The following is a 252,762-nucleotide window of genomic DNA, read 5'->3' on the forward strand; positions in this document are numbered from 1 at the left end:
AGGAAAACAAGATGGATATTCTTGGGAAAGTTTTCAACTTAACATCTTGTCAAATAAATCTTTGCATTTGATTTATGATGCAAAGCAAAATCCTCTCTATTGCTGCAGAGGAGATGGTACATCATCTTCATTGTTTTTTTCTTTTTAGAGAGACTCTTAGTTAATTACAAGGACTTTTTGCTTGAAGGTGGTGTCCGAGTAAGAAAAAAGCAGCCTATGGAGATTGAATTTACTTGCACATATGGAGAAAATACAGACAAGAATATTACCTACTAACAGTGAAATTGGAGGTTATAGAATTTTTCTTCTCTAGTCTCCATTTTTGTTGTTACCAGATTCAAATCCGCATAATTACTTGAGCTTCAAATTTACTTTCTCTTAAATACAAAATATACTTTTAATACTTACACAGAAAGCTTTTGATGCATTCCTTTAAGACAACAATATATACAACATTTTGTCAGTATTACCACTATACATATGCTCACCATAGTTCACAATGTTGCTAATATGCCTCGTACAATTTTTTCTGAAAGGCCACCAGTCCATGTAACTCGGTCCCATCTCTCAGACTGTTGACATGTGGGAGTTTCTTTTTGTATGTAGACACACAAATCCTAAACAAGTTCTAATTGAAAAGAATATCAGTATCATCGTCCTTGTCAATAAGAACACACACTCCTCCTTTGTCGACTAAGGTGAAATCTAGAATCAAGACTCTCAAAGGACCATGGCCCTGCTGGCCACCATGTCAGGAGTGAGCAAACTTTAGAGATGTAGCTGAGGCATTGTTCCGTATGGTGGAAATTTACTATTCTGTTCTTCCAAACTGTAATGTTTCATTCATGTCATGGAAACTGTGAACTTTTTCAATATGTAGAGTTGACAGATGACTCGTGTTGGAGGTACTATAACCAAAGGTATAAGGTGAACATATAATTTCTAATGCAACCTGGGATACTTCTGAGAGTATAAAGGGGTGCTATTAATAATTATTTATACTGAGGTATCAGATATAAACTGGAATAATAATATGCAAACTTGAACTAGGCACACCCTATCTATAATGCAAGAAATGGACTAAATACATGGCAGATATGGGCAAAAATAGGTCCCACAAATAGAATAAGTGCCCTTACGAGTTGTAATATTTTTATTCTTCAAGCTGCAAGTTTTATCCCAGGAACAAAAGGGAAATCTACTTTGCAAGGGTCATATTTTTAGCATAGCCTAGGCCTGGTGCCACTGTTGATATACAACGACAATCCAGAGACAGGGTTTTTTTCTCAATAGGATGAAATAAAGAAGTATCAATATTGCAAAGTTAGACCCAAATCAATACTCAGCTAGATGTTTGCCTTCCTCTGCCCAGACATCACTCCTGTCATCCCAGATCAAAGGCAATATGTCATAGGGATTTCTCATACAGTGATAAATGGTATGTGAGAGAAAATATAAAAATTAGAGATATTTGTAATCTTTGCACATTGATATGACAATCCAAAATAAATTTTTGTTGTATTCACAGGCCACCAAGTCATGTAAACAGTCATGGTTACCAGTTTTGGCCCATCATTTTCAGAGGAGGTCAACTTTACTCTTTCCTTGACAGAGATTCCTCTTCATCTGTCAATTGTGACTTAAATTCAGGTAGAATTCTGTGGGCTTGAGCAAATATCAGGGCACTAGATTGTTGAAACACTCTTGTTATTCCAGTGGAGAGCTTTGTACCAATCTTTGTTAGTAGAAGAGAGGATTAACAAGCTTGCTCAATCCCTGCACTGTATAAAAGTTCCCAAGAAAGGACTTATTTCCTGATGAAAATGAATTTTAATCAGTTTCTGACAAAAATTGATTATCAGTTAATCAGGCTACCTAGCATTTGTTTTCACTTCACAGACAAGCAGGGCAGCTTTGACAAAACTGTTGAGCAATTATAAAAAAAAAATAGGGATGGAAGCATACCAATCACACCTAATTATTTCTAGCATCCCCTCCTGGGTCACATGAGCAAGGTGAGGAATACACCTTGTTGTTACCAAGTAGTCATCTGGGAGCTCTAAAAGGATATACTGTCAGTTTTCTGACTTTGGAGAAGGACAGTAAAGATATCTAAGAACAAGAAATAGTCATAGCTAGCAACATTCTAAAACAGCCACAGCAGAAGGTAAAATGCTCCATTAGGAATTTTAGCTTGTCCAAAAGTGAGGACTCTTTAGAAGGCTTTTATTTTATTTATTTATTTTTTTTGCTATTTTTATTGGGGTTTTTTTTTGGGGGGGAGGGTTGGTTTTTACAATTGGTTATGGGCATTAAGGACCCAAAGGCCTAATCGGAGTTAGTACAAATATTAATAGACTTCTGAAAAGTGAGAACATACCCCTAGATCTACCAGTAAGCTCTGTTATGTGGGAAGATTACACAGAAGACAAAGAAAGTTTCTACTACCTCACATTGAAATAGATTGCAAACTCAGAGACACAATCTTCTGCATTCAGTCCTTGATTCTCCATTATAGTTGAGTTTCTTTTATTCATCAATTTTTATATATCTTGACACGTACATATAGATGACATCTATATAGTCATATCAAGCAATGCTTAAATGACAATGTAATTAATTCCAGTTTTTAAAAAACAAAGCAAATCTTACCAAGAAGATTATAAGACAATGATTAAAATGCATTGATTGTACCACCATAATTTAAGTGTTATGAAGAAGAAATAAATTTATATCTGGCCAAGAATATATAGTTAAAACACACACACACTAAGAACTTCTGCTTCTGAGACAATGGAGTAGACAAATTTTTCCCAACAAAACAAAGAAACCTAAGAAGATAGCAAAAAAAATCTCCAAACACATGGAAACTAAACAACATATTTCTAAATAATCCATTGGTCAAAGAAGTCTCAGGAGAAATTTTAAAACACAGTAAACTGAATGGAAAGGAAAGACATATCAAAAGTTGTGGGGCATAACTAACACAATGCTGAGAGGGAAATGTATGGCACTAAATGGACACATTAGAAATGAGGGAGTTCCAAATCAATAATCTAAGCTCCTACTTCAACAATCTAGAAGAAGAAGAGTTAAAAAAGACCCAAACAAAGCCAAAGGAAGGAAATAATAGAGAATAGAAATCAATAAAATTGAAACAGAAAAACTATAGAGAAAATAAAAGAAACAAAAAGCTGATTCTTTGAAAAGATCAATAAAATTGATAAATAATATTGGGAATAAGGTAGAGGATATTATTACAGATGCAGCGGAAATCAAAAGGAATGCCTTTCCCCTAGGATTGGGAACAAGTCAAAAAATATCTGCTCTCATCACTCCTATTCAAAACAGTGCTAAAATTTCTAGCCAGTACAATAAGGCAATAATAGAAAAATAAAAGGCATATAGTTTGGGGCTGGGCGCAGTGGCTCATGCCTATAATCCTAGCAGTTTGAGAGGCTGATATGGGAGGATTTTTTAAGGGGAGTTTGAGGCTACAGTGAGCTATGATCATGCCCCTGCACTTTAGCCTGGGCAACAGAGAAAGACCCCATCTCAAAAAAAATGCATAGTTTGGACAAAAAACCAAAACCTTTTCATATTTAGAGATGACTTGTTGTCTACATAGAAAAGCATTTACAAAAAATTCTGTAATAACTAATAAAATAAATTCAGTGAGTTTGCAACATACAAGATAAACATATAATATTAAATTATATTTCTATATGTTAGCAGTAAACACCCAGATTAAAAATACAATACCATTTATAATTGCTCAAAAATAGAGAAATTTTTAGGTGTAAATGTAACAAAACTGTACAATACTTGTATGCTGAAAATTACACAATGCTAAAGAAAGGAATCAAAGAATATCTAAACAATTGAAAGACATATTGTGTTCATGGACTGAAAAAGTCAACATAATGTCACAATGACAAAAACATAGTATCAGTTTTTCCCAGATTGATATATAGGTTTAACACAATTTCTATCAAAATTCCAACAAAATTTTTTTGTAGATATAGACAAGATTATTCCAGAATTTATATAAAAAAGCAAAGAAACTATAACAGATAAAACAATTTTGAAGAATAATAACATTGGAGGAATAATTCTACCTGGTTTCAAGATGACTTATACAGATAGAATAATTAAGACTGTTTTCTTGCCATAGCTTCCTTTTAGAAAAAAAAGTGTGTGATATTGGGAAGAGATAGACACAGAGGTCAGCGAACAGAACAGAGAACCCATAAATAAACCCACACAAATATTCTCAGCTGATTTTTGACAAGAATATAAAAGCAATTCAATGAACAAATGATAGTCTTTTTGCCTTTTGACAAATGGGCAAAAAATTCATGGGCCAAAAAAAACACAAAAGAAATGAACCTTGACCTAAGTATCATACCTTATACAAAAATAAACTTAAATGAATTACAGAATTAAATATTAATACAAAATATGAAATCATAATGTGTTTTAGAAATAAGCATAGCAGAAAATCTTTGGGAAATAGAGCTAGGTAAGCAGTTTTCACAACTGACACTACAAGTGTGATCCAAAAAAGAAGAAATTTATAAATTGCACTTCATCAAAATTTAAAACTTTTGCTCTGTAAAAGACCCTGATGAAAGGAAGAAAAACAAACTACACACTGGAAGGAAACATTTGCAAACCACATGTCTGACAAAGGAATAATGTCTAGATATATAAAAGAACCCTTACAACTCAACAATAAGAAAGAAAGCAATCCAAATAAAATACAGGAAAAAGATGTAAAGAGACATTTCACTGAAGAAAATATACAGTTGGCAAATAAGTACTTGAAAAGACGTTCAACATGATTAGCCATTGGGGAAATGACCATTAAAACCACAGTGAGATATCATTACATACCTATCAGAGTGACTAAAATAAAAAATAGTAACAAAACCTAATACTGGCGAGGGTGTGGAACAACTAGACCACTCATATATTGCTAGTGGAAATGTAAAATGGTACAGTGAACTCTGGAAAACTGGAAGTTTCTAAAATGTAACATGCAAGTAGCCTATAATCTAACAATTGCACTCCTGGGCATTTATTTCACAGAAATGAAAACTTACATTTACACAAAAACATGTACATGAATATTTCTAGCAGCTTTATTCACAATAAGCAAAAACTGGAAACAATCTAGATGTCTTTCAAAAGGTGAATGGTTAAACAAACTGTGATCCATTCATACCATGGACTACTAGTAAGCAATAAAAAAGAATGAATTATTGATACATGCTACAGCCTAGATGAACCTTCAGAGAGTTAAGCTGAATAAAAAAAGCCACTACCAAAAGATTTCATAATGTATGATTCCATTTGTATAACATTCTTGAAATGACAAAATTATAAAAAAGGAGAACTGACTTGTGGCTGCCCAGGGTTAAAGATGGGGTGAGGGTAGGAGGGAGCTGAGTGTGATTATGAAAATGCAACATGGTGGCATAGTGATTGAACTGTTCAGTTGTTTTGTTTGGTTTTGTTTTTTTAAGAGATGAGATCTTGCCCTGTTGCTCAGGCTGGAGTACAGTGGCGTGATAATAGCCCCATTGTAACCTCAAATTCCTGGGCTCAAGTTATCCTTCTGCCTCAGTCTCCTGAGTAGCTGGAACTACAGGTGCATGCCACCATGCCCAGCTAATTTTTTATTTTTATTTTTTTTAGAGACAGGATCTCGCTATGTTGCCCAGGCTTGTCTCAAACTCCTGGCCTCAAGCGATCATCCCACTTCAGCCTCCCAAAGCACTGGGATTATAGGTATGGGCCACCACACCCAGCCTGCTCTGTATCTTGACTATATTAACGTTAATATCCTGGTTGTGATATTGTAGTATAGTATTACAAGATGTTTCCATTGGGGGCTATGGGTAAAGGGTACTGTGGATCTCATTATTTTTTTCTTACAACTGTATGTGAATCTACAATTATCTAAATATAAAAAGTTCATCAAAACTCACACAATGTATTTATCTTCTCTGTCCCTCAAAAGGTTAACTCCTTTAGAAAATTTCCTGGTGACCTATGATTCCTCACTAATTACCTCCATTTACTGTTCTTCCAAGATTTCAGAGTCAGTTAGGACATACAATCTAAATTGACATTAAATCATTTAATCACTGTCAATATTAAGAATTCATCAGTATAGCCATTATGGAAAACAATGTGGAGGTTTCTCAAAAAAATTAAAAATAGAACTACCATATGATCCAGTAATCCCACTTCTGGGTATATTTCCAAAGGAAATAATATCAGTATGTACTCCCATGTTTATTGTAGCATTATTCACAATAGTGAAGATATGGAATCAATCTAAATGGTCCATCAGTGGATGAATGGATAAAGAAAATGTGGTATATGTACACAGTGGAATACTATTAAGCCTTTAAAAAGATGGAAATCTTGTCATTTGAGACAACATGGATGAACCTGTAAGACATTGTGTTAAGTGAAATAAGCGAGGCACAGAAAGACAAATAACACATGATCTCACATGTGGAATCTAAAAATGAGGAATCATAGCAGCAGAGAGTAAAATAGTGGTTACCAAGACCTGGGGTGGTGGTAAGGGGATTGACTGGGGAGATGTTGGACAAAAGATACAAGATTTCAGTTAGGAGGAATAAGTTCAAGAGATCCTTCGTGCAACATGGTGATCATAATAACCACATATTTTATGCTTAAAAATTGCTAAGAGTAGACTTTGTGTTCTCACCAGAAAAAAGGGGTAATATGAGGTAATACATATGTTCATTAGTTTGATTTAGCCATTCCACAATATATCTATTATCAAAACATTACATTATATACTATAAATATATACAATATTTGTCAATTAAAAAAAATAAATGAAAGAATTCATCAGAAAAATAAAACACCCTAAAACATTACCAGGATAGTTATAACTGGAGAATCTCTGTGGTCCACATACTCTCCAATAGTGCTTGAAATTTATAAAAGCCAATTTTATAACAATAATAGTTTTTAAAATTCAGTTTAAATGAATCCATGTTTCCTTTTACACACTTTAATGATGTAAGGAGTAAATACAGTCATGTAGGGAATAATAATGTTGCAGAATGATGTTTCATCAACAATAGACCACATATGCAACAGTGGTCCCATAAGATTATAATACTGTGTTTTTACTGGACCTTTTCTATGTTTAGATATGTTTAGATACACAAATTCTTAGCACTGTGTTACAATTGCCTACTATATTCAGTGCAGTAACATGCTGTACAGGTTTGTAGCCTAGGAGCAATAGGCTATACTATAAACCTTAAGTGTGTGGGAGGCAATACTTATACCACCTAGGTTTGTGTGATTACACTCTATGATGATTAGACAATGATAAAAATCACCTAATGATGCATTTCTCAGAAAGCATCCTGTCGTTAAGTGATGAATGACTGGGTAACAAATTTAGGAAGTTATAGTCATTGGCCTTTGTGCTAAAACAAATTCAAACTTTGCTTCAACTACAATGTCATGCTTGCATTTAATTTTTGCACTGTGATAAAAATCAGAAAAAAGACATTTAGCCATCTTTTAGCCCCAATTTATACAATAAACTTAATTTGTTTAAGAATTTATCAGTATTAGAAGAATTAAGTAAACTTGACTAATGCTTAAAATAGAATTATTCAAATTAATTTTATGGTCTAGTATTAAAACTCTTTAAATCTTAGTAAAAGATCTTAGTACAGAAAAGCTCTTAAAGACTTCATAACTACTAATTGTTGGCCTAATGCCAAGTATGTTAATTTGTGTTTCTTTGGTCCTAATCTTATAACTGAGTAGTAAGTATACTGAGAAATACTTTAATAAACCAAAGGTACATTTTAATTTGGCAAAGATAATATTTCTCTCTAAGCAAAGGTCTTATAACTCCACTGAGTAATTGATTTTTCACTTGGAATAGAAAAAGGATATTTTCCAAGTAGAAAGCCATTATAAGATTTAGTTTTCTAAAAACTATTTTAAAGTATTTGTGCAAGCTATAAAGTAAAATGTACTGCTTGGCTCCTTCAAGAAGTCCACAATTTTATTTCGCCCATCCTGAAAAGGTTTTCTTAAAGAGCTCATATAAGGCATTAAAAGTTTTGGCTTTACTTGTTTTCTTTCCTTTTACTTCTGGAAATCTTTGAGACTGCTTATTTTAGATTTGTATAAACATTTGATAGTGCCTAGAAACAAATCAAAATAAGAGCTCCCTTTAACTTGAGACTTCACAATTTTAACGCTCTATGGATGTGTCCCATCCTGTCTTGTACAAAAGTTGCTCCCAAAGGAAACATATTTCCTTTATCATCAATGATGGTACACACCATCTCTGAGGAACTCTGAGGAACAGACTCCTCACTTTGGTAGGGAAAATCCTTTATTCACAAAGTGCAAGTATCTTATCGAAATCTGATTTTAAGAAAGCCTTTCTCTAAAGTCGTAAGCCCCTATTCCTAAGTCTTACAGAATGATCCTTAGTGGGGATCCCAGCAGGGGTGATACTAATGATGTTTAACTATAGATGCAGCAGATGCCTGAACAAACAGATGATTACCAAAGCAGCAAGTACCATCTGCATATAGAGGTGAAGCCCTGTCCAGACATTGGTTTCTAACTCAGGGAATTCTTAAAGGAATGATTGCTAATAGATGTTATTTTCTCCCTATTTCATTATGCACGTAAAAAAAAAAAAAATGAATTTGACCAATCCGATTGTGGGAAAGCCAGCTCTGAATGCAAAGATTTCAAAGCCCCACAGCAAGGCCTCTTTACCAGCTTGACTTATCTCATTTTTGTGTTTCTATGAGATTTTTCTTTTCTGAGGGGAAGAAACAGAGTAATCCTGAACCAGCTTCAGGTTGCTTAACTCTACTCCATTTCACCTGGGGTTCACGTTTTAAAACATGAGCGAGAATGCATTCACACGTTCTGAGCTTCTCAGGAGCCAGACTTTCACTTGGGCGTCCATCCTGCAGGTGGCAGCAGCCCCTGTTACTGAAGAGAGGCAAGCTTGCCAGCTCTGGTTTTGTGTCTCCGTGTCTCTTCAGGACGTACTTCCCAATTCACCAACAGTGGAAGAAAGCTAAAATCTTATTGAGAAAAAGTCTCACCTAAATTCTAATCCGAACAATTCTCAAACCTAGAGATTAGCCTCCCAAGTAGCTGTAATTACAAGTGGTTATCATACCAGATGTGGCAGAAACTATTAGTTATTCATAAATAATGCATTTCCCTCTCCTTAATGGCACACTTAGATTATCGTTCCCAGCCTTCCTTAAGGTTAGATGTGACTAAGTGGCCAAATGTCGCTGATGGCTTGCGAGTGAAAGTGGCTTTACAGAGATAAGTGTATAACCTGCATATCCTTTTCCTACTTTTGCTATCTGGTTGCAGACAATGAGACCTTAAATTAGAGCCACCAGATGGAAGAGCGTGGGTTCCTGAGTCGAGTCCTGGAGAACAAACAACAGCATCCCATTGACCACAGCTATTACATGAATGAAAAGTCTCATTCTATTGCAGTTGAGCCATCATATATCTTGAGATTTCTTTGCTATAGCAGCTTAGCATACTATAACGCTATATTTGATAAACTGTTGCTTTGGAGATAATGTTAAAATTGACATTTCTGAATTTTTCTTCTGAATACATAGGTGTGATAAATATGGACATCTACTGTATATATAAGGCCTTGAGTAAATTAAGACATTGACTTAAATCTCTCATATAAAATAATATTCAAACTTCCAAGTAATGTAAAATATTTGTTTCAAAAGGATTATAAAATTTGTATTTTTACTCTGGATGCTCTCAATTTTTATAAAGGTAGTTTCCAAATATTATCAAAGAATACTCTAGAATGTATTTTTTACAAGAAAGAAAAGAACATTCATTTATTGTAAGGCACAGTACACAACCTTACCTCTCAGTTTGCTTATATTCTAACACTGAAGAAATAAGATACATCCACAAATACATTAGTACAATAATTAGTGATAGGTTCCAATAATTGGTTTAGAAATCATTAAATTTGAAAACATTCAATACCAAAAAAGTATGTATATATATTTCTAAGTGACTCATAATTGTCTGGAATAAATGGAATAAATCATTTACTCTAGAACAAACATTAAATAATTTCTACTTTTAGTTATGGGAATGAAAAGACAGAAATAAAATTTTAAAAATAATGCTCAGATTGTTTTTAGTGTTTGGAGACCTCAAGTATTACTAAAATGGACAGCTATTTTAAGATCTATGGGAAAAAGAAACCCAAGACAAAACCACCAGTCTTGAATGTAATTAGGGAAATTTTATTAATAGAAAGAAAGACTCAGACAGTCATACAAAAAAGGTATAACTAACATTGTTGCAGCCAAAGAATGACCATTCCTCATTTCCAAGGTCTCAAGTTCTATAAGGTCTGGAGAAACTGCTTTGACTATACTATGCCAGTTGTACTCCCATGTATACTCTAAAGTGGATTAAAACCAACTTTACTGACCACTCAAAATTGCTCTCTGGCTCCTAGACTGTGGTCTGATAGGTGAAGCTGTTCACTAATGACAGATTGAAATCTTGAAGGAAGAATAAAATTTTATTCTTTACTTTGATGAGGCTACCAAATCACTAAATGCACATTTCGACTTTTTATAAGGAAGGTGATAATTATGGCAGGCTTTCATGGTCAACAAAACAATTTCCAGATTTTCATTAATCATTCTCACAGTTCATTTCTTCCCCCCTCCTATGTTAGTGCATGTATTTGTGTAAATATTACTGCTAAGATCCTTTGCGGTCTACGATCCTAATTCTTACCCGAGTGCAGGAGATCTTAATTTGGGGGAATGGAGGAATTCTTTTTCTAAACAGTAAGAGCTTTTCTTCTTTGTTTGTATGCTAGATTTACTTGCCAAATGAGTAACAGCAATCTGCTGTTACTAAAACAGAAGAAAATATAAATAGATATTAATAAAACATATTTATTTTTTGAGACAGGGTCTCCCTCTGTCACCCAGGCTAGAGTGCAGTGGTGTTATCCTAGCTCACCACAACCTCAAATTCCTGGGCTAACGCAGTCCTCCTCCCTCAGCCTCCCAAGTAGCTGGGACTATAGACCTATGCCACCACATGCAGGTAATTTTTCTATTTTTTGTAGAGATGGGGTCTTGCTCTTGCTCAGGCTGGATTTTGAACTCCTGAGCTGAAGTCATCTTCCTACCTTGGCCTCCTAGAGTGCTAGGATTTACAGGTGTGAGCCACCACACCTGGCCAAAATAAATTTTTTTTTTTTTTTGAGACAGAGTCTCGCTTTGTTGCCCAGGCTAGAGTGAGTGCCGTGGTGTCAGCCTAGCTCACAGCAACCTCAAACTCCTGGGCTCGAGTGATCCTTCTGCCTCAGCCTCCCGGGTAGCTGGGACTACAGGCATGCGCCACCATGCCCGGCTAATTTTTTTTTTATATATATATCAGTTGGCCAATTAATTTCTTTCTATTTATAGTAGAGACGGGGTCTCGCTCTTGCTCAGGCTGGTTTTGAACTCCTGACCTTGAGCAATCCGCCCGCCTCGGCCTCCCAAGAGCTAGGATTACAGGCGTGAGCCACAGCGCCCGGCCCAAAATAAATTTTTAACATTCTAATTTTCCCAGTGGCCTACAGTGGAGGACTAGCATACTGCATGAATTTAAATTATATGAATTCAACAACATGTACTTGACAAAAATCAAACTGGATTACCAATATATACATATATTTTCTTGGTGTCTTAAGGGATTTTCAAGAGTAATTTTGACTAAATTCAATGTTGGTCTTTTGTTTCAGAGCTTAACTTCCAGGTATGAAATAATTCTATAGGACCTAATTTTTAAGAACACCACTATCAAAATAAAACTTAAGCTTGGCAGCTTTCCTTAAGGTATAAGCTAACTTTGACATTATTTTTAATAGTTTGTACATGATTATTATTAGCTTTATAGTCTTTACAACATAATTTTAGATTTACTGAAAACAAGGTCTTTCAGTTATGTTAAAGGTTAAATACTTAATCACCTAAGGAACTCTGGACTTGGTTCAGATGAATCATCCTTATCCCCCAGACTGTGAGAACATTTCCTTCTGTTGCTTAGAAAAGTTCCCAGCCAACAATCACTGTTTTCAGTTTGTCTTTTCAAATGCTTCTGGATTAGCTGCTTGATTTCAAATGCACTTAACTTTTGAGATACAATTCTCATTCTATAGGAAGTCTACTTTAAAATCAACATTTTCTATTCAAGAAGCAATTACTAAGTGCTTTCTATAAGTTACTGTGCTTGGAGAAAATGAGAAGAGATAGTCACATCGCTGCATTTATAGTAAATATCTGTGATTTGGGGAATGTGTAGACTTTTTTTTTTTTTTTTTGGAGACAGAATGTTGCTCTGTTTCCCTAACTAGAGTGCAGTGGCATTATCATAACTCACTGCAACTTCAAACTCCTGGGCTCAAGTGATCCTCCTGCCTCAGTCTCCCAAGTAGCTGGGACTACAGGCATGCGCCACCACGTCTGGCTCTCTTGTCCTGGCTGCAAGACATTTAAGGATCTGACTTATTTCTCCTTTCACTAATCTCACATTTCTCTCATTTTTTGAAAATTTCTCCATTTTCCCAGAAACTTTCTGGTTCTTTTGGACTCTGTCGAAGCCTGCTAGCTCAGGCGTCTGAAGTTCTGATAGTCAGTGAGCACAGGTGCAGTGTTGGCCTTCTTGTGAATGTGAGAGAAGTCATACAGGCTGTGTTTGACTGTATATTGCTGAGTTTATAATAAACAATAAATGCCAAGTGGAAATATGATGGAAAAGTTGTTTTGAGTATATGCTCACAAATTCTTGAACAGTTTGCTTATTAATTCAGGCTCCCCTGGTTTAGAATATATCATGGTCCAGACAAAGTCTGGGATGATGGTTACTTTATCTGAAATATGCCCTAACTGATAACTAAAATTCCTTCTAGCTTCAACATCGTCCATTCATCCTTCCAGTGAACATTTAGTAAGTGGTCAATATGTCTCAGATATTGGATTAAGAACTGAGATGGACAATATTGTAGTCTCTGCCTTTAAGATTTATGCATAAGAGAAATAATAGGAGCAGAGATAGGCACACAGGATGTTGACAAGATCCTTAACTTCTCTGTACATCAATTGCCTGTGGGCATGATAACAACATGCCTCAGTTGCCTCCTGGAGAACATGATAATATTGTACCTCTCCCCTTGTTATGAAATTGAAATGAGATGGTATCTTAGTAGTGAGTTCCATAGGCAAAGGATCTTGTCTGTTGTGACCCATCAGTGTAAATTTCACTCCTGTTCTTCCTTCACAGAGGTTGGTAAAACTTTTTCTGTGAAGGACCAGATGATTAATATCTTAGGCTTTGTAAGCCATGTGGTCTCTGTCGTAACAAATCAACTCTGCTCTTGTAGTGTGAAAAACAATAGATAACAGGTAAATGAATGGACATGGTAAAGTTCCAATTAAACTTTATGGACACTGACATTGGAGTCTCATATATAATTTTCATGTGCCATGAAGTATTATTCTTCCTTTCATTTTTTTCCCCCTAGTCATTTCAAAATGTAAAAGCCACTCATAGGCAGGATCTGAAGTTCACTTCAGACCCCATGCACATATACTTCCACATATCAAAGTTAGCTAGCCAGAAAATTAAGCTCAATGAGGATATTATTTTTTTAAGATCCTAAATCCAGACAGCAGGCTGGAATTAGCCTACAGGCCATAGTTTGCTGACCCCTTGTCTAGTGCAAGTTTAGTGTTCTCTAAACTCAAAAGGTATTTAGTAGTATAGTAATAGCATTAGTATAATCACTTATATTTCTTTTATGTTTCTAGCAGCTAGAAGGTAAATGCTTACAAATCAGGTAATTTTATAATACTTTATAATTTTAATTGTGTATTTACAATGACCTCCTTTCAAGATACCAAAATACCACCTTCTTATTCACAAACCCTAAGTTTTACAATGACACATCTTTGCAACCTTAACTTTCTAAATAGTTAACAAAATTGGGGGAAATAAAGTAAAATAATTTTGCTTTTTCTTAAGTTTCTTTCCTAATGAGATTTTAGAAATAAAATAAGAATAAAAATTATTTAGTGAGTTAATTTTCTTTAATAGATGAAACTGTTTTAACCACTTTTGTTTTAGAGGAGGTTCTTTGGCGGTTCTAGTTAAAACCCTCAGAGAGAAAACAGTAGTTGCTATGTGGAAATCTTACATAAGTCTTTCTGACAGAATGTTTAGCTTGTTTTCCTCCAGGCTCTGTTCATGGTAGGAACATTCTGTGTTGGACGGGCTGGCTGTCCATTACCTATTGCTCTTAACCTGCATCAAAGAAGCTCTTTCTAGAACTAGGAGTACAATCCTAAAGTCAGAAGACAATTTTTCCCCAATCTGAAGACAAAGAAGCAGCAGCATTTTCATTTATTTCCAAAGCCTGGTTCAAAGACTTACAGTTGATGAAGCTTCCTAGAAAATATAAGTTCCATGAAAAGTGAGGCTGTTTTCAATGACCAAAAATGGTTGGATTGTTGAAATGGCTTTTAAAAGATGTGCTTGATTCCTAGCCTCTAGAGTCAGACATTGGCCATTGCCTTTATGCATGTCCCCAACAATGCCTAGCAACCATTTTCCAAATTGTGTTTACTACTTGTGGAAGTGAATTACAAATACTTATTAATTTAATTTAGTTATTGGAGTGGAAACAAGAAAGAATAGAGAGACCTGAGCCAAAAAACAATTGGAAAGAAGCATTAGTTAATGTATTCTGGCACTTCATTTTTCAGAAGGCTCGCTCCAATACCTTGGCATGCATACCTCTATGAGATAACGTGGAGACACAAAAGTACAAATTGCCTAAGTCTTCATCATTTTCAGGAGCCGAGAATGTACATCTTTTAAAATCGCATCTAACTTGAGAATCAGTCCATAAAGAGATTCAGTGGTGCATTTTCCTCTGGAAGCCCATTTTACAATGCAATCATGGATCAAAGAAGACTTCTGTAAACTGTTCTAGGCAAATGTAAGTCTTAATAAAATTATTCTTCTTATTAATACCAAACAAAATGATTTATTTTTATCTAAAATTGCTTAGTAGAGTTACTTAAAATTAACGATATAATGGAAGGACAACCTGTTAAATTTTAAAAATGAGTTACCTATAGGGAAGGAGAGAAAGGTGGTAACAGAGAAAGACGATTGGTTTTTTCAAATACATGTTTGATTTTAGAACCATGTAAATGTTTTAAATAATCATAATATAAAATTAAATGTAAAATTAAAATACAAACAAATGAACTCAAAAAGAGATCCAGGTGATATGGCATAACCACAAAGAGAGGCATCATTCTGAATGTCTTTAAAATACAGAAGCTTGATGGAGTTAGGTATTGACAAAACCATCAAGTTGAAAATGTATTTAATACACCTAAACTATTATACTGAACATCATAGCTTAGCCTAGCCTACCTTAAACACACTCAGAACACTTACATTGGCCTACAGTTGGGGAAAATCATCTAACACAAAGCCTATTTTATAGTTAAATGTAGAATATCTCATGTGATCCATCAAATACAGTACACGGGAGAGCACGGTATCTGTTGTTTACCCCTGATTGCGTGGCTGACTGGCAGCTGCAAATTGCTGCCCCTGCCCAGCATCTCGAGAGAGTATTGCTAACCCAGGAAAAGGTCAAAACCCAAATTTTGAAGTATGGTTTCCACTGAATGTCTATTATTTTTATACCACTGTAAAGTCGAAAAATTGGAAGGAGAGAAATTGATGCTCATTTTGCAATTCACCATATTTTCCTAGCACTATTTTAAAGACCTAGAAACAGTGGCCTACTGAAAACAATGCTATTTTGAGAGCACAATCCAGGCACTAGAGGTGCTCATTGCTATCTAGTTGGTCATTGTTTCTAGGTTTTTTTCTACTGACTTGGAAAGAGCATCAGGACACCTTGAAGAAATGGTTAATTCCAGGTTTGGAGCAGGAAAAGTAAAAGATGAGGCTGGAATACCTTATAATAATATCTTATAATACCAGACAACAAGAAAGCTCTCAAAGACTACTAGAATTGTATTAAAGGAGCTTGGAACTGACTCTAACAGACTTCCACTAGCCAAAGATGGAGAAATTTGAACATTAATAAGGATAATAACTGCAAGGGATTGAAATACTTCAACTATGCTTAAAATCCATGAGTTCATAATGATACAAAAGAAAAAATACCATTGGTCATCTTTAAAGGATGCTAGGGTACTCTTTATGTTGAAAACTGGTAATTAAAGAGGAAGGAATCAAGCATTTATTTTGTCTTTCCTACATTAGTTATACTGTAAGGTAACCCAATAGGTGATAATGAGACGTTTCTCTTTATAGCTATATTCCAGCTAATAAAGAAGAATGATAAAATTAGAGTATCATCATTTTTCAATTCCTAGTAAATTAATCAACCTAGGCAACTGTCATCATCAACTGCTAACACACATGCACGCACACACACACACACACACAACTAGGTATCACGTGCCTCCCGAGGGAAAAATATACCACCACTTGTGATATGGTCTTGCCAAAAAAATAAAAAAATATAAAAAGTTGAATCTGAATCTGATCAAGACTTTAAATTGAAAGTACCAGTGTAAAGATTAGAAGAATGTGTTAAATGACACTCTAGGGATACAATCAGAAAATCTAGCCCCGTGGGAAAGAAACAACCTTATTTCTTTAACAGAAAGTTGAGCTGTAAGGCATAAAAAAGAAAAGAAAAAATAGAGGGGGAACCTAAAGATTAAAAGAAAATGTCAACCAATTGCAATATATGGCCCTTGCTGGAATTTCGATTCAAAAAACAAAGTATAAAAACAAAATTCTAGGGCCGCGCGGTGGCTCACACCTGTAATCCTAGCACTCTGGGAGGCCGAGGCGGGCGCATTGCTTGAGGTCAGGAGTTGGAAACCAGCCTGAGCAAGAGCGAGACCCGGTCTCTACTATAAATAGAAAGAAATCAATTGGCCAACTAAAAATATAGAGAAAAAATTAGCCGGGCATGGTGGCGCATGCCTGTAGTCCCAGCTACTCAGGAGGCTGAGGCAGCAGGATTGCTTGGGCCCAGGAGTTTGAGGTTGCTGTGAGCTAGGCTGACGCCATGGCATTCACTCTAGCATGGGCAACAGAGTGAGACTCTGACTCAAAAAAAAAAAAAAAAAAAAAAAAAAATTTCTACATGGAAGTCAAGGACCTGTGAAACCTGACTGCATATTTGATGATATTCAGGTGCTAACAATGGTTAGTTTTTTTTAGGTTTGATTAATGATATTGTACTTATGTTTTAAAGAGTCTTCTCTTTTTTTTTTTTTTTTTTTTTTTTTTTTTTTTTTTTTTTTTTTTTTTTTTTTTTTGAGACAGAGTCTCACTTTGTTGTCCAGGCTAGAGTGAGTGCCGTGGCGTCAGCCTAGCTCACAGCAACCTCAAACTCCTGGGCTTGAGTGATCCTTCTGCCTCAGCCCCCCGAGTAGCTGGGACTACAGGCATGCGCCACCATGCCCGGCTAATTTTTTATATATATATCAGTTGGCCAATTAATTTCTTTCTATTTACAGTAGAGACGGGGTCTCGCTCTTGCTCAGGCTGGTTTTGAACTCCTGACCTCGAGCAATCCGCCCGCCTCGGCCTCCCAAGAGCTAGGATTACAGGCGTGAGCCACAGCGCCCGGCCTAAAGAGTCTTCTCTTTAGCAATACATACTGAAACATGTATGTATAGTGTCTGGGATTTGCTTTAAAATAATCTGGATAGGATTATAGAGGTGAAAAGATTGGCCATGAGTTTGTTTTTTTTTTTTTTCCGAGACAGAGTCTCGCTTTATTGCCCAGTCTAGAGTGAGTGCCGTGGCGTCAGCCTAGCTCACAGCAACCTCAAACTCCTGGGCTTGAGTGATCCTTCTGCCTCAGCCTCCCAAGTAGCTGGGACTACAGGCATGCGCCACCATGCCCGGCTAATTTTTTATATATATATCAGTTGGCCAATTAATTTCTTTCTATTTATAGTAGAGACGGGGTCTCGCTCTTGCTCAGGCTGGTTTTGAACTCCTGACCTTGAGCAATCCGCCCGCCTCGGCCTCCCAAGAGCTAGGATTACAGACGTGAGCCACAGCGCCCGGCCGGCCATGAGTTTTTAATTGTTGAAATGGGGTAGTATAGTTGGAATTTATCATAGCGTTTCTACTTTTGTATATGCTTGAAATTTTCTATAATAGTTAAAATAATCATACTTAAAGACAACATTAGAAGATGAGGGCAATAATAAGGCTCCAGGGGCAAAATAATGAATATTCTTTTTTTTTTTTTTTTGAGACAGAGTCTCACTCTGTTGCCCAGGCTAGAGTGAGTGCCGTGAATGTCAGCCTAGCTCATAGCAACCTCCAACTCCTGGGCTCAAGCGATCCACCTGCCTCAGCCTCCAAAGTAGCTGGAACTACAGGCATGCGCCACCATGCCTGGCTAATTTTTTTCTATTTTTAGTTGTTTGGCTAATTTCTTTCTATTTATAGTAGAGACAGGGTCTCACTCTTGCTCAGACTGGTCTCAAACTCCTGAGCTCAAGCAATCCTCTGGCCTTGGCCTCCCAGGGTGCTAGGATTATAGGTGTGAGCCACTGCACCAGGCCGATGAATATACCTTTTATAAGAAGAAAAAATATGAGACTGAAGGGCAACAGAATTGACACTTGTTTTGAAGATTTCTATCATCTTTGACTTTTTGTCCTCTTTTCTGTAGTCTATTTTCTTTATTCTCTCAAAAGAACCTTCTTTGGTATCTCTGCTTGTTGTTCTCCATTTGCCTTCCCAAGATCCATTCTCTACCCATCTTTGCCTTTTTTGGTGTTCCTTGGAGTTACCTCTAGGGATTGCATTACTGATGTCCCTTATAACTGACTTCTAGTTGGGTTTTGCCAGGAGAGTATAGAGGAGATGGTGGTCAGGGTATTAATTCTACCATTTCCTCCCTATGTGAGGTCTTGGTTTTAACAGTGGCAGCTTCATTCCACAGCCATAGCTCTTACAGGATGGCTCCTCCTCCCCAGCTTTGCCCTAGCTGGGCTCTGGTAACACTATTTCCTCCCCTTGCCTCTTCAGCCTTAGTGATGGTGATGGATTCCTACAGCTGCAATTTCTAGGTGCTTCAATATCCCTTGCTTGGTTCTTTCATGAAAGGACTCTTTTAGTCCCTTCATTAAAGCCTCCTCGTTTGAAACATCTGGGTGATTTTATTTCCTGCCTGGACCGGAATGAATACAGCTCACATTAATTACCTTCTATTTTCAACATTAAAATTGTCTTTCTTCTTGTAGCTTATACTACTATACTTAAAGATGGAGCTGAATTAATTATTTAAGTCAACATTTATTGAGCACCTACTATGTGCCAGGTGCTATGCAGATATCTGATTATACAATGGTGAATGAGACAGATAAGGTCTCTGTCCTTGTGGAACATGTCTTAGTCACTTCAGGCTGCTATAATAAACTACTATACTGGGTGTCCTTGATCAAGAGGCTGTCAGAGTCTAGTAGAGGCAACAGAAACACATAAATGGCTAGATGAAGACATATCAAGGGAGCTGTGGGGTTACAGAAATAATTCTAGGTACCCAAAGCCACTTAGTAGAGGTCATTCATTCATTTATTCCCCTTTTACTGAACACATATCTTAGATCTGTAGGAGGGACTGTCTTTTTATAATCATTAGTATGATTCAAGTGCAAAAAATATTAACATGTCTCCAAAAGACAACTCTTCTTACAACTACCTCCAAATTCTTTACCTTTGCTGTAAGCTTCTTTCCTCCTTTTCTGAGACTACCCAAAGAGAACACCCCATTTAATTTTTTCTTGGCCTCCCACATGTATTTACTGAGGATTATAGAACCTCTCCCTCTGGAAAATGCAAATGATTCACAGAATGGTAGCCCTGAAACAGCTCTTAATGCTTCCAGTGTTTTTCATAAAAATCAGTATTTGTACTGTATACCAATAAAAATGAATAGGGTGGTTTGTGGCTAGAAGTGGCAGGTTCAGGACCTCCAGCTGTCCTGAAGGCTGAGGGGCTCCATACCTCAGCAGGCCTGGAGCCAGAGCTAACACAATATTAACAGCCTTTACTGCACAGGCACCTGCCAATCAGCATGGACACTGACAGACACTATGTGGCCAGACAGGGGCATCAGATGACTGGCAGCTTGCCCATAGCCATTCCTGTCTCATGCATGTTTCTTGGCCCACCTACTTGAAAATACTACCTTAGAGATTGTTTAGCATAGCCCTTCTGTTTATTGAATTTTCAGATCTTCAGTTTTATAAAAGAGAGAGAGACCCAAGGCTCAGAGAGGTGACATGGTTTACCCAAGGGCACATACCAAATCCAGTTTCTTCCATTTAGAGATGGTGCCTCTTCACATAGTCCTAACTCCCTGTACCTTTGTCTATAAACCCCTCCATTCCATTTTCCCACTCTCAATTCCTTCTCTCCTCTTGGTAGCTTCCTATTCCTCCTTCAAAGCCCAATTTGTTTATTACAATTGGCCCTCCAGGTCTGTGGGTTCTGCATTCGTGGATTCAGACAACTGTCAACTGCTGTGAATCAAAAACATTTGGAAAAAATTGTGTCTATACCGAGCATGTACAGACTTTTTTTCTTGTCATTCTACCTAAACGCTACAGTATAACAACTATTTACATAGTATTTACATTGTGTTAGGTATCATAAGTAAATTAGAAATGATTTAAAGTACACAGGAGGATGTGCCTAGGTTAGATGAAAATACTATGCCATTTAAATCAGGGACTTACATATCCTCAGATTTGGTGTCTGCAGGCGGCCATGGAACCAATCCCCATGGATACCAAGGGAGGACTGACTGTACCTTTGTCTAACTTTCCCTCACCACTCGGGGAAATTAGTTACTCCTCTGCTTCTATCCATTCCTTGCTTTTTACCAGTGATTAAAAAAAAATCAGCTTTAATGAGCTATGATTCACATACAATGAAATGTGTTTAGTTTTAGTGCATAGTTCAATGAGTTTCCACAAATGTATACACCTGTGTATCCACTACCACAATCAGTGTATAGAACATTTCCCTCACCTCAAAAAGTTCCCTCCTCCACTTCTCAGCTAATCAGCCCTCATGCCCACTGCAGCCATAGGCAGTCACTGATCTGCTGTCTGTCACTGTAGAGTATCTTTATGTTTTCTAGAATTTCATATAAATGGAATCAAACAATATTTACTCTTATCTCTGGCTTCTTTTGCTCAGCATAATAGTTTTGAGATTGGTCTGTGCCGCTGTGTGTTTCAGTGGTTTATTCCTTTGGTGGGTAATATTCCACTGTATGGACAGCCACAATCTGCTTAACCATTCACCTGCTGATGGACTTTTGGGCTTCCAGTTTTTTGCAGCTGCTATGCACTCCCACAGTGTTTTACCTTGATTTAAACTATAACACTTTTCATTGTAACTGTGTAGTTATGGGTTTTTAGGGGAGAGAAGACTTTCCCTCTACCCTCTGAGGGTTAAGTAACTGAGTCTATGAAATAAACTGACAACAGGCAGATTAACAAGAGAAAAGATACAAATTTATTGTGTGTGCAGGGGCAACACAGGAGAGAAAAGTGAATATCTCCAAATCTAATGAGATCTAGAAGCTTATATACTCTCTATATAGGGGAGAGAGGAGGGGTGGATGTAGGCAACTTAGGGGAGAGTAAGTGAGTTTGGGGAAAAGATGAGTGAGTCCTTAGAAGAACAGATAATAGTTTGGGACAGTCTGTTTGGGTGTGGTGCTGAGTTCTAGTCTCCTTTCCTATGATAAGACTTAATTGTTTCTGATTGATGAAACCTCTGGGAAGGGGATTAGAGACAACCGAGTTCTTTTTGGATAATCTGTCTTTAGGCAGATAAGGGAAGTTCAGAGAAAGCCTCTCCCTACATTCCCTGTCCCCCAAGTGCCATCAAGTTGAAGTAATCATTATACCAATGCAGCATATTTTGGGATGGCATTTCCTGAACTCCTCCAGTAATTACATAGCAGAAAGAGCATGAAAGCCAGAGCTGAGCCCTAGATTTCTAATTCTAAGATAATATATGTAAGTTGCCAGGCCCAGTTTCAGCATATGGTAAATGTTTAATAAATAATACTATTATTATTGTTCTTTTTAGCTCTATGACTGTAAGCTACTTAACGTCTCTGAGTCTCGTTTCTCCATATGTAAAATGAGAAATTTCCAGGGTCTTGCCCACGGTGCTGACATGTACTCAGGTTTACGCAGCGGCAGGGAGTGGGTGGGGGAGCTCACTGGTGGTCAGTGAGGCCATGAGGGTATAACTTGAGACTTGTTGGGAGCGATATGCTCAGCTAACACAGGGAGAAGAGTGCTTAGTGGGGGATGCAGAAGACAGGCTAGATTGCGCCTGTGAATAAGGCTGTACACAGGCAGTGGGAAGCTGGGGGAGGGTGAATGCAGGGGTCGGCAGCGAAGTTAAAGCAAAGTTACTACAGAAACAGGGGTCAGGGCAGAAGATTCCTTTGAGTTTCAGGGAGCATGTCCAGGATGTGCTTAGATGCTGGAACAAGTGAATTATGATCATTCTCCCCAAATTACTTTGGTTTAGACCTAAGGATACCCAGCTAGGTTCATGCTTTTTCCTACAGCCCTTCCCTAATCAAAGTAAACACTTCTTGACAGTAAAGGAGTCTTTTACAGAGCTGCAGGAAGGATCAATTTTGCACGTATTATGGTTTGGCTCTACGATATTGCTTCAAGCTGCACGCCTCAGGTCAACTTCCTCTTTCTTTTAGCGGCTATCTCCTTTTTAATCCTCCTGTAATCATTAGTGATACCTGATGCAATCATATGCTGCGGACCTTCCAGGAGTACTGTTGACGAATATGCATCACTGCTGCTAATTCCTAGAGGAAAGGACTCTCCACTGGGCTGGGACATTTTCAAAGTGTTCTTACACACTTTGCAGTTTCAGCTGCAATGCCAATGGAATTTAAAGCACTTTAGTTAGAAAAGAGAACACTGTGCTTTGTTTTCCAGAATTATGTATGTGCTAGAAGCAAAGCCAGCAACAGAAAAAAAGAAGTTACAGAATTAGTCTGTCTCCTACTGCCTTGCGACCCATTACTGGAGGCTTCTACTTACTTTCTAAGCTCTCTGCCTTGCTGTGCCTCACTCTGGCCAGAGCATGAACACACCATTCTTCCCAACTCTGATCCATTCTTCCATGATAACCTCTCTTCTGTGGCCTATTTCCTTTTCATCGAATTCATAAATGTCTAAAAACTGTGTTTCTAAACTGCTAAGGCATTTCCCTCCTAGGTTAAAATTTTCATAGCTATAAATTCCTTTGGAGAATTACAATTGACCTCAAACAAGCAGCTTCTAGGCTGAGAAATCCAGCCAACTCGATGTACCTGTAGTGGAGCTGTTTTGAGGTAGGCAGTTATTTATTTATTTTTTAAATACTGTATCAGCCACTAATGCTAGCTAGCACTGCCTAGACGATAAATAGAAATATGTCACGGTGCCTATGATTCTGCACGAGATGTTAATTGATCTTATACAATTCTTCAAAAAACACTGAAGCAGGATAAACTTTATTATAGAAAGCAGAACTGGTCATCTAGGTCCTCAGGATGAATGAGAACACAGGATGGATGATAAAGGGTAAAACTAGACTAACTCAGTTATTTGTCCAAGTCCAGTTCTTCCATGGCTATGTGAACACAGCATTTATTAAAACTTGTCCATCTGGCTTCCAGGAACAAACAGTAGCATGATTCATAGGGGAGGGAAAGGCCTGTAAGGTTTAAAATCATCACCAGGCCACAGGGATGTCTACAATTTGTTAGAAATTGCTGCTGTTAATAAACAGTGGGGCTTTTGGAATTTGGCTGCTCTCTGAACAAATCCGGTAACAATGAACACACGACAGGTCTGTTTGTCTTTTACAGAAACTATCTAGATGTGGTTTGTAGATATGTGGATTGTTAGAATTTTTAGGAAGCACGAAAATCCTATAAAGGTGATCCAGATATATTAGTATCAAGACAGGAACAACCCCAAAGAGAACTATAGCCTAAAAAGCTATATTATAACCTAAGTATATGGATAAATAAAAAACAGCAGATTGTGTTGTACATGGAGCACACATGTAATGAGAATTAGGGGCTGGGTATGGTGACAACATGCCTATAATCCTAGCACTTTGGGAGGCTGAAGTGGGAGGATCGCTTAGCAAGCCAGGAGTTTGAGAATGCAGTGAGCTATGATTGCACCTCTGCACTCCAGCCTGGGCAACAAAGCAAGACTTTGTCTCTAAAATAAATAAATACATAAATAAATAAAATAAATGTTTTTTTTTTTTTTCTGGCAGTATGTGCTAGAGTTAGCTAGTACAGGTTTATAAGACTGACAAATATTCAGGAAATTTACAAGCCATTGATCAATTCTGTTGGTAACTTGAAATCAGCCACCTGTGAGAGTGTTTATACCACAGAAAATGGCAATTGCTCTAGGTCAGGGCTCTTTGGGGTTGTTTTTTTTGTTTGTTTTCAGCAAAGTGGTTTACCAGCCCACCCTTGTCTAGCACTGTTGAAGGCAGAGCAATTCTGTCAGGAATGTGTACTCCCATCTCTCAGAGAGGTATGTGATACTGTGGAACTGGAAAAACTCATCAGACATTTCCCAGAACTTGGATTTAGTGTTCCTCTAATTCTGTTTGCTTCAGGTCTATGTTCACCAAACAACCTTCTTCTTATCTGTTTGGTGCCAGTACATGAATTAATGTTAAATCACATTCCTTGAAGTTTTAGGGATTCTAAGGAGCCCTCTCTCTCTCAGGGGCCATCTTGGAGAAGGGAGAAGAGAAGGGGCACATGAGGCTGAGCAGGTCTTTCTTCCCTCTTCAACCACAGCAGCTTCATCTTCTCTGTTGTACATATTGGTTGTCCACAAAAACAAAACAAACAGACAGCAGCTTGACGAAAACACACCACTGCTAAAAAACAAAACAACAACAAACTTTTGGAAACAGCAGGCCAGAGCTCTTTGCTCACCAGAAGAGCACATCCCTATTTTAACAAATTATTATTCTGGGTATAATTCAGCCACTCCTGAGTTTAAGTTAATTAACACCAATTAGTTTTCAATCAACTGATAAAGTTGGGACACACCTACTCCATCTTCCTTATAAAAATTTTGACAATTAAAATGCAAAAAAAAGAAAATAAAAATCACTTATTCACCATCCAAAGATAGTTGCTATTATTTCTGGTATATATTCTGGTTGTTTATACAAATGCATATATTCATACACATACACATACATATGATTTTTTAAGGGGATTTTTTTTTTTAACTTGAGTGCACAATGCAATGCTACTTATCTGGTTTTCAACAGTTTCCTCATCTGTAATACCTGAGTGTGGGTTAATCTATACATGAAAAACCTCTTCCCTATATAAAATTCTGGAAAAAAGCTAAACTAAAAGCTTCAAATTTTAAAAACTCAAATAGTTATTTTAGTAGGTACCATGTATACATGGCATAATCTAAAGGCATGATATGGTATTCAATAAATATAAATCTCCCCTTCACCTCTACTGGATAGCCCACCAGTTCTCCCCAGAAGCAACCATTATTATCAGTTCCTTGCTTATCTTTCAGATATATTCTGTGCATATCCAAGCATGTATGTAAATTGTAATAATTAACTCAAAGAAAATATGTATGGTTTATGTATGGAAGTAGAACTCAAACATTTTAAATCTTTATTAGAACCTTTTTAAAAAGTTGTTTTTGCTGTTTTTATGTTCTAGTTTCCTTTTATGGTCAGAGAAAGCTGCTCATCTATGGTCATTTCTATGGTGAGAATAATCAACAAACATGTATTAAGCATTTATTGTATACAGATTGCTGTAATAGCATCTTCACTTTAGAGAATTAATTATCCTGACTTGGTGGAGGGGGTTTGGTAAGATGATAATTGCATAATGATGAGATTTTCTGTAATTCAGAAGTAGAGAACATATCTAAATTTTCTGTTTAGAAAGGTAAAAAGAAAAAAATTCCAAAATAATCATGTTCAGGAGTAGGTAATATGTGATTAAGAAGTCAGTGTAGATATGATAGATCTCAGTGGTGGGACTATTACTTGTGTATAGCCAATATGAAGGTGGTATTAGTTTTCTATTGTTGCTATAACAAATTACCACAACTTCAGTAGCTTAAAATAACACACATTTATTATCTTATAATTCTGTAGGTTAAAAACTGACACAAGCCTTACTGGGGTAAAATCAAGGTGTCAACAGGGCTGAATTCCTTTCTGCAGGCTCTGGAGGAGAATTCCTTTCTTTGCCTTTTCCAAATTCTAGAGGCCAACCACATTTCTTGGTTCATGTCCCATTTCCTCCATCTTCAAAGCCAGCAGTGTTGCATCTCTCTGGACCATCTTGTATTATGCACATTCTTCTGACAACAGCCAGGAAGCACCCTCTGCTTTTAAGGTCCCATGTAATTAGATTGGGCCCAGATAATTCAGAATAATCCAGAATTCTCTCTCTACCCCAAGGTCCTTAATTTAATCATATCTGCAAAGCCTTTTTGACATGTAAAGTAGTATTTGCACAGGTTCTGGGAATTAAGATGTGGATATCTTTGGTGGAGTCATTATTCTGCCTACCACAGAGATCAAGAGAAATTAATTGCCAAAGGAAAGAGGCATTCCTTCTGTACTATACTCTGTTAGGAAGGATTCTGTGGAAAATCCCCAGATGGAACCTGTGATTCTGGCCCTAGCCAAGTAATAATTTTTCACTTCTTGTGGGAACAATATACTAGCATATTGTGGCCATCATTCATAAGCAAGGCAGACCAGGGACACTCAGTTTTTCTTTTAAAATACTGTTTATGTCTCACTAACATTCACTAATCCTTTAGTTGGAATTCCTTTTATTTATGAATCCCATTTCTTTACTATTTAAGGAAAAACAGTTTTTCTTCTTCAATACTCTCACAACACTTTTGGTCACCAAAATGTGGGGCTTTCTCCACCCCCAACACAAAGAAATTTTTCACCTGTTGTCAGACACTGAGTGTCCTAATATTTAATTCAGTTTTAACACTCTCTACTTGGCCAACATCAAATCCCATACATTAAGAGCTCAGTCCCACAAAACTGCTCTCACTTCAAACACTAATCGCAAATCCAGATAGTCATTTGTGTTTTTGATTGACCAGTGTGAAATTAAATAATTAAAACTTAAAGCTGTTGGAACTTTAAATTATTCTGAGCCTTTGGCCGGGCGTAGTGGCTCACACCTGTAATCCTAGCACTCTGGGAGGCTGGCGGATTGCTTGAGGTCAGGAGTTCAAAACCAGCCTGAGCAAGAGTGAGACCCCGTCTCTACTATAAATAGAAAGAAATTAATTGGCCAACTAATATACATAGAAAAAATTAGCTGGGCATGGTGGCGCATGCCTGTAGTCCCAGCTACTCAGGAGGCTGAGGCAGCAGGATCGCTTGAGCCCAGGAGTTTGAGGTTGCTGTGAGCTAGGCTGATGCCATGGCACTCATTCTAGCCTGGGCAACAAAGTGATAACTGTCTAAAAAACAAAAATTATTCTGAGCCTTGAGAGGAATGTAGTGATGTGGCCTGAGTCATGTGGAATGAAGCTGCAACTTCTGCCTTTTTTGTTCTGTAAATAATTAGGAAGACCAACTGGTGCCAGAGATAAGACCCCTCAGATCTTTACCCCTCCTCCTGGAGTAAAGAAGTAATCTTCCTTGGAATGTAGCAATCTGCTACCAATCAACTCACTGTAACACATCACTAGTCTTGTATGGAAAATGTTGTAAGTCTGCTAAAAATTCTGTGTTTCTTCCCATATAAGTGAAAGCTTAACTTCTCCACTTTGGAACACTGACTCCATTTGTTTGGAGTCTGTGTTTCCCGGGTGACTATCCTCACAATTTTTGCTCAAATACACTTTATACTTAATCATTTTTTCTGAATCTCATTATTTGAGGTTGACGTCCCCTATAATTAAGAGGTTCCCAAGTCCACCTCCTCGGGTTTGATCATTTGGTAGAGTGGCTTGCAGAACTCTGGAAAGCACTTTACTTATTATTATCATTTATCATAAAAGAATACAACTTAGGAACAGCCAGATGAAAGAGGCAAGGCACGGGGGAAAGGGTGTGGAGCTTCCATGCCCTCTCCGGACACACCACCTTCTCAGCACCTCCATGTGGTCAGCAACCTGGAAGCATTTCTAACCTTGTCCTTTTGGATTTTTATGGAAGCTTCATTACATAGATATAATTGATTAAATCATTGGCCATTGGCAACCAACTCAACCTTCTACGCCTCTTCCCTCCTTGAAGGTATGCGTGTGTGGGGCTGAAAGTTCCAACCCTCTAACTACCTGGTGGATTCTCCTAGTAACCACCCCCCATCCTGAGACTATCTATGAGACCCCAACCACCAGTCATCTCACCAGCATACAAAATGACACTAATCACTTTGGAGGTTCCAAAGGTTTTAGGAGCTCTGTGGCAGGAAACTGGAGGAAGACCAAAATATATATATTTCTTATTAAATTACAATATCACATTTACTTTTTTGAAAAGCATTTCTTTATAAATAGTCAGGTATAAATGTATCACTCTGAATGCCAAACAAAGCAAAAGAAAGTTGTGAAAGTATTTTTACCAGTGTCCCAGAATTAAAGCTTGTCAAGCCTACAGTAAGCTCATGAGAAACCATGCTGTTGTCTGCCATGGATTTCTCAGGGAGAAATTGCAGGTCTAGAGTCCTTTGGAAAACTGAACGTTCCCACCCTTATAGGAGGAAGGCCAAAAGCATTACAGATAATACTTAGATATTCTTGGGACATTATATGTATGACTAGTTGTCTTAGGAAGAACACAATCCAGACAGATTTACAGGTGGTTCTGTGCAACATGCTGGCATCATCCACAAGTGGATAGCTGCAGCACTATAGCCTCACACAGGGGTTACCCCGAAGGACGATGGGGAAGGAAAGTCCCCCCAGTGGGAAGAACTTCAAACAATATATTTGGTTGTCTATGTCTGGAGTGAGAGATGGCCACAAGTATGGATCTATACTGCTTCATGGTAAGTTGCCAATTGTCTGGGGAATTCAGAAACTTGGAAGAAACAGGAGTGAAAGATTGGTGACAAGGCAATTTTGCAAAGTGGTATGTGGAGGGACCACTGTGAATGGGCACATGCTGTGAAGATACTTGTGTACCATAAGAAGCCAATTAAAGGGCATCCACCGCAGAAGAGGCTGTTAATAATCAGGTGGACCAAATGATGCTCTCTGAGGCTGACAGTCTCTTTCCCAGCCACCCCAGTGTTTGCTCAATGGATACATGAACAAAGTGCCTGTGCTGGCAGGGATGGAGGCTATGCTATGCTATGGACTCAACAGCACAGTCTTACCACCACTAGTTCTGATAAGGCTGAGGCCACTGCTGGGTGCCTAAGAATCTTGTTCTTGGATCTTGAGATTCAAGAACATTGAGTTTCTTGGGTGACTTCTTCAACACAAGGCTTCTGTAGCACATGGTGATCACCAGCACCCAGTGGCCAGTAGCTGGCAACCCTTTAAGCAGTTTCGTAGTGGAGTGTAGTCTCCTTGTGAACAGCTTTTACCAGCATTCTAGCAGGCAGGTTCCCAGAAAGTTCCAGAAGACATGTTTCTAGCAAGTTCCACTGGCACAGCACTACGGCAACTTGTCTGCCATCTAATGAGTCACAGCTGTGCCCTCTCCAAGGTCTGGAACTCAGAACTGGAGGACTGATACAGACAGAGAGTAAATAAGCCCTTTCATTGATTTGATTGATTGTGAAATGTCCCTCTTATTGTGGTCAGAAGAATCAAAGTCTGGTCTAATCCTGAGAAGATGTGGTATCCTCAAATATGACATACCCCAAAATAGTAAATAATGTTTCCTTAAGAATCCATGCAAATGTATTTCTTATATTAAAAATCTGAAGCTGACTATACTGAGATAATTCTGGGTGACTTTTCTTTATAATTTGAAAAATCTAAATCCTTCATATTTGTATAAACTGTTGTTTTAAAAGGTGTTGACCACAAGATTGATTGTGACAGAAGAGATCAACGTATAAATGAGACTTTCCAATATTTACCTTTGGCCGTCTGTGTTTTGTGGCTGCTTTAAAAAGACTGAAAGATAATAATTAACATTTGTAAGTGCTTTCTGATTTACAGTCTGCTTTTACATACACTCTACGTTTTAATTTTTATGAAAATTTAAAAAATGTAACATTTTATTTTTCTTGTTAAAATATTATATGTTCATTGTAAAAAATTTAACAAATATTAGAAATAAAAAAATTCTAAATAACCTATAATTCCATCAAGTAATAACTATTGTCAAGACTTTAATGTCTATTCTTCTAGTCTTGTTTTTATAAAGATGGACTCATGTTGCACAGAATCTGGTAATTTACCTAACGATATAGTACGAGTCTGTTTTTCTGTCATTTAAGTGTATTCCTCTTAAACCATGCTCTTAATCCTTTTGAATTAGGACCTCATTAAGGATCTAATGAAAGCTACATTCCCTGAGCACCAGCAGAGACAGCCATGCATATTTGACACAAGACAAATTTATCAGTGAATGAGCAGAGGAGGAGCCAGGATTTGTGGGACTTGGTGCCTATATAATTTTGAGAACCCTCTTTTTTCTTCCAATTTTATTTGTTTTTGTTAGGTTGCATGTTTACTTTAAAAACATTTAAGAATGCAAAATATAGAAAGTGGCAGCACCTACCCCATACCTATACTAGCCCCAAGTAGTTCTAGTAAATAGAATGGTATTTTTTTTTACAGATCTCTATTTATGAAACTATACATGTGTAATCCTTTCTATGGTATTGCTTTAAAAAAATACAAATGGGGTCGTACAATACATATTTGCTAACTTCTCTCACATAACGATACACTAGACACTGAAATATATTTCTTTTCTTTCTTTCTTTTTTGTTTAAGAGATAGGTGTGATCATGGCTCACTGCAACCTTGAATTCCTGGGCTCAAACATCCTCCTGCCTCAGTCTCCTGAGTAGCTAGGACTACATGTCTGGCTAATTTTTTAATTTTTTTTTTTTTTTTTTTTTTGAGACAGAGTCTCACTTTTGTTGCCCAGGTTAGAGTGAGTGCCATGGCGTCAGCCTAGCTCACAGCAACCTCAAACTCCTGGGCTCAAGCGATCCTCCTGCCTCAGCTTCCCAAGTAGCTGGGACTACAGGCACGCACCACCATGCCCGGCTAATTTTTTTTGTATATATACTTTTAGTTGGTCAATTAATTTCTTTCTATTTTTAGTAGAGACGGGGTCTCGCTCAGGCTGGTTTCGAACTCCCAACCTCGAGCAATCCGCCCGCCTCAGCCTCCCAGAGTGCTAGGATTACAGGCGTGAGCCACCACGCCCGGCTAATTTTTTAATTTTTTATAGAAATGGAAGTTTCACTATGTTGGCCAGGTTGTTCTTGAACTCCTGGCCTCCAGCAATCCTCTCTCTTTAGCCTCCCAAAGTGCTGGGATTACAGATGTCAGCCACTGCACCTGGCCTGAAGTATATTTCTCAAATATGAACAAATGAATTTAATCTTGACTATTTTTATGTTTTGATCTAATTAATGGTTACCTGATATGAAACTATTATTTATTTATTTGAGACAGAGTCTCGCTTTGTTGCCCAGGCTAGAGTGAGTGCCATGGCGTCAGCCTAGCTTACAGCAACCTCAAACTCCTGGGCTCAAGCGATCCTGCTGCCTCAGACTCCTGAGTAGCTGGGACTATAGGCATGCGCCACCATGCCCGGCTAATTTTTTCTATAGATATTAGTTGGCCAATTAATTTCTTTCTATTTATAGTAGAGATGGGGTCTCGCTCTTGCTCAGGCTGGTTTTGAACTCCTGACCTCAAGCTATCTGCCAGCCTCAGCCTCCCAGAGTGCTAGGATTACAGGCATGAGCCACCGTGCCTGGCCTGAAACTATTTTTTAATGTTTTCAAATCAGATATTCATTCATTAGGCAATGTTTTTTTGAGAAATGCTCAACAGTTTTATTAAACAGAAAAGGAAAGTACTTTTTATGTTTGTGATTTTTGTTAAAAAGTTTACTTAATTTGGGTCATTAAGAAAAAATAAAAACAAAACACTTGTCTAGACTCTACAATTTAGAAACTGATCTGAAAGTGATATGAACTTTTCTTTTTCTCTCGCTGTGGGAAGAACCTCTAAAAGGAAAAAACAAAAGTATATATAAATATGAATACTTATTTAGATTGAGAAATCTTAGTATCTTACTGTAGACTTAGAGATTCAGGTCTTTTTTTTAAATGAGATCTGTTCAGGAGATTTACCAGAAATGCTTAGGTAGAAACGCTCCTTGATTGGGCTTCAAGTCCCATTTGACTTCCTTTCTCATCTAGAAATTCTTTAACTTTTAGCAACCCAGCACTTACAGGGCCTGGGTAAGTGAAGGACTCTCTGTTTCTCTTAGCCCTTCAGTTCATCATCTGTAAGGTCAATTTACATCTGTTGAGGAATTAAACCCACTGGGCCGCAGGTTAAGAACCTTTGCTCTATATCATTTTTTGTTTGTTTATTTTGTTTTTTTTGAGACAGAGTATTGCTCTGTCACTTGGGCTCGAGTGCAGTGGTGTCATCATACCTCACAGCAACCTCAAACTCCTGGGCTCAAGCGATCCTCCTGCCTCAGCCTCTTGAGTAGCTGGAACTAGAGGCAGGCGCCACTGCTCCTGGCTAATTTTTCTATTTTTAGTAGAGACGAGATCTGGTTCTTGCTCAAGCTGCTCTCAAACTCCTGACCTCAAGCATTCTTTCCATCTCAGCCTCCCAGACTGCTAGGATTACAGGTGTGAGCCACTGCACCCGGACCCTACATCATTTTTAATGGCTTCCTAGTGACCTACTTCATGGATGTATAATAATGTATTTAAGCAGGTTCCTTGCTGGACATAAGATGCTATTACAAACCACTCCGGGATAAACATCCTTATAACTAAATCTTTTCACACTTCTCCTGTTATTTCCTTAGGATAAATTCCTATAAGCGGATCAAAATGTATGCCAAATTTTAAAGCTTTAGATTTGGCAAGCATATTTAATTTCTATTTCGAAAATGAAGAAAGTGCGGGTGTAGTGGTTTACAGATACAGATCTTTAAACTCAACTTTTTGACCTTGAATCATATATTTTTCACAGTTTACCATGGAAACTATTTGCCACTCTAAAAGGATGTTCATCCAGAACCATTTCATTGTGTGAAATGCTGGGGTTGCTCCCTCCATTTCCCAGTTTTCCCACATGCATTCAGGTTCAGGGCAGGTTGTTCTTACTGCATTCCGTTCCATGGTCTATTTGTGGTAAACCTTTTAGGTTTACCTACACAGGGCAGCTGTTATGGATTTTGTTGAGCATTATCATTTTGTTTCTCAGAAGATCTCAGGAGGATTGTCTGACACATAGAGATGCTCAAATAAATACTTGATTACTGAATGATGTTGAGTACTCAATGATGTTGAGTACTGTCCTGTAACTCCAGAGGACTATCTTTCAGGGACCTCATGATCAGTCTTGCTCTTCTGACATTTATGTTCTAGAATTCAGTGGTCCCCAACCTTTTTGGCACCGGGGACTAATTTCATGGAAGATAATTTTTCCATGGATGGGGGGGGAGGGCTGGTTTTAGGATGGTAGGATAATTCAAATGCATTACATTTATTGTGCAGCGCAACCTCTCTGCTAATGATAGTCTGCATTTGCAGTCACTCCCCAGCACACAAACTAGATTCCTCCCATCCACCATTTACAGTAGGGTTTGTGCTCCTATGAGAATCTAATGCTGCTGCTGATCTGACAGGAGGTGGAGGTTACGTGGTGATATAAGTGATGGGGAGCAGCTGTAAATACAGATGAAGCTTTGCTCACTTGCCTGCCACTCACCTGCTGTGCAGCCTGGTTCCTAACAGGCCACGGATAGGTATCCATATACTGCCCAGGGGTTGGGGACTGCAGTTCTAGATGGAAATTGCTATAGACTTTTTGAGAAGTCCATGGTTGTTCTAAACTTTACATCTACGTCTAGTTTTATTATAAAGTTTGCTGTATTTTGTATGTTACCTTATTAAAGGCACAGAGGTAAGGAAATCAGCAAAAAAGGAGAAAAAGATAGCCAGGCTCCAATTATGCACATTTCTCTTCCCATTACTAGTCAAAATTGAAATAAGCAAACATTTAGTGCCTACAAGGCACTAGCTAGACTGATTTGAGGAATCCAGTTAAATGAATATCATTATATGGTCAGACTCTAATCTATATTAGACAACTATTTGTGTTTAGTTTCATATATCATAATAAGGTTTGTCAAAGAAGCTGTTTAATTTAGCAGAAAGAGTAACCAACAGGGACTGGATCTGTGTATTGTATGGTTCAAAGTAAGAGATGATCAAAGTATGATTTCACGAATGACACAGTTATTGCCAAACAAAGAGAATTTATTTTCCAAGAATGACAATGCATAAAAAGGGGGAGAATAATGAGAACAAATCTCACAGGGAATACACTCCATAGATGAGGTACATTAACCACACAGTGCGTGAGTTCTAAAATTATTAAAGTCTAGTTGCTCGATTAGGATTGAAGCAGACCTCTGCAGAAAGTAAAGTATAATTAAAGATTGAGGAGGAATACCTTTATATGACCAGTTCTTGGGAAAGATGGCATCCAACACACTGGAGATCTGTGACTATAGGCAAAGTCCCTCAATGTGAGAGGGAGGTGCCAGTGTTGGTGGGTGAAGCTTCAAACCTCAAAGGCTAACAGGATGTGGCCCTGCCACAGGCTGAGCTGGCAGTGTTCAGAGAAGCACTGACAGTGTAATTTGCTCTCAAAGTGACTGTCAAACTCTCAAGTTTATATGTATTCTGAAGGCCAATAGTTGAGGTAACTCACATATGGGAGTCTGATAAGGTGTGGTGTCACATTCCCGAGGGGAGGAGGTGAAGTTCACTCCAAGTTCACACCGGTGGGGGTCTGATAAGGGGTGAAGTCACATTCTCAGTGGGCGGGGGAGTGCACTCCAAGTTCTTATAACAGCAAAACATACATCACTCACCCTCATGGCAAACTATGTGTTTGGAATCCTTTCAAATCTACATAACACTCTGCTATTTACCTAGTTGTGTAGGCTAATCTCCTGAGTCTGTGTCCTGGCCATCAAACCTCCTTGCACATGGATGGTGCTTTGCTAAAGCAGAATTCAAATTCTACAAACACACACACATATACGCATTTATATCTATATCTTTCTATATTGCAAGTTTATCCATTAAGAAGTGTGTTCTTAGAATAAAGTTTCATGTATCTTAGAATATATTTAACATTTTTGTAAAATGTTAAGTAGTCTTAGGTAATTTGATGTCTTCAGTTAATGCCTGTCAGATTGGATGGTTTGGGGTGGTAATTGTTTTAAAATCATTTTAAATACTATAACCTATTTTTTGGTGCTCTTAGTAGGGGAAACCGATATTTATAAAATGGCAGACTCTTGTTCATCTAGGTAAAGACATCTTGCCAAGGGCTAACTGCAAGCAGCATTGTGGTGCACCTTGGATTATTTTTTGAATCCTCTTCACACCTGCTTAATTTTTTTTTTTTTTTTTTTTTTGAGACCGGGTCTCATTCTGTTGTCTAGGCTAGAGTGTAGTGGCGTCATTGTAGCTCACTGCAACCTGGAACTCCTGGGCTTAAGCAATTCTCTTGCCTTTGCCTCCCAAGTAGCTGGGACTATAGAGACTGCCACCAAGCCCAGCTAATTTTTTTACTTTTTGTAGAGACGGGGTCTTGCTCTTGCTCCAGTTGGTTCTCAAACAATCCTTCCGCCTGGGCCATCCAAAATGCTAGGATTATAGGTGTGAGCCACCACGCCTGGTCTTAATTTTGTTTAACAAGATGATAAGAAAACAAAAAAACCTCTCACAGTTCTCATTTTATTCCCTCATCTAGCTGTATAATTTTACATTTCTTACTGCCTACCATAAATGGCAGCAAACGTGATCTATGCGCCTTGGGAAAAGTAAATGATGTCAGTATTTATTAACAATATATTACAGTGCGTTTAAGTACAGTCAAAACAGAAGGGTGTATCAGTAATTTCTGTGACACATTACTTTGGCTCAGATAAAACATTCTGTTTTTGCCTTCAGTGGGCAATTAGCATTACTGTTGACTCTATGTAGGCATCTTTCAAAAAAAAAAAAAAAAACCAAACAAATCAGCATGCTGTTTAATATTTTGTTCGCCGCAGCACTAGGCATCTAATTTATTGAGGTTTGGCCACAAAGTGCCATGTCGTTTTCTGGGAGCCCAGCTGTGTGGTAACTGCCTCTCACCATGGACTCTCCTTGAGGTCAGGAAAGGTCTAAGTGTTCCTGCGGTCCCCAGGGTTTGCTGTGACCCGCCTCAGGGGGGGAGTTCAGAACCGCTAGTCCAGGGCTGCTAAAAGCCTTCTCAGGGAGTGACTGACGCTGGGGGGGTGGGCGCCGGTTCCATGCCGGGAAGAGGCGGGGGCCCTCGTTGGAAGCGTAGGGGAAGGTGACCTGAAGAACGTGCGGAGCCGCCCGCTGTTCGGTTCGGTTGGGCGGTGGCCGCGCAAAGCCCGGGGCTGCCGGGGACCAGGGCCCGGCAGCGCACACCGCGCCGGGCCCGATTCCGCCCCCGCGCGCGCCCCCGGCCCCGGCTGCCCCCGCGCGCGCTCCGCCCCGCCCCCGCCTCCCCCTCCCGCCGGCGCGCGCGAGCCGGCCGGCCGAGGCGTGCGGTGGGCGGGGCGCCGCGCTGACGTTGCCCGGGATGCGGGCAGGTTCCGCCGTCTCCGCCGCCGCCGCCGCCGCCGCCTCGCCTGCCACCGGGGTTTGTATGAAAACAGCGGGCAGCGGGCGGCGAGGGATCTGCCGTGAGCCGGGTGCCGAGCCCACAGCTGCGGCCGTGTGCAGTCCCGCCAGCGCCCTATTCCGAGCCGGTGAGCGCCCCGCAGCCGTCCGCGCGTCCCTGCCGGCCGCCCCTCTGCTTTCCCCGGGCCGCGGGAGCGGCGGGCGGCGGCGTCCGGGTGCGGGAGTTGCGACCCCAGGCTCCTCCGGGTGCTGGAGTTGCGACCCCGGGCCCCTCCGCTCGTACCTTCGGGCTGTGTAGCGTGCGTCTTTCACGGGGTGGAGGGCTAGACTCGATGTTGAAGGAAACCCCTGACGGGCTGGGGCTTGGGCTGGTGCGGGAAACCGGCCCCCCGCCCCTGCTCCTGGACACTCGGTCGCCTCCCGCCCCAGTCCCTGCGGAGGGTCTCGGCGTGGTCTCCGGGTGGAGGCGGCCCCCTCCGCCCTGCCTTTCTCGCGGGGCGAGCGCGGAGCCCAGCCGAGGGGTGGTGGGGCCGGGGGGAGTGCGCCCCGCCCCCCGCCCAGCACCCACCCCGGGGAGAGCCGGCGGCGAGTCGCGCGCCCCTGCGCTGCGGGAATCCTGGGGTACCGCGCCGACGCCGGCAGGGGGGATTGGGTGTGAAATCGGCGGTGGTCACCCTTGCTTTCTCTCGCTGGATGGTTTGGTCTCAAGTGTGTTCTCTGTTCACAACTTGTCGCCTTGTGGCTTTGATTTGAACCTCAGTCATACCACCCCAGAGATGACACTGCAGAGCTTCGCTCCTGCCTGCCTTCCTGAGTTGCAGGTTCTCAATCACTAGTGTTCAAGGACTCCTGTGACCCAAACGCGAGGGTTTGTTTGGCTCTGCGGTTGTTTTCTCCCCTGTGCCGTGTAAGCCTCTTACGAGGACCAGGACAGTTTGGATTGGTTAGGTTCCTGTCCTGGAGTTTAATACCTCACAGTGTAATTGGTGTGAATGTTTGATAGTTTAAAGCCCATTTCCCGTTGTAACAGCTTGCTCAAGTACCTGAGGGTAACAGAGGAAGTTTTCTTTTGCAATATTAATTCTGTGTGGGTTTTTTTCTTTTCTTCAAGTGTTCACAATTGTAGTGGTGTTTAATTTTAATGTATGACAACTTGTAGTTAGAAAGGGCTTTGTCTTCTTGATCACTCATTTTCACTTAACCTTTTATATCCGTTTCTTAATCTTTATGTAAATTGAATTCACTTTCATTGTTAACCTCTGAAATTACTCTTTTTTTGTTTTGTTTTGAGATAGTCTCGCTTTGTTGCCCAGGCTAGAGTGAGTGCCGTGGCATCAGCCTACCTCACAGCAACCTTAATCTCCTGGGCTCAAGCAATCCTTCTGCCTCAGCCTCCCGAGTAGCTGGGACTACAGGCATGCACCACCATGCCTGATTTTTTTCTATATATATATATTAGTTAGCCAATTAATTTCTTTCTATTTATAGTAGAGATGGGGTCTCACTCTTGCTCAGGCTGGTTTCGAACCGCCTTGGCCTCCCAGAGTGCTAGGATTATAGGCGTGAGCCACCGCGCCTGACCAAATGGTACGTATTTTAAAACATGTGCCAAATGTCAAAACCAAACAAAACCCTGGAAGGTCTGTATTTTCTATGTGGAATCACTGTGAGTTAGTGGTGCCTCATCCACTCCTTATTTCTCATGTGAAGGCAGAGTTCTAATATGACTTGTCAGTTTCCCATTCCACTTCTCTTAAGTTAAATTCTACAGTGAAGTTATAGGTTCATTTTTTAATGACCTCAAAACTCTGACTTGACTTGATCCATCATATTTACAACTGAAGACTCACTCTCAATTCTGAAATGAAAAGGGTAGGCTTAAAGCTACCCTTGTATTTTGGCCAACGTTGCAAAACATTTAAATGTCTTAATGCAATTTAAACTTTTGTAGAAACAATTTTGATAAAGCTTTTCCAGTTGACTTGAATTGAGGTGTTCTTTAGAAACTAGCTAGAAACTAGTTAGAAACTAAAGCCATGTAATAATGGTTTTACCTCTATTAGCAGAGAGAAAAGAGGTCCAAGAGTTGTGAAGTTTTGTAATTTGTATTATATTCTACATTTTGGATCATTCTTAAACCTCCTCAACAGTATTCATCTTCCAGAATCAACTCTTCTTGGTTGAAGTCCCCCAGTCCCCCTTCCCCCTGGAAGTTGGAAAGTGTATGAATGGTAATGGATGAACCTGTCAGGGGCCCTCTGCAAGTTGGGAGCTTTCCTTAGGCAATGGATTTCAATGTAAACAACAGAAATTGTCTAGGTTGGGCACTGAATTTTAAACTTCAGATGTTATCATTGGTTACTGTGCCTGTGTACTATAGTGTAGTGACTAAGGGGTTGGACCTCACAGCTGGATTGGCTAGATTTGAATCCTGACTTTCATTAAGCAAGTTATTTTTATTTATATATTTTGAAGGCAAATTATTTGCCCTCTTTGTGCTTTAATTTCCTCAACTCCAAAAAATGAGGATAATGATGGTGTATACCCTTAAGATGATCTCAAATATTAAATGAGTTAGTACATGTAAAGTGCTTAGCTCACAGTGCCTGGCGCATAGTAAGTGCTTAGTAAATGTTAGTATTACTGCTACTGTTTTTCCTCAGTCTTTCAAGAGATCCAGTAAGCTGAAAAAGGACAATTGGCTGGCAGTAGTATTAGTGCAGATTAATTCAACTATGATTCATTTGTTCCTTTGCGGTTGAATAAAAACTTAGTCTCACTGTCCTGCCTTGGAAACATGTAAGTGAGCTGGGTGCCCTGGGATGCTACTAGAGAGCTGCTGAAGTATTCCTGTTTTTCTCTCTGACAGAACCTTGGATTGTCTCCCTTGTGTTGGTGGTGGCTGCTATTTTAATCACCTGGTTTTTTTTTTTTTTGAGATAGAGTCTCGCTTTATTGCCCAGGCTAGAGTGAGTGCCATGGCGTCAGCCTAGCTCACAACAACCTCAAACTCCTGGGCTCAAGCAATCCTTCTGCCTCAGCCCCCTGAGTAGCTGGGACTACAAGCATGCGCCACCATGCCTGGCTAAATTTTTCTATATATATTAGTTGGCCAATTAATTTCTTTCTATTTATAGTAGAGACGGGGTCTCACTCTTGCTCAGGTTGGTTTCGAACTCCTGACCTTGAGCATTCCACCCGCCTTGGCCTCCCAGAGTGCTAGGATTACAGGCGTGAGCCACCGGGCCCGGCCAGTCACCTGTTTTTGAGTTTATGATTGGGTGTTTCTTTGACTGTCATGTGCTGCTATAAAAAATACTATCAAAATATTAATGAGTATATATGTTTATCTGATCAGGATATTGTATGATGTTTCCAGAGTATACAAAATTATTTTCATCTAAGCATTCTTTGTCTTGTTTTATTTTCTCCTTTATTGATGTTATATAGGTAGAGTGAGATCAGTTTTTACTTGACATTTTCTGCTTTCACGTAATTTTCTTAGGAAAGTTTTTTCCCCACTATTAATGATCTTGTGTACTTATTCTTCTTGGTTTACAGAGATTTGATTGATATTAATAGTCTATTCTTTAGGTCAGATGTTTTTAAAGTGTTGGTTTCAGGACCCTGTTATACTTTTAAAAATTATTGAAGACTCCCCCAAAACTTTCGTGAATTATATCTATATTTGCTGTATTATAAATGAAAACAGAAATAGAAATTTTTTTGTTAATTTACTTAAAATGACAAGTATAAACCCATTACATGTTAATATAAATCATTTTTAATGAAAAATAACTATTTTTTCAAAAAAATAATGAGAAAAGTGTCATCATTTTATGTTTTTGTAAATCTCTAATGTCTGGTTTAATAGAAGCAGCTGGATTATCATATCTGCTTCTACATTCAGTCTGTTGCAGTATGCTGTTTGGGTTGAAGTATGCATGGAGAAAATGCAGACTCACACAGTAATGGCTCAAAAAGGGAAGGGTGTTTTAATAGCTTTCTCAGAATTGTGGATATTCTTGTTTGATATTGTATCAAAACTCAACACGTGGTTAAATTTTTTAAAGGCTAGTCACATTGTGGAATCTGAAATCATATTGTGGATTTTTTCATACTCTATTACGTTAAAATCCATTGGTCTGAAGTTTGAATGGGACTTGTATCCATGCCTGAATTTGTAACATCATTCTTTGGTCATTTGTAAATACTGGTTCAGTGAGATCAGATGCAGATCTTCCAAATGTTGACATATTTCATTATACAATATCAAGGACAGTCACATTTATTAATATCACCACCCATTCCATCAGAAGCAAATTATTGGGAAACTATTCAGGTAGTGACATGATGGTGGATATGAATTTTCCAGAATTTTGATTTTTGCTCGAATGCTCAAATTTTATCATTGGCAACAAGTATGACTGCCAGTTGTTTCATTGCAGTGACAGGCAGGCTTGTGTCATTCATTTTCTGAGAAGACCTCTGCCAAAATACCCAAATTTGAATAACCATAGTCTATCAGTCATTCTTTCAAAATGGTATTTCATTAGAAAAGGCTAGTTCAAGCTCTCAATTCAGTTACTGAAGCACTCTGCTTTGAGATAGCCATCAGCCACTACAATGCAGTATGTAGCAGAAATGTTTAATGCATACTTCCCATTTTGTCACACAGAATATTAAAAAGATGTATAAAAAATTAACAATTTTTACTATTTCAAGGACATTCTTAAATGAAACTGGCTTTTTCTTTTTTTATATCTGCTAGTGCTTGATGGTGAAAAATAAAATGGCTAATATTACAGTTTGATGTTGTTACAAGGTGCCAGTAATTTTAACTTAAGATTTTTAATCTTAGTATTATTACAGAAGTAGTTTTGATCTTGTGGGTCCCCTACAAGAGTGTCAGGACTTTAGGGATCCATCATATTTTGAGAACTTCTGGATTTAAATTGTAAAAAGGATTCCTGAAAACTTTTTTAGGAAGGGAAGTGGTAGTCACAATTTCCAGTTTGTTATTGTTTCAGACTTTTGAGCCCTAGTAAAGGCTTTATTGAAAAAAAATTATTACAGTTAGATAGGAGGGATAAATTCTAGTGTTCTATTGCACTGTAAGATGACTGTAGTTAATAATATGTAGTTTCAAATAGCTAAAAGGGGGATATTGAATATTCCCAACACAAATAAATGATAAATGTTTGAGATGAAGGATATGCTAATTACCCTGATCTGATCACTATAGCTTATATGTATCACAGTGTCACTGTGTACTCCATGAATATTTACAATTATTATTTGCCAATTGAAAAAATTAAAAGAAAAAATATTTTAACTAACAAAAAATTAAGTACAGTAAAAGTTATTCACATAAAGTTGAGAGGTTTCTTAATGGTTTTAGTCAGTTGCTGATACAAGGGGATTGTAGTATTAGTAATCTGAAATGACACCATCTAAAAACAAAAAATCAGATTTGGTAATACATTTCTACATAAATATTCAAATTTAACTTTTTGGAAGGCTAAGTATTAAATGGTAAAGGCACAATGTGAAAAGCTCAACTAATATGTAGTTTATAAGCTAAAAAAAATACTTACTGTCACTTCTTTTTTTTTTTTTTTAATTCCTGAAAACTAGGGTTTGTCACTTCTTAATCTCTGTTCGTTTCTTAATTCGTCCTGAGGATGAACATACTAAGGAGAAGTGCCCAGCCCATGCTGTCTTTGCCTCACATATTTCCTTAGGGAGAAAATAATTTAAGATTATGAAGAGTATAAGGATACTTGTTATATTTTGAATAAAAATAATAATAAAGTCAATGAAGTATTTATGGTAGCCTCACATTAATAAAAATTGGGACACTGCCTACATATAATACAGTTTAACGAATTAAAAAGAATTCTATTTTTGACAAAAACACTTTAGATTTATTAATTTATGGCCAGGCACTGTAGCTCACACCTATAGTCCCAGCTACTCAGGAGGCTGAGGTAGGAGGATTGCTTGAGCCCAGGAGCTCAAGGCTGCCGGGAGCTATGTGACACTACTACACTCTAGCCTGGGCAATAGAGTGAGACCGTGTCTCAAAAAACCCCACAAAAGTTGTAGACTTACTAATTTATGATAGAGATACTTTCTAGATCTTTTCCTTTGCATGGTGAAAACTAGTCTTTCTCACTTTTTAATTTTATCTCATTAACTTTATTTACATTTGAAACGACTTTTCCCACAATTTTAAACACAGGCTTCATATTTTGATTTTTTAAAATAATTATTTATTTTAAAAATTATGGCAAAATATAAAATTTACCATTTCAAGCATTTGTAAGTGTATAGTTTGGTGGCATCAAGTACTTAATCATGGTTGTGCAGCCATCACCACCATCTGTCTCCAGAACTTTTTATATCTTCCCAAACTGAAACCCTATACCAGGCGTCCTCAAACTACGGCCCATGGGCCACATGCAGCCCACCGAGGACATTTATCGCTGAGGATATTTATCCAGCCGGCCGGGTGTTTTTGCCACCACTGCCTGTCCTGCTTAGCAGCCGACTTGTCGTGGGCCCACAGTGCGCATGTGTGGGATGCGCGCTGGACTCTCCAATAGCTCTCCAGTGGTCTGAGGGACAGTGAACTGGCCCCCTGTTTAAAAAGTGTGAGGACCCCTGCCCTATACCCATTAAACAGTAACTCCCCCTTATTCTATTCCCTGGCAAGCACTGTTCTACTTTCCGTCTTTGTGAATTTGACTACTCTAAGTATATTGTATGAGTGGAATCATATAGTATTTGTCCTTTAATGACTGACATTTCATTTAGCACAGTGTTTTCATGGTTCATCCATGTTGTAGAGTGTCAGGATTTCCTTCCTTTTTAATGTTGAATAGTATTCCATTGTATATGTATGTATCAAGTTTTGCTTATCGATTCATCTGTTGATAGACAGTTGAGTTGCTTCTGTCTTTTGTGAGTAATGCTATTGTGAATAATGCTTTTATGAATGCGGGTATACAAATATCTCTTTGAAATCTTGCTTTCAATTCTTTTAAGTATATACTCAGAAGTGGAATTGTTGGATCACATGGTAATTCTATTTTTAATTTTTTTGAGGAACCCCCATACTGTTTTCCATAGTTGCTGCACCTTTTACATTCCTACGGGCACAAGGGTTCTAATCTTTCCTCATTAACACTTACTATTTACTGATTTTGGTAATAGCTATCCTAATGGTGGGATGTGGTATCTCACTGGGGTTTTAATTTGCATCTATACTGCTGTATTCCATTTGCTAGTATTTTGTTGAGGATTTTTGCATCAGTGGTCATAAGAAATAATGGTTTGTCATTTTCTTGTAGCATCTTTGTCTGACTTTAGTGTAAAGGCAATGCTGGCCTTATAGAATGCATTGGGAAGCGTTTCTTCCTCTAAATTTTTTTGGAAGAGTTTGAGAAAAAGTGGTGTTAGTTCTTTAAGTGGTAGAATTTACCAATGAAGCCATCAGGTCCAGGGCATTCCTCTGTCAGTAGGATTTTGGTTACTGATTCAATCTCCTTAATACTTATGGGTCTATTCAGATTTTCTATTTTTTTGTGGTTCAGTCTTGGTAGGTTTTGTGTTTCTAAGAATTTGTTCATTTCGTCTCAATTATCCAATTTGTTGGTGTACTATTGTTCATAGTACTTTCTTATAGTAATATTTTTTATTTCTGTAGAATTGGTAGTAGTGTCTCTACTTCTATTTATGATTTTAGTAATTTGAGCTCTTTCTTTTTTCCTTAATCTTGCTGGAGGTTTGTCAATTTTATTAATATTTTTGAAGAAAAGATTGGTTTTGTTGATTTTCTTTATTGTTTTTCTAGTCCCTGTTTTATTTATTTCTGCTGTAGTCTTTATTATTTCCTTTCTTCTGTTAGCTTTGGGCATAGTTTCTTCTTTTTCCTTAAAGTTGTAAAGTTAGACTGTTTTGAGATCTTTTTTCTTTTTTAATATATTTATTTCTATAAATTTCTTTCATAGCTCTGCTTTTGCTGGATCTCATAAGTTTTAGTATGTCATGTTTTTGTTTTGATTCTTTTCTAAGTATTTTCTGATTTCCCTTGTGAGTTCTTCTTTGGTCAAATGATTAAGAGTATGTTATGCTTGAAGCTCTTACTAGAGGGAGGAGGCGGGCATGGGCAATATATGTAACCTAAACACTTGTACCCCCATAATACGCTAAAACAAAACAAAAGAGTATGTTAAATTTCCACAAATTTGTGAATTTTCCAGTTTTCCTTCTCCTTGGTTCCTAACTTCTTCCTGTTGTAGGGTCAGAGAAGACCCTTTATGTATGGTAAATATCTTTTAAAATTGATTGAGACTTAATTTGTGTTCTAGTATATGGTCTGTCTTGGAGAATGTCTCATGTGCATGTGAGAAGAATGTGTATTCTGTTGATGGGTACAGCATTTTGTATATATCTGTTAGATCTAGTTGATTTATTGTATTCAAGTTGTCTATTTCTTTACTCCTATCTGGTTTTATCTTTATTGAGTCTCCGGTATTGAAGTCTCAAGTTATTGTAGAACTGTTTCTGCCCTTAATTCTGTCAGTTTTTACTTCATATATTTTGATGGTCTGTTACCATCACCATTAGTTTGTAAAAATCAAAATGCACAGTATAGGAGGAACAAAAAAATTAAAATATCACCTGGCACAACAACTTAGACTGTTTATAAGCTTTTGAACATCATTATGGAGTAGTTCAGCAGTTTGAACCTTCTGAACTCATTTGGTTTTAATGAGGATGCATGATCAAGAAAGATACAAGATAAGGTGTAAGCTTTTTGTGGGTTTACTCTTACCCACATTTTTTTTTCTAGATCAGACAGGGTTTCACTCTGTCACCCAGGCTGGAGTGCAGCGGCATTATCATAGCTTATCGTAGCCTTGAACTCTTGCGCTCAAGCCATCCTTCTGCCTCAGACTTCCAAGTAGCTGGGACTACAGGTGTGAACCACCACACCTGGCTATTTTTTTATTTTTTTATTATTTGGAGAGACAGGGTCTCACTTTGTTGCATAGGCTAGTCTTGAATTCCTAGCCTCAAGCAATCCTCCTGTCTCAGCCTCTCAACATGTTGAGATTATGGGCATCAGCCATCATGCCTGGCCCTTGATAAAATTAATTACAATAATATAGGTGAAATAAATTTGCCTGTCTGCATATTGGGCTAAAGCATTCATAAAATAATCATTGTATGCCATATGAATAAGATAATTTAGATGAAAATGTATACCTTATATAGTAATTTAGGCAAAGTTAATATAATGTAAACCATCTCCAGGGTATATGTTTCTTTATTTAAATGGTAGGCTGAGGGAATAATCTCTGTCTATTGCTGGGAATCTTACTCCTTTTCTGTTTAGACTACAATAATTATTTATCTCTCACCCTCAAAATTTCTCACTTTTTCCTTTAATAATGCTGTCAAAGGTTTGAGCATCTTCTTTGGAATGTTTCTTATTAAATGATCAGGATTTGCAGTTTTCCATCACATTGACACAGCCAGTGTGGGGGTATGGTAGCTACCTTTGAATGTGTTCTCCAAAAGTAGTTTCCTTCCAGATGAAACATTTAGAGAATGCTGACAAAAGATGATGCTTTTTCAGTGTACTTGTTTTTCCATCTTCCATGGTTGAATCAGCTACCTAGATCCTCTTTCACTAGTTTTTCCGCAGTAGCCCACACTCCAACAAGAACTATATGTAGTACAGATATTTAACAGTAAAGGTTATCAGTGGTGATGAGAGCAATGTTTTGCAAATGTTTTTACCTAGTGGAATCTTTTTGTCTAATAATATCTTGCAGGGATACCCATCTATAAACAGATGAGAGTAAAATAGTGAAGTTGTTCTTGTTGAATGGGAACTGGACCAAGTTGTTTAAGCAAGGAAAGTCAAAAGGGAATCCTGTTTGCTCAGATTGTATTTAAAACATTTAGATTGGACTTTCAAGTGTGAACTGTGTATGTATCTTTGTATTATTATTATTTTATATTATTTTCAGCAGTTTGACTTAAAACATTTAAAGCCTATATATTTGAAATATATATTTAGAATATACAGCTTTAGCATTGGGATGTATATCAGAATTTCTGTGGCTTGTTTGCAGAATGAAAATTAGGACAGCTTCATTGTGTGAAATTCTGATGCTTTGCTGGCTGGCTAATGAGCTTGATTTCAGTGTTAAGTCAGTGAGAACAGAGGGTTTCAGTTTTTAGATTCTCTGTGCTCTGAAACTAGCTCTAGTTGAGAAGAAAAGATCAGGAAAAACTCAAAAATTCAGAAGTTCCCAAAATTTATACTTTTTTAGCACTAGAGTGGACAAAATTACTTGCTTTTCCTTAGGTGCAGGCTAGCTAGAACAGGTTGATATTGCTTTTATGAATATCAAATTCACACATTTAATTCCAAAGTAAGCCACCTTTATAAAAGTCAGCACATACAGTATCCCTCTGCTCCCACTTTATGGATCTTTATGCAAAAGTATGGATGTTACAGTGTAGCTTTTTACTTCTGGGTGAATAACTCTGCAGTGCATCTCCAAAGACCCAGGTGGGGCACTAGTTTTGCTTTTGTGTAAAAGGACATTGTATTCTATCATGGGATTGTATGCTATCATGGGAAGCAGGCACTGAGGTAGCATAAGTCCTTAACCTTAATTTAGGAATTGTTGAATTATGAAAGTTCCCACAGAGACTGGTTTAAACAAAACATCACAGTTTTATTGAGATATAGCTCACATACCATATGATATACTCATTTAAAGTATGCTTTTAGTATATTCAGAGTTATGTGGTCATCACCACTATCAATTTTAGAATATTTTTATTACTCCCAAAATAAACTCTATATCTGTTAGCCACTACTCCCCATTCTCCCTGTCTCCTTTAGTTCTAGGCAACCACTAACCCACTTTCTGTTTCTATAGATTTACCTGTTCTGGATATTTTATATAAATTGAATCATATAGTGATGTGGTCTTTTGTGACTGGCTTCTCCTAACATGTTTTCAGGTTTCATCTAGGTAGCATGTATATACCACATTTTATTTATCCATTCATCAGTTAATGGACATTTGAGTTGTTTTCACTTTTTGGCTATTACGAATAATGCTGCTGTGAATATTTGTGTACAGGTTTTTGTGTGAACATCAATTTTTATTTCTTTAGGGTCTTTATGTAAGAGTGGAATAGCTGAGCCACTTTATATTTAGCCTTTTGAGGAATTGCTAGACTATTTCCAAACCAACAGTACCATTTTACATTTCTATCAGCATTGTGTGAGGGTTCTAGTTTCTCCCCATCCATGCTAATACTTGTTATTATCTATCTTTTTTTTTCATTACAGACATTCTAATGGTTGTAAAGTGATATCTCATTGTAGACTAAGTTTCAAAATAGTAGTTAGGTGTATCAGAAATGATAGTACCCAAAAATGAAGTTAATATTAAAGTGTTTTATAGGCTGACCTAGGGAATATAACCACTCGTAGCAATTCTTAATCCTGGGTATGCACAATTAATATCACCTCCTAATTAAAAAAATTATCATCAACACTTTATCTCATCTCTGAGGATATTGTTCTATGCCCCTTCTCCTACCCCATGGCCCAAATCCTTTATTTAAAAATAAAACAGTGAAGATTCAGTCGTAGAGAAAGAATCCGCTCTACTTTAGCAGAGAGGGTTTACTATAGGCTAGTAAATAGCTTAAAGAACTGTTGGAATATATCAGTATGGCTTCAATCAGGTGATAGAAACCACACAGTAATTTAATAGGGAAAGATTAATAGAAAGAATTATTGACTAGAAGAGGGGATTGGAGTAATAAGGGATTTGTCATAAGAAGTAAAGATAACTCTAAAGAATGTAGGGCTAGCAGATATAAGGAGCAGTGACTATTCCCAGGGCTGAGATAGAGTGCTCCCCATGCCATGTGAGTTCTAGACCTTGTTGGAAAGTGCAAGGTCAAGGCTAGTATCTGTGGTGTGGCACTAGTGGAATTTGCTGGAAATCTGCCCTTTATGGTGCCAGAAGTGGTTGTTCATGGGAAGGTGTCTCATCAAAGACTCTCTGCTACAAAACTGCCTGAGCTCTTGTTGGAGAAGCTATATATGCTACAGGAGCCTGGTGATGGAGAAGCCATCCTCATTGCAGGACTGGGGCCCTGGAGAGGCCTTGCCTGTTTTAGCCAAGTGAGTACCCTGACACTGGAAAGCAAAATTCTTTTCCCTTTCAGCGTCTGTCCAGTGCCCTCTACTGACGGAGCTTAATAAATAAACTGTCAGCAGGTAAAGAAAAAATATTTAAAGGGCACAAATCTAATTTTACAGAGCAGATAGAAAAGGTGAATTTGGAGATGCACAATAAATCAATATCTGGCACAAATGTTAAATGACTAACAGAATTGTTGGGAGATCTGAAGAATGAGACTGTAGGTTGAACTTTAAGGAATAACTCTCAAAACCATAGCACACATTCTAGCCTGGGCAACAAAGCGAGACTGCGTCTCAAAAAACCAACCAACCAACCAACCAACCAACCAACCAACCAACCAACCAACCTTAGCACAGACCCAGGAAACCAAGGGAGGTATTACCTCTTTTTTGATTAGGAAACCTCCTATCTAATTGTGAAATTGCTTACAGAGCTTCATTTCTGGAACCACACTGTTTCAAAATCTAGGAACTGCTGAGGTCAGGAGGCTGTGGTGGTTAGGAACCTCCTGCTATACTTACTAGCTGTAGAGCCACACTGGGCCTGTTCTGGTGTGCACTAGCTCTGTCTGCTAGTGACTGCACCAGCCTTTTTCAATCTTTACATAGCTTGCAGAAACTATGAAATGATTTTTAGGTCTCTCATCTTTTTGGTAATAGCTGTCCTAACAAGTGTGAGGTGATGATATTTCATTGTGGTTTTGATTTGTATTTCTCTAATAAGTGATGTTCCATAACTTTTCATATACCTGTTGGCAAAAATTTTTATGTTGCCTTTGGAGAAATATCTATTCAGGTGTAAGTCTTTTGCTGATTTTTATTTTAGCATATTATGGGGGTACAAGTGTTAAGGTTACATATATTGCCCATGCCTCCCTCACTCCTCAAATCAGAGCCTCAAGTGTGACCATCCCCCAAACATTGCACATCTCACTCATTGTGTTTGTATATACCCATCCCCTCCTCCCCCGTCCCACCTGCCCAACACCCGATAAATGTTATTCCTATATGTCCACTTAGGTGTTGATCCGTTAATACCAATTTGCTGGTGAGTACATGTGGTGCTTGTTTTTCCATTCTTGAGATACTTCACTTAGTAGAATGGGTTCCAACTCTATCCAGGAATATACAAGAGGTGCTATATCACCATTGTTTCTTATAGCTGAATAGTATTCCATGGTATACATATACCACATTTTATTAATCCACTCATGAATTGATGGGCACTTGGGTTGTTTTCACAACTTTGCAATTGTGAATTGTGCTGCTATAAACATTTGAGTGCAGGTGTCTTTTTCATAAAGTGACTTTTGATTCTTTGGGTAGGTGCCGAGTAGTGGAATTGCTGGATCAAATGGTATATCTACTTGTATCGCTTTTAGGTACCTCCATATTGCTTTCCACAGAGGTTGAACTAGTTTGCAGTCCTACCAGCAGTGTAGGAGTGTTCCTATCTCTCTGCATCCACGCCAACATTTATTGTTTGGGGACTTTTTGATAAAGGCCATTCTCACTGGAGTTAATGATATCTCATTGTGGGTTTGATTTGCATTTCCCCGATGATTAGAGATGTTGAGCATTTTTTCATATGTTGTTGGCCATTATTCTGTCTTCTTTTGAGAAGTTTCTGTTCATATCCTTTGCCCATTTTTTGATAGGGTTGTTTGATTTTTTTCTTGCTGATTTTCCTGAGTTCTAAATAGATTCTAGTTATCAGCCCTTTATCCGATGTGTAGCTTGCGAAAATTTTCTCCCATTCTGTGGGTTGTCTGTTTGCTCTCTTGACAGTTTCTTTGGGTGTGCAGCAGCTTTTTAATTTGATCAGGTGCCATTTATTTATTTTTGTTGCTGCTGTGATTGCCTTTGGGGTCTTCATCATAAATTCTTTGCCTAGGCCAATGTCTAGAAGAGTATTTCCAACATTTCCTCTACAATTCTAATAGTTTCACACCTAAGGTTGAAGTCTGTATCCAGCGTGAGTTGATTTTTGTGAGAGGTGAAAGGTGTGGGTCTTGTTACAGTCTTCTACATGTGGTTATCTAGTTTTCCCAGCACCATTTATTCAATAAGGTTTCTTTTCCCCAGTGTATGTTTTTGTCTGCTTTGTCAAAGATTAGTTTGCTATATGAGGCTTAATTGGGTTATTATTATTATTATATATTTTTTGCTATTGAGTTGTATGAGGTTTTTAAAATATATTTTGGATATTAACCCCTTATCAGATATATGGCTAGCATATATTTTATCCCATCCTATAGGTTGCCTTTTCATTTTGATTGTTTGCTTTGAAGAAACTTTTTAATTTGATACAGTCCCATTTCTTTATTTTTGTTTTTGTTACCTGTGCTTTGGTGTCCTATCCAAAAAAATCATTGCCAAGACCAGTGTTGAGGAACTTGTCCTCTACGTTTTGTTCTAGGAGTTTTATAGTTTCAATCTTAAGTTTAGGTCTTTAAGCCATTTAGTACAATGTTTTCAAGGTTCATCCATATTGTAGCATGTATTAGAACATAATTGGGGTTTTTTTTTTTTTTTTTGAGACAGAGTCTTGCTTGGTCACCCAGGCTAGAGTGCAGTGGCATCATCATAGCTCAGTGCAACATCAGACTCCTGGGTTTAAGTGATTCTCCTGCTTTAGCCTCCTGAGTAACTGGGACTACAGGCATGCACCCACATACCCAGCTTTACCCATTTCTGAATTGGGTTGTCTGTCTTTTTGTTGTTGAGTTGTAGATGTTCTTTATGTATTCTGGATACTAAACCCTTATCAGATAAATGACTCGCAAATATTTTCTTCCATTCTGTAGGTTGTCTTTCCACTTTCTTGATAATGTCCTTTGATGCAAAAAAGTTTTTAATTTTGATGAAGTCCAACTTATTTTTTCTTTTGTTGTTTGTGCTTTTGTTGTCCTACATAAGAGCCCATTGCCAAATCTGAGGCATACAGATTTACCCCCACGTCTTCTAAGAGTTTTAACTTATACATTAGGTTGTTGATCTAGTCTGAGTTAATTTTTGTATATGGTATGAAAGTCCAACTTCATTCTTTTGAATGTGGATATCCATTTGTCCCTTTGGACTTGGCATCTATGTCAGAATCAATTAGCCATAGATAGATGCATTTATTTCTGGACCTTGATTCTATTTCATTGGTCTATATGTCTATCTTTATGTCAGTACTGTCAGTACTTACAGTATTGTAAGCTGATTTTAATTAATGTTATGTACAACATGAAAATTATTGACAGTGTCAAATAGCAAAGCTACTAAAAACAATAAGCCAAAGCAATATTAATAAAAATAGAATACAAGACATACACTATGCAAGATTTTGAAATAATCCAACTCTTTTTTTTTCTTTTTAAGTGACTTGCACAGTGAGGCTCAACTATAGGTCCAGAAATTACAAAATTATATGTACGTGTTTTGATTTCTTCTTTTATAGGCTTTAATACAATTTTTTAAAACTAAAAATAATGAATGGGGTTTATCTTGTTCACATGAAACCTGTTTTGTTTTGTTGAATTCAACATAAGCATTCACAGTTTTCATTTTCAACTGACACGAGACAGTTCCTCCTTGCTCTTGATGCTTGTTAAACAAGAAAAAACTAATTTAAAAATATGCAGCAAAATTTTGTTTATTACTTTCCTATGTTTGGCAGGATACTATGCTTTCAGAGAAATCCAGAACTTTTTTAGGGACAGATCAGTAAATCTCATCTTGAGTATATAAATGCAGCATCCAAAATTCTTTCTCTTCAAAGTCAAGTTCTCAGCCTGAGCGGAAGAGTCAGAGAAAGTGTCCTTCACTAGTCTTAAACTTATTTGAAAAGAAAAGAGAAATACGGTTCAATTTTCCTTTTTAATATTGTTCTCCTAGATCAGTAGGACTTGAGATTTGCAGATATATTAATACTTCCTCATTTTCAAGCCTAAGAAGCAATGGAAACATTTTAAAATTTTTCTTTTTTGGTCACAGGATTTTTTTCTCAAGAATCTTGTCACTTTTAGAAAAATATTTTCTTTAAGGCCTTGTTCACTTGCTTCTTTTGATAACAGACATTTGCAAGGTTGACTAGTTTCAATAGCCATTCTTCATCCTCAGTGAGCACTTAGCAAAATCTGGCCCACTGTGTTTGTAAAAATGCTCCTGTAGTTCACCTTTGGGACTTAGATACCTGTTGAGAATTCTTTTTCTGCTAAGCCACTTGATCTGTATGTAGTAGATTTATGTGCTTTTCATCTAGGTTTTCATACAATTCCTTAAACATTTTTGTATGAACAAATTTTTGTTTAATAAAGCTAAATAATGTTTTATAGCTTCAAATATAACTTTTTTCATTTCTTCTCCCAGTGCTTTTGACACTACCATCTTTCTGTGAAGAAAACACTGTATTGTGAAGTCAGGGTTTTTTTTTAAACAAGAGTGGCGAATCTTCATATGGAGCTAGCTATTGATGGGACATCATCAGTCTAGATGCCAATATAGTTCTTCCAAGACAGACCTTTTCCAGATAGGAAACAAAACATTAAATAGCCTGTCCTTTGCTTATGACTTTGGGTAGCAATCTATAGCATAAAAGATTTTCTTTATTCCACCATTTTAAAATCTTATAAATATTACTATATATATAATCTTCTGAATATTATAGTTGGTGAACTCTCTTGACTCATCAATCTGGATAGGAAAACTTATTTTTATGATAGGTCTTTAACATCATGTGACATACCAATATATTGACTTAGCTTACTGTTACTGTGCAGGTTGAGTATCCGTTATCCAAAATACTTGGGACCAGAGTGTTTTGGATTTCAGATTTTATTTGATGGCTGAGCGTTCCAGATTTGAAAATCTGAAATCCAAAACACTCCAATTAGCATTTCCTTTGAGTGTCATGTTGATGCTCAAAAGGTTTTGGATTTTGGAGCATTCTGAATTTTGAATTTTCAGATTTGGCATGCCCAACCTGTACTGTAGAACTTTTATAGTTTTCTTTCTACATCTCATAAAAGCCTTTTACTGAGCTTTTACTCAGTCTAATTTTACATTTATTAGGCCCCATAAGCAATTGTGTGACTTTCTCTTTTCAGGGCAATAAATAATCATACTATGTAACTTGCTATCTTAGCTTTTTCACTATGATTTTTAAAAACAAAATCTTCAATTTGTTTGTTTTGAGATTCTAATACATTTGACATTTAACTTGTCAAAAGACTGTAAGTTGTAGTTAAGTGTCTTTTGAATATTGCTGGAGTCATTTCTATATTCATAAAGTCGTTTTCCATAGACAACACAAAATAGAATAGGAAAACTTGGATAATCAGGGCATGTATAAACTCATTAAAAATTAGTTTGTGTTGTAAAGATGGACTTTTTGATGTGTGTCTGTTACAGTAGTGGCATGAAATGATTTGTGAGATACAATTCTTCATTACTAACCGTACCAGAATTTTACATTGGCTCTCCTCACACACTTCATCCTCAAAAATGACTACATTGAATTATCAGGCATATCTGTAAAACACAGATATTAATGTATAAGACCTAAGGCATAACAAAAACTGAGAAAAATCACAAAAAATCAAAATTTTCATGATATAGTTTCCTTGTAATTTAGTCCATGTTTGCAAAACTTGCACTCGTAGGAAAGCATTGGGGGTAGATGAGTTGTAAGGTCTAAACATTTTTTCATTAGAATTAAAAATTTACCCCAATTTTTTTGTTATACTTGTAGAGCTTATTTGTTAATTACCCTGATCTGATCATTCTACATTATATGTATTGAAATATCACTATGTACCCCATGAATATGTACAATTATTTTTCAACTAAAAAAATTTAAAAGATTGGTTTTGACACAGGTTCATACATAACCAGTTACTCTGTGATAATAATTTTCAAAGTTGTCTTAGTCCATTTGGGCTGCTGTAACAAAATACCATAGAGTAGGTATAAACAACACATATTTATTTCTCACAGTTCTGAAGGCTAGGAAGTTTAAGATCAAGGTGCTGGCAGTTTCATGACTGGTTAGGGTCTGTTTCCTTGTTCGTAGATGGCGCCTCTTTGCTGTGTCCTCTCATGGTAGGGGAAAGCTAGCTCTCTGGGGTTTGTTTTATAGGGTCACTAAACCTATTCATGAGGGGTTCACCCTTGTGACCTAATTACCTCCTAAAGACCTTACTTCCTAATACTATCACTTGGGGGTTAGCATTTCAATGTATGAATTTTTGTGGACACAAACATTCACATTATAGCAAAAGTGTTCAGTTATCTTTGAATCACCGTGTGTTAGAAAGCAGTAAGTGCTATGGAAGAAGATAGTAGATTCTGGGGGTGGGAGAGGCAGTGGGTATGCTCGGGTCTAGAGGTGGTTTACAGTGTGGATAGGATGGTTGGGATGGGCTTTATTGAAAAGGTGATACTTTAGCAAAGGAAGTGATGGAGTTAGTCATTGGAATATCTGGCAGAAGAGCATTCCAGGCAGAGTAACAGCTTGAGCACAGGCACTAAGGTGAGAGCGAGGCTGGCATGTTGGAGGAAAGCAAGGAGGCCTAGCTGTGTATCTAGAGCAGGATGAGAGAGGAGAGTTGTAGTGAGGAGATGAGGCTAGGGAGGTAAGGTTTAGGGGTGTTCCCCAGTGGCCCTTTATGCCGTTGAAATGGGCAGCAGTCAAGGGCTTTGAGTAGATCTACCTAAGTGTTTTTTTTTTTTTTTTAATCCTCTTAAGGTTTTAAAAGGATCACTCAAAATGTGTTTGACTTTAGGAGGCCATAGGTAGAAGTAGCAACAATGGCTTGACCATGGGAATAGATGTGGTAAACTGATCAGATTCTGTTTGTGTGTGTGTGTGTATTTTTTTTTTTTTTTTTGAGGGTATTGCTGTGTCACCCAGGCTAGAGTGCAGTGGAGTCATTATAGCTCACTGCAACCTCAAACTCCTGGGCTCAAGTGATTCTCCTGCCTCAGCCTCTCGAGTAGCTGGGACTATAGGCATGTGCTACCATGCCCAGCTAATTTTTCTATTTTTGGTAAAAACAGGGCCTCACTCTTGCTGAGGCTGTTCTCAGACTCCTGGGGTCAAACAATACTACCTTAGCCTCCCCGAGTGCTAGGGTTATAGGCATGAGCCACCCTGCCCAGCCCTCTGAATATATTTTGAAAGCAGAAGTATCAGAATTTCCTGATATGTGAGGTGTAAGAAAGGAGACAAGGATGAAGCTAAAGTTTTTGGACTGAACAGTGAGAGAGAGAATTGTCTTTAATTCAGATGTGGAAAGTTAGGGTAGAGTATGCTTGGAAGGGAAGGTGAGATCAGTTTTGGATATGTAGAGGTGGTTATATTATTAGAAATCCAAGTGTAAATGTTGAATAATTACATGACTAGATGAAATCACCAAGGAAGAGACTGTAGTTAGAAGAGGACAAGGAAGAACTGAGCCCTGGACATTTCAGTAAAGGAAACCCACAAGTGGTCAGTGAGGTAGGCAGCAAACGGAGTATTGCCAAATGAAGGAAGTATTTCCAAGAAGAGGGCGTGGACAGCTAGCCCTCTGATAGGACTAAATGCTGCTGATAGGACAAGTAAGATGAGGACTGAGAATTTTTAATTGGATTTAGTAACATGGAGATCATTGCTTATTGATGAGAGCAATGGAGTAGGGAGTTGATTGGAGTGTGTTTAAGAGAGGACCTGTTGATAGTGTGTATAAATTAGTCTTTGCTTTTAGAAGGAGAGAAATGGGACAGTAGCTGCATTGGGGAAGTGGGAGCAAGAAAGTTTTTTTCCCTAAGACACAGAAAAAATGTGATTTTATATTGATGAAAATGAACCAATAAACAGGAAAGAATAGATGATACCTCAATCCCAAGGTCAGTTGTTATAGTCACTTTTTTGCATACACTCGGTTTCTTTGGCTCTCTCATGCTTTGCCACACTTGTTTGGCAAAGCCACAAACTTGGTGAAGTGTAACACTCCTACTTCTAGGTGCCTGCACTTTCTATTACATTGTATAGTAATGATCACAAATTTTCACAACAAAAAGATTTTTTGTTTATTCTGAAGTACTCTGGCTTCAGCCTTCAGTAATAAAAAGTGGAGTGTAAGGAACACACTGGCTTACAGCCCCAGGAGACTAGGGTTGCAAGTTGGCCATCTTCCTAGGGTACTGTAAAGCCTAGAAAGCAGAATTCTTTGAATTTGTAGATTTCTTTAGTGAAGATTATTTGCCAGGAGTTAAATGCTTGGCTGGTGAGCATTTTCTACAGTGGTGGGTATAGAAGTATTGAGGAGATAGAAGTTACTATTTCCAGTTCCAAAGATTTAGCTAGTTCTTTTTTGTTTGTTCTTTTTTAGACAGAGTCTCACTCTGTTGCCCTGAGTAGAGTGCCGTGGCATCAGTCTAGCTCACAGCAACCTCAGACTCCTGGGCTCAAGCAATCCTCCTGCCTTGGCCTCCTGAGGAGCTGGGACTACAGGTGCACAATACGATGTCTGGCTAATTTTTTCTATTGTGTCTCACTCTTGCTCAGTCTGGTCTTGAACTCCTGAGCTCAAGCAGTCCTCCCGCATTAGCCTCCCAGTGTGCTAGGATTACAGGCGTGAGCCACCACGCCAAGCCTAAAGGTTTAGCTAGTTCTGTTTCACAGTCTTCCTCAGTTGTTTTTGGCTGGCATTTCCTAACATTCCTAGTTTCCTTGATTCTTCTGGGCAGAATACCTATTCATATCTTCCCCTTAGTTTTCTATTTTGTCATTGTGGGCTTACGCATAGCTTTATTTCTTTACTGTACTCCCAGGTGAGAGAGGAGAGAAATGCGTATGGTTAAACTATTTTATTTGAATCATTTCATTTTTTTTATTTCAAGAAAATATGAGAGTACAAACATTTTGGTTCCATTTTATATCTTTGTCTCTCTCTAGCAAGGGTTAGAGGTTTTCTGTTCCCATCCACAGTGCTCACCGCATCCCTCAGATGTGGGTCTACCCCCTCCTAACCCCCAAATCCCTGGTGAACACCACCACCCTTTGAGCACCATAGTGTTAATCAGTCAGTACCAATTTGATGGCGAGTACATGTGAAGCCCATTTTTCTGATCTTGTGTCACCTCACTTTGGATAATGGGATTAAGCTTAATCCAGGATAATATAAGCAGTGCTAGCTCACTGTCGTTTCTTAGAATTGAGTAATATTCCATTGTAAACATATACCAAATATTAATAATCCACTTATGAATTGACGGGCACTTGGGTTGTTCAATAATTCACTATTGTGCTGCCATAAACATATTTGGGCACAAATGTCTTTATAATAGACTGTCTTATGCTCTTTTGGGTAGATGCCTAATAATGCTATTGCTGGATCGAATGGTATTTCTATTTTTAGCTCTTTGATGTATCTCCAAATTCTTTTCCACAAAGGTTGCACTAATTTGCAATCCCACCAGTAGTATAAGAGTGTTCCTGTCTCTCCACATTCTCACCAGCATTTGTTGTTTTGGGATTTTTTTGATAGAGACCAAGCTCATGGGGTTAGGTGATATTTCATTGTGGTTTTGATTTGCATTTCTCTAATGATTAGAGATGTTGAGCATTTTTTTATATGTTTTTTGGCCATTATTCTGTCTTCTTTGGAAAAGTTTCTGTTTATTTCTGTTGCCCATTTCTTGATGGGGTTGTTTGATTTTTTTCTTGTTAATTCTTTTGAGTTCTAGATAGATTCTTGTTATCAGACCTTTATCGAAAGTGTAGAGAGCAAATATTTTTTCCCATTCTGTTGGTTGTCTATTTGCTCTAATGATAGTTTCCTTGGCTGTGGAGAATCCTTTTAATTTGATCAGATCTAATTTGTTTATTTTTGTTGCTGTGGTGATTGCTTTGGGGGTCTTCTTCAAGAATTCTTTGCCTAGGCCAATGTCTGAAAGGGTTTTCCTAACATCTTCTTCTAGTATTCTTAAGGTTTCATGCCTTAGGTTTAAATCTGTTATCCATCTTGAGTAGATTTTTGTAAGAGGTGAGGGGTAGGGATCCAGATTCTTTCTTCTGCATGTAGCTATCCAGTTTTCCCAGCACCATTTATTGAATAAAAATTCTTTTCTTCAATGTATATTTTTGTTTGCTTTATCAAAAATTAGGTTACCTATGCAGATGGTTTCATCTCTGGAATCTCAGTCCTATTCCAAAGATCGATGCCTCTGTTCTTATGCCAGTACCAGACTGATTTAATTACTATTGCTTTATAGTACAGCTTGAAGTCAGGAAGACTGATGCCTCCCAGTTTGTTCTTTTTACTTAAGATTGCTTTGGCTATACGAGGTTTTTTTCTGGTTCCATACAAAGTGAAGAATTATTTTTTCTAGATCTGTAAAGAATGATTATGGTACTTTGATGGGGATTGCATTAATTCTGTAGATGACTTTAGGTAATATTGATATTTTAACAATATTCCACCAATCCATGAATAAGGTAGATTTTTCCATCTGTTTACATCTTCTACAATTTCTTTTTTTAGCATTTTATACTTCTCCTTATATAAGTGTTTTGTATCTTTTGTTAAATATATTTCTAGATATCTAATGTTCTTTGGGGCTATAGTAAAAGGTACTGTGTTTTTTGAGTTTCAGCTTCACGGTTTTTGGCGCATATGTATGCCTCTGATTGTGTATATTGATTTTGTAACCTGAGACTTTACCGAATTCATTTATCAAATCTAGGAGTCTCTTGGACGAATCCATGGGGTTTTCTAGATATAATATAATATCTGCAAAGAGTGAGAGTTTGATCTCATCTGCCCTCACTTTGATGCCCTTAATATCTCTCTGTTGCCTGATTGCTATAGCTAGGACTTCGAGCACTATGTTGAATAGAAGAATAGATAGTGGGCATCCTTGTCTAGTTTCAGTTCGAAGTGGGAATGATTTCAATTTTTCCCTATTCAGTATGATATTGGCCATGAGTTGTCATAAATGGACTTGATAATTTTAAGGTATGAGCCGCCTATGCCTATTTTGTTAAGAGTTTTTATCATAAAGGTGTGTTGGGCTTTGTCAAATGCTTTCTCTGCATCTATTGACAGAATCATATGGTCTTTCTTCTTGTTTTTATTTGCGAGGTGTATTACATTTATAGACTTGCGTATGTTGAACCAGCTTTGCATCCCTGGAATAAAGCCCAACTGGTCATGGTGAATTATTTTTTTGATGTGTTGCTGAATTCTATTTGCTAAAATTTTGTTTAGGATTTTTGCATCTATATTCATGAGGGATATTGGTCTGTAATTTTTTTTTCTTTGTTATGTCCTTTCCTGGTTTTGGTATCAAGGTGATATTGGCTTTGTAGAATGAGTTAGGAAGGATACCATCCTTCTTAATGTTGTGGAATAATTTTTGTTGTATAGGTATGAGTTCGTCTTTGTAAGTTTTGTAAAACTCTGAAGTGTAGCCTTTTGGTCCAGGACTTTTCCATTTGGGAGGTTATTAATAACTGCTCGAATTTCTGAGCTTGAGCTTGATCTATTCAGAAATTCTGTTTAACCTCTTGGGTGAACTTAGGGAGTTGTATGTTTCCAGGAATTTGTCCATTTCTTCCTTGTTATGTAGTTTTTTGGAATATAGTTTTTATAGTAGTCAAAAATAATGTTTCATATTCCTGTGGTGTCTGTTGTGACCTCTCCTTTTTCATTTCTTATTGAGTTTATTAGAGTCCTTTCCCTTTGAGTTTTTGTCAATCTAGCAAGAGGGTCATCAATTTTGTTTATCTTTTCGAAAAACCAGCTTCTGGTTTTGTTGGTCTTCCGTATAATTCTTTTGTTCTCAATTTCATTTAGTTCTGCTTTGATCTTAGTTATTTCTTTTCTTCTACTAGGATTGGAATTGGTTTGCTCTTCTTTTTCCAATTCCTTGAGTCTATTCATTAGGTTGTCAGTATCCAAGCTTTCTGTTTTTTTGGATGTGAGTGTTTATTGCTATTAGTTTTTCCTTCAGGTATGCTTTTGCTATATCTCACAGGTTTTTTTTTTGTTTTTTTTTTTTTTTTTTTTTGAGACAGAGTCTCGCTTTGTTGCACAGGCTAGAGTGAGTGCCGTGGCGTCAGCCTAGCTCACAGCAACCTCAAACTCCTGGGCTCAAGCAATCCTGCTGCCTCAGCCTCCCGAGTAGCTGGGACTACAGGCATGTGCCACCACGCCCGGCTAATTATATATATATATATTAGTTGGCCAATTAATTTCTTTCTATTTATAGTAGAGACGGGGTCTTGCTCTTGCTCAGGCTGGTTTCGAACTCCTGACCTCGAGCAATCCGCCCGCCTCGGCCTCCCAAAGTGCTAGGATTACAGGCTTGAGCCACCGCGCCCGGCCATATCTCACAGGTTTTGGTAACATGTGTCTCCACTATCATTTTGTTGGAAGAAACTCTTGATTTTCCTCTGAATTTCTTCTTTGACCCAATAAGTCTTCAATAATAGATTGTTTAGTTTCCATGACTTTGTGAAGCAGTGAGTGTTTCTATAGGAATTGAACTCTAATTTTATACCACTATGGTCATAGAAGATACATGGTGAAAATTCTGGTTTTTTGAATTTGTTGAGGTCTGATTTTTGGCCTAGTATGTGATTTATTTTGGAGAAAGTTCTTTGGGCTGCTGAGAAGAAAGTAAATTCAGCTTTCTTTGGATGGAATGTTCTGTAGCATCTGTCAGACTCTTGTTTAAGAGCTCTGTTTAAGTCCATTATTTCTTTACTTAATTTCTGTTTAGAGCAGGGGTCCTCAAACTTTTTAAACAGGGGGCCAGTTCACTGTCCTTCAGACCGTTGGAGGGTCATTGGAGAGTGCGGCGCACATTCCACACATACTCACTGTGGGCCTGGGATGAGTCGGCTGCTAAGCAGGACAGGCAGCAGCGGCTAAAACAACCGGTGGGCCAGATAAATGTCCTTTGCGGGCCGCATGCGGCCCGCGGGCCATAGTTTTAGGACCCCTGGTTTAGAGGATCTGTCCTGTTCATTCAGTGGAGTGTTGAAGTCCCCTACTATTATGGGATTAATGCTAGCATGCTATTTAGATCAGACAAGGTTTGCTTTATGTAGTTGGGTGCTCACTCCTACATTGGGTGCATAAATATTAAGAATTGTTAAATCTTCTTGTTGGCTCTTACCTTTCACCATTATATAGTGGCCATCTTTATCCTTTTTTACTTTTGTTATTTTAAAGCTTATGTTATCTGAAAATAGTATGGCTACTCCTGCTTTCTTTTGACTACCATTTGCCTGGATGATAGTTTTCCATCCATTGACCTTCAACTTAAAGGCATCTTTGCGTGTTAGATGCGTTTCCTGTAGACAGCAGATATTAGGTTTGTGGATTTTTATTCATTCTGCCAGTCTATGTCTCTTCAAAGGACAGTTTAAGCCATTCAAATTTATTGAGAGGATTGAAATTTTAGTAAGATTTCCAGTCATATTGTAGGGTGAAACCCTTTGTTTTGTTTTACTCCTTGAGCTATCATGTAGACCAAGTTCTAGTCTTTAACTTTTGAATAATTTTACTTTGAGAAGTGTCTATTGTGCTGTTCAGTTTATAAGGCAGATTTGAGTACTCTCTGTGAGGCTGGTCTGGTCTTTGCAAATTCCTTCAATGATTGCGTGTCTGAGAAGGACTTTATTTTTCCCTTATAGATGAAACTTAATTTTGCTGGATAAAGAATTCTGGGTTGGGCATTATTCTGTTTAAGAAGATTAAGGATAGGCACCTAATCCCTTCTGGCTTGTAAAGTTTCTATTGAGAAATGTACAGTAAGTCTGATAGACTTTCTTTTATAGGTTATTTATTGCTTACATCTCACTGCTCAGAGAATTGCTTCTTTCGTGTTTACTTTGGTCAGTCTACTACATGACAAGGTGATTGCCTTTTCACATGTGTCTCCCAGGAGGTTTGTGAGCTTCTTGTATCTGGATATCAAGATTTCTGGCCAGGCCCAGCATGTTTTCCTCCAGTATTCCATGAAATAAGTTTTGCAGCACATGTGAATTTTCTTCTTCTCTCTCTGGTATCCCTATGAGTCTGAGATTTGTTTTCTTTACATAATCCCACATTTCTTGCATGTTTTGGTCTTGCCTCTTATTTCTGTATTCTCTTTCTTCCACTAATTTGTTTAGCGCATATGTATTATCTTCAGGCTCAGAGATTCTTTCCTCTTCATGATCCATTCTGTTCTTGAGATTTTCCACAGTATTTTGGAGTTCCTTGAATGTCTCCTTCATTGCCAAGATTTCTGTTTGTTTTTTCCGTAGTATTTCAATTTCTTTGGAGAATTTTTCATTCATTTCCTGAATCATTCTTGTGGTTTCTTTATGTTGGGCTTCTATTTTCTCTTCAATTCCATTGAGTTTTCTTACAATCCATATTCTGAATTCTTCCTCTGTCAGTTTAGTCATATCATGTAGGTTGGTGTCAGTTGATGGAGATTGAGTATTTTCTTTTGCAGGTGACTTTTCTCTCTGATCTTTTATGTTTCCTGTTTTTTTTCACTGATTCTTTCTCATTGGACTACTTTGTCAAGGACTAGGGGTGGTGGAACTGGTTTGTGGACTAAATTCTAGGATTCCAAAGGGACATTCCTTGGCAGAGCTGGGGAAATGTGCTTTGGTCCTGTCTTGTCTTAGAGAAGTTTTTAGCCTGTTGGGTTATCTTTGACCTTTTGTCTCCACTGTCTATTAACAGAGATTAGTGAGTTTGGACTCCCAGAAGTTAGATCACTCTTGTGTGCGTGACTCCACTAACAACTACTAGTATGAGGTGGGAGTCACTGTGATGAGCTATGAGGTTACTTTCCCTTTTTGTTGCTTGTGGTTTTCGTGGGTGGGGTTGCTTATCAAACTATTCCAGTACCTTTGTAATGAGCTCTAAACCCCTAAATGTGATAAAAAGGAGTCTCAGCCTCTGAGGAGTGTCATGCCACTCCCAGGAGTTCCTTGAGCCCTGTTACCTGTTTAGATAGGGTGACATGAGCAACAGGTATTGGCAAACCTAAGAGAGTATACTTCAGAGGTTGCTTGATCTGTAGCGGGGGGGGGAGCTGCTAAAAAGTTATTCAGAGACCTTTCGCTGCTCTTGTGGGGCAGGTCCTGGTGGGAGGTGTCTTTTGGTGCAACTGTTAGGGATTCTGGTTGAGATTTTCTTTCCCAGAACACAAGCCCCTAATTTGGCAAGTGCCTGGGTACCAAGGGTAAGCCCTTGTATTCTGATTTTATCAGATGATACAAACCAATACGCTGTAGCAGGGCATCAACTCTCGTTACTCCACCCCTCCAAGGACAGGGTTTATCTAGTTGGTATGAAGTTAAAGCTTCAGGGCTGTTAAAGGGACCCTGCCCAAGGCCACTGAGGGACACAGACCACAGAGCGACCTACCTTGCTGCTCTGCTCCTGCAGAGTAGGCGTCAGGCCTTTCCCTGTGAAATACCAGTGGCTTGGTCACAGACAAAGGCCCTATGCAACCCAGGCAGGTCTTAGCCCTGAAAGTGGTCTCCCTCACCACTCTTCACTTCCAAGACTGGGGGCTGATCCTTTGGCTGGAGGCTTCGTCTACCAAGTCACATCAAGGAGCTGACTATGGGTCTCAGCTTGGATAGCATTCTAGAGAAGCTGTTATGAAACCCTTTCAGGGGAGGAATCTGGCCCTTTGATGCAAAACAGGCCAGCAGTGGATAATAAGCAAGAGGAGGTAACAGTCCAGCCTCCGCTTTCAGCTTGAAAAATGGCTTCTTCGACAATTCTGCACAGGGGCAGAGTCTGTAGCTTTGGAGAGAAGCACCCTGTCTGAAACACAGGAAAGTGCAAGTGGTACTGTTGTCCCAGGTTATAGCTGGAAAATCGGTTTCCTTCCCAACTCCATCCTGCTAGGGTGGGGATTGTTCTTTTGGAGCGGCTGGGTGGATTGGGGGACTGCCCAACTTCACCGGGAGGCAGTGCCTGGAGAGCGATCACTCTCCCTTTTCCGCCCCCTCACAGGCTGAGCTTGAGCTGCCTAAGTCCACCAAGAGTCTCCACCGAGAAATGATCTTTCTCCCTCTTCTGCCCCCTCAAGGCAGAGCCTGAGCTGCCCATCCACCAGGAGGCTCTGCCAAGAAGTGATCACTCTCCCTTTTCCACCCCCTCTCAGGCGGTGCTTGAGCTGCTGGAGTCCACTGGGAGGCTCTGCCCTTTTCTGCCCCTTCACAGGCGGAGCTTGAGCCAACGGAGACCACCAGACAACTCAGTCAAGAGAGCGATCTCTCTCACTTTTCTGCCCCTTCCAAGCGAATCATGAGTCACTGGCATGTACAGACCTTCCCATACAAAGGGTCTCCACACAGTGCACTGGAGAGTTCAAAATGCTTTCTGCTCCTGTCTCCTCTCTGAACCGCCTGACCACTCGAGTTACCTCTTTGCATTGACTTTAGGCGCTTCCCTGCCTGCGTGGGTGTGGGGGTCAGTGAAGGAGAAGACGTCCCCTTGTGGGGAAGATCACACTGTCCCAGCCATTTGACCGATGAGCACAGCCGACCTGCGCTCCATTCCCAACTGTATAACTCGCACTCTCGGAACTTGCGGCAAATTTACTGAGTCACTTTCCTCCTTATCCTAGTGCTGCTTGACCCTCGTTGCTTCCCTGCAAATCCTTGAAGCCGATCCTGTGGGAGTACTACCCACTTGAGTGAGTTAGACCACTTTCTTCACCTCCCACTCTAAGAGCAGAGAGCCAGGAGGTCATCCCTAATCTGCCATTTTTGACAATCCCCCTTGAATCATTTCTTAACTGTTGAAAATAGAGTTGGCTATGTTATAAGTGCCCAACATTATTTTTTTTTTCAACTGTATCAACTATAATAAAGTCCATGTGAACTTTTTGAGATGTGCAGTTAAAGTAGTTTTAAAGAAGTCATACCATTCAACAAATAGAAGTGACTTAACCCTCTGTTTTTGGCAGCAACAGTGCTTTTGAAAGTATGCAAGATTTTTTTCTCCCTGTGATATATGGTGATTCCTAATTAATTTGGAAGTTGGAAAAAGTTACTTTGACTTCGTAATCATGTCTAAAAAAGAGTCAACTAAAAGAAAGAGCAATTTAAAATTTATCATTGATGTTGAAAACAGTTCATATAATTTTTGTACATAATTTTAAATATGTGTTCCTTTATAGCATTCCTAAATATGATAATAACCTGTCAAATTTGCAGTAATTGTTTCATATTTTAGTAATTTCACAGAATTTTGTTTCGGTAAGCATTGTTAGTAAAAATTAAAAGGTATTTAGGGTGTTTTGCAGTGAATAGTTACAAAATAAGTTTGAAGAACTATAAAAGTTATATGCATCAAGATTTAAGGTAGTTTTAAAGTGTATTACATATACTTTCTAAAAATGGAAACTTGATTGAGGGAAGATATGCATGGAAGCTTTTTACTAATTAAAAAAATATTCTAATATAGAAATAATCATACTACGTATTTCCCAGTATTTGGCTACTGTATGAACGGTGAACAATAAGTATATTAATCATAGGATGCTTTGGTTGGTTTGCATATTTTAAGGAGGAGCATTAGAACAGGCAAGATGATTTGAATTGTCTCAAAAGAAATCTTAACATTGAATTGCAAACTACATTATGTTAGGCTTCTATATTTTTTGTAGCTCCAGGGTTTTGATAACATTTTTCCTACCTGATGTTTAGGTATTTTAATAGTCATACATTGTACATTGAAGTGACCTGCTGGAAGCATAAAACTCATTCTCTTTTGGTTTCCAGTGTTATCTTGTGTTACTTGTAATGAAACCTTTCAATTGTATGGCTTTTATGATATCTAATGTATAGAAAACAGAATTATAAGTGTTTAATATTAATATTTTTCTTTCAGATTATCTGCAATGGTGAAATGAAGTAACTCAAGATGAGCAAGTTAAAAGTTATATCAGAAAAAAGGTACCGTAATTATAAATACCAATATGTATAAATTATGTATATATGTGACACCTTTGAAATCCTCAGATGTATCACATATATACCCTCAGCAAATGACATTCCTTCATATGTCATAGAGATAATACAATCTATTATCCTAATATTTCTTACACTAAATTCATGAACTCCCAATTAGTGGATCTTATCCTTTACTTACCTTCCTATTATTTAATTACAACAGAGGATCTGTTCCTTTTCTTGTCAAAGGCCAATACTGTTACCTGTGCTCTAGATTTCACCTCCCCACTCCTTCTTGGGATCTTTTAATCATTATTTATTCTTCTGTCTTAAATTTTTAGCCTCTCCCATTCCTTACCATTTGGATACCATTTAAATGTGATCTGGGCTTAATACTTAGACTCTGTTCTTCTGTTACTACTGAATTTATTGATTCTCTTAAAAGCCAAGAATTTTGAAATAGTCTATAAGTGCAGTCTATCTCATTTAGTACTCTCCAGCCAATCCTGTTTATTTTTTGCCTCGTCTGCTACCCCAGCATTTCTTATTAAGACCATCTATAATTTTCTAACAACTTTATTAAGGTATAATGACCATGTAACAAACTACATACATATAGTGTGCAGTTTGATGAGTTTTTACCCATGTGTACCTGTGAAACCATTCCCTTAATCAAAATAATAAACATATTCATCACTCCAAAATGTTTCCTGATACCCTTTTGCAATCCTTCCCTCCCACCCCATCTCTCAATCCAGGCAACCACTGATTTGCCTTCTGTGACTACAGGTTTTTTTGCTTTTCTAGAATTTTATATAAATGGAACCATACAATATGTCTTTTGTTGGGGGTGGGTGGGAGGTGGGGTTGAGAGTCTGATTTCTATTACTCAGCACAATTATTTTGAGATTCATCTCTGTTGAAAAGTTATAGATTTTTGTGATTACTGAGTAGTATGCCATTGTACAGATGTAACCCAATTTGTTTATCCATTCAACTTTTGGGCATTTGGGTTGTTTCCAGTTATTGGCTTTTAAAAATAAAGCTGTTATGAGCATTTGTGTGTATGTAGCATTTGTGTGTAGTAGATTGAGTTTAATTTTTTAGGAAATGGCCAACAACCTGTTTTCCAAAAAGGTTGTATCATATTATATTCCCTACAGCAGTACTTGAGAGTTTTAGTTCTTCTACATCCTCAGCAACACTTGGAATGGTCATTCTTTTTAGACTGTAGCTGTTCTGATAGGGGTGTGGTAGTATCTCATGATTTTAATTTGCATTTTCCTAATAACTGATGATGTTGAGCATCATTTTGTATACTTATTTGCCTTCAGTGTATCTTATTTTGTGATGTGTCTCTCAGATCTTTCCCCCATTAATTAAACTGGGTTTTTAAAAAATTATTGAGTTTTGGAAGTTGTTTATATATTGTTTCTCTATATCTGTGGGTTCTGCATGTATGGATTCAACCAACAGTGGATCGAAAATGTTTGAAAGGAATGGATGGTTGAGCCTGTATTGAACATGTGTAGGCCTTTTTTCGTGTCATTATTCCCTAAAAATACAGTATAACACTATTTACATGTCATCTATATTGTATTAGGTATTATAAGTAAACTAGAGATGATTTAAAGTAGGAGGATGAATATAGGTTATATACAAATACTACATAATTTTAATTAAGGGACTTGAGCATCCACAGATTTTGGTATCTGCAGGGGTCCTAGAACCAATTCCCTACACATACTGAGGGACAAATGTATTAAAGATACAAGTACTTTATCAGGTATTTGAATTGCAAACATTTTCATTCATTCTTTGACTTGTTTTTATATTCAAAACAGTATCTGTTAAAGATCAGAAGTTTTTAACATAGATGATACTCATTTTGTTTATTCTTTTATGAATTATGCTTTTAGAGTTATATGTAAGAAATATTTACCTAACCAGTGTTTACAAACATTTTCTCCTGTGTTTTCTTCTAGAAGTATAATAGTTTTAGATTCAAATTTATATTGAGGTTTATGCTCCTTTCTGAGTTAATTTTTGTATATAGTGTGAAGTATGGAAGAATTTTTTTTTAGCATATAGATATCCAGTTGTTCCAACACCATTTTTGAAAAGACTATCTTTGCTCTGCTGAATTGCCTTTGTACCTTTTTCAAAAATCAGCTGTCCATGTATGTGTGTCTATTTTGTGCTTTGTTTTGTTCCATCGATCTAGTTGTCTGTCACTATCAGTACTTGACTGCCTGAGTAACTGTAGCTTTATAATGAGTCTTGAAATCAGATAATATTAGTCTTCTTTGTTTTTTATTTTTTCCCCAAAGTTTGAGCTATTTTATGTTTTTGCATTTCCATATGAATTTAGAATCAGTTTGGCCATTTCTGCAAAATAGCATGCTGGGGTTTATTTTGGGGTTGCTTTGATTTTATAGATCAGTTTGGGGAGAACTGACATCTTAACGTTGAGTCTTCTTACTCTTACACACGGTATATCTCTTTTTAATTTATGATCTTTAATTTCAGTAATATTTTGTTATTTTCAGTGTATTTATCTTTCATGTTGTTTGTGATAATTATCTCTATTTTGCATTTTTTCATTGTTTTGTCAATGGTATTTTTATCAATTTCAGTTTCCTATTGATAGTTGCTAGTATATAGCAACACATTAATAATTGCTTTGTATATATTGTTCTTATATCCTGCAGCCTTGCTGGGCTTACTGTTAATTTAAGTAGACTTTTTGTAAATTCCCTTAGATTTTCTATGTAGACAATCAGGAAGTTTGTGAATAAAGACAGTTTTGCATCTTTCTTACCAATCTGAATGTCTTTTGTTTCTTTTTATTCTGTGATTTATTCTGTGAGAGGTTGGTGAATGGGTACAGACTTACAGTTAGGAAGAATAATTTCTGGTGTTCTATTGCACAGTAGGGTGACTATAGTTAACAATAATGTATATTTCAAAATAGCTAGAAGAGAGGATTTTGAATGTTCTCACCACAAAGAAATGACAAGTATTTCAGGTGATGGATATGCTATTTACCTGGATTTGATCATTACATGTTGTATGCATGTATTGAAATATCATACTGTATCCCATAAATATGTACAATTATGTGTCAATTAAAAACAAAATAAAACTTTAAAAAGGCAGTGTAGCTTTCAGAACATGTGGATCACTATATTTGCAATTTTAGGTATATTTTGGAATATCAGAATGGAGAATGGTTTTGTCTTCTGTTACAGTGTTTTTACATTGTCTTCTGTTAATGGTGTTATCCTGGTGTTATTTGATTGCTCTTACAATATATTAATTGATTTAATTATTACTTTGGTTCTGATAAAATGTATAGGGTATTTAATATAGCAGTGTGTTAGTTCAGATATAGGCTAAGCTGGTATAATAGATACCTCAAAATGCAGTGGCTAAATATTCAAGTTTAATTCTGTCTTATTTAACCTAGAGGTGGTTGTTCAAGGGTGGTAGAATGGTTTCACTTTGTATAATATGTGGCTTCTGTCTCTCGGTCCAGGGTATTTTCTCTAGTTGTCACCATCTCATAGGCAGTGGGAACAGGGAAAAGAGGCACATCCTATTCCTAAGGGCAAAACCTGGAAAGTGGCCTGTATGCTGTCTACTTACATCCCACTGGCCAGACTTCGATACATGGCCATGCCTGTGATAGTCATTAAGGCTGGCCACAAACATTCTGGTTCTCTTCCTTTTGGGTACATGGCATGATTGTATTATATTTTCTTTGAGGTTAATCTGTGAAACATGAGTTGAGGTTTTATTTGCAATTTCCTGATAGAACTCTAAGAGCTAGTGCACACTTACCACATCTTTCTTTTTTCTCTTGCTGTCGTGAGCATGGGAGCATCTCTGGCAGCATGGGTCATTGAGTGAGTACAGTACCCTGCTGACCTGTACTGAACATGTAATGTAGTGAGAATTACACTTTTGTTGTGTTGAATAAACCAAGGGAATTGCAGAATTGTTTTGACAACATAACTTAACCCAGAAATTCTCAAGGTGTTATCTGTGGAACTCAGAGGTATGATGTCAAAACTGGGTTTTCATAGTAATACTGAGACATTATCTGCCTTTTCCACATACATTCTCTTTATAGTGTAAAGTGGAGTTTTCTTGAGGCTGCGTGATGTGTGATATCATAACAGATTGAATGCAGAAGTAGATATAAGAATCTGTCTTCTATTGAGCCAGACACTAGAGAGGTTTGCAATAATGTAAAATAGTCTTGCTCTTCTCTCTAATTTTTTTATTTTGTAAAATACATATATCTTTTATAAAAATGTGTTAATTATGTAATGGATTTAAGATTTTAATAAATTAATGAATAAATATTTTTAAATGTCCTCAGTTTAAATTGTAATATGGTAAATATTTTTATAAATAGCTAACCCAATAATATGGAGGAGGAAAACAAAGTTGTGTGTTCATTACTTGGAGAGAAACAGTAAAAATAGGATTAAAGCAAGAATAATAGTTACAAATGAGGAGCAAACATTTCTGGAAGATAATGTGAATTTGACAATAAAGCCATATTGTTTGAAATTAAATCTTAATTTCTATGAATCCTATTTAAGCCTAAAACTTTAGTATATTTTAATGATTTTTTTTTGCTGTCATCTGTTGTAACTTTATGAGGAAATCTCTATCACCTGTATTCAATTTACATTTTAAGGCGAAAAAAGTAATACAACTTATTTATAAAATGAAGGAAGGTTTTATAGTCCTTGCCCTTACTTGGGAGATTATTTGTGCAAAGATAATATCTATATGCCATTGTGACTGTGACAATATCCAGGAAAATTTATATTTTTAGGAAAATAACTCTAAGATTGAATTAAACTCAAAGAATCAAAAGCAGCATGAGACCACTACAGTGAAACAAATATTTGAGTGATAATGCCCCTAAAATATGCATTTGGGCTGGGTGTGGTGGTATCTGCCTGTAGTTGTAGCTACTACCTGGGAAGCTAACATGAGGGGATCACTTGAGCCTAGGAATTTGAACCCAGGCTGGGCGACCTAGTGTGACACCTGTCTTTAAGTAAGAAAGGAAATAAATAAATATTTAAAAAGTATGTTTTTGAAGTTAACTTGATTTGATGTCTTTTACATTGATCATTTTTTTCAATTCCATGATTTTTTCAGTATAATATAAATAATATTAACAATTATAAGTGGAACTTTCCAGGGTTGGTCTCAGCCTCATTTTGATTCATCTGAAAACAGGGTAAGTTACGGAAGATACATCTACTTCTAAGTGTCTTTATTTAAAATGTTTCTGCTTTGCAGTATAGTATCTCAGATTGCTCATGTACAGATTTTTTTTTTTCCCTTCTATTTTAGTACCACTACTCTCACTCAGATTTTCATCTTGTACAATTAATCAAAAGGTAGAGCTGCCCTCTGGTGTTCACCCTGTGACTCTCTCAATATTAGTGTCAACAGTCACAAAAATTTTAGAGCTAAGTTGGAGAATGGCTTACAATATAATTTGGTTTAATTGGCATTCTATAGATGAGAAAAATAGAAATAAAGAAGGAAATTGATTTAACTATGTTATTGATTTCCACTTGCCTTGAAAAAAATTTGTCCATCCATCCATTTATCACGTGGAAAAGCATATTTTCACAAAAGAATCAATTAGATGCAAGTTGTTTTTTGGTAGTGGTATAATTTAATTTTAACTTTTCAAGTTACTGACAAAGCAAGCTTAATTTTAAGGCCTGTGTTATTATATTCATTGTGTTTTGTATTACTTGCAAATTGTTTTATATTGAATTTTTTGAATAATGTTTTATTAGCTACTGAAAAATAATAACAGGTAACCTTTTAAGAGAAAAATAATTGGAGAAAACAAATTGCTAAGTTATTGTATTTCAGAATTTTGGTTTCTGTGAATGGAAATTTCTCTCAAATCTGGGTTACAGATATTTTTAAAAATACGTATTTGCTCTCTAGTACACAGACTGTGGTGTCATAGATACCATTCCTCACTAGAAAGAACCAGGGCTTTTTAGAGAAAGGATTGATTCTAGATCAGGAGCACAAAATGTGCAAGATAAGCCTAGAACAGCAGTTCTCAAACTTTTTGGCGTTAGAACACCTTTATATTCTTAAGTTAATAATGGCTCCAAAAAGCTTTTGTTTGTGTGGATTATTTTATCTATTGATATTTGTCATACCATAAATTAAAACCAAGAAATTAAAAAATACTTATCAGTTCATTAAAAAAATAATCACCAACTCATTGCATAACATATAATGTTTTTGTATTAAAAATAACTTTTTCTAAACAAAAAATAGTAAGAAATGTAGCATACTTTTTAACATTTTCACAGATCTCTTTAATGTTTGGCTTAATGGAAGATAGGTGGATTCTCTTATCTGCTTCTGACTTCACATATGTTAATATATAGATACACATATTTTGTGTGTATGTTGTTTTTGTGTTTTTATTGCTGAAGGATATGAAGAAAAAGATTTTGGCTCACGTAGATATGTAATTAGAAAAGGAAGGAGTGCTTTAATAGCCTTTTAAAATTATCGTTCTTTAATTTATGTGGTGGAGGAAAATAAAATTGTGTGCTCAGTATTTGGAGAAAAATGGTAAAAATGTGATTAAAGCAAGAGTAATAGTTATAAATGAGGAACAAACAGTTTTAAATGATAGTGTACTTTGGGAAAAAGCCATATTGCTTGGAATTTAAATTGAAATGGATATTCTTTGATATTATACTAAAATTTGATAAGTGGTAGTTTTTTAAAGGTTAGTTTCAATATGGAATCTGAAACCATGTTAGTGAACTTTTTTGTACTCTGTTACATTAAAATCTATTGGTCAGTCTTGCACTTTGAATAGTTCTTTTACCCATGTCTGAATTTGTAACATCATTCATTGATCATTTGGAAAATAATAGATTTAGTGAGTTATGCAGAACCTCTGAATATTGATCTTTTTTATACAATACTAAAAAATTTTATTTGTTAATATCACCATTGATTTTCATCAGAAAATTCTTTAAATATTGAGCAACTATCAAGGTCATGATGGTTAGATTGATGTTTTCCAAAATTCTAATTTTTACTTGAAAGCTCAAATTTTATCATTAGCAACAAATCTAACAGCTGTTTCCTTGAAATGACAGGCTCACTTTGCTTATTTCTACGAAAATATCTGGCAAATTATCCCAGTCTGAATAATCATTGTTTGTCCTTTGGTTTTGTTTTTGAGACAGAGTCTCACTTTGTTGCCCAGGCTAGAGTGAGTGCCATGGCATCAGCCTAGCTCACAGCAACCTCAAACTCCTGGGCTCAAGCAATCCTTCTGCCTCAGCCTCCCGAGTAGCTGGGACTAGACTACAGGCATGCACCACCATGCCCGGCTAATTTTTTCTCTATATATTAGTTGGCCAATTAATTTCTTTCTATTTCTAGTAGAGACGGGGTCTCGCTCTTGCTCAGGCAGGTTTTGAACTCCTGACCTCGAGCAATCCGCCCACCTCGGCCTCCCAGAGAGCTAGGATTATTGGCGTGAGCCACTGTGCCTGGCCAGTCCTTTGGTTTTTGAAGTAAAAGTAATATTCTATGAAAAGAAGTGGCTAGTTCATTTTGAAATTCAGTTGCCATGTGTTTTCTCCCAACGTAACTGTAAGATTTCCGCGTGTAGCTGAAGTGTTTTTGCGCACACAGTATTAAGATGATGTGTGCTCCCGTGCGAAACTGACCTCCTTTTCTTAACTGCGAGTGCGTGGTGGTGAAGATAATGGTGTGACCACTAGCACAATTTGGGGTTACTCCCTCCATTTGTTCTGTGGCATCATCTTTTTACCCACCATTGCCCTTGCACAGATGGTCCAAACATAATTTTAATGCATGGTCAGCACAGTGTCAAAGGTAAGTAGTGTTGTAGTATTTTTATGAAAATAGTTTTTGACATAGCAGATTTTCTGAAAGGGTCTCAAATACCCTCAGAGTTTTGTAGACCACACTTTGAGAGCTGCTGGTCAATGAGAGCTTTGTCAGAGTAGAAAGCCAGTATGCTATCAAAGATGAGGATGGTATCAAAAGGACTTGGAAGCCAATTTTGAGAGGCCTCTATGGAACAGTTTGAGCATTAACTGCAGTGGATAAAATATATCAAATATGTTTAAATCTGTGAATTCATATCAATACATGAAGTCAAAATACTTCATTGGTCACCTATGGAGGATTTTAGAAAATGAAACCATTCTTCTGAAGACTGGTAAATATAAGTAAATTTAAAATCTGCCATTTATTTTGCTTTTATTTAATGAACTATACTTGTAGATAACCAAATATGGAATGGAATATTTATGGAATTATCCATAATTCTCTCTAGAAATAACCTCAGTTATAAATGAAGAAGGAATGGAATGACTGAGTTATCATTATTTTTCAACCCTTAATAAAATGATGGATCTAAGCAATGGTGGTTAGCAACTGCTTATATTACAAAAGTAAGATAACCAGACATTATTTGCCTCCTTATGGAAGAGTACAATACTACACATACAGAATTCTTGTCAGCAAATCAAGCTTTAATCGGATTAGGCCTTTAGATCCAAATATCAGTTTGCAGAAAATATGTATAGAAGATAGAGAAGCATATCAGGTATGTAATGGCAAAATTCAGAATACAGGAAACTATAGTGTAAACAGCTAACCATTTTCAACCACTACTTTTCAAGGAAGAGAAGAATAATAAGAAACCTATAGATTAAAAGACAAATGTAGTTTATAGACTTTGCTTGGTTTCCGATTGTACAAATGAACTGCTAAAGAAAATGAGAGAGATAATTTGGGAAATTTGAACACAGATTTTGATATTAAAGGATTGTTGTTATTGTTTTTGGTATAATAGTTTTTTTTGAGATAGAGTCTCACTCTTGCCTGTGCTAGAGTGCCGTGGCGTCACCCTAGCTCATAGCAACCTCAAACTCCTGGGACCAGGTGATCCTCCTGTCTCACCTCCTAAGTAGCTGGAACTACAGGCATGAGCCACAATGTCCGGCTAATTTTTTCTATATCTTTTTAGTTGTCCAGCTCATTTCTTTCTACTTTTAGTAGAGATGGGGTCTCCCTCTTTCTTAGGCTGGTCTCGAACTCCTGACCTCAAGCGATCCTCCCGCCTCATCCTTTTGGAGTACTAGGATTACAGGTGTGAGCCACTATGCCCAGCCATTGTTAAAGTTTTTGCTCATTCACATTTACAATGAACAGTTTTAAGGAACTATTCCTTACTCCTGTAACATTGGAAGAAAAAGAAAATTTGTCAAAACTTAAATATATAAACTGTATCTTTGTAGAATTTTTTAGTTTCAAAAATTATGAATACTTCTTATGAAAACCAAAAAGAATAGTGGTATAATGAACACCTATATACTGATCACCGAAGAAATAAAAAATAAAAAATACAGCATAGATGATTGCCTGGTAACATTTTTTGTCCTCATCCCTGTAGATAGTCCCTATTCTGAATTTCATGTTCATCATTTCCATGCATATCTTTTTATATAATACATTTATATATGTATATATGTATTTTATATATACACATAAGAATATATTGAATTTGCCTATTAAAAACTTTTGTTAATGATATACTGTACATATTCTTAAAGGTTTTTTGGCTTTTTTTATTTGGAGATTTATAGATAATACTTATTTCTGTACTATGTGGCTAGCTGAAAATTTGGTAAATATTATATAAAATTATTTTTAAATGGTATATTAGTTATATTTTTCAAATAACATGCTCAATATTTTTTTCAACCTTAACACCTTTTCAGGGGAAGTACCTCCAAATTTAGAGATGTTATCCAGTTGTTAATCTGGAAAAAGTATAATAAATAAATGTTTTCTATATGTTTTCAGATTTTTTTTGTTCGTTCTGAAGTATAGCTATGTATTGCTATAACATTGCCTATGTTAGTTACTGTTCTAAGTAATAGGCATGTAGAATAAGACATACAAGGTCTTTACCTTTATGGAGCTTGCATAATTTCAAATAGTGATAAGTTGTGTGAATACATTTTGCTATTGGAAGTGGAAGGGCTGGTGGAAGGGGCACTGTATTTGGGTTGCAACCTGGAATGAGTAGGAGCCAGCTATATGAAAAGCGGAATAAATTGTCCTCCCTATCAAGAGGACGATCAGATATAAAGACCTGGAGGTTCGGGGAAAAGCTTGCTGTATTCAAGGAACTGATAGAAGGCCACTGTGGCTGAAGCCTAGTGGGTGAGAAAAGTGTTGGAAGAAATAAAGCCTGAGCGGTAGACAGGGGCCAGATGATATGGGGCCTGTTATGTTAGGCTGTGATGAAGTGAGATTTTACTTGGAGTCTGATAGGAAGCCATCAAAAGGTTTTTAGTTGGTTAGCAACTTGATTACATTTGTGGTTACACAAATCTACACATGTGGTAAAATGGCATTGAACTATATACCTACCAATGTCAATCTTTTGGTTTCAATACTGTCCTATAGTTATATAAAATGTAACCAGTGGAGAAACTGAGTTATAACTTATAAGTTATAACTGAAAGTTATAAGGGACCACTCACTATTTTGTAACTTCCTGTGACTCTGTAATTATTTCAAAATCAAAAGTTGAGAAAGTCACTGTGAGGGGATGGATTATTGGGCATCAAGAAGGGAAGCAGACTAGTTAGGAGGCTGTGAGAGATGATGGTTGTTTGGACTTGGGTAGTAGTACACATAGAGAGAGAGAAATGAATAGATTGGATATTTTAGAGCTCAAGTTTTTGTTGGGTTGGAATATGGGACAGGTACCCTAGATTTTTATCATGAGCAACCATTGGTTTCATGTGACTTTGAGAAGTTAAGATTAGAAGAGGAACAGGTTGAGAGGAGGAAATAGAAGTTTTATATTGGTCTTGTTAGGTTGCATAAGCTCTCAGAGGTTGAGGCTGCTATTGAATGTAGGAGCCAAGTAGCATATGGGTGATAATGACAGCTGTGGGGTTAGATGAGATCACTTGAGGCAAAGTGTAGAGAGAGCTGTTGAGGGGAGATATCAATGTCTATAGGTGTGTCAGAGGTGAGAGGAGGAAAATCAGGGAAGCCCAAAGAAGAGAGTGTTTGAAGAAAGAAGGAGGTAGTGTGGTTTGGATGGTGCTGCAATGCTAAATATGACAAGGATAGACATTACCACAAGAGATTTTTGGGAGACCTCAGGGTGTAGGAGGAAGCTAGTGGTTTGAAAAGTGAACAGTATGTGAGCAAATGGGGGAGAACAAGTACATATTTCTCTTTGAATGAGCCTCAGAGAAAGTGGGGGGTAGCTGATAGGACTCCCATATCATATTTGTATGGTGGCAGGTTTGATTACTTGAAGGGAGATATTAGTACATGATGAATCAGAGAAAGGATAATTGAAGGAGCACATCCTTTGATAGTGCATGAAGGGATGGGATCAAGTATACAAATGAGGGATTGTTCTTTGAATCTTAACATACCAGCCAAAGAGGGCCTTTTAAAAGTGAGAACACATAACTCTTCTCAAAAACTTCCCATATTACTCGTTGTAAAAGCCAGTCCTTAAAATGGCATATAAGACTCTAAATGATCTTTCTGTGTTCTTTCCCATGCCGACCCCAAATTCTGACTTCATCTCTTACTGCTGTTCTTCTTTAAGTAGTCTGTTCTAGTCACCCTGGCTACCTCACTGTTAATAGAACAGGGCAAGCATGCTCCTGCCCTGGGTTCTTGGTGGAGAGTCTCTAGACTCTCTCTTTCTGCTCTTTTTGCCAGTATCTGCCTGGCTTACTCTCTTACTTCTTTTAGCCCTGTCCTTAAATGGTCCCTCTCAATGAGGTCTTCTCTGACTGACCACTCTGTTTAGTATTGACCCGCTCACCTTGTACCTTTTATTCCCCCAATCTGCTTTTTCTCCATAGCATTTCCCATCACCTGACATACTGTATAATTTACATATTTACTTATTTTTCACATTTGTTTACAGTACATTGGCAAATTCTGGAGGAGTACCTGCTGTAGGTACAGATATTTGTATGATAAATGGGAACAGGGAAGAAAGCATATAGGTGGAATAGATGGGTTTAAGGATCTGGTAGGGGGAAGATAAGTGTATTTTTGTGTGATTTTATATCAGTTGTGCAGCAGGGCATTAACAGTAGAGAGGGGTAGGAGGAAGGATTTGTCAGAGTTCTGAAGAAAGCAGAGAAAGTGTGAAAAGTCTTCTTGGAGAGTGGAAGGTGAACATTCAGGGTGTGATGTAAGGTTACTGGACAGAGTTGAAGGACATCTGTTATTTGTGGTTTTCTGAAATAAAATGTATTTCTCTACTTAAATCAGAATTAACAACTTTAAGTTGTAAAACATGGTAAGGAAATGTGACATGTGTAAATGCTTAATGTTTTTATGAGAGTAGAATTTTTTTTAAAAACAGTGATCGTTATGGTATTGAATTTACCATTGATGTGGAATGTGCCCTAACATTCTACATTCTTTTTAGCCTTACCAATAATTCTCGGGTTGTGGGACTCCTGGCTCAGCTGGAGAAGACCAATACTGAATCTACAGAATCAGATACTGCCAGATATGTTACATCAAAAATTCTTCATCTGGCTCAAAGTCAAGGTAAACTTTAATCTCTTTTTTTGTTTTTGGGATGCTTTTTTAATTCTTTAAAAGTAGATGCTAAAAGTGTTCAAACTTTTGATGAATGATGATTTTCTGTAAAAACCGGATTTCCTCAAATTAACTCAAGAAGTAGAAAACTGAATAACTTTGGAGGAATTTGATCTTCAAAGTGTTGTTTTTAATAATGATTATAATTTTACTTTTGTATGATTGCCACCCCCTCCCATTTTCAATAGCACCTAATTCCAGTGCTACTTTACAATACTGACAAAAAGATGTCAAGTAGCATAGAATATTTGTTATTAGTGTGATCTCTGCTTTGAAATTCGAGCTCTGTGATCCACTGGGTGGGAACCTTAAGAAAGTTATTGGATCTCTAGGATATGGCTGTACCATCTCTGTAATTGAGATAACAGATATCATGAGGTTGTCATGAGATTTACATGAGTAGCATATAAAAAATGTTTAAAATGTTCTATAAATATCATCTTTAATTAGACATTATTTCTATATATTATGAAGCTAGTGCCACTAAATTGACATCAAAACCTTGACAGTGTACCCAAGAAGTATTGACTTTGCACGTAGGAACATAATGTGAGAAAGCCCAAATAAAACATTAGTGAATTAAGTATATACATTGGAAGATGACTATCATTGCTATAGAACACTTACTTCAGGAATGCAAAATATGTCAGGGAACATATCAGTATAAAATTATTTGAACAGGTCAAATAAAATTCATATGATTATCTCAGTAGATAATAAAAAAAAGGACTTTGTTAAGACACCAAAATTTGTGCTTGGTTTAAAAACACACACACACCTTTTTTTCCATGAATAAGGGAAAACCAGCAGCTTCTTTGATGTTTAACAGTGATGCATTCATTAAAGACATTTCTGTTAAAATTAAAGTTCAACAATTATAATCTTCATTTAATTTTTTTGTCATTTCATTATTCTGAAGGTTCAGGTCATTGAAATAAGATGTTTAGCAGGCATTTAATGTTCTCAAAAGCTCAGTATCCATTAACCCTTCTTGATGGTCTTAGACTTTTATTTTGATAACTTCTTCCTATGCAGCCCATGTGTTTGGGGGATAGTTAACACCACCCCAAAACCCAGGAAAGGTCTCTAACAGATTGCATTTGTTTCTAGAAAAATTTAAAATACCTTGTACTAGCCGGGCGCGGTGGCTCACGCCTGTAATCCTAGCTCTCTGGGAGGCCGAGGTGGGCGGATTGCTCGAGGTCAGGAGTTCAAAACCAGCCTGAGCAAGAGCAAGACCCCACCTCTACTATAAATAGAAAGAAATTAATTGGCCAACTGATATATATATATATATAAAAAATTAGCCGGGCATGGTGGCACATGCCTGTAGTCCCAGCTACTCGGGAGGCTGAGGCAGGAGGATCGCTTGAGCCCAGGAGTTTGAGGTTGCTGTGAGCTAGGCTGACGCCACGGCACTCACTCTAGCCTGGACAACAAAGTGAGACTCTGTCTCAAAAAAAAAAAAAAAAAATACCTTGTACCTTTTAATTCATAAAATCACTATGTTGGATTCTAGGCTCTGGAAATAACTATGCTTATCAACTAAGGCAGTTGTACAGGATATTCATTGTATCAGTGCAAAGTTAAATATACCAGATTTATTCACTGTATTATCATATGAAATACCTCCTCCTGAAACAAACAAAACAAAACAAAAAATCCAACAAAACCAAAACAAGTCCTCCAAACCTATAGATAACACTTTGTCATTGCTCCCTCTATTGTAGACTTCCTGTTGCAGCCGGAAACCCCTCCTCCAGTATCACCACTGAAAGTGCTCCCAGCCACACCACTACCAGAGACTGCCCCACTTCCCATCCTGCCACTCACCACTGGGAAACCAACTCCTAAATACTGTCCCAGGGGAGTGTATGATACAATGACTCTGTTTGTAGTACCTAGGATTAGCCAAGCAACATAGTATAAATTAGTAGTGAAAGATTATCCCATAATTTATAGGTAATCCAATTAGTTATCCATTTGAGAGAAAATGATTGGGAATTTATACTTCAATGAAGAAGACATGCAAACTACCAATAAACATACAAAGTTTCTTTACCTCCTTAAAATTCGGGAACTGGTAATGAAAACAGCAAAGATCTCTTCACTACTCAGATTGGCAGAAATTAGAGAGAATGACAATGTCTAGTGCTTTTGAAGGTTCAGGGAATAAGATACACTCCTACACTTTTGATGGTGTAATAATTATTATGAGCTTTAGAGAAAATAATCTGGCAGTATGTACTAAAATTTAAAGTGTACTTGATATTTGACCCAGCATTTCCACTTTCAGAAATGTATTTGACTAAAATAAAAATGCTAATACAAGAATGTTTGGGGATGTTTATTACAGCATTGCTTATAATATCAAAGACGAAGGGACAACCTAAATATCCATCATTGAGAGAATGGTTGAATACATTTTGATACAGCCAGATGGGAACTTTACAATCATATTACGCAACTATTATCAGTAATAAATAATGGATGATAGGGACTCTTATAACCCACACACCCAGGCTTACCCCAGACCAATAAAGTCATTATAGTTAAAGATTTCCAGATGGTTCCAAAATTAAGAGCCACTCCTCTAGGGAATGGCAAATGTTTAATGTGAAGGGCCAGATAGAACATTTTTTAGGCTTTGTGGGCCATATGGTCTCTGTCATTGTTACTCAAATGTGTCCTGTAGTGCAAAAGCTGCCATAGATGTTACATAAATTAACAGGCATGGCTGAGTTCCTGTAAACTTTATTTCAAATGAAAACAAAAAACTATGATCAGTAGAACATATAGTTCATATGTGGAGCTATATGAATTGTCATGAAGGCCTATTAAGTAAAAAGCAAGTTCTTTTAGTTCTTATAACTCTATATCTATAGTCCCATTTTTGTATGAAATAAATCATTATATTTGTATGTAATGTTTGTATGAGCCAGGCAAAACAAAAAGGAAGGATTCATACTATTAATAATTGTTACTGGCTGAGGCAGGCAGATTGCTCGAAGTCAGGAGTTCTAAACCAGCCTGAGCAAGAGTGAGACCCTGTCTCTACTATAAATAGAAAGAAATTATCTGGAAAACTAATATATATAGAAAAAATTAGCTGGGCATGGTGGCGCATGCCTGTAGTCCCAGCCACTTGGGAGGCTGAGGCAGTAGGATTGCTTGAGCCCAGGAGTTTGAGGTTGCTGTGAGCTAGGCTGACGCCACGGCACTCTAGCCAGGGCAACAAAGCAAGACTCTGTCTCAAAAAAAAAAAAAAATAATATGTTACTATTAGATATATTGATGTGATAGGAATGGAGGGGAATGAGATAAGCTTCTAAAATTTTATTTTAGACACTGTTGTACTGTTATAATTGTTGTAATTGTTGTAACAAGCATGTACTCCTTATGTATTTAAGTGGTTTAAAAAACAAGCCAACCCTTACAGAGCACTTTATTCATACAGTTAACTTATAAATTTCCATAATTTGCCACTAGTTTTTCTTGGATGCATTATATTTTGTCTTTAATAATGTACTGCTTATTTGCAGTATGCATGGTACTTTTTGCAATTTATACTTTTTTTCCTAGAAATATTTATATTATCCATTTTCATGCAAATGGCCTAATTAGTTGGCATATAGTTCTTCACAATATTTCCTTATAATCTTTTTAGTTTCTATAGAGTAGGGAGTGATGTCCCCTCTTTCATTGTTGATTTTGGTTATTTGTGTCCTCTCTCTTTTTTTTCTTGGTCTGCTTAGCTCCGTAGTTCTCAGCCATGGGTGATTTTGATTTTGCCACTCCTTCTCCTAGGGATATTGACAATATTTGGAGATGGTTTTGGTAGTAAACTTTTTTTTTTTTTAACCTCATATTATGGGGGTACAAATATTGTTAGGGTTACATATCTTGTCACTGCCCCCGTCCCCCCGCAGCTATGCCAGAGCTTCAAGCATGCCCAACCTCCAAGTGGTGCGTACTGCATCCATCATGAAAGTGCATGCCCTTTCCCTCCTACCCCCGTCCACCTGTCCACCTCCCAATAACAGATTTTTTTTTTTAGACATTTTGGTTACAGTGTGTATCTTTTTTTTTTTTTTTTTTTGAGACAGAGTCTCACTTTGTTGCTCAGGCTAGAGTGAGTGCCGTGGCGTCAGCCTAGCTCACAGCAACCTCAAACTCCTGGGCTTGAGTGATCCTTCTGCCTCAGCCTCCCGAGTAGCTGGGACTACAGGCATGTGCCACCATGCCCGGCTAATTTTTTATATATATATCAGTTGGCCAATTAATTTCTTTCTATTTATAGTAGAGACGGGGTCTTGCTCTTGCTCAGGCTGGTTTTGAACTCCTGACCTTGAGCAATCCACCCGCCTCGGCCTCCCAAGAGCTAGGATTACAGGTGTGAGCCACAGTGCCCGGCCTACAGTGTGTATCTTTGCCTCTCCCTAAAAAGGGATAGAGGTAATCCCTTCTTCCTCCCCACAATGCTCACCACATTTGGGTCTCGCCCTCCAAATCCCTGTTGAACACTACCATTTTTTGAGCACCATAGTTTTAGTCTGTCAGTACCAATTTGATGGTGAGTAGATGTGTAGCCCATTTTCCAGGTCTTGTGTTGTCTCTCTTTGTATTATGGTCTTAAGCTTAATCCAGGATAGCATAAGCGGTGCTAGTTCACTATCGTTTCTTAGGATTGAGTAATGTTCCATTGTGAGCATATACCACATTTTAGTTATCCACTCATGAATTGATGGATACTTGGGTAGTTTCCATGACTGTGCAATAGTGAATTGTGCTGCCATAAACATTCGGGTGCAGATGCCTTTATAATAGAATGACTTATGTTCTTTTGGGTAGATGCCCAACAATGCTGTTGCTGGGTCCAATGGTATTTCTATTTCTAGTTGTTTGAGGTATCTCCAAATTCTTTTCCACAAAGATTGCACTATTTTTCAGTCCCACCAGCAGTGTAAGAGTGTCCTTTCTCTCCGCATCCTCACCATCATTTGTTATTTTGGAATTTCTTGATACAGGCCATTCTCACTGGGGTTAGGTGATATCTCATTGTGGTTTTTTTTTTTTTTTTGAGACAGAGTCTCGCTTTGTTGTCCAGGCTAGAGTGAGTGCCGTGGCGTCAGCCTAGCTCACAGCAACCTCAAACTCCTGGGCTGCAGTGATCCTTCTGCCTCAGCCTCCCGAGTAGCTGGGACTACAGGCATGCGCCACTATGCCCGGCTAATTTTTTATATATATATCAGTTGGCCAATTAATTTCTTTCTATTTATAGTAGAGACGGGGTCTCGCTCTTGCTCAGGCTGGTTTTGAACTCCTGACCTTGAGCAATCCACCCGCCTCGGCCTCCCAAGAGCTAGGATTACAGGCGTGAGCCACAGCGCCCGGCCCTCATTGTGGTTTTGATTTGCATTTCTCTAATGATTAGAGATATTGAACATTCTTTTATATGTTTGCAGGCCATTATTCTGTCTTCTTTGGAGAAGTTTCTGTTCATTTCCATTGCCCATTTCTTGATGGGGTTGTTTGATTTTTTGTTTATTCTTTTAAGTTCTAGATAGATTCTTGTTATTACACCTTTATCTGAAGTGTAGAGAGCGAATATTTTCTCCCATTCTGTGGGTTGTCTATTTGCTCTAATGATGGTTTCCTTGGCAGTGCAGAAACTTTTTAATTTGATCAGATCCCATTTGTTTATTTTTGCTGTGGTGATTGCCTTGGGGGTCTTCTTCATAAATTCTTTGCCTAGACCAATATCTGATAGAGTTTTCCCAACATCATCTTCTAGTTATACATCATCTTTTTAGTTATACATCTTTGTATTTTTAATCATTTTTCTGGAGATTGTAATAAATGTCATTAATTTTTCAGTTTGTTAATATTAACCTCATGTAAATTTAGAACCTTGTACCATTTTATCTTTACCTTCTTCAGCTATAATTTTCATGTATATACATCTATATAAATTATAAATTCTACAAGACAATTTTTGCTTTATCCAGTTATAGTCATTTTAAAGACATTAATAAAAAAATGGTAGTTTTATATTTGCAGAGATGTGTACCGTTTCTGAAGTTCTTTTTTTTTTCTTTCCTTTTTGAGACAGAGTCTCACTTTGTTGCCTAGGCTAGAGTGAGTGCCGTGGTATCAGCCCAGCTCACAGCAACCTCATACTCCTGGGCTCAAGCAATCCTGCTGCCTCAGCCTCCCGAGTAGCTGGAACTACAGGCATGCGCCACCATGCCCGACTAATTTTTTCTCTATATATTAGTTGGCCAATTAATTTCTTTCTATTTACAGTAAAGACGGGGTCTCACTCTTGCTCAGCCTAGTTTCGAACTCCTGACCTCGAGCAATCTGCCTGCCTTGGCCTCCCAGAGTGCTAGGATTACAGGCATGAGCCACTATGCCCGCCCTGAAGTTCTTTATTGCTTCTGAAAGATGTGAATTTGATTTGGTAGCATTTCTCTTCAGTCTACAGAATTTCTTTTCTCATTTCTTGGAGTTCAAGTCTGCTATGGAAGATTTTTTTTCTTTTATCTGGCAATGGATTTATTTCACCTTTATTCTTTTTAAATTTAATTTAATTTTTTTTTTTTTCTGCGACAGAGTCTCACTCTGTTGCCCTGAGTAGAGTGCCATGGCATCACCCTAGCTCACAGCAACCTCAAACTCCTGAGCTTAAGCAATCCTTCTGCCTCAGCCTCCCAAGTAGCTGGTACTACAAGCATGTGCCACCATACACGGCTAATTTTTTCTCTATATTTTTAGTTGTCCAGATAATTTCTTTCTATTTTTAGTAGAGACAGGGTCTTGCTCTTGCTCAGGCTAGTCTCTAACTCCTGATCTTGAGCGATCCTCCCTCCTCAACCTCCCAGAGTACTAGGATTACAGGTGTTGAGCCACTGCACCTGGCCTCACTTTAATTCTTAAAGGATATTTTTCTGGATGTAGAATTCTGGGTTGGCAGTTTTTCGTCTTTCAGCACCTTAAAGTGCACTTAAAATTATGCTTCCTTTATTTTATTGCCTCCATAATTTCAAATGAGATGTCTACTATCATTTCAATCTCTGTTTTCCTGAATGTTATGTATCATTTTTCTGTGGCTTATTTCAAGATTTATTTTTTAGTTTTGATTTTCAAAAATTTGACTTGGTTTAGTTTTCTTCACATTTATCCTGCTTGGAATTCACTGGGAATTTTGAATTTGAAAATTTATATCATTAGCCAAATTTGGGAAATTTTAGCTATTTGAAAATTTTTTTCTCCTTTATTTTCTCTTGTTGTTTTATGAGTCTATACTTATACATATATTAGACTTTTTCTATTTTTTTAGCCATCCTTGAGGCTCCTATTTTTCAATCTTAATTCTCTGTTACTTAGATTGGATAATTTCTATTTTTCTGTCATCAAGTTCACTACCTCTTTCATATGAATTCTACCATTAAACTAACTGGTAATTTATTTCAGATGTTATATTTTTCTATTCTAAAATGTCCATTTGGTTCTTTTGTTTTTGGAGTTTCCATTTCTCTGCTTTGGTTTCCTATCTTTTTATTCATTATAAATTTCTTTTCCTTAATGTCATTTACTATAATAGCTGCTTTAAATTTTTTTTTGTGTTAAAAATCTAATGTTTTGATCATTGAAGGTGTTGAAGAAAGAATGTAGTAGTATAAGAACTGGGAAAGGCTATATTAAAAAAAAAGCCAAGGGGGGAAGCAGTAGTCAACAATGTTAAGTGCCATAGGGAGGTTAGTTAGAATAAACGTCTTTTTGATTTGATAATTAAAAACTTACTGACCACAACAGTAATACTTCCAAGTGGTAAGATTAGAAGGAATATTGCAGTATGTCATAATGTAAGTGGCAAATAAAATATGACAGAATGTAGAGTACTTGTTTAAGGAGCTGGCCATGGGCAAAGAAAGAAAAGAGAGGGAAATGGAGGAGGCAAGGTAAAATAAGATTTGTCAAGTATGTGGAATAATAAAAAACACATTTATTGATTAAGGAGGAACAGCTAGAATGTTGGTAGAAATTGAAGATATAAGTTCATGAGAAGGTAGAAAGGATGGGATTGAGAACGTAGAAGAAAGGATATTTCTTCCCAACCTCTACTCTCTGCCCCACAACCACCATTTAGTTGGGTAAGGAATGCAAAATTGTCAAGGATTTTGATACATGAGCAATATAGAGTTTGGTTATTATTTGCAAAATGGTATGTATGTTAAATGATTACTCCCATTCTTTGAGGAAAAACGTAGGTACTGAGAAGTACAGAGATTGAGAGGAAATATTGAAGACTGCTATAAATTTTGGAATAGTTATGGGCTATTGGTGATCGATGTGAGCCAAGTGAAAGGAACAGTTTTGTGTTCCCAAATGAGATTGAAATTTATGAATTATTTTTAAAAGTCTCAAATTGGGATAAGAAATTCTTGTGGAATTATATTTACTCTGACTAGGAGCAGAGAATACATGTTTTTAGGATTTACTTCTGTATAAGGGTTGGAGAGTTGAGGGGGCACACTTAGAATTCAACCTAGGTATAGAGGGAACTTTATTGTGAGTAAACAGTGCTACAGTTGATGAGTTATACGTTTCTATGAAGGAGACAGTAAGGTTTATATAATCCTTATAAAGGAAAGAGGAATAGGAATATTAGGAAGTTATGGTCCGAAAGTGGAAGATTATAGGTTAAGATGTCAGAGGTGGAACAATTTGAGGTCCTGAGAATGGCCATTGAAAGGATTGATAAATTGGAGCAAAGAGGGAAGAATTTTGTTGTTGTGAGGTTAGGAAACTATGGTATTCTTGGTATTTGAATGAATTATCCAAATTGACATTGAAATCCTCAAAAAACTATTAATCTAACAGTTTTCATTTAATCTGAGGCATAAATGTAATGATGGTGGATGTTAATGACAAAGCGAGTTAGAGGCTACCTTGTACTGTCTTCAAAGTAAGAGTGTTTTTCCTCTTCACGCAGGTGAAAATGTAAGAGTTTGTTAGGAGTGGGGATCTCTTAATCCTGAATATGTACATGATATTAATATAGAAAAATGATTTGGCTTTAATATTAAATCAGTGGTCTTAATATTACATCAAGAATACATTGGATATTTGAAACAATGTTTTATTTATTTTGTTTTAAAACTTAATAGTTTTTGGTGGAGGCAGCTGGGCTGGGGAAAGAGTGAAGATAGGTTGCATTGTCAGAGGAATCATATACATTTTAAAAACAAGAAATTTTACTACCATTGTGTTTTTCTTTTTTAATAGGTTAAAAAAGTTGTCATTCTTTTAAGCATTATCAATATAGCAGCAGGGCAAGAACAGAGAGGAGCAGTGTCAGTATCTTCATATCACTTATGGGTGTTTCTGCTTTGAAAGATGTAAGATTTCTGTAAGTTTAACAAAATTCATTAACTGGACCTGAGATGATACATGATAGCATGAGATTGTTTAAACATAAATATGACATCTAATCTCTAGCATATTTATTTTATAGGTAGTTATTGATAGTTGTCATAAATAACATTATACTGTAACCTCTCTGTAGTACATTTTTCCTTTTCTTCAATAACTCCTAACTTATTCAAATGGATGTCAGGTCTATGATGTTGAACAGGATTTGCTTAGGGCAAAAATATGATGTTCTGAAGGTTTAGCCTGAGTTTTTTCCCCCATCTATGTTGATATTTTCCTCTCATGAGGGCCTCAGTGCTCATTATTCTGCTCTTAAACTCCCTTGACTATCTCCATATGGAACACTGGATTTGGTACTACCAGTCCTTCAAACTTTATTGTGGAGTATGTACTGTATTGAGAATGGCTTATGTTCTGCAGATCTCAAAATGTGAAATGCATAGCATTGTTGTCCTATATTAAAAGAATTTCTGGCAGCAGTATTCAGGTTTGAAAAAGTTGGAGAGGGGCACTGAGTCTCTTGTGCAGTAATCCTGCTAAAAAATGATTCCTGTGACTCTTAGAATTACATTAAATTAATGAAAGACTATAAGCTTTGGGTTCAGAAACACCCAGGTCACTTGGTCTGTTTCATTTATTTGCTCAATGACTTTGTACAGATTTCTTCTCCTTTCTCAATTTAAGTTTTTGACCCTGAAAAGAGTAGTTTTTTTCCTCAGTATGTTAAAGTGAGGTATAAATGAGATAATGTAGGTAAAGTACATGGAATAGTAAATGTTAGTTCTTTTCCTAAATGTTGGTCTCCTCTTGTTATTCAGAGGAGAATAATTATGAAGACGCTCTAGAAACATTTAATAGAAATAATTTGTACTGTTTTCTTCCGTCCCAGTGAGAGGAAAAGGATCATTTGGGTGATCTGGTCTCCAGATTCTCTTAGAAGTAGCTCTTTCTTAGTTTTGCTTATTTTTGTGTGATTCAGAATTTTAAAATAGTATTAATACATAAAATCATTTGAAAATGGTACTATGTTTTTGCTTTCACCCATTTTGATGAACTATTTTCTAGTTCTAATCATAAAGATGAATAAAGGGGCTGCCATCAAGACTCCTGCCTCATCCAACAGAAAGTGCCTGTTCTGGTACTTGTACTATATTATTGGTTTTAAGATTTTAGATGGACTGATAGGAAGACATTAGGTCATGGCAGCAGCTGTGATGAAATGCAAGCAAGATCTTTTTAACAGAAATCTGGATGTCCCCACAGAGTAGAATTAGCAACTTGAGAGGGAAGAATATCTAGAAACCAATTTAGAATGTTTATTGGACCATTGGAGACATGATGACTCTGCATTAGCTATGTGTAACAAAATTATATATACTTTGTTTTGATTTGTGTTTCAGAATTTTTTTTTCTACTTTTCAGAAAAAACGAGGAGAGAAATGACAGCCAAAGGTTCTACAGCCATGGAAGTTCTCCTGTCAACGTTAGAGGTAAATCACTAATAGGTTTTAATTATATAACTGTGAATATCAAGCAATACTGAAGAGAAAACATATATGAAGCACAAAAATTTTATCTTAGAAGTAAAGGCAATAAATGAAAATTTGTTTTGTGTTTTTAAAATGTTATTTGGAATGATGATATTAATATTCTAGTATGTATTAGGTGAATATTTAAGTATATTTCCCTACAATTATAATGATAACTGTACATTTTAACCCTAACATGCCACTCTAATTGGTAATAGAAAAGGTATTAGCTGGAAATAAATCTTTAGCTTAGAATAAATGATCAGTATTGAAAATTATCATTTATTGTGTTGTATTAGCTGACATACATTTATGATTTATTTTACTACATATATTGGATAAATAACTATATTATATTAATGATAATTGAATTTCTGTGCCAGTGTAAAAGTTTTGGGTAGGCCAGCAGGATATATTAAGCATCAGGATTCTATATTTTATTCAGTGCAGTGTTACAAGGAATGAGTTCATATTTTTTACAGGAAGTCTTAGCATCATAAAGATGTCATTTCTCCCCAAATTGATCTGTCATTTTAGAATAATCTCAATAAAAATTCCTGTAAGTTTTGTTTCTAAAGTCCAATTGGGGGTGGGGAGAAAGCAAAAATATTTAATAGAAAGCACATTTCTGAAAAAGAAGGGAAATGAGAAAGGACTCTCCCCATTAAATATCAGAGAACATTATAAAGCTTCAGTAATTAAAATGGTTTAGAAATTATGCATGAATAGTAGATAGATATCAGTGTAACTGAATAGAAAATCCAAAAATAAATTTAAATGCTTATAGCACTTAATTTTTAATATTATTATTAGTAGTATTATTTTTAAAGTATTATTTAATAAAGGTAGCATTTCAGATCAGTGAGAAATAGATTACTTACTGGTAGCTATCTGGAAAAGTATAACATTGGAGTCTTACATACTGCATCCTACACCAAAATAAATTATATGTCAAGCAAAGATTTAGGCATGGAAAATGAAATTATAATACTAGAGGAAGCAAGAGGAGAAATTTGAAATAATCTTACACAAAGAAGGCTTTTCTAAGTATGAAAAAACAGGAGGTATATAAGATTGATAAATTCAACCATGTTAACAAAAAGTACATGAAAAAAACACCATACATACTTAGAAAATTGAGGAAAACATATTTTGACTCATGATTTCTTTGACATATAATGAACTTCTACAGTAAGGGAAAAAAATCATTAACCTAATAGAAAACTGTGTAAAGGCTATGCATAGTTTGCAGAAAAAGAAATAAAAGTGTCATTTGAGATTGAGCATTACTTTTAATAAGACAAATGTAACCAAAGGACAGTGTTTAAACATTTTAACCTATTAGATTGGTTGTCCAGACTTTGGGAAATAGTTACGCTTCTACGATGTTGATGGGAGTAATAATTACTCCACGGATAATAATTTGGTAATATCTATCAAAATAAATTATCAAAATAAATGCCCGTATTCTTTGACTGTGAAATTCCAGGAATTAATCTCACATACAAGTGTACTTCACCACATATACTTAGTTACTTGTTGCAATTTTTGATAACAAAATATTAAAAGCAACCTAAATATCTTATGGGTAGGTGACTGGTTACATAAACAATGATGATATAGCCATATAATGGAATATATCCTGTAGCCCTTAAAAAAATAAAGAAGCTCTTATTTCTTGATGTGTAAAATATCAAGATGCAAAATAATATCTATAGAGTAAAACCATTTAGAGAAATAAATATGTATATACATGTATATTTATGTGAATTTCTTTTATCCTTACAGAGAAATAAATCTATATATACATGTATATTCAAATGGATTTTATATTATCTTTGGCAGGATACATAAGAAATGGGTAACATGATTGCCTTCTTAGAGGGGAGCTAGGTGATAGTCACCATATATACATTGTAGTGCCTTTTACATTTTGATTCATTTACTGTTTCTTTGGTATAAAGATGAGGAATTCTAATGACAAAGTAATTCTTCTTTTAATAATGTTGATATAAGCAAATAGTTCAAAATGATTTGTAAAACTTCTTAGAGGCAAGAGTCAGCAACTGAAATGATAAGAGAATAGAGGGAACCTGAATACATTTATTACTAGAGAAATTGGAAAGGTCATTTGTCAAATACAGGTAGTTCCCAACAGGTTCAAAGAGTTTGGGAGTCACAAATTTACAATGTCTTAACAAAGCAAATTATTTTTATTTCAGAACACAAAAGATCTTCAAACTACCCTCAATATCTTAAGCATTCTTGTTGAGCTGGTGTCAGGTGGTAAGTTTTTGTTTCCTTTGGTCTAATTTCTGTTTGTAAACAGTGATCAACGATGTATCATGTACACTTTATTTGGAATTTCTGATATTCATAGAGACTATTCTGAGTATTGGAATTTAGAAAATTAAATGTCTTACTCTTTTGCTGTTGCTTTGTTTTTGGTATCTTCAAATATCCCTCAAGCTACCCCTGAGAGCCATGCGTTTCAGAACTTTGAATCTAGAATTTTGACATCACTTGTGTTTATTCTTTGTGTGCTTTTTTCTTACTAAATAAAGGAGATAAAAGAAAATACGATTTTGATGATATTTGTTTGATTTTAGAAGTTATCACTTAACCATTTCTTGAATGCCAACAAATTGTGATACCTAATATGGGAGGATTTGCTATTTAAAATTTGTTTAATAAATTTTTAGGTGGAGGTCGCAGAGCGAGTTTCTTAGTTTCCAAAGGTGGCTCACAAATATTATTACAATTACTTGTAAATGTCAGCAAGGAATCTCCCTCGCATGAGGAGTTAATGGTACAGATTCATTCTATTCTTGCAAAGATTGGACCAAAAGGTAAGGATTTCACTTGTATGATTATCAAATCTAGAACAATCTTTGTAACATGGATTCTCTCTGCCTTGAAACTGCTCAATTTTTAAAAATTTTATTTCTCAATTTTTATGGATATGTAATAATTGTACATATTTATGGGGTACATGTGATATTTTGATACAGGCCCACAGTGTGTAATGATAAAATCTGGGTACTTGAGATATCAGTCACCTTAAATATTCATTGTTTCTTTGTGTTGAGAACATTCCAGATCTTCTCCTATAGCTATTTTGAAATATAAGATAAGTTGTTATTAACTATAGTTGCCTTATTGTGATACCGAACACTGGATCTCATTCCCTCTAACTATATTTTTGTACACATTAACCAACCCTTCTTTATCCCCCCTTCTTACTACCCTTGCCAGCCACTGGTAGCCACCATTCTATCCACCACCTCTATGAGATCAATTATTTTAGCTCCAACATATGAGTAAGCAGGTGTGATATTTATCTTTCTGTGCCTGCGTTCTTTCACTTAACATAATGTCTCCAACTTCCACCTGTGTTGCTGCCAGTGACAGTATTTCATTTTTTTCATGGCTGAATATTTTATTATATATATGTATTGCATTTTTTTTACCCATTCATTCATTGATAGATACTTAAGTTTATTCTGGATCTTGGCTATTGTGATAGTACTGCAATAAACATGATAATGCAGATATCTCTTTGATATACTGATTTTATTTCTTTTGGAAATATACCCAGCACTGGGATTGCTGGATCATACGGTAGTTCTATTTTAGGTTTTTGAGGAACCGCCATGCTATTTTCCATAGTGGTTGTACTAATTTACATTTCCACCAGCACCATATGAGCATTCCCTTTTCTATGTATCCTTGCCAGTATTTGTTATTTTCTATCTTTTTCATAATGGCTATTTTAACTGGGGTGAGATACTATCTCATTGTGATTTTGATTTGCATTTCCCTGATGATTAGTAGTGTTGAACATTTTTTCATATTCCTGTATATTGGCCATTTATATGTCTTTTTTTGAAAAATGTCAATTCAGATCTTTTGCCCATTTTAAAATCCAATTGTTATTATTATTATTATTTTTTTGCTATTGAGTTCTGTATATATTCTGGTTATTAACTTCTTGTTGGATGAATAATTTATAAATATATTCTCCTGTTCTGTAGGTTGTCTCTTCACTTTGTTGATTGTTTCCTTTTGTGTGCAGAAGCTTTTTAGCTTGATGTAATCCCATTTGTCAATTTTTGTTTTGGCTACTTATGCTTTTGGAGTCTTAGTCAAGAAATCTTTGCCCAGACCAAAGTCCTGAAGCATTTCCCCAATGGTTTCTTCTAGAAACTGCTCAGTTTTTAAAATCTAAAATGCTATTGCTTTTTTTTAGATGTAGTAATGAAATGCTTTTTTATAATCAACCAGTGATATGCAGGAATTGAGAATCCAAAATTCATGAGGAATTAATAGAACAAAGGAAAATATGTTAGAATCACAAGTATGTCTTGGGGGGGTGGGTTGTGTGCCTGCTTATGTATGTGTGTAAAGGGAATGAAATATGGATATTGTCGAGGCTAGAAGGAGGAATATGGATGGGAATGTTTTCAGGAACATGGAGATAAAATGTGTCATTGCTTTTCATTAATAGTCATATTTATGCTGCACAGTCCCAGTGCTCAGGAAACTTACAATCTAGTTGAGAAGACCAAAACAGAAAAAAATTACAAGACTGATTATTATAATGGTGAGATGTGTAAAATATTAAAAAATACCAATCGAGTAAAATGGGATATAGAATCAAGGAAGAAACAGATTTAGGTTAGGTTAACAGAGGAACCCATCCTTTGAATGGAATTTATGTTCAGTTTACAGGTGTTTACCTGCATAAAGATTAAAATGATTTTCTAAACTCTTAGAATTTTTTAAGAGTTTTGCCATTGCCTTGTGGCATATATATGAGTTTTAAACTTTGAAGTGTTTGGCTAACATGCTTATTTTGGAAAGTGAGGATATATGTGTACATAGTTTGTGTATTTATATATAGTTCATGAATATCTTTATGTATTATATAAATACTTAGAGTAGTACTTTTCACAGGTGTTTTATAGAAAGGAACCATGTGTGACTTTAATTTTCCAGGTGTATTAGGGGCCTTAAGACTTAAACATATATTCAGTTTATGTAAGAAATATATTATCAGTCTCTTATTTTTCTGTAACTCGTGTTTGAGATTTTTTTTGGAGAATGAAAAATAAAGTAAGAAAACCTTATTTATTGATCAATGTTGTTATCTCATACTTCCTTATCTAATTAAGACCATGTTATCTTTCTTCTACTTTTCATGAAATTAAGATATTGGTACATTTACTTTATATTTTTAATATCCCTTTTATATCATCTTCATTTTATTTTCTCCTATATATTCTTTTAAATTTGTGATATTTCCATTACAATTTGTCCTAGTTTTCCATTTTTATGTCATTCAGGGATATTATATGGTAGTGTCTTGAGTGATTTTTCTACCTTTTTTTTTCTTGTGAGATGAGAGTAATTTTCCCTCAGGAATATTTTGTTCTTTTAACTTAAAATTCTCTCTGTTTGCTGGTCCTGCTTATTACTTTCTTTGTTAAAATCTTAACATTCTTAAGTTCTCATTTAAATTTTTTTCTGTTTTAATCTCTGTGAGAATAAAAATCAAGATCTCTTCCTTTTCCATGTTAAGAATTATATCCCTTTAGAAATTTATTTGATAATATTTGCCATATTATTTTCTACATAAGCTGCCCATTTTTCATTAATTTATATTCTTTTATAAGCCAGAAAAGAATATGGTTCATATATTAAGTAAATAATGTTGACAATGGACATTTAGATTCTTTTTTTTTTTTTTTTGACAGTAGTCTTGCTCTGTTGCCCAGGTTAGAATGCATAGCTCATTGCAACCTCAAACTCCTCCTGCTTCAGCTTCCTGAGTAGCTAGAACTACAGCGTTTGCCACCACGCTTGGCTAATTTTTTATTTTTTGTAGAGTCAGGGTCTCTCTATGTTGCTTAGACTGGTCTCCACCTCCTGGCCTCAAGCAGTACTCTGCCTTGGCTTCCCAAAGTGCTAGGATTATCGGCATGAGCCACTGTGCCTGTCTTACATTTAGGTTCTTTACTATTACCCTTAACTATGAGATGGCGTTTCTGTGAAATATGTTGAATTAGACAGACTTGTATGTCTAGTAGATTGGGTAAGTTCTTCCTGTTATGACAGTCTAAGTGTTAGGATACTCTAACACCCATTCTCCTGCCCTATCCTCCTGCTGGTCCCTTAGTACATTCTTTCAACTCATGTTTCAAAAGTGTAAGGGGTATTTTAAAAATCATATGAAATGATTATAATTATTTTGGATCAGCTTTATATTTGATAATATCAGGGTCATATTATAATTTTTTTTTGTTTTTTGAGACAGAGTCTTGCTCTATCGCCCGGCCTAGAGTGCCATCGCATCGGCCTAGCTCATAGCAGCCTCAAACTCCTGGGCTTAAGTGTTCTTCCTGCTTCAGCCTCCTGAGTAGCTGGGACTACAGGCATATGTCACCATGCCTGGCTAATTTTTTCTGTTTTTAGTAGAGAAGAGATTTCACTCTTGCTCAGGGCTCAGGCTAGTCTCCACCTGAGCTCAAGCAATCCTCCCACCTTGGCCTCCCAGAGTGCTAGGATTACAGGTGTGAGCCACTGTGCCTGACCATATTGTAAAGTTAAAATATCATTGCTTCATTTCATTCAAAGTTATATGTGAATAAATTGTTTTTCTTTTTTTTTTTAAACAGATAAAAAATTTGGAGTGAAGGCAAGAATTAATGGGACTCTGAATATAACCCTGAATTTGGTCAAACAGAATTTGCAGAGTCACCGGTTAGTTCTACCTTGTCTTCAGCTTTTACGAATATATTCTGCTAACTGTGAGTATTTGAGTGGCTTTTGGTTAACTCAGTGTTGTAAAGTTACACAAAGTGAAAATTTTAAAGTATCTTAATTCTGTAAACCTCTAATATTTGTGGAAATGGAAAGAGAAGATTTAATGTGGATTATTATAACTCCTAACTACAACCACAACAAAAGTGATGTGGAATGAAAATGTAAGTTGACACAATCTTGACAATTCTTGCAAATTCCCCCAATTTGTAAATGACTGGAGTGAGGGGGATGCATAGGCTGCCTATGGAAAGGATGTATACCTCAACAGTATAGCTAAAGGTGTGCTCAGAGAAAAGTAGCTCTGAACACTTAAATAATCAAAACTTTCATAATTAAAAAAACACAAGGAAATGAATAAATTTGATATCTAACCAAAGAAGTTAAAAGCAGAGAAATAAACAGAAGGAATGTAGAGAAATGAAATTGTAAAGGAAAAAATGAAAAATATGCATTAGAAAATATTAGGTCACTAAATAGGAAATGTTGATTTCAAATCAAAAGTGTAGTTTATTATATCTCAAGAAGCAGTACAATTAATGAAAGTATGCAACTAAACTATTATCACAGTTTTGCCATCTTAACTTAGATAGCTTGTTTATGCCAGCAGCTGAGAAGGCTGGAGAGTGAGTGGCAATGAAATCACAAAAGGTGTTTACCACAGCTTGTTGAGAATTGAATATTTTTCCTTGTAAGAAGTGGTCCAAAGCCTGGAAGAAGTGATAGTTGGTGCAAGGTCTGGTGAATACGTTGGATGACAGAGAGTTTCCAAGTCCAGCCTCTGTAGTTTGAACAGCATTGTTTGTGCGACATGTGGTTGAGCATTGTCTTGCAAGAGGATTGGCCTGTCTCTATAGACCAGTCTCGACTACTGAGTCACAAGCATCCTCAACATTTTGTCCAGTTGGTTGCAGTAGATATCCGCTGTAATCGATTGTAATCGATTTCATGAAGCTACAGTGGATAATGCCAGGGCTGGACCACCAAACAGACACCATTAGTTTTTTTAAATAAGTATTTGGTTTTAGACTGTTTTTGGCACTTCATCTTTATCCAACCATTGTGCTGACTGCTTATGATTGTCAAAAATAATTCATTTTTCATCACATGTAACAATATGGTGTAGAAATGGTTAACCTTTATGTTGTGACAACAAAGAAAGGCAAGTTTTGAGACAATTTCTCTTCTGGCGCTTGTTTAATTCATGCAGAACCCGTCTATCCAGCTTCTTTACCTTGCTGATTTGTTTCCGATGGTCCAATGTTGTTGGAATAGTAACGTCAAACCTTGCTGGTAATTCATGTGTAGGTTGAGATGGATTCGTTTCCACTACAGCTTTCAGCTCATCGTTATCCACCTTGGTCTCAGGTCGCCCTCGTGGCTCATTTTCAATATTTAAATTACCAGAACAGAACTTCTCAAACCATTGACATAATGGCATTCATTAGCCACATCTTTCCCAAACACTTGGTTGATATTTTGAGCTGTCTGCGCGGTATTGTTTCCAAAACTGAACTCAGATTCGAAAACAACATGAATTTTTGAATTACCCATGGTTTCACAAAAATTGATCTAAAAAAATGTGTGAAAGATAATTACAGCTCAAAACATGCATTTGCAAGACTGTGGATATACCTAGATACAAATAAAGCTAGAAGTGTCAGAGTGAAATGTCAGAGATAATCAGTTGTCAAACTCAGTATTTAAGGAAATTGGACATTTCATACTTAATAACCTAATAGAAAAATAGTCGATTTAAAAAATGAAACTGCATTGGATTAAAAATAAAACAGGTAAACCACCAAATACTCTAATCAAGGAACAAGTAAGATAGCACAGATATTAATATATTACTAAAATTAGAAGGGACAATGTAGCAATAAACAGATACAGAGGAAATTAAGATCATTCTACAAAACATTAGGAACTACATTTTGGTGATATTTTAATGAATTTCTAGCCTACAAGGCTAGAAAATGGCTTATCTGTAATTTTAAAAATTTTTACTAAAAATATTTTTAAGAGATGGACTATTACTGTCACTATGTTGGGTGGAGTTCAGTGGCTGTTACTGGCTTGATCATACATAATGTAGTACAGCCTCAAACTCCTGACCTCAAGCCATCCTCCCACCTCAGCCTCCTGAGTAGCTGGCACTACAGGTACATGTTACTACATTTGGCTCTACAATTCTTCTTTTTTTTTTAAAGATACAGGGTCTAGCCCTGCTGCCGAGGCTGGAGCATTGTAGCTCAGTCATAGCTCATTGCAACCTTAAACTCTTCCACTCTAGTGATCATCCTGCCTCAGCCTCCTAAGTAGCTGGAACTACAGGTGCGCACCACAATGTCCAGCTAATTTTTAATTTTTTTGTAGAGACAAGGTCTCACCATGTTGCCCAGACTGGCCTCAAATTCCTGAGCTCAAGTGATCCTCCCTCCTTGACCTCCCAAAGTGCGGGGATTACCAGTGTGAGCCACTGCACCGCACCCAGTGTTAATATTTGTTAAGAATTCAAAATGTTAGGCGTAGTTTCTTGGTTAGGTAATTGTTTGCATTTTCCATGTGAAATACTAAAATTGTTCCCTTTTTCCCCTACTACGGTAGCTTTAATTAAGGTCCTTATTGCCTCTCACAGCCATTAGAGCACAGCCTCCTAATGTGTCTCTCAAAACCATCTTCCTCAGAGTGCTATGAGTTCTGACCTGTTCATTTAAAATGCAGATCTGATTTGTTGTTCTTTTTGGTCAATTCCTTATAGCTGGAAGAATTAAAACTTCTAGGGCCCTTCATAATTTGTTGCCCACTTCTTTTTCATGTTCTCATGTTCATATTTATATGTCTCTGTTTGATACTATATGTTTTAGCAATATGTAACTACTCATACCCTTGATGTTGTCTTTGTTCTGTTGTCCATGTTATGCCAGTCTTCAGAACTATTCCGGAACCACATCTACCCCTTTATTCCAATTCCCATCCTAGCTAACTTGTACTCATTTTTAGTGTGGGAACCTAGGCATCATTTTCTCCAGAAATGCCTCTGTTTCACTCCGAATTAGGAACTTCTCAGTGGTGTAACTCAAATAGTCTATAACTCTTAATCTATTTGGAAAGTAATTTAGTAATTATTTGTTTATTGTTTCTGTCATTTTCTCTACACTATGTTCTCTGAAAGCAGAGACTATTTATTCTTGTCTCTGAATCCTCATAACCTGATATTTAGTGAAGTTCACTAAATTTACTGAAGAAACAAAGTGGAGCAATGGAAGTATTTTTTATAATAGCAATTTTTTGCATATAACTTATTTCAGAATTTCCCTTCACTTCTAGTAAAAAACAAAGCAAAAATAAAAATCTTGAAAGTGTTGAGTTAAGGTGGACTTTCAAAGTGATTTAAGTTCACATTTACTAAACAATTTGTATATGTTTTTGACTTTGTATCACTAATTGTACACATTTTTAGTTATTGAAGTTTTAAAATCATTTTGCATCTTTTTCTACCCCTCCCAGCTGTGAATTCAGTATCTTTAGGGAAAAATGGAGTTGTGGAGCTGATGTTTAAAATCATCGGACCATTTAGTAAGAAGAACTCGAGTCTTATGAAGTGAGTAAATGTTTTGACTGTAAATAGATATATGTTCTATATTACTCTGGGCCTATTTATCTTGATATTTAGAGTGAGCAGCTTGAATTAAATTGTATCTAGGGTTCTTTCTTAGTTCCTAAATAATGATTTTTATCATGGTAAAGATTTTCTTTAGAATAAAGTTTAATCTTCAAAACATATCAAAATTAAATAATTTTAAATTCATTGAATATAGTGTTTATAGGAATTGAGACCTTGAACATTACTGGATACTATAAGAGGAAACAAAATAGTTTTCATTCAGTAACATTTATTGAGTGCCTACTATATTCCCCACTAAATTTGTAATTTTCTAATGACTGCTTCCTTCATTCTTATGATTACCTGAACATATCTTAAATTTATACTAAATTTATATTAAATTTTGTCAAAATTATGTCATTCTTTTTTTCCCTTCATCTTGAGATGTGTGTGTATGTATGTGTATATGTTTTCATTTGTTCATAGGCCTTTCAACCTCAGAAAATGAAAATGGTTTCCAGTTACTTGGTTATATTTAGTATTTTGTTTAAGCCATTTTAGAGGTTGTTTTTTAAAAACTTTTTTATTGTGGAATTTTTCAAACACACATAAAACAGACTCATATTATATACTATAAAACTAACTGTATTGAATTAATTGTATTAATTATTTATTGTATTCAACAAGTTTCACCGTTCTGCCATTTTTGCTTCATTTTTTTCTCCTCCACACTTTTGTTTGTTTTTCTAGGGTACTTTTCATAAATCTCAGAAATAGTCAATTTTCTTTGACTATTATAATTTCTTTCCTAAACACTTCAGTATTAGGAAAAAAACCCCCACAATACTATAATCATATCCAACAAAAGTATTATTTTCTTAATCTAAAATCTAGTCTGGGTTCAGTTTTCTCCAGTTGTCTCAAAATTGCTCTTTGCAGTTGGTTTGTTTAACTCAAAATGCAAACAAGAGACACATATTATTCCTCATTTCCAAACCTACACAAAAATAGAAAGAATAGTATAATGAACTCTGATGTAGTTGTCACTCAATTTCAATGACAATCAAAATTTTGTCATTTTTATTTCATCTTTCTTTTGTCTGTTCTTATTTTTTCCTAGAGTATTTAAAGCAAGTATCAGCCATTATGTTTGATCTGTAAATTCTTTAGAATGATCACTATCAGATGTAGACCTTTTTTCTTTTAGTGTTACCACATATTATTTCAGTGCCTAACAATATTCATAATAATTTTATAATATCATTTGATAGTTTCTGATTATCTAAGAATGCCTTTTTCATAATTGGCTTATTCAAATCAGGGTCCAATTAAAGTTTATACATTCTATTTGATGGCTATGTTTCATAATCTTTTAAAATGAGTAAAAGTTGCCTTATTTTTTCATTCTGTTTTATTTGTTGAAGGACCTGGGTGATATGTATTTTAGATTGACCTACGTTCTGGATTAGGAGTCCAGAACTCCAGTCTGTATCCTGGAGTCAGTTACCATACAGGTTTATCTGTCACATTTTCTGTAGACCAGTAGAACTAGTGGCTTGATTAGATTCTAGTTCTTTTTTTCTTTGTAAAAAACATTTCATAGGTAGTTCCAGGTACTTTGTTTTGCATCACTTAAGATCATTGATTTGAGGTGATCCACTCCTCAGAAATGTCCCCATCCACTTTTCATTTAATGAGTTAGCAGTCATTCATGACATTGCTTATATCTGTTAGGGGTTGCAAAATAATGACTTCTCTAGTTGTTTTATTTTTTTCTGTATTTATTAGGTATGAGTCTTTTATAAAGAAGAATTTGTCCACATCAACTACTAGATTAAATTTTACTCTTAAATAGATAGGACTCAGAGCATTTGTAGTTTTTTTACCCTTTCTTAATATAGGTAAAAATATTTTTAAATACTTTGGGAGCTTACTTGCACATATGATTATTTACTAAATATAATTTAGTGGATGACTAAACACATTTACTTATGCAAAGATTACACAATCCTACAGCATCTGATAAAATGTAACAAAACAAACAAAAAATGTTTGTATGGCAATCAGTGGAGCCAATTTCCAGGATTGGTGTGGTATAGTGGTTTAGAGTGGGCCCTGGAGGTAGACAGACCTGGATTTGCATGTTAGCTCGGTTATTTACTGGCCCTGTGATACGATAAGTTATTCAACCTATTATGCTCCAGTTTCCTGTTTGTAAAATGGTAATAATATTAAGGCATCCATTATAAGGTTATTGTGGGGATTTAATGACCTAATTCCTGTTTGGCACAAAGCCTATATTATTGATATTATTGAAATATAGTTTAGGTAAGTAATGTAGTTATGTGGGTATGAATAAGTCCTAGAATATACTAAAAGTATATTCTTTATTTTTAATTTATATACAATTTCTCCCCTTAGTCTTCACAGTATTTCATAATTATCTTTTATGCAATGGCCATGATTGCCTACTTAAAATATGCATTACTCTACTGTAACCAAGTTATAAATATAATATAAAATATTCCTAGGAGTAATGGAACATGTCAAAAGTATCACTATGATATACCACATGGGATATGTCTACAACCATGTAGAAATCAGTGGATCTAAAACTTGTATGTATGTATGTATGTATGTATGTATGTATGTATTTATTATTTCCAGATTTATTTTTTTTTTTTTTTGAGACAGAGTCTCACTCTGTTGCCATGGCGTCAGCCTAGCTCACAGCAACCTCAAACTCCTGGGCTCAGGCGGTCCTCCTGCCTCAGCCTCCCAAGTATCTGGGGCTACAGGCATGAGCCTCCATGCCCGGCTAATTTTTATTTTTTATACATATATATTTTTAGTTGTCCAGCTAATTTATTTCTATTTTTTAGTAGAGATGGAGTCTTGCTCTTGCTCAGGTGGTCTCCAACTCCTCAGCTCAAACGATCCTCCTGCCTTGGCCTCCCTGAGTGCTAGGATTACAGGCTTGAGCTACCATGCCTAGCCCCAAATATTAATTAAGTGAATACAAGTGTTTTTGTTACATAAATACCTTGTATAATGCTTATGGCAGAGCTTTTGGTGTGCCCATCACCAGAGTAGTGTTCATTGTACTGAGTAGGTACGTTTTTAATCCTACATATCCCATTCCACCCTCCCTTCTTCTTAGTTTCTCATGTCCTTTATATCGTTTTGTGCCCTTGTATATCCATCTATTAGCTCCCACTTATTATTGAGAACATATGGTGTTTGGTTTTCCATTCCTGAGATACTTCACTTAGGCTAATGGTTTTCAATTCCATCTGAGTTGCTACAAACAACATTATTTCATTCCTTTTTATGACTCAATAGTGCTCTATGGTATACATATACCACATTTTCTTTATCCAGTCATGAATTGATGGGCACTTAGGTTGATTCTGCATCTTTGCAGTTGTGAGCTGTGTTGCAATAAACATTTGAGTGCAGGTGCCTTTTTAATAAAAAAAACAAAAAACACCTTCTTTTCCTTTTGATAGATACCCAGTAGGGGGATTGTGGTTATATGGTAGGTCTTACATTTATTTCTTTGAGGAATCTCCATACCTTTTTGCATAGAGGTTGCACTGATTTGTAGTCCCATCAACAGTGTATTAAGTGTTCCTTTCTTTCTGCATCCATACTAGCATCTGTGTGTTTTGCCTTTTTAATAATGGCCATTCTGATAGGGTATTTCATTTTAGTTTTAATTTGCATTTCCCTGATAGTGATGTTGAAGTTTTTTTTTCATATGTTTGTGGGCCATTTGTCTATCTTCTTTTGAAAAACTTCTTTCTGTTCATGTCTTTTGCCCACTTTTTGATGGGGTCATTTGTGTTTTTCTTGCTGACTTGTTTGAGTTCTTTGTAGATTCTGGATATCAGTCCTTTGTTGGATGTATAGTTCATGGATATTTTCTCCCATTCTGTAGGCTGTCTATTCACTCTGTTGATTATTTCCATTTCTGTGCAGAAACTTTTTAAATTAAGTTCTATTTATTTATTTTTTTGTTGCTATATTTGCCTTTTGGGTCTTAGTCATAAATTCTTTGCCTAGGCCAATGTCTGGAAGAGTTTTTTCTTTATTTTCTTTTAGAATTTTTATGGTTTCATGCCTTACATTTAAGTCTGTATTTAAAAAATTAAAATAATTATTATATATGGTGAGAGATAGGGGTCCTCTTGCAGTCTTCTGCATATGGCTATCCAATTTTCCCAGTATCATTTATTGAATAGGGCTTCTTTTCTCCAGCTGTTTTGGTAACTATAGCCTAGTGATACAATTTAAAGTCAGATAATGTATTGCCTCCAGATTTTTTGTTTTTCTTATTTTCCCCCAGTTAAGATTGCTTTGGCTATTTGGGCTCTTTTTTGGTTCCTAATGAAGCATAGAATTATTTTTTCTAGGTCTGTGAAATATGGTGGTATGTTGATGAGGATTGTGCTGAATCTGTAAATCAACAATGTTCATTATACCAATCCATGAGTAAGGGATATTTTTCCATTTGCCTGTGTCATCTGCAATTTCTTTCATCAGTGTTTTGTAGTTCTTCTTGTAGGAATCTTTCACCTCATTGGTTAAGTATATTCCTGGATTTTTATTTTCTTTGTCACTATCGTGAATGGTATTGAGTTCTTTTTTTAAATTTTATTTTCAAATATTTCTTCTCTTTGATATTTTCTTTTTTGTGTCTCTGTGTATGGTGTTGAGTTCTTAATTTGATTGTCCACTTGACTGTTGTTTATATATAGAAATGCTACTAATTTGTCAACATTGATTTTGTAACCTGACACTTTACTGAATTTATTTATCAATCTAGGAGTCTTGGTGACACCTTTGAGTTTTTAGGATGATATCATTGTCAGCCAGTGGGCATAGTTTGACCTCCTCTTTCCCTGTTTGGATGCTCTTTATTTCTTTCTCTTGGTTGATTGTTTTGGCTAGACTTCCAATACTAAATTTAATAGAATTGGTGACAGTGGGCATACTTGTTCCAGTTATTAGGGGGAATGCTTTCAACTTTTCCCCTTTTAGGATGATGTTGGCTGTAGGCTTGTCATATATGTCTCTTATAATTTTGAGATATGTTCCTTCTATGCCTTGTTTGTTGAGGGTTTTTATCATGAAAGGGTGTTGGATTTTATTGAATGCTTTTTCTGCCCCTGTTGAGATGATCATATGATCTTTGTTTTTGTTCCTCTTTTTTTTTTTTGAGACAGAGTCTTGCTTTGTTGCACAGGCTAGAGTGAGTGCCGTGGCATCAGCCTAGCTCACAGCAACCTCAAACTCCTGGGCTCAAGCAATCCTCCTGCCTCAGCCTCCCGAGTAGCTGGGACTACAGGCATGCGCCGCCATGCCCGGCTAATTTTTTTCTATATATATTAGTTGGCCAATTAATTTCTTTCTATTTATAGTAGAGACGGGGTATCACTCTTGCTCAGGCTGGTTTCGAACTCCTGACCTCGAGCAATCCGCCAGCCTCGGCCTCCCAGAGTGCTAGGATTACAGGCGTGAGCCACCGCTCTCGGCCTTGTTTTTGTTCCTCTTTATGTGATGATTCATGTTTATTGATTTGCATATGTCAAACCATCCTTGCATCCCTGGGATGAAACCCACTTGATCATGGTGGATTATCTTTTTGATGTGCTGTTGAATTCTGTTTGCTGGTATTTTACTGAGGATTTTTGCATCTATATTTATAAGGGATATTGGTCTGTAGTTTTATTTTTTTGTTGTGTCCTTTCCTGACTTTGATAAAAAGGTGATACTGGCTTCATAGAATGAGTTAGTGAGGATTCCCTCCTTCTCTATGTTATGAAATAGTTTCTGTAGGATAGGTACCAGTTCTTCTTTGTAGGTCTGGTAGAGTTTGGCTTTAAATCCACCTGGTCTATAGCTTTGTTTTGTTGGGAGATTTTTTTTTTATTACTGCCTAGTCTTGCTGCTCGCTATTGGTTTATTCAACGTTTCTATTTCTTCTTGGTTAAAGGTTGGCCACTTGTATGTTCTAAGAATTTATCCATTTCCTCTAGGTTTTGTAGTTTGTGTGTGTAGAGGTTTTCATAGGATTCACAGATATTATCTTGTATTTCTGTGGAATCAGAATGTCTCCTTTTTTATTTCTGAATGAGGTTATTTGGGTTGTTATCTTCTATTTCTGGTTTATCTGGCTAGTACTCTTATCAATTTTGTGTATCTTTTCAGATAATCAGTTTTTTGTTTCATTGATCCTTTGTATTTTTTGTTTTTTATTTCGTTTAGTTCTGTTCTGAGCTTTGTTATTTTTTTTCTTCTGCTGGCTTTGGGTTTGGTTTGTTCTTTTTCTAGTTCCTTGAAATGTGACATTAGGTTGTTAATTTGTGATCTTTCTGTCTCTTTGATGTAGGCATCTAAGGCTATGAATTTTCCTCATAGGGCTGCTTTTTCTGTATCCCATAGATTTTGAAAGCTTGTGTCCTCTTTGTCATTTGGTTTGAAGAATCTTTTCAATTTCCATCTTAGTTTTATCATTGACCCAAGGATCATTCAGCAGCAGATTTTTCAATTTCCATGACTTTGTATAGATTTAAGTGTTTCTCTTAGAATTGATTTCTAGTTTTATTCTGCTGTGGTCTGAGAAAGGTGCATGGTATGGTTTTGATTTTTTTGAATTTGCTGAGACTTATTTTATGACCTAAGATATGCTCAATCTTGGAAAATATTCTGTGTGCTTATGAGAAAAATGTATATTTAGTAGTTTTGGGGTAGAATGTTCTATAAATGTCTGTTAGTTCCATTTATTCTATAGACCTGTTTAAGTTCACTGTTTCTTTATTCATTTTCTGCTTCAATGATCTATTTAGTTCTGTCAGTGGAGTGTTGAAGTTCTCAACAATTAAGATGCTACTGTTTATTTCTTTGCTTACATCTGTAAGAATTTGCTTTATTAAACTGGGAGCTCCTGTGTTAGATGCGTATATATTTAGGATTGTTATGTCTTCTTTCTGAATTGCTCCCTTTTCCATTATATAATAATATATTTTTTTACCATTGTTAATGTCAATTTTATCTGATATGAGAATGGATACACCTGCTCAGTTTTGGTTTCCATTTGCATGAAATATTTTTTTCTATCCCATTACCTTGAGTCTGTGTGAGTCCTTGTGGTTTAGATGTGTTTCTTGGAAACAACAAATAGTTCGGTTGTGGTTTTTCATCCATTCAGCGTATGTTTTTTTTTTTAACACATTAACTGCCATGTGAGTTGTATTTAGCTCACATTAGTTTTGAGCCTGGGGCCTCATGAAGCAAAACCTGGGCAAAACCCTGCAGTTTGTTCATGGAAATTTTACTTTTTGATGTTCTTATTATTATATTTCATATTGACAATTTAATTCTAAACATGATTAAATGAATAGAAGTCAATAAATTTCATTTTTGTATTCATGTTTACCTTTAAATTACACTTAAGTCTGACAAGTCAAGAACACTTTACTCTTATGAACTATTTTCATGTTTTCAATTATTTTTTACATTACTAATTTTCAAGTTTTTATGTTACTTTTTATTGAAAAAATAGAAAACAATAAAAAAACACAAATTTTTCATTAAATTAGAAAGATTGATTTGTTTTAGAAGTTTTTATTCCATTTTCATAATAAAGCATTGTGGCTCCAAGGAAAAATATTTTTTTTCTACTGTGACAATCATGTTAAGTGGGACATTCAGATGTTCACATTGAGTGTTAGTATTGGTGTGTGGGATACTGTTTAATGTGTTAGATGATACCTTATTGTTTTGTTTTCCCTCTTAGACTATTGTGAGCAGCACTGATGAGGGCTGCCAGTCAGGGAGCTCATAGTCTGAGCACCCCTTGGTCCTCTGCAGGTCTTTAAGAGGAAAGGCATGAGCCCCACTCTCTTTGGACACCTGGATGTGGTGGGCACACCGACAGAAGGGAAGCAGCTGCTTTTGAGAGCCTCAGATCAGTTGTTGCTTGGGACACCTGTTCCCTTGGCAGCAGTGGGTGGTGGAGGGGCAGGGAAGGAGTAGAATTTGAATGAAGGAGAACTGGCACTCTGGACCAGTTTATTCTTCTCCCCAAAAGGCAGCCCACCTGGAATGTCCAAACTCTGGGATCAGACAGTTTCCCTGGGACCCACTGCTTCCTGTAGTCACTGCAGTCTGGACAGGAGTCGGGAAATGTTTGTGTGGGGACCAGTGACAAGTAAACTGAAGGGCTCCCGGGGAGGACAAAGGCACGCAATGGGTGGAGAAGCAGTATGGCACCCACCACCTTGGCTTTGGTCTGTGGTGAGGGGGAGCGACCAAGATGAGGCTGGCAATCGAGTGCTCTGTTCTCAAGAAGCTCCCAGTTCACTGGTAGCAGCAGCTTTTGGGCTTGTAAGGGTAGAGAAACTCTCCAGAAGATTGGGAGCCTGCAGTCTGCCAGAGGTGTTAGGGCAGGGGAAACGAAACCCACATCTACCCTTCCCACGGGACTTCAAGTTCCTCAAGGGTTGATCTCTGCTGAAATCTTGCTCTTCCTTGTTATGCTCCACGCCTTCCTGTGGAATCTCTGGTAGGTTCTGGTACTTTCCCTTCTGAATTACACCTGAGTTATGTTTTGTTTTGTCTAAAACCTTTCCTTCTTTCTGAGATGATCTGGCAACTGATGTCCATTTTGCCTCATCCCTCTAAAACTTCTGAGAAAAGAATACAGTTATCTAAATTATCTCTTCAGTCTTTTTTCTATTTATGTTTTAAGGAGAAAAATTATTTTTTGCTTTCTTTTTACTTTAAAAAGAACAACCCATTTATTGACCAAACATCTATATCTTGATTTCTTGTCCTTTTTAGAAATCTAAGGGTCTTCCTTCTAATTAACTAAAAACCACTTAAACATATAGAGCTTTCTAGTGCAGTTCTTTCTTCCCTTAGACAATGCCCTACATTTAATGGGAAGAAGACGGAGGGAGATTTATGTTTGAAGGATGATGCTTCATTTTAGGATTTCCTTTCCTTGCCAGTTTTAGGTTTTTGATTTAAAACTGATAATCCAGAAGGAAGCAACTCAGGGAGTTATTGTAACTATGACCTCTTGAGGTTTGAAGGTCTGCTAGGATTGATCTCCTCACCCCTAATTTAAAATAGATGTAACTGCATGAGTAGCTGTAGACTTAAGCTTTTCTTCTTTCGTTGCTCCTAAATGAATAAGCCACAGACTGCTTTTCGAATTATCGTTGGTTGTATTATTCTATGTGGGAAATATGAATATTGGCAAAATATATGAGGAAGTATAAATTATTGATACTGAGAAATTTAATCTATTAACATAAACTATGTAGTTTCAGTAAATCTAATATTTTCAAGTTCTTTTATAATATTTATATTATAAACTCATACTGGTTTATAAGTGTTATAAAATCTCAGAAATTCCTTTGTACTAAAGATTTTTAAATACCTCTTAAATAAAGTTTTCATAAAAATATAAGATGACTTTGCACAAACTTCATAATTTCTTTTAATCTAGTGGAACTATGGAACAAATGCAGTGAGTGTTGGCTTCAGAAGAAACTAAGTTCATATCCCTGTTTTCCAATGTTGAAGAATAAATATCAACGGGAAAAACATGTTATAGTTTTATGATTAGAAACTGTCAGAACATTTTAATTTTGTTCAAACAGTTGTAAACATCTGCCATCAGGGAGAAAAACTTTCTGGAAGTACTCTAAGATTTTTATACCTTTGAATGAAGAATTAACTATAGATGAGAAAAATCCTGTGATTTCATTGCAAGTAACTGCATCTAAGATACTGTATTAGTTTCTTAGGTTTGATAGAACAAAGTACCACAAACTTGGTGGCTCAAAACAATAGAAATTTATTGTCTCACAGTTCTGGAGGCTAGAAGTCCAAAGGCAACTTGTGAACAGGGCCATGCTCCCTCTAAAACCTGTAGGGGAGAATCCTTCCCTGCTTCCTCCTAGCTTCTGGTGGTTTGCTGGCAATCTTTGGTGTAGCCATAGCATTTCAGTGTACACTGTCATTGTCACATGACATTCTCCCCTTTTGTGTCTATCTTCACATTGTCTTCCCTCTTTTCATAAGGACACCAGATGTGTTATGTTAAGGGCCCATCTATTGTAGTATGACAGTGACATTGCAATTACATTTGCAGTTACTCTGTTTCCAAATAAGGTCATATTTGGAGGTACTGGGATTTAGGACTTTGCCATATTTTCTTGGTGGACACAATTCAGCCCATAACCATGATTAACATTAAGTTAATTGTATTATTAATACTTAGTAGTAAGTACAATGTGTGAGCTTTCACTGTTTCCTATGTTAGCTGTGTCTTCACTTTACATATTTTGCACAGTCTTACACAAATTTTGACTTCTATTTATACATAGAGGTTAATGTTTGGGTGGGTCTTGATAGTCTCTATAGTAAAACAGTTGACAAAGAGACTTCTTATAATGAATGGTAAGAAACACAAAGTGGAATCTACTACTTAGTATAGGAGACACATGTAATTCAGTGAGCCTTAATGTTATTAATCAGCAGATTGTTTAGTGCCTTGGGGAGTCTTCGCTTTCTTATCACTTTTTAAATAGAAGGGATTTATAACATATAGCATTTAAACAAGTGCCATAGGAAGATTTATTTAGTTTCTCTTATATTAGATTGCCCTCTATTTTCCAGAATACTTTGCTGAGATATAGTTGACATATGATAAATTGTATGTATTCCAAGTGTACCATTTTAATAAGAATTGACATAGGCTTTAGTCTTTAGGTTTAGTAGGTACCAAGGACCTACAATAATTTTAGGGGCCCATAAAAATGTTTTAAATTCTTTCAAAATTATAAGAAAAAAAATCAACTTTTAGGTCAAGAAAATGCTTTAATCTATGATATTAATATAGTCATCTTTATACCAACATAGTTTTAAAATACTATAAAAATTTTAAATATTTTTTGTGGCGGAAGGGCCCATGAAGGCAGAGAAGTGCCTAGAGCCCATGCAAATTATAATGTCCTAGATATAAGCCTGTGAGACCATCACCATGATCAAGATAATGAACATTTCCATCACCCCTGGAAGCTTTATTGTGCCCCTGGGTAATTCCTCCCTTGCTCCCCCCTTTGGGCCTGGCAGTCATGGCTATGCTTTCCATTACTATAGATTCATTTTCATGTTCAGGAATTTTAAATAGAATCATAATATGTGTGCTCTTTTTAGGTGGGGGAGTCTGGCTTCTTTCATGTATCATGATTATTTTCAGGTTTACTTATATTGCATGTATCAGAAGTTTATTCCTTTTAATTGTTGAGAGTATTCGCAGTTAAATGCTATTCATGATTTGTTTACACATTCACCTATTGGTAGACTTTTGGGTTGTTTCTAGTTTTTGAATAAAGCTACTGTGAATGTTTATATACAAGACTTTTTATGGCCATATGTTTTTTATTTCTGTTGAGTAGATACCTAGGATTGGGATGGCTGGGTCCAATGGTTGCTTTTGAAATAGCTGTCTTTCGGTAACATGCTTAATCTTTCCTCCAGCTATTTGAACACATGGAGTAAATTATGATAACTTTTAATGTTTTCTAACATTTATATCAGTTCTAGGTTGGTTTCAATTGGTTTGTTTTTCCTCATCATTATGGGTCTCATTTCCCTGCTTTTTACATGCCTGGTAATTTTTGATTGAGTGCCAGATGTCGTGAATTTCACCTCATTGGGTTCTGGATATTTTTGTGTTTCTATAAATATTCTTGAGGTTTGCTCTAGGATGCAGTTAAGTTACTTGGAAATAGTTCAGTCTATTAAAATCTTTTCAGATTTGTTAGATAGGATTAGAGCACTGTTTAGGACAGTTTATTTCCCACTCTGGGGCCGAATACTTCTGAGTACTCCACCCCGTGGATTATGATGGTTTCCAGTCTGGTTGGTGGGAACAGGCACTGTTCTAGCCCTGTGCGAGTACTAGACACTCTTCTCCAGTCATGTTGTATGGCTTTTCCCCAGCCTTGGTACCGTGTTTCCCTGAAAATAAGACCTACCCATAAAATAAGGCCTAGCAGGATTTCTAAGCATTTGCGCAATATAAGCCACACCCTGAAAATAAGACCTAGTGATGGGTGTGGCTACGCAGCATATCTGCACAACCCATGCATTTCGTTGCTGAGCAGTAAAGAAGACGAGCAGCCCTTCACAGCTGCCCCATGAGAGCTCTATTGCTTGACATGAGAGATTGGAGCCAGTGGTTCTAAAGGAAATAGAATCGTAAGAAATTCAGGATAGAATTTGGGGTTTGGAGAGTTATGTTCTAGAAGAAGACGACTTAACTATATTTGAATAAATGTAGATTGTTGTACTGTACTTACAAAAAAATAACACATCCCCTGAAAATAAGCCCTTAGGGTATCTTCTTGAAGAAAAATAAATATAAGACCCTGTCTTATTTTTGGGGAAACACAGTAGTTACTTCACACACTTGTGCCGATTACTACTTTGCTGGATATTCTGATAGAACCCTGTAAAAATCTCTGAGTTTTTCTTTCTGTGCAGCTTTCTTTTTTGTGTCCTCTACCTTGTGAACTCTAACCAACTTGGTCTTCCTGAACTCTCCACTCTCCAATCAGGAATTCATGTGCTCAAGTCAGGGAATCTGCCACGATCTGTGTAGTTTCCATATCACTGTGCTATGTGGCTGGATAACTCTCTCAAAAGTGTAGTAAGCTGGGGCCATAGTAGGTCCCATCTTATTTGTTTCCATCTCTTATGGATCTCTATCTTTCACTGCCTGATATCCAATATCTTACACACTTGTTCCATTTTGTTTAATTTTTTAAAGGTTTTATCAAGTGAGAGGGTAAATCCGATTCCTGTTACTCATCTTACCTGGAAATGAAAGTTCAGATAGCCTTCTCAAAGGGAGACTAACATTTCTGGTTTCATAATTTCCATTCTCAACAAGAGGCTTTTATTCATTTTCCAAATCATTGAGTTTTTATGTGGCCCTAGGCATGTTATATTCTAAAATCTGTAGTTTCCTTATTCATAAAACATGCTAATTCTGTGAAACAGGATTCTGTTTCAAGAATGAAACTAGAAAACACATATATGAAGCACCTATACCAATGTGTAGCATTTATCAGTCTTTGCTGAGATAGTTTTCTTTTCCATTGTAGTTTTTATAAATTAGAGTTTCATTTGGAAGATCCATTTAGTTCCATGTTTAATATTGACCAATTTAAAAGCCATTCTTACTCTGAGAGTTTTATAATCTCCTGTACATTTTATTGTATAAGTGTAAAAGTATAGAAAGTTCCTTATAATGATTCAGTGCAGTGAAAATTTAATACATAATTTAATAATGTTTATTAATACTTTTAACTCACTGTTACCTACATTTCACACTATTTTGAGAGAGTTACAGGTATGAATTTACAATATGTTAAAAATATTATATTAATATATACTTTGTTTTTACTTTACAAATGCTATAAAGATCTACTTTTATAGTATTTAAAAAACACATACTTTGTTTTTATTTTACAAATGTTATTAAAAATATATACTTTATTTTTCTCAGTAAACCGGAGTGTAACTATTAAGAACTTCCTCTTACTAGGCATTTGTTGACCACTTACTATGTGCCTACTCCTGGATAATTGTTACTGGATTTACTCTGAACTACGACCCATCTTAAACCTTCTAATCAATGTGCTCTTTACCTTTACCTGCATCTGGTTGTGCTACCTCTCCCTTACCACTAATGTATACAACCTTTATTTTACTGCCTTATTTTTGTTTTTAATTTCTTGATTAGTTTTTTCATAGCTATGTACTTTTACTAAATAATGTAGATTATAAAATTATCTGTGGAAGAGATAACTTTGTTTTCTAATTTTATACTCATGAAGAACTTGCTACTGTGGGTATCTAGTAGGCATTCAACAAATGCTTAATGGTGAGTGAAATGATTAATTGACAGCACACATCGTTTTAATGCAAATTAATTGTAATTGTTGACCTTTTACTAAGGGGTACTATAGTATGTGCCTTACATTTTTAAAGTTATTGAAGTTAAGAGCCATTTCTTCAGTAACTATTTTTTTTAACAAACTACTTGAATTGCAGATTTTCCACAGTGATATAATATGTATTATTATATACTGATTAATGGCAGTTGATTTCACTGTGTGTAACTGAGAATTTATGTTCAAAGAAAATAGAAGTACCTTCATTTTTAGTACTATTTCTTTGTCCTCTAAGGGGCAGTAAGAGTTTTTGGATATTATTAATAGTTAGGCTCATTATTCACTTTGGTCTCTCAGGGCTGAAACATATTAAGGGCTTATACTTCTCCCCAAACTTCCAAGTTCCAAAATATTTTACATTTGTTATGGCCATAAATAGTAGGATTATAGCTTGATAGAACTGAAATACTTAGAAGTCAGAAAGTTACAATATCTCTACAATTTTGCAGTTAGGTGAACTTAATTTTCTGTTAAAACTTATTTTTAATTCTTTTGCAAGTCAGGGCCTATGATTCTTTTATGATCCTTTGTTAAGTCTCTCAGAACCAGATACAATTATAATAATTGATTCCATTCATCTAACTTCTGACAAAAGACTTAGACATAGTTAATTTTCTTCTTCTTTCTTAAAAAATTGTGTTTTTTCGTGCTTATCTGTTAATATTTCAATCTTCCTCTTATTCGATTTTAAGCTTCAGGGAAAGATGCATACAGAGAAACATCATATGTAATTAAATATAACAAAAGCAAATTTGGGAATAGATAATAGAATAATTATCTGAAAAGATTGTGTGAATTTACTATTGTAGATTAATTTTACTAGTTTTGTTGTTGTTTGTGTTTTCTTGTTGTGTTGACAGGGTTGCTTTAGACACACTTGCTGCATTGCTAAAATCAAGTAAGTTTTTAAATACTAGAAATACTAGATATTCTTTTTCTGAGAATTCTATTAATTATGTTAAAGAAACTGGAAATACAGATTTAGTCTATAAAGTTGGTTATAATATTTTAATGTCAAAGTTGATTTTACCTTCTAGTGTATTTGATATTCATTATAAATGCCATATTATGTTTATTGAGCTATAATTTATTTAGTACATTTATATCATTTATTCAAGCACATTGATTTCCTATTTCTGAGTTATTTATATGAACACAAAGCTCTGTTAGGAGACAAAAACATGAAAATATTATAAAAATATCATTTTTAAAAGGTAAAGCTAGCATGATACTGGAACCTTTTACTATGAGAAATATCTTGAACAACTCTGATTTTAACTTAGAACTCTATTATTAAAAATTTCATTTCTACCATATATTCAAATTTATAATATTTAAAAAATGACTATTAATGTAAATTTCTTATAAATTAAATTAGTAAAATTCATTTACACTATAAAGCATTGTGTTGTTTATCTTCAAAATTGAAGCATTGAAGTAGATGTTTCTTATGCCTTTGGAGAGTAATTATTCACATTTATATATTTTTTTCTCTACAAGACACTTGTTAATCTCTATTTTAAATATTTTCCTTAGCACTCTCATGGTTAATTGGTTAATGTTGATTAAATTAACATTTTGTTTAACCATGATAGCATTTAGTCTTAAAGGTCTGTGTTGGTAGCTTTCATGTTTTTTGCCCCCGCAAGGGAGACATAGTTAACAGGTAGTTCATCAGAAACTGTTAAGGGTCAGACCAACTTGCCCTTAAATTTGAATTACCAGAGATTTTTTTTTTTTTAGTAGCAAATGGTTAGTTGATTAGAAATCTGATCTTTGGTAAAGTAATGATTTATGAAATTTTAATAATCACTTTAGGTATTAGTATTTTTTTTTTTTTTTTTTTTGAGACAGAGTCTCGCTTTGTTGTCCAGGCTAGAGTGAGTGCCATGGCGTCAGCCTAGCTCACAGCAACCTCAAACTCCTGGGCTCGAGCGATCCTTCTGCCTCAGCCTCCCGAGTAGCTGGGACTACAGGCATGTGCCACCATGCCCGGCTAATTTTTTATATATATATCAGTTGGCCAATTAATTTCTTTCTATTTATAGTAGAGACGGGGTCTCGCTCTTGCTCAGGCTGGTTTTGAACTCCTGACCTTGAGCAATCCGCCCGCCTCGGCCTCCCAAGAGCTAGGATTACAGGCGTGAGCCACCGTGCCCGGCCAAGGTATTAGTATTTTATACTAGAGTTTGACATTTGACAATTTTATTTTTGAAGTGAATATATGGTACTCAATTAGATTAGCTGTATAGCTTTATTTTCATATATGATGTGATAAGCTTTAGACCAAGATCACAATATAGGGATTAATTTTAAAAGGTATTTGTGGCCTTGCTTTGATGTGCCCTGACTTTGTAGTTCAAACTCTATAAAGATTAATTCTTGATGTAGGTATATACTTTTGATTTGGAGTAGATTAGAGTAGCTATTAAAACTAAAGTTCATTAAAGGTTACTAATTTTCAGGATCACCGATGGCAAAGTCATTAATTTAAGTTAGTAAACTCTTGTAAGTTTCAAGTATTTTATAGAAATCAGTTAACCTTAGATGACTGAAATCTGATATATTCTGTTTTAAGTAGTAGTCTCCTTTTTACTGCCTCCCTTCTTTGTCAATGTAGGGTGGTGGGCACTCATACCTGTTTATTCCACTAGAATTAAAAAAAAGGTAACTGACAAGTAGAATGACTCTTGTTTATACTTAATATATTTTCAAATGACACATGGCACTAAATAGGATCAAATTTTAATAATGCAAAATAATATTTAGTAGCATACTGCATATTTTTAAACAATGGCATTTTGGAATATTCAAAATTTTTTTAATTCTTTGTTTTTTTGGAGAAGGCAGTCATTTACTTTATAAAGATAAATTAGACTTCTGTAATAAATGTGGGAGATTATAGAGCAAAGAATATATATATACACAGAGTCCAGAAAGATAAGCAGCTCTGCTGCTGTTGTTGGAGTGTAGATTAGACTCTACAGCCTGTTGTCTTTTAATTAGAGCGAGATGAAGAGACGTAGGCTGATTCAGGGTTTGGTACACTGAACACATGAGTAAAAATCCCTCTTTACTAATGTTTTAATTGTGCTCAGTGCAGATTGTAAGTAACTGTTCACTTCTTTTAAGGGTCACTTGACACCTGGATTTGAATTATGGGCAGTTTTTTTATTTGATCTTTCATAAGGAATTTCAACATTTATCGTAAATATTATTTAGGCTGTTGGAAATTCTAGTGGAAACACACAGAGTTTGTAATAGGAGTTACAATGATCATAATGGCTTTTAATAAAAGTATATTCGTTGGTCTACATTTTGTATTGCTAAAAAAAATAAAATAAAATAAAAGTATATTCGCAGCTAGTAGACTAAAGGTTTATATATTCCAGTTGGTGTAAAGAAAGTAAGTATTCATTTAAAATGCATGAAACTTGTTGGTCAGAACAATTCAATTGATTTTGTAAATAGCTGGCCTTAGCAAACTAGCTATTCTAGAGAAAATAGAGATTTTAAAGCTTTCATGTAAGAAAGATTTTTTCCCCCTACGAGTTTCTTCCACCTTTCTAATGTCAAAACATAGTTCTGAGAAGGAATTAATAAGTTATGTCTTAGGTATGTCTTGAAGCACATTTGGAAACTGGAATAATTTAGGCAATTGAAATCAGTGGAGCCTTACTGTTGCATTATTTTAGTGTCCATGCCATGAACAAAGGGGTCATTTTATAGGTAGAGTTGACATTAAGACAAGATTAGTATTTCCCTGTAACTAAACAACCTCAAGTGGGTTGGTATTCCACATTATCTTGTACTCCTTTTAATCGACCCACCAAAGGAGTGCTGGGTGGCTTGCTCCATATGTTGCTATGATATGTTTCCCTTGCCACTATATTAATAAAATGCACCCTGTTGGTTAATAATCTTAAATATTAATACTTTAGAAAGAATAAAATTAGGTCAAATTTGTGGATTTCTTTCTGTTAATTCTCTAATAAAATTGACCATTTACAAAAATCCTTTAATGTAGTTTTAATTATAATAAAATTTAATGACTAGAAAGTGAGAAAACACTATTTTCTAATCATGTAATGCTTCTTACATTTCATTTACTGAAAAGTTTCATAAGTATTTTGACTTAGCATTGTTATGGCATGGATATTCATATAATCGTGGGGTAATTAGAACAATTAATTTTAGTGGAAACATTAAGTTTGCATTAGGAGCTACCATTAAATAGAGTTAATTTCAGTGGAAATACAGAATTTGTAATAGAAGTTACAAAAATTATAATGGCTTTCAACAAAATCATATGCATAGCTAGGAAGTTAAAGGCTTATATATTCCATTTGGTATAATTAAAGCTAGTATATTCGTAAGTTTTAAAATACATGAAGATTTTGTTAGTAAACAAAAGCATTTAAAAAGACATAGATCTACTTTTAGTAAAGAGATTTTGATCTTTGTAAATTGTGAAACAATAGATGGACATGTTTCTGGAAAATGTTGTAATTTGCCCTCTAGAACTTCTCACATTTATTTTGTTAGAAAAAAAGTTTAAATATGTGGTCATCTTTTTTTTAGGGGGGAGGGAAAAGTCATAAGAATTCATCATAATATTAAGATTATATCTTTAGTTTGATTTATTCTACCTCTTTCTTTTGTCATTTAAAAATATTTTCTCAATTTTCTTTTGTTAAAGAAACAAATGCCAGGAGAGCTGTAGACAGAGGATATGTCCAAGTGCTTTTAACAATTTATGTAGATTGGCACCGCCATGATAGTCGGCATAGAAACATGCTCATTCGAAAAGGAATTTTACAGAGTTTAAAAAGTGTTACAAATATCAAGTTGGGAAGAAAAGCATTTACTGATGCCAATGGAATGAAAATTCTATATAACACTTCTCAAGTGAGTTATTTTCTTCTTGTTATTCTAATTATGTACTAATGATTTGATTTGGTTCTTAAGAAAACTGAATTAGTGTACACATACTCAGGAACGTATCATATGATAAATACATTTTTTGAAAAATCTTAAAACCAAAAGCACAATAATTTCTGACATGTGGCCTCAGACAGAATTTGAGAAAATGGTCAGTGCACATCTCTGCAACATGAGATTTTATTTTTTCCCAAAGGTAAAAGGAAGATGTATAAATCCATCCACTGAGCAGGGAGGGATTTCATACAGTTATGCTTTCTAGGACGTTTAGTTGGGTGTACTCAGTTTTGCGTGCCCCTCCTATAAGTTACATTTGGAAACTGGAATAATTCAGGCAATTGAAATCAGTGGAGCCTTACTGTTGCATTATTTTAGTGTCCATGCCATGAACAAAGTGGTTATTTTATAGGTAGAGTTGACATTAAGATAAGATTAGTATTTCCCTGTAACTAAACAACCTCAGGTGGGTTGGTATTCCACATTGTCTTGCACTCCTTTTAATTGACCCACCAAAGGAGTGCTGGGTGGCTTGCTCGGTATGTTGCTATGATATGATTCCCTTTACAGCTGGATCCTTTACAGCTGGTAGGGCAGTTCTGTTGTCTTGGTTGTATCCTCTTGGTGACAAACTTACTTCTTTCTAGGTGATAAGAATTAAGAACCTTTTTGAATAGAGATGTTACAAAAATGAAACCTGGAACTGGGAATACTAGTTCCCAGTATATTCAGCAAGATCCTTTATAGCATCTGTAGAAGATCATCAGCCATGGGGAATGGGAACCTTTTATTTTTAGAAGGCTATAATTATTAGAAATCTGTATTTTTGAAAATACCATACAGTTATCTTGGTTGTGTCCTCTTGGTCTTATATAACAAACCTTATGTCTTTCTACATGATAATAATTGAGACATCAGAACACACATTTAATTGTTTACCCAGAGTTTTTTCTTTGTAAAATCAATCATATGTACTTGTTTTTACTATTCCTAGTATAGACAGCAATGGATATTTGGTATATAAGGAAGAGTTAGGTGACTTTGTTTATGCCCCTTAACATTTCTGGGCCTTAATTTTTCTTCTTTTTTGACAGGTCATATGTGAAGATGTGTATTAAAAATTTTACAGTATATCAAAGTACCATCTAAATGTCAGTTGTCACTAATAGTAATATTGTTACATGACAGTTTGAAACACCCTAACCCTCAGTCCTTCTCAAGATTAGATACCAGGACAGCAGACCAAACTCTTAAAACTTTAAATTGTGATATTCATGCTTTTCTTTTATAAGTTGAATAGCCAACTGTGAGAGGTGCCTTTGCATGATAACCAATATAGTTCTTTGAAAGGCTTGGTTAGATGCATGTTCCTTTTTATTTCTTATACCTTTTAAAATTTCTTACTTAATCCTTTTTTCTTTTTTTTTCCTTAAAATTCAAAGAAATTAAATTTCTTTTTTATGCCCTAGGCTTGCTAAATGTCCCGAGTCACTCCAAAGATGGTACTGATTTCTGTTTAAACTATTTAGTGAAAAATCCTACTCAATTTGCCACATGAGGTTCTTAGTTACAAATAGATACTTCTGAAAAAGAAATATAGCTATTATGTAATTATCTTATGTTAAAATATTGGTTATTGTGATGTTTATTTCTAGAAAATTATTAATGTATTTACTTTCTGAAGTATTGTAAAATTGGCTCAGTTATTCACCAAATACACGTTATCTTTTTTTTTTTTCTTTTCTTTTCTTAAAAAATAGGAATGTTTGGCAGTCAGGACTCTTGACCCTCTTGTCAACACCTCCAGTCTGATAATGAGGAAGTGTTTTCCAAAAAATCGCCTGCCACTCCCAACAATTAAAAGTTCTTTCCATTTCCAGTTGCCCGTTATTCCTGTGACTGGCCCTGTGGCTCAGCTCTACAGTTTACCCCCCGAAGGTAGGACAACAGGGTCACTGCTGGCTTTCTTTAGTTTTTAGAATTATGTGACTTTGCCAACTTTTTTACTTGTGTTCAATTCCTCAGCAAAAGAAGGCCTTAATGAACACAGTAAATTTTTACATTTTATTTTAGTTATTTCTTTAAATAGAAGAAATCAGAGTCCAGTAATTGTTTCCTAATTGTTTCTCAGTTTGGGATGTGTTGTATATATGTAAATATGAATTGTAAATTAAGTTTCACTTAGGAACATTATTTGATAGTTTATATACATTTTCAAAGTATAACAATGTAAACGTTAAATGTTCAGATAATTATGTTTGGGTTTACATTTGTACTTTTTTTAGTGAATATTTTTCTTAAGTTAAACCTAATCATCAAAATTGTTATAGCTTTCTGCTTAACAAAAACTTGCACATGACTTACCTGCATGAAAATATGAAATTATCAGAGGTAGGCTGTTTGTCATTTTCTATATAATACTATAGGTATGAAGGAAAGGAAGCGAGTTTAAACTTCTGTATGTGGTAAAAAATAATTTTTTTGATATAATCTAGTAAAGTGGACAAGAAAAAGTAGTCTAGGCAATTAACAGAGTTTCTATAGTGTTTTCTTATCAGTTGGTTACTTTTTTGAAAAAAATTGAAGGTTATTTATATATAAAATACTTGAAATAAGTGTTTGAAAAGAATGTTCAAGTAATTATAAGTAGTTTCATTATCCTTGATATAGATTTATTATGACATATATCATAGGGTATATTATTATGATTTTATTTTTAAATATTTAAAAATATTTAATTATCAAAACATAAGTTTAATTGATATAAAATACCAAAATAGAGTATTCAGAAATCTCATTTAAAATGTCTAAAAGTCTAAGACTAAGTCTAGAACTTAAAAGTAAGATAGCTAAGTAAAAATAATGGTCTAATTCCTTCTTCCAATTCCATTTGGAATTATCAGGAGACCTTTAAAAATAGGGGACAATCTGTAACCAATCTGAAAACTAGGTAAGAGGGGCATCCTCTGGAACAAGCATAGAACATGCAACCAATATGGTAGAGATATGAGTAGATTCAGGAAGACCATCAAGTCTCTCTACTCCCCCTTCTATGAAATGCAATATCTTTGGCTCCTAGTTGAGGTGCCACTAACACCTCATTTGGAGGGATAATCAGGGAATAGTTGGAATCCCTTTCTCTCCTATATCTCAGCATAGGATTGAGGGGGATTAAGTGGCAGTTTTAACTGTTAGATATCTAGAGAGGCTTATCTATGATGTCACAGATAGTAACACCGGGAAGGACATAGGATATATTCCATAGTGTTCTTTATTTAGCATCTGGTTTGATGGATAGAGAAAGCTGATCTCTAGTGCAGTGAATTCACCAAAATATGGGGAGAAATGACAGAGGTGATATTTTTCTGCCTGATGAATCACTGAACTAGAAATGCAGATTTACATTGGCTAACAAGGGATTTAGGAGCTATGTGCCAGGAACCAGGGACAAAGATCAAATATATATTTATCACGAAAAGACTGTTGTTTTTTTTTTGTTCATTTTATCTTCAGCATCTGTTTGATTACATTGGACATAAGTATGCATTTAATATTTGCTGAAGGAATAAATTGAGCTGGTTTCTCTTGAATGTTAAATGCCAGGAGATAGTAAAGCAGCATCTATGGAGATTTGAAGGAAAAGGATTCCAACTTAGTATTTCTGAACCCTTATTAGTTGCATTAATGTGAAGGTGACATATCCTTAGGTGTGCAAGGGTACAGAGTTACATTACTCAGACACCCTTTCTGAAGTAATTGTGAAATATTACTCCAGCCAATCAAGTATTAAAGATATCAAGAGTGCAGAAGACATAGAAGAGTATTTGTATTAAACATTGTAATTTGTTAACTATATAATACTAAATAATTGCTGTACTATTAATAGGAAACAATGAATTCTTCGCAAAAGAAACATAATACATAGTTATCGTAAACTGAGTCTTTTACATAGATAAACTAAAATTTATATTGATAGATTTCCTAATATTATGCTAGTCTTACATTTCTAAAATCAAAATTATATAAAATGTGATCAAAGTATATATTTTCCAATGTAAAAATAACATCTAGAACAGAGATCCTTAGATTAGGGTCCATAGAACCATAGGGACTACATGGATGGGCTTTAGAGACTATGAACACTTTGAAATTCTATGTGAAATTACATGTGCTTTTTTTTCCTTTGGAAAAAATTTTTCAAGGGGTACATTGCTGCTGTGTAAAAGCAGGTGCATTTCAAAGATGCACAAAACCCTGAAAGGGCTAAATATTATACCAAGTAAGAACAAGCAAATCAGTTTCAGTAATAAGAAATCTAAATGGATAAAAATGCTTCTATTAAAAGAAACAAACTATCAGATTGGTTAAAAACCAAAATACAACTAGCCGACACATACTGCAGACTCTTAAAACAGCAGAGTGGAAAGCTTGAAAGTAAACAGATTGGCAAATGTATAGCTGTTATCCCTAGCCCAAAAGAGGTGAGGAAGACAGTATTACTATTATACAAAATGTAAATAAAGAACAAAAAAAGGTTTAAAATAGAACAGCAAAGATTATTTTATACTAGCTAGATAACACATGTGCCAAATAATAGCACAAATATAGATAAAAGTATAATCATTTGAATAACAAGGAGAAATTGATAGAATCAGTGTTAATGGGTCATTTTAATACTTCTAAATTCTTGGCAAATTAAATGAAAGAGGTTAAATCAATCTAAGTGGATGCTAAAGATAACTCCCCCTAATGCATTTTAATATACACTTGATCCTTGAACAATGTGGGGATTAGGGATGCCGACTCTCCGTGAAGTCAAATATTTGCATATGACTTTTAACTCCCCCAAACTTAATTACTAATAGCTTACTATTGAGAGGAAGTCTTACCAATAACATAAACAATTAACATATATTTTGTATTTATGTGTATTATATGCTGTATTTTCACAATAAAGTAAGCTGGAGAAAAGAAAATGTTATGAAGAAAATCACAAGGAAGAGAAAATACATATACTGTTCATTAAGTGGAAGTGGATCATCATAAAGGTCTTCATCCTCGTCAGCTTCATGTTGAGTAGGCTGAGAAGGAGGAAGAGGAACGATTGGCTTTGCTCTCTCAGAGGTGGAAGAAAATCCACGTACAGGCATACCTGTGCAGTTCAAACACATCTTGTTTGAGGGCCAACCGTATGATTGAAATGGCCAATATTTGAGGAAAATATAAATAACTAAAATTTACATAGTAAAAAAACCTGAAATTGAATATGGAATCAGGTTTCTTCAATGAAGACACCAAATGCTGATGGTTTCATAGATTAGTTCTCTCATCTTTCAAGAAATTTTCCTATGCTTTATTTTCCAGAGCATAGAAAAAAAAGGAAAGTTTAGAAGCTAGCATGATGCTGAAAACAAAACCTGGTAAGAATAATCTGAAACAACCTACAGATCAATGTCACTCTTAAAAGTAAATTTTTAGTTAAAAGTAAAAATCCTAAAATACTAGCAAATTGGATTGAGCAGTATTTTTTTGTATAGGACATTTTGACCAAGTGAGGATTATTTTTAAGAAAGTTAAGTTCACTGTAATATTAAGGTTTAATTAATAAAATTTATTAGCGGTAGGTCAAAGGAAGAAAACCAAGTGATCATCTCAGTAAATTATATGAAGAGAGTTTATAAAAATTATGTCAGTTCTAGATAAAATTTCTTAGGGAACCCAAGAATGTTTCTTGAACAAGCTGAGTGAGTATTGTCTAATTCAATTCAATAGCCAACATCACAAATACTAATGAAATGTTAGAGGATGCCTCTCTCAACCATTATTATTTAATATCATTTTGAAAACTAACTAAATTAGAAAGGCAAGGATAAAAAGGTCTTACATATTAAAAAAGTGAGATAAATGTATCAATATCTGTGCAGGATATTGCTGTCTACATAGAATATCAAGGCAAATCAATTGTAAAACATGACTTAGAGAAAAAAGTTCAATAAAGTACTTATAAGAAAGGTAAATAAAATTCAGTAGCTTTCCTACATGCACGTCAATAAAAACCAGTTAGGAAACAAAGGGAAACACATTTATAGGAACAATAGCAACAACAAAATAAAACCCCTTGGAATATATTTTCCAAATCCTTACAGAAAGTGCTGACTCATTCCCTTTAATGATTATATCATACAGATGTATGATTTATCTAACTACTTTCCTATATTTATAAGTTGTTTCCTATATTTCTGTTTTTACTATAAATGAGCCAAGGACATTTGAAAATAATAAGAATTTTAGTTCACATTCTCTGGTTTTAATTGTATGATTAAACTATAATAATATTAGTAATTATTGGTGATGGTATAAGAATAGATCTTTGGAATAGGAAAGAAAGTCTCAGACACTCTAAGCTATATGGCATTTCACATCTGGAGTATAAACCCAAAGGAAAATATATAAGGAAAATATTTGCAAGATTTGACTAAAAATTAAACACATTTTCTTTCTGACGCTAAATGTGTTTTCCCCTCTCTGTATCCAAGCAGTCTTTTGTTTGCAATAGGCTCTTCTGAATTCAATCCCTTTTTTTTTTTCTAAGAGTTCTTTTTTATTTCTTTTATTTTTCTAAATGTCAGTTCTTTCCCTGTTTATCCATGACTAACTGCTGTTAGGGCATAGGTAGGCATAAGTAGACCCGGGTTATCATATGCAATATCAGTATTTTTTGCTGTCTATTTCCAAAAAGAATTTGATGCAATTTGGTACCTGTGTTAATCAGGATAGACACTCAAACAACATAGTCACTCAAACAATGATAGTAATAAACATTTTTATAATACATACTCTTTGCCTGGTACTTTACATATATTAACTCCTTTAATGCTCACAAGAATACTATGAGTAGGTATCTCCATAATATAGAGGAGGAAACTAAGACACAAAGCACTTATGTAACTTGCTCAAGATCAAATAGCTAGTAAGTGTGGGAGCCAGGATTTGAATTCAGGTATTCTGTCTCCAGTGCCCCTTTGCTATACTGCCACGAGATAGGTTTTGTCCTCACATACCTGTGTAGAAGATAGACAGATGGTGTTGGGCAGCATACCTCTGTTCCAGGTCATCAAAGGAAAGAGATTCTCTTTATTTTGTTTTTAATCATCTTCTATGGTGATTTCCTTGTGTGCATGTGGAAAATGAGAAACAAAATGGAGGAGAGGGCAGTTTTCTTTTTAAAGAACATGACTTGAGATTTGTATTCATCACTTTGCTTCTTATACCTTCGGCCAAAATTTGTTCATATATATGGCTTTGACTACTTCAAGGGAGGCTGATATCCCTACAGCTAAAACTCAGATGTTCAATTACTAAAACGAAGGAGAGGAAAACAATACTAGGGGTACAGTTAATAATCTTTTGTATAAGTCACATTGGAAATGGAAATCAAAAATAGTTGGAAAAAATATCTTCTAAGAATATTTTCTACTTTGCTTAAAAGCACTTGTTAGATGAGAAGCCTTAAACTACTCTTCTACTCTTCCTCCTTTGTCTCTCCCTAGATCCATGGTCCCATGTCCTTTTACATTCTACTCCCTGAGTTTTTCTTTAGTGCATATTCTTTCCTCTCCTGTCACTATTGTATTGGTCCAGGCAGTTATTAGTTTTTTTTCCTATTAATTGGTCTCCCTCCACCTATACTCTTCCTCTCTCATGCCTGCCAGAGTGATCTTTTGAAAATGCAAGTTGAATTAAGCCATTCTTCTCTTAAAAATTCTCAGTGCTTATCTTCTGTATGTTAAAAGTCTAAACCATTCAGCTTACTATATTATAGCCTTTATTTTCTCATCTTATTTGCCTTTCAGTACTTTCCTAAGCATACTATGCATCCTAGTCATACTTATTATTTTCAAAGGTATTATCTTTCTTATTTTAGAATTATTATTTACTCTTCTCAAAACTCACACTCACCTATCCTTATATTTACATAGAAATTCGTTACTCTTTCTTCAAGATGTTGCTTAAATATCACCTGTTCTGTGAAGTGGTGAGCTGCTGTCAACCCCTTTGCCCCAAGTGGTTTGCAATTGGTTATTGCATCTCTGGTTTTCCCATAGTACTTTGAAGTTTATGCTTCCATTAGTGTTTATCTTCTGTATTAAAATTACTTGTTTACACCATTCTGCTCTTTAGCTTCATGAATTCCCTGAGGTCAGGGACTGTATTTACACATCTTAAAAAAAAATATTCCCAGCACACCAGCACAATGTGTGGCACATAGTCATTGAAACAGTGGGAGGAGAATTTTTAAGGGATGAAGTGAATCATTGAAATTTATTGTAAGTAGGAAACAGATTGTTTCATTAAGGTTGTTGCAACATAAGACAGTATTAATTTTTAAAAACTGAGAATATTAGCAAAAACTCATTCATTTTTACAGTGCTTTCCAAATTTTAAAACACTTTCACATATTATCTCAAAGGTTTCTTAAATAGCTAGGATAGCATTAGGACATTTTTAATAAGAAATCTTGTTTACTTTTTCTTTGGTAATTGAAATACTTTACATATATATATATATATATATATATATAAAACATTCTACCTTTGTATGTGCATGTTGTAGAATGCTTACCTCTGACCTACTTATAGCACATTTTGTATCATAGTGGATGACGTAGTAGATGAAAGTGATGACAACGATGATATTGATTTAGAAGCTGAAAATGAAACCGAGAATGAAGATGACTTAGATCAAAATTTTAAGGTTAGTATAAATTTCTTTCATTAGTCAACTTTATAAATTTACAGTAATAAAATAATGATTGAGTAAATAAATATATACAATGGTAGATTAATTGTCCACATCTTTTTTCCGTGGATGACTGCAGTTAAAAGGGCAGATAAAGTTGCTTTAAATCTACTGGTCTTTTTTTTTTTTTTTTTTTAAGACAGAGTCTTGCTTTGTCACCCCCAGCTGGAGTGCAGTGGTGTGATCATAGCTCATTACAACCTCAAATTCTTGGGCTCAAGTGATCTCTTGCCTTAGCCTCCTGAGTAGCTGGGACTACAGGTGTGCACCACCATGCCCAGCTAATTTTTTTTTCTTTTTTTTCTATTTTTAGTAGAGATGGGGTCTTGCTCTTGCTGAGGCTGGTTTTGAACTCCTGACCTTAAGTGATTCTCCTGCCTGGGCCTCCCAGAGTGCTAGAATTACAGGTGTGAGCCACTATGCCCCTCCCTACCCTTTGATATGAGCGACATGATGGCAATTTAGGGAGATTGAGGAGAGCATAATTTAGTTTTGATCTTGACAGAGGTTTTTCTGTCTTGAGGAGCCCATCTTTAATTACATGTAATTAATAACATGGAACATTATAAATCTAATGTATTCTGTGATTTTTTTTGTTTTAAGTGCTAACGTGCTCTTTTTTAAATTTCAGAATGATGATATTGAAACAGATATTAACAAACTAAAACCCCAGCAAGAACCAGGACGAACAATAGAAGAACTAAAAATGTATGAACACCTTTTCCCTGAGCTTATTGATGATTTTCAGGTATAATTATAGAAAATTGAGCATCTTAACTGATTTTAATAAAAAATTCCTTTTTTCCTCCCTTAGACCTATAATCAATTTTAATTTGCTTTTCATTTCTAAAAAGTGAAACTAGCATTGCTTTCCTGAGTGACATTGGATAATTACGTCAACATTCTCAGCTGCAGTTGCTTACAACCTCAGTAAATGAGCAGAGATGGACTAACTTTAATTTTTTTTTCACATTTTTCATCACTTTTAATTGACATACATTTTTTACTCTTTCTCTTATATTCTTTAAAATGACATTTCAGAATCTTATATCAGTTGCATTCAAACTAAGGGGAGGTGAGAACTAAAAAAGTACTGAATTAAAAACATAGTCTCAAGAGCAAAGTTGATTCATAGGAAGAGTGACTTATTAACATTTCTTCCCCTCACTTTTTTACCAGAATATAATATAGTCAGCCTGGATTAATTAATTACACAGCAAGTAAAGTTGACTGAATTGTTGTCAATTAGTAAATCTAGTTTCTTATTTTCACCCTGTTGCTGACTTTTGGTGAGTCCTTGGATAAGTCTTTGAAACTGCTCAGGATCTTAAAGTATACTAGATAATTTCTCAGATTTGTTTAGTGCTCGCTGCAAACCTCTTTGCTCCCCACATTCCATGTACTTAATTTATGGTTGCTTAAAGAAAAAGACTTTAATGTGAGGTTATAAGTGAGAAATAAAAAAAAATCTTTCCCAACTAATATATACATCTTAAAGTTCTAATTACTCAGTTATTGAGGTTTCTCTTTGGGAACTTACAAGTCTTGGATGCAATAGCAGATGCAGCAACCTCATCACCCACTCACCTCTCTTGCCTTTACCCAGGTGTCTTGGTACTCCCCCTAGATTTGAAGTACATTGTAAGGCACTTTGAAATCAGGAGTAATAGAAGGAGGGCAGGGATACAGGAGAAAGTATTTGTCAAAAAAAAAAAAAAAGAAAGAAAGAAAAGAAAGAAGGCAAGAAGAGGCATTTAGGAAAGAGTACAAGTTGATTTTATTCATTCATTCAACCCACAGCAGTTACCCTGCTGCTCTTTTAACACATTTGTGCCCCGCTAAGAAACATTTGAAAATAAAACCCTAGAGATAACAAATACTGCTAAATCAAGGCAGAAAAATACTGTGGAAGGGATTTGGGGAGGGAATTGATTATGGTATAAAGAGTTCACGTATTTTCTTCTCTGTTTATGAGCATGTGAGAAATACATATAGTAGCTTCATCTTAACTCACAAGAGATATGTTCCAAGACCCCCCCCAGTGGATGCCTGAAACTGGATCATACTGAGCCATATATATTCTGTGTTTCTTTGATCTGATAGTTAAGATGGCTACTAAGTGACTAATGGGCAGGTAACGTAGATAGTGTGGACATACTGGACAAAGGAACGAATCATGTCCTGGGCAAGATGGGCATGTGACAATTCGAGATTTCATCACAGTACTCAAAATGGCACACAATTTAAAACTTACATTTATTTCTGGACTTCTTCATTTAATATTTCAGACTGTGGTTACTCTCCAGTAACTGAAACCATGGAAAGTGAAATCTTGGATAAGAGGGGGCAACTGTAATGTGAATACAAATTATAGTTTTGATGTGGGAATAGAGAAAAATACTTTTATAATAATTGGCAAGGCCAGGATTTTGATTCTCATACTTTCACAAGCGAGATTTCTTTCTTTTAGTCTCTGATAAGTTCTTGCATGTCTATGTTTAGATTCCCTATTTCCTAATCATAGTTCATCACCCAGAATGGGCTAACCTTGATGGTTTCCTACATGGCACCTTATGAACTTATCCAGCTTTTTTTTTCATACATCTGCGCTAGCATGATGATATTTACCTTAGGGACTTTGGTTATTTTTTGTTTTTATTTCTTTTTTTTTCTATTTTTAATTTGGTTTTAAACTTTTATTGAAGTTATTTATAGAAGAAGTTTAAACATCAAATAGGTTTTTTTGTTTTTGTTTTTTTTTTTTTTTTTTGAGACAGAATCTCACTGTGTTGCCCAGGCTAGAGTGCCGTGGTGTCAGCCTAGCTCACAGCAACCTCAAACTCCTGGGCTCAAGTAATCCTTCGGTCTCAGCCTCTCAAGTAGCTGGGACTACAGGCAGGTGCCACCATACCTGGCTAATTTTTTCTATATATATTTTAAATTGGCCAATTAATTTATTTCTATTTTTAGTAGAGACAGGGTCTTACTTTTGCTCAGGCTGGTTTCAAACTCCTTACCTTGAGCGATCCTCCCGCTTTGGCCTCCCAGAATGCTAGGATTACAGGCGTGAGCCACCACACCTGGCCAGCAATCAAATAGTTTTACATAGGTAGTCCCTTTCCCGCTAATTCCTGAAAACATTTTTAGCATGTTTTTGAAGTTAATTGTCATATCTCTAAGTTTTATGTTTAAAGTGCCATGTCTTGATTTTTGTTGCTTTCATTCTTTCTTTTTTTTCTTTTTTGTGCATTGTCTTCTTAAGATGGGTATCCAGTAATTTTCAGCTTTTCTTTGTTCTCTGTGTGTGTGTGTGTGTGTGTGTATGTATTTAGATTATAAATTATCCTTTAATTACTGTTTTAGCAGTATCTCATAAACAGTAATTTTGGTGTTTAATATTTTCATTATCTTTGCATTGAAACTTAATTTTCATTATGTTTTTTCTTTGATTCATTTTTAATTTCAAAGTTTCTAATTTTTTATATTTTTTATTGACTTACAGCTTATTGTAGTGGGATAAGGACACATTTTTGTAATTATCTTTTGAAATTTTTGAGGCTTGTTTTATTTGAATATGGTCAACTTTTGTTATGATTTTTTGTGTGCTTACAAAGAATTGTTCTGCAGTTGATAGGCACAGTTGTATATTAGGACAAGATTGTTGCCTATTAGGACAAGATTGTTAATTGTGTCGAGAAGTAGTTCTTTTCTATCCTTATGGATTTGTATTCTTAGTCTATCAATTACTGTGAAAAGTATGTTAAAAATTTCTCACTATGAAAAAAATTCTCACTGTGATTATGAATCTGTTTCTCTTTGGATGTGTGTCAGTTTTTGTTATATATTTTTTGAAACTTATTTATTATGTATACATGTAAATTGAATTTCATTCCTTTTTGAATAGGACTTTTCATTATTATGAAGTTACTCTCTTTATCTGTAAGACTTTAAGACAAAAAGCATTTCTAAAAAATATTAACGTAGTTACATTAACTTCAGTTATTTGCCTGGTATCTTCTTAAATCTTCCAGCTTTTCAGTAACCTTAAATGTGTATCTTTTAAATTGCATATAGTTGGATTTTTAAAAATCAAGTTAGTTTTGTCATTTAACTGGAACACTTAGGTCATTTACATATAATATAATTATTCCTATATTTGGATTTATATTTATGAAATCTTGTTTTGTATTTCCATTTATTTTATCTCTTTTTCTTGTCTTCATTTGGATTACTTTTTTCTTATTCCACTTTTTCTCCTTTACTAGTTCGAAAGCTGCAGTCTTGTTAGTTTTTGTTTTCATCAACTTTTTGAGGTAAAATTTACATAGAATAAACTACATCCATTTAAAGTGTAAGTTTGAGTATTGATGCATATAAAAAAGTTCTACTTTTGTTATTCTAACATATTTTTCAAAATCTGAAGTTAATTAGGACCTTTTTCCTTCTGACCTTTAGTAATAAAAGGAAACTGAGAATACTTTATTATCACTTCCCAAGTTAACTTATATGCATTTGATTTATGTCTTAACTCTAGCTTTTAAAAAACCCATATGATGTTATTGCTTTATTTTTTTACATTCAGTGCAGACTTACCCACATTTTTAACAGTTCAAAACTTTTCATTACTTCTTGTTTCTCAGACCTTCTATATGGGATTATTTTCTTTTTGTTTGAAATATGTTATTTCAGTGATATGCATCCTGGCACTCTCTTCTCTTTCACTGTGTCTGAAAGTGTCTTTCTTTTGTAATCGTTCTTAAAATTAATCTTTTTCCTCTGGCTCCTTTTAAAAAAATTTTATTGAGATGTAATTTACATGCAATAAATTACATATATACAAGTTCAGTGAGTTTTGATACATTTATACATCTGTGTGTCTACCTCCCCTGTCAAGATACAGAGTTCTCTCCATCCTCCCAGAAAGTCTTCTTGGGCCTCTTTATAGTTTCCTCATTTCCTGCTCATCTTCTGCCCAGGTAACTACTCTCTATCACTATGGTTAATTTTGTCTTTTCCAGAGCTTCTTATAAATGGAATCATATAGTATTTTTTTTTTTAACAATGTCAATTGCATTTTATTGGGACTGGAGCCTTTGCTCCTGTGCTAAGGAGGTCTGGATTCTGTAAAATGCTTGTGTGATAAACCCAGGTTGAATAATGCCACACACCCAACAAGTTGTTCTTTTTAATAGGTACCACAACATATGAAGTAGACTACTCCTACTGGTTATGTTATTAATTCTGGTTATATAATCAATTAAACCAATGCTTTGCCCAGGAGAGGCAAAGAACAACTCTGAGATCGCAGAAACAAGTGAAGCCTCAGTGTCCAAACCAGGCATGCCTTGTTCTTTCAAGTCATAATGTTAGCTCAAAAATCCAAAGAGTTGAGAAGTCAGTAGCTGCTCCACCTTGGCCATCTGGGAACCTCTACTTACTCTTTGAGCCTTATCTCAATCAGAGGCTCTTCTGCAAGGCTTCTCTGATTCCAAGGCAATTGGATTCAGGATTCTCTGATTCTGTGCAATCAGTTTCTTCTGCAAACTCTTACTATAGGACAACAGTTATCACATTATATGGTAATTGTTTCCTTGTCTGACACCCCCATTAAACTAGGATTCCCAGATGTTTATTTGTACCCTTGGTAAACTCTGGCCCCCCAGGTGGGACACACAAATGTCCCTAGCTTTAGGAGGGACCCTATAACTCCCAGGTGTTGCTTCATCTCTACTCCACTGGGCTGGATTGTGAGAGCCTGAGAGGCTTTCCAAAGCCTCAGGGAAGTTCAGACGTTGCTTATCCAGCCACTAGGGAGAGCTGGTGGTGTGAAGTTTAGGGCAATCTCTCCAAGGCTGTTCCCGAGGGTTGGGCGTAATCACTCGAGTGCTTAGGTTCATGGCCAGGCTCTTTCAGCTCTAGTCCACTGGCACAGTTTCTTTGTGGGATGGGGTGAGTGTCCTCCATATTTGTGCCCTGGAGCTCCATAGCATTCTCCCATCAGGTCAGACCCTGTGAGTTCCTTCACCTCCTGAGACCATCTCTAGAACTGCCCCTCAGTCCATGTGTGTGACTCACTAGTGTGCATCTGTGCCATCCACTGGTGGGTAGGGGGCTACCCAGTTGTGCACGCCTGTTCCGCTGTAGGATCCCAAAGGTAGTGAAGTAAGCCTCTCTATTCATTGGTGCTTTTGTTAGGGGCACGCTCCCGACAGGGAGCAGCTGCCACTCCCGAGTTTCTTGACTCAAGCTGCACTCCCTTTTGTAATTAGTGGGGTGAGTGGCCGCTGCTCCCATTCAGCTGGCATGTTCAGTTGTCATGGGAACCAGGGGCTAGGCTAATTCACTTTGAGTGTACACCCCTATCCATATGGTGGTTCTCCAGCCCAGGTAGGGGATGGGCACACTCACAGATCTCTATTCCTCAGCACCCCTTCACACTCTCCCATTGGATGTATCTGGGAGGGCTTCCTTGCCACCTGAGTCTGGAACTGAGACCTCTCCCCTGCATCTCCCTGCACCATTCATGTGTCTAGGAGGCACCAGGTCCAGTCTGCCCGTGTAAGCCTGTGATCCCATGAAACGCTAGTGTGAATCATCTTTGAGTCTTTGGTTTTTATACAGTGGGCATTCAAGGAATGAGCCAGAAAGGAAAAGATTCTTAATTTTGACTATGTAATATGTGTAAGGAAGTTAATGTAAATTAAAAGATGAATTGCAAATCCAGAAAAATATTGGCAAAAATGGGTTAGCTAGAAGATTAGTGTATGTGTCTGTATACATATTTTTATGTGAAAATTTATGCTAAAAAACCAGGAAAAACCCTATATTCTAAAAACAAACAAGTTACCTACAGAGAATTGCAAATGATTAACAAACGTATAAAAATTATTTGCTTTCCAGTAGTCAAATGCAAATTAAAGTGGCAGTAGGGTGACATTTCTTATCTGCCACTTTAGAAAACATTTTTAAAAACTGCAATACCTAATGTTGTCAAGGAAGATACTCTCACATACAGTTACTGGGTATATATAAAGTAATACAAATATTTTTGGAGGGTATCTGGGAAGTTTGTATTAAGCATTAAAATTGATTATAATAGCTAACTCTGTAATTCCATTTCAGTGCTTAGGAAATCATCCTAAACAAAGCGAAAACATTTTGCAACAATATTTTCATTGCAGAGTTCTTTATAATAGCAAAATTTTGGAAATAGCTGAAACACACACTTTATTTATCCGTTTGTTTAAATCATTCCTTATTCTATAAAGGATTTAATGCCCAGAATAGGAGAATGGTTAAATCAATTGTGGTATATTTCCTTTATAGAATCTTACATTGACATAAAAATCTTCTAAAAGTATAAAAAGAGAAAAGTCTGCTTTACCTATAAGCAACATCCTTTTTTTGAATTTGGCTTTCAGGACACTTTTCCTTCCTGGTTTTCATCTTTTTAGACTGACTTCTTCATCTACTCTTACGTTTCATTTTTATCTCCCCAACCTCTTAAGATTATAGTACTCCAAGGCTCAGTTTTTTTATCTTGTCTGTTTTGTTCCATTGATGATTTCCAGTCTCATGGCTTGGGATAACATCTGTATGCTAATGACTCTCAAATTTATATATTCTGCATAGACTTTTCTTCTGAATTCTACACTCATATACAGCTGGCCTACTGGTGGTACATCTCCATTTGTATGTGGGTAGCTCACACTTAACATGTTCAGAGATAAACTGATGCTAATGCTTTTCCATTTGTTCAGACAAACACTTTGGCATCATCTGTGACCTCTTTCTGCACTTTCAACCCTTTATCTGGTCTATCAGGATATCATTTTAGTTCTGTAGTATGTTCAGAATCCAACTACTTCTTATCAAGTTCCCTGGATTACTGCAACAGACTCTTAACTGTGTCTCTGCTTCTCCTCTCGCTTCCGCATTCTGTTCTCAGAAGAGCATCATAGTAATAGTTCTCAACTGGGTTGATTTTTGCCTCCCAGCAGACAATTGACAATGTCTGGAGATATTCTTGATTTTCACAAATGGAGGGGTGCCACTGTCTTCTAGTGGGTAGAGGCCACTGGTGCTGCTAAACATCTTGCAGTCGATAAAACTGCTTGTCTGCACCCATAATGCAAAGCCAAACAGAAAATAATGATCTGGCCCAAAATTTCTGCTGTGGTTAAGAAACACTGATGTAGCATATTATTTTTCAAACATAAATCATGTCATCACACTCCTCCCTCCCATAGCTCTCAATCTCATTCAAAGTAAAAAAACAAAACAAAACAAAAAACTTATAGCTTATCAGGCCTTCCCATACCTGGCCCACTTTTGCCTCTTGCAATTCATCTTGCTTATTCTCTTCCAACTAGCTTAACCTTACTGTTCTTTGAATACCCCAAGCATTCTCCCATCCTGGGCTTGTGTGCTGGCAGTCCTCTCTGCCTGGAATGCTCCCCTTGTGCAGTACTCTCGCCTTCTTAAAGTCTTTGCTTTTACCTGCTCAGTGAGGTTCTCTAGCCAATGACATTTAGAATTGCTACCCACTTCTCCTCCTCTGGCACTCCCAGTTCATATTATCCACCCCCCTTTTGCTGTAGCACTTTATCTTTCTTAGGTTCTATAAAATGTATTTATGTTTATTACTTGTATTGACAGTACTCTCCCTTACACCCCCTATAAGAAGGTAAACTGCAAAAAGGAAGAGTTGTGGTTTTTTTTTAAACTGATAAATCTCAAGCTGAGGTCTGTGTTAAGGCCTGAAACAGGGTTTGGCACAAAATAGACACTTGGTAAATATTGCACAAAACAGATACTCTGTAATATTGTTGAATTAATGAGTAACATTTTAGTTGTAGTCCCTAATAGCATTTTGGATTATTTTAATGTCTTTCTAGTTTTCTAAAATTTCCCATATTTCTGTGATATAGAGACATTATTTTTATAATAGGAAAGGTAAAGTAAATGTTATGAATATTATAGTGCTTAAATATTTTGTCTTAGTGAAATTAAAACATACTATTTTATCCGTCTTTAATATTTTCAAATGTTAGGTTTCTGAAGCAGCATATAAAATGCAAATGACCTTAGTTTTGTTAATATGTGTTAACATTTTCAGATAAAAAGGTTAAACATATTTTTTATTTTCAAAGGACTATGATTTAATCTCCAAAGAACCAAAACCTTTTGTATTCGAGGGAAAAGTACATGGTCCTATTATTGTTCCTACTGCGGGAGAAGAAGCATCTGGGAATTCAGGCAATTTAAGAAAAGGACTTGCAGAGAAGGAGAATGGATCTCCAAAAGGGGATAAGAAAGCTACCCTTGTGGATCCAGCAAAAGAAGATATTAAAGATAATGACAGAACATTACAGCATCAGATAGGTGATCAGAATAGAACTACTTCATTAGTCCATGGCCTAAACAATGATATTGTGAAGGCCTTAGACCGAATTACCTTGCAGAATATTCCTTCTCAGACCACTCCGGGCTTTGCTACAGGAATGAAGAAGGACCATGGTCTCCCTCTTAGTGTCCTTACGTGCACCAAAGCTTGTCCTCACGTGGCTACTTGTGGAAATGTTCTATTTGAGGGAAGAACAGTTCAGCTAGGGAAGCTTTGCTGCACTGGAGTTGAAACTGAAGATGATGAAGATTCTGAATCTAATTCATCAGTGGAACAAACATCAGTTGAAGTACCTGATGGACCAACACTCCATGACCCAGACCTTTATATTGAGGTTGTGAAAAATACAAAGTCTGTCCCAGAATATTCAGAGGTGGCTTACCCTGATTATTTTGGTCACATTCCACCTCCATTCAAAGAGCCTATTTTAGAAAGGCCCTATGGTGTACAAAGGTAAGGTACAGATTTCTTCTTCCTTCTAAATAAGACTGTTGTTAAGATATGAAGCATACTTAAAAAAATTACTTTGGGTATTTAGGAAGAAAATTACTCTGAATTAATGTTTCTGTATTTTTGTATTCTGCTTTGGAAATTGTGCATTGTTTAAAATTGTCCTTATGGGTTTACTTTATTTTCTCAAGCTCATTACTTTTTCAAATGAAGCCAGAATAGTAGGCTTTATAATTTGGAAATTTTCTATGTAGACTGAATCTCAAAATATGAAAGTAGATTATTTAATCATCTTTGAATATTACCTTAGCATATTAATATGGAAATTTTTCATTTGAACTTGATTTTGGTATATGATTTAAAAATAGGCTATAAATAAAGCAATATGGGCAGTCTTTTGTTTTAAAATTTGATATTTTAATTGAAAATATACAATGTAAAAATTTGGGATTCATAAAAGCAGTAACTAAGCTTATTAAATATTGCCAAGTAAGATTAGATATTATGACTAATATATTGCCAACTAGTGAATATTTGGCTCATAAAAATATCCTTTTTGGTGCATCTGAACTAGTTTTGGTGATTGTGGTTAAGGTTTTGTGATGATGGCTTATCAGTATCTAAAAAAGTTTGTATACTTTTGTTATGGGTATAGTATGTAATAGACAAGGAAGACCTTGCTGTCGGTATTTGATTCTCCTTAGACTAAGCTCCTTTAAGACAACAATGTGTTTTATTTACTTTTTTCTGTGGCATCTTAGATAATTCACCATTTTTACTTAGTAACTTAGTGTATGTTTAGTGCTACCCATTGGCTCCTTGATCCATAGGTGTGGAGTCCCACACAACATAGCACTGGAAGAGGGGACTTTCTTGGGACTGACCTATGGGAGTGGCTCTGTGCCAGGTCATCTACTGTATCAGAGACAGCACCATCCAGAGGTAGCTGTCCTGATGGAGTCTGGAATGGCCTTCAAAGGCCTGGGGAAGCTCTAATTCAGAGGAAATGCTCTGCATGGATGGATTGTGATCTTTCAGGATGCAGTATAAACACTAAATTAGAAATTTGTGCATAGTTCTGTTTCCCCAGTAGAAAGAATACTTACCATGGGTCTGGGAGCCAGGAGGTGAGAACAGAAGTGGCCCTATATTGTAGCTTTCAATATCCCAGTGGGGGACTTTGTGCTTTCTGTTTTTATACCTCTGGGCTCTGCAGGTTTAGAAGTCCTGGTCCTCAAAGTGAGTACAATATTACCACAGGGGACACAGCAAGGGTACAATATAACTACAAACTGTGGTTGCCAACTGGGTACTTTAAACTCCTTGACTCTGGGACCAGCAACTGGGGAGAGGCTTTACTAACTTGACACAAGTGATTGACCCATATCAGCTAAAGGAGGTAGGGTTGCTTTTGCACAATGACAACAGCTTGGAACTCAGTCCACTTCCTTGCTTCTTGCTATTCCCTTGCTTAATTTTAACTGTGAATGGACACATCACAGCCACCCAGGAATGAAAATGACATGATTCCCAGGGGAATCCTATCAGGATTGAGAGTCTGGGTCGCTTAATCAGGTAAGTTACTAAGACCTGCAGAGGTGATAGCTGAGGGTGAGGGGGATTTAAATAGACACTGGAGGATGGAGATGAGGAGTTGCGGCCGTGAGAACAGTTGCAGTGATGGGGATAAACTCTGTGCCACTCGTTTTTCTTCCAAGTTTCCCCTTAGGAGAGGCCCACAGGAGCATGCTTCATTGTGTCTTGGCATCTGCTTTTTGAAGGCCCTGAACTGACACACTTGGAGTGAGTGAGAATCAGGCAGCAACTCGATATTTCATCTTTTCAGCATCATCTCTTGGGCTCTTTACCTCTTCAAACATGTCATCTTGACTATAGAAGGCACTTCCTGAATTTTAAGTGCTCTTTAAGGCCTGAAAGCAAGTTTTTAAAAATTAAGTTGCCTCAAACTGAAAGTATTTTCTCTTCTGACTAGCCTGTAATACCCAAGGTAAGGTTAGAAGCAAGGATTGGGGAAATAGAGGCCTAACTATCGTGTAAGCCTCTGATTCGCAGCCTTAATTCTGACCACCAAGGAACCCTCTTATTTCCCCTCGTAGACTTCATGCTATGAAAGTTTTCATCAGTCAAGACTCTTATTTAAGTATTGTATCCATTTATGTTAATAAAGGACATCTATTTTTGCCAAACAGTCTCTGAGCAACATTCATAACCAGGGCTAACCCTGTTTGATTGATATCTTTGTAGACATCAATATGTAAAAAAACTTAATCTACTGCAGATAAATGTATGATGGCTATGACTAGTGGTCATGCCTTTGTGAATTCTTAAAATGTCTTTGCCACAGGTGAGGAGCTACCTCCCTCAGTCCTGGTGACCTCTGTTCTCTTTGAGCAGCTACTTCTGATGTTGGGCTTTGTCCTTGCCTGTGTTGCTTGGTTTTCAGAGAATATTGTTCCATCCATGGTCCCAAGCTCCACTTCCTCTCTGCACAGGACTGAGCCTATCTGATGGTGGAGGAATTTATACAGACAGGGAATTACTGTGGCTCTTCTCCAACCTTCTCCTGTCTTTTGGTATTTATGATGAGTTAACTCAGCTTGTTTCTGAAACCCTCACCTTGGAATTGTCCTGCGTCTAATCTGCAAATTAGAATCCAACTTATTCCTTATGTTGGGCCATCTGTAGGACTTTTTCCTAATGTAACTGATTTTTTTTTTCACTGCCTGTGTACACAGTGTAATGTACCACTGAGTTGGTCTGCCATTCAAAAAAAAGCTTTAAGATATATTTTTGGTACCCTGAGGTAAATAGCATGATGAAAGATCAAAAGGTAAATGAGAATTGGTGCATATGTTTTAAAAGTAAATGTGTTGGTTTGCAGGTTAAAGTGTGGAAGAGATGGAGCTTAAGGAAATAGACACAGATAACCCAGAATTTAAAGCTCTATTACCTGTGTTTGCTTTTGGATAATTCCAATGAGAAAAACAGGGCTGGACTCCAAATCACCTTTGAGGATTGAGTGATCCTTGTCTCTCCAGGAGTTTCAAAGATTTCTTTCTTTTTAGAGAGGTTTTTCCTATTGATTTCCATGACCTTAATGAAGATGGCTTCTGATTTATTGCTACAGAAATAAGTTATAAATTCTGAAGCAATCTAAAACCTTTATCTGCTAGTCTCTTATCATCATATATTTTGTGTGATAGTAACTGTTACAAGTTTGACTTGTATACCCTATGTTGCACAGAACACCTTTTATCATATTTGTCATAATTCTATATTCATATCATATTGTCAGAATTTCCATGGGTATCAAATACAAGTTTTGATATGTGACAGGAATACAACTGTATTTGACTGTGGAGTTGCAGCCCTGAGATTTATTGCATTGATGAAGATGAAATTTTATTTTTCAGTGAAACAATGTGATTCTTTTTATTACTTAGATGTATAGAACCTGCCCCACAATATAATTATTTTAGCTAAAACTACAGCAAAAAACAAAATATTTTTATTTTAAAATGTTTATAAATTTATAGTAGATAACAGCACTTTGATATTTGGAAGTTACTGTCTTTTCTCTCCTAATTTTATATACTTTTTGCAGGTACAGTTGACCCTTCAACAATGCAAGGATTAGAGGCACTGATCCTTGTGCAGTCAAAAATTTTGATTATCCCCAAATTTAACTACTGATAGCCTGCTGTTGACTGGAAGCCTTACCAATACCATAAACAATTGAATAACACTTATTTTGTCTCCTAGAATCTAACTATTTTGCAGAGAAAAAGAGAAAAAGAAAAAGTAAATAAAATTTAAAAAAAACACTTATTTTGTATATGTGTTACATACTGTATTCTTACAATAAAGCTAGAGAAAAGAAAATATTATTTAAAAAATCATAAGAAAGAGAAAATATATTTACTCTTCATTAAGTGGAAGTAGATCATCGTAAAGGTCTTTATTCTCATTGTGTTTACGTTGAGTAGGCTGAGAAGGAGGAGGAAGAGGAGACATTGGCCTTGCTGTCTCAGGGCTGGCAGAGGTGGAAGAAAATCCATGTATAAGTGGACCTGCAAAGTTCAAACCTATGTTGTTCAAGGGCCAACTGTATTTGTCAAGTGTTTATGTGGAAGTTGTGGTGAGCAAGGTAGTCTCAAGGCTTAAAAGTAGATAGCTCAAAGCTTCCTCTCTCCCTTTCACTTTTTTTACCCATTATTTTTAAATACTGGGTAAAACTATTCAGAATTATTTGTTCCTTCAAGTAACATTAATTTGAGACTAGAAGGACAAATGCATGTAGCAGAAATATTTGGACAATTGGATTAGACTTGTTGAGAGTAGTGAGGCTTATTGTGTGGTGAGACAGCTTGGCAGGGCAGGATGCTCTCTGAAAAGCAAGTCCCAGGCTTGGCTCTCCCACTAACTGTGTGTGTGTGTTTGAGCAAACTTTGTTTCCCTAGATACCAATGTTCTCAGCTAAAAGCAGACAATAGATCAGTGTTTTTCAAATTTGAGTGGATACCCATTAGTAACCAATATTAATAGAGAAAATAAAATTGTGTTGTATGTTATACAGCTAAGTATCGTTTCATAATCCTTTTGTTTCACACACGCCTCTCTCCTCCCTCCCTTTCTAAAATGTGTTTCTTACTTGTTTGTCATAATTTAAAAAGTGTGGTAGTCGTTCACCTAGATCATGCTTGGCAAACTATGGCCTCTGTGCCAAATCCAGCCCTACTGCCCATTTAAGTTCAGCCCATGTGACAGAGACCATATAGCCTGTAAAGCCTAAAATATTTACTATCTGGCCCCTTATGGGAAAAGTTTGCTAACTCCTGTAGCTAGCCTGAAGGCTTTATGGTTCTATATTTATGATAAAATATCAAATATGGGCCAGGTAATAGGTATTTCTGAAGTACTCAGAAATGCTTATATTTTAAAATACATTGAGGATGTTGATTCTAGTTTGCTTATCTTACTTGCCTAATCTTCTGCATCTTATTTTTTGAGCAAATGGTGGACATCTTGTGAATTATTGGCTACCTTTAGCCCTGTCCCCTTCTGAATGAGGTAGCATTGTAAATTAATGATGTCAAAATTAATGAGGAGTTACTATTTTATCACTTTCAAAAAAAGAAAGCATTAGACTCTTTAAAATTATTCAGTGAAAATATTGTTATTTGGAATTTCTACTATGTAGCTATCATTCTGATATGCAATCCCTAATCTTATTATTAATAAAAGAAAAGTTCAGTATAAAATGAATGAAACTTCGTTAAGGCCAGCCACGGTAGCTCACGCCTCTAATCATAGCACTTTGGGAGGCCAGTATGGTGGGATCTTTCAAGGCCAGGGGTTTGAAACCAGCCTGAGCAACATGGTGAGACTTTGCCTCTACTAAAAATAGAAAAATTAGCTGGGCATGGTGGTGTGTGCCTGTAGTCCCAGCTACTTCGGAGGCTGAGGCAGGAGGATCACTTGAGCCCAGGAGTTTGAGGTTGCATTGAGCTATGATCATGCCACTGCACTCTAGCTCAGGCAACAGAGCAAGACTCTGTCTGAAAAAAACAAAACAAAACTCTGTACTTCATTTGGAAGGGAAACAGTCCATTATAAGATTCATATTTCAATGTAGATAGCCCACTAACATTTAAAAAAATTTTATCGTAAACACATACTGATTACTTCTTAAAACTCTTATTTTAGGTTTACGTTGAATTTAAAAATTAAAATGAAACTCATCTCTTATTTTAAAGTATGATCATCATTTTTGGTGCATTTTTCTTATTTTCATATTTCATAAAATTAGAACATGAGAAAAAGAAAGAAAAAAGGTCACTTTTTCCCACATACCCAGAGATAACCACTATTAGCATTTTAATTAATTTTTTCCCATTTTTTCATGTCTTAAACCCAACTGTATTTTATAATGTATGTTTTATTATGAATTACTAATATAATATTACATAGTATGTATTGCATGTTTTAGAAAGCATTTAAGGTATTTTCCAAAAATACATTCATCAAAATAAAACAAAAATGCAAAATAAGAAAAAGGAAATATAGTGACTCTTACCCACAAAAACATGTTCAACTTCACTCAAAATAAGAGAAATACTGTCATTTCCCACATATCAAATTGGCTAAAACCTACTTTTAATAATGGCACATTCTATTGATGAGGCTATAGAAAAACAAGCATTATCATATATTGAGGTTGGGAATGTTAATTGCTAATACCCCTTATGGAGAGCAGTCTGACAGTGTCTGCATATTTCCTTTGACATGTTAATCCCATATCCTGGAGTTTATGAGATGTATTTATCTCATAAATCACACATGTATGCAAGCACACAAACATAATTTGCATATGTATGAAATGATGTTCAAACTTTTTTATTGCAGCATTGTTTTGAGATTAGAAACAACTCAAATGCTTATCAAAGAATAGTCAAATAAATTATAGTATATCCATTCTGTGAATACTATACAATGGTTGAAATAACAAAAAATTCTCTATGCCCTGATGGAAAGAACTGTATGATGTATTATTCAATGAAATAAGCAAGGTGCTTGTTTTATGACATTCTAGACTTTGTATCTGAAAGAGAGAACACCAATCTATAATTGTGTTTTCATGAAATAGAATATGGAATAAAAGTAATAAAAGTAGTTGCCTGCATGTGTGAATGGAGGATATGGGTTGTATTGAAAGTGAGACTTTTCATTTTATGCTTTTATGTCGTATTTGATTTTTGTACAATGTCAGTATATTACCTCTAAAGAAATTAAAATTAAAAGGTAGGTGAAGAATTATGGCAAAAGCCAAATAAGGAAAGCAAAACCCTCGTTTTCTTTATATTAAGTTTAGAGTGGCTTGGGAGACACAAGTACTTGTGGAATTGAGGCAGCAGTGAAAGTATTGGTAGGAGCAAAAGTAGCAGATAGCTTCTATTAAATGTTTTTTATGGGCCAGACACAGAATTTAGTAGTAAGCATTTTATATACAGTGTGTATATGCATATAAAGTTTGTCATTTAATGCTATAACAGCTCTATGAGGAAGGTGCTGTTATTTCTCTTATCTAACACAAGTGTAGGCTGAAGCTCAGGATTGTTGAGTAACTTATTCAAGGTTATACTGCTAGTAAATGGCAGAGCTGAGAGTTAAACCCTGGTCTAGATCCTGAGCCTATCCTGTTAATCATGTATATGTAGTGATCACATGTATGTGGTTATACCATATTCTCTGTATAGAAGAACATCTTGGATCTTTTTTTTTATAGAAGATACAGATAATAAATATGGATCATCAGAGAGCACTGTCATATAATGTACATTTCCTATAATGTCCATAATGAGTATAGCAATGAGGTTTACTAAATTGTTTCTTACAGTGTTGCTCTGCAGTTGAAAATCTAACAAAGTACGGTTTCATTACACATATCACATGTCCGTTTGAGTATGGACTGAAAGGGCTGCACATTTTCCAGACTGCCCTGCATGCATAAATAATTTTCTTCTGAGTCATGTCTTTGAAAAATGTTGAATGGCAGTTTCAACATTTTGAGGTTATAGTCCCTGAGAGTGCCTGGAAATATTTGTTGTTTTGTTTTGATTGGAAAGCCATATATTTTAATAGGCAGCTGAGGTAAAGGAAGGAAGGATTGGCATCCTTTTCTGAAAGTTGATCTGCTTAACACAAACACATGTCTGAGTAAAAGACTGTTTTTCCTTTTTATTAAGGATGGCTTAGGGCAGAGCAAAGATTTCTCTCAAGTATTAATTTTAGGTCTAGTCTAATATAAATGGACAATCATATCACCTGAACTACAGTGTCAGAGATTTAAAAACAGTGGTTTTTAGACCTTACTCAACTTGCATATGAGTTTGGCTTAACTTGCAGAGTATTTGTTTTTTAAAAAACCTGATTGCCAACATTTAAGATTTGTGAGATTTCACATAGAAATCCTGGTTTCTGGTGTTTCTTGAAAAGTTGGGTGTGACAGCCTTTACCTCTGTTTCATGCTTGGCTGTATTCAGCTTGTTTTTAGACACAACCTGTGTTCCTCAGTTTGCACAGTCTGGCCAGTCAGCTTCTCTCAGTTTTAGCACCTGCTCGCCCCACGTAGGGGGGCTCTCTGACTCTGTTTTACATTACAGAATGTGGCTGTGAATTGAGCTGTTATAATCAGTCTTTTCATACTGTTTTCCTAAAAAAAAAAAAAAGAAACAAAAAGCCAAACCCTTATAATTGTTAATTTTTGCATGTTTGTGGTATTTATAACCTTAATAATTAAATAAATTATTGTGACAAATGGATATATTTAGTCATTCATCCCTACTTGAACACTTACATTTTTGGGGGTGTGGTATATTCGAGTATATGTAAATGCCATCTCCTTCACTGGTGAAGGTCTAATGTAAATTCTAAATTTGTTTATGTATTCTTATAATTGCTAGCTTTTTAAAAAGTTTGTTTCTTTAGAAAGAATTTGGCATTTTAAAGTTGTTGCATTAAACTTAAATCAAGAATTTATAGCTTAGTAATCTGATACTGGGTCTTTTTTTTCCTGATAGACTACTTTGTCAGTAATGAGTTATTTTTCATACAATAAAATTAAAAGTAAATTATGCTTGACTGTTTAGGTGATTAAGAATTTTAGCATTGCACTTTTTTCTTTTTTCTAGTATTCTTTGTTCATATGTTTAATTATCTTACCTTTTGATATTTTCCTGATAATTTTTAATTTTTATATTAGGATATGTTCTTGACTTATTTTGAATTTAAGTTATACTGTGATGTTGTTAGATATGTTTCCAAACTATATAAGAGTTAGTATCCTTTGATCATAGAAAAATATCTTTGTGCAGGAGACTAGTTTCATATTTGTCTAAAGTTAAGACATCAGTGTTTAGTGCATTCTTGAGATTTTATTATAATCATTTTGGCACACTTTCTCCCTCTGCTCTCAATAAATCTACAAACCATAGTTCTAATCTGCATTACCTATCTTTAGCTGAAATGTACAAACTTGAAATTTAAATCAGTTCTTAAAATCAACTTCCTATTTAAGAATAAGTTATACAATGAGAAGTAGTTATGTATAAACAGTAGCAGCACTATGTGGCCAGTGTACTTGGAGCTCCAGGCAATGTGGCTGTAAGTTCCAAATCTCTTTTGTTTTGGCTACAGTTTGGTGCCACTTGGTGGTGGTTGTCTTTTTTGGCAAATATTGATGGGGAAGATTGTGGGTTCTGTGCGTGACTCAGTCTTCTGGGACAGTGGCAGGGATTGTAGGGATTTTCCAGTTAGCTAGTGTCCATTTTGTGGGCTGATTCAGGGAGAGATCAGGCCTAGATAATTTTGGGTACTCAGGGATCACCTTCCACTCCCTGAAACAGGTGTTTCCCTCCCCTTCACCTTTCCTTTCCCAGCACAAAAGAGAGGGGAAATTCTGCAGAACATGTAAACCAACTGCCAGTTGCATTTAAGCTAAATTCCAGCTAGATGGGTTTAAAAAAAAAATCTTGTAAAATCTTTGGCTACTCTCATATCTTTACCATTTCTAACATGCTGCTATCATGTATACAGAATTATTTACTTAAGGGTTAAATAGTAAATCCATACTATAGACATTCAAGATTTTTTATTTACTTTTTTTTTTAAATAAAATTTTTAGAATTGTGGCTGTATTCTACATGATTATTTTCTAGAACTCAGACTCTGATAAATACTGATTTTTGTCTTGTTCGTTATGTATTGATATTCCTTTGTCTGCAAAATACAGAATATTTTTATTTTAAATTTTTTTTATCATTTTATACTTTTTTCATTTAAAATTTATTTTGAAGAAATTTGTGCATTGGCGTATAATAATGAATTTTGGTCAAACTTATCTTTTATGATTTCAGGACAAAAATTGCCCAAGATATTGAGAGATTAATACATCAGAGTGATATCATAGATCGAGTGGTATATGACTTAGATAACCCAAAGTAAGTCTCATTTTAAAAAAACTTTTATTAGTTTTATTTTTACTGTAAAATTTCAGCATTATTTCTAAAAGATAAAAAATTGTAGTTAACTTCTACCTAGTTTCTCCTAACTATATTGTCATCCTTTGGCAGGGATGTAATATGTAATGGTAATGGTAGATCACATTTATTTAATTAAGTATGTGACATGCTTTTGTTTGTTTTTAGGTGGATTTTTCATGGGTTTGAGATAAAGGTTACAAACTGATGCTGTGTTTTCAAAAAACTAAAATTACTTCCACTTTAAGAGAGTGGACTTTTCACATGTTGGCTTGTCCTACAATATTGAGCCTTTATATCCTTAGGGCAACAGATTGTCATCCCTTTAGAAGGAGCAGGTGCTAATTCTCTGTAGTTCCCACCACTCCCTCTTGTTTCTTACTGCTTACAGTCTGCTTTAGTCATTTAAGTTACCTACCTGATTTCTGAAGCCATGTATCTGTTTGTGATCCTTGGTGTGTTAGTCGCTTATTACTATTTAGGATTATCACTGATATCATCACATTTTAGGTTTTAAATACAAGTAAATAAATGAAAGTTACATATATTGAGTGTGACTGTTATTTAGTTATCTGCTTTCTCAAATGAGAAATTCAATTATCCCTGTTTGGGTTTCTCCCCTCCCCCAACATTGTGATATTTTGGGGAAATTTCACATTTTATTGATATTTGGAGGATATAAAATACTTTTTTAAAGGCTTTGTTAGAAAGATGAGTAAAAATTGTAACACAGCTAATGACTGAATTTGAAATAATATTCTTATAAAAGAGAAGAAACATCTACCATATTTATTATCTTAGTTATTTTAACATTTATAATTCTTTGTGTGATAAAACAAGCAGAAGTGGTAAAAACAGAAACTTAAGAACCCTAAGTGTGGCATACCAGTGCTATTTCTAACTGAAATGTCTTTAGACAAAATCATTGAGCTTCTGGGTGTCTTAGTTTTCTCATATTGGAATATAATTTCCAGAATGGCAATAATTTGTATTCAGTGAGGGAACCAAACAGACAAATAACTAAAACAGTTATCTGGTACCTAGTAAGTGCTGGATATTTACTTACTAAAATAATGAAAATATAAAATGAAGATAATACTCATTCCTTTTTGTTGCTAATTAAATAAGATAATAATGTGGCTCTCTAAATTGAAAATAATATATTTGCCTGAGAACTGCATGGTTCAGTATGATAGAATTATTGCTGCTCAGTATAGGTCATATGCAGTTGTAAAAAAATCCGTTTTTTCCTATATAATAATATTTTAGAGATGATAATCAGTGAGACAAAAGTTCTTATTAATATGTCAGTATAAACATAGAACAAGTCTCTAATTGTAATTATAATTTTTTTTGTCTATAAATGTTAGCCAGATTTTGTACTTTGCTTTATGTTTTTTATATTTTAAAGTAGTGAGGAATGTAAGGTAGCAATAATAATTTATTTTTAATCCATAGTGTGTTTTTATTTATTTTTTGCTCACCTATGTAAATGCAATATATTTTAGTATACTTACTTTATAAAAAATTTTATTTAGTTATGTCATTCCAGAAGAAGGAGATATTTTGAAGTTTAACTCCAAATTTGAATCTGGGAATCTGCGTAAAGTAATTCAAATTAGAAAGTAAGTTATTTAAGATTTTCTCATTTTGTGTGTGCACAGTTATTTTCCTAATATTCATCAGGTTTCTTTATCTTCTATTTTCAGAAATGAATATGATCTTATTCTGAACTCAGATATAAACAGCAATCATTATCATCAGTGGTTTTACTTTGAAGTCAGTGGAATGCGTCCAGGTGTTGCTTACAGATTTAACATCATTAACTGTGAAAAATCCAACAGTCAGTTTAATTATGGTAAGACAATTTATTTTCCTAATTGAGAGGGCATGCAGGCATCTTAACTATAGAAAAGAAGTTTAAAAAAATTATCAGTATTTTTTAATGTTTCAGTATATTCTTTTGTTTTCCCTAATTCTCAAAATTCAAATATTTGTTGTGCAACATTTGAAATAGGTTATGCTTTGATTTGTTGGTGGAACAGTTACTTTTGTGTAGGCAAGCCCCTTAAAATTCAATAGGTATGGTTGATTTCATCCAAGTTGAATTCAATTAAAGGTTTATTGTGCGTGTTCCAGTGGCTCCATCTGATTGTGTGATTTTTCTTCTTTAGCCTGTTAAGATGGTATATTGCATTGGTTGATTTTTAGAATATTGAACCAGCCTTTTTTTACTTGTGGAATAAACCCCGGTTGGTGGTTGTATATAATATCTAGTATTTTGTTAACAATTTTAGTATTTATCCTCAGGAGGGATATCGGTCTATAGTTTTTTATTTTTTCCTACTGTATCTAATTTGGATATTATGGTAATACTTATCTCACAAAATGAATTGAGAAATGTTCCCTCTTACTTTCTGGAAGTGCTTGTGTAGAATTGATGTTAATTCTTAAATGTTTGATAGAATTCTCCAGTGAAACCATCTGTATATGAAGATTTTCTTTTTAAGTAGTCTTTTAAACTAGAAATTTCTTCCGTAGTCTTAGGGCTGTTCAGATGATCTCTTTCATCTTGAATGAATTGTGGTACTTTGTGCTTTTTAGGAATTGGTCCATTTTTTCTAAGTTGTCAAATATATGTATGGAGTTATTTGTAGTGTTTTTACTATCTTTTTGATGTCTATGTAGTGATATCCTGTATTTCTGTGGTCCCCAACCTCCGGGCTATAGACGGGTTACAGTCCGTGGCCTGTTAGGAACTGGGCTGCATAGCAGGAGGTGAGCGGTGGGTGAGTGAGCAAAGCTTCATCTGTATTTACAGCTGTTCCCCATATCACTGCATAAGCCCCACTTCCTGTCAGATCAGTGGTGGCATTAGACTCTCTTAGGATCATGAACCCTACTGTAAACTGTACATGTGAGGGATCTAGATTGCATGCTACTTTATGAGAATCTAATGCCTGATGATCTGAGGTGGAGCACAAGCATGGATGCTGGTGCTGGGGAGCAGCTGCAAATACTGATCATCACTAGAGAGGTTTGACTGCACAATAAATGTATGTGCCTGAATCATCCCAAACCATCCTCCCCCCAACCCCACCACCATCCATGGAAAAACTATCTTCCATGAAAATGGTGTCGGTCCCTGGTACCAAAAAGGTTGGGGACCAACCTGCTCTATTTCATTCCTGCTAATGATAATTTGTGTCTTCTCTTTTTTGTCAGTCTAGTGAGTGGTTTATGCATTTTACTGACATTTTCAAAGAAGTGGGATTTTGTCTCATTGGTTTTCTGTACTATTTTTCTCATGAGACAGTGAAAAAAAAATCTATGCTGTTTGTATTAGCAAAAATCTTAAAAATATAGTTGCATTTAAGGTTTTTGTGTTAAGTACTTTAATAAATACAAAACTAAGGGATATTGTCAGACACTTGGTAGTCATCAGACATTATGTCTTTAGAAGGTAATATAATTGTATGAACTTCATATCAGCAATTTAAAATTAAAACATCAGATTTCAAGTATTTAATGTGATAATGGCAAGTTTTTTGTGTAAAAGAAAATTTTTCTCTGGCATACAAAAACAACTTACCTTGAGGGTGGAGGAGAAACATTATGTATGACAAGTTAGGAAACCTCAGAGGTCTCAATTATTTGTTGTAAAGATTGAAAAGCTTTTAACAACTGAAACATGAGATACTATATGATCTGTTTCAAATAATTCCTCTGAGTTGTTAAAACCATGAATATAATGATGCTCTTTAAGGGTACATTTCTGAAAATTAAAGCTTTCAATATTTGAAGAAGTTGTTCCCAATCATCACTATTTATGTGGGAAATAGGAAATCACATCCTTTAGAATTACTTCAGTTGTGTGGGATAAAAGCTTTAGTCAGTTTCATTTATTTAATGTAATAATTATAGGAAGATTAGGTATCATAATGTCATTTGTTTATAAACACTTCACAGATTTTAAAATGTTTTAAGTAATTTTGAACTATTTTATTCTTTTAAACGTGTATATTTTGACTAAAGCTTCAGTAGTATATTGGTTTATATTAACAATATATGAATATTCTTGATATACTCTATTTCACATTATTTTTTCTTTTTTGAAGTCAGATATCACATTATTTTTGTGATTTTAGTGTATAACTACTAACTATTGAGTGTGATATTTCTTAGAAACATTTGTTTGTTGACCCTAGCTTTCATATACAATAACTTTAAAAATTATCTTAATAAAAACTCAACGTATTATTAAAATAAGTAAAGAAATCTAGTGATTTCCACATTTAACTTAGTATGTATGATGCTAACATAATATTTTTAGAGAAGAAAAGAACAATTAATTAAATGTAATTTTATTTGTATTTTATGTGCTTCTTAAAAGTAGAATATAAAGGCATATTTATTCTTGATATGATAGTCAATATAATTTTCAAATAGTGCTACAAGTAGATGGCATTTTTACTAACTATATTTATTTATTTACTTAAAAATAGTACTCTTAACAGTTTAAACTTCATTAAATATTTTAAAATTTTAAATTAAAGCATACATTTTGGAGCAATGCGTTTTCATTTTTTTAAAAAAAGTATACCTCCATGTGATAGATAAAATAATCTCTTTCTTTAGTGTCATTTGAAATTTTAAAATGAATAAAATTCTGTAATTAAAATGAAATCAAAGCAATGGGACAGATGGCTGTTTTATTTTTAAATTTCCTCTCCTCCTTCCCCCTTCTCCTTTGGATATCCTTATATATATATCACACATTCCAAACTCAATTTGTAGAGAATTTGGAAAACGGAATGGTGTTAGGAAGAAAATAAAACCATTGACAATGCATCATCCAGAGATAATCACTTTAACATTTGTTGCTTCTTATATAGCCTTTTTTATAATGCATTGTATGATTTCTACATATACATAGTTATGTATTTATTTTATAGCCTTATGTAGCCTTTTTAAAATGTATGATTTCTACATATATATGCTTATGTATTTTTAAGAATTATGGCTCATAACTCATGCAGTTTCATATTCTATATTTTAATCAAATATTATGTTGTCAGCATTTTTTCTGGTCATTAAATATTCCTCTGAAACAGAGTTTTAATGACATCCTATAGAGGTACTGTAATTTATCCAGATCTTTCTTTGTTAGACATTGAAGTTTTCGAATTATTTTCAATTTTAAATATTGCTTAGATAAACATTATTATGCTAAAATATTTGTATTGTATAATTGTTTAGTTTATAAATTCATGGAAGTAGAATATCTATATGCCAGGTATAAATGCAGTTTTTCCTGATTATAAAACATTCATATGGGAAATTCAGTGACTTGAAAACAGTTTAGAGAAAAAACTCTAGGAAAGAGAGCATCCAGAAAACTGTTGTTTAATATTTTGTTATCTATCCTTAAACTTATTTACATTCACATAATTTTAAAATTAAATTTTACTGTTTTACAGATTTGGGATTACAGTATGAAAACTCATATGTAATACCACATTTTTTTATAACAATGATTTGTAAAAAATAAAAAAAAAATGCATGCCATTAAATAGTATTTGGCAACATCATTAGTAATGTCTATGTAATATTCCAGTATTCCACAATTGGAATTCCACAATTCCAATATTCCACAATGAATTATTTAAATGGATTGATGAAGATTTAAGTATTTTTCAACATTTCAAAATTATAAGTTGTCTTGCAGTAGATATCCTTAATTATTTGTTTTTGTGTGTGTTTCTGATTATTGCTTTGCCATGAATTCCTAGAAGTAGAATTTCTCAGAGAAAATGAACATATGTTGCCGAAGACTAGGGAAAATGGGTACTATAATGCCGGTAGAAGTATTAAATTAGTTTAGCCTTTTTGAAGTGCATTTGATAGTTATGTTTTCAGTGTTTATATTTAACATCATCCATCCGGATTTATTTTGGTATTTTCTGTGAATTGGGATTTAACTTAATCCTATTCTTAGTAGTTAAGTAGCTACAACTGAATTCATTCTTTCTCCAAAGAGAGTTTTAAAATGTCATTGATGAATTTATTGGGTTCTTAGTCAAACATTTCACATTTACAATTCATTTGAACTGTATACCTGATCCACTAATAAAACAAGGGTGGGAAACATGGCTCAGGAGCCATTATACATCATTGCTCTGTTTTTACTGTTACAGAAAATGTAAAAACAGATTAGGACCTGGTTGATAAGGTGTCACCATAACTTGCTTGTATTGGTAAATCCTCACTTTTTAAGTTTGAGTTGAATTATTCTAACTCCTTAGTCATATTACATGTCCCCGTTGGTTTGAAACACCACAGTTCTCCCTAACTATACATTACTAGTTGTTTGGGGGCTGTTTGTTGCTCTACTATCACTTTGCTTTTTTTTTTTTTTTTTTTTTTTTGAGACAGAGTCTCACTTTTGTTGTCCAGGCTAGAGTGAGTGCCGTGGCGTCAGCCTAGCTCACAGCAACCTCAAACTCCTGGGCTTGAGTGATCCTTCTGCCTCAGCCTCCCGAGTAGCTGGGACTACAGGCATGCGCCACCATGCCCGGCTAATTTTTATATATATATATATATCAGTTGGCCAATTAATTTCTTTCTATTTATAGTAGAGACGGGGTCTCGCTCTTGCTCAGGCTGGTTTTGAACTCCTGACCTTGAGCAATCCGCCCGCCTCGGCCTCCCAAGAGCTAGGATTACAGGCGTGAGCCACAGCGCCCGGCCTATCACTTTGCTTTTTAATTATTTTCATTTTATAATATACTTTAACATCTTGTGTTTTTTTCAAAAACAATTAAAATTTTCTATTTATTTTTTCTGAATAGCTTACAATAATTGTATCAATTACCAAAAATTTCCACTGCATTAAAGCTATAGAATAGGGGAGAGAAAAATTTTTATATTAAGTCTTAATACTTAGGAACATGGTGTGTTGTTTTGTTTATTCAAATTGTTTATGTCCTCACCTAAGTTTTTTAGTTTTCTTTTTGTGAGTTTCATACATTTCTGTTTGCCCTTTCTCTTAAGATTTTAATGTATTTTTTGTTTATTTCCATTATGGAGTACCCATCCCTATTTTCAAACTTGTTATTGCTTACAATTAAGAAAACTATTGATTTTTATATATGTACTTGAAAATCAACCTCCCTACTAAACTTTTCATTAGTTCTGTTTCTCAGTTGATACTTTGGTTTTTCTTGATAGATACCTAGAATTTTTGTTATTCATGGTTGTATTGTATATCTTTCACTGTTTTTGAATAGAACTTAGAGAATGTTTAAAATAAAAAGGAGACACTGACATCCTTGTTTTATTTTGATTTTAGTAAGACTGTTGTTAATATTTACATTAAGCATATTAACTCTTGAGTTACATGTTCTTTCTCATAGTAAAGAATTTCTATGTTTACTTTTAAAAATCAGAATTAAAAAATCAGAATTATTTTATTCTTTAAAATCAGAATTTTAAAAATCAGAATTATTTTATTTTTTTGCTTTTATCAATGAATGTAATGTGACCATATAATGCTATGACCTATTTATCTCTATTGTGTTGTGTTAATAATATTACTAATATTAAGCCATCTTTGGATTTTAGGAATAAGTCTGGTTGGCCATGTGAATTGCTCTTTTAATATACAACTATTTTTAATTTGTTAGTATTTTGTTTAATGGTTTTACATAATTGGTCATAAGTTAGACAAGTCAGTTTCCTTTTTGGAGGGTTATCTTTGTTGTGTTTTGGAAGCAGGTGATTCTAACTTTGAACACTAAATGAAAAGGCTTTTATTTCTCAACCCTGTGTTCTCGAGCAGTTTAAAATACATCAATATGTTTTCATTAAATTTGGAAAGAATGTACCTCTAAAACTTTCTGATTCTATGCTCTTTAATTGGTTAAGAGAGGGTGCTTTGGGATAACTTTTTCAGAGTTTTCTATAACTCAGTGTAGTCTGATTTTCTATTTTTTATTGAGGCAGTCTTGATAATTTATATTTTTTAATATTAGTGACACTTAGATTTTCAAAATTCAGTAGCAGATTTGTATATGATATCTGCAACATGTATACTTGCATGTTCCCTTGCTTTGTTTCTTCTTTCTTTTTTTGTATTTAAAACATAATTTTGTTTTGTTGTTTTATTATTGTAAAAACCTGGCTCTTGGTTTTATTTATTTTCTTTATTTTTTTGTTTATTAATTCCTTTACCTCCACAAAGGTTGATTTTTTTTATAAGTTCTAGTTTATTTACTTAAATTTATTTTGTTTGATGATCAAAGCATTTAAGTTTTAAATTTGCTCTGATTACAACTTAATTCTATATCCCACCCCAAATTTTAATATTAATACCTCCTTCTTTTCTATATTGCTTCTAATTGTATGTTGTACTAGTATCTTTTAGATTAGAATTATTTAGGAAAGAGTTTGTTATTTTTTTAGTTGGTTGAATTATTTTTCTTAAAACTTTTCTCATTACTTTCAAATTTTAATCTGTTTTGTTCACAGTCGTGGGAGTTATGATTTGCAGTAGTTTGTTACACCTTAACATAGGGTCAGTTTTTGTTTTCATGGGCACTTGGAAAATGTGTATATTCTTTGTAGGCAACATAACTTAATATACATTGTTTTAGTGAAGAGGAAAAACCAACTGTTTTTCTTCCAACTACTCACTCTTCCAACACTTCTGTACCCAAATGTGTAAGGATTTTCCCCACACCTTCCAGTTCTCCTACTCTCCAGACACCAACTGGGTGTCTTACAATTCTTTTGTGACACTACCTACCTGGAGTTAGTGCAGACCTTATGGGTTAACTCACTCTCCCAAGACTTCACCTCAGTTCAGATGCCAGTTAAGAATAAGTGCTTCCCCAGGTTACCACATTACTGTCCTACTTGCCTATAAATCAGGGGTTCCCATGACCCTTTCTCAGGTTTGATTACTTGCTATGACAGTTCACAGAACTCAGGAAAACATTAACTTAAGGATTGCCAGTTTATCGTAAAAAATATGATTCAGGATTCCCAGATGAAGAGCCAGATGAAGGGGTTCATAGCGTAAGGTCCAGAAGGGGCCCGAGTACAGGAGCTATTTTCCCCATGGAGTTGGGGTGTACCACCCTTCTGGCGCGTAGATGCCTTCACCAACTCAAAAGCTCACTGAGCCATGGGTTTTAAAGATTTTTATGGAGGCTTCATCACGTACATCACAGTACCCAGCTCCTTTCTCTTCCTTTGAGGATGACTGGAGGCTGAGGCTGAAAGTTCCAAGCTTCTAATCATGACTTAGTCTTTCTGGAGGCTAGCCCCTATCTCAGAGCCCACCAAGAGTCACCTCATTAGAATAGTAGGTGTTTGTTTATATCACAGGGAATTCCAAGAGATTTAGGCTTTCTTTGTCAGGAACCAGGGTCAAAGACCAAATACCATAACAAAAGATGCTCCTAGCCATCTCTGTTACTTAGGAAATGACAAAGGTTTTAGGAAATGGAGTCAAAGACCAAGTATTAGGACAAAAAATGCTCTTAGCATCCCTGTCAGGAGAGAAAGGTTTTGTGGATTTTGTTGTTTGAACCTTTGTCTTTTTATAGATGATTTTAACCTATTTAAAATTCTTCTTATACTTGATATGTTTTTTATGCTTTCCATTTTTGTGCTTCCTTATTGTTCTCTTTATTTGTTATTCTTTAAGGGACTTCAAGGAACTTAGGGCAGAGGGTAGACACACATAAATTCACATTTAGTATTATAAATTTGGTCGGTTTTCTGTATCCTTGTTTATTTTTTGCCTTCTTTATCCTTCTAAGACTCAAAAAAAAAATAACATTCTTTTAGTTCTGTTGTGTTTCTGTCAACCCCTCCTTTACAAAAAAATATTTTTTCCTATTATAATGCAGTGTTATTTGGCACATAGAGGTTTGTTACTTTTCCATGCTCTTTTTGCATATACCCTTCCCATGTTCCGTTTGCAATAATCACATTTATCCTATTTAGTATATTTTACTCTGAATTCTGTTTTTGTATTGCCTTGGTTGGAATTTGTTTGATGTTATCTTTGCCTATTTTTTTTTTCCATAAAGAGAGATTGGATTTTGTTGTTCAACCCTTTGTTTTTAATAAATGATTTTACCGTATTTAAAATTCTTCTTATAATTAATATGTTTAGTTTTTATACTTTTTATTTTTATGCTTCTTTATTCTCTTTGTTATTCTTTAAGGAACTTCAAGGTATAGTATGATGCTTCTTTTAGCTGTGGAATCCAAAATATAAAATGCAAGAAAGCCCACAAGAAATAGATCATGATACCTATTCTGCGTTGGATTTTTCTCCGTCTTGCTTTATCCGCCTTAAATTTAGTATAGATTCCTCCCAGATTCTGAAAAGAAATTGTCTATTGTGAATTTTCTTTCATTTACATATATTTGTAAGTATTTAAATAGGAAGTTAGTAGATGCTATAAAGGAGCTGTTTAGGTAGATATAATTTTTTATGAAACTATCATTTAAATGCTAGATTAATACAACATAAAGTGAATCTTGGTTTAACATCAATAGAAGAAGAATGGGTCCATTTGATAAATGGGACCAGCCATTCTATTTTGATAAACTAGAATTTGACATTGTAAGCAATTATGACTAGCAATGTAGTTAATACTGTGGTCCTCAGTTCCATTTCAAATGCATTTCAGGGATGGTGCTGATGACTAAAGAAAATATTTGCAGGGGAAACTTCAAATACTTTAGCTGGAAGTATTTTTTAAATTAATTATCATACTTAATTGAAATGAGGAAGTCTAGTATTAATCAGGAGAGTAGCTTATTGTCTATAATTTTCTTTCTTTTTTTGATTGGGGCTTGCCGGTTAGGGGAGTATTTAAATGTTAGGTTCTAGAAAATGTGTGCAATAGAGATTCCTGGGCACAAGCGATCCTCCTGGCTCAGCCTCCCAAGTAGCTGGGACTATAGGCGCACATCACCATGCTAATTGTTTTATTTCTTGTAGAGATAGCGTCTCGTTATTTTGCCCAGTTTGGTCTTGAACTCCTGACCTCAAAACATCCTCTTGCCTCAGCCTCCCAAAGTGCTGGGATTACAAGTGTGGGTCACTGCACCTGGCCTTTCATTTTCATCTCTTTAGGTGATTTTATTGAATACACTTAGTTTTCTCTTAAATGAATGATCTTAAATAAATTATTTTAAAATATTTATATTTCTTACTGTGTTCTTAATTGTAATGAGAATACTGCCTTCCAGAATGCTGAATTGGAGACTTTTTGTCACTGTATAGTGCTATATCCATTTCAATCCACCTCTCCCTTTCACCCCCGCTATCACTTGAAAGGAATTTGCTCAAATTACCACTAGATGGCAGTCTTGTATTTTAGTAACTTGGTGTTTTAGTAGCTAGCTTTTTTTTATTATTATTATTTTTATTCTCTCCCGGTCTCCATCTCTCATAGATATGTGAGGATTTTTAAATACCTTCTTACATAAATCAAACATATTTGGAACCAGGCAATAAACTAGAATTTTGAAGTCTTGTTTGTAACATTTCCACTCCCTATTCCCTTAAAGTTGAGCCGAGTTGTTCGTTGACTCTGGGGAAGTCTTCTCTGACTCCCTAAACTAGATTAGTACCCCTGACAAATGTTCCTTGTAATTTTTTTCCTTTTGGGGTGCTGTTTACTGTTTTGTTTTATGTTATTTATGTGTGTGACTGACTAACTTATAAATTCCTTGAGAGAAAAAGAACAGTGTTCTTTTGCTGACATTTTCAACATTTATAGCATGGCATTTAGTAGATGTTCAGTAAATATTTATTAAATGTATAAAGCAATGTTAAGAAGACTCCGGCTCAATTTATGATTATCAACTTTTTCTAAATGTTTTATTTTGAAATAGTTTCAAATTTAAAGAAAAGTTTTATGCTTTATCCACATGTTGAGCATCTTTGGGTATATTTTCTATAAACAATGGCATTTTTCTTTATAACTACAGTACAACCATCCACATCAGGAAATTGTCATGAATCCTATCTAATGATAGCTCCCCTGCCCCCCATTTACGTTTCACTTTTTTTCCTCAAAACCACATGTTGTCAGGCCTCTTTCAGCTATTTTAGTCAGGAACTAGTTTTATAGTCTTTGACATTCATGACCTTCACACTTGAAAATTATAGGCCTGTTAATTTGTAGAATGGTTCTCAATTTGGAGTTGTCTCATATTCCTTATGATCTGATTTAAGGTGTTCATCTTTGGCAGGAATATCACAGAAGTGATGTGTCTGGTGGCATATTCCTGATGATAATTCGATCACTTGATTAAGTGGGTATATGCCAGGCTTTTCCATTGTAAAGTTACCCTTTTTCTCTTTGTAATTAGTAAGTATTTTACATCGAGGTACTTTGAGACTATATAAATATCTTGTACCTCCTCAGGTGTTTATTGATGTCAGTATAGACTTGGTTTCCTGTTTTTTACTCAGTGGGTTATAATTTGTTGCTATCATTATTTATTTCTGACGCTAAAATTTCCCAAGATTTGGCCTTTAGGATCTCTTTCACATTGGTGTGTGCTTTTGACATACCCTTAGTATTCCTTATGGGCATTCTTGTTTTTTGGCACAAGATACATAAGGCTCATTTTGCCCTTCTCTACCCTAGCCTGAAATGAGCCATTTCTTTAAAGAATGTTGGTTTGCTTTAGTGGAAAATGGTATTTAACAACCAAGACCTATGCCAGACTTGTGCAACCAATAGTATCCCATTACTACTGAGTTATTACTGCTTCTGAGCCATCTGAATGGGCAGAGTTAGGGAATGTATGTTTGTACACGTATAATATGTGTACAGAAATTTACATTTATAGTAGTTTCAGTATTTGTATGTACATGTTTATTTGTGTGTATATATAATCACATACCCAAACACACCGCTGCATGAGGTTCCATTGATACTTCAATTTTAAGCTAATAATATAAACTTTATTCTAGTTTTATTTTCATATTTACAACTTTCTTCTCCAACATGGAGAATTTTGGCTTTCATTATCCTTAATATATTTACTTGTTTGATCAATCCCAGTTTCTGTAACAATCTCCCTGTTGTCCCTTTGAGAATATGCCCTCTTCACCCCATGCAAGGACTGATACCCCAGATCAGCTTTGCTCCCATCCCTGCCCCCCATTTGGGTGCTCTCCCTTTTTGTTTCTTCATTTTGTTTTTAATTTCTAGCTTTATTACATTGTGATCAGAAAGTTTTGTTTGTAATATTTCTATTTTGTGAAACTTACTGTTGTTTTCCTGGTGACCTAATATGTGATCGATTTTTGTGAATGTTTCATGTGCTCTTGTGAAGAAGATATATTCTCTATCTGTATCAGGATAAAGTAGTTGACATTTATACATAAGAATTGCTTTATTGATTATGTTATTCAGTTCTCCCTCTACAGATATATATATATATATTTGTATAATTGGTCTGTCTTGTACTGAGAGTGGTGTGTTGAAGTCTACTATCAATAGTGTGTTTCTGTTGATCTCCTGCAGTTTCTGCTTTGTAGGAGAGTTAATCTTATTTCATGCATAAATATAAAGTATTATTATTATATTTTCCTTGTCAATTGCCATTTTTGTCATCGGAAAGTTCCTCCTTGGTCTCATTTAATATTTTTTGGCCCAAACTCTACTTTGATCTGAGGATTTCAACCCCTACTTTATTATTTCCATTTGCCTCCTATATCTTTGCCCATGTCTCTACTTACAGGTAGTTCAGAGTTTGTATATTCTGTCTTCTAGTAATGCTGACAGCCTGGATCATGTATGGTTTTTATTTGTGCTACTTGTTGAATTTATTTGTTGGTTAGGATGTGTGAAAAGATTGAAATTCAGGTGGCTGCCATTATCTTCTAGTTCAAGAATCTGATTTTTCTATTTTTAATGTAAATATCTGCTGTAATACTAACCATATTAGAAGCATGTATTTTTTCTTTGTAGAGTCTCTGAGTCCAAATAACATACACAGTTTTTTAGAGGTACCCTTAGGTTTGCTTGAGATCCATTTAAAACTTTTCTTGTTGTTAAATGAGGGTATTAACTTCAACTCCAAAATTTTGAGTCTGTGAGTCATAGTATATTGATGATTAAGGCTAAAACACCTCATCTTTCTTTGTATTTGCACTTAATATTGGCCATGTCCTCAATAAAACCTTGGCCTTTACTTGGCTATTATTAGAAGCCAATGCCATTGGATGTTACTGTGTTAATTTAATATTTCAATTGTTTATATTCAAGTGATAAGATTGACAGTTTTTAGCATATTTGATTTATGCAGATGAAGATTTATCCTTTGGTTAATGAATACGGCAATTACTCAAATGTAGCCTTTTTATATCAGGTTGAGTAGATTGTGGTTTATTTAGTCTGAGTTACCTCATTTGATTGATTCTTGCTGGGGCAACCTATTTTGTCCAAATGGCTTTTATTATAGTCAGAATTTCCAAATATAGCTCCCTTCACTGTGACCAGAATTTAATACTATAATTTTTAAAATAATATAAGAATATATTGTATTTTATAAAATTAGAACACTTAAATCTAAAGTGCCCTTTGACCTCGGCTTGAACCTTGTCCTACTTTACTATAGTTAACTATTAATACTTTAATGAGTTTTGTGTGAGTGGAGGAGATTGAAACTTCAGATTGAAATGGCCCGTTGAGTCTCAGGAAGGGAAAAGGAACACAGACATCTTTTATGTGTACCAGTGAGATTCTTGAGTTTCAAGTATAAAGAGAAAATATTAACGTGCTGCCACTTTAGAAGAATGGTAATTTAAAAGGAAATAATGATAATAATAACAGCAGCTAACATTCATTGAGTATCTAGCATGTGCCATGCCTTGTTCTAAGTGCTAGCATATATGATACTCTTAATCAATGCAACAAACAACCCAGCAAGGTTGTTACCTTCATTTTACAGAAGAGAAAATGGGGGCAGATTATTAAGCATTCTATTCCCCCATTTTCTCTTCTGGAAGGTAGTAAACAGCCAAATGTCTTTTGCAAAGACTGTCTTTTGTTGGTCACTGCCAACAAACTACACCTTAGTGTGTATAAGAATTCAGAAAATATGCTGTCTGAACACTCTCTGAAGAAAGTCAGTAAGTAAAAAGATCTCAAGATAGAAGACTGGGAATTTGTAAAATGTATTACCTAAAAACATTATAAATGGAGTAATACTGGAGAAGTGAAAGTTAATTTGTCTTGGTGGGGTGGCTTAGTTATTTAATTTGATGTAGTGTTAGAAAAATGTCAGTTAATTATGTGACTGAAAGGATGGGAAATAGAATCAAAAGGCACGATAGAAAACTTCCAAATTAAGGAAGAAGAAAAGGAAATGTGGAGAAACACAGCCAAATCAATAAAAAATAAGAGAGAGGTAAAGAGGAAGAGAAAAGCATTTAAAAAGTAGTAGAAAATAAGATGAAAGGAATAAAATAAAGTATGTATCTGTCATTACTAACTGTGAATGAGCTAAAATTCCCTCAAAAGTCAGATCTTGAAAGTCACACAGTTTAGTGGGTTGTGTGTGTTTATGAGTTAGTGATAAAGAAAGGTTGAAAATGAATGACTGGACCAAGATAAACTAGGAAAATGCAAACAAAAACAAAGCACAAGTATTAATATTAAGGTTAGAAAAAGAAAAATTCAAGGTCAAAAACAGGAACTAGATAAAAGATAAGATATTATGTGTTAACAAGTTGAAATCCTTGAAGATACTGTAAACCTTTATACAGTACAACTACCAGTACCATAACCATGACACCCACATAAGCAGAGCTAAATCTCTAGGAACCGCAACTAGATAAGAAGACAGTTATGAGAATTTAAAATGCTGCTTTCAAAATTTGACATATCAAAAAGACAAAAAATAAGCAAGGATATAGAGAATTTGAATAATAAAGTCAACAAGCACGATTTGTGGATTCATTAGGATCTATTTTTTAGAACATATTTAATGATGTTCTCCAGTTGAGATTGAAATTTAAGAAAGAGGGAGATGTGAGATGTAATAAGTGGTGGAACTAATCTGGGAGTCCAGTAAAAAGAAATAACTGGATGGAAAGCTGAAGTTTCCTAGAAGGCTATTCATCCAAATTGGAATTGGAAGTTAGTGGGATCCTGAAATTATGGTTTTAAAAAAGTAGAATGGATTTTAAGAAATTATATAATATAATATGATTAAGAAACTGAAAACTATTAGGGACATGGAGGGGAAAAAAAGGCCCATGAATCTTCTTCCATAAAAGGATAAAACAGCAATGGAAAAACTATGCAAAAATGTCACACTACAAATATGAAACAAACTAAAATGTCTTGTCAGTTGAAGTATTTGAGGTATATGAAGGAATCCATTGGAAGTAGACCCTGGAAACATTTTCTTTTGGGGAACATACACTTTGGCTTTGCAGTGAACTATAGTATATTTACAGGATCTTAATGTAATTAAGTACTATTGTTTTTCACTTTTTCAATCTGCTTATGGAAGAAGTATAAGTTCCCTTCTTTATGTTCACAAAACATTTAAAACTTTATATATATATATTTTTTAAGACAGTACTAGATGGGAAAACTTTATATTTTTTACAGAGAAATCTTACTGATGATTTTAAGAAACATTTATAGATTTCATTGTGATCCAAAATATGAATAGAAATCAACAAAAAGTTGAATTAAAAATGGGTACTTGGAGGCCGGGCGCTGTGGCTCACGCCTGTAATCCTAGCTCTTGGGAGGCCGAGGCGGGCGGATTGCTCAAGGTCAGGAGTTCAAAACCAGCCTGAGCAAGAGCGAGACCCCGTCTCTACTATAAATAGAAAGAAATTAATTGGCCAACTGATATATATATATAAAAAATTAGCCGGGCATGGTGGCGCATGCCTGTAGTCCCAGCTACCCGGGAGGCTGAGGCAGAAGGATCACTCGAGCCCAGGAGTTTGAGGTTGCTGTGAGCTAGGCTGACGCCACGGCACTCACTCTAGCCTGGGCAACAAAGCGAGACTCTGTCTCAAAAAAAAAAAAAAAAATGGGTACTTGGAAATTATGTAATATTCTTCTTTAAAAAAAGAGAAAATTTAAAATCAATGTTACAGATTATGTAGAACTGTACTAGTTCTAGGTAGCCATTGACTACCATATGTGGCTACTTAAATTTAAATTAATTAAGATCAAATATTTTAAAAAATCAACTCTTCAGTGAGCTAGGCTCATTCCAGTGCTTAATAGCCACCTGTAACTGGTGGCTGCCAAATTGGCCAGTGCAGATATAGAACATTTCCATCCTAGCAAAAGTTCATTTGAACAGGTAGAAAGTAGTACAAGAGAGAACACTTCTGATTTATGGGTCATGGCTAATCTGGTATTCAGAAGAAAATTGAGAGTCTTTATTAGCTTGTATTACTTAAGAAAAAGACTGACAATAAGTACTCAATTTAAGAAATTAGAAAAAGAAGAAAATAAAAGGAAGTAAGAGAAGAAAGTTCTAAAAATAAATACTGAAAACAATGGGATAGAAATAAAACATAAAAATACTGAAAGTGATTAGGAAAAAGCAGAGATTCTTAACAGGCTATAATTATTGAAAAGGAAATAAAAATATATATTTATTAGTCACCACATCGAGATGATATTCCAGCTGAATCATATTTATAATTTTAAAAAAGATTATGCTTTTGTTATTTATTCTAATAAATGATGGGAAGCTTTTAAATTTATTTACTTTTTGGAAGCTAGTATAATCTTGATACCAGTACTTGGTAAAGATAATTTTAAAAAGTCACCTTAAGAATTTGGATGCAAAAATTCTAAATATTAGCTAATTATGTACAATTAAAGAATAGCATTTTCTTGGAATGCAATGATAATTCACAATAGGAAACCTATCAACATAATTTATTGAATCAGCAGTTTAAGGGAGAAAAACCATGTGAGTGAGTCTATTATTAGATGCTGAAAGGAATTTGATAATTAAAACTCTGAATATAAGAAAAACTATGGTGAAACCACTCAAGTTATAGAAATAATAATGGCACTTACCACCTAGGGTGGTGATAAGGATTTAATGACTTAATACATCTAAAAACACTTACAGTACTGTCTGGCACATAGAAATTATTCATTGTTAGCTATTTTTATTAAACATGGTAAAGTTGATTTGCAAAAAATAAAAAGCCAAATATTGCATTAAATGGCAGAACATTTTGGTTAAAATTATAAACAAGACAGAGTTGTTTGTTCTTACCACTATATTCAGCATCATTTTTTGAGACTGTTTCATTTCTCTAAATGCAATAAAAGTAGTAAATGAAATAACTGATATAAATACTAGAAGAGGAGATACAATATTTTAATTACAAATGATGTAATTATATACCAACAAAATCCAGGAGACTACTAAAAAACTGTTAAAATTAGTGAATGTATTGGATATCTTGAATATAAGATAAATACAAAAAAAAGAGTAGTTCTTCATTGTTGGAATAACCGGTTAGAAATGAAAAGGGAAAAACATTGTGAAAATACTCACTGATAAATTTAACAGAATTGTTCTTTACCAAGAAAATGATTATATCCTTGAATTAGAATTTACGGAAAATCAAACCAGTCAACCTTTCTAAAATTAACATATAAATTTAATTCAATGCCAGCTAGAAACTTAGTACATCATTTTGGAAATTAAGATGATTTTAAAGTTCATGTGGAAAATAATGTTTCTAAGAGCAGACCTAAGAAAACATATTATATATTTAATACTATTTTTGTTAACAGTCCCTCCCCCTCCTTTTTACTACACACACTTATTTGTATGGAGAATAGTGAGGAAGAAAACAAACATGCCATTTTGTGGCATTTTTTTCCATTAACCTCAGTGTGGATGGGAATTCATGGAGAGTTAAAGGAGTGATCGCACATTATATCTTTATGTATTTTTTGATAATTTCACTTGTTATAAGGAATGTTATATTTAATATGGAAAATTTAATAGAGAAGAGTTTAATGACTTTTCACTCCAAAGCTGTAATCCTTTTTTAGTTAAACTAAAAAATAAAAGCATATTATTGGTTGGCTTAAGTGTTTTTAAAAAAATTTCTCAGTTTTTTTATAGTAAAAACTGGAATGTAATTTATTTCAGCGTTTCTAAATATTTGGCGCTTTCTACAAAGGCAAGATTAATTTTTTCTCAAAAATTCTGAAAAGAATTTTCTCTTTCTCTCTTATTTTTCCTCTCTTTTCCTGTCTCTTAAAGGTATGCAGCCACTCATGTATTCAGTTCAGGAAGCATTAAATGCCAGACCATGGTGGATTCGTATGGGGACTGACATTTGTTACTATAAGTAAGTATTCTAGGAATAATAGGATATCAGCTTACTGATGGGAATATTAACTTCATTCTATTTCAATGTAAAGGTAAAAAGTAGAATTATTATTGAATACTTTGAATTGTATTGTATCACTGTGCTTTAGTAATTCTAGAGAGTCCTTTAGAATTTGAGATTTATGGGGTATGTATAGTAAAAACAAAATGTGTTTTGTAGACAGACAAACTTAACTTTTCATGTCAACTAAGTCCTTTGATGCTTGTCTTATCTATAGGTTGAAATAAAACTACCTTCCATCAATATATAAGATAATGTGTGTTTTTCTCGTTTATAACCTGTAAACTGCTATATAGCTATAACATGGTAGTATAAATACCTTTCCAATTAAATATTAAAACTTTTTTGGAGGTTTTCCCCAGAAACTGACAAGTTGGCAAGGACTTTTGTTCTTGAACTTGTTTTGCATTTTTCTTCATCTTTAGTGCCTTGTCATTGGGTATCTATTCAGGATACAGTGACTAAGTTAGTGAAGACTATACCAATTTGAAAATACCTTGAATATTTATTATGTGAATAAATAACTATAGGCCCTGGTTTTTCTTCAGTTCATGATTTAAATAATACAAGATGATTTAGAATTTAAGAAATTCAGTTGTTAGATAAAGCTTCTTTAAATCAGCATATGTCAGCAGTATTTCAAGTCTAGAAAGTAATGTGTACCTTTAAAATTTTTTTATTATGGGAATCTTCAAACATTTACAGAAGCAGGGAATATGATAATGAGACCCATGTTTTCATCACCCAGTTTCAACAATTATCAACACATGATAAGTTTTAACTATGCTTTCACTCTTACTTCCACACTAAATTTTTAAAGCAATTTCTAGATGATATATTTTATCCATAAATATTTAAATATGTATCTCTAAAAGACAAGGCCTTTTAAGACAGTTTAATCATAATGCTGTTATCATACCTTAGAAAAATTAAGAAAATTTCTCAATATGATGAAATATACAATGTTCAAACTTCCCCAGTTGCCTTATAAATGTTGTTTTATAGTTGGTTTGTTTTAATCAGAATCCTATGTAGGATTGCACATTGTGTTGATTTTTGTTGATAATGTCCCTTAAGTCTGTTAATTTATAGGGTTATCTTTTCTCTCTCTTCTTTCCCCCTTCTCACTCATTTGTTAAAGAAACTGGATTAATTGTCATACAGAATTTTTCACATTTGAATTTTGCTTATTGTATTCCTGTATGTTAGTAAATGCTTCTATCTCACCACTTTTCTAGAAATTTGGTTAACTTCAGGTTTGATATTTGGCAAGAATATTTCATAGGTGGTGCAGTGAATTACCATTGTATCACATCAGGAAACATAATCTCTGATTGTTTCTCTTTTTGCAATCTTAAGATTGATTAGCAAATTCAGGTAGGCTGATTCGTCCACCATAAAGATGTTCATCAGCCGCCCTTCTAATGGTTGTAGCAGCCATTGCCTAGATCCAATAGTTTGTATGGCTGTCAAAGCATAGGATTCTAAAAATTTTGTTGATATGTAGAGTATTAGCTGCATTTCATTATTAAATCCAGAAGTGAAAAGTAATGTTTTTGGCTAATAATAATTAACTTCCTTATTAGTACTACATCTATTTTTTTATGGGCTATTTAAGTTTAACGTTTTACAGAGTGAAGTTTTTCTTTTTTTTCCCTGAAGTTCTATTTAATAAAAAGTAGCAAGGAAAATCAGAATATTTGTATGGGCGAAAACTGGAAATGAACATGTTTTATGCCTTTCTGTTGCAGAAATCACTTCTCAAGAAGTTCAGCAGCTGCAGGTGGGCAAAAGGGAAAATCATACTATACAATTACATTCACTGTCAATTTTCCACATAAAGATGATGTTTGCTACTTTGCTTATCACTATCCATATACATATTCAACTTTACAGGTGAGAACTCCAAATTGTATTATGACTGCTATTGTGTTATATGCATACGTGTCAGATAACTGAAGAAAAGTTGCTTTTAATTAAATATGTTAATAAAATAAGAAAAAGATTTGATGTTGACACTTTAAAAAAATACTATAGTATTTGTTGAAAATATAAAATGAGAATGTGGTTCCTATTTTTTAATAGAAATATTAAGGAAATTTGACACAATTTTTACTTCCCATCTTTTGTTGAAGTCTACAGATCTCTAAGCTAAGATTCCATGATTTACAAATTTTAACTAGGTGAGATTTCTACTTGTTTAACCAGAAGCTTTAAGTCTCATAGAAAATTTAACAGTAGAAAAATGTGCATGCAATTTGAATTTTTTTGTAGGAAAATTTGAAAAATTTTCTGTAAGAAATGGTTTTATCATGGAGTTTTAGATCCAGATTTTTTAGATTCTACCCATATATGAATTGTTTTGTGGGACTTTTTGAGAGTTTTGAATGTTTGTATTACTAAGCAAAACTAAACAAACTAAATGAAGAAATTAAATGATCAACAGTGATAGATTTATTCTCAGAATAGAATATCTATTCTAATGGTCAAGGATCAGGAAGGTGTATGATTAATTTATTAAGAAAGAAATTGGAGCACTATAATTAGAAAGAAGCTTCCAAAATCAGAGAAGGGAAAATGAAAGAAAAACATAGTCTGTACAGCAGAAAAGATATCAAGGGTGAGAACACTGAATGAGACTAACTATATTTTCATAGAGATTACAACCTACAATAAAGGTATAATGTTCATGTATCTTTATGTGCTGAATAACATGGCATCAGTGTATATACCTAATGACTTAGTAGTTCTATTTTTGGGCAATTTATGCTAGGAAAATAATTACAAATGTATATAGAAATATATTTTCAACATTTTTATTTGCCTGGTTTATGTTATTGTTCTTTACTGATCTTGCCTTTTTAGTATGGCAATTTTGAATTCTCCTGCTTTCTTTTAGTCCGGCTACCACGACCCTTTCCAGGCATGGCCATTGTTTCTCATCTGGACTTCTGCCCCCTTCTTTCTAACTGGTGTCCTAGGATTCACTTTTACCCCTTGTCTTCTTCATTAGTCTTTTTTCCACACTCCAGCCAGAGGGCTCTTTTATGGCTAATCCCATCATTTCAACACCCTGCTTAAAACTCTATTGTGACTGACTTCTCTTGCCCTTTTTGTGAAGTCTAGAATGCTTACCATGGTTTATTCTATTCCTTCTCTACTACTTTTCACATTTTTTTGCATGTCCACATACTGTTTGAACTGTTCTTTATTTAATATTTATCTTTAAATAGACTTTAAAATCAATCATTCCTTAAAATTTATCCTCATTCTAAGTTAATATTCATGAAATTACAAGCTTAATGTGGTAGATGTTTTTCATAATTCACAGTAAAATGTATACCTATTAAACTTTTTTTCAAAGGTTGTCCATATATCACTTAGTTATTTCAATTACCAGTAGTATGCACACCATGCTTTGGGAATGGCTGGTCCATCAGGCCCTTCATTCTGTATCTACCTTCTGTTTCTCACCCTTGTTCTTTCTGGTTTAACTATAATGAGCCATTTTTAGTTCTTTGAAATGGCCTTATTTTGTCTTGTGGTCTTACATACTTTTCCTTCTGCCTATAGTACTCATCTCTGTCCTCTTCATTCATTCCTTTTGCTCTCAGTTTAAATGTAATTTTCTTCAGAAGACATTTCCTCACCACCGCTTGGCCAGACCCCCCCCCCTTAATACAAAAGCTCCCATAGCACTCTGTTTTTCCCCAGGATAGGGTCCATTTAGTCATGGTTATGTCTCAGTGCTCTGTACAGTTTCTGGCAAATAGTGGCCATTCAGTCAGTAGTGATTATGCAAATGAAGAATAGGCAAAAGTTTGACAACCAAGTAAGTGTCTAAAAATAAAGGATCAGAGAATTTATTGTTTGTATTGCTATATAATAAAACCATTAGTATATTTAACATGTTTAATGATGTGGTATAGTATTCATCATTATGAATATATGTGAGTATGTGTATATGTATAAATTAATGAAATGTCTTTTATGTAAGCATGGTTTTGTTTACATTGAATTTTTTAGTAATAATCTAGGTGATGCAACTGTGGGTGTTTTAAATTTTTTCTTTGTACTCTCTGTGTCTTCCAGACATTTTTCAATAATCCTATATTATTAATATTTTATTTTATTTTATTTTAGAGTATTATGAGGGTACAAGTGTTAAGGTTACTTATATGTATTATTAATCTTGAAATCAGGAAAAGAAGTTGTTGAAAAATTTGTGCTACCTAATTTTCATTCTTCAAATTTTAGTCTGTAGTCACTTACAATTCCAAAATTCAAAGGGCTTTGAAAACCAAAAGCTTTTTCCTAACTCATTTGGCAGCAAAGCTTGACCTGAACTGATATGAGCTTATTTAGAATATTGATTCCACTTAGGGTGATTCTTCATATATTTTGTTGCAGAAATAATAATGTACTTATTACAGGCTGTTGCCCCTGACCCTAGTGATGGTATTGCATAATTAATATATACCCACTCTTTCACCTTTCTCAAGTTTCCCAAATACTGATGTTTAGACTCCATCTGGCCCTGAGGGTTTCAGATAGGAGAGTAAGAATCTGATTCATTTCTAGTTATGTGGAGATCTGGATGCATTATTTCTGTTTATCATAGGGAGTTTTTAAGTGATTGTATACTTTGCTTTAAATTTTTATTAAGATGCATCTTCAAAAATTGGAGTCAGCACACAATCCTCAGCAAATCTATTTTCGAAAAGATGTGTTATGTGAAACCCTGTCTGGAAACAGCTGTCCCTTGGTGACTATAACAGCAATGCCAGAGTCTAATTATTATGAACATATCTGTCAATTCAGTAAGTCTGTCTTCTTCATTCAAAATATCAGTCATTCTCACTTATTTTTCTGCTTAATATATATTTTATAATGGAAAAATACTAGGAATAGACTCAGAACTTGGGTTCTTGTCTTTATCCTGTTGCTGCCTAAGCCATGGGCCTACCTCTGGGCCTCAATTTCCTTATCTTGAAAATGTGGATGTTCATGAGATGTTCTCTTAGATCCCTTTTGATACTACTGTTCTTTAGTTCTTAGACATATTCAACGTAAATACAACAAATTATTTTAAGAGTTCATGTAATAATACCATCAATTTAAAAATTGACAGCAAATTTTATTTATAAACAAAACAACCAGGAACCTATCAGTTCTGATAGCTAGCACTGAATAGCTACTTGTGTTTCCTTGCCATATATATTTTTTAAAATTGCTTCAAATGTACAGCTTTGGTAGTAAAAATTAGAAAACTGTTCTAATTTTGATAAGAAGATTAAGTATTTTCAGAAAAGAGAAAGCTTGTTTTGTATGAAAATATAAGTGATGAGCTGAGTGATTATTTTGTAGATGAGCTAAGTAATTATTTTGTAGACTTGGATATCTAAATATATAGTGAAGAATATTGTTTGGCAAATCTCTGAGCAGATATATTTTTTCTCTGTGCTTATCATAGTGACTATAAGACAGAGATAAGATTGTATTTCTTTCTTTTCCCCATTATTTTATGAAGAATAATTTTTTCTTTAATATTTTTTAAATTTTTTTTCAATTTGGCTACATCTGTGGAGTAGAATAATTTTATACTTAAGCTTCCCCAACTACTTGTTCTTTATAAAATCAGTATTACATTAAAGATTTAGTTTTACATGTTAGATTTATCATTTGGAAATAAATGAGTGGCTCAATTAATATTGTTTTATGTTCATATTATATACTTTTTCAGGACATGGTTTATATTAGGTTTATATTTGTTTGCTTTATAGGGCCTAGTGCAGTGCTTTTAATTTATATCAGAATCAAAATTGAATAGAGATATTTCTGAAGCCTCAAAGTAAAATATACAAATTTTTAGTACCTGTTCATTTTAATTTGAGATTTTATGTGTACTTTAGGAAATCGCCCTTACGTTTTCTTATCTGCTCGGGTACATCCTGGAGAAACTAATGCAAGTTGGGTTATGAAAGGAACATTGGAGTATCTCATGAGTAATAGCCCTACTGCTCAGAGCTTACGAGAATCCTATATTTTTAAAATTATCCCTATGCTAAATCCAGATGGTGTCATCAATGGAAAGTAAGTTAAGCAATAGTTATAGAATATATTATAGATTATTGTGGTTGTCCTGTATAACCCTGTTGAAGTAATAGTGTCCAGGTTAATTAGGAAAATAAACCTAGTGATTTCTCTAAAACAAAGAACTTTTTGGTGGGGAATTCATCTAAGATAAACATTTAAATGAAAATACATTTTGTATGCTAGTAGTAGTGTGGGATTTTAAGAAATTCTGTTATCCATGAGAACATGATTTCATAAAATGTCTATGCCTTGCTTGAGTTGTTTTAGAAAAATCACAATGTCAGGATATGAGAAAAATTAACTCATACCTCTCATGTTCCTTTTTTTAAAAAAAATTTAAGTAGCATGAACCTAGATTATTCTAAGATTTAGAATCTTCTGGGATCTCTTTCCACTGATATGAAATGTTAGCCCCATCTGCTAACCTCCTCCTGTTATGAAGAGGTCTAGTTTCTGACAGAAGGAATTATTTAGATCGGACATACTGGAAAAATAATTACTTTTTAAGTGGAGGTAGCATATAGTTAGAACAATGAATTTATTCTGGCAATTTGACAGGGTCTCTGTAGTGCTTCTGAAAGATGGAATTTAGGCTAGCTGTCATGAACATCTCCAAACATGAGACTATAATATCTTATTTATTCAACAAAAGTAGCATGAATATTTCTCATATTTTAGGAAGTTACTGAATTTTTAAAATACAGATTTCTTTTTAGTTGATATGTTATGGTTATGGAACTAGAATGAAGTCTGTTTTTAATTCAGAAACATATTGGCCAGTTAGAATTCTGTTTCTATTTCTGTTTGTTATCACCTTGTGATTGTTTGCTTAAGTTTTTGCTTCATGGCTTTAATACTTAGTACCTATGAGTAAATGAAAATGTATTTGAATTTTTATAAGAAAGAGTACTTTTCATAATACTTGTCTTTCTCAGAAAGAGTACCTAGATAGGACTTTTACAACATTACTAATGAAATCAAGATAATATTGTGTTAGTATAGCAAATTATTATAACTATAGCAAACTATTATATAGTCAGAATGGAAAATATGACCATTAGTAAATTTTATAAAATATGAAACAAAACTCCAGAATTTAGAATTAGCTTCTTTCTTGAGAATTAACTTGAAAATTTTGGTTGTATATTGGAAAGCTTACCACAGTTAAATGCATGTGACACAAGATTTTGCTCATAGCAAAATGCTCAGTAAGTGTTTACTTAATGATGTGTATTCGATTGAGCCCTCCCTCTATACCTATTGGAAATACTTAGTGGAATAGAATCATAAAGTTAAATAAAAAATGTATATAAGGGTTTATTGGTACCAGTGGTTTTCTGTTTTTGTGTTTATGTATATGTAGTCACCGCTGTTCTTTAAGTGGAGAGGATTTGAACAGACAGTGGCAAAGTCCAAATCCAGATTTACATCCTACAATTTACCATGCTAAGGGGCTACTACAGTACCTGGCTGCTGTGAAGCGTTTACCCCTGGTAAGTGGCAATATTTGTTTTTGCTTTATAAAGTCAAAGATAAAGTGTCTTTTTAAAAAATCATTAGTCATTTGCATAATAATTATGGTATCAAATTAATACAGTATATACATATTCTTATTTTATCAGGTTGAATGTTTATAATTGTCATAAACCTTTTCTTTTTCTTTTTTTGTTTATGAATATTAGTAACTCCTGGTTATAAGTTTTAGATATTTAACTTCACTGTTTAAGCAACACTAAGGTATGATATGTATCTTCCAAATTCTCAAACCTAGTAGAAGCTTATTTCTGAGTTCTTTAGTCAGCTCTGAAACTGTTAAGTCTCTATACACATGGAAATGTAGTACAGGCATGATATTAGACTACACTGAACTGCATGTATAAGTTCCTTCTGTTTTCACTAGCTTTTGATTAGAATATTCCCATTATAGTAGTGTTTAAATTATTTAATCTTTCACTGGGAAAGATAGAAAAACTTTGCAGAGGGGTAAAATTGATGGGTTGATTCTTTATGTTTCATTTTTTAAATCATGCTCTTAAAAATTAAATTGAAACCATATCCTTTTTAATAGTGTTTTTCATGGGAGCATTTTCTTGTTCTTTTAAATTAAATAAATGTTTTAACAATCCTTTGGGGCAGTGATGACTGCAGCTGTAGATTTGAACTATAATTGAATTTATTATTCTTAAAATGATGAGTAAATAGTAGATACAGTGGTGATGTAGGATCTTTAAAGGATTTAGCAATTCTAGAAGTCATTACAGATCCTTTCCAAAACTAGATATTATTACTTTTGTTGGTTCTATTTGTTAAATGGTAGTTCTCTTGCAGTAAAATGATGAAAGAACACAGACCTATTCATTATCATATTAACTACCTGTACTTAGTAATATATGAATTTGAAGGCTTTTAATTTCTAAAATATGTTTTCTTTTCAAGGTATATTGTGATTATCATGGCCATTCCCGAAAGAAAAACGTATTTATGTATGGCTGCAGCATCAAAGAGACAGTGTGGCATACCAATGATAATGCAACCTCATGTGATGTTGTGGAAGATATGGGATACAGGGTAATTATTACAGATGATTCATGAGTTTTTGAATTTCACACATGCATAAAACTACGTAAAATAATTTAACATATACAAATTACTCAGATTCAGTGAATGTTGACATTTTGCCATTTTTGTTTCCAGTTTCTCATTTTAAAAGTTTTTGCTTTTCACATTTAGATTTTTTATCTATTTGGAATTAATTTTTGTATGAGATGTGGGGAATCTAATTTTATTTTCCCTGTGGATACCAGTTGGCTCATCACCGTTTACCAGATAGTACATCCTTCCTCTGTCGATTCAATGGAGCCATCTGTTACACACTGTCTCCACATGCATGAGTGTGTTGGGAAGCTCTGTATTATAGCAGTCGTTCTTGTTTCTATCTCTTTGCATACCACATTGTTCTAATTACTGTAGATTTATAATTAGTATTGATATCCAATAGGGTAAATTTTCCTTTGTTATTTTTTTAAAAAAATGCCCTTGGCTTTTTTGGGTCAGTATTCTTCCCTGTGAATTTTAGGATTGGTTCATGGATAAGCTTTGTTAGGATTTGTATCAGAGTTGCATTGAATCCAAAATAAGGTGGAGAGAATTATGACGATGATGATATATATTAATAGCATTGCTACCTATGAACATTGCCTCTCTGTCTACTCAATTAAGGCCTGTGTGTGTGTGTGTGTGTGTGTGACAAATCTGTGCTCTGTTGCCCAGGCTGGAGTATAGTGGTGTCATCATAGCTCACTACAACCTTAAACTCCTAGGCTCAAGCAATCCTCCTGCCTCAGCCTCTGAAGTAACTGGGACAACAGGCATGTACCACCATGCCAAGCTAATTGTTTACTGTTGCTCAGGCTGGTCTCGAACTCCTGGGCTCAAGTGATTCCCCCACCTCGCCCTCGCAAAGTGCTGGAATTATAGGCGTGAGTGACCAACCAGACTCAACCAAGTCTTTTATATTCTTCAATAAAGATATAAAATTTCTTCATATAGGTGTGATATTTTTATTAGATTTATTCCCAAATACTTTATGAATTTTGTTGCAGTTGAGGATAGGATTTTTTTTCCCCACATATCTGCCTGCCCCAGTTTATCATTGATGGTGCATAGGAAAGCTATTGACTTTTTTTTCAGCAGTAATTTCTATGAATTTTCATATCCTCTACTAAGGATAACATATCAGAATGGCATCACATTTTTCAACAGCAACACTGGAAGCAAAAATGTAATGGGGCAATGTCTTCACAATTCTCAACTAGATTTTCAAACTTTAAATTTTATACTCCATCCTAACTATCAGTACGTGTGAAAGTAAAAAAAAGATGTTCTCAGTCATGGAAAGTTTAAAAATTTACTTCACAAATAGTCTTTCTCTGGAAGCTGCTGGAAGCTATTCTCGCCAAAATAAAGGAGTATTCTGAAAGAGGAAGGTATAAAAAAGTTGAGCCTTATTAGATTTGGCCACATTAAATGAAAGAAACAGTAGATTAGCAGAGCTTAGGAATATAGAAGAGAAATAGGAAATATTTATTTTAGGCCCAGATAAACAATGTAAGAAAAGTGAGACTAGTGAGAGGCCCAGAGAATGGGAGAAAGCTAGACAAAAGGGCACACATACAGAGCCTTTCCATGGGCTGTGCTCTGGAGCACTCTCACCACTATCACCACCATTCCCTTACCTTGTCATTTCTGCATTCATAATAATTAGACTCTGGCATTGCTGTTATAGTCACCAAGGGACAGCTGTTTCCAGACAGGGTTTCACATAATCCCTCTAAACCAGGCGATATGAGTTCAAATATTCTTACAATCATAAGAAAAAGAAAGCCTAATTATTACTTGGGTTTATTTTTATTTTTTGAGACAGAGTCTCACTCTGTTGTCCTGGCTAGAGTGCTATGGCATCAGCCTGGCTCACAGCAACCTCAAACTCCTGGGCTCAATCGATTTCTGCATTCTTTTTGGAGGTTTTAGGGGAGAATCATCCCTACCTCCCAACCCCTACCTCAAGGCTGCTTTTGTTCCTTGCATGATGGTCCCTTTCAGCCACGCGTCAAACTATCTGACCTTTGCTTCTGTTGTCACATCAGCTTCTCTCCTTCTCTTGCCTTCCATTTTCCCTTATGAGAGCCCTTGTGATGACAAGGGCCACTGAGATAATCCAGAATAATCTTCCCATCTCAAAATCCTCCAGATCACATCTAGACAGTCCCTGTTGCCATGTAAAGTAACATATTCCCAGGTTCTGAGGATTTAGATGTGGACATTTGTCATGAGCCACTATTCTGACTACCACACCATGGAACTCTTTTTTGCAGATGTTTGGGAGAGAATAGATTAGTAAATGCCATGTTTCTGATGATAAATCATAGTACTCCTTTGTTTTTTTAGCACAAATGTTTACGTTTTGGAGAAAAATAAAGTTATAGCATATAAATTGAGGGGCATTTGACAAAATAACTGATGAATACTGTTCAAAAGTGTCAAGATCACTAAAGATATGGAACAACTAAAGAACTGTTACAGACTGCAGGAGACTAAGGAGAAATAGTAACTAAATGCAATGTGAGATTCTTGATAGGATGCTGACATAAAAGACATTAGAAAAACTGATGAAATTTGAATAAGGTCTGTAGTTTAGTTAATAGTATTGAATTAATACTAATTTTTTGTTCTGATACTGTGCTATAGTAATGTTAAGATATTAACATTAGGGGTAGCTGAGTGAGAGATAAATGAAAATTCTTTGTACTATTTTTGTAAAGTTTCTCTAAGATTAAAATTAACTCACAACAAAACGTTTAAAAAGATCACTATTATTAGAGGTTGAGGCTCCCTTATCCGAAATGCTTGAGAGCTGAAGTGTTTCATATTTTGGACTTTTTTTGATTTTGGAATATTTGTATTATACTTACTGGCTGAGCATTACTAATCTGAAAATCTGAAATCCGAAATGCTCTAACAGTTCTTTCCTTTGAGCATCATATCAGTGCTCAGAAAGTTTTAGGATTTATGAATTAGGGATATTTGACCTGTATGTGCTATGATGTTTATCTTATTGGAAGAAATTTGTGATTTAGCTTTAATAAAATACTGTTATATTTTTAAGTACCTTCTAATATTGCTAAATGTTATATTCATTATATTATTTATAATTTATATTTATAAATATAATTTATAATTAATATATATTTATAATTACAAATATAATTTATAATTATATTTATTATAATTACATTAATTATATTACATTATATTAATAGATAGTATACCATCGTTCCTGAATGAGATGACTAAGAATAATGTAGGTTAGGACTTTTATTTTTTTGGTTCGCAGAGTATCCCTAGTACTTAGTAGGCATTAAGTAAATATTTGTTGAATGAATGGGTGAATTAATTATATGTATAGACAAACATCTAACAATTATATTATCTTATTTGGATTGTGCTTATAGTTTTTAGTGTACTTCCATGTGAATTTTTTGTTTGAGCCTCTGTGATATAGGCAGGGATTATCATTGCTACTGTACAAATGAGTCTACTAAGACTTCTGGGTCTATTGACATGCTTGAGGGCTTGGCCAAAAAGCCTAGCACTGTGTTGAGATGTATTGCTTCAGGTCCTGCATCGTTTCCATTCTGTCATTCTCCTCCTCCAGTTTTGCCTAAACAAGCACCCCAGGTTGTTTTCCAAAAACAAGTTTCAATACCATATACCACTACCCTTAGCAGAGCTGGAAAGCACATTTTCTTTTTTGGTGTCCTCTCTCTTCTTCCCTCTTTCCAAATAAATAAAATGATTAGAACTATATAAAAAATGGAAACACTCCAGAAGTATATAAAGTAGTAAGTGAAAGTCATCTTCTCCCAATCATTCTCTTAACACTAATCAGTTTTACCATGTATGTTGTGAGACTTGTCTGTGAGCACATCCATCCATGAATGTGTATATACATATAGTATATGTAGTTTTTGTCTTTTTATTTTTTAAAAAACTACACAGCAACTTGCTTTTTCACATAAGGTTTGTTGACCATCTCACCAGGTCATCATGTCTGGATCTATCTCAGTCTTTTTAACAATTTCACAAGCTTTCCATTGTGCATTTTTGTTATTATATGAGTGTACCAAATTTATTTGTTCAGTAGTCCTCTATTTGTTCAGTAGTCATTTGATTAGTCATGCCAAACTGTCCTTCATAAAGATTGTGCAAATTGATACTCCCAAATACCAAGAATAATAGTGCTGTTTTTCCACACCCTTACTACATTGTACTGTCATCTCTGCCAGGTGAAAATAGAATAATATCTGACTGTTTTAATTAGCATATAAATAGTTATAAATGAGGTTGAATTTTCATATGTTTGGCCAACTATGATCCATCTCTTTTAAAACAGGCTTTTCACATTTTCTCTGCTTGCTTTTGTACTGGTTATCTAATTATTATGGTTTTTAAAATAACTCTATATATTACAAATATATTTTCTAATTTTTTGTTTTATGATGTGTAGTAATGAAAATTTTTATTATATTTGCTGATTATTTTTAATGGCTTTGGGCCTTTGAGGCTTAGAAAGACTTTTCTAATTCTAAGATTTTAAAAGTACAGTTCCATGTTTACTGTTTTTAGTTTCATTTTAAAGTTTTACTTACTAATTTTAAGTTTAAATTCTCAATCCAGCTAGCATTTAATTTAATGAAGAGTGACTTCAGATTGTTTTTCTTAATGGCTACTCAGTTATGCCAATATTTAATGAATGATTGATAATCTTTTCTCCACTAATAATGATAATAAATATAATGCCTGTGGTTTTAATTCTGAACTCTTTCTTTCTTGAGATTTATCTATTTATGTATCAGTATCACAATTTAACTTACATTGCAGTGTACAGTCTAGATTGATAACTGTTGGATAATTTCTCCAGTCATAACCCCCTGTTTTCCCCCAGTATTTCTTAGGGTGTATTTTCATATTTATACTTTTAGGTGAACTTGAGAATAACTTTCAGTTGTAGAAAACTGAGATATTTTGATTATGAATGTCATAGCTTTTTAAATTAATTTAGAGATGATTGACATTTACCATATTAAATTTCTCAGACTTTCATGATGAAATTTTCTTTGTATTTTAAACATGTTTTTCTTCATATTTTTAAAATGGTTTTATTCTGTCTTTTGGTTGCTACTATGCATGCGGTTCTTCCATTATGTTTTCTAACTGGTTACTATATTTGTTTAGAAAAGCAGAAAATTCTAAATTAGTAAGAGGACCATTTTGATGCTTGTATAGCAGGGGATGTAGCAAGAAGATCCACATGGCCCTGCTCTAATCACTGTGCTTTCACCAAAATTTTTTTAAATTAAAAAATTTTAAAATTAAAAAATACTTCTTGGTTTATTTTATTATTATCTTTCTCATTTTTACAGACTTTGCCTAAGATACTGAGCCATATTGCCCCAGCATTTTGCATGAGCAGCTGTAGCTTTGTAGTGGAAAAATCTAAGGAATCTACAGCACGTGTTGTGGTTTGGAGGGAAATAGGAGTCCAGAGAAGCTATACCATGGAGAGTACTCTGTGTGGTTGTGACCAGGGAAAATACAAGGTAAAACTTAGGTCTTTTAGCCATAAAAAATATTTGAAGACTTTCCTTTCTTACATACTGTCATAGTAGTTTTCAAGTATATGTTAAATGATACCCTTGTTTTCAGTGAGTTACTTGTAATTTGGAATAGTAAGTTGAATCATATGCAGTCCTAAGAACAGGTTTTTTTATGTCTCTGAACTAAATAACTTGTTTGAATCCTTAGGAAATTCTTGGTTATTTGAGTCTATTTACATCCATAATTTTTAAGAAAGCACATTGGAGTAGATATTTAAATGCAAATTAGTAAATCATAATAAGCTGTATGAGTAGTACATTATTAATAAAAATATTCTACTATTTTAATTTATTGGGTGTTGGTATATTTTATGCCAATTTATATTTTAAAATGAACACATTAGACTTACTTATAAAGCAGCTGTTTTGTTATATTTAGATTTTGTGTGTGTGTGTGACTTTAAGTGCGTATCTCTTCACTGAAGTTCTTTCTTTACTACAACTGCTCTCCTGTGGTGCCATAGGCTTTTATTGGACGCAGTCGGAGTTTAAGCTTTACTTTGGAAATTAAAGACTAGTAAAATGTTAGGTAATTTGGGTTTTTTTAATTTTAAAGATTGATGACTTAATGCATAATGAACTGGACCTAGGTAAGCAACAAGTAGGCCCGAATATTTATTTTTCTTGCCTTGTTACAGAAAGATTTCCAGGTCTCATGCTTATTTCTCCTTCATTCTGTTTTGTTTGTTTCTTTTATATAGGGAGAAACAGTACTGAATCTGATGGTGATTTTTATATACCTCATATAAAGATGGTTATAACTTTGTGTTTGAAAAGAGTTAAAAATCTAACTGGTTACCATTAAACATGTAAGCATATTATAGTTGATGTCAAATATTTTTGGAGAGCCTAAATGATGGCTTTTCGATCTGTAGCAAACAGGAAGGAAATTGTGTTGATTTTGCAAACTTTTGGGACCTAATAAAGTAGAACTTACTGAAATTCCACTACTTTCTGTTGAGAGACTCTTCCCTAAATTTTAGGTTGATCACAGTATGCTATTCTTCCAAAGTATGAGATCTGTCCAAATATTGTAAAACAATGATTTGTATTCATTATAGTTTACCAAGGGCATGGTGGTGGTGAGAGATAAAATGTAACATTAGCACCACTCCAGCTCCCAACCTTGTCCCCTAATCGTTGCTTTAGTGGACAACTTTTGCCAAGGGTCTCATGTTGGATAAGTATGTAGGATAGGAGAAAACTTGGAAATCACTTTTGTATGAGAAACAGGTGGCAGCTGGGAAAAATCCTTAAGCTGTGTGATTTATGGAAATATACTATAAATGACTTTTTCTTGAAGAGATGATTTATGCAGTGTGGCTGGAGAAGGCGATTTAAAGCATTACTGTTTCTGAAACTAGTCTACGGGCAGTGGGAAAGGAAGCAAGCAGTCAGGGCACGTAAGGCTTAGACACCCGCTGAATCATACAGTATATGATAGTAGTGCCTTTTTTTTTTTTTGAAACAGAGTCTCGCTTTGTTGCCTAGGCTAGAGTGAGTGCCATGGCATCAGCCTAGGTCACAGCAACCTCAAACTCCTGGGCTCAAGCAATCTTCCTGCCTCAGCCTCCCAAGTAGCTGGGACTACAGGCATGCGCCACCATGCCTGGCTAATTTTTTCTATATATATTAGTTGGCCAATTAATTTCTTTCTATTTATAGTAGAGACGGGGTCTCGCTCTTGTTCAGGCTAGTTTTGAACTCCTGACCTTGAGCAATCTGCCCGCCTTGGCCTCCCAGAGTGCTAGGATTACAGGCGTGTGCCACCGCGCCTGGCCTTCTTTTTTTTTTTTTTTTTTTTTTTTTTTTTAAGACAGTGTCTCACTGTGTTTCTGTGCTAGAGTGCGGTGGTGGCAGCCTAGCTCACAGCAGCCTCAAACTCCTGGGCTCAAGCGTTCCTCCTGCCTTAGCCTCCCGAGTAGCTGGGACTACAGGCATGCGCCACCATGCCCAGCTAATTTTTTCTATATATTTTTAGTTGACCAATTAATTTCTTTCTATTTTTAGTAAAGATGGGGTCTCACTCTTGTTCTAGCTGGTTTCAAACTCCTGACCTTGAGCGATCTGCCCGCTTTGGCCTCCCAGAGTGCTGGGATTACAGGCTTGAGCTCCCGGCTGATAGTAGTCCTTTGTTACTATGTTTGGATTCCACTAATAGACTTTTACTGGATTTTTAAAAATATTCCATTTGTATTTTAATAAATTTATTTGATCATTAAAAAAACAAATTTAAAAAGAAAGCAAAAATATATTTTAAAGCATAAAATGTTAAAACAATTTTTAAAAAGTTTGTTTTCAATATATGAATATATAAAGTTTTAAAAATAAAATGGATGCCAAATATACTCATTTCTCTTGTATATAATTTAGTTAATAGAGTATACATTGATTTAAAATTTTCAGGGAAAGAAGTGTACCTTACTGAGCCAGGTTTTATTTTTTAATTTAAAATGCAAGGTTTTGATCATAACAAATACTTTTTTAAAAAGTTAATAGACTATTCTTAGAACAATCTTAAGTTCACAGCAAACTTGGAAAGTGCAGACAGTTCCCATATAATCTCTGTCCCTACATATACATGTAACATAAATATTTTAAACTTGTTAGCTCATAAATGTGTAAGTCTAATAACAGTTTAGTAAACAGTCTGCTTCACCCTCAACTATGTTTTCATGTTACTGAATTTTAAGCTATAAGTATTCTTTATTTTTATTTTCTATGAACTAATTCAGAAACAGGTATAGCTTTTCTAAAACTCTTAAATTAAGAAGGTAGATGGATATTCTAATAAAGTCAGGTCAAATTTGCTAGAATATTTGGGACATGGCCAAACTCTTTATGTAAACTGAAAAAAAAAAAAAAAGAAAAAGAAAATTATTATTGTGAAGGCATACACTTCATGTGTAGTAACAGTTTTTATAATTAATTTTATTGTTACTTTGTGCCCCTAGGAAGTCATTTAGTCTGATCATTGAATTTATTTTTTTTTTTTTGAGACAGTCTTGCTCTGTTGTCAGAGCTAGAGTAGAGTGGCACGATCATAGCTCACTACAACCTCAAACTTGGGCTCAAAATGATCCTCCTGGCTCAGCCTCCCTAGAATCTAGGACTACAGGCATACTTTTTTAATGTTTTGTAGAGACAGGGTCTCATTACTTTGCTCAGGCTGGTCTTGAACTCCTAGTCTCAAGCACCAGCCTCAAGGATTCTCCCAGTTTGGCCTCCCAAAGTACTAGGATTGCAGGCATGAGCCATTGTGCCCAGTCTGAAATGTTGTTTTATACTATGTTTTCTCTAAGTGATGTTTGCTGTCATCTACACCTACAACTTTTGTTGGTGTAAGGATTTCACATATTTCAGAGATTTATTTTACTGAAAAATAAATGACAAGGAGTATCTTAACTTGCAGCCCATTTTTATGGTTTTATGTGGTAACATTTAACTTTTGGTAAACCTTATATTGCTTATTGGGAAGCCATTAGTTAAAAAAGAGTAGGGGATTGAGGCAAAATATTTTCACCTTAATAGGAAAAATTTGAAATGTGCATTCTTAATTGACATGAAACATTGGAACTTATTTTACTGCTACTTCATGGGCTTAGATTTGTTTGATTCTTTTTTTGGCAGTTACCTTTCATTTGTTTTTTACTGACGACTTTCTCTTATCATATGGTTACAGTATCTATAAGGTAATGTTCAAGTCTATGTATTGGATGAAGCCTTGATTTTAACAAGGCATAATGTTTCAACATTGACATACAAAGTAGTGGATTACAAGAAATACTAGGAAAATCTTATTAAAATGTTGTTTCTTACATGATCTTCAAGAGTAGCGTTAACCAAAATGTTCATCTGTTTTTTTTCTCCCCAGCATGTTGGTGAAAATAGTTTGCACAGTAGTGAATGAGAATAGACATTTTAGAAATGGTTTTTTAGAACAATTAGTTTCCCTTGTGACATAGAATAATCTTACATTGTTGAGATATTATACTTGTTGAGTCCTAGTTCCATACAAAGTACCAATCTTTTAATTTCATTAATATAGTTATAAATTTCTTTTATAAAATTTTAGTGAGATGAAGCCAGAAGATAGTGAACTCTTTCTTTCTAATTATATGTATAATATTACTCTGTTTCTAGGGTTTGCAGATTGGTACTCGAGAATTGGAAGAGATGGGAGCAAAATTTTGTGTTGGTCTTTTGCGTTTGAAAAGACTGACATCCCCATTGGAATATAATATGCCTTCCAGCCTGCTTGACTTTGAAAATGACTTAATTGAATCAAGCTGCAAAGTAACTAGGTAGGGTACAATTGTTTCATTCTTTTATTATGTTACAACTAACTGTTGTTAGGCTTCATTAAAATAGGTAAGCACAGAAAAGGCATGGATTTTGACAGCCAAGTGCACGTTTAGAATTAATATAATTAGGTTTACACGTCTAATATTTGTTTCCAATTGTGATCATATTCTTGATTCTTTAAATGTTGATATTTGGGTGTGATTTTAATAAAAATATTATTATATTTTGAATGCTGTTTTTATTATAATGCTTTATTTTTAACCCCACAATAAGCAATGTGAGAAATATTGCACTTAGATAGTATCTAAATTAAGAGGGCTTAGAGTCAGGATTTATATTTCAAAAGATTTTGTTTTGTCTACACACATCAGATGGCTGTGCAATAACTTCTATTTATATATATATATATTAGAAACAGCTAATTTAGCCTCCCTTTGAGAATTTAAATCTGCCAGATATTCTTCTAAGTAGGTAATCTTTTCTCCTAAAATTCAGTGTATAAAAATTTGTTCGGTTATAGGCTCAGAGATAATTCAATATTACTATTTTTAATCATAATGCCAGAGATTAGCATTTTATAATTTTGTGTATATAGGTAAAAATAGTCTCATTTTATAGAAGCTTTATGATTTTTGTTGTTAGGTATTAACTTGTCATCTAATTTGTTAATGTGTTGCCATGCACTGTTGTATATATCACTATAGCAGTGGTAAAACATTAATTGGAATGCCATTGTTTATAAATGTGATAATTTAAATAAGTGGTCACTTTTATTCTGTACCCTTCAAAGTGCCTGCTAAATAGTAATGGAAATGAATACAGAGATTGTCAATTCCTACTAATATTTAAGCCTCCTTTTAAGTTTTAATTCATGCGTTCTTTACCTGCAGTTCATAGACATATTACAGTTGCTTTAGCTATCCTGAAATATCACTTATGCTTATTAATACTTCACAACTATGGTTATTATTAGACTTTCCACTAGTCTTACTGTCTTAAAATGAGCATATATGTTTTGATAAGCACATATTTTAAAGAAATCACATATAGTGCTATATCACAAATATGTTTTTTATAAAATTTTCTAATTACATTTTAATATTGGTTTTCTTTGTAATCATATTTATTTTGTTTTATATATATAAAAGTATTATGAGAAGAAGTTCATAGTCCTCATCAGACTCTCCAAGAGGACTATGGCACAAAAAAGATTAAGAACTTGTAGTTCTCCTCATTGTATGCACATAAACATACAAACCTGATAATAGCCACTTACAGATTCAGACAGTTTCCCCTTAAATTTTACTCTAGTTGTTTCTTTTGTGCATTGACTTACATTGTTAGGCAACCAGGGACTTCTTCCCCTGGGCTTTCATTCTTCTTTCTCTGTCTCTTTTTTTTTTTTTTTTTTTTTTTACATATATAAACACAAGTGTATTTCTCTGTCTCAAATGAAGTTTCTACATACCTCTGCTTTCACTTCTTATGTCTTGATGCTTTGGAGGATTATAGGTCCTCAATTGCAGTTTGTCTGTGTCTCCCCATGATTATATTCAAATTGTGCATCTTTGGCAAGAATATTTTGAACACTGTGTTTTTCTCATTGCATCCTGTGATAGTGTGTATAACTTTTATTTGTCCCATTACTCAAAATGTTCCCTTTAATCACTTAATTAATGGTGGTATCTGCCAAATTCCTCCATTGTCAAGTTAGCCTTTTCTCCTTTTGTAATTAGTAAGTATTTTTATGGGATGTACTTTGAAACTATGTCAATATTCCATTTATCATCAAACTTTTAATTTATTTTAAATAAATTTTTTTAAATTTATATGTATTGGACTTATGATTTATAATTTTAATTTAGTAAATTTTTAATGTTACTCTCATTATTTATTTTGATGCTCAGAATTTCCCTGATTTGGCCCCTTCAAACTACTTCTGTATGTTTTTGACATGTCCTCATCATTCTTGGAGGACTTCTTTTCCTTCTGACACAACAGGATTTCTTGGCTTATCTTTATATGTACTTTATTTATGCCAGTTGGAATTAGTCATTTTTTCAAGGCTCTCTAATTTCTTCTGGTGGAAAACGGTATTTATATGTAAGCCTAGGTACTAGTGGTATTTATTGTTTTTGTGGTGTTACTGCTCCCCAGATCTCTCAGTGGACAAAGCTATAGAATGTATGTAAGTATTTACATACATGAATACATATATATATACATACACATATGCATGTACATGAATGCACACATAATCTGAAAATCCTGAGTTCACAGTGATACTTTTGCTTGCAATCCTACACTGAGGATTCAGTCTAGTTTTCAAATTTCAAATTTGTGACCCCCTTAACAGGGAGAAACCTGGCTCTCATTATCTTGAATATTTTTTACTTACTTGCTCTGTCTGCCCTTGTGTAACTAAAATAATCTCCTCTCTCCACTGCCCTCTCTCCGCTTTCCTCACCCTGCTTAGGTGCCAACACTCCAAAGGGAGGAGGCTTTTAAAAAATAATTTTTGTAATCTCACTGCCTGGTATGTAGTATCTGTTCATTGACTGATTACGTTCTGTTAATGAGTCATTATATTTAAGTATTATTGCACACCTATTGGCAGAATGTTGTGCTAGGCTCTTACAGCAGAGGAAATGAGAAATGAGAGCGAGTGTCCTGAAGGAAGCAGATAGAAGGCGCACAATTTATGTTTGTGAAGTGGCATGATGGTGACTATAAAAATAACAATTAAAAATCACATACACATTTTAATAAAAAGAGTTACTGAGTGAATACTTTACAATGGCCTGGATTTATCTGGAAGAGTTTTGTCAGGTTGATAAATTTTAGGCTAGAGCTTGAAAGATAATAGATGAGGTTTGATAAAGAAATAGCAGCTGAACATGAAGGAAACAAAGTCAGCAATAGGAAATACAGTAGTCTTCCCTTATCCATGTTTTTTCTTTCTGTAGTTTCAGTTACCCGTGGTCAGCTATGGTCTGGAAATATTATTAATAACTGGAAAATTCCAGAAATAAACAATTCATAAGTTTTAAATTGCATGCTGTTCTGAGTAGCATGATGAAATCTTCTGCCATCCCACTCCATCCTGCTTGGGACGTGAATCATCCCTTTGTCCAGTGTATCCACACTGTAGACACTCCCCACCGCTTAGTCACTTGGTAGCCGTCCCCGTCATCAGGCTGAAAAAACATTATATATAGGCTTTGGTACTGTCTGAGGTTTCAGGTGTCCACTGGGGGTCTTGGTCTTGTCCTCTGCAGATAAGTGGGGGGCTACCTTAGTCTAACTTAGGTAAGGTGGGAAGGCTTATTTGGAGCTTAGGAATATGGTTGAAGAAAACATTAGGAGAACAAGTGTTCAGATCTGTGCTAATGAGTGCGAATTCTATAGAAGAGGAAAGAGTAATTGTATATGTTCTTAAGCACGGAATGATAACTGATACAGTCTATATATGAAATATATTGAAATTCAAAATGTTTAGAAGCTTATGATATCCTGATATGTCTATAGTAAGCACCAGGTAATGTGGTGCTTTTGAAGGGAATGGTGACCGCAGAGCTTTCTGCAGTTGTTCAAGGTCGATACATCCAGTTAACATAACACACTACTACAGTCCAGTTATTCAGTGTTCTACTTCTTAAATGTACATGTTATTGTTATTTTGTTTTAATTTTCTTCATATTATACAGATAGAGTAAGTAAGGAGAATGAGGGAGATTCTAATCATGGGCTGAAGATTAGCCAGCTTTGAAATTTTGGGCAGGATCATTGGTATATACTTGTTGCTTGAATGCAGTCTGCTTCCTCCCCCGATTCAGATTAGCAAATTCTTTTTCCTCATAGTTATTACCATTTATGATTTTAATGTCTTATTGCATAATAATTGCTTATTCTTTCAGCTATTCTTTTTATTGCTTCTTGGAAGCCTGTCAGGAATAATTGTAAATTTTTGTCACTATTTACATTGTTGGTATATGGGAGGGGGAGGTTGTATATAGTTCTTATCTTTACCTCTTTCTCTTAGCCTAGCTGTTGATATTCATCCTTCAGTTTTGCTGTGCATTGGAGATGATGAATAACAGTTACCTTGGAAGTAAACACCAAGTGAATGTAACACAGATCGCTTGAGCTTATTTGTTGAGGGGGAAAACAAAAGCGGGAATGATCATAACCTTTCCTTTGAGCATTTTCTTTTCATCTTCTTTGCTTTTTCTCCTCTTTCACTTACCTTTTCACCCTACCTGCTTTCTGTAGGTGATATTCGTTCCTGTGACTTCAAATTGTATCTGTATATTGACAACTCCAAAATATGCGGAATCTCCCAGACCTCTCTCCTGAGCTCCAGACCGGTGTATGTCCACCTTTCAACTTGATTATGTACACTTTGACACAAAAGTAACTTGTTTGAAACTCAGCTTGTGACTCCTGCTTCCCTACCTCTTCCACAACAAACCTGCTCATTCTTAGCCACCCCTGTCCACCCAGATACTCATGTCTCGTTCCTGGCATCTTTCTGTCTTTCCCTTACCCATAATACAGTCCAACACCCAGAATTTTTTGATTCCTCTTCCAAAATATTTCTAGATTTTTCCATTTCGCTCTCCTGTCTCTGCCCTAGGCTGCAGTCATCCCTTGCCTGGACTACTCAGTAATCTTCTGACTGCTCCCTGTACTTTTTGTATCCTCCAGCTTCTTTATATGTAGTGGTCACTTTCTTGCTTAAAAACCTTCAGCTGTGTCCCAGGCATGTGGACTATATCCATGATCATGTCCCTGGTGTCTAGCATGAACCATCCACATCTTCCTCTACTCTTTCAACTGATCCTACTCTCATTGTTATTCTTACCATTCCAGCTGCACTGACTGTCTTTTAATTTTTGGAGTAGTGCTTCTAAATTAGCTATGGCAAAGGCCCAGTTTTTATTGTCTGCTTAAGAATGAAGTACTGTAAAAATGGAAGAGGGGACCCAAGGAATACTAATCTAAGCTCCAATTTCTTATTGTGAGATTCACCAGAGATGTAATTTCTATGTCAAATTGTTATGAAAGTTTCTGAATACTTTATTTCAATTTCTGTACTTTTGTCACTATGGGCCAGTAACAAAGAGTTTGTGGACCACATTGATCTATGTTCTGCACCTTGAGTGCCATTATTTTAGAACAAATCAATCTCTTTGTCATCACAGGGTCTTTGCATTGGTTGTTTTCTCTACCAAAATATCTGTGCTTCTACTTCTTTAAGATTTTATTCTTATCCTCAGTGCTCTTCCGTTTTAGTGCATTGTGTTTAGGAGTAGACTTATTTTTAATATACCTTGCTTGACACTTGATGTGCACTTTTAATTTGAGGACTGTTGTCTTCAATTTTGAAAAGTTCTCAGCCACTTTCTCTTTGAAAATTGCTTCTTTATCATCGCCTTTATTGTGTTGTTCTGGAATTCTTGCATTAGAGCTTCTCAGTCTGTTCTCCATTCATGTCTCCTAATCGCTTTTTCACATTTTCTGTCTCTGCTGCAGTCTAGGTAGATTCTTCAGTATCATTTTAGAATTAACCCACTATTCAGTTTTCAGTCTGGAGTTTATCTCATGAGAGATTTTTATTTAAATGACTATCTATGTCACATCTAATTAGGTTATTTTTTGGTTTCTGCATGCTTGTATTTCACTTTTTCTTGTTATAGCTGTAATTCTTTCCTTCTTTGAAGACCCCAAACATTTTCAAAGTCATTTGTAGATTGTGCCACTTACTGTGTTGGTAAATCCATCCCTTGTTTCTCATGAGACTATAGTTCGCAGGCTCACTGAGTAGGGGTCCTCCCACTCCCAGCCCTTTCTAGTCTTTCCCTTAACCTCTTACTGGTGTTGTGATTACTTCTATCTGTCCCTTTCAGGCCTCCAGGCCTCCTCCTATTGCCTTATGGTAGCATGCTACTAGTTTTCTGTTAGCATTTCAGACCTCCCATACTTCAGTGATTAGAGATTTTGCAGGAAAGTCACTGAGTTCTTGAGGGTTCTGACTCTGATGCCCTGTTTCCCTCTTTCTGACTTCATAATTGCAACTTTATAAAATCTTTAGCTTCAGACAGAAACTTCAGCCTTATTTTTTTTTCAGCCTTCTTTCTAAAGTGTAAAACCTTACTCCAGCTGCTGCATTCACTAGCGTGGCTTTAGTTCCTGGCTTCTAGGGCACTTTATAAGCCTCACCATTGCCTTGAAGGAGCTACTGCTATCTGCTTTCAGACCTGGCAGCAGACACATGAGCTTACTTTGTGATTCTATTCTTTTCCTGGTCCAAGGAGATGTATATCTTGTTTTATATGTGTCTGCGTCTTTTTTTGTTTTCCTGTTTTGTATTTTATCTAATCATTGCTGTGTGTTTGGAGCAGGAATAACCAGAACCTGAAAGCATACTTTTCTGTACCAACTTTTAAGTTCTCTTAAAAGTCTTTCACTCACACTTTGCCTGGTTAACTCCTAGTTTAACCGCAGGGACCATATTTATCCCCTTCAGCACTGTATAATGTTCCAACCATGATGCCTCACAATATGTACCAGTCACAAATTGAGTTGATTAAATGGTATGTAGCTATATAAGATTAAAAATTCAATTGTATTAGTTTGCTTGGGAGGAAGGTTGTCTTACAGTGCCCCAAATACTAGTGTAAGGCTATCAGACTTTATCCTTTAGGCTTTTGGGAATTTTGAAGCCACTGGCAAAAGTATGCTAAGTGATTGTTTTTACCTGAAAATAGTGTATGAATTTTATTGAAGCTGGGAAGGTAGAAGTAAGAAAATTCTTGAGAAAGATGTTTAGAATCATTTATGTTTGAGGATAATGAGCTCCAATAAGAATAGTAAGGTCAGGTGCTGTGACTCACACCGATAATCCCAACACTTTGGGAGGCTGAGGCAGGAGGATTGCTTGAGGCCAGGAGTTTGAGACCAGCCTGGACAACATAGTGAGACCCTGTCTCTACAAAAAATTTAAACATTTTTTAAATTAAAAAAAAGAATAGTAAGAATAAGGGGTAATGATTAAGAATATAATTTTAGGTAAAGCCACATTTTCAAGTGTAAGTGAAAAGGGCAAATGACAGTATTGGAGCTGAAACTAGGAAACCACTTACCTTTTAGTAAGATCTTCCCTGTTCTTTTCTCTTTATTGTCTCTGCTCTTCTGGATCCTGTCTTTGTCCACGTTAATTTATTCTTCTGTTTTCTGGTTCTACTGTGAAACTAAGGTATCATTTTAATGAATATAAGTTCCCCCAATTTGTTTTAGTTGAGTTTACTCTTTTATAATCTTTCAAGCCCATGTTCCCCTGTCAGAATTTTGCTTTATTCAACCTATATGCAATGTGAATGGTTTTATTCCACAGATTAGCCCTCAATTAAATTTTATCCCTCATGGTTTTAACTATTTCTCAAGATATAGTATCTTTTGTAAACTAATTTGTTTTCATTTATAGGCAATTTATATTAAGTAAGCTTGAGTAATTACAGCAATAGGAAGAGATGTTTATAGTAAATATCTTTTTCAAATTCATTAGTAACTCATTGATAGATATTGTCTTAGTCCATTCAGGTTGCTATAACAAAATACCGTAGACTGAGTGGCTTATAAATGACAGAAATTTATGTCTCATAGTTCTGGAGGCTGTGAAGTCCAAGATCAAAACACTGTTAGATTTGGTGTCTGGTGAGGGGCCACTTCTTCATAGGTGGCCCTTTCTCAGTATAACTGCACATGACATACACATTCAGTCCCTTGTATTCCATCCCTGTCCTTCCCCCAAATTCATGCCCTTCTCACAAGCAAAATATATCAATTGCATCCCAATAGCCCCCCAAATCTTAACTTTTTCTAGCATCAACTCAAAAGTTTAAAAGTCCAAAGACTCATCTAAATACATCATGCATTGCTTAACATTCTGAGAAATGTGTTATTAGACAGTGAACATCATAGAGTGTATTTACACAAACCTAGATGGTATATAGTGTACTATACACCCAGGCTACATGGAATGTATAGCTTGTTTCTAGGCTACAGACTTGTACAGCATGTTACTATACTAAATACTATGGGAAATTGTAACACAATGGGAAGTATTTGTGTATCTAAACATATCTAAATATAGAAAAGATACAAATACAATATTATTATCGGGACCACTGTCATATATGCAGTCCGTTGTTGACCAGAACATCATTATGTAGTGTATGTATGACTTTATCGTTTAAATCAGATATGGGTGAGATTCAAGGTATAATCATCCTGAGGCAAATTATCCTTGAGCTGTGGGCCTATTAGGTGCTTCCAATGTACAGTTGTGGGATAGGCACAAGACAGACATTTCTATTCCATCAGGAAAAAATAGGAAAGAAGAAAGAGTGACAGGTCTTGAGCATATGCAAAACCTTCAGGCTGGAGAATAATCTCCTTGGACTGGATTCTTTGCTTTCCTGGCCTACTAGGTCCTACCTTCTAGACACACTGGGGGTCCCATCTCTACAGTTCTGCTGGCCAGGGGTTGAATCCCTATGGCTCTAGGAAGTCCTGCTCCCATGACTTTGCTGGACCTTGTCCTAGTGGGGGGTCTTTGTGTTGGCTCTGCTCTTGTGGTAGTTCCTTGCCTGGGTCACATGCCTGTGGCTTCATCCTTTGAAATCTAGGTGGAGGAAGCCACAATCCTCAGTCCTGTGTATTCTTCAGGTCAGCAGAGACAGCACACATGGATGTTGCCAAATGCCTGCACCTTCTGAAGAAGTGACCACTGTGTGCATGCCATACCTGGGCCCTCTGAAGCTACGCTTGATGCTACCGAGGAGCATGGCACCAGAATGTAGGGACTGGAGCCTGTGGTGGGAGGTGGTGCCAGTGCTGGGATCCCACAGGCACAGGTGGCCCCTCTTTTAAAACCACTCTGATAATCTCCGAATTTCCTGGGAGGAGGGAGGAATCATTCTTTCATATTGTTGGACCTTACTTAGCTCCTGGCACATGGCTGACTAATTCCTTATCAGATGGTCCTTTGGTCACACCCTTGGTTCCTCTTCAGAACAGGAACATGCTTTCTCATGACAATATAGACAGGCTACAAATTTCCCAAATCTTAAAGTTCTACTTCCTTTCTCATGAACAATTCCATCTGTAAATCATTTCTCTCTTCTTGCATTTTTACTATTAAAATAAGCAATAAAGAGAGGCCAAGCCACACCTTCCACACTTTACATAGAAATTTCCTAAGCCAGATATTCAGTGTCATTGCTTATACGTTCTACCTTCCACAAAACGCTAGGACAGGAACACAATTCAGTTATGTTCTTTGCCACTTTATAGAAAGAATTGCCTTTCTTCCAGTTTCTAACAATATGTTCCTCATTTCTGAGACCTCATCAGAATGGCCTTTACTGTCATATTTCTAACATTCTATCAGGATTACTTAAGTATTCTTTATGAAGATCGAGGCTTTCTCTACAGCTCTTCTCTTTTCTTTCTGAGCCCTTACCAGAATCACCATTCACAGACCATTCATAGCAATGTGTGCTTTTTCTAGTGTGTGCCTTCAAACTCTTCCAGCCTCTCCCCATTACCTAATTCCAAAGCTGCTTCCACAGTTTTAGGTATTTGGTACAACAGCAGCCTTACTTCTTGGTCCCAATTTCTGTTTTAGTCTGTGCAAGCTGCTATAACAAATACCATGTACTGGGCAGTTTATAAACAACAGAAATTTATTTGTTACAGTTCTGGATGCTGGGAAGTCCCAAGATCAAGGTGCCAGCAAATTTGGTGTTTGGTGAGGGCCTACTTCCTGATAGATGGCAGTCTTCCTACTATAACCTGACATGGCAGAAGGGGTGAGGGATCTCTCTGGGGTCTCTTTTATAAGAGCTCTAATCTCATTTATGAGGGCTATGCCTTCATGACCTAATCCCAAAGGCCCTACCTCCTTATACTACCACTTTAGGGGTTAGGATTTCAACACATGAATTTGGGGGATATGTAAACATTCAGTCCATTGCAGATGTCATGTAATTATTCTTCACATCACTGTGACCCATGAGGTATTTTGCACATAACGCTTGAGTTTGTTTAAATAAACTAAGAAAAAGGTAAGAGACTTATTCAAAGTGAATCTGTGATAATTATGAAAAAATAAGATCTCAGTCATTCCATTTGGTTTCTACACCATTACTTCATGCAGTAAATGATAATTTTAGTTTTATAACTAACAATGGAGATCTAAAAATTAAGTGTAAGTTGAACAAAGCTACTAATCTGTAAAATTATTTTAATTGGAAAGTTTGAAACTTCTGAATGTTTGACTTCATGTTAAAAAAGCTGATAGATTAACCATGTTGGTGTTACTATATATATTTTTATATATAAGGTGTAACTAACTTTCCTTTTGTTTAGTGTTTGTTTTTAACCTTTTTATGTCTTTATATTTAAATGTCTTATAAGAGCAATATAGTTGTATTTATAAAAATTTAGTCTGACAGTTATCAATTATCAATTCAAGCATTTAATTCACTTATATTTGTTGTAATTATTGACATATTCAAATCTACCAGATTATTATTCCTTTCTGTTTGTTCTACCTGCCTGGTGTTCTTTTTTCCCCCCTTCTTTTAGACTGATTAATTTTAGATTTATATTGATTTTTATCCTCTTCTTTTAACGAACATTTGGCTTTACTTCATGCATTCTCAGTTTATCAAATTCTTTTTTTTTATTATTTCAAGAAAATATGAGAGTACAAACATTTTGGTTGCATTTTATATCTTTTGCCTCTCCCTAGCTAGGGTTAGAGGTATGCCCTTCCCCTTCACAGTGCTCACTACTTCCCTCAGATGTGGGTCTACCCCGCCAACCCCCGAATCCCTGGTGAACACCACCATCTTTTGAGCATCATAGTGTTAATCAATCGGTACCAATTTGATGGCAAGTACATGTGGAGCCCATTTTTCCGATCTTGTGTCGCCTCACTTTGGATAATGGGCTTAGGCTCAATCTAGGATAATATAAGCAATGCTAGCTCACTGTCGTTTCTTAGAATTGAGTAATATTCCATTGTAAACATATACCAAATTTTAATAATCCACTCATGAATTGACGGGCACTTGGGTTGTTTCCACGTCCTTGCAATGGTGAATTGTGCTGCCGTAAACATTTGGGTGCAGATGTCTTTATTATAGAATGTCTTATGCTTTTTGGGGTAGATGCCTAATAATGCTATTGCTGGATCGAATGGTATTTCTATTTCTAGCTCTTTGAGGTATCTCCAAATTCTTTTCCACAAAGATTATCAAGAAATGGGTAACAGAAATGAACAGAAACTTTTCCAAAGAAGACAGAACAATGGCCAGCAAACATATAAAAAAAAGCTCAACATCTCTAATCATTAGAGAAATGCAAATCAAAACTACAATGAGCTATCACCTAACCCCAGTGAGATTGGCCTGTATCAAAAAATCCCAAAACAACAAATGTTGGCGAGGATGTGGAGAGACAGGAACTGTAAATTAGTTTATCAAATTCTTAATATAAATTTGTACTTTTATGTCTTTTTGGACAACACAGGATCCTTAGAACATGTTAAGTCCATGTAACTCCTTCTCAACCTATCTGCTGTTGTCAGATACTTTAATACAATGTGTGTTTTAAACTTTACAGATGTTATTGTTTTATGCAGTTATTAGGGATCTCACCACACATTTATGTTGCCCTCCTCTTTTTTCTATTTTCACTTCTTCCTCCATTTGGGGTTTTATCTGAAGTCATTTTTCTTTTTCACAAAGAACACTGTTAAGTCTTCACCTTCATTTTTGAAGGATATGTTTGCTGGCTAGAGGATCTAGTTGACATTTATTCTCATTTAGCACATTGAAGATACCATTGTGGAACTGTCAAGTTAGCCATATTTCTCTGATTGTTGCCCCTTCGAAGGTGATCTGTCTTTTAAGGCTAAGTTGCTTCTATGAATTTCTCATAATCTTTAGTATATAGGAGTTTTACATAGATGTGACTTTCTGTTTATATGCAGTTCACATGATTTCTTAAATTTGGGGCTTCATGTTTTCTGTGAGTTTGGAGAAATTTTTAGCTATTTTCTCATCAAACATTGTTTCTGTCCCCATTGTCTGTCTTCTTCTGAGACTCCATTTATGTTTAAGTTAGACCTTTTTATTGTATTCTCTGTGTCTTTTGTCAATAGAAAAAAGCCAAACTCTGTAAAATAATTTTAAAGAGATTTATTCTGAGCCAAATTTGAGGACCAGGACCCAGAGCCACTGCCAAGAGGCCTTGGGCAAGTGGACTTGATGTGACTGGTTTACAGTTGGTTTTTATACATTTCAGGGAGACAAGGGTTACAGGTAAAGTCATCAATCACTACGTGGGAGGCCTACATTGGTTTGGCCCAAAAAGGTGGGACATCTTGAAGTGGGGGGGGGACCTTACAGGTTATAGGTGGGTTTAAAGATTCTTTGGCTTGTAATCGGTTAAAGACATGAAGCTTTGTCTAAAGGCTTGGAATCTTTTAACATAAGGAGATGTTATCAGAGATAAGCCACAGGATTTAGATTTGTTGTGTAAATTGAGGACCTGCAGGATTGTCTTGCATACCCTTAGGCCTGTTAATGGGTTACAAAGGATGTCTCTAAGAAGGGGGGGGGGGACATAAGGCATGTCTGACCTCCCTCCTCCTGGCAGACAATTAAATTTTAAGATATTCCTTTGGCCAAGAGGGGGTCCATTCAGTCAGCTGGTGGGGGTTGAGAGCCTTAAAAATTTACTTTAGTTCACACTTTTATTCTCTTATGAATAAGTTTATATCCCTTTGTCTTTCTGTGCCTTCTTCTGGATGTTTTTTTCTAATCTACCTTCTGATTTACCTATTCTTACTTTACCTGGGTCTTATCTGATGTTAAATTTATCTTTTATTAAATATACTTAATTAAGGAGGGAGTGATTTCTAAAAATTGAGAAATATTGCTGTAGGGGCATAAGCTAACATTTTAGGAAGCTTTCAGTAGGATTTACTTCTGAGCAGACTTTCACTTGCTCTCCCCACACCCACCCCCATTTTCTGGATTTTACTTCTGCCTCTGGATTTTACTTTAGCCTCCCTGGTGAAGAGTTTTTTGACAGCCAGCTTCCCATCTTTGTACAGTAGGAGATGGGCTGAGAAAGTGGATCTGAAGGCCTAACTGCTCTTTATAAAAACTTTTTAACTCATTCTTACTCTCAGTTCCACCTTGAAACCCATTTGTTAAAAATAACCAATGTCTCTAATTCCTGAACTTTTCTAGGGCTTTGTGATGTAAATTGGCATTTTTCCCCCTCTCCCCACTGTTGGTACTTAGCAAAGTGAAGGAAATTGGAACTCAAGCCCATTAGTTTCATCCATGTCTTCACTATGGATTTATCTTTTTTAAAAAAGTTATTCTTTTATGTCATTTTAGTGGCATTTGAGAAAGTATCAGAAATAAATGTTTATGTTAGATCTACTATGTTTACCAGACGTTATAGAACTTCCTTTTTAATAAAGCCAGTGGTTGAATATTCATTATGTTTTATATTTCCAGGGTATTCATTGGAAATCACCATACATAAGTCATTTTAATTTTACCCAGTTGTGTTTGTTGTATAATAAAAATTCCATCTGATACAACAAGTTTGTATTATGTCTTTCCTAGGGAGTGTTTCCTTCTTGGTCAAAGCTGGGAATATTTGGTAGGAGTCATAAAGGCATATAGCTATGTAGTATTTTTGTGCTTAACTAACGGTGTTTTTAATTTATCTGTTATCTGAACTATTAAACAATTGCAGTGACCTTCATTTAAATGATTTGAGAGTGAGATTGTTAAAACATTCAACAATTCTCAAAAAGAAGATAGAAAAAAAAGAAAAAAACATTCAATAATTTTTATTAGGACATTGTGTCTGACTAAATTTCAGGCTATTAGGCATATGGAAGAAGTATCTGAAGTTTGAGCATGTTTAAGACACTATAGGAAAATGAAGTTGGAAAAATAACCTCTAAACAATATTTTATCTTAATTAAAAATATACCCATGTTGAAATGAAGCCTGAATACCCTCTTATAATCAAAAACATTATTTGGACCTAGTTTTTTAAAATATTGAGATGAAATTCACAGAACATAAAATTCACCCTTTTAAAGTGAACAATGCAATGGCATTTAGTATGTTGACAATGTGCAGCCATCAGTCACCTCTGTCTTGTTCCAAAACTTTATCAGCCCCGAAGGAGATCCTCATACCAATTAAGCAGTCACTGGCTACCACTAATCTGCTTTCTGTCTCTATGGATTTACCTATTCTGGATATTTCATATAAATGGAATCATATATTTTGTGACCTTTTGTGTCTGACTTCTTTTTCACTTACCATGTATTTGAGGTTTCATCTATGTTGTAGCATGTATTAGTACTTAATTCCTGTTATGCATGTAGCATAGGCATTAGAAAATCTGATGAGAAATTTTTCCTAATGCAAGTTATTAAGATAAATAGCACTTAAGCCAGAGAAAGCCTTTAAAATATACTGAACATTAGTTATATTTTGTGTTAATACTTTTTAAAAAACTAATTTGGTGTGTTTTGATAAAGTTATAGTGTATTTCCGATAAGGTATAGGGATGACTACAGGTCTGTGGGCCAGTTAGCATTATAATATTCTTTGGCTACAGGCTCTAGTCTTGCCCTCAGCATTACATGAGAGACCGGATGGAAATTATTGGTAAAATAATACAATACGATATTAATTGCTATAGACCATTAAGACTAGAATGAAATATTAACCTCTGTTATCCACATTTTCCTTAGGTAAAGTTGATGTGTGTTTGTTTATATATATGTAAGAACTTTTTCTTCTGAGAAAAATAATATAGATCATTCTTGGCTAAATGTTACTGGTAATGTCTAAAACCTAGCTATGTAGTAAAGTTTAGTAGTATTAATGTGCTTTATTTTTAATATACAGTTTACTGTTTAATCAGGCTAATTCTTAGAAATAAGTACTTTCCGTTTTTTTGTTTTTTTTGTTTTTTTTTTGAGACAGAGTCTCGCTTTGTTGTCCAGGCTAGAGTGAGTGCCGTGGCGTCAGCCTAGCTCACAGCAACCTCAAACTCCTCCTGGGCTCGAGTGATCCTTCTGCCTCAGCCTCCCGAGTAGCTGGGACTACAGGCATGCGCCACCATGCCCGGCTAATTTTTTATATATATATCAGTTGGCCAATTAATTTCTTTCTATTTATAGTAGAGACGGGGTCTCGCTCTTGCTCAGGCTGGTTTTGAACTCCTGACCTTGAGCAATCCGCCTGCCTTGGCCTCCCAAGAGCTAGGATTACAGGCGTGAGCCACAGCGCCCGGCCAGTACCTTCCTTTTTAATGGCTGTGATAGACATTCTTGAGTCTGGTTTGCATTTCTTAGGACCATTTGTTGCTACTACATAGAAAATTCTTGCAGCTGTAATTGCAATTGGAGTATTTTCTAGGCAGATAAATCATGTCATGTAATTGAAAATCACATCAAAACTTCTAGTCTGTTGGAAATCATAGTTGCTTATAACTAAAAATCTACCATTTGTGTTTGTGCTAAGTAAATGAAATACTATTGTACCCACAAATACAGAGATTAAAATCATCCAGAAGGCTGGGCATGGTGGCTCACGCCTGTAATCCTAGCACTCTGGGAGACCGAGGCGGGCGGATTGCTCGAGGTGAGGAGTTCAAAATCATCCAGAAAAATTACTTTGGTACTGAAGTAACACTTCAGGATCCCAGGCCAGATTTGGTTATAATGAAAGCTTTGAGGTGTATCATAAGAGAAGTAAACGATTCTTATAATTGATATAATTGAAATAAGTATCAAATTAGAAATTGTTTACAGGAAATTTGATGATCATGTATATTTATAGATATATGTTATATTTTTGATAGCCTCTTGGAAGAGTGAAGTTATTTCTCTCACATAAGTGTCTATTTGAGATTTCAAAATAAGAATATAGTACATCAATGTAAGGAAGAATATATATTTAGTAAATGTATTCATATTTGAAAAGAATGTATATTCTTTAATTGCAGAATGCAGCATTCTATATATTTTAGATATGATCAAGTGTATTAATCTGTTGTTTAGATTTTTTATATAGTTGTGCTTGTTCTTTTTCTTACCAAGAGAAGTGTTCTCAAGTTTTCCCCTATGATTGTGAGTGTGTCTACTTTTCCTTTTAGTCTGTTGAGTTTTCCTTATATATTTTGAAGTTATATAGTAGGTGTCTAGAACTTTTGAATTGTTAATGTCATTCTGGTGAATTTATCCCTTTATTATTATAGAATGTCTCTTTCTTTAATAATACTTCTTGCTTTAAAGTCTACTTTGTTTTCTGTAAGCATAGCTACCCTAACTTTCTTTGGCTAGTTTTTGCATAATATATCTTTTCTCATCCTTTTCCTCTCAGCTTTTCTGTGTTCTTATATTTAAGATGCAGCTTGTAATTGTATATTTTAAAATCCAGTCATCTTTGTCTTTTAATTGTAATATTTACTTCATTTCTATTTAGTGTATTACTAATATAGTCGAGCTTGTAAATTACCATATTTGCTTTCTGTCGATTTCACCTGTTATAAGTGCTTTATTTCTCCTTGTCGTCTTTGAGATTAATTAAATTTTTTTGTTACTCCATTTTTATCTCTCTATAAGCTTGTTCCACTTTCTTTTACTATTCTTTTATTGGTACTCTAGAGATTACAACATGAATCCTTAGTTTATTAGAGTATAATATAAATGAAGACTTTGGCCTCTTCACAAGCAGTGCTAGGATCTTAGGATATATTAATTTTATTTAGCTTCCCACCTTTTATGTTACTGTCATATATTTTAATTGAACTACATATATTTTAAATCTCATTACATATTATTACCGTTTCAGGCATCAGTATTTATTTAGATCTGCTTTTCCATTGTTCTTCATTCCTTCCTCTATTTCTGTTTTGGTTTAGGATTATTTTTCTTCTACCTAAAGAACTCCATCTCATTTTTCTTTTAATGTGTGTCTGCTTGTAACACATTATTTAAATTTTTACTTACTTGGAAATTTTCTTATTTCAACTTCACTTTTGAAGACTATATCTTCAGTACAGAATTCTAGGTTGGTTCTTTCCCCCCCAGCACTTTAAAGATGTCACTGCATTGAGTTTGGGTTTCCATTGTTTTTGTTGAGAAATCAACTGTTTTATTTTTTGCTCCTTTGAAGGTAATAATGTGTCTTCATGCTTTAAGATTTTTTTGTCTCTGGTTTTTAGTGATTTTGTTACGAGTGCTACAGGTTGGTTTTATTTGTATTTATCCTAGTTGGGATTTGTAGCCCCTGATAAATCTGTGGCTTGAATCTTCTATTGTTTTTGGGGAAACTCCCCAGCCATTAGCTCTTTAAATGTTGCTTCTGCCACATTCTTTTTTGCTCTGCAGGTTTAATTTATGTGGATATTTATTTATTTTAGTTTCTATCAATTTTTGCTCTTTTTGCTTCAGTCTGGAAGTTTTCTGCTTGCCTTTCTGTCCTTCACTCATTCTCTTTTCAGCCCTGTCTAAAAGATAGTTTTAAATCTGTCTTTGAGTTCTTCATTTTAGTTGTATGTTTTTCAGTTTTAGATTTTCCATTTGACTCTTTTTTTAACAGAAAAGAGATGGTAAGATTCTTTATCTTGTCATCTATTTTCTTGGGCATATTAATCACAGTTATTTTAAAGTTCATGCCTGCTAACTCCCGTACTGGATCACCTGTGGGTCTGTTTCTGTTAGAAGTTTTTTCCTGGTTCTAATTCTTGTTATGCCTGGTAATATTTGGTCAAATGCCATGTATTGTGTATAAAAACTTATAGAGGCTCTATATATCTTCCTTCCAAAAGGATTCATTTTAGAGTAGGGAAGATTGCCCCAATCTAGTGAGCACTGAGTTGACTTGAGGTGGGGTTGCAAAATGTGTAAAACTTATTTAACTCTTGGTTCACTGGGCCCTACTTTTTAGGTTATAGCCCTCCAGAGATCACAATCAAAGGCCTAGTGCTCCTCCTCTCTTCAGCATAACAAGATTGCCAAAAAAGTCTGTTGCTTGTTTGCTTATATTTTGTTTTGTTTGTTTTTCTGCTTTATGCTTTGCTGCTTATTAGCCTCTTGCACTATGTAGTTTAAGAATTTGTCAAATGCCTCTAGGGAAAAACTTTCAAGTGTTGGGGTCACATCTCTGCAACTCCCTTCTTTCAGGAAACTTGGCAACTCTGAACTCCAATTTTTGCCTCCAATCCTTTGAGATTGCTGAAAGCTCTGATGACTTCTCTGCCTCTAACAGCTGCCCTTGCTTGGCCTTGGTTTCCACTGGATTTGTCCCACGCACCTTTTCTTTTTGCTGATTTTGCTTTGTATCCTTTCACGGCAATGAATCATAACTGTGAATAATGACGGTATGCTGAGTCCTGTGTGTCTTCCTAGCAGATCACTATACCTGAAATGGTCTTGGGACTCCTAATAATCATGCCCATTCTGAATTTCTGTGAAGGTTGATTATCTTGAAGATTCTAATGTTCTACTGAGAATGATCAAAGACAGATGGTATTGTGACCCTTTTACATATGTGTGCAGCTGAGGCTCAGAGAAAGTCATCCACCTAGTAATTCCTGACAGGACCAGGAATTGCAGCCAGTCCTAACTCAGAAATTCCTCTGTTCTTACATGTACAAATTTCAGTTTTTGAAACTCTCCTGAATAATGTGGGTAATTTAATCATTTAACACTCTCATTATGTGTAAGGAAATACATATCAATAGCAAAGTAAGTGGAGTTTAGTGACTTAGTTATTAATAATTACTGCTTCCCAGAGCCAGCTTAGTTATACAGGTGTTCCTCAACATACAACGGACTTATGTTTCAATAATTCCATCTAAGTGGAAAATATCATAAGTCAAAAATACATTTAATGCATCTTACCTACCAAACTTCATTGCCTGATCTAGTCTGCATTAAACATACTCAGGACACTTATATTAGCCTACAGTTGAGCAAAATCATGTACTTTATTGAATATTGTACTGAAAGTGAAAAACAGAATGGTTTTGCAACATAGTAAAGTTGATACATCATAAGTTGAACCATTGTAAATCAGGGACTGTCTGCATTTTTCTTTCAATAAAATATAAATAAATTCGCAAAGTTCTCTCTCTTTTTTCCAAATAGTTTCTTGTTGGATATTCTATACACTAGTTCTGTGGGTGTGTGCTAGTGTGCATGTATGTCTGCATGCTGTAGCTACTTAAGACTGACAAAAATTATTAATTATGTTTTCTATGGATAATTTTGTTTACTTTGTAATATTTAGGAGATGCTATATTTATCTCTCATAAGATAGTTAATAAAATTATATTAATTATATAAATAAAATATCCTGTAGTACTTGTGCAGATAGATTTTTTTTACCTTAGCCACGACATATTAGCACAAGAAAATCAGACAGTATCAGTAATTGCTGATAATTTGGGCCATGAAATATTTTCTGTTTGTGTATCAGTTTCAGAAATTCTTTCCAATGATATCTTTATTGTACCTTCTCAAAACATAAATTCTCAAAATTATGTAAGAGTGCAGAGTTAAAGGAGCATTCTAAGTTGCAAAGGTAGAGGGAGTCTTTTTAATCCCGTTAGCTTGGGACAGGTCATTGCCTGGGCTTTTTAGGAATTCAGAAACATTGATTTACTATTTTCTTTAACAAAGTAGGTTTTATTATTGTCATTATAACATTTTATAATTGTGCAATTAATGGTTTATTAATGCTTTCATATTTATTTCCTAACTTGAGCCCAGCAACTTTGTGAGGTAGTTAGGACTGGAATACTTATCTCTCTCTGCTTTATATTTGAGAAAACCTGTGCTTGGAAAGAGTAAGTGACTTGCTCAAGGTCACATAGCTGGTTAGTAGAAGAATAGAAGCACAAACTCATAATTTCTGATTCTGTAGGCAGTGTTTTATTTCTGTCGTGTCTGTATAGGTAACGGAGCCGAAGATCTACATTCCAGTGTCTTGGGTGACAAATCAGCTCTAATGGAAGTAGAAGGCATACCACTGCTTGAGGGAGATGTGAATTTTTTAGGTTTAATTTTGTATAACCTGTAATAGTTGAACATGAGGTTAGCCAAAACACTTTCTAACTCTGTATGAAGCAGAATTATTTCTGTTTTCTCTAGAAATCAGTTGGGATTATAGACCTCTTCTGCATCATAATGATCCCACACAACAGAGAGTTTCAATGCATTCATCCTATGAGAAAAGGCTCTTTGAGTGAAGGTTTTAATATTTCTCTTGAAGCAGCATGAACAGAATTTGTTTTTGGAACAAAATGCTATTATTCTCTCTAGAATGAAATATTTCTTACTGAATTGTTTTGGGCTTAATCACCTTTATTCTAAAAATTAAAATTTGGAAGAGAAGGATGTTAAGGCAGGTGTATATAGGGCAGCTGTTGGAGAATGAAGCAAAAACAAGGCAAGAGAAGGAAACTTATATGAAGAAAATGAGTAGAGCAGGGAAGTAGTGGCATTAAAACCAAGTAATATGTAATCCAAGCACTCTGGGAGGCCATGGTGGGCGGATAGCTCAAGGTCAGGAGTTCAAAACCAGCCTGAGCAAGAGCGAGACCCCATCTCTAGTATAAATAGAAACAAATTAATTGGCCAACTAAAAATATATATTAAAAAATTAGCGGGACATGGAGGCGCATGCCTGTAGTCCCAGCTACTCGGGAGGCTGAGGCAGAAGGATCACTTGAGCCCAGGAGTTTGAGGCTGCTGTGAGCTAGGCTGACGCCATAGCACTCTAGCCAGGACAACAGAGTGAGACTCTGTCTCAAAAAATAAAAATAAAAAAAAAAAACCCAAGTAATAATTAGGCTTTCTTTTTCTTATGATTGTAAGAATATTTGAACTCATATCGCCTGGTTTAGAGGGATTATTTTTATAACCCTAAGGCAAGTTACTTTAAAGTCCTTCTTTTACGTAAAGGTTGTTATTAGAATCATATGAGATAATGTATCTGAAAGCACTTCCTAAATTGTAAAGTGCTCAAAACATTTTGGAATTATTAATAAAAGCAAATATGAATTGCTATGATTGGTTGTCTTGTACCTTAAACTTTTTTCACTAAAGTAAAATCAATGGAATGGGGTAATATAAAAATTGATGATCTTGTCAACCTCACAGCTTTTCATAATGAATTCAGCAAAGTTTCACTGAGGTGCCTGCAATGTGTCATGCTTTCTGGGAGCTGACAGGAGATACTAAGATGGGTAAGTCACAGTTCCTGATCTAAAGGTGCTGTGATTTAGTATTGAGAAGACAGGCACAGAAATGGATGGTTTCAACTGTATATGAGTGATCAGGTAGGATCTTTGTGCAGGGTACAAAAGGAATATAGAGAAAGGGCACTTATCCCAAGATAGGCTTTAAGGACATCTGAAGATGAGCCCGAGCTTCATTTTGAAAGAAATAGGAGTAGTTAGGAGAAGAAAGGTGGGAAGTATACCTGACCCCACAGGAAACAATGACTTGCAATATAAGGTGTGAAGCAAGGAGTGGTCAGAATATTGAGTGGCAGGATTTGCTTGTGGAAAATTTTGGTTTGCATAACTCAGCGAGTGAATGACACTGAGGATACTAGAAGAGGAGAGAGCTTGGTGGGAGAACAATGAATTCTAATAAAGCAAATCAGAAGAGAAGGATATCAGAATTTTCACCACCATTAAATGCAACATCTAATAAAAATGGGCTGGAAAATGGCAATTGGAATAGCAGTATGAAAGCTGGTTTCAGTGGGGTGTGGGTTTTATGATTTTCTGCCTTTTGTTTTACCCTATCTCAGTTATTCCCCTAGCTCCTTAAACCCAGGTCCCCTGATATCTCCTCCCTGACTCCTTCCCTTCATTCATATATATATATATATATATACATATATATATATATATACACACACACACACACACACACATATATATACACATAAACACACACACACACACATATATATATCTCGCATATCTTTTTCTACTGCTAACTTCCTTGGCCCTGCTAATGTACCTGAGCTACTGCTGGTGGCCCCATCACAATTGTTCAGTGTACTCTGTATACGTCACCTATAGTGTAAGACCTTAGTGAAGCTGCAGCTAGAAGCACGATTGTGTTAGGGCCTGGAGAAATAAGAGTCAAATGTCAGAGCCAGAGTGGGTTACAGGAGTGGAACAAGAGGAGTAGACTAGTTCCGTACTCTTATCAGAATGGCTGATGCCAGGCTATGAACAGAGTTCATGTCACAGTCAGCATGATGAATAAGCCAAGATCAAGAAATGACAGGACCAGATTATTTTGTGGATCTAGAGCCCTGAGCATTCCTTGTTACGGGGTTTCTTTCAGATTTCCAGGAGCTTGCCTTCCAGGTTTTGCTTCTTTGTTTTAAAAGTACACATCAGCATTTGATACCAGCATTGCTCCAAGTTTCCTTGCTGTCTAAGAGCTTATTTAGCTCGATTCCTGGGCATCTTGCTTGATCCTGAATCATACTTCTCTCATTCTGTTTCAGCTTCTAAGACTAGGCCTTTTAACCTCTTTCTTTAGGTATAAATTGATTAACTTTCATATTCAGCTTCCCATGGAGAACTAGAGCCTTTCTCTGACCCTAGTGCAGTGGCTGGGATTCCTGCAACCGATTTCATTTATGCCAAATCTTTTTTCAGATGGGGGGAGCGGGCTGGAATTCTGCTATCCGTAGATCTCTTGAACCATGCTCACCCGCCCATCACGTAGGTTTTGTTCTCTTCCTGTTGGGAGATATACTGCCTCATCTCTGTGGAATCAGCCCCTGTACAGTACATGGCTTTTTAGCATATTCATCTCTTTCTTGCATTTCCATTATCATTTCTTGTTATGATAGTTTCCAGGAAGAAAATAAGGAAGTATGTGGCAAAAGAAGATGCGACTTTTCTTATTTCTCTTTCTGCTACTTTTGCTTCAGTTAGTTTTCCATCTATTCTAAGAATTCTAAAAATCACCTGGGACTTTGAAGAATTTGAAATACAAGGTCAAGGAGGAGGAATGAATTATTGTATTTCAAAAGAAAGAAAGAAGTGATAATAGTCATTTTGTTTCTTTTAATTTTAATTTTTTTATTGGGCGATACCTCATTCTATACCATAGAAGGAGCGTTCCCCAATAATAGTCATTTAAAAAGGCAAATAATCTTTTATTTTAATCTCTTTTTTTCTAAAGACCTAACAGATTCATTCTAAGTATTTTAGTTGCATAATTAAAAACTGCGAAATTGTTCCTGAGAGTGATAGGTATTGTTATGAAGTCTCACACAATCATGCTGGCCACTCAGCTTGATTTTTCAGAACTACTCTATCATATGCAAGCTCTGAAGTTTCAAAAGGAAGTTTGCTATGTTAGATCAAGGTGGTTTTGCAATGCATTTTTCTCTTTTCTTCAACGGACAAGATTAAAGCAATTCCAGGAAAAAAGGTACTCTTGCCAGATGAGTTTTGCCTTCTCTTCTCAGAAAATTAGAATCATATAATCCATTAATTTTCCCTTGCTGCCTTACCTTCCAGATATGTGAACTGTATTTAATATTCGGTTGCAGGAATTCTCTCATTTTACATGCCTAATGACATCAGCTTCTCCATTTGTTCCCTTTTCATTGTCTGATTTTATAGTTTTTAATTGTATTAGCTATGAGAAATCCTTTTTGAAAGCAGGTGGGATATAAGTAAACATACATCTATATGAAATTAAGGTAGTTTTACTCACTATCTTAGGGATTCTGAAATGTTTCTGTAATATTTCTTTGGTATAGAGTGTGTGTGTGTGTGTGTGTGTGTGTGTGTGTGTGTGTGTGTGTGTGTGTAAAATCTCATAAATGGGGAGAAATCAGAGTAATATGTTTTTTTCAAGGAAAGAATATGTTACAGAACCTAGTGCAAAGGTTGTCTTAATCCCAGCAACTTACCTAATGAAATATTTAGAGGCACTTAGTGCTTTTAAGCAAATGTCTTATTTGGTGTCTCAAGGGACGGTAATTAATCTGGGTGTATAGTGTTCACTTGTTTTTCATTTTTATTTTCGACCCACGGAAACTGTGGGGATGATGGGTATATGGGCTGTTTTTATGGCAGCTAATCACTTCATAGACTTAGAATAAGTGGTTTCAGTGCATTACTCAGGAACCAATTAAATATCCACAGTTTCTTATAAGGCCTATTGAAATTATATGTTGCTTGATTTGCAGTGATTAAAATAGGACTTTAAAAATAAATCTTAATAGCCTGAAAATTGATGAAATCTTTCAGAGAAGTAACCTGATGAGAGAGTTCATTGTTTTTTCAGCTATCTAATTGTAGGATGTATATTGGCACTCTTGTAATATAAGTAATAATTAGCATTTCACCCTTTATTGTCAACACAAGGAGCTTTCACCTATTATAAATCTCTCAACTTGTTCATTTGGATAAGATTTTTAAAGTTAATGCAAATGCTTTATATATATTGGAATCAAAGTTAATCTAGTATAGCGAAATAATCTTACATCGGAGCCTTAAAATCTAATGAACTCCTGTATATTCTGTATGTTTTGGCCACAGCCCTACCACTTATGTTTTGGATGAAGATGAACCTCGATTCCTTGAAGAAGTTGATTACAGTGCAGAAAGTAACGATGAGCTAGATATTGAATTGGTTGAAAATGCGGGGGATTATGAACCTTCTGCTCAAGAAGAAGTACTTTCTGACTCTGAATTATCAAGAACATATCTGCCTTGAGCCCTCTGCCATCTCTTGTTAACTATAAAGAAGAAATGAAATATCTTGGTTTTTATTATACAGGAAATTTGAGAGAAATGAGTTTATAGAGAGCTGACTCAAAAGACAAAAAGTAACTTGGGCCTGTTTGGGTTTCAAGACAATAAATATGTTATTAATTCATGATAAAATTGGCACTTGTTTTATTTTAGATATTCAATGCACTTTATATAGCATTGAATTATCAAATATTGGATTTACTTTTTAAAAAAATCTAGAGTATCATTGCATGAATTTCTGTCTCCTTATGATTATACCCTACATCAAATGGATAATTTTGAAGTGTATCAGAATATAAGTCTAAATTCTAGAGTTGTTGAAAATCCTACCTTGTGGAAAACTAATATATATGTACATGGATTTCTATAGATGTGTTTGTGTAGGGGTGGGGTAGATATTGAAGATAAGACTGTTCTTCCGAATCATGTTAATTATTGGGTTGTGACTGAAATAATCCAGGGTTTGCCTTGAAACCATTACATTCTACATTTACCAAATTAAACAAATAAAAACTATATTAAATGTTGCATTCATTTCGTCATCCTTTTTAACCAGCTCAGATTATTTGGTGTATAGAACTCTGTGAGAATATTATAAAAATCCAACATTTAAACACAATGATAAAAAGTTGTAAGAAGAAAAGTCTAACTTTTATGTCTTAAGTTTTAGGTATAACTGTACCTATCATAAGAGATATATTTGAACAATTTTCTCTAAAATTGTGTCTCATGGATGCACCTGAAGTTTACCACCGCAGTCAAACAGTTTGTTAAGAAGCTTAAAAATGCAGTGAGGCTATGATCTGATGTTGAATGTGCATGTGTATATTGAGCTTATTTAGCATCTTGTGAGCTGTGCTTTGTTATTAAACTTACTGAAGTGAATTTATTTAGGGCATGCTGACACTGGTATCAGAGTCCTAGGTGACTGCAGTGAATTTAAACCATTTCTCATAGTGACATCCACCTGAGTTATAGCCATCCTGCTGCGGGAATGACTTTTCCTTCAAATAAAATAAATTTGGTGACTCTGGGTAAGTGCTTCAAGAACTAAGTTTCTGTTGCAATAAAACAAACCCCAAAAGATACCTCATTAACAGATTCTTGCCAGGATTCAGGTGCTTAGGTTTTGGCACATATCTTTCTTATTTATTCCTAGATTAGAATATTTTTTAAACCTATTATAATGGAAAAGAAATTATAAAGGGTGTATTTCAGATTTTTGCATTTTCGAAATTGGTGATTTTTTTTTGTACTATTTAAGATATTTCATCCATAGTGTAGATTCTTGTTGGTGTCTTGGGAGCCAGCCGTCTTTAAAAACTCTATGGAGCAATTGAAAAGAGATCTTTTTCTCTAACCAGCCTAATTCTTACTAATCTCAGAAAATGAAGAATAAATGGACTGTAAAGTTGAACCAGTCCTCTTAGTATAGTAACTGAATTTAGGAAAGATCAGGATAATTCAGCAAGGTAAAGTATTAGTTATTTAATCATTTATTTAATAATTTATAAATTATAATTATAAATATTTTATGATTTATATATTTTATATATATAAAAACAATTACTGATTTTATTATAATTATACTTTTTTCAGAGAGTAGATTATGGAGCCAATATGTCCGTACAGTTGTCCCTTGGTATCTGTGGGGGATTGGTTCCAGGACTCCCCAAGGACACCAAAATCTGTGGATGCTCAAGTCCCTGATATAAGTAGAGTAGTATTTGCATATAACCTATGCACATCCTCCTATATACTTTAAAACATCTCTAGATTACTTGTAATACCTAATACAATGTAAAAGCTTTGCAAATATTTGTTTTACCATATTGTTTTTTAATCTGTATTTTTTTAAATGTATCTTCTTATTTTCAAATATTCTTGATCAGAGGTTGGTTGAATCTGCAGATGTGGAACCTATGGATATGGAGGACCAACTGTATATGAATTTTTCTTGGCTTTTATAAAATTAGAAAGCAAAAGCCAAAATAGTCATGTATGAAAAGCAACTACAGCTACTATCATGTACATAGTGACTCAAAAATTTCAATTTATTATGTCAACTGTGTAAAAACCCCTAGCCATGTACTATTATAATATTTTGTGTTGATGAAGTACTTCTTTGAGCACATACTACAAACCTACATAAAGCCTTTTGTTAAATATTCACAAGATTGAAGAGAAAGTCTTTATAGTTAGGAAATGATTTTATTCATAAATAATAAATAGCTTTGGAAAAATAAAAAATAATTTAAAATCCTAGCTTTTCTAAGTAGGGGTATAACTAGGCCTCATTGGCTGTTCAGTAGCTAAAATTGTCTAATTTTCATAGCTAATTTTGACCTCTGTGGCCTCATGTTTTTCAGGACATTCAAAGAATGGTTGAGATGCCTTCAGTATCATAGTCCTGCAAATTAATGTTCTACTCTATGCTGCAGTGATGAAGTCTGATAAACTGAGTCTAATGGTGGAGTTAAGGTTTATTTTATTTACCTTGCATTTAGAGCTTGGAATTTCTTAAATGTAGTTTTTTTTCTAATCTGGTGGTTCTCAGGCTGTATGTAGTACGTGTCCATCATGCCTCAGAGTCACCTTGAGATCTTCTCAAAACACAGATTGCTGTTAGGTAGATCTGAGGCACAGCCCAAGGATCTGCATTCCTCATAAATTCCCAGGTGGTGACGCTGCAGGACCACACTTGGAGAATCACTAATATAAATCTGATACACTCTTTTAGCATCACAGTTTCCTGAGAATCATAGGACCTGTGAACTGGAAATTAGCACTGGGGAGAATTTAGATCAAACTAATTTGTAGAATCAAGGAAATAGACATACAGAAGTCAAATAAGGTCACAGGGTCACTTGGGCAGAGCCAGGGTCTCCTGATGACTGTCCTCAGGTTCTTACCACAAAAAGAGATGCTATCCTTTGCCTTTCCCTAGACAGTGAGCATGGTGAAAAGCTTAAGGGTCTTTCTTGAATTTGTGAAATTTGTTTAGGCAAATTAGATGGCAAAATCCTATGGTTCACATTGACTTTTCATTGTGGTCATAGTCTTGTTTGAATACAGGAAGTATAATCAATCAGTCTCTGTCGCTTCTGCTAGTTTTTGTGTGGTATTTAGAAACATGGACATTTGTCTGAATTGTAATTACAAATAAGTAACCTGGAGTTCTGTTTCAGAGAGTGCAGTAACAGCCATGAATATGCTTTCTAAATTTCAAATAACCCAAATGAAAATGACTGTATCAGTATAAGCGGTGAAATGGATATTACAATAAGTGTACTAATGGAATTGTTTTTGTGCATGATGTAGAAATAAAGGACAGTAATCAAACTATAAATGTATCCTTAATAAATCCTCTTGTTTTCCCATACATACTTTAATCATTACAAAATATAAACTGAAAATTGGTGAATTTTTCTCATTTGTGAAGGAGTTGTATGTAAACTCTAGTTTTTTCCATTAGGAAAAGCCTATTGAACTTTATAAAATAGGATGTTACTATTAATATTAAGTAAATATTTCTCTGATTAAAGCATATTCAAATACCTGTGACATAAAGAAAAGGAAACCTAGAAGAAAATTTAATATTCTTTATGAAAATGAATATTTGATTTAATTTTTAATTTTTTTTTTGAGACAGAGTCTCACTCTGTTGCCCAGGCTAGAGTGCCATGGTGTCAGCCTAACTCAGCAACCTCAAACTCCTGGGCTTAAAGGATCCTTCTGCCTCAGCCTCGCGGGTAGCTGGGACTACAGGCATGTGCCACCATGCCCGGCTAATTTTTTCTATATATTTTTAGTTGGCCAATTAATTTCTTTCTATTTATAATAGAGACGGGGTCTTGCTCTTGCTCAGGCTGGTTTCGAACTCCTGACCTTGAGCAATCCACACGCCTGGGCCTCCCAGAGTGTTAGGATTACAGGCGTGAGCTACCGCACCCAGCTAAAAATGAATGTTTTAAAGGTTTACTCCTTGTAATGTCACCTGTCAGTTGTTTTCCACTGTTAAAAATAATTACAAAGCACTTTTACTTACCTGTTTTGCGCTGATACTGTGCAACGGGAAGTCTACCTTAATGCCCTCCTCTTTCTAGACCAGGAACGGTAACTTAGGCCCATGGCCACTCCTTCCCCTTTGCCCCACAGCCTTGTTTACACTGCACACTCTCTGACCTCTTGGTACACTCCATCAGATCCTATAATTTCTTCAGAGCTTGGCTGATTATTAGGAGCATCGAATAATAAAACCTTTTTTTCAATTTGACTTTGCTAACTATGCAGTGCCTAAATCCAAGTGAGTGGCCCTCACAGACAGAAATTCAGACATCACACAGGCTAATCAGAGTGATACTTTGGCATCTAGAATGTGGTTGACACTGTTAAGCCCCGTGGTAATCTTCATGTATGTATATTTGCTCACATGCATACAAGCCTTTGTGAAGAGGAGATGCATTTGTGGTACCCTTCTATTTGTAAATCCAGATTAGCTTTAAAGGGCTAAAGAAAATTGGCTCTAAATATTTAGAAGGTTTACCTTTATGATACCAAATGTAGGACCGTCCCTCCCAAAGACATCACTGATAGCATGCCACGTGGACATGAGGGGAGCAACAGCAAAACCTTGGTCAGCGTAATTACGATGGATGATCTTCCAAACATTTGTAACACCCTTTTAAACCACATACAGATCTTTGATAAATGCCACATGTGAAGAAATTGTAAGAGGCAAAGATGCTTGTTATTGAAAATTAAAATAGAAAAGACTAGTGTTTAATAAAATCTGCACCTTTGAAAATAGATTGGCTTCTCTAGATTTCTCTCTAGCTGAAGGTGTAATTAAGTAGGGAGTTTTAAGACTGGAAACATATTTTCATGTTCAGTGTTAAATATTTACTAAGTCGAATTATGTGCTCTATTTACACTGTCATGACTTTTTAATTATACTTTCCCATCTTTACCTCATATCATCTGTACAATTGGGGTTTTTCCTGCCATTTTCCTCATTAATTCTTAGAAATGTTTGCCATTTCATCTATTTTCTTTTTCTTTCAGAATGTGTGCACTTGAAATAGAGTGAATAAGTTGTATAATTTCATATAAAAATACATTTCAAAATATGAAAATATTCCTTTTGCAAGATTGTAATTTGTGTTTAATATAGAGAGAGGAGTGTCCAGCACACACCTACCTTTGCCAGCCTTTATCTCTCCCTGCTAAAGAGCTATACAAAATGAAAAAAATGTCAAAAACTATACCACTGTTCTATCACATGTGCTAAAATTCAGATCTTCTACCTGATGGAGTAGACACCTGTGGTTGTCTCCTGTATGTCCACTTTCCCCTTTGCTTAACTGATATTCCAGACCTCTGCATCCTGAGGTCACCAACTTCCCTGCACCTTCAGGGGTGGAAGGTGGTGGAGCACATGAGCTGACCTGAGCCAGCTGGCACATTCCAGCTGGTAACCAGGGGGATTGGGCTGGTGTGGGCACATGATCTAAGCCAATCCAAACAGAATGAACATCAGGACTTCTGATGGCAATGTTAGAACAAGCTTCTCGCTTGGTAAGGAAGGATATAGCCACTGGCAGCCACCATGCGACCCTGAGAGGGGAGTGTTCCTGCATGAGCCAACACTGAAGGAATAGAGCCAAGATATTGAGAAACAGGGTCCTTTCATTATCTCAGCCCAGCCCCATATCATGAAACCTCTCAAGTCGTGTCATTTATATGGACCTATTAAGTCACCTTTGTTGTTTAAGGTATTTGAATTGAAATTTTTTATTACTAGTGAAAGTATGTCTGTTACACAGGTATGTCTGAAACCTATCTGAAAAGCCAGCAACCCACAGTGTCTGTTCCAGAAGGGGTGACTCCACCCAAAGCACATGTCCTAAGAGAAGTTAATAGAAAGAGATGAGTTCTTTTACCAAAGGGACACTCTGGGCAGGCAGAAACTAGAGATGTCTACTCAACTGTGTTAGACACTGATTTTTATTTTGTGTCTACCAGAAAAATTTGCTAGGCCAGATCAGAAATGAACCATATATTTGTGGTCACTGTTCTAAACTTGGGGAGTGTTTTCTCCACTGGTAAGAGTTGTCATAGGTTTGTTCAGAGATAATATTGCCTCAGGAGCTGGCTTTTCAGCACCCTGAAAGTTCTCTCGGTTGTAGTGAAGAACACAAATGTTGTTAAATATTCATATTGAAACTGAGTACCTCTTTAATGGTGCATCATGATAACAAGATGGACTCAGGGAGCAAGCTGAGAAGGATTAGAGATCCCTTTGTTACTTACATCAATTAGACCCATTATGCAAAGACTGAATAAGAGTTGAAAATCTCTAGCATGAGCAAATATAATGGCACAAAGTCTTAGCATTATTCATTTACCCATTTCAAAGCTATTTCCATCCGCTCACTGACTGGAACTGCAAGTCCCTGCCTTTTCATCCACACAAAGAGCATTTGAACACCCTTTAAGGTTTAAGAAGTGCTTTCCTAAAAGTTGCCACCATTTCAGCATCATGAAAACACTGTTAAACAGATATCATCAGCATTGCCATTTTATGTGAGGGAACCGAGGCTCAGAGAGGCCATGTGACTCAGGTGGACTTGCTAGTGCAAAGCACAGCAGGGACTCAGACTGAGCCTCCACCTGTCTGCTGGCGACCCTGTGCTCCTCTCTCTCCGTGCAGCTAGCTGGTGGCCTGTGCCGTCTCTGCGAGTGAGCCAGCCAGCCAGCCAGCCTTCTATCGGATATTTGATGATGCTGGGAAGATGCGTAGCTGCTTATCACTACATGCCATAGGGTTCTGAGCAGGGCAGGGAGAGCTAAAGCTGACACGGTGTCTAGTATGGTGAGCACTCTCCTGGGTGCTTTATGAAAACAATCTCCATGGAAACATTTTCTCTTTTAGCCTATGGGATGATGCTCATATTTTCCAAATCACTATTTTATGGGTGGTTGGGAGGATGGCGGTACATCCCGTTTTTGTTTCTAACTATTTTATACTTTTTTTAAAAGGAAAGAGATCACTTGAGTCTTTTTTAATTTTAACAAAATAGGTAATGGTTTAGTACAAGCCTTTCTCCATCTGTCTTTTCTGGTTTCTCTAAAGGCTTGGAAAGGCTGCTTTTATTTCTATGGTGGTGAAGGAAAAGAATTTTGTCTAACATACTCAGCTAAAGTACATTTTGTCTAACAGACCTGTCTAAAGTAAATTTTTGCTTCATTTTCTTTAAAGAATTTATGTTTTTACTGGAAAGAAAGTTTATTCTGTAGCTTCATTGTCCCTTTAACTGGCAGGGACACGAAATAAGCCTACAAATGATCCATTGTTCTAGTTGTGATTTTAGCTAGAGGTATTGTAACTTTTTTTATAATATAAAACAAAAATAAGATGACCCAAACATTCCAAATTCTTATTCGTGTTAGCTTACTATAGAGTTGTTGGCAAAACTTTCACAAAGAATTGTTTTATTCATTGGCTAAGCTCAGTGTTGTGTAATTCTTAAGAGTGTGAGTGCAGGAATTGAGAACTAGAAAGGAGATAAATGTCTCTCTAACCATTTTGACAGGGGCTACTCTCACCTACCTTGTGGAAGACATCCAGTATGGGAAGTCTTAGGATGTGTGTACCCAACTCAGAAGTATGAGCATCCTAAACAATGAAAACTCTGGGACTCTTCCTGGCTTTGCTTCTAGTTAATTTGGTACGTACCATAAGTTTCACTTTATCTTAACGTATAAACCCATCAAACTTATAAAACCTTTCAGTAAGAACACGGTAAAGCATGCCAATCTGTCCAAAACCTAGAGTGAATAAAAGAATGACTTTTTACTTTGATGATTATAAAAGCTTAGCGTTTGCTCAGTGACCCTACTACGTTACAGGCCTGACCTGTGTGCCTTATATATATATATATATATATATGCCTATTTAATCCTCGTAATAACCCAGTGAGAGGTGTTACTATCCCCATTTTGCAGTTGTGGAAACTAGCTAAAGATCACACAGCTAATAAATGTTGGAAAATCAGTTGATTCTTATTCAAGTCAAGCAAGAAAGCAGCTACTGAGAACCACCATTAGGGGTGGCACAAGGTTGACATTCCAGATTCCACAGTATCTGACCAGGAAGCACATTTCCTAGCACATGGTTCAGGGGTGGGCTTATAGAGCTGGGCCCCCCGCTTTGCCTACCACTGCAAGGAACCAGTGTGGCGAAACAGTGGGATGTACACTGTAGGTCCAAGCTCTGGGTCCTGAAACTTGGAAACTCAAGCAGGATGGCCTCTGTCCCACCACCTTGAATTACTTAGGGGTAGCTCTGTTTATGGTGCTGTCCCCCCAGCACGTGCCTCTTGTGTGTAAGAACAATGGAATTCAGATTGCCACTGCACAGTCTAGTGTCCCGGTTATACCCACCATAAACTTTTTTGTTATAGTTATTAAAACAAGAAACAAAATAGAATCAGAACTGTCCTATTGTCTAGGTTGGGATAAAGAAAACATGGCTAATTGGGAAAAGGTTCATAGACTTAGGGAAAAAATAGCAAATATATGGCTCTAAAATAAATATCTCCTGTGCGATTTGTTTGTTATAAGTCTAGAGGCTCCATGTGATGAGGAATCACTGATCAGTAAAGCTGGAACATGAGTGTTGCCTCGTGGGGAAGCCCCACAAGCGAATCGCGCCCTGTTGTCTTCCACGTGCCTGCCTGGGACGCACTGGGGATAGCGCAGGAGGCTGTGTGTGGACCGCGATGGTGACAAGACCCAAACACCCTGCAGGTGCCGTGCGTGAGTGGAACCTGGGGGTCGGTGTTCTCACCTGTGCTGGAGGGCTTAGTGGACTCAGAAGAGAGTGAATGGGCCGAAGCAGTTGCTGAATCAGCAGGCACCAGCCCACGCCCAAAGAACTGAAGTGTTGGATTGTATACAAATGCCAACTTGTATGTGAACAATGAAACTCATTTGTACAGACTTAGACAAATGGAAAGTTGTTTCAAAAGTTGTCTCATTTTACAGGTCCACATAAGAAGGCAAATGGGTCAAAGCCAGACATAGCAGACCAACACTTTACCTTTAGTTCTTTGGTATGTTGTTATTTAAATCGTCCCCATCCTGCATCAAAACTGTCTGCCTGGGAATTTATAAGGGACAGCTGTAACGGCAAAAGGTATAATCAGTTCACCATAGGTGTTTCCAAGGATCAACCCAACTCATATGTTCTCCACCTTCCATGATGAGTTTGTCTTGTTACCCAGCTTGGGAATCCTGGGATCTTATTAATTATGGATTCTGTCAAATTAAATCTGTCAAAACAAATCTGACTTTGTTCAAAGGGACAGTCTTTCATAGGCCTACTTTTCTAATGTGGGATTTGTTTGTATTGGGTGGAGGATTCAATGTTTATTTAACTAAATCACCAAATATGACTGTCCTGACTTGAAACCCAAATTAATAGCAGCAACCTGTTGGCTGCAGGAAAATGGTCCAACTCAGAAGGAGTTTAGTCTCTTCTGTTCCCACAGTGTACATTTATAACAAGCGGAGGGAAGGAAAGGAAGCGATAGATGCTCTATAGTCTTATATCTTGCTTAACACTGCCTAGAAATTGACCCTTCATTTTGGATTAAAAATGTCTCTAAAACTTCATGAGAATTGGAGACACTTCAGTCAATGCACCACTAGAAGGGCAACCTCAAGAAACCCTTGGGCCTGACTAATTCGGCTTTGGGGTCTTTATCAGGCCCGTGTCTGTACTTGGTGGTCTTCATTGGTGAAACTGGGAGTTTCTTCAGAGTCCTGGGAAAACGACTGTTTCCCTTCATGAGGGATATCTCCAGGAAGGGTGCAGGATATCTCCTCGTGTGGCCTTGGAAAGTCACGTTGTTGTGTAAGTGGAGCCTGATTTAAATAACTTACGGGGCAGCCTTGAAAAGGAAAAATCACAACAAGTGGTGACACAGAGGTGCAATTTGTGAGATGCTTTGAAACAAACAAACAAACAGGAAGCATAGCTTAGTTGAAAGAGCTTGTGTTGGATTTATCAGACCTGAGTTCATCTCCCACTCCCCTGTTATTTAGCCAGCTAGGTGACCTTGGACAAGCCACCGGATCTCCCTGTGCCTGAGTTTCCAGTTCTGTAAAATGGCAAAAATAATGCTGTTTTGGATTGTGTGTGGATTTAATTATATTTGCAGGTTATTCAGGCACAAAGCTCGGCACCAAATAACAGCCTAATAAACGGTGTAGCTCTGTGGATGGTGGCCTCTTTGGCTCAGTTTCATTTATTCTACTTAATATTTTAAAATGTTTCTGTCCTTCGTAGAACTTTTAGTGGCAAAAGGGCCCTCCGAGGTCATTAATCCCCACTCTCTTTGTGAGATGAAGAAATTCAGCCCAAGAGAATTTTGGCTAAGTGACGTGCCTGAGGTCACTCAGCTTCCTGACGGCTCCTTGAACCCCTCCGCAGGTCCTTTGTGGGGTGTCTGCCCTGCTGGCACCTCCTTCTGGGCTTAGCAGCGCTGACTCTGATTTCAGACTAGTTTCATATTCTGTTGACAATTACATTGTCCATCATGCCATTTAGAGCTTTGACTTTATAGCTCTGGGAAGCACCTTAAAATATAATTGCAAACACTCTGCGCATCCAAATGTGTACTCCCTATGCCTGATAATGAGGCTTTTAAGTGGCAGCATCGGGGAGCACAAGATGACAGCTCATGTGTAAGGGGAAGTCCGAGCAAATGGGATCTGGTAATGGACTTTGCAGTGACACCAGTTGTCTGATCGCTGCTCTGTGGTTACGTTGGTACATTTTGTATTTTGAAAGGCACAAAATGTCAGGTCATTGCCCAAATACTGGTTACAATTTTGATTCTTTTGCAGGATTGTAGCAAAGTACCTCAGGATTGATTTTTCTCCCAACATTTTATGTTTGATGTTCCTGTCCTTTGTGTAGAAGTTGTACTTTAGGTTGTTTATAGGTCTATCAAAAAATAGGCCGGGCGCGGTGGCTCATGCCTGTAATCCTAGCTCTCTGGGAGGCCAAGGCGGGTGGATTGCTCAAGGTCAGGAGTTCCAAACTAGCCTGAACAAGAGCGAGACCCCGTCTCTACTATAAATAGAAAGAAATTAATTGGCCAACTCATATATATAGAAAAAGTTAGCCGGGCATGGTGGCACATGCCTGTAGTCCCAGCTACTCAGGAGGCTGAGGCAGCAGGATTGCTTGAGCCCAGGAGTTTGAGGTTGCTGTGAGCTAGGCTGATGCCACGGCACTCACTCTAGTCTGGGCAACAAAGCGAGACTCTGTCTCAAAAAAAAAAAATACGTTTTTCTTCCTGTTGCCTAAATGATTTGATTGTTCTATTCTTGGAGTGGAAATACTAGTTGTCCTTAAATTTGTGACATATAGAAGAGCTGCCTATTGGCTTGGCAGCTCTTAATTTCGAGTGTTCGTCCACTCATCCATTTTTCAACCTTACTGAGTACTGATGTGTAAGGCACCGGAGTAGGTGAAAAGAATGTAAGAGTAGGCAACACATGGTCCATATCCTCAAGGAACTTGGAGTCCCATGGAGGAGATACACATGGTTTCCATAAACAACAGTATGGAAGACAGAACACAATGTGCCAGAGGGGACAAAGTGCCATGGGGGGCAAAGGAGTGACCAGTCCTGACACAGGCCTCTGGGAAAGGTGTTGCAATGACGTGAGACTGAGCTGGATCTTAAAGAGTGCCGCGATTAGAAGGAGGAGAGAAGGGGCTTGGCGGGGCGGGGAGAGATGGGAAAGAGGACAGGTATTCTAGGCAGAGGGAACAAGGAGAGCAGAGGGTGGAGGCTGGTGGGCGAGGAGAGGTAGGCAGGGTTTGTTCATGAAGACCCTTGGAAGCTGTGCTGTGGTGTTTGCATCCATAAGTCAGCGGGGAGCTATGGATGGTTCTTAAGCAAGTAAGTGATAGGATGCGATTTGTGTTTTAGAAAGACAGAGTGGATTGGAGCCTGTAAACCTCTGATTTCACTTTCTGATCCAACAAGCAGCTGGGTTTCTTAGGTTTGCTTCTCAACTTCCTTGGGGTGAGTTTGTATCGGACCCCCATCTCCCTCTGGTGCTAGCCGCCCCTGGGCACCAAGCCCACTGGGAGCTCCCTGAAACAGGACTCAGCCTGTCACTGGGCCAGGGCTGTGGCATCTTGCTCCAGCAGCCTAGAAGGAAAGTGGACAACTGTCATAATTTGGCAAACCAAGGTCACTACTGCTTCTACCTGAGACACACATGCTTGAATTTAACAAGCATATGCAAACTATAAACCTGGAAATTTCACCTAAGGCTTCTAGGGTAGATCAATATTGTCACAGAGTAACACTTCTCCAAGGCTTGCAGGTCTTATATAAACTGCCAAATAATTTTCCTTCTCACCAGAACTGCAAACAAACTCCCAGTGAATGAGTCTGCTGAGCAGTTCCTCCTAAGGGGCATCGGACTGGCAGGGACACCACGCTGAGCCCAGGCTGGGTCAGTGGGAACAGCGTCCACCTGCAGACCCTGGAACAGGATCGTGCGTGCTTGTTGTTGAGAGCCGCGGGGTTGGGGTGCTTGTTGTGCAGCAGACTGGCGTGCCCGCTCACCAGGCAGAAGTGGGGGCTAACTGAAGGGAGGTAAGTGAAGTGCTCTGAGCAGGACTTTGGCTTATTATGAGTATTTTCATTGCTACTATTGTTATTAATCTCACATCGGACTTTGCTTACTATCTCTCACAGCTAAACCAAGACCCTAGATGTCCTCCTGGTGGGCTGGGAAGAGAATTGTTGGATCAGGGTATATGCGTCGATTGGGTTGGATGGATGAGGCCTTACAGTCATGTTTGGAGGGGAAGAGAGGGAGGGCAGGAGGATAAAGCCATGTTCTAAGGGCTGCCATTGTCCATATCTTACCAGTCTGCCATTTTGTTTTCTGAGTCTTGCTCACTTTTGGGAAATCTATGAGGCAGGGCTTGCTTTGTCCCACTGGAGGACCACTGGGGAGCTCGGCCTCTCCCATCCAGCTGGGTCAGCACCTGCTGTGCCCCATCCCCTACCAGCAGGAGTGCACCCTTTTCTGCTGAGGTGTGAGAGCTCCTTTACCAAGGGGTTCAGAAGAGTGTGCTAATGCCCTGTAGGATTTAGATTAGAAAGAAGGTGAGAAAAATAGGAAGTGAGCCCTTGGTTTGTCCCACCCACTTCCTGAGGTTGCACAGGGGTGGGGCTTTCCTGTGTGGGCCTTCTCGGGGCAGCCCACAGGGTGTGGCTTCATTTCCTCTGTCTGTCCTCCTTATACCCCACAATCCTCCTGCTCAGGGCCCCACCCTCCTGTCCTGGAGCTATGCCACCCCTTACCCAAAGGTGGAAGCCTCTAGATCCCCAAGAATCTCTCATATCTTCAGAATCTTCAGCTTCCGCCCATGATTGTTGGCTGAATCCAGAGTGGAGAAGTAGAAAGATCCGGATCCCTGAGTAGGGGGCTGGCTGGGTTGAAGGCAGGGACTTCAGCTCTGGGCTGGGCTTTCTACACCCTGCATCTAAAAGACATAAAGACCAACACAACTTGACACCACCAGGACTAATTTCTCACTTGAGACCACATTGTTGGGTCTCTGGAAGGCATGCATATTTCTCCTGTTTGACCACATTACTTGAGAAAATTGCTTGTCTGTACAAATAATTTCTTTATTCACCAACTTGTTTGAACAAATGGTGTCATTTTTATTAGGTTGATGCAGAAGTAATTGTGGTTTCGGATGATGAATTTTAGATCATAACTAGGCTCAAACACATCTTTATTAATTGAAAATAGGAATCATTACAATCAATACATTTTTGCCAACAAGAAATAAATTCGTTTATTCTAATAGAGTAAAAATTCATGCTTTGGGATTCAGTGAGCTCTTGGAAGGTATGTTCTGCATCTTGCTGGTTGTGGAAGCATTTTCCCTGCAAAAAGTTGTCAAGATGCTTGAAGAAATGGTGGTTGGTGAGAGGTCAGGTGACTATGGAGGAGAAGGCAAAACTTTGTCATAGCCCAATTCATTCAACTTTTGAAGCGTTGGCTGTGCGATGTGCAGTTGAGTATCCTCATGGGGAAGAATTGGGCCCTTTCTGTTGACCAATGCCAGCCGCAGGCATTGCAGTTTTTATGCATCTCATCGATTTGCTGAGCACACTTCACAGATGGAATGGTTTTGTAGGGATTCAGAAAGCTGTAGTGGTGCTTGCTTCGGCAGCACATATACTAAAATTGGAACGATACAGAGAAGATTAGCATGGCCCCTGCACAAGGATGACACGCAAATTCATGAAGTGTTCCATATTTTTAAACCACAAAAAGCCTCCAGGACCTAGAAGAAAAGTTCACTAAAGAAATAGACACAATGAAGAAAAGGTTAACCAAACTCCTAGAAATGAAGAATCATTTCAGGGAACTACAAAATACAGTGGAAAGTCTCAAGAACAGGGGAGATCAAACAAAAGAAAGAATCTCAGAGCTTGAAGATAACACCCTCCAACTAAATAAAACCGTCACAGAGATAGAGCAGACAAACAAGAGAAAAGAGCAAAGCCTACAAGAGATGTGGGATTATGTGAAGAAACCTAATTGAGGGTCATAGGGTTACCAGAAGGGGAAGAAGACAACACTCAAGGGTTGGACAAGCTATTTGAAGATATAATAGAGGAAAATTTCCCAGGCCTTGTTCAAAATCTCAATATACAAGTTGAAGAAGCTCAGAGGACCCCTGGGAGATTTAATGCAAACAGGAAGACGTCACGACATGCAGTCATCAGACTGACCAAAATATCAACTAAAGAGGCCCTTCTAAGAGCTGTAAGATGAAAGAAGCAAGTGACATACAAGGGAAAGCCAATTCGAATAACACCAGACTTCTCTAATAAGACTTTACAAGCAAGGAGAGACTGGGGCCCCATTCTCACTCTTTTGAAACAAAACAATGCCCAGCCTAGAATCTTATTCCCTGCAAAACCGGGCTTTGTATATGAAGGAGAAATTAAGACATTCTCAGACAAGCAAAGTCTCAGAGAATTCACCAAGACAAGACCAGCCCTACAAGAAGTACTCAAAACAGTGTTAAGCATGGAACACCATAATAAAAACTCACAAATATAAAAACAACCAAAACCCAAAGATTAAAGGCCAGATAATACAATGGCTCAAGAGAGAAATCAAAGCAACAACATCCAACCCAACAAAATGAACAGTAAACTACCTTACCTATCAGTTCTCTCAATAAATGTGAATGGCTTAAACTCTCCACTCAAGAGACATAGGCTGGCTGACTGGATAAGAAAATACAGGCCAAGTATATGCTGTCTTCAGGAAACACATTTAACCTGCAAAGATGCATATAGACTAAAAGTAAAAGGGTGGAGATCAGTATTCCAGGCAAGTGGAAGCCAAAAGAAGGCTGGCGTGACAGTTCTAATTTCAGACGATTTAGTTTTTAAACCAACAAAAGTAGTGAAAGACAAAGAAGGTCATTATATAATGGTGAAGGGCACAGTTCAACAAGAAGTGATAACAATTTTAAATATATATGCACCCAACTTAGGTGCACTGAGTTTCATAAAGCAAACCTTACTGGATCTAAGCAAATGGATTAATAGCAACTCCATAATCACAGGAGATTTCAACACCCCACTGATGGCACAAGACAGATCCTCCAAACAAAATTAATACTGCTGGTGGGACTGCAAACTAGTTCAACCTCTGTGGAAAGCAATATGGAGATATCTTAAAGCGATACATGTGAATCTACCATTTGATCCAGCAATCCCATTGCTGGGCATCTACCCAAATGATCCAGTGACACTCTACAAAAAAGACACCTGCACTCGAATGTTTATAGCAGCACAATTCATAATTGCAAGGCTGTGGAAACAGCCCAAGTGCCCATCAATCCAAGAATGGATTAATAAAATGTGGTATATGTATACCATGGAGTACTATTCAGCTCTAAGAGACAATGGTGATATAGCACATCTTATATTTTCCTGGTTAGAGCTGGAACCCATACTACTAAGTGAAGTATCCCAAGAATGGAAAAACAAGCACCAGATATATTCTCCAGCAAACTGGTATTAACTGAGTAGCACCTAAGTGGACACATAGGTGCTACAGTAATAGGGTATTGGGGAGGTGGGAGGGGGGAGGGGGGCGGGTATATACAAACATAACGAGTGAGATGTGCACCATCTGGGGGATGGTCATGATGGAGACTCAGACTTTTGGGGGGAGGGGGAAAATGGGCATTTATTGAAACCTTAAAATCTGTACCCCCATAATATGCCAAAATAAATTAAAAAAAAAAAAAAAAACAAATCAAAACATTTAAAAAAAAAAAAAAAAGAAATAATGAACTTAAACAAAACCCTGGAACAATTGGGTCTGACTGACATTTACAGAACATTCTACTCTAAATCCACTGAATATACGTTCTGCTCATCAGCTCACGGGACATTCTCTAAGATTGACCATATCCTAGGACACAAATTAAATCTCAAGACATTTAAAAAAATAGAAATCATACCATGTACCTTCTCAGATCACAGTGGAATAAAAGTAGAAATCAACCCTAACAGAAACTCACATTTCTACACAAAAACGTGGAAATTAAACAACCTCCTACTAAATGATTACTTCGTAAATGAAGAAATCAGGACGGAAATAAAAAAATTCTATGAAGAAAATGACAATGGAGAGACAAGTTATCAAATCCTTTAGAACAGCTAAAGCAGTTCTGAGAAGAAAGTTTATCTCCATAAATGCCTATAACCAAAAGACAGAAAGATCACAAATAGACAATCTAACGAAACGACTCAAAGAGCTGGAAAAAGAAGAACAGACCAACCCCAAACCCAGCAGAAGAAGTGAAATCAACAAGATCAAATCAGAACTAAACAAAATTGAAAACAGGGAAGCTATTCAGGAGATTAATAAAACAAAAAGTTGGTTCTTTGAAAAAATAAACAAAATTGACACGCCATTGGCTAAGCTAACGAAAAGCAGAAAAGAGAAATCTCTAATAAGCTCCATCAGGAACAAAAAAGGAGATATCACAACTGATCCCAAAGAGATACAAGATATAATTTATGAATACTACAAAAATCTTTATGCACACAAACTGGAAAATGTGGAGGAAATGGACAAATTTCTAGAAACACACAGCCTCCCTAGGCTCAACCAGGAAGAAATAGATTCCCTGAACAGACCAATCTCAAGAGCTGAAATAGAAACAGCAATTAAAAATCTCCCTAAAAAGAAAAGTCCCGGTCCAGATGGTTTCACACCTGAATTTTACCACACTTACAAAGAAGAATTAGTACCTATCTTGTAGAAACTATACCACAACATCGAGAAGAACGGAAACCTCCCCGACACCTTTTATGAAGCGAATATTACTCTGATACCTAAACCAGGAAAGGATGCAACAAAAAAAGAAAATTACAGAGCAATATCCCTAATGAATATACATGCAAAAATGTTCAACAAAATCTTAGTTAACTGAATCCAGACGCTTATCAAAAAAATAATCCGTCACGACCAAGTGGGCTTCATCCCAGGGATGCAGGGATGGTTCAACATACATAAATCTGTAAATGCAATTCACCACATAAACAGAAGCAAAAACAAAGACCACATGATTCTTTCGATAGATGCAGAAAAAGCTTTTGACAAAATTCAACACCCTTTCATGATACGAACACTTAAGAAAATAAGCATAGAAGGGACATACCTAAAAATGATACAAGCCATATATGACAGACCCATAGCCAACATCATACTGAATGGGGAAAAATTGACATCATTCCCACTTAGAACTGGAACCAGACAAAGCTGCCCACTATCTCCACTTTTGTTCAACATAGTACTGGCTACAGCAATCAGACAGGAAAATGGAATTTAAGGTATCCAAATAGGGGCAGAAGAGATCAAACTTTCACTGTTTGCTGATGATATGATATTGTATCTAGAAAACCCCAAAGATTCAACCAAGAAACTCCTGGAACTGATCAATGAATTTAGTAAAGTCTCAGGGTACAAAATCAATACATGGAAATCAGAGGCATTCATATACGCCAACAACAATCTAATTGAGAACCAAATCAAAGACTCAATTCCCTTCACAATAGCAACAAAGAAATTAAAGTACCTAGGAGTATACTTAACCAAGGAGGTAAAAGACCTCTACAGGGAGAACTATGAAACACTGAGGAAGGAAATAGCAGAGGATGTAAACAGATGGAAATCCATACCATGCTCGTGGATCGGCAGACTCAACATCATCAAAATGTCTATACTACCCAAACTGATCTACAGATTCAATGCAATACCTATTAAAATTCCATCAACATTCTTCACAGATATAGAAAAAATAATTTTATGCTTCGTATGGAACCAAAGAAGACCCCGAATATCAAAAGCAATTCTAGGCAACAAAAACAAAATAGGAGGCATTAATATGCCAGATATCAAACTATACTACAAAGCTGTAGTAATTAAGTCAATATGGTATTAGCACAAAAATAGGAATATGGACCAGTGGAACAGATGTGAGAATCCTGATATAAAACCATCCTCATATAGCCATCTAATCTTTGACAAAGCAGACAAAAACATACGCTGGGGAAAAGAATCCCTTTTCAATAAATGGTGCTGGGAAAACTGGATAGCCACCTGTAGAAGGCTAAAACAGGACCCACACCTTTCACCTCTCACAAAAACCAACTCACGCTGGATAACAGACTTAAACCTAAGGTATGAAACTATTAGAATTCTAGAGGAAAATGTTGGAAACCCTCTCCTAGACATCGGCCTAGGCAAAGAGTTTATGAAGAAGTCCCCAAAGGCAATCACAGCAGCAACAAAAATAAATAAATGGGACATGATAAAACTACAAAGCTTATGGACAGCCAATGAAATAGTCATCAAAGTAAACAGACAACCTACAGAATGGGAGAAAATTTTTGCATCCTATGCATCCGATAAGGGGCTGATAACTAGAATATACTTAGAAGTCACAAAAATCAGGAATAAAACAATCAAATAACCCTATTAAAAAGTGGGCAAAGGACTTGAACAGAAACTTTTCTAAAGAAGACAGAAGAATGGCCAACAAACATATGAAAAAATGCTCAACATCTCTAATCATCAGGGAAATGCAAATCAAAACCACAATGAGATATCACTTAACTCCAGTGAGAATGGCCTTTATCAAAAAATCTCCAAACAATAAATGCTGGCGTGGATGCAGAGAGAGAGGACCACTCCTACACTGCTGGTGGGACTGCAAACTAGTTCAACCTTTTGGGAAAGCAATATGGAGATACCTTAAAGCGATACAAGTGAATCTACCATTTGATCCAGCAATCCCATTGCTGGGCATCTACCCAAAAGATCCAATGACACTCCACAAAAAAGACACCTGCACTCGAATGTTTATAGCAGCATAATTCATAATTGCAAGGCTGTGGAAACAGCCCAAGTGCCCATCAATCCAAGAATGGATTAATAAAATATGGTATATGTATACCATGGAGTACTATTTAGCTCTAAGAAACAATGGTGACATAGCACATCTTATATTTTCCTGGTTAGAGCTGGAACCCATACTATTAAGTGAAGTTTCCCAAGAATGGAAAAACAAGCACCACATATACTCACCAGCAAATTGGTATTAACTGAACAGCACCTACGTGGTCACATAGGTACTACAGTAATAGGGTATTGGGCAGGTGGAGGGGGTCGGGGGTGGGTATATACATATATAATGAGTGAGATGTGCACCATCTGGGGGATGGTCATGGTGTTGACTCAGATTTGTGCGGGGAGGGGGGGAAGGGCATTTATTGAAACCTTAAAATCTGTACCCCCATAATATGCCGAAATAAAATAAAAAAAAAAAAAAGGAAAGAAAGCTGTAGTGTATCAGACAGGCAACAGACCACCAAACAGTGACCATGACCTTTTCTTGGTGTAAGTTTGGTTTTGGCAAGTGTTTTGGAGTGTTTTCTCAGTCCAACCACGGAGTTGGCCATCGCTGGTTGTCTCATACACAATCCACTTTTCATTGTATGTCACAATCCGATTGAGAAATGGTTCATTTTTGCGTACAAGAAGAGAAGATGATACTTCAAAAATTTTTTTTTGATTTTCAGTCTGTTCATGAGGCACCCACTTACCGAGTTTGTTTGCCTTTCCAATTTGCTTCAAATGCTGAATGACCATAGAATGGTTGAGAATGTTGAGTTCTTTCGACTTCCGATGGCTGGCCACTGCGATCCTCATCTTCAAGGCTCTTTGTCTCCTTTGTAAAACTTTCTGATTCACCACTGCACTGTACGTTCAGTAGCAGTTCCTGGGCCAAATGCGTTGTTGCTGTTTCAAGTTGTCTCTGCTGCTCTACGACCCATTTTGAACTCGAATAAGAGAATCACTCAAATTTGCTTTTTGGCTGACATCATTTCCATAGTCTAAAATAAACATTAAATAAACAGCAAGTAATAAGATATTAGGAAAAAAACATAAAGTGAGAAATGCACATTAAAATGATATATAACATAACCACATTTATTTCAGAATGTAGTCTAATAGCAAACGGCAAGTTTCAACAGTGCTAAGACTGCAATTACTTTTGCACCAACCGAATACATCATTTTTTCCCCCTTATCGGAACGTTTCTAGCTTACCTCCCATGAAGAGGTCTGAACGCACGTGTGACAATGTGAGTATGTGTGTGTGAGAGTGTGTGTGATTGTGAGTGCATGTGTATGTATGAGTATGAGTGATAATGGGTTGTATGTGGGGCACAGGGAATGTGGAGAAATCAATCTTTATGCACAACATTTTTGGCTTGAAAGTGCAACCTTAAATGGAGGTGGGAAATAATGGGGTGGGGCGTAACGGGAAGGGAAACAAAAAGAGATGTAGGTGTGATGTGTGCTACTGGCTGGGAAAGACAGACTCAGGAAGTCCAAGCACTAGCTTTGTTTGCCTCCCTGTCAATTCTGGTTTCTTTGAGACGCTCCAAAGCCCAGGTCCTTGGCCTCTGATCATTGGGTAGGGGCCTAGCGCCCTGTCAGCGGCCGACATTGGGATGTTGATGAGAAGGGCCGTTTACTTTTTCCATGCCATGTGCTAATGGAGGAAAAAAGAAGGGGAGAGAAAACAACCAAGCACCAGCCGCCAAGCAGTCATGTAATGAGTTCTACACGTTGCTAATGACACTGCGACATGACTGCTCTGATAGACAAAAATAACTGCCTTTCATATTGCGTGAATTAAAAGGTTCATATTTGACTTCAGTTTCAGGGTGATGCTTTTTATTTTTTTCCCTGTGTATGGAAAGTTTATATTAATTCCCCCATCCTTTTTTTTTTTTTTTGAGACAGAGTCTTACTTTGTTGCCCAGGCTAGAGTGAGTGCCGTGGCGTCAGCCTAGCTCACAGCAACCTCAAACTCCTGGGCTCAAGCAATCCTCCTGCCTCAGCCTCCCGAGTAGCTGGGACTACAGGCATGGGCCACCATGCCTGGCTAATTTTTTCTATATGTATTAGTTGGCCAATTAATTTCTTTCTATTTATAGTAGAGATGGGGTCTCGCTCTTGCTCAGGCTGGTTTTGAACTCCTGACCTCGAGCAGTCCACTCGCTTGGGCCTCCCAGAGTGCTGGGATTACAGGCATGAGCCACTGTGCCCGGCCCTAAATTCCCCCTTTAATGAGAATATGAACATGAGGAAAATATACTTTCCTCATTACAAAAAAGTCAAATTGTTGAGAATGGGTTGAATTTTAAGGATTTCTACGTCGTTAATACTTGATGTGGAATAAGAGATAGAAACATGGCGGATGAGCAGTGCTGTCCTTGCTGACGCCAGGGCCTCCGGGAGGCTGCCAGCCCCAGCCGGGCTCCCAACTCGGCCAGCTTGAGTGTCCGCATGTTTGCACGGAGCTATTACAGTATGTGGACGTTCTTAAGAGAGAACTGCACAACTTCATAGCACTCTCAGCCATTTTTTTTTTCTTTTCCTACATTTTTGAATCCACTACAATGTGGCATTTTTGTTGGAGTGATTTTGTCCATCTTGACTTTTTAATGTTGGAAAGGTAGAATTTTCAGGCTGTTTTTACCAAGAGTGATCGTATCTGTGCACTTAGTGCATATGAGATCACCGATGAACAAACTTCCCTGAACCAATCAGCCCTATAGGAACAGTGGGGCAGGGATGCATGAGGTTCCATGGCCCAAGGAGGGGTCTTATGGAAGGCTGCTGGGCTTGAGGTGGTTCTCATGAGTCCCACTTGAGTGTCCTGCCCCATGGCAGGCCCACCCTTCCACAGGGCTGTGAGGTGTATGCAGCTGACATGGGCTGCGAGCACTGGGAGACTGTGGGGAGCTGTGCCACTTGAAGGACCCTGCAGGGCTTTTAGGATGTACACCTCCTGAGACACCTGCCCCAGAGGGCACCAGCAGCCGCAACCACCAACAGGGAGGTTTACAGTCTGGCTACGTCTGAGCCTGAGAAGCAGAGGCCACCAACAGAGAGAGGACTGTGTTGGGAACCAACGAACCAAAGAAGCACAGTTCATTCTCCTTTCCCAGCCCCACCCCAACACACTGGAGGAGCTCTGCCCTGAAGAAGAAGGACTTGAAGCTGGGCCGTGCCCCTCTCCCTGCACTCGTTCAGGCTCTCTCTCAAGCCAGCAGGGAGGAGAGAAGAAGGTGAGGCCTAAATTGCATTCGAAGTTAAGTCTATAGTATGAGCGCACAATGTCACCAAAGGAAGGAAATGGAGATTTGACAAGGTAGGATTGAAAAATTTCATTGGAGTAAAAGAAAACAGTTTCATGCTTATGCCCCCATAGAGGTGAGAGCTGCTCAGAGCTGGCTGCAGGCGTCACACACTGGAAAGACTGCACCAGTGCCAGAGGGCTCCTTCGGCTCTGGGTGAGTGTGAGGGTGGGTGTGACCCAGGAGGAGTGAGTTCCCAGGTATGCACAGATGCAGCTGGAGATGGGAGGTTGGAGCAGACAGATACTCCCTAGAGTGATTTCAAACCTGGGGTTCTCTTCCCCTTTAGCACCCTTGGCAGAGGAGGTGGGTGGGGTGGCACAGGAGGAGACTGCGGGGTGCTGCTGCCGATGGATGGCCCTGGGCCTGCCTGGGTATGGAGGGTGGGGTCTTGAGGCTGGACTCCCCTGGCTGGGGTCTCCAGTTGCTTTTGCACAGACTAAGGGCACGCTCTTCTGCTGGTTACCACTTCCTGCGGGTTGTGGGCCTGAAGATGCTAAGAAAAAGTTGAACAGGCTGGTATGTTGGGTCTGACCAAGGACTCTGAGGGGACGAGCAGGAGTAACTGCCACCCATGGGGTTCATTCCTTGAACCCTTGGGACCTTTGGGCCACCTGCTTCTGCTTTGGTGGGAGGCTGGGTGTCGCTCCTCTCAGTTGGTTTTGTCATCTCTCCTGTGGATGTAGGTGGACATGGACGTGTGAATGTGGGAAGGGCCTGGGTGTGGAGCCCTTGCCAGGGGCAGCCAGCGGGTGCCTGTGAGACTTAGTCATGGGACTTCATGCCCTGGTTACCATGGATTTGAGTTTTGGTGGGGGGCAGCTGACCTTGGGCAGAATGTTCAGTCTGAGAGGCCCTGATACTGTGAATCTCAAAGACAAGGGTCAGTTCCCATCCCTTTTGCTTCTGGGAGGTGCTTTGGCTCCAGAGCAAATGTCCTCACTCCCCAGCAGCCAGCTCTGCATGTCGAGTGGTAGTGGAAGGGGAAGCCTTCTTCTCCTTCTATGGAAGGGCCAGGCCAGAGGAAGTCTGCTCATCTCACCTTGACTGAGCCGAGAGAGGTCACCTAAGAGACTCTTTCTGGAACAGAATGTGTGAGTCCACCTAGACAGAAAATTCTGCCTGATGGGCATCTTTCTGATCTACCTGCACAGGAGAGAGAAAATGGGGCCTCATGCCTGAGTTTGCAATGGCTGCGCCATGTAAGAGCAGCGTGTGTGCACGTGTGTGTGCACGTGGGTCTGTGTGTCTGTTTAGTGTAAGCCCAGCATGTCTGCAGACCCCGCTGTGCATCGGTCAGGCTCCTGGAACAGCTTGTCAGCATGTCTCATGTCATAAAGCATTTCTTCAAAGCGGTAAACACACTTACAATCCACATTGTGTTTTAGGAAGACAGTGGTTCAAAGGGTTTGCCAGACTATTTTTAACATTAAAGTCTGGAAAGAAAATGATGTCACATGCTGGGAAAAGTGTCCAGATATTCCAACAGACCACAGCTGAAGAAATTCTTGTTTTTATTTATTTCTCTTAGAGTTGGGATTATTCAAAAATGGTGAGTTTTAAACCCTGTTCTAGAAAGCTTTGCAGCTTGCTGTGTGTGGAGCGGCTTTCTCTCCTGTGGTTTGTCAAACAGACATGAAAGCTTCTACAAACGAGGGACCTGGATCAACATGGATGAGCTGGTGGTGGGGGAGATGAGGTCTTCTTCTGACAGCAAATGGACTTTGCGTCACAAAGGAGAAGGCCGCCATGTTAAAGTGATGAAAAAGAATGATCATATTAGGATTTTCTGCCTCTGCTGTGGATCTTGGACAAATTACTGAAACTCTCTGATTTTCAATCATCTCATCTATAAAAGAGGGTAATACCTACCTACCTCAGAAGATTGTAGCTATTGATAAGTCAATGAATGAAAACGGCTATCACAGTGCATCACATGTACTAGGTGTTAAACAAGTATTAATTTCCTTCTTTCCTCTTTGTTTCTTCCATGACCATATTTTATTTTTCTTCATTTGTAACCAGAGAACAAAGGTTAAAAGATCACCCCAAACTAATTCTGAGCTACTGCCTTTAAGTGAGGAAAAGCACCTGGAAGAAAGCAAGCTGTAGGAACGTGTGGTGAAGGAGGAGAGAGAGCACAGTTGTGAACTTTCTGTCCCCTTTGGGAGTAGGGTTCATTTCTCTTTAGAAAATGTGGTGTCATTTGCAGATGAGTGAGACCCTGATGTAGGCCATGCACTGGCTGGGGAGTCTGGGGACTGGGATTTTCATTTGGGGTTGTAAATAGTCTAATTAGAGGTAGGTCAAATCTTTTTTTTGGCCAATACTCTTAGAGCAACCTAGGTGTGCTTTTGGAATTTCCAGGCAAAGGGTATCTTAGTCCATTTGTGCTGCTGTAGCAAAATACCATGGAATGGGCAATTTATAAACAATGGAAATTTATTTCTCATGGTTTTGGAGGCTGGAAAGTCCAAGATCAAGGCTCTGGCAGGACTGTTGTCTCATGAGTGCTGCTCTCTGCTTCCCAGGTGGTGCCTTGTTTCTGTGTCCTCTGGAGGGAGGGGCCTCACACAGTGGAAGGGACGGAAGGGCCAGGGAGCACCCCCCGCAAGCTCTGTTACAAGGACACTCCACCCTCATGACTTAATGTACTGTTGTGTTGGGGATTTTCAGCATAAATTTTGGAGGGGACACCATCATTCAAACAATAGCCAAGGGCTGCCTGGGAGGATCTGGGGAGTCCATTGGCCTCTTGGCGAGAACTGTATTCTTTAACATCTTATTTCACTTTTGCTCCCTTGTCTGTGTTTCTTCTTTATTTGTTTATAACAGGGAGACTGGTGACGGTTGATTATTACTTTAGTGGGAAAATGATGCTTTCCTAGGAAGCTCCCAGGGCAGAAGGAGGGAAGAGACACTGAGTGGGAGAGGTGAGACATTGGTTCCAAAACACAGGAACCGGGAAGCATAGTTGCCTCCTCCATACAGAGGGAGTGTGGGGTTAGCTTTTGGTGGGAGTGGGTGGTAATTTCCCTATTATCATGCAAAACCTGGAGATGACCCTTGCCTATCCTGCTCACTACTTACATAGCAACTACAGCCCAGTGACTTCTTTTTTATGAAAGAATGTCATAAATGTCATAAATTCTTTTATGAAAGAATGTCAAAAAATGGCCAATCCAGTGATCAAGGTACTTGGAGACAGTTATTTCAGAATAGGTTGTGCACAGGTATAGGAGAAGTGTCCTCTCCTTACAAGAATGCGGCTCTTGCCTACTGCTGGCATTTGCATTCAGACCTGCTTGCTCCACTGCTGGTCAAGTTTTCATCTTGGGCCACTGATCTAGGGGATGAGGGGATAAACATTAATGAACGATGACCAGGGGGGCTGGAGCAGACACTGGGAGACCTGGGCAAAGGGAACTCAGAGCATGGGCATCCCACTTGGACTTCAGTGGCTAGCGAAGTCTTCCTAGAGGAAGTTACGTCTAAGCTGGAGACCTGTAGGATGAATGTCAGCCTTTGGAACCAGAGAAGAGAATTCTGAGCCACAGGAGCAGAGTGTGAAAAAGGCTGGAGTGTGACAGGCATGGATATTGGAGAAGCTACAGATGCTCAGTCTGGTTAGCACCGAATGCATAAAGAAAGAACAAAAGGCTAGAGAGGTAAGCAGGGGCTGGGCTGCCTGGGGCTTTTCCTCAGACACAGCCGTGGTTGTGAGATTGAAGATGTCCTCCCTGTTGGTACCACACACAGAAGCTCCTGCTCAGGGTAGAGGTGAGGATCTAGAAGCATGTGGCACCTGCTGTTGTCGTCTTGTCTGTATCTTCTTGCTCTTCCCTCCACAATATAGATGGGTCGCCTTTCAACATTGCCAGCACCTACCTTGCTTCACCTGAGGGCTTTCTCTGTCTTCCAAACTAACTTTCTCTGCTGTCAATATGTCAGGCTGGAAGTGCTGAAAAATTACTGTCCCAGGAGCCACACTCCACCAATGACTCTCAGGAATTGGTGGATAAAGACTTCGGCTTTCTGGCCACCTTGGGTGAGATAACTGGAGTGCAGGTGTGGCACTGGCTTTCAGTTTCTGCTGTGAGATTAGACTCATCTGCCCAAACTTGGACATTCTGATATGCTCAGAACCTAAAGGTCAGCTTTCCAGTGCCCTTCCTTATCACCAGGAGCCTGAATGCCTTCCAAAATTATTTCCCTTATAGATAATTATCTTAGTAAAAAGATAGTTTGGTTGCTAAAGAACCACCAAAATAACAATGCCTTAGAAAAAGATAAAGGTGTTTCTCTCATACCAGTGTGAGCAGTACAGGAGTGATAGTGGTGTTATGATTTTAGGGACCCAAGATCCTACTCTCTTGTTGCCTGGTATATTAGTCAGGAAAGGTGAGGCTATGCTGCAGTAACAAACAATCCTCCGGATCTATGTGGCTGAAAACAACCAAGTTTTATTTCTCCCTTGTGCTACCTGTCTGTTGAGAGTCAGCAAAAAGGCATTATCCTTATATGAGACTCGAGCTGATGGAACAGCCACTGTCTGGAACATTTCTGGTGGCCACAGCAAAGGCTTTATTATTTTCTTTTCTTTTTTTTTTTTTTTTGCTCAAGAAACTGAAATCTAAGCAAAGGCTTTATATCAGCAATGAAATGCTCAGACTAGAAGCGACACAACTCAATGGACAGAAGTGCTCCTACAGGTGTTCCCAGAGACAGGTGAGAACTAAATGTGCCAGGCAGCTCCAGTGACTACCACACTGTCATATACAGCAGGCTTCCATCCTTTGGGTCTGTGATGGCTGCTCTAGCTCCAACTGGCACGTCTGCATTCCAGCCAGCAGAAAGGGCAGAGGAGAGGTAGGAGGAGGGTGGGCCCCACTCCTTCCAGGTCCTGGTCCAGACATTGCACACATCACCTTAATACGTGTCCCACCAGTCTGAATGTGGTGCATGGGCAGCTGGGAAGTACAGATCTTATTCAAACGGCCATATGGCCAGATAAAACTGGAAAACTTGGAGACTAGATTTTTGTATATATCTAAGTCTCTCCCACACAGATGATGAAGACACTCTGGCAGGAAGTCCTACCCTTTGTGTTGGTATTGGTGTGTCTGGGGAAGATGTGGTGAGGGAGTCTTTCAGGGAAGTCTGTTTTATAAGACAGCTGATTCTGATTCTGGCCTTAAAGCATAAAGTCCCACAGGCAGAGACCTTCTTTGTGGTGTATTTTGTTAACATACTCAAAATATATAGAGGCTTGGCAAATACTTGGCAAGACATTTTGAGAGTTTTCCCAGGATCTGGTTTTGAGTTGAGTGGCCATGAGAGGTTATTACTGCTTTTGCTACAGGTGGATTTTCTACCTGTATGGACAGCCACATGTTCCTATGTATTTGACACATGGAGGAATCTTATGAAGTTTTGTGAAGAATTTGATATTCAATGAATATTCCCTAAAACAAAGCCTAGAAGTTCTGCTTAAGGATGGTCTTTTCCCTATAATTAGGATAATATTTGTGTTTATCAGCAAAAACCTACTACATCACTTTGATCAGCAATGATGAAGACTGCTGGGCTGGGGTGGGGTGTCAGTGGCAGTTGAGTATCAGTTCGGAATCTGCCATTAACAGCATGAGCGGCTATGGATGGGGCCTCAGTTTCCTTATTTATAAAACAAAGTGTGGTAGATTGCAAATGGCCATGAATTCTTTGCTACTCTCCCCATTGACTGGTGGTGTCTAATTCCACTCCTCTTGAATCTGGGCTGGCCTAAGTAACATGCTTCACGCATACAATGTGGCTGGCACTTCCAAGGCTAGCTCATAAGGAGCCTTATAGCTTTTGTGTGGGCCTCTTGGAACATTCCCTCTTATAATCCAGTTTATATAGGGTGGAGAAGCCATGGGTGGGCGCTCCAGTCTCCAGCGGCCCCTGAGAGTTCAGCTGACAGGGAGCACTGAGCACGTGCTGTCTTACAAGTGGAGGCCAGTTGAGCCTTTGAATGATGCAGCCCCAAGTGACATCAGACCACAACCTTGTGAGAGGCCTGGTGAGAACCTCTAGCTGAGGCCAGTAAACCAACCGAATTATGAGACAGAATAAGTTATGGCTTTAAGCCACCAAGTTCTGGGCTGGTTTGTTATGTAGCGATGGTTGCTTGGAACATGGCCTGTAAAAGCAGGTCAAGAGCCTCGGGTCTGCCAAAGACGAGCAACTGTGGGACTCAAGAGCATGTGGTGAGGTGTCACTCAGTCCCCCCACAGCACAGAGAGAGAAACAATGAGGTCACAGGCGTTTCCAAATACAGAAAGTGCCACTGTGAAGCAGAGGAGCTTGCTCAGGGTAGCGCCATCTTCCCAGGATCCAAGAGGGAGAGGCGATGAGTGGAGTGTCACTCAAAGATGAGAGACAGGAGAGGACATAAGAGGGGCAACCATCTCCTGCCCCTTCCCAGAAATGATCTGGGGTGGCATGGTAACCCATGGGACAGCCGGCAACTCCAGAACCTTCTGGCCTGCTGTGCACAGATGGTGCATGGTGCTCCTTCATCTTTTCTCTATAAGGGCCTGAGAGAGGAAGAGTGAAGTAGAGACACCGCATAGCTGTGGCAGGCGCCCCCTTTCCCTGCTTGGCTGCCCGCCTTCCCTTCTGTAGGGAAAGGACCCTGCTTTAGTGTGTGTGTGTGTTGGGGGTGGGATGCGATGGGCCCAGCTCAGAAGCCACCTTCCCAGCCCTCCCTGCACTGAGCAGTGGCCATCTGACACAGTTCTGGCCAAAGAGACGTGAGTAGAGCTCACTGGGTAAACTAGAAAGTGTGTGAATGGGTGTAGGTTCACTCGGCAAGCACCTTCGCCCTTTGCCCATCCCTCTTCAGCAGGTCTAGAGCAGGATCTAAGCATTTCCTAAGTCCCCAACTGCTGCTGCTACTGCTGCTGCTGCTGGCCCGGGACCACCCTTTGAGAACCACTGCTCTAGGACTGTGGCCCTGTGAGGCCCTTCAGAGAAGCAGTGTCCTAAGGAGTGAGTGGGAAAATCACACGTGAGTGCGTTGAGATTCCATCCAGTCCTCAGAGCAGCCTGAGGGTGTCTGGGGGCGCGGGGCAAACCCGAAGCACTTGAGTCATGGCTGGAAGCACAGAGGAAATTGGATGCCACCACTGAATGTCACCAATGGAGTAAACAACACGTGCCTGGTGTGCTGTAGGAATGGTGGGGATGTGACCAGATAAGAATCCCCGCTGCCCATGGCACACCCGCACACAGCTCCCACCCGTCTCCTGCGGCCCCTGCCTGAGCCCCTTCCTGCCGCCCCCACCGGCCTCCAGTCGGCAACCTGGGCCGTGCACGTGGTTCTCGATCGCAGGCATGTTTTATCCATCGTGGCTTGGTTGTTAACAATACACAGTGTTTATTTTTCTTCATAAAAAGATGCAAGCTGTGCGCCTCCAAATGCTGGCAGCTAAGAATATTCCATTTGTTTGTAGAGAGACAGACTGGATGGCATAATTTCAATCAAACTATGAAATGCAGCCTGGCATGCCTGGGGAGAAAGATCGTAACAGTGTGTACTCTTCTTTCTGAGAAGCCGAGGACTGCACACGCGGGTAACCCATGGGCCCCTGGGAGGCGTCCTGGCGGACACGTTCCGTCAGCCATGGCTGGGCAGGAAGGGAGCTCTGTCAACAGTTGTCCATCCTTTCTCTGGGGGGCGGGCAGGGTCACTTGGCACATGCTGTGCCCCACTGATTTACTGCGGGTGAGAAGGGTTGTTGTGTCCTTTCAGTCCCCAAATGGAAGTGGCCATTTGTTTTTTCCTAATTATAAAAGTAATAAATGATTATTTAAAATTTTTCTAGGAAAACAAAGACTAAAGACCAAACAACAAACAAAAAACAAGACAAAACAATTCCCTCAAGAACTATAGTTTCTCCTTGTTTTTATCTACCTGTCTGTATCTGACGTTTTCAACTGTGGGCTTCTGTTCAAGTTAACATATATATTATCGACATATATCCTTAATTTTAATGGCTGAATATTCAACCCCCTATTAAGGGATGATTTGTTGATTGCCAGTTTTTTTTTTCTTTTAAAAACTATGCTTTCTTGATCATCCTTATATACATGTCTTAACCCCTTTGTTTTCTTATTTGCTTAGGGTAAACTCTCAGCAGTGGAATTGCTGGGGAAATGCTTTTGATCAGCCTTCCTGAACTGCCCTCCCCAAAGTCTGCTCAAATGACATCCACCCCAGCTTCACACCCTCATTATCACCTCAGAGCACAAGTCTCTGTCACTTTCTGGGGCCATTTTCTCTTAGATTTCTGAATAATTAGCATATTTTGACATGGAAAAACTTTATATAATAAAGGTTTTATTTTTTCTCTTTAAAATAAATTATAGTTATATGAAATATTTTATTTGGCTGTTTCCTTATTTTAGTTTTTTGTTATGAAAATGTTCAAATTCTGAAAAAAGTTGAAATACGAATACATTAAACACTCATATACCCTCCATCTAGATTCAATTTTTTATGTTTTGCTATATGTGGTTTAACTATTTCTCTATGAGTGTGTACTTAAATTTTCCTAACAACTGCAATACTATTATTACACCTAAGAAAATTCATCAACAATTTCATATTATCTAACATTTAGTCCATATTCAGACGGACCCGGTATATGTGAAATATTATTTCAGTTTAACAGCTACTACGTTATAGGTAGAGATAATATTCAGGGTCCCAATCCTGAATTGTTTGTGCATCTGAATCACCTGGCACTATATTTTTAACAGATGCTGGAGATCTTCAGGAAATCAAGAAAGCAAAAGTTCTTCTGGGGGTGTGTCATAGTTGCCAGGCCCTGGTGAAGGTGGGGGGCTGGGATATGGGGACTAGTGGTTAATGGCAAAACTGGGCCAAAGCAGAGGCCATGTTGCTTCAGGGACTGACTATGTGGGGAAAGATGGACAGGAGTGACTTTTGTTACAAGCATGTTATGGGACCTGGGGACAAGTCATGCATCCCAGGAGAGAGAGAGAGAGAGGACCCTAGCTCTCCTTCCGATGCCCACTGCTTCCCAGGGCTGGGGACGGAGGGAGCTGCAATGGGGGGTAAGTGAGAGTTAGGTGGCCCCCGCAGAGGCTGAGAACCCCCTGATCCTTGCTTGGCCAAGTCTGCCTCATCTCTTGAAGGAGAAAAAAGGAAAGCCTTGCTGCATGTAGGAGCCTACAGAAAGCAGGGGGCCAGGGAGGGGGTAGAAAATTTTAAAATAGGAAGTTTTCCTGCAAGTTACCAAATTTATCCAGTGATGGGATGCAGAGGGGCCCCTGGCGTGGGGCAGAGGCAGGGCGGAAAGAAGACCAGCTGGTAGCTTCCAGAGCCCGGATGGTGCTGCTACCACAATGTGTCCAGCACAAAGAAAACGAGTGGTGAGCTAGCAGCATTTCAAAAGATGCGTTTCAGTGCTGGGGGCTGGGGGCAGCGGTGGTGGTGGCACGCAAGTCCCACAGGCGCCCGACAAAGCCTTCTCATTAGCACAGGATTGTTGTGCGTTTCCCATAACCAGGCCTGGGCACGCTGATCTGCTCCTTGTGCCCTGTCGCTGACGTTTCCATGGCTCAATCCTGTTTCTGATGGCCTGTGGGGAAAACAATGGAAGTTTAGTCTGAAGTTACCCAAGTCTTTCATTGCCGGGAGAGGCCACTTCATTTAGAACTTGGAACCACCACAGTGTTCAGCAGGACGCTTAATGAACTGGGGCCTGCGAAATAGGCAATAAACTTTCTGGCCTGCTTAACTGAGTATTGTCTCTCTTGTACTGACTGCAATAATGTGTTTTATTGCCTTACTTTTTATTAGTTTCCAGCTAAAGACCAAGCTGCATGAGCCCCGGGTGGCCCTCCTTTTGGGAATGGTGGAAATCTCAGCTTTCCATTTGCCTTCTGAGTCCCTCACTGTCCTCTGACATTGTTCCAATAGGAGACCAAAATCACCGAAAATGAGATTTCAGTCATGGTTTGCAGTCTTCCATCTTAGAAGTGCAGTCTTACTTCCTTTACCTTCATTTGGATTTATATTAATTTGTATGATGTAAGCGAGCAGGGTGTTTTAATGAGTTTGGTGACACCAACCTAAAAGAGTTAAAAATCCCCTATGATCACACAAAACTCACAGAAAAGTGGGGAATGGACAACAGGAATATGTCTGGGATGCGTCTGAGAGTTGGATTTCTGCTCTACTTTCAAAGTGTGGCTGCCTTTGGAGACATCTCTGCATTAGGTTTGAAATCATTAGTCATCTGTTAATTGGTGGTTAAAACTTGGTACTTGCAACAGAGAGGGGAGAGAGAGCTCGAGAGAGAGAGAGAGTTAGGTGGGTGTCAGACATCAGGGGTATTGGTCTCCATATTGCTATTTCTGAAGCCACTAGACCACACAGAGGCTCAGTTCCCACAAATCCTTTGTCTTCTCTGACCTTGAGCCCCTCCTGCTCCAGATCTGGGACTTCATCAGCACAAACGAGCTCTTCAAAACCAGAATATTGCTGTTTTTATTGCATTTATTGGCATGGTAAATGCAAATTCCATATTCTCCCCTTAGAACTGGAATAGGAGTTTTATGTCTAACCATAATTAGAAGGAAAAATTGTGAAGAAATGGTAAATATGTATCATAGCCAGGCGGTGGAGAAAATTGTTTTATTTCTCAAGTTTTTCTGAGAGGTTTTTTTATGTACAAATCCTCATTTTCATATTTGGAATATACAAAAAACTAAAAGATGGAAAATCAAAATGCTTCAGTGACCTCTCTAGACTACCCAAAACTGTTAGCATGTGAGCCATATACCACCTATCTATCCATCCACCCATCTGGTCATTCTTTCCACTTCCTTTAAGCACCTACTGTATTAACAGTGATTCTAGCTTCTGTAAAGTTGGGGCGTTAACACCTGCCCTTTATTCATTTGCTATACACACCTTGGTCCCAAACAACCCAATAATGAGCTGGAGTCACCTTGCCTTGGCCTCCTGCATCCCTTGTTGGCTCCTCCAGGGAGTATGCCTTTCAGATACAAACTGACTAGTCCAGAGTCTACACCTCCATCTACCTCCCGTATTGGGCTCTCACACTCAGGTCACTGTCCACCTGCCCAAATCACCCCAGGGCCAGGTGCCAGACAACCAGGTATAGCCCCCGTGCCCACTGAAATGATTCAAACTAGCCAAGACCTTGCTTGCCCTGCCTTGCCTGTTCCTCCCTGTGCAAACCACAATCACGGGTCTTACCCATGTGTGCCCCTTGCTCCTTCTGCCTGCTGACGGACCCTGCCCCTGTAATCCTCCATGGCATGGCATGCCCTCTCTTCTTGGGAACTATAACAAATTATCTTTTCAATAGCAATTGTCTCCCAATCTTTTGGCCTCACTATAATCCAATAATATTAAAACCAATTAAAGCACCTACCATGTGCCTGGCGTTGTGCTAGGCACTCATGGTGAAGATGAACAAAACAAAGTCCCTATCTGAAGGATCCCTACAGTTTGGATGGAGACGCAGCAAGCAACGTGCAGGCTGGGGGGTGGCAGGTGAGTCTGGGAAGGCTCAGAGTGGTGACAGACTGGAGGAGGAGGCCTTGAATGCCATGCTGAGGCTTTTAGACATCAATCTCTGGGTGCTGAGGAGCCACTGAATGCTTGTAAACAGGTGACAGGACCACATTTGCAGTTCAGAAAGATGACTCTGGTGGCGGTTCAGAGCCTTGGAGGCGAGACTGGAGTTGGCAAGACCAGGAGCTGGCAGGAGGGAGAGAAGTGGTGGGAGATAGCAGGAGGGAGAGAAGTGGTGGAGGTGGGGAAAGAGCCCAGAGTCATTGTGGAGCCAGGACGGGGCGACTGATCGAATACGAGGGTTCCTGAGTGCCTGAGTATGGGGGACAGGTGGGTAATGGCGATGCTGCTTAGACAGGGCTGAGATGGCCTGTGGGTCTGGGGTAGTTCCTAACTAGACCTTGCACAGAGTGAGACCACCTGGAGACAAAGCCAAGGACAGGGGCCTGGGAGGCTGATGTGTCCTGGTGTTGGTGACAACACTTGCTCCTGGGCCTTCCCCAAACTCTTTCATTTCCTCTTCTCAGCCTCCCTCCCCCGCTCCTTTCTCCTCGTTACTGCACGTTGCCTGCTGAGTGTGTGCATGTTAGTGTGCACACGTGTGTGTGTGCGTGTGAGGGTGGAGTTGACTTGATCACGCTGGGAGGACGAGGTAGGAAGTAAATGCGGGAGAGGTTGGGTATTTGATGACACCAGGAAATGGAAAGGGATGGAATAGAGGGCTTAGCTTTGAGGAGGAGAAAGTTGCCTCAAATGCTTCTGACTCTCTCTCTTCCTGCCTGTTGTCCCAAGAGGTTCTAAAGAAAGAAGAGAACAGGATAAAGATTCTGATCAATCTGAACATGATAATACAGAAGTCTGGACACCTTGTAGGTGGGTCAAAGCTGGAGACTTGCTCATAAAAAAAAAAAAGCTTTCTGGGTAGGTCTTGGGGAATTTATGATTTTATGGTTTCAGCTCTTGAGCTTCTGCATCTAGAGTGTAAAACCAGGTGCAGATGTGGCGTGGCTCACCCCACTGCCTCACTGAGGCCAGGAGGCAGAGTCACACACAGGGAGATTTTAAGACAGGGAGGAAGTGATACCTGGTGCGATGAACAGATAGGGGGTGGAGGGAAGGAGGGAATTGAATGTCTCTCTTTTCCCTCTGAATCAAGGGGCTAGAGGAGGCTGAAGGTGAGAGGCAGCAGCACAGGGCACACTGAGGGCCCTACAAAGGGCGAACAGATGCTACACAGTCAACGTTGTGGGTTCGAGCACATGCCAAGCTGCGTTTTGCCCTCATGGAGCTGACGGTCTGGTGGGGCCCAGCGGGCTCGCTCCTGGCTATAAGAACAAAGCAGAACGGAGGAAGTGCTAAGTGTGAGTGCCACAGTAGGGGACCAGGAACAGCTTCCCAGAGGGTGAGGTCTTTGAGGTTGTCTTAATGGATGTACAGGGGCCAACAGGCTGAGAAAAACAGGACCGATCCTTTGGTTGTAAATATGGCAAGCAGAACTGTCAACCTGCTCAGCAGAAAAAGAAAAGTAAATCCAAGGGATTGGAGGGGAGGGTGAGAACAGATTTAAAACAGTGCCTGCTGCTTTTGCTCCGTCTTGGAGAGCGGGGATCCTCAGCAGCTTCTGAACAGTGATGAGTGTGTTTCTAATTATCACATCAAGCCTTTGATCTGCTTTGTTTGTTTCCCCTCGCAAACACAAATTTGACTCACTGGTGCTGTGTTTAGCCGGCTGCTCTGCTTAGAGGTGCTCGGCAGCGGGCCACGCGTGTTTCCCCAGTGAGACACAAGTGCTCGGCTTCCACTCAGCCCCGCAGATACTGAGCTCCTACGACGCGCCTGAGGATGGGGAATGCAGGGACTGACAGGATCTCTAGCTGAGGTTGCCTCAAATGCTCTGAGTCTCTCTCTCCCCTCACCCCCGTACCACACCCAGGGGATTCTGGAGGAAACGGAAAAGGATAAAGATTCTGATCAATCAGAGCCCAATATAGAGAGATATGAACACCTTGCAGGTGGGGCAAAACTGGAGACTTGCTAATAAAGCTTTCTGGGTAGGTCTTGTGGGACTTACAGTTTCGGCTCTGTGTTTGAAGTTTCTGCATCTAAAATGTAAAGCTTTCGGCAGTGTCAGATGTAGACGTCCTGTGGTTCATCTGACTTACTGAGGCCAGAGGCAGAGTCATGCAAAAAAAGATTTTAAAATACGGGCTTGTGAATTTCGGAATTGAAAAATACTTTATTGAGGCATATTTTATATATCATATAATTTGTCCTTTTCAAGTGTACAATTCAATGATTTTTTTAAAGATAAATTTATGAAGTTGTGCAACCATCACCATAATCAGCTTTTGAACATTTCCATCACCCAAGATCTCATGTACATTTACTGTTAATCGCTGTTCCTTCCTCCCTGCACCCCAGATAGCCATTATCCTACTTTGTCTTCATAGATTTAACTTTCCTAGACATTTCAAATAAATGGAATCATACACTATTCAGTCTCTTGTGGCTGCTTCTTTTACTTAGCAAATGTTTTTGAGGTCCATCCACATCTCCTGGTATATCTATAGTCTGTTTCCTTTTGTTGCCGAATAAGATTTCATTTCATGGATATACCACATTTTTTAGCCTATTCACCAATTGATGGAGATTTGAATTGTATCCAATTTTGGGCTATTATAAATAGTGTTGTTATGATCATTCTTATGTAAGTCTTTGTGTGGGAGAAAGACTTAGAATATGAAGTAAAAGGATATTCCCTGATTCTCAGTTATCCAGAATGCTACATCAGCTTTAAGAAAAAGGTTTTATGTGCAGAGAACAGTAGTAGGTGCCATCAGATGAGTACAAATGAAAGAAGACTGAGCCCTAGTCTTTAAAGAAACTCAACTGAGTCCTGGAGGAAGAGTATAGCTGTAGAGATGAGGTGGACTTGGCAGGCAACTTCTGAATGCCAGGTGCTTGATTCCCAGGATTCTGATCAGTCTGGATCCTTAGCTAGCAAGTGATGAAAACCCAAAGTGACCAGCCTTCAACAATAGAACAATAAAGAAGGGCATTTATTGGCTGACATAATGAGATGCCCATAGGGTAGTGCTAGCTTCAGGTGTGGCTTGATCCAGAGGCTCAAGTGATATCTACGGTTCTTGGTTTCTTCCCAACTTGTATGTTAATGCACAGGCTCTACATGATGGTGAGACAGCTGGAAGACCCTCTTCTTCTTGGGTTCAAATTCACTTGGTAAATGTTCATTTCACTTCTGTGTATATGTTGTGTCTGTGTGTGTATGAGTGTGTGTGTGCACATGTGTGTGGTGGGAAGGTATCTGTGGCATGGAAAGGTAGGCTGAGAAGAAACTCAAGCTGAGCTTTTGAGTGCTATAGTGCTATAGAGAGAATTGCAAGTGACCAGCAAGAATCTTTAAACAGGGGTGACCAGATCATTTACGCAATTCCGAGATCAAGTCCCAGTGGGGGGAAGCAGATGGGAGGAGAGCAGTGCTACAGAGAGGCCTTATAGGAGGCGCTGTTGCGGTTTAGACCTCGCCAACTGCAAAGGTCTTCAGGGACAGTGACTAGAGGGGCTGGGGCTTTGGGTCTTGAGCCTGGTATTCAGATCCCATTTGGCTGTCCCTGGCAGGTCAATTGGGCCACTAACCTCCAGAGAAAAGCCCTCAATGCCACCCTGACCTGTTGGGAGGGAAGGCCGTATGCAGCTGCAGTCCCTGGCCCAATGCTACTCTGAAAAGCTGATGGTACTTTTGGACCTGCAGACCGAGGACGTCAGGCTCTTGGCCTGGACCTACTGACTAGGGTCTGGGGCCTAACCCTGTGAACTCCAGCGGTTTCTGTAAGTTGCCATAAATGACTTTTAGGATACTCTTAGAATAATTCCTTTTTATTTTGCTACTTCCTTATCAAACTAATTCACATACACATATTTATTAGCCACATATAAATTTAGCTTCATGGCAGATAGCTGATCACCTCCGAGAGGCCCAATCCTTGGAGTATGTTCTAAAGAGTTCAGATAATCAGGGATTATTTTTCAGGTTTTTTAAAACTTTCTTTTCTTTGGAAGGATGACTGAGAGTGAATTTATAGGGGAATTATACACAATTAGTGGATAAAGCAGAAATGAGGAGGACTGACATACAAAGAGATCAAATTAAAAATTACTTTCTGATTTCTGGGAGCCTGCTAGCTTTGGCTTACTGATGACTAATTGGCTCCAAACCAGAAGATCGATCCTTCTGTCCCAACCATTTTCTCAGATCAGATATCCCACAATACAGCCAGACATAATAGTCCAAATCCCTTACTGTTGCAGATGGGAATACTGAGGCCTGTCAAGGTCAAGTGACTCTCTGAAGATTATACAAAGTGGTTTGAGGTAAGAAAGACAGAAGGCAGGAATATAGGGCTGTCCTTACAAATTTTATATTTCAATATAATGTAATCAAATGTAAATTCACTTTACAAGTATATCCCTTATTCTTTATTGTCTTGAGAATGGAATAGAAAGGGAAGAAATGTATATGAAGATAAATAAAAGTAAATTGAGTGAAACAGGAAAATAGAGAGAAAACATGTCCCAAGGGGTGCCATGAGAGAATGCAACTTCCTGTGCCACATGTGTCATTGTTCCCATTTGTTCAAAGCCCTCATTCATCCTATGTGCCAGTCAACATAGTAAAGGCCTCATATATGTCATTTAGCCACATGAGGTTGGTATTTTTATCATATTTTTAAAAAAGAAAATAGAGGTTCAGAAGATTTAAATAGTTTTCTTGAGGTTACAAAACTGACAAGTGACAGATTCATTCTTGGAACTCATCACTTTGGAAGTCTTATGGATGAAAATTCTATAAGCTTCCTTCCTTAAGGAAAAGGCTACATGTTGGTCACCTGAGAAGGAAAAATGTCCATTTCCTGTGCTCAGGGTAGGGTCTACACCTCTCTCCTACAAATGGGTGAGAATAGAGGTGTCCCTTTGTAGAGTCACCTGGTGGTGGTTCACTATGGGGAATGCATCTAATGGTCCCCATCTAAGGGCTCCTGGGACAACAGTGCCAACTGTGACCTGAGGTAAGAAAGGACCCCAGAGAACAAGAACCTTGTATGGTGGCTCTGAATCTCATAGTGAGACCCAGCTTTTGGGTCAGCCAGAGACTGTGCCCTGGCCCAACTGTGGGGATGCTACATGCTGTGGGCTTGGGGCAGTTCTTGCTGAGCTGACTAGGGCTGGGATTTCCTTATACTAACAGCATGTGTAAACAAGTCCATTTCTGAGCTTTTTGATGTTTCTCCATCCCCCATCCCCTGAATTTTCTTTCTCTGGGTTTTCCTTGAATACAATTCCAATCCAAGCTCTTAGCTAACACAGGAGAAATATCTTGCCCACCTCCATGGAAGGAAACCAGAGGAGCAGAGGCTAGGGCAGCCTGCTGGTCCTAGGAGCAGGCTAGTCTCTTTCTTGTCATGCCTTTGACCTGTTATAATGTGGGCCTCTTTCTTGTGGGCTTTCTGGAGCCATTTTCTCCCCCATTTGAGTGTCTGAACTGTGTCCCAGTTGAATAGAATAGGAGGTGGGACATGCCAACTGGGACTCTTCCTTCCCTGCTGCCCATCTCTGGACTGGGGAACAGAGAGGTCCTCTGCAAGTGTCTGGTAGAGCAAGGGTGGGCAACCTTTTCTGTGAAGGGCCAGACAGCAAACATTTTAGGTTTTGCAGGCCATATGATCTGTCGCACTTCTCAACTCTGCCATTGTGTGAGTGTGAACACAGTCATAGACAATATGTAATGAATGGGCATGGTTGTGTTCCAATCAAACTTTACCAAAACAGGAATGGGCCAGATTAGGCCCCCTGGGATGTAATTTGCTGATCTTGGTCAAGAAGGTAGAATAACCACATTTGGCACATGAACACCACTGCCAGATGGAAAAGATGTCTCAAACTGCTCTGGGACTCCACAGGACCCCAAGGCAAAATTTGTATAGCCAAGAGCTTTGTGTGACAACTTGCCCCGTGCAGCCCCTTGTAGCTCTGCCAATCTGGCCTAGAAGGCTGGGGAACCTTGTTTCAAGCACT

The 252,762-nt window shown here is 36.5% G+C and overlaps 1 protein-coding gene and 1 non-coding gene across 6 annotated transcripts; both read left to right on the forward strand.

Annotated features, from left to right (window-relative positions):
* Positions 1 to 37,057: 37,057 nt before the first annotated feature.
* On the forward strand, positions 37,058 to 212,712 carry AGTPBP1 (ATP/GTP binding carboxypeptidase 1). 5 transcript variants are annotated; one of them, XM_012787275.2, is made up of 27 exons: positions 37,058 to 37,240; positions 39,217 to 39,231; positions 49,362 to 49,381; positions 79,912 to 80,036; positions 90,948 to 91,015; positions 93,277 to 93,340; positions 93,757 to 93,903; positions 97,732 to 97,863; positions 101,387 to 101,480; positions 116,386 to 116,423; positions 120,225 to 120,433; positions 122,224 to 122,401; positions 129,120 to 129,217; positions 129,894 to 130,010; positions 138,415 to 139,121; positions 149,054 to 149,137; positions 150,715 to 150,801; positions 150,886 to 151,034; positions 168,500 to 168,587; positions 170,381 to 170,525; positions 173,296 to 173,449; positions 174,542 to 174,722; positions 176,089 to 176,218; positions 177,162 to 177,293; positions 182,708 to 182,884; positions 187,085 to 187,245; positions 211,967 to 212,712. In XM_012787275.2, exons 1-27 carry the CDS (start codon positions 37,106 to 37,108, stop codon positions 212,142 to 212,144), a joined length of 3,813 nt encoding a protein of 1,270 aa, XP_012642729.1. In that variant the 5' UTR covers positions 37,058 to 37,105; the 3' UTR covers positions 212,145 to 212,712. The 5 variants fall into 5 exon arrangements, with proteins under 5 accessions (XP_012642729.1, XP_012642726.1, XP_075864684.1 ...); XM_012787272.3 differs by lacking the exons at positions 39,217 to 39,231; positions 49,362 to 49,381 and adding an exon at positions 67,297 to 67,361 and having other exon boundaries at positions 37,144 to 37,274; XM_076008569.1 differs by lacking the exons at positions 39,217 to 39,231; positions 49,362 to 49,381; positions 211,967 to 212,712 and adding exons at positions 67,297 to 67,361; positions 205,557 to 208,516 and having other exon boundaries at positions 37,144 to 37,274.
* Positions 212,713 to 226,456: 13,744 nt separating this feature from the next.
* LOC142874635 (U6 spliceosomal RNA) lies at positions 226,457 to 226,563 on the forward strand. The gene has a single exon (XR_012922294.1). It is a non-coding gene; the product is annotated as a U6 spliceosomal RNA (small nuclear RNA).
* The last annotated feature ends 26,199 nt before the right edge of the window (positions 226,564 to 252,762 follow it).

This window comes from Microcebus murinus, chromosome 12, assembly GCF_040939455.1.
Source record: "Microcebus murinus isolate Inina chromosome 12, M.murinus_Inina_mat1.0, whole genome shotgun sequence".
In the NCBI taxonomy this organism is placed as follows: domain Eukaryota; kingdom Metazoa; phylum Chordata; class Mammalia; order Primates; family Cheirogaleidae; genus Microcebus; species Microcebus murinus.

Bases quoted from the DNA above. Each gene is read 5' to 3' on its own strand.
- AGTPBP1 (XM_012787275.2), top strand. From the start codon at position 37,106: ATGCGGGCAGGTTCCGCCGTCTCCGCCGCCGCCGCCGCCGCCGCCTCG. The intron at 130,011-138,414 runs GTATAATTATAG...TTATTTTCAAAG, and splicing joins AGCTTATTGATGATTTTCAG to GACTATGATTTAATCTCCAA. The intron at 177,294-182,707 runs GTAATTATTACA...TCATTTTTACAG, and splicing joins TGGAAGATATGGGATACAGG to ACTTTGCCTAAGATACTGAG.